At 47.0% G+C, this 267,301-nt stretch overlaps 50 protein-coding genes and 5 non-coding genes across 74 annotated transcripts; 19 read left to right on the top strand and 36 right to left on the bottom strand.

The window, feature by feature from the left end:
* Nucleotides 1-21,958: 21,958 nt before the first annotated feature.
* LOC6736342 (cohesin subunit SA-2) lies at nt 21,959-25,402 on the top strand. The gene is made up of 6 exons (XM_016170503.3): nt 21,959-22,261; nt 22,312-22,639; nt 22,696-22,894; nt 22,960-24,482; nt 24,548-24,835; nt 24,895-25,402. Exons 1-6 carry the CDS (start codon nt 22,089-22,091, stop codon nt 25,396-25,398), a joined length of 3,015 nt encoding a protein of 1,004 aa, XP_016029812.1. The 5' UTR covers nt 21,959-22,088; the 3' UTR covers nt 25,399-25,402.
* Nucleotides 25,403-31,100: 5,698 nt separating this feature from the next.
* On the top strand, nt 31,101-32,602 carry LOC6736340. The gene has a single exon (XM_002083181.4). It carries the CDS (start codon nt 31,222-31,224, stop codon nt 32,521-32,523), a length of 1,302 nt encoding a protein of 433 aa, XP_002083217.2. The 5' UTR covers nt 31,101-31,221; the 3' UTR covers nt 32,524-32,602.
* Nucleotides 32,603-36,681: 4,079 nt separating this feature from the next.
* On the bottom strand, nt 36,682-38,251 carry LOC6740468 (alpha-(1,3)-fucosyltransferase C). The gene is made up of 2 exons (XM_016176876.3): nt 37,223-38,251; nt 36,682-37,166 (listed from the first exon to the last, which is right to left on the bottom strand). Exons 1-2 carry the CDS (start codon nt 38,149-38,151, stop codon nt 36,752-36,754), a joined length of 1,344 nt encoding a protein of 447 aa, XP_016029811.1. The 5' UTR covers nt 38,152-38,251; the 3' UTR covers nt 36,682-36,751.
* Nucleotides 38,252-41,444: 3,193 nt separating this feature from the next.
* On the bottom strand, nt 41,445-43,453 carry LOC6736338. The gene is made up of 2 exons (XM_002083179.4): nt 43,062-43,453; nt 41,445-43,011 (listed from the first exon to the last, which is right to left on the bottom strand). Exons 1-2 carry the CDS (start codon nt 43,451-43,453, stop codon nt 41,457-41,459), a joined length of 1,947 nt encoding a protein of 648 aa, XP_002083215.2. The 3' UTR covers nt 41,445-41,456.
* A 9,108-nt stretch (nt 43,454-52,561) lies between these two features.
* On the bottom strand, nt 52,562-52,633 carry Trnae-cuc. Its single transcript has one exon. It is a non-coding gene; the product is annotated as a tRNA-Glu (tRNA).
* Nucleotides 52,634-52,788: 155 nt separating this feature from the next.
* LOC6736335 (E3 ubiquitin-protein ligase DCST1) lies at nt 52,789-55,845 on the bottom strand. The gene is given in 11 exon segments (XM_016170616.3): nt 52,789-52,981; nt 53,055-53,133; nt 53,194-53,319; nt 53,374-53,461; nt 53,464-53,598; nt 53,650-53,952; nt 54,002-54,170; nt 54,220-54,596; nt 54,653-54,913; nt 54,965-55,275; nt 55,326-55,845. Coding segments are annotated over 10 exon segments (2,298 nt in total). The 5' UTR covers nt 55,775-55,845; the 3' UTR covers nt 52,789-52,981.
* Trnae-cuc lies at nt 52,890-52,961 on the bottom strand. Its single transcript has one exon. It is a non-coding gene; the product is annotated as a tRNA-Glu (tRNA).
* Nucleotides 55,846-55,898: 53 nt separating the features above from the next.
* On the bottom strand, nt 55,899-55,970 carry Trnae-cuc. The gene has a single exon. It is a non-coding gene; the product is annotated as a tRNA-Glu (tRNA).
* A 10,178-nt stretch (nt 55,971-66,148) lies between these two features.
* Nucleotides 66,149-82,547, bottom strand: LOC6736331 (protein rhomboid). Of its 2 annotated transcripts, none has more exons than XM_016170614.3 (4): nt 82,265-82,547; nt 68,751-69,150; nt 66,978-67,362; nt 66,149-66,900 (listed from the first exon to the last, which is right to left on the bottom strand). In XM_016170614.3, exons 2-4 carry the CDS (start codon nt 69,081-69,083, stop codon nt 66,584-66,586), a joined length of 1,035 nt encoding a protein of 344 aa, XP_016029808.1. In that variant the 5' UTR covers nt 69,084-69,150; nt 82,265-82,547; the 3' UTR covers nt 66,149-66,583. The 2 variants fall into 2 exon arrangements, with proteins under 2 accessions (XP_016029808.1, XP_016029807.1); XM_016170613.2 differs by having other exon boundaries at nt 68,751-69,146.
* On the bottom strand, nt 72,976-73,047 carry Trnae-cuc. Its single transcript has one exon. It is a non-coding gene; the product is annotated as a tRNA-Glu (tRNA).
* Trnae-cuc lies at nt 73,236-73,307 on the bottom strand. Its single transcript has one exon. It is a non-coding gene; the product is annotated as a tRNA-Glu (tRNA).
* A 19,962-nt stretch (nt 82,548-102,509) lies between the features above and the next one.
* LOC6736328 lies at nt 102,510-103,502 on the bottom strand. The gene is made up of 3 exons (XM_016170612.3): nt 103,139-103,502; nt 102,821-103,081; nt 102,510-102,757 (listed from the first exon to the last, which is right to left on the bottom strand). Exons 1-3 carry the CDS (start codon nt 103,416-103,418, stop codon nt 102,579-102,581), a joined length of 720 nt encoding a protein of 239 aa, XP_016029806.1. The 5' UTR covers nt 103,419-103,502; the 3' UTR covers nt 102,510-102,578.
* Nucleotides 103,503-104,095: 593 nt separating this feature from the next.
* Nucleotides 104,096-112,259, top strand: LOC6736327 (tyrosine-protein phosphatase non-receptor type 61F). Of its 2 annotated transcripts, XM_002083175.4 has the most exons (7): nt 104,096-104,334; nt 108,291-108,464; nt 108,536-108,798; nt 108,874-109,240; nt 109,587-110,122; nt 110,234-110,359; nt 112,112-112,259. In XM_002083175.4, exons 1-7 carry the CDS (start codon nt 104,230-104,232, stop codon nt 112,146-112,148), a joined length of 1,608 nt encoding a protein of 535 aa, XP_002083211.1. In that variant the 5' UTR covers nt 104,096-104,229; the 3' UTR covers nt 112,149-112,259. The 2 variants fall into 2 exon arrangements, with proteins under 2 accessions (XP_002083211.1, XP_016029805.1); XM_016170504.3 differs by lacking the exon at nt 112,112-112,259 and having other exon boundaries at nt 110,234-112,034.
* Nucleotides 112,260-112,519: 260 nt separating this feature from the next.
* LOC6736326 (zinc finger protein CG2199) lies at nt 112,520-115,187 on the top strand. Its single transcript, XM_002083174.4, has 2 exons — nt 112,520-112,800; nt 112,867-115,187. The coding sequence occupies exons 1-2, from the start codon at nt 112,666-112,668 to the stop codon at nt 114,856-114,858; spliced, it is 2,127 nt and encodes a 708-aa protein (XP_002083210.2). The 5' UTR covers nt 112,520-112,665; the 3' UTR covers nt 114,859-115,187.
* A 44-nt stretch (nt 115,188-115,231) lies between these two features.
* On the bottom strand, nt 115,232-119,769 carry LOC6736325. The gene is made up of 4 exons (XM_002083173.4): nt 119,352-119,769; nt 118,626-118,698; nt 117,105-117,374; nt 115,232-117,042 (listed from the first exon to the last, which is right to left on the bottom strand). The coding sequence occupies exons 1-4, from the start codon at nt 119,397-119,399 to the stop codon at nt 115,478-115,480; spliced, it is 1,956 nt and encodes a 651-aa protein (XP_002083209.1). The 5' UTR covers nt 119,400-119,769; the 3' UTR covers nt 115,232-115,477.
* LOC6736324 lies at nt 119,747-121,391 on the top strand. The gene is made up of 4 exons (XM_016170505.3): nt 119,747-119,888; nt 119,951-120,118; nt 120,175-120,942; nt 120,996-121,391. Exons 2-4 carry the CDS (start codon nt 120,110-120,112, stop codon nt 121,209-121,211), a joined length of 993 nt encoding a protein of 330 aa, XP_016029803.1. The 5' UTR covers nt 119,747-119,888; nt 119,951-120,109; the 3' UTR covers nt 121,212-121,391.
* A 54-nt stretch (nt 121,392-121,445) lies between these two features.
* LOC6736323 (augmin complex subunit msd5) lies at nt 121,446-122,373 on the top strand. The gene has a single exon (XM_002083171.4). The coding sequence runs from the start codon at nt 121,516-121,518 to the stop codon at nt 122,275-122,277; it is 762 nt and encodes a 253-aa protein (XP_002083207.1). The 5' UTR covers nt 121,446-121,515; the 3' UTR covers nt 122,278-122,373.
* On the bottom strand, nt 122,302-122,932 carry LOC6736322 (augmin complex subunit msd1). Its single transcript, XM_002083170.3, has 2 exons — nt 122,810-122,932; nt 122,302-122,754 (listed from the first exon to the last, which is right to left on the bottom strand). Exons 1-2 carry the CDS (start codon nt 122,844-122,846, stop codon nt 122,375-122,377), a joined length of 417 nt encoding a protein of 138 aa, XP_002083206.1. The 5' UTR covers nt 122,847-122,932; the 3' UTR covers nt 122,302-122,374.
* Nucleotides 122,933-123,065: 133 nt separating this feature from the next.
* Nucleotides 123,066-124,747, bottom strand: LOC6736321 (acyl carrier protein, mitochondrial). Of its 4 annotated transcripts, XM_016170610.3 has the most exons (5): nt 124,618-124,729; nt 124,375-124,534; nt 123,678-123,764; nt 123,458-123,586; nt 123,066-123,348 (listed from the first exon to the last, which is right to left on the bottom strand). In XM_016170610.3, exons 2-5 carry the CDS (start codon nt 124,522-124,524, stop codon nt 123,169-123,171), a joined length of 546 nt encoding a protein of 181 aa, XP_016029802.1. In that variant the 5' UTR covers nt 124,525-124,534; nt 124,618-124,729; the 3' UTR covers nt 123,066-123,168. The 4 variants fall into 4 exon arrangements, with proteins under 4 accessions (XP_016029802.1, XP_039149260.1, XP_016029800.1 ...); XM_039293326.2 differs by lacking the exon at nt 123,458-123,586 and having other exon boundaries at nt 123,663-123,833; nt 124,618-124,747; XM_016170608.3 differs by lacking the exon at nt 123,458-123,586 and having other exon boundaries at nt 123,663-123,764.
* A 312-nt stretch (nt 124,748-125,059) lies between these two features.
* On the bottom strand, nt 125,060-135,675 carry LOC6736319 (unconventional myosin IC). Of its 4 annotated transcripts, none has more exons than XM_016170605.3 (7): nt 135,372-135,675; nt 128,543-128,687; nt 128,357-128,472; nt 127,838-128,300; nt 125,512-127,775; nt 125,353-125,449; nt 125,060-125,271 (listed from the first exon to the last, which is right to left on the bottom strand). In XM_016170605.3, exons 2-7 carry the CDS (start codon nt 128,666-128,668, stop codon nt 125,257-125,259), a joined length of 3,081 nt encoding a protein of 1,026 aa, XP_016029795.1. In that variant the 5' UTR covers nt 128,669-128,687; nt 135,372-135,675; the 3' UTR covers nt 125,060-125,256. The 4 variants fall into 4 exon arrangements, with proteins under 4 accessions (XP_016029795.1, XP_016029796.1, XP_016029794.1 ...); XM_016170606.3 differs by lacking the exon at nt 135,372-135,675 and adding an exon at nt 133,387-133,410; XM_016170604.3 differs by lacking the exon at nt 135,372-135,675 and adding an exon at nt 129,977-130,138.
* On the top strand, nt 131,701-132,596 carry LOC6736318 (annexin A7). 2 transcript variants are annotated; one of them, XM_002083166.4, is made up of 3 exons: nt 131,701-131,807; nt 131,857-132,018; nt 132,109-132,596. In XM_002083166.4, the coding sequence occupies exons 1-3, from the start codon at nt 131,777-131,779 to the stop codon at nt 132,552-132,554; spliced, it is 639 nt and encodes a 212-aa protein (XP_002083202.4). In that variant the 5' UTR covers nt 131,701-131,776; the 3' UTR covers nt 132,555-132,596. The 2 variants fall into 2 exon arrangements, with proteins under 2 accessions (XP_002083202.4, XP_016029799.3); XM_016170507.3 differs by having other exon boundaries at nt 131,857-132,596.
* Nucleotides 135,676-135,805: 130 nt separating the features above from the next.
* LOC6736317 (probable E3 ubiquitin-protein ligase HERC4) lies at nt 135,806-140,507 on the bottom strand. Of its 3 annotated transcripts, XM_016170602.3 has the most exons (12): nt 140,258-140,507; nt 140,076-140,191; nt 139,831-140,008; nt 139,457-139,693; nt 138,509-139,235; nt 138,190-138,451; nt 137,807-138,130; nt 137,456-137,746; nt 136,801-137,399; nt 136,519-136,744; nt 136,350-136,463; nt 135,806-136,287 (listed from the first exon to the last, which is right to left on the bottom strand). In XM_016170602.3, the coding sequence occupies exons 2-12, from the start codon at nt 140,154-140,156 to the stop codon at nt 136,135-136,137; spliced, it is 3,192 nt and encodes a 1,063-aa protein (XP_016029792.1). In that variant the 5' UTR covers nt 140,157-140,191; nt 140,258-140,507; the 3' UTR covers nt 135,806-136,134. The 3 variants fall into 3 exon arrangements, with proteins under 3 accessions (XP_016029792.1, XP_016029793.1, XP_002083201.1); XM_016170603.3 differs by having other exon boundaries at nt 140,076-140,507; XM_002083165.4 differs by having other exon boundaries at nt 139,846-140,008; nt 140,076-140,506.
* Nucleotides 140,508-140,996: 489 nt separating this feature from the next.
* On the top strand, nt 140,997-142,485 carry LOC6736316 (lipid droplet-associated hydrolase). Its single transcript, XM_002083164.4, has 2 exons — nt 140,997-141,491; nt 141,551-142,485. Exons 1-2 carry the CDS (start codon nt 141,299-141,301, stop codon nt 142,279-142,281), a joined length of 924 nt encoding a protein of 307 aa, XP_002083200.1. The 5' UTR covers nt 140,997-141,298; the 3' UTR covers nt 142,282-142,485.
* LOC6736315 (RNA polymerase-associated protein CTR9 homolog) lies at nt 142,390-146,706 on the bottom strand. Its single transcript, XM_016170600.3, has 6 exons — nt 146,473-146,706; nt 146,312-146,410; nt 145,315-146,250; nt 144,420-145,256; nt 143,899-144,356; nt 142,390-143,583 (listed from the first exon to the last, which is right to left on the bottom strand). The coding sequence occupies exons 1-6, from the start codon at nt 146,512-146,514 to the stop codon at nt 142,503-142,505; spliced, it is 3,453 nt and encodes a 1,150-aa protein (XP_016029790.1). The 5' UTR covers nt 146,515-146,706; the 3' UTR covers nt 142,390-142,502.
* A 200-nt stretch (nt 146,707-146,906) lies between these two features.
* Nucleotides 146,907-149,064, top strand: LOC6736314 (5'-nucleotidase domain-containing protein 1). Its single transcript, XM_039293325.2, has one exon. It carries the CDS (start codon nt 147,055-147,057, stop codon nt 148,657-148,659), a length of 1,605 nt encoding a protein of 534 aa, XP_039149259.1. The 5' UTR covers nt 146,907-147,054; the 3' UTR covers nt 148,660-149,064.
* Nucleotides 149,065-149,647: 583 nt separating this feature from the next.
* Nucleotides 149,648-151,450, bottom strand: LOC6736313 (acetyl-CoA acetyltransferase). Its single transcript, XM_002083161.2, has 6 exons — nt 151,287-151,450; nt 151,071-151,192; nt 150,884-150,996; nt 150,392-150,821; nt 150,146-150,331; nt 149,648-150,086 (listed from the first exon to the last, which is right to left on the bottom strand). Exons 1-6 carry the CDS (start codon nt 151,327-151,329, stop codon nt 149,802-149,804), a joined length of 1,179 nt encoding a protein of 392 aa, XP_002083197.1. The 5' UTR covers nt 151,330-151,450; the 3' UTR covers nt 149,648-149,801.
* A 209-nt stretch (nt 151,451-151,659) lies between these two features.
* On the top strand, nt 151,660-153,500 carry LOC27206265 (ras-related protein Rac1). Its single transcript, XM_016170509.3, has one exon. The coding sequence runs from the start codon at nt 152,034-152,036 to the stop codon at nt 152,610-152,612; it is 579 nt and encodes a 192-aa protein (XP_016029788.1). The 5' UTR covers nt 151,660-152,033; the 3' UTR covers nt 152,613-153,500.
* Nucleotides 153,501-153,962: 462 nt separating this feature from the next.
* On the bottom strand, nt 153,963-155,730 carry LOC6736311 (calumenin-B). Its single transcript, XM_002083159.3, has 2 exons — nt 155,170-155,730; nt 153,963-155,029 (listed from the first exon to the last, which is right to left on the bottom strand). The coding sequence occupies exons 1-2, from the start codon at nt 155,642-155,644 to the stop codon at nt 154,515-154,517; spliced, it is 990 nt and encodes a 329-aa protein (XP_002083195.1). The 5' UTR covers nt 155,645-155,730; the 3' UTR covers nt 153,963-154,514.
* Nucleotides 155,731-155,875: 145 nt separating this feature from the next.
* Nucleotides 155,876-158,487, bottom strand: LOC6736310 (rab5 GDP/GTP exchange factor). Its single transcript, XM_002083158.3, has 4 exons — nt 158,182-158,487; nt 157,902-158,105; nt 157,535-157,847; nt 155,876-157,467 (listed from the first exon to the last, which is right to left on the bottom strand). The coding sequence occupies exons 1-4, from the start codon at nt 158,333-158,335 to the stop codon at nt 156,048-156,050; spliced, it is 2,091 nt and encodes a 696-aa protein (XP_002083194.1). The 5' UTR covers nt 158,336-158,487; the 3' UTR covers nt 155,876-156,047.
* Nucleotides 158,488-158,652: 165 nt separating this feature from the next.
* LOC6736308 (protein FAM135A) lies at nt 158,653-178,362 on the bottom strand. 3 transcript variants are annotated; one of them, XM_039293238.1, is made up of 10 exons: nt 178,125-178,362; nt 170,537-170,699; nt 169,263-169,579; nt 166,171-166,477; nt 164,361-164,390; nt 163,917-164,104; nt 160,932-163,860; nt 160,654-160,865; nt 160,345-160,585; nt 158,653-160,290 (listed from the first exon to the last, which is right to left on the bottom strand). In XM_039293238.1, exons 2-10 carry the CDS (start codon nt 170,611-170,613, stop codon nt 160,098-160,100), a joined length of 4,494 nt encoding a protein of 1,497 aa, XP_039149172.1. In that variant the 5' UTR covers nt 170,614-170,699; nt 178,125-178,362; the 3' UTR covers nt 158,653-160,097. The 3 variants fall into 3 exon arrangements, with proteins under 3 accessions (XP_039149172.1, XP_039149173.1, XP_039149174.1); XM_039293239.1 differs by lacking the exon at nt 178,125-178,362 and adding an exon at nt 177,116-177,131; XM_039293240.1 differs by lacking the exon at nt 164,361-164,390.
* A 1,521-nt stretch (nt 178,363-179,883) lies between these two features.
* Nucleotides 179,884-197,560, bottom strand: LOC6736307 (C-type lectin 37Db). 2 transcript variants are annotated; one of them, XM_002083155.4, is made up of 5 exons: nt 196,628-197,560; nt 192,192-192,659; nt 185,086-185,189; nt 181,271-181,379; nt 179,884-180,434 (listed from the first exon to the last, which is right to left on the bottom strand). In XM_002083155.4, exons 1-5 carry the CDS (start codon nt 196,821-196,823, stop codon nt 180,184-180,186), a joined length of 1,128 nt encoding a protein of 375 aa, XP_002083191.1. In that variant the 5' UTR covers nt 196,824-197,560; the 3' UTR covers nt 179,884-180,183. The 2 variants fall into 2 exon arrangements, with proteins under 2 accessions (XP_002083191.1, XP_016029786.1); XM_016170598.3 differs by lacking the exons at nt 192,192-192,659; nt 196,628-197,560 and adding an exon at nt 188,053-188,507.
* Nucleotides 197,561-197,988: 428 nt separating this feature from the next.
* Nucleotides 197,989-199,798, bottom strand: LOC6736306. The gene is made up of 3 exons (XM_016170597.3): nt 199,656-199,798; nt 198,941-199,587; nt 197,989-198,482 (listed from the first exon to the last, which is right to left on the bottom strand). The coding sequence occupies exons 1-3, from the start codon at nt 199,753-199,755 to the stop codon at nt 198,231-198,233; spliced, it is 999 nt and encodes a 332-aa protein (XP_016029785.1). The 5' UTR covers nt 199,756-199,798; the 3' UTR covers nt 197,989-198,230.
* Nucleotides 199,688-202,070, bottom strand: LOC6736305. The gene is made up of 3 exons (XM_016170596.2): nt 200,784-202,070; nt 200,270-200,689; nt 199,688-199,921 (listed from the first exon to the last, which is right to left on the bottom strand). The coding sequence occupies exons 1-3, from the start codon at nt 201,853-201,855 to the stop codon at nt 199,854-199,856; spliced, it is 1,560 nt and encodes a 519-aa protein (XP_016029784.1). The 5' UTR covers nt 201,856-202,070; the 3' UTR covers nt 199,688-199,853.
* A 223-nt stretch (nt 202,071-202,293) lies between these two features.
* On the bottom strand, nt 202,294-203,408 carry LOC6736304. The gene has a single exon (XM_002083152.2). It carries the CDS (start codon nt 203,188-203,190, stop codon nt 202,441-202,443), a length of 750 nt encoding a protein of 249 aa, XP_002083188.2. The 5' UTR covers nt 203,191-203,408; the 3' UTR covers nt 202,294-202,440.
* Nucleotides 203,409-203,603: 195 nt separating this feature from the next.
* Nucleotides 203,604-206,248, bottom strand: LOC6736303 (phosphatidylinositol-3-phosphatase SAC1). Of its 2 annotated transcripts, XR_005543869.2 has the most exons (3): nt 206,107-206,248; nt 203,910-205,798; nt 203,604-203,839 (listed from the first exon to the last, which is right to left on the bottom strand). XR_005543869.2 is itself a non-coding variant. In XM_039292999.2 (2 exons), exons 1-2 carry the CDS (start codon nt 206,156-206,158, stop codon nt 203,985-203,987), a joined length of 1,866 nt encoding a protein of 621 aa, XP_039148933.1. In that variant the 5' UTR covers nt 206,159-206,248; the 3' UTR covers nt 203,604-203,984. The 2 variants fall into 2 exon arrangements, 1 of the variants encoding a protein (XP_039148933.1); XM_039292999.2 differs by having other exon boundaries at nt 203,604-205,798.
* LOC6736302 (DNA replication complex GINS protein PSF1) lies at nt 206,227-207,075 on the top strand. The gene has a single exon (XM_002083150.4). The coding sequence runs from the start codon at nt 206,380-206,382 to the stop codon at nt 206,986-206,988; it is 609 nt and encodes a 202-aa protein (XP_002083186.2). The 5' UTR covers nt 206,227-206,379; the 3' UTR covers nt 206,989-207,075.
* Nucleotides 207,076-207,146: 71 nt separating this feature from the next.
* LOC6736301 (kinesin-like protein Klp61F) lies at nt 207,147-211,195 on the top strand. The gene is made up of 6 exons (XM_016170510.3): nt 207,147-207,513; nt 207,574-207,874; nt 207,999-209,331; nt 209,394-210,604; nt 210,669-210,920; nt 211,005-211,195. The coding sequence occupies exons 1-6, from the start codon at nt 207,434-207,436 to the stop codon at nt 211,026-211,028; spliced, it is 3,201 nt and encodes a 1,066-aa protein (XP_016029781.1). The 5' UTR covers nt 207,147-207,433; the 3' UTR covers nt 211,029-211,195.
* Nucleotides 210,970-217,234, bottom strand: LOC6736299. The gene is made up of 6 exons (XM_016170593.3): nt 217,040-217,234; nt 216,172-216,431; nt 215,866-216,112; nt 213,212-213,338; nt 211,745-213,147; nt 210,970-211,689 (listed from the first exon to the last, which is right to left on the bottom strand). Exons 2-6 carry the CDS (start codon nt 216,376-216,378, stop codon nt 211,484-211,486), a joined length of 2,190 nt encoding a protein of 729 aa, XP_016029780.1. The 5' UTR covers nt 216,379-216,431; nt 217,040-217,234; the 3' UTR covers nt 210,970-211,483.
* On the top strand, nt 214,460-215,821 carry LOC6736300 (keratin, type I cytoskeletal 10). The gene has a single exon (XM_002083148.4). It carries the CDS (start codon nt 214,719-214,721, stop codon nt 215,649-215,651), a length of 933 nt encoding a protein of 310 aa, XP_002083184.1. The 5' UTR covers nt 214,460-214,718; the 3' UTR covers nt 215,652-215,821.
* Nucleotides 217,235-217,519: 285 nt separating the features above from the next.
* Nucleotides 217,520-218,812, bottom strand: LOC6736298 (alpha-tocopherol transfer protein). The gene is made up of 3 exons (XM_016170592.3): nt 218,453-218,812; nt 218,013-218,385; nt 217,520-217,956 (listed from the first exon to the last, which is right to left on the bottom strand). The coding sequence occupies exons 1-3, from the start codon at nt 218,752-218,754 to the stop codon at nt 217,699-217,701; spliced, it is 933 nt and encodes a 310-aa protein (XP_016029779.1). The 5' UTR covers nt 218,755-218,812; the 3' UTR covers nt 217,520-217,698.
* Nucleotides 218,813-218,874: 62 nt separating this feature from the next.
* LOC27209274 (alpha-tocopherol transfer protein) lies at nt 218,875-220,134 on the bottom strand. The gene is made up of 3 exons (XM_016184729.3): nt 219,715-220,134; nt 219,283-219,655; nt 218,875-219,227 (listed from the first exon to the last, which is right to left on the bottom strand). The coding sequence occupies exons 1-3, from the start codon at nt 220,032-220,034 to the stop codon at nt 218,967-218,969; spliced, it is 954 nt and encodes a 317-aa protein (XP_016029778.1). The 5' UTR covers nt 220,035-220,134; the 3' UTR covers nt 218,875-218,966.
* A 90-nt stretch (nt 220,135-220,224) lies between these two features.
* LOC6736295 lies at nt 220,225-246,768 on the bottom strand. Of its 4 annotated transcripts, none has more exons than XM_016170590.3 (9): nt 246,218-246,768; nt 241,101-241,505; nt 240,748-241,005; nt 223,134-223,392; nt 222,894-223,069; nt 222,723-222,836; nt 222,482-222,670; nt 222,089-222,421; nt 220,225-222,028 (listed from the first exon to the last, which is right to left on the bottom strand). In XM_016170590.3, the coding sequence occupies exons 2-9, from the start codon at nt 241,466-241,468 to the stop codon at nt 220,519-220,521; spliced, it is 3,207 nt and encodes a 1,068-aa protein (XP_016029774.1). In that variant the 5' UTR covers nt 241,469-241,505; nt 246,218-246,768; the 3' UTR covers nt 220,225-220,518. The 4 variants fall into 4 exon arrangements, with proteins under 4 accessions (XP_016029774.1, XP_016029775.1, XP_016029773.1 ...); XM_016170591.3 differs by having other exon boundaries at nt 240,748-241,002; XM_016170589.2 differs by lacking the exons at nt 240,748-241,005; nt 241,101-241,505; nt 246,218-246,768 and adding an exon at nt 238,432-239,143.
* Nucleotides 224,704-225,211, bottom strand: LOC27206641 (lysozyme S). Its single transcript, XM_016182445.3, has one exon. The coding sequence runs from the start codon at nt 225,167-225,169 to the stop codon at nt 224,747-224,749; it is 423 nt and encodes a 140-aa protein (XP_016022646.2). The 5' UTR covers nt 225,170-225,211; the 3' UTR covers nt 224,704-224,746.
* On the bottom strand, nt 226,034-226,542 carry LOC6739595 (lysozyme S). Its single transcript, XM_002076454.4, has one exon. The coding sequence runs from the start codon at nt 226,502-226,504 to the stop codon at nt 226,082-226,084; it is 423 nt and encodes a 140-aa protein (XP_002076490.1). The 5' UTR covers nt 226,505-226,542; the 3' UTR covers nt 226,034-226,081.
* Nucleotides 227,889-228,455, top strand: LOC27207148 (lysozyme P). The gene has a single exon (XM_016182879.2). The coding sequence runs from the start codon at nt 227,923-227,925 to the stop codon at nt 228,346-228,348; it is 426 nt and encodes a 141-aa protein (XP_016029776.1). The 5' UTR covers nt 227,889-227,922; the 3' UTR covers nt 228,349-228,455.
* On the bottom strand, nt 233,002-233,583 carry LOC6736297 (lysozyme B). The gene has a single exon (XM_002083145.4). The coding sequence runs from the start codon at nt 233,459-233,461 to the stop codon at nt 233,039-233,041; it is 423 nt and encodes a 140-aa protein (XP_002083181.2). The 5' UTR covers nt 233,462-233,583; the 3' UTR covers nt 233,002-233,038.
* LOC27207162 (lysozyme A/C) lies at nt 235,209-235,705 on the top strand. The gene has a single exon (XM_016182900.3). The coding sequence runs from the start codon at nt 235,242-235,244 to the stop codon at nt 235,662-235,664; it is 423 nt and encodes a 140-aa protein (XP_016029777.2). The 5' UTR covers nt 235,209-235,241; the 3' UTR covers nt 235,665-235,705.
* On the bottom strand, nt 236,581-237,087 carry LOC120284703 (lysozyme A/C). The gene has a single exon (XM_039293082.2). It carries the CDS (start codon nt 237,042-237,044, stop codon nt 236,622-236,624), a length of 423 nt encoding a protein of 140 aa, XP_039149016.1. The 5' UTR covers nt 237,045-237,087; the 3' UTR covers nt 236,581-236,621.
* On the bottom strand, nt 239,684-240,173 carry LOC6736296 (lysozyme A/C). Its single transcript, XM_002083144.4, has one exon. It carries the CDS (start codon nt 240,141-240,143, stop codon nt 239,721-239,723), a length of 423 nt encoding a protein of 140 aa, XP_002083180.1. The 5' UTR covers nt 240,144-240,173; the 3' UTR covers nt 239,684-239,720.
* On the top strand, nt 242,717-244,221 carry LOC6736294 (ester hydrolase C11orf54 homolog). The gene is made up of 2 exons (XM_002083142.4): nt 242,717-242,972; nt 243,248-244,221. The coding sequence occupies exons 1-2, from the start codon at nt 242,888-242,890 to the stop codon at nt 244,129-244,131; spliced, it is 969 nt and encodes a 322-aa protein (XP_002083178.2). The 5' UTR covers nt 242,717-242,887; the 3' UTR covers nt 244,132-244,221.
* On the top strand, nt 244,320-245,696 carry LOC6736293 (ester hydrolase C11orf54 homolog). Its single transcript, XM_002083141.4, has 2 exons — nt 244,320-244,662; nt 244,747-245,696. Exons 1-2 carry the CDS (start codon nt 244,461-244,463, stop codon nt 245,628-245,630), a joined length of 1,086 nt encoding a protein of 361 aa, XP_002083177.2. The 5' UTR covers nt 244,320-244,460; the 3' UTR covers nt 245,631-245,696.
* Nucleotides 246,769-248,170: 1,402 nt separating the features above from the next.
* LOC27209387 (JNK-interacting protein 1) lies at nt 248,171-251,205 on the bottom strand. Of its 2 annotated transcripts, none has more exons than XM_016184819.2 (5): nt 250,828-251,205; nt 250,165-250,541; nt 249,275-249,996; nt 249,006-249,193; nt 248,171-248,941 (listed from the first exon to the last, which is right to left on the bottom strand). In XM_016184819.2, the coding sequence occupies exons 1-5, from the start codon at nt 250,938-250,940 to the stop codon at nt 248,869-248,871; spliced, it is 1,473 nt and encodes a 490-aa protein (XP_016029772.1). In that variant the 5' UTR covers nt 250,941-251,205; the 3' UTR covers nt 248,171-248,868. The 2 variants fall into 2 exon arrangements, with proteins under 2 accessions (XP_016029772.1, XP_016029771.1); XM_016184818.2 differs by having other exon boundaries at nt 249,275-249,975.
* Nucleotides 251,206-252,417: 1,212 nt separating this feature from the next.
* On the top strand, nt 252,418-253,167 carry LOC6736292 (lysozyme X). The gene has a single exon (XM_002083140.4). The coding sequence runs from the start codon at nt 252,550-252,552 to the stop codon at nt 253,030-253,032; it is 483 nt and encodes a 160-aa protein (XP_002083176.1). The 5' UTR covers nt 252,418-252,549; the 3' UTR covers nt 253,033-253,167.
* A 1,493-nt stretch (nt 253,168-254,660) lies between these two features.
* Nucleotides 254,661-257,464, top strand: LOC6736291 (tryptophan 5-hydroxylase 1). Its single transcript, XM_002083139.4, has 7 exons — nt 254,661-255,258; nt 255,352-255,517; nt 255,591-255,641; nt 255,719-256,000; nt 256,242-256,368; nt 256,427-256,659; nt 256,718-257,464. Exons 1-7 carry the CDS (start codon nt 254,748-254,750, stop codon nt 257,013-257,015), a joined length of 1,668 nt encoding a protein of 555 aa, XP_002083175.2. The 5' UTR covers nt 254,661-254,747; the 3' UTR covers nt 257,016-257,464.
* LOC6736290 lies at nt 257,361-258,276 on the bottom strand. The gene is made up of 2 exons (XM_002083138.4): nt 258,018-258,276; nt 257,361-257,950 (listed from the first exon to the last, which is right to left on the bottom strand). The coding sequence occupies exons 1-2, from the start codon at nt 258,035-258,037 to the stop codon at nt 257,482-257,484; spliced, it is 489 nt and encodes a 162-aa protein (XP_002083174.1). The 5' UTR covers nt 258,038-258,276; the 3' UTR covers nt 257,361-257,481.
* Nucleotides 258,277-267,301: the final 9,025 nt, after the last annotated feature.

The following is a 267,301-nucleotide window of genomic DNA, read 5'->3' as shown; positions in this document are numbered from 1 at the left end:
CAGAACTCCTAAATTGGCAAGCGCCGCAGTTAAAAAAAAGGGGGAATAAAAACCGCATTCGGTTGGACTCTTTATTTTCTTCTCACCAGCCATGTTAAAAAACCCCACTCACCATCGAGGAGCACTTGACCACTGGACCACGCTCGCGAAACTCGTGGCGCTAATCAGTTTAAAGGGCGCTTGTCCACTTTGGCAATGCTTTGGTTTTAATTACGCGGCAAAAGTTGGACCTCATCCGCATGAGAAGCCCCCTTCCCCCCGTCCCCCGCTCTTCATCCGCAACTTTGCAATCTGGCGAATTTTTCGCAGCAGCATCTCGCCGGGATTCCCAGTTAGTTAAAGTGCTGGCAACACATTAAAACTGCAATTCATCCGCAGCCGCAGAGGCCACACATGGAAGGGTGGATGGGGCAAGAAGCAGGATGGGACAAGCAGGATGGGGCAGCAGGATGGGGCAGCAGGATGGGGAGATGGCCCTTTCGAGGACTACTGCTCAGCAGGGGCTTGCTGCACTAATGAACATTTTATTACAAAAGTTTGCTCGCTGGATGAGGAGCGAAAACTTGTGCAAGTTGCACATCTTTTTTATAGCATTTCATTGGGATCTGGATTCTGGATTGTGGATTCTGGTTTCTGGGCTTCCAAGTAGCCTGGCCGCGCAGAACTTGGCCCAATTTGAAATATTATTATGCCAAGTGGCCAGCTGAGGCAACCCCTGAGCTCCCCGCTGCCCTTGTGGAGTGGGCTGCACTTGTGCGACTTCAAATCCAGCTGGGAATGCGACTCAACCCCTTCGGCAGGAGCAGGCGGAGGTGTCTGGCGGGTGTCTGCGACCCGTCTGCACTCGCGACACCGCCGTAACCCAATCCCCGGCAGCTTGGATATTTGCTCAGCGGAACGCAGACCAGTCAGCTCTGTAATTCCGTTTTAATTTGCACGCCCGGCGTGAAGTGCCCTCGCTGCTGGCCGACGGAAATGGACACCCCAGACCAGGACAGTGTCATCCCCAAGATGAGGGTTTCCCCCATTCTGACCTTGTTTGCCCCGCTGCCCAGCGACCAAGTGCAGAGCTCAGTTTTCTCCACCACTCAACGTTTTAATTACGGATTCGAGCAAATATTGCAACCGAAAATATTTGGTCAAAACGCACAGGCGAGGGGAATCTTACTGGCCGAAAGGGTTGCGGGGTCCTGGGGTTAGGGGTTAATGGGTTTCAGCTTCTAATTATGATTATTTTAATTGTGCTGACTTCAGCACCATATGAAATAGGGGTTAGTGTGTAGTTTTCTTGGTTTCATTAGAAATGACATTTGAACGATTCAAGGAACTTTTCATGTGTGGAAAAAATGTGCTGCAGGTTTATTAACCTAAGTTTAAAGTAACTTGTTCCCTTACCTTTTAATTCCTTTCAATTACTTCATCAATTGCGTTGGCATATTCCCCATAAAAAGCTACACCTGTTGGTCTGTCGGCTTTGGGGGGTTAAACCCCCAGTTGCCACGGTTTCCAGAGCGAGCTCCGCTTCTCGACTGAAAGCCCTCCGTTCGGGGCACTGCCATTGATGGATTATGCTGTCAATCTCTGGTAAATTGCTCCTGCAGCTTAAGCCGCCTCCCCTTTGCCGCCTGTGGCACGTGCTCCCCCTCGCGCCAGCCCCTCTTCCCCCGCTTCCGGCGACTCGACAAGTCGTCGAGTCCCCAACGAGCGGGATGGACAGGAGGAGGGCGGTTGGAGGCCTTTTCGCTCCGCTCCGTCGGCATTCATTACAAGGAGCAGGCGGCTAATTGAAAGCTGCACTCGACCCAGCTTCGAAAAACGCTCGGGGAGGAAACCGAAACCGAAACTGAACCGACTTTTGGGCAGCTGCGAAGTTATGTAAAAGGGGTTGGGGGGCTATCGCTGCGGCCTCCGCCCAAATGAAAGGAGGGGCGGTGGATACTGAAGCGAGGCAGCTGTCGATTATTGACACTGCGGTTATGAGATACAGTGCCCAAGGTGGAAAATGCTGGAGGGGGGGCGATCAATTGGGATGGGCACAGAGAAAAGTAATTGCGAAGTTCAACACTCTGAATAAAAGATTGGGAATTATAAGAGTGAGATTTGCATCGTTTGATTTGTTTCTTAATTGAGAATATTCCATCTGAAGTTGGAATGGATGCTGTTTAGGCAACTTATTTATGCTGCTTCGATTGCCATACTTTTTTTTCTCAGTGCAGGGGACAGGGGAGCATCGACCATCGATAAACGGCCCCAAAACAGATGCTGCCAGACGACGGCAATTACAACACGCGAACGAACGCAGGCCAGACAACAGGTTGGTCCTGCGACTCCAGCTTCCATCTCCGCTTTTAGTTCCAGGCCCACACTTCCATCTCCAAACCGAAACCGAAACTGAAACCGAAAAAAGTTGGATAAAAAGCAACAACATCCGAAAATATCCATTGGAGCCGGGCCATCGTTTTTCGACGTGGTTTTTTTCGCTTTTGTTTTCTGCTTGGTTGTTTCTTTGAACATTTCGTATTTTTTCTGTTTGTGGTTAATGATGAGCCCGAATCGCCGCTTGCCGTTCGCCGTGTGGCACGGACAGTTGAAACATCGGATAACTCTGCCCTCCTGGTATGGCATCCTCCGTCCTCCGTCCCCTGCCCCCACCTCATCGCACCGACCGATCAGCGCGATAATTGCCGGTAAAACGCCTCGCTTGGCCTTTTAAATGCTGACTCGCGTTCTTGTTGCTACGAGTTTAAGCGCTCTCGTTTTTTTCATGGAAATCGCTTAAAGTTCAGATCGCAGGGTATGTTCGATCGGGAGTTACGATACCCTAGGAACCTGAAAGCCAATGGGATTTGTATGTCTCTTGAAAAGGGTTCCTATTCCTTTTCATTTGGGCTCCTGCTTTCTAGATTCCATGCCATATACTTTATCGATGGTCTTTAAATCACATTGGTGATATGCTTATCCCTCCAGTGATAGGGCATATTTCATTCGTGTTGGGCCACTCCATTCGCCACGCTCGCCGTTCCGCCTGGCCCTTCTGCGTTGTTTTTGTAGGCCGACTGCAATGAGCCACAAATTGCAGCTGGCGCACGGAAGCGACGCTCACGAATCCCGAAAACCCGAAAAAATCCATAACCAAACTGGCTGGCCAGGCTGCAAGTAAAAAGTAAAGCACGCGCCGCTCGCGGACGCCGCAGTGGAAGCCGTTGACCGCTGGGCCATGTACTCGGTACCGCTGCGCTCCTCCTGCCGCTCCTCCTCTGGCCGCTCCTCCTCTTGCCGCTCCTCCTCTTGCCGCTCCTCCTCCATTCCGTTCCGATCTGCTGCGACTCAATCAACTCCAGATGCGGTGGCAGTTGCAGTTGTTGCACCTGCCCTGCAATTGCAGCCGAGTAATTAGTGACAGATCGCTGGCGCAATCGCGTGCTGTAAATTCCGCTTTCCAATCCAACGCTTTGCCTCAATATTGAGCGGTAGAGAAAGGCAGATCCACAAAGGGGTTGTCCATCTCTACTGTCTACTGTTTGGTATTGGAAAATCCCAGCGCTGCTCTAATCCATTTTACCGATTGTGGAAACTCTATTTTGCGTAATAATTACTCGATCGGTTTATGCCTCCAATCCCGAAAGCCGTAACCCGGTAACCCCCTGGAAAAAAAAAAAAAAAACAAAACTAGGAGCGGAAAATCTGAGGCCTCACGCTGTGTCATTGTGTTTTCCTTTTTTCGCAATCGGGGATCAGGGAACACAGGGCAGAGGACAGGACCAGTCGGTAAATCTCCACAGGCCGGCTGCCATTCTCCTGCTCACGCGCCCTGCAATTTGTCATGGCCTGACCATGACACACATTTCGGGCGGTCACGTTTATGGAAATGGCATCGTAATGGAAATGGAAGTGAGCATTTATTCGCATTCAATTCGGGTGCTTCCTCCTATTCCAGTTCCTGCTCCCTTCAATGGCCAGGGAATTAGCGATGCCGGCAATGGGCACGTTCATGCATTCGGGGATTGCGAGGATTCCGGGGATTGCGGCATCGCCTTCCACCTTTGTAGCCCTTCACGTACACGGCCAATGTCCTGTGGCGATGATCGGCTGTAAGTGGAAAATCTGTGCGAGGAACTCACACGCAGATGATAAAATAATGCTAGAAACAGTCAAAGAATCTTAAATCAGAATCTTTTTGGAGATGTGTATATGGTGGTTGATTCTTTTAAGCTTGCAGTTCTAGTAGAACGATCTAGCTTACGATCTGCAATCAACAGCTGCGATTCAGAGACTTTAATATCCCCCAATTATGAAGCACTCAAGGATGCTAAAACTTATGCTCTATAAAGGAATCAAAACGGAAGGTCCTTTGTTTCCAGTTCTGAATACGGAACTCTTGTTTGCGATCTGAAAGGCAGACGATCGCTCCTCCAGCTGACGTTCTTTCCCGGCCACTTGGCTTCGTTTCGAATGAGTCGCCGTTTTCGTACCATAAACATTCGTGTTTATTGCAAATTATGGAATCAAATGAGTCTTGTCACATGTTCTGTTCGGAAGGATCAGAACCCAAGCCATATGGCAGGAGAACCTGGTTTGGTTTGGTCTAGTCTTGCGGTCCACAGCTGACACGTGGCACTCGAAGGAGCAGGGAAAGTGCATGGCTGCGGATAGGGAAAGTACTGAAGGGACGCCCCAAGGAGTCCTGCTTATCGCGATGCTCGGCTGCGTTGCCACCTGAGCGAGGGACTCGTGTCAGTTGTCAGTCAGTCCTTCAAGGATGTGGCAGGGAGCTAGCTCCCTTCCTAATGATGATGCTGTCAGATTTGGTCCTGGGACAACAGTTGGCTGAGTGGCCCGGCCAGGGCGGGAGTTTTCACTTTTCCGAAAATGAAAAGTGTTTCTCCAATAATTTGTAAATTTAATTTGGTTGCGGCAACAGATGCTGTCGCTCGATCCTCGATCCTTAGCTCCTTGTTTTGTTTGCGGGAATGAAAATTAGTTTTGACGCTGTTATGACGGCTGCTGCTCCTTGGGCTGCTGTTGCTCCCTGATCCTGGCCTTGATTGAGGTGCCGTCTTTTGTTGGTACCGCTGGTCAGCAACTGACCCGTGGTGCGGCCATATGGCGATCCTATAACGCGTGCCCGACACACGCTTTCCGGGAAGAGCTCCTGCTGGACCCCAGACTAATCAGCGTATTTAAAGTGAAGGGAGGCAGGCAGATACCATTAGCAAATGGATTGTCTATTTATGATTGGCCTCCATCATCGGAAGAGGGTTCTTAATTTATATGTAATCTCTGATTACAAGCCAAATGGAGCTTTCCGAGCTTCATGTTGCACAAACTATCAAATGAATAACCCATCAATAATTATAATTAGCCTGCCACATCAGTGTCTCATTAGCAGCTTATAATTCGCAACCAGTACTGCCCGAATACCCTTCAATTGGCCGCCAATTATATCCTGCTGCTGTCATAACAACCATCAGTCGTCCGTCATAATGGCGCGATTAGTGCCTCCTTAATCCCCAACTGCGAATTGAAACAGATACACGGATGCATATATATCAATTAGCTATTTGCGCCGCTCCAATTTGGCCATTTAATTGGCATTTAATGCCACATGTTCAACGGCCTTCTGTCCTGTGCTGCAAATAGCAAACTGCAAACGGCGATGATTGTGGTAATGCAATCCCTGCAAACGGATTTCGCAAATTTTGTTGGAATTTGGCCAGAGCTCGAATTGAATTTTCGGCTATTTCGGTGTGGATTCATTCAAAACTAATTTAATTAGCATGTGGAGTCGCCAAAAGGGATTCATTCGACTTTGTTTATTTTGTGGCCATGGGACAAAGGATTATGGGAGTACAGTAAAATCCTGTCAATTGATTTAAAGTGTTTAAACAGAATGCAGCAGCAACATTTTAAAAGAGAGAATGCGCGAATAACCTGTGAAAATCATTACGAAACTTTATTTTCGCTCGAGGACTCCATTATCCTTTGGTCAACACTCCTCCGAACGGGCAGCACATAAATCCGCAATTACATCTCGTATTCCACTGCTCACCTCGCCGCTCGCATAATGCTCTTAATGCCTTCTGGCCCATTCAGACATCCATTCCATATCCTGGCCACAAATTGTGAAGGCGCTTAATGAGGAAATCCTCGCTTATTAAAAATGAAATTTCGCACTTTAAATACACATCTCGCGAATGCTTGCTCCGGCTCTTCACTCAACCGATCTCCACTAGCGCTAATGGACTCGAAGGGACTACACATTTCTGTATGTGCTCATCCTCCACTTCATCACAATGTACGCCCCTTTCGATTCCCGCCCCAATCGCACTAATAAACTTATTTGCACAACTAACTTGAGCAAACATTTGGGGAGCAGCCCACCAAGTACACCTTCCTTCCCATGGCTCCTGCATCTGGTTGCTGGCTCTGGATGCGACTTCTTCGCCAGGAGGGCGTCTGCGGCGACTCATTAGGAAACACCTACCTCAAAGCCCCGGCAGAAAACCCAATGGATACGCCAAAAGAACTAATTAATGCCGAAACACCGAAAAGCGCGAAATAAACAAATGAAAACAAGGGGGAAATCCGTGCTTAGAGTTAAATGAATATGGGATACTCTTGGATGAGCAGCAAGGATAATTAGTCCTTTAGTTACGTAGTCAAATTGGGTAATAAGAAGTTGATTGTATACCAAGATTTACAGGGCTAGCAATGATGAAAGCCAAGTTACCTAAGTTAGGAACACTTGGCTTGGTTACTCATATTTATACCATATTTCATTGGCTCTCAATAGATTATCAATCTATCTTTGTTCTATAAAAAGATACAAAATTGTAACTGATTTAAATATTAATTTCCCTAATCCCTTTATCTAAGCTATACTACCAATTGAAAGGGCATTTTCGCGTAATGATGGTACAAAAGATGGACTTCGCTTCAGCTGGGTGTTGAGTTGGGCAGCCTTGCCCAGTTACAGCCTCCAAGAAACCGAGAGTCTTTTAATTAATAAACGGCCCGAGAAATAGGGGCTGAAGAAATGGGCGAGGATGGCGGGATGGACTGGGTTTTCGGGACTGGGCTAATCGCTGGGATTATTAATTAGTTGGCCGTGTCGCGTCGCGACTTTGGAATGATAATTGCGGCTGTCGTTGGTCTGATTCCCGGGCTCTACAAGTTGCCGTAAGTCTGGCAAATGATTTGATTAGCCAATCAATAATGGGCGCCCCAAGTCCCCCAAATGCCCCTTGTGCCCTCCCAGCCAGATGGAGGAACCTTCGGCGCGGCAAAATGATTTTGTTGTCTCGCCGCAGGCCACAAAGGTGCCAAAGGAACGTGGTATGGGATTTCAGGCGCATTATGGATTTGCCTGCCCAGATCCAGCTCCTTCTGCTCCTGCTGCCCATGCTGCTCCTTCTGCGGTGGCTGGCAAAAAGCACATAACATTTATTTATGCCCGAGACGTCGTTCTACTTCAACTCAACCGCAGGCCGGCCGTTTTGTTTTTGCTCGAAACCAGATCCAGATCACTTATTATTAATTTTAGTGGTTAAGAAAATGGGAGCTTCTCGGGTCCCCGAACTCCCTGAACTCTCCGATCGGCAGCGCCCCGGGCCCCAAAAAGGCATGCAGATGGGCAAAAGGTTCCTGGCAATGTCCACCGTCCACTGTCCACTGTCCAATGTCCCGTCTTGGCTCGAGTCGAGTCAACTCGGTGTGGTTTTGTTTGGATTGCCCTGATTCTCATGCCCTAACTCGGGGTACATTCCATTTGGAATGCAAGTTTTACATCTTTCTTATCTGAAAGATACGTACTATACACTATTTAGATACTTTCTTTGCTCTTTCAAATAGTTTAAGTATGAAAGGCTGTCCTTTGTAGGTTATCTTATCTGTAAAGGACATTCCTTTGCTTAAAATTAAACTCAAAATGTCATATTCCTTTACTGGGCAACCCAGGGTATTGCGAATTTTGGTTCCGCTTAGGCTAATCCTGCCCTTTGGAGATGTTTTGTTTTCGGGGCACTTTTAATTAGTTTTGCTTTAAAGGCAACGGAGCTGCAGATATCCAGCTGGAGGGCTGCCTGCAGCTCCGGAGTCCGAGGCATAAGGCAATGGAAAGGCAAAGTGGTGCAGCATATGCGCTACTTGGAATGCGACGTCGTCATCATCACCACCGGCAGATTCCGACTCCCAGCCGCAGAGCTCACTCATTTTCCCATTCAGTTCGGGGCAACGCCCACTTTTGGGTACGCTCCAAGTTCCAAGTTCGCCAGTCTCATTTTCGGCTCTCTCCTGGTCTTTTTTTTAATAGTCCTCCATTCGCCATATACGCAAATCGATTAAAATTGCGGACCGCAGCAGCGTCCAGCGGACTGGAATCGAATGGACACTGGGTTCGCAGTTGCGAATTGGGATTGAGCCTGGGCTTCGGCTTGGGTTTGGACTTGGCTGCAGGTTTGGGTTCCTGGAGCTGGACACACACTCGTATTTAAATGCCAAGTGAAAAACTATAGCCAATTACTTTAAATTAGTGTAATTCCCATGGTATGGCACCGCTGGTTTGGCTTGGATTGGATTGGATCGGATCGGTTTGGTTGTGAGTATTCGTTTCGTTTCGTTTGGGCTGCCTTGTGCCCACTCTGCCCGCTTTGAATTGTTGTATTTATAATTTTAGAAGCGAACCCTGTGCCATTTGGTATTGGTCCATCTGGCCCGCGGGTGTAATTTTAATTTCTGCAGTCCCACTCCTGTGGCCTCCCATCCGCCACTGCCCATCCATTCCGATTGGTCCTTGTGGCCGGCTCAGCTGTTTAGAGGCGCGTAATTGCCGTGCGTCTAAGCCCCACTGTCCACCGGCCACCAAGATCCCAGATCTGCGCTCCGTTCTCCGCGTGCCGTGCTCCACTTCGTGTCACAGGTGGCTGCCGCAGTGGCTCCCACTCCTTGCCTCCTCCGACCGCTTTTAATAACTTTTTATTCGCATTACCCAGCATGAAAATGACAGCCGCAGGGGTGTGATGAACTAGGCCAAGGAACGCGACTGGGGGAAAATGTGTGTCTATTCCAAATAGTAGTTATTGAGCAACTGCCTCTTTTGCTTGGAAAAACTGATGTAGTAAATTAACTGCTTACTGGCTTCACTTGATTTAGTTCTTCATGTGGTTATAGGGTACACTTTCAGTCTTATCCAGTGCAAGTGCTGCAGCTCTTGGGCTCTTTCACTTTTCGATCAGTTGCACTGTGGGAAAATATGTAGAAGCTGGCAATCAATGTCCAAAACTTTGCCCCACGGCCATGACAACTCGGCTCGATTTATGGGCCTACGCCCCGGAGTCCCCTTTCCGTCCCCTTCAAATCGGGCCAAAACACCACGGCGAACTGAACCCATTTCAGCGGTCTAAGGAAACTGGCCAAAGCTGCAGTTTCTCATGGCTTAGATTTGTGGCAATAATTGATTTTAATTTATGTAGTAGAGAACCGATGCAGTGGTGTCCATTGCCGAGGGAGGGGAGGGAATTCCTTAACGTTTTGTTGGTGATATCCAGATATCTATGGTACTAAAATACTCGCATGACAACCCAATATTTTGGCCAACTACTAGTTATTTAGAGAATGATCTTTAAGCCATGTATTCCTCTGTGTGGTAACTAAATAAGTTATAAATGAACTCAACTCCACATTCTCATGAAATTCATAGCAAAAGTTCAAAGTAACCGTTTCGAAATAAAAGTTAGTCAACAAATAGTTGCTGGCTAATCCTGTTAGTTGGCAAAAGTTATCGTAATAATTTCAGTGGCAGAGAGTGACTTGCTGGCAGGGTTCACCGTAGCGTATAATTGTCGGGGTCACCAATTTTGATGGCCCATCCGCCCCTGACTTCTCGACCCGGCCAAAAGATAAACAAGCCAAGTGGCCAGCTCCAGATGGGCAGAAGCCCCCTGAAAGTCACAGCCGCGTTACTCGAGTGTAACTTTGCCTAATGAAATTATGAGGCATTTCTCAGCTTTTTGGCCTTTTTCCTTAGTTATTTTTTTTTTGGCAAGATGTCTGTTCTGCGGCCGGGCAAATTAACGCGACGCGCTGGGAAAAGCACTTGGAAAGAGGTTAAAATTCCGAGCGAACTATGACTATAACAGTTGGATTCCCAGTCCGGCGAAGAGGAAGAACTCCCAGTTCCAAGTTCCCAGCTCGCTCCCAGGCAAACCCAGAAGCAATTAAAACGCGTTTTCGCAATTAAATGACTTTGCTATTTTTATTTTGCCCCCTTCGCCGTGTTTTTTCCGTTTTCTTCTCGCTGCTGTTGGCTTTTTAGTTGAACAAAAGTTTATGTCAAAAATGTAAATCAGTGAGACGAGCAAAGGGGGGAATGGGAGGAGGTGCTGGCAAACGGAGTGACTTTTGGTAATTAGACTTCTTGACTTGGGCCCAAGTTTTCGAGATCCGCGAGGGTGTTTCGGGAAACTGTTTCCAATTAAGAGCGGGTGGAGTTGGTTGGTCGGACTAGGGGGAATTAAGGGAAAATAAATACGGAATACGAAATTGTAATAACTTTATATCGCCGCCGCTGCTCGGCTGGTTGTTTGTTTTCTGGAGCACAACTGTTGTCAACTCAACTGTTTCGCCGGCGGAGCGATGACGCTGCACTTTCCTCATCATATGTATGTGCTGGCGAAGAGGAAGAGCTGGCGCGGAGCCCCAGAGCATCATTATCATTTCTGGAACGCGACATTACCATTAAGTTGGCTCCAAGCCGCGCTGTTGATGCAACTGCCAAGCGTAACGAACACGCTTACAACGCGCCACAAGTAAGCCCAACTAAAGAGCCAAAAGAGTAGCGAGCAAACAATGAGCAAACCCCATCATCATTAGTGGTGTTAGTACAGCGTTTTACGTCTGCAATCCACCATACGAAGCATCAGTACTATGCTGTACTATTCCATACTATATACTATACAATCATCTGGAGCAGCGCTCCGCCGTACGACATCTTGGCCCGTGGTCACACCTCGCTTCTTCCCGATTCCATGATCATGATCGTGGCCGGAGTTAATTGGGTTTTTCTCTGAACATTTCTATCAATGCTCGCGCTTAACGTATTGCATGTGTACTTTGCAGATAGTCCAGGTGCACACGTATGCATGTACATATAAGACACCTATTAGAGGCACGCTTCAATGCCTAGGAATTGCATGTTCCCGACCTGGCGGGGAACTGCATCGGAGAAAAAGGGGTTTGTTTTTCCTAGGAAAGTGCCCATTTTCGCATGTCTGGGCCGAGGAAAGCCGTTTACCGCCCCTTCATTATATTCTTAGCGCTTATAGGGGCCTAAAGTCTATTAACACCGTCCAAGGAGCTTCAAACTTTAATTAATATTACACTCCATTCGGCAAAGGTTCAACAACACTTTGGGTTGCACTCAGTGATCTTCTATAGTGTGGATCCAAAAACCCTCTTCATAGAGTCTAGTTCCATGAAACGAATCCAAAACAAAACACCTCTTAGTGCTTCCATCCTTGTGCTAATTATGCATTGCTCCCTTCGTAATCCTCACACCATCTCGTCTTGCCTCCGCCCAAGTCAATTTCCTTATAAATCCCATCACCATCATAACTGTTAAAGCACTTCCTTCTTGTCACAGGGTCGTCCTCCTCGAGGGCTACCCTACGTGCTACTGTTAGGTAAACCCAACACCCCGATCTCTGTGTTATTCGTGGAAGTAAATTGAGATGTCAACTCGGTGCGATGATGATGATGATTGCACGGAGGATCGAATCGGATGCAATGCTCAAACACCGATAAGGGTCTTTAATATGCCCAATACCACCAGATACGAGCACCACCAGATACCACCAACTGTAGGTGATGCAAAACGTGGCCAACCTGCGAGATTTACGATGGAAAGTGTGAGAACTCGAGACGCGACAAATGACACGCCGCGAGAACAGTTAGAAGTCCGGATAGATGGGCAATGACTAGATCATTATCTCGACGACCCCCGCCCAGCGAGCGACCGTTCTCCATTCGGATTTCGGTCATCAGTGAGCCGTGAAATATGATCAAAATATTTATGCCCCGGCCGCAATTATGAGCCGGGGCACCAGGGAGAAACATAAAAAACCGAGGAATCTCGACGTCCAGTGGACAATGGGACCCCGAGGTCTGGGTTTGGTTACCTACCTGCCTGCTCAGCAAGTGTGTGTATTCGCTTTATGACTCTATTTTTTGTTCGCCATCGAAAATTGTTTTTTACGATCCGGAGTTCGGAAGTGCAACGAAATTGCAATAAACATTCCAATTTGATTTGCCTTGATTGATGGATGGATGACCCGACCGGAATGCCCAAATAGTTTCCACTCGCCCTAAGTGCAATTATGTATAATGCGATGGGTGGACTGGGTGCTCCGGCTGCTCAGGGGCCATCCAAGGTGCCTAAGGAGACAAAGAGAATTAGAATCAAAGACAAATTGTCGACAGAACTGAGAAGCGACATTGCAATTAATTATTTTGCCACGCTGCCTGCACCTGAGCGAAGTTTTTCTCAGTTTCTCAAATGCTCCGTTTCTCAGTCTCTCAGTTTCTCAGGAGACAAGTGAGAAATTAAAACTTTTCGCTGCAAGAGGATGGAGAACGGAGTGCACTTCCGACAGGTCAAAAATGAATCGCACAATTAAACAGTTGCCCGGGTTTTTTGGGACAGGGGTTATACCCACCACCAGTCAACCAACCAACCAACCAACCAACCAACCTGCCTTCCCCATCCCACCCAGCATTCTGCTTCAGTTGCAGAAGGTGTGAAAACTTAATTAAGCCCGAATGTGAAGACGCCGGCAAACAAAGTGGAAAACATCGCGCGCGGAAAATGCCAGATATTTCTGGCCGATAAGATCCAGCAGCTTTAAGTTTCAGCTTTAAAGAGCCCAATGTCCCCTACCTCAAACTCCGGATTGGGTTGGCAATCCCGAACCAGAGTTGCCAAATAGATTTCTGCGGTTGCCTTCTGCGGTGGCTTTGACAGCAGCTGACAGGGAACTTGTTTGCCCTCAAACTGGCGTACGTATAATTGAAATAGAAATTCGGTTTCGCAGGGGTTACGGAGAAATTGTGGGTGAAATGAGTCAATGCAAACAAGTTAAAACATTCAAGCGACAAAGAGAATTAAACATGCTGCAACACTTATTCAAACAAGTTGGTAACTCACTCAAAACTAGATAAAATTGATACAGTTTCCAACTAGAAGCTAGCTCAGCTTAACACTGGGACCATCAAACGAATATTAATGTTACAACATATTGAGTGCAGTTCCCTGGAATTCGATGGGATCCTACCTGACCTTGGGCTACCTAGCTGGCATTCCTCTCCAGCGATAAGAAAACATTCCCCGAGCATGCGTCACAAAGTCACGAAAACTACTTTGTGTTGCCCCGTTTGATAAGGCCAATCGAGGAGCAGATAAGAGCCCATCCTGGAACAAAGGACTCGCCCTCGTGGCTGAGCGGTGTGGGCGTTGAGTGAGCCAGAACCTCTCTCGATCTTCGGGAGACGGAGACCACCGGGTTGTGCCGACTTGACTGCGTCTGATTTATGCGCACTGGGGAATTTCATGGCTGCTTAATTAGTGATTTACCCAACCCAAAACACTCCCACGTACTCGGGGAGTGGGTACCGAACCTCACACAGCGACGGCGCGCAGATGGATGAATGGAGCGAAACAATCGCCTTGAATTAAACAATTAATGTGTAATTATCACAGTTTGCCAGCGATTCCTTTTTTGCCCCGGGCCAAGCGCCAAGGAACCAAAGGAACTGAAGCATTTGGATTGCAGTTCGCAGAGAGAGTCGTCAAAACGCCCACTGGAGGTGCGGGCGTCGCCGATTTCTGGCCAGGGCGTGCCGACAAACGATCCTCCTTGGCCACATCCAGGGCAATACATCATCATCATCGTCAGAGGCCGGGCGGGCGAAGTTGGACGGAAGAAGCCATCACGATCCTTGGAGTGCTGAGTAGTTGAAAACCGAGTCATGTAATTTGGCCAGATAGATGGTGGCACATGCACTCAGAGAAACGCTTGCACTTAATTTAGGTTTCAACTGCTGCTTCCTCTAATGGATATACTATATATATATTTGATTTTTTCATACAAAGGATTGAAAGGGTCGCACTATTTCTCTCAGTGCCCAAAGAGATGCTCATCGTTAGAGGGGGCACAAAACAATTAGCTTTGGTTAGGGTTAGGGGTTCGGATCGCCACTTGATCAACGATCACTGAAGGCGCCGCCGTCTGTCAGTCGGAGTCAGGAGCTTCAATTATGTTGTTAGGCTGGATCAAAGCGATCCCCGATCACCGAACTCCAAAAACAAGCCGATCCGATCACCCAAAATTGTTTCGGACACTGAAATGGCAATTAGAGGAGCTGAGCAGAGGAAGCAACTCAACCATACCGAACGGCAGGCAGATCCACGTGGTCGAGATCGGAGCGCTCAAATTATGCAAATCTGTTTAGGACTAAGCCCGTAAGGAACGGACCAATTCAGTGCAAACAATTGCATTAATGGCGCTGCAAATGTCCTTTGCGAAGGGCTCAGTTCACAGGGAATCCTGCAGCTGGATTCCCAGTCACAGGACGATAAACTTGTGTGGAAACGGTGGAAAGCGTCTAGGCGTGATCCTCGGAACCGGCATGGGGATAATCCAAGGCGGCAAACCGGGACGAACAAAGGACAATTAACTGTTTCGTGCTCTAATTCAGGTGCGTGAGCCGAGGGCACAAATTGATGGCAATTATACGGAGCTGAGGAGCTGAGCCCGCTTTAACCGCAAAATTGTCCCTGATCTGGTCTTTCCCTGCGTGTCTCTCTTAAGCCGCATTGTCTCTGTTTGATCTGCGCCGAAGGAATTTGTCTCGTATTTGGCCAAACCAAAGTTAAACTCCACTCCACTGCGCCTGGGAGTGATCCGATTCCGAGCTGGAATCCGGAGCAGTAGATGAAAGACCGCTTAAGGCGCCGCAGATCTTGCAAAGCATATAAAGTGCTTAGCATAATTAGTAGATCGTCTTGGACAAATGCCCATCTCCTGGGCCTTTGTTCGCGCTGAAAATCTGAATCTGCTTTTCCCTCATGATCTCTAGTTTAAGCAACTTAGGTAATCTCTGCCAGATCGCGAAGCAAACGAAAAGAGTTTCCATACAAGGCAATTTGTACAGCTTTGTGCAGCTGGAACCCCAAAGCTGCTGATCCTCCATAAATTCGTATGAAACTCCCATAAATGTCCAAATATTTACACAAATTAAGCCTTTCTTTCTGGATCGATCGGTTGCATTGAGAAATTTCCCGAAAAAGAGCAGCTTCTGTTGTTATGGAAAGTGCAGCGGAGCAGAAGCATTTTCCCACAGAGCTTTCCTTCTATCGGTGTGGGTCAGGGTTCTTTGATCGCCGCGGAAGAATTGAAAATGAAACGGATTTTCATTCTGGCTTTTCTTTTCGATTCCATTTCCCCTTTTCAAACCGGACCAGTGACACCACCTGAAAGCGCCCACACGAAATTGAGACATCCACTTGGACCGGCGGGATCGGCGGTGATCTGGTGAACTGGTGATCTCCGAGCGGGCTCTTGCCCAATTCCCATAGCTTTTGAAGTGGAATGTGTGCCGGGTGTTGCATCTGGGGGATTAGTAGCACTCCGGGCAAGTGATCGTAATGACTTTTGGATTTGATTCCGTGGGAACGGCACTGCAGCCACTGCAGTGACATTGAAGTGGATCGAACTGGGCACCGGAGATCTTTCGGTTGACAGCTGTGGCTCATTTGCATAAATTCCAATCCGTACCTGCATTCGTGCATTAAATTGTCTGTCTGGGGAGTCGGATAACCGCAAAAGTAGTCCCTCTGGCCAACTGCTGCGGTCGGAGCTTTCGGCTCCATCAAAGTTCAGGTGCAACAATGTTGACAACTCCGCCCCGCCGTGATCTTCGGTTCCTTCTGTTTTGGAAATATTATGCTGGGTAATCCCTTAATCGCCAAGGTCCGCAGGACTGGTCTCCTTTTGTTGCCCATATTTCCACTAATTTCCTTCGGGCATTGCAGTCCATTGCAGTGCCTTTTGTTTCACAAAAGGATGCCAAATTTCTAATAATCCCTAAGTGGACATAATCCCTTTGTGGGCCACTGTTCGGCGGATCCTATGGCATTGAGTTCGGTTCCGTTTTGTGAACGTTTCCTACAATTTTTTAATAACTCTTTTGCAAGGCAGCATAAAGGAAGCATTGGGAATGTAGTGGAAAAGTATTATCCCGGCGATTGTCCTGTGGGCGGATATGGATATTTAATACTTTTATACTTTTATACTTTTGTGCTGAAAGGCAGGGTCAAATGCGAGTTAAATTCAAACGGCGGCAAAGTTTCGAAGGGCAGAGTTTCCCGAAGGAATTATCGAAACAATTGGACAAGTGATCCGCTGGCCAGAGAAACCCGTTCGGTGGACATGTCTTATCTGCTGCGTGTGACACCATATGCTTATGTTTCGGGCCTACCTCCAACGAGCTTCACACATCTGTTCCCCGATCTCCGGAGTCTGCGTCGAAGGTGGTCCAGGTCTGTCTCCGCTTAATAACCGAATAAAAAATGATAACCCGAAAATAAGAAGACATCAAAGAAGCCCAGCCACAGACTGCAGGCCAAATTAAGAGAACTCTGCGGCCGCAGAGCCTAACAAGCAACGAAAAAAGAAAGAACCGATAAAAAGAAATGAGCGAGAGCGGGCCGTCAGGGGGCGACTAAAGGATACCCATTAACGTCTTTGAAATGAGTGTACTGATAGAGAGAAAGGTATCCAAATGATATGAAACCTGGATTATCTATTTATTAAGGGATATCTTTAAAATAATAATAACTTTTATTTTGTGTCAAAATCCAAATACTTCTCTTTGATACCCTGTAGAAAAGCGAAGAGAACGGAGAGAGAAGCGAAGCCATAATGCACAAAGGGTCATAATGATGGGCAAAGAAGCCAGCGAGCTTGGAGACCGAAGACCACCGCCGTCTAATTTATTCACGGCGAGATGTGGGGACCGTTGGATCCGCTGGATCTTTTGGGGCCGTGTCTGTGTTGCTGGACAGATCCGAGCCGCTCTTTAAACTCTTATTAATGAGCCGCGCAAGTGTCGCACGCAACGCGCCGATTAAGGCCCAGTTAACAGGGCTCGAAGGTGGCGACCGACCGTGTCCATGTCCGATGTCCGAAATCCAAGTCCATGTCCGTAGCCATGCACTTAGAAAAAGCGGAGCAGCTGGAAGCTTGAAATGTTAGATTCAATATTATTGTTAGCCCAATTATTATCTTTCCAATGCTTAAATTCCTTTAGGTATCTTGTATTATTATGTAGATAGATAAACGATCGATTGGAAATCACATTTGAAAATCAGATTGGCCGAGTGTACTGGCGGGATTAGTGGGATTAAAGTGCAGTCAGTCAGTCAGCCAGACGCTTTTATCGCCCTAATGGACACAGTTGCCCGATCCGTGGACCGCCTCCGTGTGACAACTGGGAACTTGCTGTTTCAATTAAGGCTGCCCATAAACTCGAGATGGCCCCTTTCTCGAGCGATGCCTGTTATCTGCGGGGCTTGTCACTCGGCTCGATTTTGTTTTCCACTAAATAAAGACATTAAAAGGGCCGTCGGTTCTGTTTTCGTGTCCCCTTGTTTCGCTTACGGATTTGGGCCGGGTTTAGCTGCTGGGATTTATTAGGGACCACCTTTGCGGACCGTGGCTTAACACTTTTTAATTTCACTTGCCACACGGGGCAATCAATCTTGGCCCCGGATCGCGAAGTTATGAGCCTGAGAAATGGTCACCGGCCGGGTCATAAACCATCATTAACGAGGCAGCTGCTCTCCGGCGCTTCGGGCTGCTCATAACCGGGGATTGCGGACATGGACCTGGACATTGGGATGCAGTTTTTGTGGGCGACCGCAACAAGTTCCATTGAATCAGCTGCCGGGCGGGAAAAGTGTTGACATCTCGACTTCTTGTGGGGTCTGCTCCGAAAGACTCGGAGGTGGGGAGCAGGTGGACCCCACCTCGATTTTTGGGAATTATGTTTCGTTGGTTTATTGCAAGTTTTGTTTCTTTCGTTGCTGGTTTACTGGGCAAGAGATCGAGCAGAAGATTCGGGGGAATTCGTCACGGAATGCTGGCAACTGAGCTTTCTGCTCCAGTTTTTCTCTTACTTTTCTTTGGTTTTCCTCGCAGCTAGATTTAAACCGATTAGACAGTCCACTGGGGGTTTTTCCATTATCTCCAGCTGCTGGGAACGCAAAGGGGATTGCATTTTAAAATGCAGAATTAAACTTTTAAATATACACATACTTCTGGATACAGCTCATCCAACTTCGCTACTAATATCCCAATTAACGTTCGAACATTTAACCCGAAACCCAGCGACGTGTTGAAATGCCACAACTTCAGTGGCTTCTCTATTGCCCGGGTTTTGGCCCGGGTTTCTTAACCTCTGTCATATCGTAATCTTGGTAATCCAGACACCAGCAACGAAACTCGCCAAACGAGCGAATCAAGCACATTTTCATGAATGAACCAACTAACAAACGAACGTCGCAGTGAATGAATTTTCGATTTCCACAACTCCTACACCACAATAGCGATCGGATGGGGCACTTGGCGGGGGCAACTCGGCTGTCCCAACCTACTCGCGCATGCAAAACACGATTTACTATTAAGGCAAAATGCGCAGACGGGAAAAAAGTAAAAAATAAACTGGCTAAGGGGATCGCAGGGGAAGTCAGAAGCCAGACAACAAACAACTTTTGACGTCGCATAGAAGAAATTGAATGGAGCGGAGCAGAGCTGAATGGAGGAGTTCCATGGGCGCAGGTCTGGAGTCCGAGGCCCGGAGGAGTTTAGAGTTTTTAGACCCGACTCCAACTCCATTCATAAATGGCCCGGCAAGCGGGTTTTGGCAACGTGCTCCTCGCCGGATGACTCATCTTCCCTGGCTGGGTTGGCTGCCAATGGCTGGCAATGGGGCACGTGATGCCATCGTCGAGGTGTGTCAATTAGCAGTTAGTTGTTGCAGTTGCAGAGGCGGTCACAGGAGGAGCAGAAGGATGGGGCTTGCGGCGCTGGATGAGCATGGGGAGTAGGTAATCGCTGGTGGCTTTAGTCCAGGGCGTGACTCATCCCGTCATGGGAGCTGTTTGCAAGAGATTACTACACGACACGGTGTTGGTTGAAGATATTAGATACTATTAGCAGAAAGTACTTTACAAATGCGAACCATATAACTTGTAAAATAACTAGTTCAGTGCGGAACTTGAGTGATCAGCTCTGTGGACTAACGCCTTTGCCAATTCATGAATGAAGCAATTGCCAACTGGTTTTCCAGCGCCCTAGACTGCATCTGGAATCGAGACCGAAGGCGAGACTTGCAGCCAGACGGCGACTGGCAGTGTGCACCCACATGATCCGTCCACATCTACTTTAATGCTGTGTATCCACATCCGCTGGCTTCTCTATTAAATGCGGAAGAGGGCGGCACTCGAACTCCCCCAAGTTCCTGTCCCCCGACCACATCCACATCCACAACCAGCTCACGTGCTGGGCGGGATTCTCGGCTGCGGAATCAGTTTTGGTGGGGCTTTCGAATCCCAGCTCTGGGTTTGGCATTGTCGGCTCGCTTTGTGGCGCCCACAGCCGCGTGCCGCTTTGATTAATTATGCGGTGCAATGTGGCCACCTACTCCTCCTCCTCCTCCTCCTCCTCCTCCACCTCCTCCCTTCCATCATTCAGTTGAATGGTTAACTGTCATTGTTCTGGCATATTTGTTGGGCTTATTCGGCTGTAACTGGCTGCAACACACAGCAATTGACCCAATTATGAGGACATCGGGATTATCTGGACATGGCGCGCTGGTTTTTCATGTCCATCGAACAAGAACTCGTTGCTGTGCTGTAATCAGTGAATTGAAGGCTGTTTTTACCTTTTATGGCTTTTTAATTTATCCGAATTGCTAAGAATCGTAATGCCTCAAACAGTTAATTATTCATTTAACGTTTTATGTCGTGTTCGGGTAAAGGTTCATTATTAAAAGTATTCTTGAATGCAAATATTATTTAAAATGCAACTAAAGATGTTAGCTTAAAGACCGATCATTATATCTTCACCTGAACCAATTTCTGCAGGCAGAACTTCATCCTTGGCTAGAATTCCTTCTGCCTACTTCCACCTATTTTGTTACAATTTTCGCTCGAAAGTTGCCACAAAGTGGCGCAAAGAGGAGGCAGGCATAGTGCACTTTTACTGTCAATTAGGCGGCCACACGGGGCAAAGTGGAGTCTATTGTGGAGCCACCTTCAGAATCGGAGGCCAAGGTGACTCTTAAATCTTATCATGAAATTTGTGAATGCAGGGATATATTACTTTTTAAGCTAGAATTTCTTTTTTATAAGGGCTACAAGGTATTTGTATGCACAAACACATAGTTTGGGCTGAAAATTCCAAATTTAATTTGCCGGACCTCGACCCACGGCAGGTGGGATTCCTATGAGCGATTCAGCAGTCAAAGGAGCGGGGGTATCCAAGGATTCGGAGCACGAGCCCGAGCGCCACAGCAGCTGCCGCTGAATGGACAGCGGCTAATTCCCCGTCAGCCTGGCAAATGGCAAAATGGCAAACTGGCAAAACGGCAACAATGGACGCACAGGGTGAAGGTCAGATTTCGGGCAATCAAACAATGGACAAAAGGAATCGTTTTGAATATGAAATGAGATGAGATTGGCATACAACGGCGGGCCGGGGAATGGTAGTTGCCTCGACTGACCGTAGGTGGACTCCAATTACCCTGCGGCAGCTGGAATCGCCGCTGCCCGGATTCGGGTTCATAATCGGAGTGGCAATCTCCTCGATCTCGATTGATCTTTCAATCAATGCCAGCTGCCGTGCCCGTCTCCTTGGAGTGCGCCAATTTTCAATCTAGAACGTCAATATTTGCTTGGACTTTGGGCGGATTTGAAATTCCAGGAATGCCCAGCTTTTTGGCCAAAACAAGTTGGATTTCTAGGGGGTAGACTAAAGTGTTTCCATTAGTTTCACATGCTTAATCGCTTTTTGGGTGTATATGGCAAGCTTTTAAGGTTGTGCAAAACGTTATGTTAACTATTATTATATAAACTAGGCATATTAAGACTTACAGGGTATATTCCCACTTAAACATCTGAGGATCAGGCACTTTATCGCCAGCTTTTTATCGTGCCACCGCCCAAAAGGAGCCGCGTCATCAGCGCAGATTGAAATAATTCCGAGTTGCCAACTTGCCAAGTCATTCCGAATTGGTCAGCGGTCGGGTCCTCTGATCTCTGATCTTTCGGCATATATACATGAGTATATTTGTGGGGAGGAGCGGAGATCGCGTGCGATAGGCAACGTCAATATTTGTGTTTATTTCTGGCTCGGATCGGAACGGAACGGATCAGATGGGCATGGGCATGATTATGAGGTCCTTGTTAGTCCGTTTCAATTGGCGGCGCTTTCGCTTTGAGGTCGAGCAAGTGGCTGCCCAATTTGCCCAGTGTTTGTGTATCGTTCTGTGGGCCAGGCTAATTGTTTTGTGCCCTCGAAGATCGGCTACCTGACCTGATCTCGATCCAAGTATGGGAATCTCGGCGGCTTTATTTGCCCCGGATTTCATTATTTTGCGGTGGTTGTGGGAAAACTGCAAGCAGGCTAGAAATTTAACAAGTTTTTCCTTGGGTTGTACAAATTATTTCGAGTTTACTGGAAAATTCCCCTCACAGCTGAGTAAGATGTTGACATCCTGTTTTTAATTTATTTGTGTCCCAACACTACAGGCCAATGTCAAAAAAATGTAATTTTGTAAAAATTAAAAAAATTGATGTTTAAGAAACTATATCTGAATTTACAATCTATATGGTTAAAATTGAAAAACTGAATTGGCACATCTTTTGATGTATCTTTTGATTTTTCAGTTAGGTTTTATGATTTTTAAGTTTAATTTTTTGAATTGCAACCCTGAATGTAACCTCAAACGTCAAAAGTTCAGCGGTTCATTGGTTCATGGTTCATTTTGTGTCACTTGATTGGCGAAGTTGGCAGCACCAAGTTTCCTTTTTCCGAATTGTGAGCCACGCGAACGTGCTAGCATATTTTTACTCCTTTAATTTGTGCGTGAAAATGAGTGATATATCCTTTGAAGACGCTGTCGTGTTTGAGACACGTGAAGAGTCCAGGTAAGTCAAAAGTCGAGAACTGTTGCAAGTCATTGAAGTGAAAAATTTAGCAATGCCCAAAATTATGAGCCAGTGTGTGGCGATGGGACAGCCGGTGATGCTATCGAGGAGCACGCTACGAAGATGTCGTTGCTGCAAATGATCCTGCCCAGAAAACGATTAGGTTTTTCAAATAGCCGTATTGGCCAAAATTGCCCTATTGAGAGTGTGGCCAAAGGTTGGGGTGAATTTTACTTGGACAGCCCCACAGCAGCCTTGGTTTCTCTGCTGCAGTTTGTGGTGGAGGCCAGTGGAAGTCATTACCAGATTCCAGAGGATACTTCACTGCCGTTCAGCTACAGTGACATCCTCTCCAACAGCTCATCGCATTTATCCAATGTAAGTGGGGTAAATCAACGTTATGAGGATACCATTTTTACATTCCCCACTTTCAGACCTACATATATCCTCTGACTAGAAAGCCCGCCGACGCCTTTGTGAATCGGGTGGGCAGCTTTTTGAATGCTCTGCTGATGGTCGCCAGTGAATTTCCCTCTGACTCTTACCGATTGTTTCTGGACCAGTTCACGAGTTTTGTGATGGCCTGCTCGGAGTCTAGTATTCGTACTTTTCGCCACACCGGCACCATGATAGGTGAGAAACCAAAACTAATATATATTAACTTAACGTGCAAATAATATGTCCTTTTGAATTTCTAGGTTTGAAAATAATGACCATATTAAGCGATCTGAAATCCTTAAACGATGAAATGGCGATGACCGTGTGGATGCGGATGTTCAACAGCATGTTTGCAGTTCGTAGCCGGGACGTAGTGAACGACATACGGCTCCTCTGCATCTCCGAACTTGGCCAGTGGTTCGCCAGATATCCGCATTGCTATCTACAGCCAACTAGCCTCCGTATTTTCTACGAAGCTTTGAATGATGGCTGTGGTGACGTGATTCAGTGCAGCTTGGATAATATTTCAGTTCTGTGCCGCATCGATGGCCTTCTTTCGCAGAGTTTGGCATTAACCACTGAATTCCGGGAGATCTTAGTCGAATGTTGCGTGGGCAAGGAGGATGCAATAGCTGAGAAGTCCGTACAGTTCCTTACCCATTTCTACGTACTTTCCGCAGAAATTCTAAGTGACGACGATTGCCGGGTGCTGGAGCAGCTAATAATGGCCGCAAATCGGGGATTGGCTCAAGCAGCGGCAGATCTGTTTATACTGCGCAGAAACGGGTTGGAAGGCGAATCATTTTGCCAAAGAATACAGCATCTTCTGCAGTTATTCGTTGATAGTGGACACGAACAGGCTGACTATTTGGTGGACTCCTTTATAGACAACTGTGAATTGGTTCTGGACTGGAAGCCCATGATAGCGCTGCTGCTGGAGAATCCTAAATCCCACGAACTTAGCGATATTTATTGCTCCTCATTGATTGCAATCCTCTTAGCAGGAGTGAAGCAGGCCACCACTGGCGAGATACCGCCCGGAAGATATACCAAGGATCTGAGAAGGGAGCCGAGGCCCTCTCTTGGGCGCCAGGCCACCAATTGGCTGGCACCCGTTCTGCCCGAACTTCTTCGAACGTACGCCAACAGTTTGGAAGATACAGAAAGACTTCTGGAACTGCCGAAATACTTCTGCTTCGAGTACTACCATGAGGGGAATAGAATGGGGCAGTTTAATGAACTGGTTGAGCATTTCGAGCTCATAATATTCGGCCAGACAAGCACCTCTGTGCTGGAAAGCACAGTGCAAACTCTGGCGTTTCTAAACCGCATGATCCCGAACTCGCTTACTAAGCAATTGCTCAACGGCGCGGTGACCAACTACAAGATGGCCTGGCAAAGGACCCAGGACCCGAGCCCATCAAAAAGTACCCAAAACGGGGCCAACAGACTGCTGGCCACTCTGAGATTAGTTACAGTCCTAAGCGGGCATTTCAATCTCAGTGAATGGGACTTGACGGAGCCGCTTCTCTTCAGCCTAAAGATGTTCCTTAGGCAGCGCAGGTTGCCGAACGGCGATGACCTTCCGCCGGAGGCATTCTCACTCTATCTGAAGGCATGTTTCTGCTGCCTATGCTGGGACATGGAAAACTTAGAGGGAATGGCCCTTAACAACGTGGACATGGATGAGTACTGCGCTGTTCTGCATCAGAACCTGGAAGACTACCTATATGTGACCTTTTCTTTGGTTGGCAAGAGCAGCACCGAGCCCCTTGCATATCATGTGAGTGAATGTTGATTGAGAGTACCATCGCCACTGACTTGTTATGATCGTTTGTTTATTTCCAGGGCTTTTCATATATTTGCGATCTGTTTGTGTTGCATGGAAACCTCTGTGGAAGTTCGAATCCCTCGATATGTTCAGTGGCGCACGCACCGTCTGGTAATGAGGTGGATATTCTGGAGGGCTTCCTCATGGAACACTTCCTTGAGCTCAGTCCTTCGGATCTTATGCAAGAAACTAACGCGGAACAGCTGCAGAGGATTCGTTCCATCCTCACCAGCTACCTGAAAGTGGTGTGCCTAGGTGTTGTGCCCACAATGAGAGCCTCAAAGTTCTATGAGTATTACGTAAAGGTTGGCAAGTAGAAAGACTCTGCAAAGGGCATTTCATTAAAGCTATCTTTCGTTTTCAGTACCACGCTCCCTTCGGCGACGTCTTGAGATGCTCCATGGAACTCGCACTTCAACGAAATCCCATTCACTTCGCCATGACCATGTTGCACACATGCCTGCTGCTTTACGCTAAGTCATTCCCGGATGACACTCGTAAAGCAGCTGAACAAAGAGCTTTGAAGCCAGCAGAGTTCTCCGAGCTAATGGCGGTGGCCAATCGTTTGGCAAAAATACTGATTTCCCATCCCGTGGAGCATCGCGAGTGCGTGATCGTTTTTCACAGATCTGGCATTATGTTCGTCTTTGAATCGGCTCAGAAACAACCTGCGGAGGCCACTAAGAAGTTACCTTTCCTGCGTGTCCTCAAGGTGTTTGCTCCGCTCCTTCTGGTCCAGGACAAGAGTAGCATTCTAGATTTTTTCGAGCACTATGAGCAGCTAGTATTACCTGCATGCAACAGAAATGATATAGCACATTTGAAGAAATATCGAAACGCCTTGAGTCCTCGAAAAATAAAAACTTAACTTGCAGGATGTTATATGTATCTATATAATATATAATGTATATATATAACTCTTTTTAAAGATTTGGAGTCGTTTGTTTTATTGGTTTCAATGGAGTTTACTTCTCATACGTTTGCAATTGTGGGTTCATCCTGTTTGCCATTTTCGGTATGCAGTTTCCATCTCTATTTCGCCGGCAGCATTTGGCAAAGCTTTTCCTGCTGCAGTGCCACCTTTCCTTCAAATGGCCACAAAAGGTTGCGTAATAACGCCCAGTATCTTGTATCTGCAGGCTGCATTCATTCGGCAGCTGTGGTATCGAATTTCCAAAGTCCCACGTCCCATTCAATTCGAAGTGCAGGCTGCTCGGCAATTTTCAATTTCAATGCCCGCTCGCTGACAAATTGACTCGCAACTTTGTGGGTTCTCCGGGCTCTCATGTCAAAGGCTGCACGAGCTAACACGGCCTTTGACACCCCGAAATGTGGATGGAGATGGAGGGCAGGGAATCGAATCCGACTCCGGCTCCGAATCCGGGGCCCTCAAGGTGGGCGCTAAAATTTCGGGAAACGAAACTAAACGCAGTGAAATTCAAGTGGATATTGGGTCACTTCTGGTTTTGGTTTTCAAGTGCTGGCCGTTTGTCCATTTCCTTGGCACATGCCAAGTGGTCGCCGAGTATCCGATTTCGGGTCAGGAAACCTTCGAACTCCCATTTGGAAGTGCAGTACCCTGCAGGTTCCACTGGGCGCAGCTGTGTGTGGGAGATGCTCTCCACAGACATTCCTGGCCCTCAAGCACACGGTGGATGGATCGTTGGGGCGCAACATCTGGTCATACTGATCTTAATTGGAACATCTTCTCGAAGGAGGCACACTTGGGATGTTACTTGCCCAGCACTGAAAGAAACTCTGCATCATCTGCACTCAAAGAGGTGAAGTAGTATGTTAAAGAAGAAACTTCGTAAGAATCTTCTTGAAGGCAGCCTCTTGTCTGGACTCAGCATTTCTCTCTGTGCACCTGACAGGTAGCAACGAACGGAGCACAGCAACCTGGCCCATCAATTTCGCGTAACGGACTGCGAGAACCGCTAGGCCATGGCAATTGCATTTCACGGTCCTGCCCACCTCCCCGATCTCTGGGCCCAGATCGGTGATCCGCCAACGGAACCTGATCACAGATGTCCTGACGGCCAGATCCGATCGCCCTCGGTTGCGGTTTAACGAGATCTGCGCCCGCCCCCTCGACACACGCCTCCACAGGAACCCCCGAGCCGAGATCTCCCCTAGCACGATTTGTTGGACCTGATAAACGTTAACCCCGCTCCTCGGGCGAAAGTGTAACACCATTTCAGACACGCGCATCTGTCGCTCGGTTTGAGTTTCGGCTCGGATCTTGAGGAACAGTTGTGGCCGTCGAAAAAATTCAGAACTGTTCGCAAATAAAGGAGTTTGGACTGGCCAAAGGAAGGGGCGACACGTGGCACTTGATTCGTATCACATTTCGTTACTATTTCGGGAGTTTACATTTCGGCAGCGAAGGGTTTCTGCTCGCCTTTTTTGATATCGTTAACTCCTCTTGCCAACTGTCAACCCATTTGGCCGATATTTATGGCCAGTTGCCGTTGGGCATCGAAAATTCTTCGGGGGAAGGGGCCGTTTGCTGTTGCAACTGTTATTAACATGAATTTATTGCTTGTTTCGGCGTTTTTTCGGCTGCGAATTTGAATTTTAGCGAGCAGAGTGTGACCACACCGCACTTTTAGCGCTATTAGTTCCTAAAAGGGCTTAAAGCATGCTCAGAAAATGTGGCCAGTTAGAAGGAAACCCAGCATTGCCTGTGAGTTACCTAGTATAAGTGCATTCCATTTACCATTTATTCTGGAAACATGGAGGGGGTAACTCCATGTCGCTTGAAAAATGTCCTTATAATAGTCTGCAGTACAACAACATTAACAATATTAACTTAACCAAATCCGTGTTGGCCCCGTCAAGTTGCGTGTAAAAACACAAATTCCCCGATTCATCATCGCGACAGGAGGTCCACAGTCGAGGTCCTTGCGATCCTCGCGGTTCCATTGATAAATGCCAAACGAAATTTGTCGATTGTCAATCAGAGGATCTTGAGCTCGAGGTGATCCCTCGACTCCTCGACTGACAGCAAACACGCGGTGTTGTCCTTGCTCATTTTTCTGCCCCTGCCTGCCTGCTGGCTGACGGTTTCTGTTTTTGTTATTGTTGCTGCTGCCTAATGTCTTGGCAAATAAGGAGCGCCGCTCCTGGCGACGACTTCTGCCACGGTAGTCCCATGTCCCACATCCTCGGGATGTCCTGCTCCCGGCGGGCACGGTGTGTGTAAATCAGGCCGCCTGTTTACAAATGTGTCGCCATCGCGTAACTCAATCCTTGCCGCGCTCGCTAACACAGGATGCGCTCGACAGCCGTCGCCGGCTTGGCAAACCAATAAATACCATTTAGATGTTGCCCTTAGGACTTTTACACGGAGAGAAAAAAGTGGCATCGTATCGATTGAAACTCGTGAAAGCATGAGCGATTAAAAACGCTAGTGGATATGATTTAATTGAAATCAAAATATATCACGCTTTGAATAAATAACTACTAGAATAAATATAAACATAAGTTAATCCTTAGTAGTATAACTACAAATAATCCCAGGTCTTAAGAAATATTTTAAGTGCTGCTGGTGTGTCAGCAAAGTCATGTGTCTGCACGTCGCCGACCCTAACATATGTCCTTTGACACACACACGCACAAATCCCCGAAAGGACATGGGTCCAAGGTGCAGCTGAACTCGCGCAGGACACGCATAAATTAACGGGCACGGAGTTGCGCTGATTGTAGCTCTAATCCCCGAATCCTGATCCCTGATCCCAGATCCCGATGCCTGCACCTCTTTGGCCCCATTAGCACGCGTTCGCCGCGCACGCGCAGCCACTCCAAAAGGATAACGAATTTCGACTCCACTTCGGAGTGAGTGTATGGAGGCCAAGGGCCAGGACCCAGAGACTCCTGCCTCAAGTGGCAGGGTTAAAATTAGTCGTGCCCTGTCAGCAAATCTGATTTACGCGTCAGCTGCTCCTTTCTCCCCGAATCCCGGCCTGCAATCTGCGCCCAGCTTTTCGGGACTGCCTCCTTTTCCCAAATTATAATTTTAGTGGCAATCTAATTAAGCAATTACAAGCGTGTTGCTGTTCTGCTCTTGGCGTTTTGATTTATACACTGGAAAAGCGGAAGATTCGAGGCAGATGTTGTTAATGTATTATAGAACTTGCTTATTGGAATATGGATTCATTATAATTCTCTGATAGAACTTACTGATTGTGCGTAATATAGTTTAAGTGGACTTATTTAAACAAACATCAAATATGATATGATAACCAAAACTTCCTCTGCTGCTTCCTTTGAGCGGGAAATCGACCTGTCCACTCCATTAGGCTTACAAAATATGAAGGTTTTCCTAGATACTTGACTTGACACCGGGACAGTTCAATTAAATGCGATATTTACAACACCTGACACGGACCACAAACTGGACAAATTAGTTGACAGCTCGGCGGTGACCACAGATGGTCAAGGGTCCAGTGCGGCTCCTGGGGAGCCCAGATGCACAGATGCCCCGATGCCCAGATGCACTTGGCTTGCTTGGCACAAGGGAAAGTGAATGGAAATTAATTACCATGCCATCGATATACAAACAATCCATAAAGTCATAGACACATTTTCCCGCTGGAGCGATCTGACACATCCTCAGCGATTAATCATGCGAGGAGACATAACTTTCGGTGAGATTTTTAATGACTGCGCCTGCTGTCATCGCGTCGATCGTAAAAACTCCGGCCATCTCCGTGGGCCATCAAGTAGATTTATTATTGAAAATATTTTGGCTGTCCCTTGATTGTTTTGGGTCCTTGCACAACCAGGATGGAACCAGGATGCGGCGCTTGCGGATGCCCAAAGCGAATGTTGTGTTAAATTTATTTTATTGCACTTTGTCATTTTATGATGAGTTGGCGCACAGAGCACTCCCTCCCTTTATTGTCTTTACATTTCCCGGGGCATTCAATTTCGATTCGTCGAGGGCCATAAAAGTGCAAATGGTCAAACATTGTGTAGTCCCAGTGGAGTGTAACCAGGAAGCAGCTGTCTTGCCCCCCCTAGAAATCAATAAGTTACAATCAGAACAGAACCAGAAGCTTTTCCAGTGGCCAAACATCTACGACTTCAAATGTCCGTTTGTGACGCCGACACTCCTGTATTCCTCACTAATTAACCCTTGTAGCAGCGCGAGATGGATGACAGGAGTGGGATGGGGCGGGATCTGGGGGCGAGGAGCACATGCAACACCTTTACACATAATTAGGGGCCTGTTGACTGCTCCCGACAATGGATGTGTGCGTGTGTGTGTCTATATGGAAGGTAAACACATGTCTACTTTGAGGCACAGCAAAAAAAATCTATGCAAATGTAGGGGATTTACTTATAGTAAAAAACAAACTTATAGCTAGACTCTGCGCTCCTTACAACTACAATCAAGTTTATATCTTAAGGATGTGATTTTGTAAGAGAACAGAAATCAAAGCTGTAGATTTTTTCCAGTGTGACTTCATCTCCAGCTTATTCCTACCCATCTTGGAGCTGCTGCCATTCATTAATCCACATAGAAATGCCAATGCCAGAGTGAGATGTTGATGGTGCAGATGGAGATGGAGTTGGAGAGGTGATGGTGATGGTGAGGTGATGGTGACCAAAGCGAATGCAAACGAAGGCGGCTGAGGCGGCAGAACAACAAAGCGGCCAAGAGGCCTATTAGCCACAATAAAGAGGCAGCCTCACACCCTTCGAAATCCCCAATGGGCATGCCCCTGGAAATTCTATTATGCAGATGAATGGATATGGGACTGGGTGTTTGTGTGTTTGCCCCGCCAGATGCCATTACAATGCAAACCCAACAAAAGTTCACTCGGTGGACTTGATGCGGGCATGGATGCGGAGACGTCATCATCTCATCCACGTACTTCTTCTCCACATATCCGAGGCAGCACTTCCAGCCACCGCAGCGGAACAATTGATCAAATATCATAATTTATCAAATGACAATGCAACAGGCGGCGGCGGCGGCAGCCTCTGAACGTTTACGTTCCCGTATTTGCTTGCCCCAATCCCCACACCAAAGACCCCGATCCCCGATCCCCAATCCACAATCCGTAGTCCCCGGATCCATTCGAAAGCTACAACTTAATTTATTTGAACAATTTAGGTCTGACACAACAGCCATCGTTTGGCTGTCGCGTTCTGTGCGCTTATTTATTTCGATGGTCAGTCGGCCCCAATCTATTTAGCATAATTGCAGCTACGATCAGAACCGAGACCCGATAGTAATGCATTCTTGTGTGGGGTCTGTGTGTAATCCTAGATAGGCCACAGTGGGTCAGATAACCAAATTAAAAGGGCTAGGGAAAATATTGGGACAAACCGATTATTGTTCTATTATGGTAAACCTAGACACGGCATTAGTTCCAATCGAACTGGGGAGTGCATTCAAATCAAATTGTGTCAAGTTTGCTCACAAATTGGTGGGTTTATGGATGCCAGATAGGTTTCATTCCGGTTGGTTGACAATACCATTGATATTGGTTTGTTTTTGAGCTTTCTTTTTATGGAACAGCTAAAGAATTCGCCAAGTTCAGTGAGGGATACAGTAGTCTGCGACTATATTGTCCATCAGAAATCTGTGTATAGCACCTACAAGTTTTGTGTTTTGTCAAAAGTGAAATTTAAAGTGGTACGTCTGCTGTCTCCTTGCTTCGTCTACAACCAAATTGCAATGGACAATTATGAGAGGGCCAGGAAGCTGCAGGAGGAGGCGGGAGTTCCTCCCGGGGGCATCAAGCGGTGCTGCTGCAACTGCAGGAGGAAGCTGGATCCCTACCAACTGTTTGACGATAATGTGGAGGACATAGCCAAGAGCCTGGCCCAGATAATGCTGATCTGCGGCATCAGCACAAGCAAATCCTACGCGGCCAGATCGATAATCAAGAGGGCCTTCGTTTACCATGAACGACTGCGCACCAACTGTCCACCGAATCCGGCTCCTGGGAGTCGCTTGAATCGGGAGGATCTGCTGCAGGCTCTGCGCCTGAAGTGCGAAATGGACCCGGTGGAGGCGATGCTCACCTATGCCATCATCAAGCGGGCCTTCAAGGCATTCTACCACGGCAAGCCCCCGGTGACGATCAGCAATCCCATAGTGGACGCGATGGCGGTGCACACCCAGCATGCTGCTTGGATGCATGCCGCGCACAAGACCTCCAGGATCTTCGACAACTACAAGGCGGCCTTCTTCTGGGCCCACAAGCACTACGAGAGGCAGATCAATCTGGTCTATGCAGCGCTGTATCAGCGGATGACTACCAGATCGGACCCGCTCCTGGTGCCGGGCTGTCCCTGCAAGGGCTGCTCCAAGCAGGAGGTTCCCGGACATCCCAAGGCCGGCCAAAGGCAGATGATGAAGATCAAGCTCTCGGAGGGTGCAGATCTACCGGAACCCTGCATCATCTGTGGCTTGCAAGTGCCGCAAATGGATAAGGAGGTCAGGATGAAGAAGCCACCGCGTCCGATCATCAACCATGAGGTGAATCTGCCCAGATGCCAGCAGTGCAATTCGCCCTTCCTGATCTGCGAGTGCAACATCGATCAGTTGACCGGCGAGCAGTTCGGCGAATGCGGCCAGGACTCCTACAAGGTGAAGTGGTATCGTCTGGAGGAACCAGTGCCCATTTCCCAACCCGTCTCCCGACCGCTTGGCGAAGAGGAGCAAGATACCAGCTATGAGGAGGCTGTGGAACCCCCAGAGGACTGGGACAATCACCATTGTCCCATCGACTGCAAGCACGACTCCTGCAGCGAGTCCTCGAATGTTTGCCACAGCACTTCTTCCTCTGCATCTTCGGGCAGTGACTTTGCCACCTGCTCCGATGGCTTGGACAAAGAGGAGGATGTTGTGGCCAAGCTGGAGGATTACCTTAACAAACTGTGGGCCGAGGAGGTGGCTCAGAAGAGGAATCCGTCGTATGTGCCGAGAACGATTATTCCTCCTGGTCCGAAGTGTATGAAGTGCAACGACTAATTTTCGAGTTTGTCCGTTTAAATTTTGGCTATATAAATTATTGAGTGATGAAAAGATATAAGATACTTGTAACCTTCAAGATTTGCTATTGTTCACCCTTAATAACCAGAAACAAGAAGTCTAAAGTCTAAGAGTACAGAACGTGTTCTCTCACCTCTGCTACCAAGTTTGGTTCAACGAGCTGCCACCATGCCACCATCCGGGCCACCCACTCCCACACCTGGGGAATCGATCGCCCACACGGGAGCCGGCGCTTATCACGCGCCCACAGATCGCGTCTTGACAATGGCCACTTAAAATGCCATTGCCGGTTGTAATCGCCACTAAATTGCTGGCACCTCGGCTTACTCGCGGCTGGAGGACGCAATGGGACGTGGCATTCGATGGGATGGAGCTACTGTTGTCATCGCCGGCTGCTCCGCCCAGCAGCTCCCAGGAGCTTCCACATAAATCGCTGCCTTTATCTGAGCACTTGCATCTCGCGCTGAAACAGAGGCTCCACCAGGGTGGTGCGGATCCGCGGATTCGGGCCTGTTCACGCTCCTCGCCGCTTATCAATCTCAGCTCATCTGCACGCAGAACAGAACAGAACCGAACTAAACCGAGCTGCAACTAGATGGGCAAAAAGAACCCAAGTCGGAGAACATCTTCTGCGAAAAATAATTCCGCAACTTGTCACATTTTGTAAGATTCAAAGTCGCAGAGACAGGCACTAAACTGCAGACGCCTCTGCGCCAGGGATTCTGGGATGGGCCTGCAAAGAAAGGAGTCCTTGGCTGTCGGGATTCAACTGTTTTCATAGGGTATTCGTAGATAAAGGGGTATACTCGAATGGTAACAGTTCATTACATATTATAATTATTAATGGCATTGATATTCATATTATAGATGGTTTATTGTTGGTGTAGGTTTACTTAAAACTTTTGACTTACCATTATCATTCCTTTAGTCGAATCACCCCGATTTACCCTACCTACTCTTGGCTAGACTTCACCCTCGAATTCCCGCCTGCATCTCCAGCTGCCTGTCGCTGTGGCATGTTAAACTGGAGTCACATTTGCATATAGATTTATTTTTATGTCCACTGCCTTCGGATGGCTCGTGAACTATTTATGTGTGACGATCCAATCGCTTGGGGGAGCGATCTGTGGATGGATCCGAGATCGGTTCTTGCCCAAGAGTTGTGCCATCAAGCGATGCCCATTAAGTGTTTGGAAATATTGGAATATCTCTAGATAATGCCGAGTCTTGCCAAATTCCTAATTATGATATGCTCACATTGAGTTTCTCTATTAGCCCAGATTTGATGCGTCTGTCTTCCCATTCCAAAAATCTTTTGCTTCGCCGTGCGTGTGGTAAACAAAGCTCTCACACTCAATTGAGTGCCACTTTTCGGCTTCGGATGGAACTTGGAGGCAACTTGGAGGCAGTTCAAGAGACGCAGAAACCATTGAACTTTTCAATAGCCATCAAATTTGCGTCTAATGCGAACTGAGACTCGAAAGTTCCCCGCCATCGTCTTTAAATTTGTTACATCGCTGCATTCAATGCGCACTGCAGCCACTCGAAGTTCACTTTGATAGTTCGAATCATTTGCACTCGGAAAATGCATTTGAAGTTTATTTTCCCCACATATATGAAAAGATAGAATATAAGTTTATAAAGAAAGAAACATATTACCAGATGCGCAAGGAAAGCATTAGAACTATACCAAATTTCTCCGCGTGTATCTTCGGCATCGATCTGCTCCATTGTTGTGGGCCTGAAGCTTAATGGTCTTTTTATAGCTGCTCTTTTTCAACTTCAATTAATGAAGTGTCGAGTTGTTAACACCAAAACACACGCCCAGCTCCCAGTGGTGCAGCCTACTCCCACCGATGCCCAATCCCCACCCAGCGCCCAATCCCCATGGACCTCTATTTCCAAACATTTGGCCCAGCCGCGGGATGGGAACAAACTTCTCCGCGGCTGCAGGTGGGGCAGCCGAAAATGTAAACAAACAAATTAAAACGAGCATCGACGGCAGCTGCAGACGAAGACTTGGCCGCAGGTGAGAAAACGGGCACACGGAGCCGGGAGTTGGGAGTTGGGAAAGCGGGGGTCGCGGGGAAAATGCATTTTCACGGCAGCGCCAAAAGCAAACAATCCAGACGGCAGCCGAAGCGGCCAGAAGCTCTTTAATCCCAAAAACTTTGGTAGCACTTAGCGGTTTACGAGGCTGCAGAGCAGGCCCTCCAAGTATTTAGATATCCAAGTGGCAAGGGAGATAAAAAGCCTTCCATCCGCTGCACTTTTGGCGACACTTTGTCGCAGATTGAGCTGTTAAAACTTGATGTGTGATTAAAAGTGAAGCTATGACGCTAATTCAACTTAAAGTGGGGGAAAAGGTAAACCTACATCGTGGATGTAGGTGGATGAATGTAATCCAAAATCTGGTTGACAATTGGGCTCACCATGGGTTCCCATGGCCAGGAAAAGCCCCTTCGCCCGAACTCCCTATTTATTGATCAGTTAGTACACTTCTCACATCATCCCATTGTGGTTGAGTTTGCTCCGCCGCTTCACGGTGTCCACTGTGATCCGAAATCAGTGTGGGAAAACAGCTGGAGCGTCGTCAACTGAAGCGCCGCTTCCACCTGAGACGCCGAAAGAAATGTGGAGAAGGCCGCCGCCAACGCATCCGAGCAGTTGGAGTCCGCGGCCAAGAGCAGTGAGAAAATGTTAATGATAAACCTGTTTGTCAATTAAACAAAAATATTGTAATAGTTGATAACAGAATGGGCAAACACGAAGTGCAGTAAGCGGGAGTGAGAGGATGAGAACTTCCCAGAACCGAAATGGTGTTGTTGGGGCAAGCGGGGATGGAGTCAGGGAGGGAGGGGGATTGGGGCGGGGCATGCAACAAGGGACAACCTGTCAACCCAAAAGGGCCCAAAGGCTGGACTGGCTCGATGTGCTTGACTTTGGTTTCATTATCGCCTCGCCTTCAACTTCAATTTTACCATGTCCCAGGCCCAGTTCGAATCATGCACTGCGAGAAACGCCAAGTAGTTGGCTTCCATAGGGATAAGGATTTCAAGTTGTTGTGACACCTTCTTTTTCGCAGTTCACTGCTCCATTGGCATCTCTCGGCCAGTTGGCTGCACTGGCTTATTGTTTAGTGAAGCATTTAACTTTTAAATATGGTTGTGTGTGGCAAGAGGAAAAGTGTTTTGTGTGTGTGATACCGTTTTGAAAGACATTCCGAGCTGAGCTGCGGCATGGAATGGAGTGGTGTGGAGCGGAGTGTGGTGGAGAGGGGAGTTGTCAGTTGGCGGGGCGAATGGGGAGCATCTCGGGCACTTCACTCGCAGCGCTGTGAAATATTTCCCATGACAATTCTGTTTGTTTTTCGTGCATTGTGTTCTCCGTTGGCACCTCACCTGGACCCAGCCCAACCCACTCCACTCCACCCAACTTATCCCACACTTGTGGACCGCCCTGCCTTGTCTCGTCGCCCACTCGCTCGCCTTCGTCGTCATCCCGTCATCGAGGGCCAGGGCTGCCCGGCGCAGGTTCCCACTCCACGTGCAGCAGCTTCTCATCTGGAATGGCCCACAATGTGGGACAAGTTTGCTCTATTTGCTTTATCTATGCCCATCGCCGGTGACGGCTGTCTCTGCTTTTTCCCAGGCAGAAGGCTCCCCTTGAGCGGCCATCGCTGCCAGGCAATTCCCACCACCGCCTCCTCCATCGGAGCCCCATGTGCCCTCCAAGTGCTCGGTCGCCCATATGGCGGCATTAGCTGATGGATATTTCAACAGGCCGCCCGGCACGGGTTGGCACTCCAGGCATCCAGAGGCATCCTGACATCCTTCGAGCGACTTGCTAAAATAACAAAACATTTTGAAGGGAATTATGCCCGCATTTTGGGTGCAGGAATCCGAATGCTGGGTGCTCTGCTGTTCATTTGGAAGATACATTTCCGAAACGTTGTTTGTACCAACTATCAATTTTAAGCAAACTCAACTCCTTGTTAGTGTATAACCTATTAAGCTCCCTTCATTCCCGAGCTGTCGGCGAGGTCAATGAAGTGCCGCCGAAATTCCGCGGAATTAAACCAGCAAGAAGCCGCCGAAAAAGCCCCAAGATGATGGAAGAAAGAACTCTCAACTAAGCTAAACGGAACCACACCGAACGAGGGCAATTTGCGATCGCTGGTAATTATAATTGGGGATCGCTCGGGGACTCAGAGGAAGGTGGTGGATCGATTGGGGCACTGGTATTTGGTCCACCAGTTGATGAACCCCGAGCTGTAGGCTCTCTGGCGCACCTCGTGCCCCCCTGGAGCCTGTTGGATGAGGGAGCAGAGGGCGCAGTAGGGCTGCGAGGTCTTGCGCAGCCTGTAGATGGAGTGCCACCAGAAGTAGCGCCTGTACTCCAGCGGATTGTTTGCCAGGTCCTTGAGGTGAAGGATCAAGTCCTGCGGCGTGGCAAAGTCCTGGCTGCTAATGTACGAGTGGCTGGGCACCAGATTGGTTAGGTTTCCTCCTCCGATCAGGACGGGCACCAGGAGTTTGTCCATGGCCATGGACATTTGCGGCGGCACATAGTCCGGACAGGCCGACGGTTCGAAGATCAGCATGAAGTGGTAGTGACTGCAGCTGAAAGGCCCGAAAGATAAGAATCTTATGTTGGAATAACAGTTTGGCCAACTTACTCATCGGTGCCCAGGCAGTTATCATGGGCGTCGAGCTCGGCGTACTTGCGCAGCTCCTCCATGTAGAGGCTCTCCGGCAGAGTCTCCTCATTCACCTCGTAGACCAAGTACACAGCCAGTCGCGACTTTTTCAATAACTCGGCCTCCAGACGAAGAACCGTGGAGGCTGGCATGTCATCTGCAAAACTCTTGCTGGGAGCCCGGAACCACTTGAGCCTCCTGGCCAGATTCGTATGGGAGAAGTAGTAGTCCGTCCAGATCAGCTGGGAGTCCAGGCGGTAAGTCATGGTCAAATTGAAGGGGGGCAACGTGAAATTGGTCAATGGATTCTGCGTCGAACTCAGCGGCTTCTTGGCGGCATAAACCACATAGAAATCGGGATGGAGCTTGACTCCACCCAGACCCTCGAAGGAGTAGGGATGATCAGCACTGATGACCACTGCATCGAAGGCTTTGTCATTGTGAATCCGGCTGGTGGTGACCAGGCAGCCACACTCCATGTGCGCAGGTGCCTCTACTTGGCTTGGCTCATTCCACAGAAGGATCATCCTAAGATTATCATTCTCCTGCATAGTTTGACGGCGTAATAGTGGTATCGTGGTGAACACCAAGCAAATGGTTAGCACGGCCGCCATGACTTTGAGGGCATTCATACACTGGTTGGGCGAGTACAACTCCCGCTGGAGATTCCTCATCGAGACCGGGGATCTTCGTGGAGGAGGCAGCCGAAGGGCATCCTCATCGTTATCCGCCATCCTGCGACGTGCACCCTTGGCATCTTCGTCGTCCGGGAGAAGTCGGGAGGGCAAGAACTTCGGTATGGCCTCCATTTCATCGGTCTGCTGTCGATGTTGCTGCAGCAGATCGGGATTCCTTCGGAAGCTCAGGAGCTTCTCCACCGGCAACGGACGGAGCCTGTCTATCGGCATTGTGTCTAAGTAATATTAACATCTAATTTGGCCAAATCGGGTTCCACAATCTCTATGGCTACGATGCCAATATAAGTTTCTGACTATATATTTTGAGTTTCATTCCAAGGAATAATGTTCCAGATTACTTGTTAAATTATCACATTCAAACGCTGAGATTAATATTGAATTTACGGAATACACAATACAAATTGCCAGCATCAGAGCGTCGCTGGGAATTGATGGCCTCGATCGGGCAACTATGGAAAAACCCTTTTCAATCAATCCAGCGTTTTTCCCCATCCACCTGCCCACTTTTGCATTTCCGATTTGGCACTTTCATCAGACATCCCGAGCGCTTCCCCTCCGCCTTTTTGCCATTTGCAGCCCGCTCGTCCGTTTGTTCGGCAGGAACAGGAACAAAGTAATCAATCATTTTGCCAAACCATCAGAAACATGACAATCTGCCAGAAAATTTGCGTAACGTTTCTCGATTCACCGTTGGTGGGGGAGGAGGGAGTATGGAGGCAGTCAACCGGCCAGCGCGATGAATCCATCGATGATATATCACTGCAATTTCGAATATTCATTTCCCCGCTTTCCCCCGCTCCTCATCATCCTGACGAACGAACTCAGTGCTGGGCTCATTTCAAATGCGTTCCGCATCCGCGACGAGGATGTGGAGTGGAGTGGGTGGCTGATGGGGCGTTGGTAGTAGTTGCGGGTTGGGAGTGGGTCGCAGTGGCTGCCGAATAGTGGACAGTGGAAACGCCACTTTGCGGACGTGCCAGGCGCTCCAATGGATCCTCGTGCAGATGATGCCGGTGTCATTGTTTCCTCACCCATTCTCCGCCCACTTCACGCACGTTGTCTCAATTATGGAAGAGTGCCAGTGTGAAAGGGAAAAGTGAATATGGCACTCGAAAAAGTTTTCACTTTACTAAAGAACTTTAAAACGAATTGAAGAAACTTACTAAGATATACTCTTAAACTTTGGTTTGATTTCTTTTCTCCAAAATAGATTGAAATCTTAAAAGTTCGTGCATTTTTACTTCGCAGGCTCTTTTCTCTCGGTGTAGAATTGCTGGAAGAGTTAGCAATCTGCGAATTGACAACCATTTAAATGTTACGCATCCATGTTAACTTCCACAACGTGACTCGCCGAGGCGAAACATTTTTAAAGGCGATCCGGGATGGGGAGACCATGTAAATTGCCTGGATCCAGTGAGTTATGAAAGTGAAATGGATTTGTGATTGCCGGCCAGACGCAAAGGCGAACGCATTAGAAGATGCCTGGCCAAAACAAAGAAAACCCAAGTGGAGCGAACCCAAACATATATAAATTTTAATTATTCCCGCGAATCGCGGGCCAAGGAAAACGAATGAATGCATTCTGAGAGCCCAATACCAAATACCAAATACCAGCGATCCCCGGATCCGATCCGATCCTGTGCCAAGTCGGCGAATGGCGAATGGGGAATGGAATTGAAATTCCATTGTGAGTATTTTTTGGGGGCGTTGCCGGCGCGTCGAGAAAAAATGCAATAAATATGCATATGAGAGAGCTCACCTCGCCACCGAGGAGGTGCTTCAAAAAGGAGTCCGAGGAGGAGCCGGGTTATGGCGATTTGAATAATTTGGTTCCCACACTTTCGAAGATCTCTCTCAACTGGCAGCCAACCCGGCCGTTTTTAATTAAAGTTATTAATACGACTCCTCCGACTAGGTGATTTACCTAACCACAAGGCCTCCGTCTGCCCATTTCCAGACCCAATACTACCAATAACCCAGACCGCTGACTTTTGACTTCTGACTCATGACTTCTGACTACTACTTATCGGAACTGGAACTGAAAGGTGTCCTTAAGCCCCGAACTCGATCGGCAATTAAATGCCGCACACATTGTTGGCAACTGCTTAATTATCCATTCGATCCCATTCGATTCGATTCGATTCGAAAGAGAGCCGCCTTCAAGTCGATTGCCTTGTCCATTGGAATTGGACCTTTGCTCGTCTTAGGTCTTAAGGAAAGGAGCTAACGAATTAACATGTAATTATCTCAGCTTGGGCCGCTGGCCAAAGGAAACGCATCGAATCGGCGGCGACACCCGGAGCACAAACAAGCCTGGCCAATAGTGATGCCAACTTGGCTAGCAAGCCAGATTTATAGTTCCAGGTAAAAACAGCCATTTAAAGATTGGGTTTCTTACAACATTCAATTAGTTATCTTATATAATTCGAGCATTGGATTTAGAAGTTAATCAGGCGCATCACTGATGGCCTAGACCGCGACCGAGAAAAGATACAGATACAGATACAAACCAAATCGAACGAAGGGATAGGGATTCCGCTTGAGGAGGCTGAGGTAGCAGCTGCCGCAGGTTGCGTGCGTGCCGCTTCTTCCTCCGCCCCCTTTCGATTCCTAATTCCCGTTCCTGGGGGCGTGGCCCTTCTTAGGCGTATTCCCAAATTGATCTCGGACCTGGTTGGACTCGGACCCTTCCAGCCGACCACCCGCACTAATAAGACGGCGGACAGGGGAAGTGGCGCTAAAGTTGTCAGTCGTCTTGTCCGCAGGCGACGATCCTCTACACCCTAATTAGGTGTTATCTACGACTTGGGTTTTCCCGCTCCTTTAAAGTGGCCGACAAAGCGAGAATTAAATGAGGTGCAACTCGAAGACCTCCAAGGACTTTCACTGCTCATAAGCAGCTAGGCGCCATCCGAAAGCGGGAAATTGAAATGCAGAATTCATTTTATAAAGTTTTAAACATTATTTCAAGTTCTTTAATGTCTCATAAACCACCTGTCTAAATCACTTGCTGACTTGCACATGACGCAATCCCCGGGCTGACTCATTCTCCCACGCATTCTGGCGCCACTTGCTCGGCGGATGAGTGTAATCCATCACTGACGCACTTGTCCACTCGCTGTGCTTATCACTGCCCGGTACTATCCGTGTCCCAATTCACGGCGACTGTTTTGCGCAATTGATGGCAATCAAGGGAAGGGCAATTGCCGCGATCAGCGCTGGCGAAGACTCCTCCATTCCGTCTCATCGCGGGATGACACATCCGGAAGCTGGCAATCAGCGAACCGGAGGAAAGCGGATTCCGCTGATTCAAGCGGGGTCACTAATTGTGACCCACTCTCGCCGTTCATCTATGAATGCAACTGCAAAAGCTGATCATAAATTGGGTAAACTGGAACATGAATCTCTTGAAGCGATTGTGTAATGGTTTCATTTGTATTTTCTCCATTCTTAAATGATTAATGACAATTGCCGTAATTCCTGTTGGAATAGTTATAGTACCCTTTATAGAATATTTATTTAAATGCTTTGCATATACAATACTTCTTGATTATTGGATCACTTGTGCACTTGCTGTGCTTCTCGTAGGACTCCAATCGACTCAGCTCGTCCACATTCATGGCCAAGGTTTGCCTTTCCGTGTTCCACTGTACAGTGGCCTCGAAATGCGCTGAAGTTGGATTTGTGTCGAATGTGATTACGTAGGTGTGCAGCTGTTGGTCCTCGAGGGAGTCGTCGCTCAATGAGATTTTGCTATCCAAGTAGAGGACCTTCTTTAAAGTGTAATTCTCGCAAAGCGTAGTGAGATTTCTATCCCGCAAATGATGGTTCATCTGATGCACCACCTCTTGAGCCACCTTTTTGAGGAGACTTGGGTTGGTTACCGTTTCAGTGGGTTCGCAGGAGCACCACTTTTCACGGATTCCCGCGTGAGAACAGTTTCTGTTATCCGGAAGTTGGAAGAACAGGGATTGGCACATTTTACACTGCGATGCCTGGAGCTTTGGACTGAAATCCGTCATGGAGGTGGCATTTAGCTGGAGTAGATGGTGCAGGGTCATGTGCAGATCAAAGCCGGAGGACAACCGATTCTGGTTGATCTTTAGGTTTTCCACATACTGGGGATATCTCTTTCTGAACCATGGGGGAACATGTATGAACATCAAGGGAAGACGTTCTTCCAGATAACCGGATTTTGAAGCCTGCCGGGTCACACCGTATCTATAACCATGGTCACTCAACACCATTACTATGGAACGATTGAAAAAGCCAAGTTCATCGTACAACGTGAGGTATTCCAAGAACACGTGATCCAAGGCAGTGGCTCCTAGGAAATCCTCGTGGGTGAAACTATTGCTCCAGAAGATTCCAAATACGGGCGCTGAATTCTCAAAGCGTTTCATGAACTGCCTGGCAAAGTCGAATACGTATTTGAAACCCAACTTTCGTCCCAGGCAGAAAACATTTCCAAACTCACGCCTGGTCTTTAAAATAGTTTCCAAAGCCACAATAAAGTTTCTAAGATAGTAATCCACTGGCTGTTGCTTGAATCCCGGCTTCTGGTAGTTAAATGTGTTGATCTTACCGCAGTCTTCTCCGAAAGCTGTCATGTAGCCATGCTTCTTAAACAGCTGCCAAATGAACTTCAGTTTGTCAATGAATCCGCTGTGCCTAAAACGACCATTGAAGAGGGCGTCCTCCTCGGCATTTCCAGTGAGTATGGCCAGAAGATTAGGCAGCGTATTTTCACCGACCTTATTGTAAGCCTGCATCTCAAACCATCCTGGTCTCTGCAAGAATTTGTGAACCTTGGGCATGGAGCGTCGCAGGTTCATGCGGGATGTGGAATCAATGCCCAGGATGATCACATTGGGCTTGGACTCCAAATCTGGACGATGATCCTCCGGACTCTTATGCCCGTGATTCAGGCGATCCTGTACAAATAGAAAGGCGTCCTTCTGCAGAAGCTCCAATTCAGTGGTTCCATGAACGGCGTGGCATTGGGTGCAGATAAAGTCTATTGTCTTGGGTACCAGAAAGGACTCACTCAAGGGTTGTGGTTTGGAAAGACTGCAAAGGATAAGTTAATTTACTTGTGCATAAATCCTAGTCGAACTTACCTAAAGTGAATATCCGGAAAGGAATCCTTTTTATTGCGACCTATCACCTGATATTCGCACTTGAGTGTTGCATTGCCGAACTTCTTTAAATGCTGCTGAGCAGAGTTCTCATCAATTTGGATCCTGTATTGTCGCAGATGCGGATCGAACTCACTTATGAGCAAATCTTTATCACTGCTACACTCCCTGAATTGCTTTCGTTTAAAGAATCGCATAATGTCCGCGGAAAAAGGATCCATTTTGGGCATTTTGCACGACGGACTGTCAACGTAAAACTTTTTGTTTTCCAAAGTTCTTGCGACATTCGGATAGTGAGAGTGCAGACTCAATTTGGCTTTGCATAATAAAAACTCAATGCTACAGAGTAAGAAGACATATCTCCCCAAACTCATTGTTCCAACTGAATTGGATTAGATGAATTAGACAAGGTTTTATGCGAAGATACTGTAAAGTTGCGAGATTCGATGCGCTTGTTTTGAGTTTGCTATGCTTCAGTTAAGACAAGAAACTAGTCTTAAATCATTAAATTAAATACTAGTTTCTACTACTACTAGTGTGCACTTTCCGCACTTTTCAAATTCATATTTATGCGATTTTAAGGGAGACAACGGAGTGCCCAAGCACACAAATCAAGGTGACTGCGAGTATCTGGAACTGCGGGCTATATCCTCCTTGCCGTGTTTACGGCGTTATGGCGTGAGACACTGAGACATGGGCAATTATGTAAATATGCGGCGGCGCCTGCTCGCGACGAAGGACTAAGGACGAAGGACACAATGGGACGACCGCAAATTATTGCCGGCCATTTGGCGAATGAATGCGTGACAAAACACAGAGCACAGGGAACACTCCTCGAATGGAAAGCGGGGGGTATTCGCAGGAGGCACAGGAGACACTCGCGCACAAGGACAGGGACAATGACGGGCGCAGCGGGAGTGGCAGCGAGGTCAAAGGTCAGCCGCGCTAATGTTGTGCTAATTGCTAATTGCGATTGGAACGCGGTGGAAACGAGAAAACGGCACAAAGGAGCTGCTCAGGCGGCGCTATGTCCTAATTGAAGTGTCCTTGCTGCGATGATTTACTGCTACTGCCATTGGCGATTGGGAAGGAGGTAGCTGCCGATTGTCAAAGGTGCAACTACACTGGAAACCTACATTTTGCTGTTTTGGAATTACTTTTATACAGGAGTAGCCTCTTACGCAACACTTTCTTAGCCTTTAGCCCTTCATTGCCAGCGAAAGCGATGGCCAGCAGCATCCGAGTGGACCACCCAGAGAGTCAAGCAAACTGCTCTTTTTTTTCGCATCCTGGCAGGAGGTCCTTGGCCCCCAGAAAGCCATCTCCTCCGCTGGTCTTCTTACTTTGTTTGGTAACCCGATCTGGCGCACGCGTGGCCAACCGAAGTCGCAAGACCTCAGGAGCAGGATCAAAAGAGGCCAAGTGGATCACTCTCTGATCTTTTTCGGCAGTCGCCAGCAGTTTGAGTTGCGCCAGATGAAAGGGATGGGCAATGGGTTCGGGGGCCCCCAGGCAGACGCAGCCAGGTGAGGCCAGGTGTCAAACGTGTAACTGGACACGGTGGCCACCGTCTGCGGATCACGATCAGGTCATCTTTAGTTTTGACATATGCAAAGTGGACCACCAAATTGACTGCATCGACCGTCTGCTGTTTTTGGGTCAGTTTTGGGCAATACTCTTCTTTGGTTGATGGGGTATAGCGATTTTATGAAGGCTTGTGTTCATCCAAATTAATGAGATAAGTAACATGGCATATTTATTTCGGAAGATATTGTTTAGTTTATTAATTTAAGTTTATTTATTTTTTAAATCATAAAGAAAGCATCAGCGAATGTATTCAAAAGTCACTGCTCCTTTGGTGATTCTCGTCATCGTTTGACTCCCTTATACCCTGCACTTTTTTGGAGCATTGGATATTTGGCTTTTGCTTGATTCTTTTTTTTACTTTGGCCACCCGAGTCGATTGAAATTTTGGCAATGACCCCTGCAGCAGCCGACAATTGTGCTGCAAGAGCATGAGCACAAGCAGAAAGCACAAGCAGAAAGCAAGGGCAGAAAGCAAAAGCAGCTGGAAGCAGCAGACTGGAAGCAGCTGCCTTAACTTTCGGCTTGGACATTAACGTTAACAGCGACCTTAACTTCGCCCACTGGCCAAAATTGCCGAAGCGTTAAAACGCACACGTTGACAGGTATTTTTTGTCCACTTTTTTTTATGGGCCTCATGGGTTAACTGAGGCAGCGGCAGTTGCTGTTGCAGTTGCTGTTGCAGTTGCAGTTGCAGTTGCAATTTTGCCTGCGCGCTGCCGTTGCTTAATGTGCGATTTCTATCTGCAAATATAAATTGTAATTATTGCATTGTTGCGTCGGAGTTGCGGCAAGTTCTTATCAGCGGCGGCCATCGGTAGTCGGCTGACAAAGGCGAAAAATTAACAAAAAATTGCAAATGAGCGACGAAAAGTGCACCCCCCTCGAGTTCACCTGGCATTGTTTTCCCTTTCCCGGGCAGACAAAGCGAAACAAATTGCCCAACTTCAGTTGTCGTTTCTGCTGCCGCTTTTCGCGCTTTAACACTTTTTTGACTGGGGGTCGCGGCGGAGGGTTTGGGTTTGTAAAATTGATGATGGACCCCTGAGTTATTGCCTCGGCTTGGTGACGACAGCTGCCGCTGCTGCTGCTGCTGCTGCTGCCGTGGAAAAAGCATGGGGCGTGGACAGAGCTGAACTGGCCACCCACCAGCCAGAAGAATCCTCGGAAAATGATTCAAGAAAATACATTTTAATTACGGCGCTCGAAAAGTGATGAAAAGTGCACGCAGCGCTGGGAAAACAAAACGCGTTAATCAATAAATTGCCGCTCAGTGCAGCGATTTTCCCTTCCCATCGAAATGCATCCAACGGTGCGTATGAAATTGAAAATCAAGCAACGCAGCGGCGGAGAAACCACCAGAATCGAATCGAATCCAAGTGGAGCCTGCAGCTCCGGAGCCACAAAGACCACACGAATGGCGCCCCCATATGGAGAGGCAGACCCTGCTTGGGTCCACAAGGTTGGTGGGGGGCATTGCTTTGATTTATCACTCATTGGGTAGCTTGCAGTCGAGCCGATCTGTCTGCCCCTTTCGGCCAGGGCATCACTCAATTGCTTGCCAAAGGTTGCTACACAGCGAACTTGAATTGTACAGAACTTGTTTCTAAACTAGACAAAATCTTATGTATTAAGGTGCCTTCATATGTATGGCCCATTTTTGTCCAGTGTATTAACTGCGGCTTTGATTGATGCCCCCACACATGCAATGGGAGAAGAAGGGAAAGAGAGGGAGACCCACACATGGCCACACCCAGCGACCAAGACGCCGGCCTTCTCGATCACCTTCGCCTTCGTCTTCGCCTTGGACTTGGATTGGGATTGGAATTGGGACTTGAAGTATGGGCCGTGGTATCGGTTTTGGCCTTTGCCACGGTCATGGCCCGTTAATTGAAAGATGTTTTGGCCGGAGATCAAAGGGATCGAGAGTGGCGTTCGGGCGATGATGACGATGATGATGATTTGATTAATTCGAGTGGGAATATATGGCTCCACTGGGCTGCAGTCGATGGATGCACCGATGATGGGTTCGATTCGGAACTAATTAAAACATTTAAAGTAAAGCACAAACGAAACGAAACTCGGCTGGGGCAGTTGGGGCAACTTTTTCGTGTGCCTGTGCGGGAAATACGTGGAAAATAGAACATTAAACAATCATAAAAATAAATACATTTCCCACACTGCTGTTGTTGGCCCAGCAATAACAACAATAACAACAACAAATAATAATAATAAAAACGAGAAGCAGTCGAGAAACTTTTGTACAACATGGAAATGTCATTCGCATAACAACAAAAGACAACGAACCGTGATGATGATGATGATGATGATGATGATGATGATGACAACAATAACAACAACAGGCCACAAGCAACAACGCAACGAAACAACGCACAAAGTTTCGATCCTCCACTCTTAACCCCTTGGTGCCCCAGTTTGCGGCAAAGTTGGTGGCACCTTTGTGGGACCTGCTGAGATAACAGCCAACAAAATGTTTGATGTACTTGAAAGTTAATGTTTTGTGGTGTCAACTTTTGCCGGGCTCCTCCGTAGTTGGGTTCATTTTTGGGTTGGGTTGGCTCGTTTCTTGGTCTTTTGGTTTGGGCCTTGCTGTTTTGCTGTTTGGCTGTTTTGCAATGGAGAGCGGCTTTTAATGGCCGGGGATTTACTCTAATTTGGCTCGACAAAATTAGCTCTTTGGTGGCTAATCGCTGAAGTGATGAAGTTTGACCTTTCACACGCTCCCCGATTGCCTGAAATTGGATGCCCCGCACCTTACACACTTTTGCTTTCAGGGAATTACAACAAAATTAACAAGAGCATTCGTTATCAAAAGAACTTTTAGCCGCCTCATTTCGGGGCCTTCGAACCGAACTGAGAAATTGTTTTCCCACGCAAATTAACACTTGACTTTGTTTTCATATTTGCACAAGATGACTTCATTTTCTTGGGCGCTTTTTCCAACCTCACCCCCCTCCTTTTTTAAATATTTTATTATTGTTGACTTTCCGCCGCCCGACTTCTCACCTCCGAAAAAGCGAAGAAACACAGAAATTGGTGTCTCATCTGCGGTTGTTTTAGATAATGTAGGTGTTTCACTTGTAGTGCGTCATTGTCTCGATTTTTACGTGTTATTGGGTAATATTCACCGCTACGATTTTACAATCCCTAACCATTGTGGATGAGCTGGCGGGTGACTGCTCCTCCAAGTTTGGGAATTCGCCAAATGAAGTTAAAGGTATAGGAAAGATTACAATTATTGAGCCTTAAAGGTTACTGGTTTATCTAATCAAATCGTAAGTGTCAAAGCAATACACCAAGTTTGCAACTTTCTTCAAGAGATAAACTAACTAATATCTAGATTAGCTACGTACCCCAGAGGCCAAGCGGAAAAGTTTCCAAGATCTCCTTACCGAAATGCACAAATCGAAAAAGAAAGACGTTTTTCACCTCTCGTGTCCAGGAGTCGCTCTCGATAATCCGCATGTCCAGCTGGGCTTATTGCTGCTCTCCTGACCAGCAGATGGACAAAGGACACACCATCCACATCCATAGTCCACACACTGGCAGGAAATGGAGCAAATCGAGTGCTGAGGGCAAACTTTTGTCGGCGACTGTGTGCGCCAAATCAGGGCAAAATGCTGGAAAAGCGACCTGCACTCGGACATTTCGCCTGCAATTGCAGCGCAGCACTCGAGGAAAATAAATTCAAACTCCTTGAGCACTGACTGGAAGGAGGAGGGAGGACGCACACAGTCACACAGGATTCATGTGTACGACGCTGTCCAAGGACTCGGAGCTCCGGAGACAATAAACTTGCTGCCACTGCAATTTCTCAGTTATTTGCTGGGGCGATGGGAAGAAGGCATTGGGATATGATAGGAGTGGATGACACTCGTGTCAGCCATAAGCAGCCGGGATCAACTTTTCCGGGCTCTTCTGTCCGCCCGACTTGGAAAATGGGATTTGAAGGAGAGCCGGCGAGCTTCGCTAGGATTTGTGCGGCAAATTAGCTTCATTAATGGATGACTTATTCCCGGTGGGGGTTAACGAACGACTAGATTCTACTATTTTTGCATGCGATTCCTCGCAGCTGCAGTCGCTCAATCAGCGCTGAAATTTATTACGCTCCATAATCATTTGTCATCTTACCATTTTGCCGCTTTTCCATTTTCCCAGGCCACCCCCATCCCCATTCCCATCCATTTCCATTTGGCGCCCGCAGCGAGCGCATTAAAATTTTTCGCAACATATTTCACGCATATTCAGCATCCGACATTCAGTGTTCAGTATTTTCAGCACAAATGGAATGGCAACTGGAGCACGGGACACGCTCCATTTGACCGGGCGGCACTGCGATGGGATCCCAGATCCCGTATCCAGTACGGGTCATAAATATCCGGAATATTGTTAAGAATATAACAATTCTCCGCTCGCAGCACTAATGTCATCTGCCATTTCTCTTTTTCGACGAAGCTCTTGATACATTTTTATTGCATTTGAGTGGCGAGTCCAAGTCCTTTTTATGGCAGTCCGAAGGGGTCACGCCCTCTGTCGGAAATTTGGATGAACTGCCAGCGGAGTAAAATATATATATCCTGCCTGAGCTACTTTAAATTGTTATTTCGATTGGACCAGTCCTAACAGTCCTTGAAGTCTTGAAAAACTTTCTTTTCTAACCCGTATAGAAGTTTAAAGATGTCCTTCTTAGTTCCAGAAACCCATCCATTTTGTGAAAAAGACAGACTCCATTTCCCGCTCCTTAAATAATTCAATAAATTTGCGCAGAATTTTTCAACAATGAAAACAAATTTTCGCTGCATTCTTTGGCATCGCCATAAGGGGAAAATCCATAATTCATGCATTCGCCAAATAAGAAAAGCGCCGGGAAAAGGCGGAGCAATGAAAACATTAACAAGCAGCAATAAAATATGAGCCAGCGAATGTAAATCGCTTTCCATAATTCATCGCATCGCGTTGACTCGACTACTCCGACGACCATGTACACGGGTTGGTTCTGCCGTGGATTTCCCTGGAAGCGTCGTAAACCCATCGAAGGCTGGGCCCCTCGTAAAACTAATGAAATTTCAATTCGGATGACGCGACAACGTCTCCTGAAGCCGGAAAATTCCACGAAATTTTCGCGCACTCGCCACGCCAACGAAATTCATAAATTCCTCGGACCAAGACTGCCACTGCCTCCTTTCGATTTTCCCAGGACAATGTTTGGACAACTTCCGCTGCAGGTCCGGTTCTTTTTCTTTCTTTTTCTGGTGGCCCCTCGATGGACTGGCAACGACAGGTGAATTTATGATGAAGTGAGTCGTCAGCATTATTCCTCACGCCTCGCCCCTTTAGATTTATCCGAATCGAATCTTGCTCGTTTCCTAGGCAAGTCGCGTGTGAATTATGAAAACCGGCGATAAAAACGAAAGTAATTCAAAATCTTCGACGTGTGCGAGGGTTTATCACCTGGGAAAGGAGCAGGACTAGGAGACACCACCTACATGCATACGTATATCGCGCATCTCAGATTTATATCGCTGGATTTATGATCCTGTTAGCGCCACTGCACTTGCTTATCTCCTGCGCAGCATCGTGGATGGGAGCACACCTTGTTTACGAGCTGCCGATGGAATGAGTAAATGGTATTGCCACTTTCACCTATCCTTCGCCTCACTACCTGATTGGTGTCCTTCATTGTTGTGTTTGTGGTCACTAATACCATCTTTTTGTTATAATAATTAATTGGAAGATTTTAAGAGTAAACTATTTGAATCCAAAAAGCCAATCCAAGTACACAGTCCCACTTTTAAATGCAGCTATTATGGTCTAAACTACTACTACTTTATTATTTAAAATTCTACCCACACCCACCAGGAACTGCACTCCCAACTTTCTAATGGTAATTAAAGCCATTTTCCTGTGACACGACGACGCCATATTAATTTGAGCGGACTGAAAACCGCAAATAAAAATGTCGCATTTAATTGGTGTTTGTGTTCCTTTATGCATTTCGCTCAATTAAATTGCACTTGAACCTGTTAGGAGTGGAAATGGGCTGAAATGGCTGTGACACGCGATTCGGCGATCAAAAAGTGCACTAACCCGTCCTTAAAACACGGCCAGGACTCCACTCCATCGACCACATTAATTTGGTTTCGCCTGTCCGTCCGCCTTTAAACTTGTAATTAGGAATACTATCACACACACACCTTCCATTTGAAAAGTGTTTGCTCATTGAGTGGGCGTGGTCAGTCCGTCCGGGGAGCTGCAATTACGCGAAGGACCTCCTTTCTCGTCGTTGCCACACAGAATGGAAAGATTCACCGGCTTTTTGGGGCTTGTTGTGCTGTGGCTTTTCTTTGCGGGAACTCTTTTGTTGGCAAAAGCTACGAGCCAGATATCATTTCTAAATGGAACAGTGGAACAATTATCTAAGTTCGTACCGTCAATACTTTGATAAAGGATTGCAGAATTAACTTAACATCTCTTAAATTGATTCGTTTGGCTGGATTTGATGCAAAATACTTTAAAGCTACTTGCATTTACCTGCTACATTTTTCCATGCCTCATGAACCAACGTGCATTGGCTCCTCTATGCAAATTCCTGGTACCCATTCTCGCTTTTCCGCTGCTTTTGTGGTTGGGAACGCTTTGTTCTCACCTCACAGCTCTCGCACACATCTCATTGTTCCGTATCGGCGCTTTGTATCTTTAACAAAATTGCCAAACCACAGGAAAAGCTGGAAAATAGTCGAGGGGAAAAGCCAACCGCGTGTAATGCGAGAACCTATCTGATGAGAGGGTCCTGATTAAGCTGAGAATCTAACCGCAAAGGGGTAGGATCCTGGTGAATCCGCACTTCTCCCCCTGCTATTAAAGCAGAAATTCTCAATCGCTTAAATATTTGTGCAAGACGAGAGAGTGTCTGCCACTTGCATTTAGCGACCTATTTTCCAACAATTTTCCGCACAATTAGACGAGGAAGGGGGAAAATGCGAGTTCCGCAACATTCAGTTTCCTTTCCGTTTCCTTCAGTCTTACACATGCAGTTGAGTTTGAAAGACATAGATACATTTGTATCTGAAGCTTAAGTAGCTGGCACAGAAAGCTATTTAAATTGCTGGAAAGTGGCAACCAGGAAAATCACCCAGACGTGTGGAGAACTTTTGGCCGAATTTTATATTTATCTGTCCTACTGCCGAAGGGGCGTCGAGGAGGCGTGGCAAGTGTGCACCGCCCTTTCGAAAATAGGCGTTTTCATCGAGCGGCAGTCGTCGTCGTCATCATCATAAAAAAAACAAGGCTATGGCAAAAGTTTTTCAATTTTTGCTCCAACTTTACCAGGCCGACCCAACTCCCCGCCACCGCCTCCTAGTCCTGCGTCCTTCCCTTCGGTTGTGTAAACATTTGTAGTTTACTTCCAGTTGGCAGGCGGCTCGTAAAATCTGTCCGTTTCGAAAGTGTCTCGTAACTCAGACCCGCAGGTTAGCCCATCTCCCTTCGCCCAGAAAAACACGGAACTTCGGGTTTGTTTTGCCAGGAAGGACCACCGATTGAATTAGAAAATTATGCTGAAAGTTATTTGGATTAAAGGAGAAGGGTCCTTGACCATTGAGGAAGAGGAAATTAGGTAATGGGATAGAAAATTACTCGGAGAGAATGGGGAAAAACTGAGCTGGGGGATTCGAGTGAATTTAGTAGGGATTATAATAATAAGAAAGCACAATTTATTCCTCAGCAAATTAAAAGAAAACTTTGGGGCAGTCAATAAAAAAATAGCTTTGCAAACCTATTGGAATTCGACGAAAGGAAGGAGCGAATAGTCTAAGGATACAGTCGATTATTTGAAGTAACTTTTTTTCCTACATTAAAAAAAAGAAGTACACAGAAGTTTCCCATACCGGGAATTGAACCCGGGCCTTCCGGGTGAGAGCCGGATATCCTAACCACTAGACAATATGGGACTTAAGTTCGGTCGCGGCGAAAAAGCTGATATAAGCGTAGCAACTCGTTGCGGCTGAAAAGAGAACGTAAGCTGGGCGTTCTATTTATAGCTTTTGTTACTAATTTTTGACCTCCATAACAAGTTTGGCTACGTATTTATGAGTCAATAGAAAATGCAGTACATTTACTTGTATTTATTATGGGAAATTGGGCAAGCTTTTTGCTAAAAATACAAGAATATGGATGAATTGAAGAAAAAAATGTCTCCACAGTAGTTTCCCATACCGGGAATTGAACCCGGGCCTTCCGGGTGAGAGCCGGATATCCTAACCACTAGACAATATGGGACTTGATGTTGTGGCAGCCAACTATAATTGTTATTTTTATAAGAAATCCTATATAAATATTTATTTATTCTTCAAATGACTGAAGACTGAATACCTATGTTATCTTATCTCGCGGCTGTGGATCTTTGTTATCAATGCTGCAGAAATCAGCTTCTGAATTTCCCGAAGAGTTCCTAAATATGAAATCAATATTAAAAACTGGTTTTAAGTTTACAAACATTAAGCTAATTTACTCTGGTTCTAAGAGTTCATCGTCGATTTCGGGGCAGCATAAAACACATTTATTGTTGCTCTCCTGAAAGCACATTTTACAGTAGATACCCCTGCAGCTTGGCCAGGTACAGGGAACATTGTCACATCTGCACAAGGCGATAATAATTAAAGTACATTATTAAAAAGATTCATCTACTCACTTGTTCAGTGGTTTATTGCACAGTGTGCAACATCGACCAATAAAAGATACTGTACAACAACTGAGGCACCTGCATTGGAGATTTTGTTAAATCTATTCAAATATAAAGTTAAACCATACCAGTTTAGACGAGAATTAAGCCACGTGGCGAATGATTCAAATTCATGGGTGCTTTCAAAGGAGTTCAATAAACGTGCTTCCTCACATCTTGCTTTAAATAAACTTTCTAGAAAACAGTTTTCAATACATATACTATTTTACATGAATGTTTTCTCACTTCTATTTTTTAATATGATATCGTGCAAATCGTGAGATCTGCGCCTTGATTCCTCTGGATAAAAGTACGTCATAACACAATGTCTTTGTCGCAGGCCGTATGGCTCCCAAAAGACCAGGAACCAGGCCAGCAAATATAGCAATAAGATCCACACATATCGGAGGTATTTTGGATACCCTGGGGTCGGTAGACACCTTTGAGTATTCATCTTACAAGTTTTTGGCTCAAATGCCTGAACCAGATCTCGTAGCATGTCGCCAATTTTACCTCCGCAGTTGATAACAATTTTTGTATAAGCGGGAGCTGGAATGTACAAATTTAAAGTAAATATTTATCTGAGATTAAACCTTACGTTTAACATCTTCAATCATATGTCCGTGATAGGACATCAAAGTTAGCATACTATAAAGACTATAGTCCACAAAGCAGATGCAGAAAAGCTGTATTCCTGTGATTACCAAAAAGATCGCTGAACGATAAAAAGTATCGAATTCTTTGGACAGAAGTCGCATTGAGCTTATCTAAGAATCTATGTAAATATACGTTTGCTAAGCTAAATTCAGAACTCACCTTCACATATCTGTTATCTTCGCAATTGCTTAAGGGCAGGGCTCTTAAACCCATGATCTGATGGTACTGGTCATCGTAGTCCTCGAAGGCCTCTGTTATATAGAAGTTTTCATAGTTGTCATTGGATAGGTAGCGAAACCAAAAGCACACGGATTGATAAATAATAATTATCAAGAGTATGAAGATAATCAAATTGAGCCAAAGGTTCACCAAATGTATCTTGTATCTCTGTGCCTCCAATTCCTCTTTTACATCCTGTACGTTAATGTGGTCTTTGTTAGAGGGAAACGGATCTGTTGAATTAAATTTCAAGCTGTGATCAAAACTAATGGTGGTTATGAAAATGAAACGGATTTTGATAAAGCATAACTGCAAACCTATGATAAATTTAAAGCTGTAATTAACTTAAAACAATAAAGTATCTTTAACTCACGTTGAAATATATCCCTTATGACCATCTGAGACCATTGAATATTGTCATTAAAAAAAGATTTATACGTCTTGAGACTATCACAGAACCAAAGGAATAGTTTTAGTTTACAGCACTCCTTTTGGCCTTCCCCAAATTCACTCTTGCAATGCGCAATACTCAAGTTACCAGCTTTTAAGCAGCGATTATAGGGAGTACCCATCTTGTAGTCATAGTGATCCTTCTGTAAGAATAACCAATCGGTGCAGGTCTTAAAAATTGCATCTGCGGATGACAAGTTACCTTAACGAGCTAAGAAAACTATTCATTACAAACGTATATGAGCTATGGGTCTCTCCAGATTTAGCAAAAGTTTGTCCAATTTATTCATGAGTCGGGACACTTCGCCCAAGGTTGTCTTGAATGCCTCCTCCACTGAATGAGAAGGATCATTTATAATTCGCTGCATAAGCATTAGAGCCTGTATGAGGACATTTTGTTCACAGGTGAGAGTGTTCGCCAAAATACACGTGTTGTGGATTATATTTTTTACAGGCCCCGAAAATGCCACCAAGAAAGCTAATGCAATAACCACAATCCGAAACAGATTGCTTGAACAGCTTGAAAGGCATAACACTGCAATGCACCTGTTAAGGGAGTAATAAAAAGCTTAAAATTCTTTACAAATTCAACACACCTTGCTGCACGTCGTCGAACCAATATTATAAGCAGTAAGGCAAGCAAAACGATGAAAATCCATTTTCTATTTAGATCCTTGCAGGCCTCTTGAGGATTCCTATAGTACCATATCAGTACCATTAGGAGTCCGACAATGTATCCTCCAAAAACGTAAAGCAATGCGTTGCATCGACATTCTGTAGGCGATTTTTGGCACCGATCTTCAGAGTCGTCTTCTGGCTGAGGATCCTCGTGATCTCTCGAGGGGTTTAGCGGATAGATGGGCGCATCTCCTTCACAGATAGAATCCCGGTATTTCCCAGACTCGGTCTGGTCCAGATCAAAGTTGCGATGACTTTTGTACAAGTAGTTAATGCGTTTTCCAGTGAAATTATCCGTATCTTCCTCCGAGCTTACTATTGCATTCTTTCGCCTGTACGTATCGCATACATTACTTTTGTCATCCATAATCAATTTAAAAATTTCTATTTATTTTACGAAAAAAGTAAGAGACAGATAAGTCACAGAATTTATATTTTGTATCACACTGAATTTTTAAAATAAATTTAAAAAAAAAGCAATTCAACCACATTTCCCATACCGGGAATTGAACCCGGGCCTTCCGGGTGAGAGCCGGATATCCTAACCACTAGACAATATGGGATGTGATAATAGATCGACAGATTTCCCTACGAATGTTTCTCGAGAACCTAAGGAATTCGTTCATCCTGGTTGCTGTTCTTGTTCATCATTCTTGACCGATGTCGGCAATGAATACTAAATCACCTTCTCGCAGAGCACCCACGCAGCTTTTCAGATTTACTGTAATGAGAGGTCAACTTCATGTAACCTTTTTCGGAATTAATTAAAATCCATTCAACACTCGGCACTGGCAGTTGCATTCGCCGATGCCCACGACGGACTCCAGTGGCTGCGAATGAGGCACATAATCATCAATTATTCGCGCAATTACCGCAAACAAATAAATATTCTTAATTTATTATGTTTTCGAATCGGGCTTGGCCGCCCACAATGGCAACAGGCGGCGAATGCAGACGAAAAATCGCTACGAAAAAATATTAAAAATAAATTTCCAACCCGAAACAACAAACATACAAATTTCGGTGGAGCTGAGCGTTGGCGACGGGGGATTATGGGGGGCAATGGGCTGGTTTGCTGGAAACTGCGGTATTGAGATTGATGTCCATAAATTAATTCCTCGCCGTTGCGTCCCTTCAGTTCCATTGTGTCTTCTTAGTCAGTCTGGCTGTCGTGCGATAAATTTCATAGATGCATTTGGTAATTTCAATTTGTTTTAATGTGTCGCCTCTATTCTATGCTGTGCTGTTCTATATATAAAGCACATATAGCACATATAATTTGAGGTTTATTGGCCGTGCCGTGGCTTTCCTTGCTATTTTCGTCTGGCCTCGTGGGATGTGGGATGTTCCGAGGCATCAGCCCCATCGCAGCAATTGGCGCTGCTTATCAGCTGTAGGATGGATATAGGATATGGGATGAGGATATCGAATATTGGGGCACCGCAACGGCAGAGCTTTTGAAGATGTCCCAGGGCGGAAGTGTATTGAAAGATCCGTCGCGGCTTATCCGCGTGCACTGAGAAAAAACTTAATTGCCTCAGTTGAAAAGCTCGACGGAGTGACACGAACATTTAGTGCTACTTCTGCTGTTGATTTTCCCAAGTGCTGATCCAATGGGATAGCCCTTAGGCTTAGCACTATAAATCAATTTCCGCCTTTAGCTTGTCGATGGTGCTGGGCAAACATTTCCTGAATTTCCACCCGGGGATTTGGGGAGCTTAAGCCCCGTGGCGCCTGTGCTTGCTGGAAGGGATTAGAGGAGCACGGGGCATTTCATCATAATTAATAAACTGTCGGTGGCCATATGTAGCTGTTGCTATCTGTTCGTGATGTGTCGTGCTTTATTTCCACATAAATTCGGGGCTTCCACATGTAGCAGTCGTAAAATAGCGTTATTTCGGTTCTGTCATCACCTGAACCCGCCGGTAATCGCCGTTTAGAGCCGGATTCCACTTCCTCTCCACTTGGGTGTCCCCGAAATTTGTCGCGCGATGAGGGAAATTTCGTTTGAATGGTTTCCGCAATGAAGCGACACAAGTGACAGCCATGCCGTAGTTATTGCTCTTGGACTTGGCTGCGTTTTCGGGGAAATGCGGCCCATAAAGTGCGGGAAAATCATGGCCAGAGCTGCAATGTTGCCCAATCTTTTCACGTTTCGAGAACTTCCTCACAGTCGCAGTCCAGCTCGGACTTCATTTCTTTTCATTAGCCGCCCGCACTGCTGGCCATCTACGTAGCGACCAGGTCATAAAACGTAACTGGTTACTCCGCGTAACTCTTGGTACACAACTCGCTTGATTACTTGCCCGTTGGCCTGGTCTTTTACTATGTAATATATGTGTTACTGGCACAGGCGGACGGAGCGGACAGAATGGACAGACAGCGGCACTTTATTAATGAAAAGCGCAGAAGTTCTTTCTATTTTTCCCAGCCCTTTTACGTGTGTGGCCTGCATCGAGGTCAGTCGGAGATTTGTTAGCCGAAAGTGAGCGGTTTCTGCAACGGGCCAAATGAAATGGCCAAAAGACTGGACACGACCGCCGCCAGACGCGATTATGAGGAAAGTTCGTCTGCGAAAAGGTCGGCAATTAGAGAGAGTTTTTTTATTTGCTCCTCAACGAGGTTTTCAGCTACCGCCGAAGGGGAAAGCCGGCGATAAATGGATCGTTTTTTACGCGGCATGTGAAAGAATCTCATCAAGAAGTTGCGGATTAGTATGCAAAAAATGATGTCACGTAGGCTCGTTCCTAGAACTAGTAGTGAAAGTACGATACAATGATGCCAGCAGTTTTCCCAATCCAGTGTTCATTTGCTCCAATGTTTACGTTTGCCGCAGATCAATGAAACATCCATAAATACTGCAGAAATCATAAAGTCTCATCATATAACCACTGCATGGGGCAAGTGCAGCGAAACTAGAAACTCAAATACGAAATACCCATTGGAAGCGATCCATGGCTGGGGATTATGTGAAGAAGACACCCACCAGCGAGGAATTTGCCTTTGTTCGCTACTTTTTTTTTTTTGTATTCCCCGGCTGACAAGTCGTTGGCATCTCTGGCGCATGTTAATTATGCCGGCGGACTACCTAGGCGTGCTCCACCGCGGATCGGAGTCCCCCTGCCGTCGTCCAAAAGAGACCAAGATGTGGGCCGTGGCCACGGCGCGAAGACCTTGACTCTCGCCAAGATCTTGATACGATTTATACAATTTTTGATTCATGGCGTCTCCGCTGTCGCGTTTGCTCGCTATCTTTGGCGACTCGCGGACCAAATTAATTTCGTAGGCAAGAGGCGTGTTGCCATATTTGTCGACGCCAGAACTTCGAGTTCGAAATTTTGAATTCAATCAGCAATTTGCATAAATTTGCAGCCGCGCAAAAAGAAGCTGCTTAGGCTTAGGCCCTAAAAGGTGGGATTAGCCCCACGCCCCCTGAAATCTTAAGACTCCGTTATGGGCCGCTGACCCAAAGTGTGGCGGCTAATGGGACAGCCAAGTGACAAACTGGCCCAAGAAGCGCTCGAGAGTGTGGGCTGCTGATTGACTGACTGACTGGCTGATTGACTGATTGACGGACTGCGTGATGGACTAAATAGGGCCCCCAGTTGACTTGGCCCATCAAATCGCAGCAGACCCAAAACAGACTGGTCCAAACATTTGCAAATCGTTTCGGTTTTGGCTTTTGTCGCACGGGCCACCAAAATAGATTGGCCAAAACTGGGGGAGGTGGGCAGATAGCAGATAGCATCTGTCCGAGATATCGTACGATTTTGTATATATAAAACAAGATTTATTTTTGGCTTAATGAGCTGAGCAGTTTGAGTGCTGTGCAAAAACATCAAATACAATACAATTGTATGATTTTGAACAAATTAAGCAGAGCCATTTAAGATATGTTTTATATTCAAACGAATGCCAACTAATTATGCGCATTAAATCGTAATAGCATGAAAAGTGTATTATCTGCATTAAATGTTGAAATGTATATTAAGAGGTAATTGATTTTATGACATGCATTTGCTATCCAATTATTGGCAGTTTGTAGTTAATCAGTGATGTGAGATTGTGGGATTTGCACATCTGTAAATATTTGGTTTAGTGTTGCAAAGTTCCTTGCTAATATAGATCATACCCCCAATTACCAGGGTATCCCCATAAATATCATGCTGTTCGTTGTGCTCCCACTCTACTACCCAGTTTCTATTTCGGGCTGATTCATTCTCGTCTGAATCTGATTCTGATTTTGATTCCGATTCCGATTCTCGTTCAGTGGGCTGATCGTCGCCTCCTCGTCGTGTTGCCAGCTAAATTTAAATGCCCAAACATCCATAACAACATTCATGAGGATCTGCTGGGTGCACCTACCCGCTCAACCCGCTCAACCCCCCTCCGTTTTTCACAATTCCCAGAATTTATTCGTATTAATTTCCCCGCATTAGTTTTTAATGCGTCGACGCTAGAATTAAAGCCATCGTAAAGCTGACAAATATTTTACGGCTAGTGTGAAAAAAGCGCGACAAATTAATGAATTTATGGGACACTTTAGGGGGTCTCCATCCGCCTGATGGCCACCTGTCCGGTTTGGTTTGGTCTGGCCTGGTAGTTGGCGAAAATGCTCCCCCTGGTTTCTGGATCTAAATCGTTTCGAGTGTCGCCAGGCGCCAATTGGTCACCCCATTCCATCCCACTTGGCGTGGGCGCTTTTCAATTCGTTTTCCGAGCCAAAAGAAACCCAAAGAGCTGTCGTACGTTTTTCACAATTCACAAGACAAAGAGCGAATGTTTCTTGGAATTCGGTTTATTTTCGAGCAGATGAAAGCGATTCGCAAAGTGTTTTGTTTGTTGTCACACATCGAGTGCATGATAGATAGGGACGGAGTGGGAAAACCTCGGATTGCCTCGGATTGGGCAGGAGGTAGAGGTGTTGCCAGTACAGTGGAGACTGCCCACGTGGCTGCACTCGCATTCCACGACGCCACGACATCCTGGGAAACTGTGTGGGCGACCACGGAGGAGTGTGTAGGATCTGCGCATCTCTGGCACTGAGGATCCGAGGGCAGCCAGATCAACTAAATCACACCGGGAACCGGCCCAACTTGAACGCCAAACTTGTTCTCTTCCAGGCGCCAATTTAGCTGGGGATTCATCACATTATTCCCGGCCTGTCGCCTGCTGATCTACGACTTTTGCTCCTTTGTTGGCCTATGGTAATTTCTGAAACACACTGAATACATTCCGAGATCTATATAGTGCTGCACTCAATTCAGCAATAGCCGATCTTGGTCATATTTTCGTGTGTTAATTTTCCCGTCTCAATATTGCTGCTGTTGTTGACCGCACGCGTTTCCATAAACAAAACACCAAAAACTTGAGGCAAGCCAAACCAAAAACCAAACAAACAAAATGCAGCATGCAACGATCGCGTGGCAGTCGCAAGTTTTCCAAACACAGGTGCGGTTTGGTTTGTAATTACTAAAGTATGTAATTTGATGTACACAACAAGATACTATACGATTATGCACCCGCTTTGGCCAACTCCGCTCCTGTCTTCTGGGCGAGGCAGCTCCTCCTGGCGGAGTTCGTCTATTTGTTTTCCAAACAAGCCTCTTTCGCAGACAGGCAGGCGGGCAGATGCAGCCCAGCCCAGCATCTTTCCCCCTTCGCAGCAGTTCAAGTGCGTTCAATTTTCAATAAATCCATAAAATTTAGCTTCGCTTCCCGCAACCAGATAAACCGCAGCAGCCCGCAGCTCCTCCTCCTCCTCCTCCAGCTCCTGCTCTTCCTCGCCAGAGTTTCTCGGACTCGAACTCGGATGTCTGGGCCAGTCCATGGCTGCATTTTTGTTTTGGTCTGTGCGGAGTAAACAATGCACCAACAGCAGGCGAGATGGAGGAGCACACGAAGGAGGAGGCGAGACCGGAGGCCAGGAGTTGGATCCCCACCGCAGACCAAGCCAGATGAGTCACGGCGAACTGTGGAACCGAAAGCTAAAGGCATTGCTTTAGGTTTTGAGGCATTTATTACGAGTAGTGTACTTGCTTAAGACAAACTATTTGTTTATGTTCATCAAAAACACTCGTAATATTGTTTAATATTCAGGGTAAATTATTTTGAAACTTATTATTAAGGTTACTTAGTATCCAGTTCCAGCTCCTCCACTGTGCACCTGCCAAGATTGTTTTGCCCGTCGGAAGTTTGTGAAGTTTGCTGTGTCTATTTGCAGACTGGCTTCCCTTGCTCTGGACTGTGGTTTCATCCAGACCATTGAAGACTGTGAATATTGCGCATCTGTTGATGCTGCGGTCCCCCGGCAGCGTCATCTGCAACTCATCATTTTCTGAAATATTGCTCTTTTGCATACCTGAAGCCGTCTGCGTCCATTTCAGCAATTGTTGCTTTGGCCGGGTTAACAGAACTTAATTCCGAACGATTCCGATCAGACGGAGTTGGAGTTGGGAGGATTTCAATCAACTGGCAGACGCCACCGCAGACATAATTTATTGCCACTCTTCACAACGATATTCATTTCCCGCATTGATGTTTTCCCTAAGTGTTGCCCCTTCCTTGCCAGGAGGAGGCAGCAGCGCAGGGCGGCACTAATTGCTTGTGGATTGCCTTAGGAGGCGGGAATCCAGGACCTGCTCACCTCGCTGGGCGAAAGTTAATTGGCCCGGTCCGGGAGACAATCGCACATGGAACGCCAGCACAGGTACTTGGCCACTTAAGTGCGCTTAATTAATGCAAAGCGAATCCCAATTGGCGGCAGGATTTCGGGTCGCATTAGATGCGCATCGGGGGCACAACAAGCGCGTCGCCTGTTCCTGGCCAGAATCCCAGAATAATCACCGTGCCAACAAACCACTTAATCCGCATCGCGATTGTTTTGGCTGCCTTAATAGTTGGGATAGTTCACTAACAGGATAAGCTGCTTGGTATAACCATTTGTTGCACTTTCAATATCAATGCCACATTACGTAACAGTGAAAATTATCTGTTTCACTTCACTTTTGTCGCCTCTTCTATTACCAACTTTATTTAGATGAGTCAGGGAATTGAAAGTTCGGTTACCACCGCCTACTTTTCCGCGTGGGATGTTCTCTCCTGGCTGCTAATGCTTGTCGACTGACACCGCCAGTGACTTTCGGTGGCCAAAGTGGGTGCAGTCTGGATTATCCTTTGTTGGCCATCGACAAGTCGGCCAGCGCGGAGCACGGAACATGGCATCGTGTTGTACTTCTTGTTCTTACTCCACCCGCAACTGAGCCACGCACTTTTGGCGCGACGGCCTTAATTGCGAGGTGTTCAAGTGAACTCTGATTGCCGCTGCTCCTCCGACTCCTCTCCAGCTTTCCGATGGCGTTAATTGGGCAGCAGACGGAGCACAGCAGCCGGCGCAACATTTGCTGCCACTTTGATGCCCTGCCGATGATACTCGACCAAACGGCGACTTCAACAAGCTGCAGTCCCGAAAATTTGCATTTCAAGCAGCCCGCGATTTATGGCCCAGTCAGTCCATGGGATCCAGAGGTTGCAGGCTTGGATGGGGGAGGAGGGTGCTGCTGTGACGAATCCAATTATGAGGCGCGCCAGCTGGAGGATCCGAGGAGGGGCAGACGACCCCTGACGGGTGCCATGTGCCTGATGCGATAATGCGCCATCAAATGGCCATAAATAAAGCGCACAAAGCGGATTAAGCGTTTTGTTAACAGATTTATATTGAGCTGAATTATGAGCCAGCGGCGAGTTGAGATTTAATGAGTTCCTCCCCTTCTCCCTCAGCCGAGATGCCAATAAGATCGGGTTGATCCCAATGAAATGAACTCGGGTTTATGGATTCCCCAGGGGATGCAGAGTGGCCTCATTGGGGGAAAGACTTTCCAGTTCTTTAACCTCAACTATGTATTACAAGTTTATAAGAGACATCTTTAAAGTCCTGGTAGATTGAATTTAACACGGATACCATTTCCTTAAATGTTACAAAATGATGTATTTGTATTATAGTTGCCATCCCTCCGACCATCCCGACTGTCAATCCATGTGTTTCATTTCTCGAGCTGCAAATTTGAAATCGCTGCCAGAGTTGCTGTCACTTCCACTCCGTTTTTGGCCATTGCCATGGCAACTGAGGGCTTTGCATACCGAACCGGAGGAGAATATGAATTAGAATTGATGGCAAATGCCAAACAAGACTTTATGCAGATACTTTTGATAAATTCATGGGACCTTGGGATGGGAAATACATGAATGAACACCGAAAGTTGCAGCACACAATGTTGTAGCTCAACTGCCAGAAATATTTATGCTGCAAATTCGAGCTGTTATCGATTGGCAGGACATGCATATTGTATGTTTTTTATTCCCCCCAACCATTTGTTTATCGAATTTAAGTGCTCCCCAGGGGGGATGAAGGCAGAAAAAACAGTGGCATTCGGGGCTGTGTTTGTCTATGTTCCAGGAAGATGGTATCCCGGGTGAATGGACGGACACTTAAAGCCCGGCCAAAAATTACAGCCACTGAAAGTAAGGCAGCCCTAAAAAAAGAAAAAATAACCGAAAAACAGAAGAGGTAAAGAAAAAAAAAAACCGAGCTCCAAATTGCCCCCGAGGGCAGGCAATGGCAAATTGAGGCTGCCGCTGAAGAAGCCGCCTCACCTGGCCGAGGAGGAGGTACCCGCCGCTCCTGGGCGGTGGGGAGGATCATCCTCATCAGTCGATCGACGAGTGGCAGCCGCGTGCTGAACCCCACGGATCCCACAAAAAGTGCAGATTCGACTCGTCGGCATTTGGGCTGAGCGTCGAATTAAGCAAATTATGGTGGGCCCCGGTGATCGATCCGAATTGAGCCCCCTTCTCCAGCCGACGCCCCTGTCTCCTCGACAGATGCTGCAATTTGCCTTAATGCCCAGGATTATGTTCCAGCGACTGCGAGAGCTGCAAACTGTTGACTCTTTTTTGTGTCCATGTCCACTCAAATTGGCGCATGTAAATTTCTGCGTTCGCAAAAGTCGCTGACCCATCGGGTCAGGCATATGGATTGGCAAGTGGAGTTGGTCAGTCCATTGATATTTTACTCTATCATTAGTATGTTATTTAAGGATTTCTGCCAAAAATACCTCTTCATTTCACTCCAATACTCTTTGACGAGAAATGTTTGTAATACCAGTTGGTAGGGAGTTTCCTGTTCAGTCATACTTGGACTCCCATCCCGTCCTGCTCCTGGTATTTTGTCTCCTCGTCGGACTCCTCATGCCGCCTGATGCTGACATTTGTGTGTGCGTTGAAATATTTTTTGAATGCAGATTTTTCACTTAAAATTATTTCAATTACGCCAAGTGCAGGCCAAGGAGCCGAGCCACGGAGCAGCCCAATCCTCGAGACTTGGACGCTTTTTTGTCGACTTGTCCTCTCTGCCGCTGCGAGTGGCAGTGGAATGGCAGCTGCTGCAGCTCAGTTGTCGCTTTCGGAACTTCAGCTGCAAGTAGATTAAATGCCACAACCGCAAACAGACAAACTTGGTCAATTATTTTCAACGGCGGACACAAATTATTGATGCAGGCCCACCCCGTCCCGTCCCTGGCTACCGGGAGGATCGGGAACGGGTCGTCGGTGAGCCCGACGTGGAGTTTAAAAGCTGCCCGACCAAACCGCATCATCAATCTGGGGAAGTCTTGGTCTTGGTCTCGGACGTTCCTCCTCGAGTGAGAGCAGCGGAGACAATGGGCTCACCCCTCGCCGCTTTTCTCGCAAAAGGTCTTCATTAAATTAGTGAAATGAGCAAGTCGTCCAGGACTCAGCTGCAGCTCAACTGGAGGTGGCACACTGGGAAAAAGAATGCCCACATAAAGAAGGAAAGGTACTTTATGGCAAGAAAGATATTTATATGGTAGCAAAGTTTCTAAAGAAGCAGCAATGGGAGATACCTGCAACCTTTCAAGTTTTGGCTATAGTTCCTGCTCATTTTTTCGAGTGTAGGATCACGATGATGTCTCTTAAGAGGAGCTTGTTTCATTGAGGATCCTCTGGAGCCTCGCATCTGCGAGCAGCCGCATTTAATGTCACAAATATTTGTTGTCAACTGTCAATTGAGTTGGGCGCAGGAAGACACTCGTTTCTTGGAGCGATGCAACTGGTGACGACTTAACGAGAACTCCCGATAATCCCCGCTGCTGCTCAGCGATCAGCGATCAGGGATCAGGGATCCCCCGAAGAACTCCTAACTTCGATCTGATTCGATTGAGAGGAATCGCAAGTGGCTTGCTAAATTGGCTCAACTGGCTGGGTGGGTCGAATGTTCGATTGAACCATCAATGTCTCATCAAAATGCACTCGGTTTTGGGTGGTGCTGTGGCTTTTTTTTAGCAGGGGAGCCAGCGACGCAGCTTGCAGCTATTGAATTACGAACACATTCAGTGCAAGTTTACAATTTCATTATCGGCGAATGCGAAATCCAAAACCAAAAATAACCAACTCCCCCCAGAAGCTCCCCACTTGGAGCCAGCACCATGATATGATGCAATGCCAAAATAGAACAACGCCCAGAGCTGATGGCTAATTTCGGTTTTTGTTTGTTATTAATTTCTGGTGCGGCCTCCAAAAATGTTGGCTTTTCGATTGCAGCTGTTTCAGCTGATTGGGGAATTAGTATGCAGTTTACCTCAGATTGAAATTCAAATAGAGTGGCTTCATTCCCAGCCCGATGTTTCGTTACATTTTAGGGTGGCTTCAAATAAAACAAGGCACATTGGTGTTTACTCTATAGTTTGGTAATTTATTGAGTTAGATTTCTTGTTTCAAATTATTGTATTTGGATATATGTATGTTATGTCTTTAAGCTCTGGTTTGGCATTAAGCCTAAGTAGGCAACTCAATGTAGGAGTCCATCGATCAGCATCGATAGCCATCCAAACCCGATCCTAAGTCTTTGATGTGAGCCAGGCTCAGTTCCCGAACGGAACCTCTCCACTCCTTTGGCATTGGCATAAGATAAATGTTGGGACTTACGAGCTAAGAGTATTTTGAGCAATCCCCCCTTGAAGTGGGAGCCAGGATATCCGATAGATGTAGATATGTTATTTGAGCACACTGTCCTGGGGAAAGTCTTATAATCTAGTGACTAGACTAGGGCATAAGAGGAGACATGTAAGAGGAGGATGCAGTCTGTGGCTTCCGCCTGGGATCATCCCATTCCGAGGTCGTTCATCAGGTGCTGCCTGATCACCTGGCCCTCCTCCTCGGCCAGAAGTTGAGCTGTGACCGTGTTCACCAAGTTGAAGGCGATTCCGAAGGCGCTGAATATGCACCATACGCCCAGGGCCAGCCAGCGGAGTGGGCGTGGTCGCAGCCCACCATCCAGTTGCCGGAGAAGCAGCAGACCCACACTAATCCCGGCCAGAGCTCCGGTCATGTGGGCGATATAGGAGACAGAGGGTCGTGTCTGCAGCTGGTGCATCGCCAGTTCTCTTGAATAGAGGGCATAACCCAAATCGCAGAAAACTGTAAAGTATAGATAATATATATTTATGATTCCCAAGATCAAACTATGGTAATATGAGTTACACCAGTGCACCTACCGAACAAAATCACAGCCATTAGCTGGAATACCCCGTGTCGCATCTGACCAAAGTTGAGCAACAGACTCGCCAGTTGGGCGGCCAGCAAGGCGTAAACTCCACCACTGGCTCCCACCAGGAAAACTTCCGAGTCCACCACCGAAGTTCCCAATGAGCCGGCCAAAACTCCGGCCATATAAATGACGCCCGTTCTCAGCGATCCATGTACCAGCTCCAAAGGCACGCCGAATAGGAGCTGGGTGAGCACGTTGTAACCCAGATGGAGCCAACTGGCGTGGAGCAGGGCATAGCTGAGGAATCTCCAGAGCTGCAGGCGCTGGTCGGGACGATATACGAGAAGGGAATCCTCGGGTGGTTCAGCACCCACCCATAGAAACACGAGAACCTGTGGAAGTTAAGAATAAAATGAATGCTTCATTATAAGTTAAATAGAAGTTGGAAAAGCTTTTTGTGACCCTGCAAAGAAAAGGTATGCATACTAAACAACCATTTCTTGTAACCCGAACTAGTTCGGAACCACTTCATGAGCACCACTTTTGGGGGAACCCCCATTCCCACTCGAGGCAACGAGGGAAGCAATAAAATCATCAAGCCCGCACAGCCGAGACAGCTTTGCCAGGAGGAGATGGGGTGGCCCGAACAACCCCCAAAGGCGTAGACTGCCAGCAGACAGCGACGAGACGTCGCCATCAATTCCCCCCAGCTCCTGGTTGCCCATTCCTCCCGTTTTTACTCCAGAAACCCCATTATTCCCCCTCATTCCTGCCCAATTCCCCGTTTTTCTGTGGCCTGGCGGCGTCCAGTCTGTGTGGTGTGCAAAAAGCTAGACGCGGAAAACAAATCGTAGACGTGTTGGATTTTTCGCACGCACTCTGTATCCCTTCATCCTTACTGCCCCCTTTCCGCGTCCCCCATGGTACTCGAATATCCTTTAACCGGAAGCCAACTTCCATTTACAAAATGCACTGGGTGGGGAGCGAGCAGCTAAGTCGTCGTGTTCGGTGTGTGTGGCCCTGTCGGCAATTTGTTTGCCTCAAAAGTCAATTGCTAGACGAGATCTCTGTTGTGTGGGTGATATAGAACGAATGCTTGGGGCCCTTCAGCTGGAGGTTGGGGTCTGAAATACGATACAGCATCTTTGTTATGGCCAAGCAAACAACCCTCTTCATCGGCCATCTCGTATAATTTGAGATACAAAACGCGTTTCAGACGTGACTGCAAGTCGCTTGGGCATTCTGGCTCCCAAGTCTTTGGTCTTTGGGGGTTAAGTGTAATGAAAAGTGGACTAAATGAAATACTTTTGAAATGTGCTGTGCCAGATACTAACTGATCACTTTGAAAAATATCTGTGGCAGAATTTAGCTATTATTTTAAAGTATTTGTGCTTTGCTCTTTCGCTGCAAAATGGTTAAGCTCTTAAGCTTTGAAAAGTAATGAAAACGTTAAACTCAAAGATTGAGGATTATGGTATAATATGTAATTGCCATCAGACACAAAAGATCAGGGGTTAAATGTGCGCCCAATTCAATATGTTTGCTATCCCAAGGGTTGGTTGCACTGCAACATCTATAAGCCAACAATTAAACCCCACCAGAATGTGGCCAGAATGTTGTGCTTTTATATGCGATGTCATGGCAACATCAACCCATCGCCGTCGCCATCCCCAACGCGAGGCCACCCCAAATGTGGCTGTTATGACCCTCAATCAACCCTCGACGGTAATCGCATTAAAAAGCGGTCACATTTGGCGCCCAACGTGGGGCGGCTACTCACCTCGAGGAGCGTGGCGAGGATAATGAAAAAGGGCGGAATCCACTTGAAAGGCGTGGCAGCCCCTTCAAGATGTTTCGCCCTGTGATTCCCCCAGTCCGGGGAACTGCTCTTGGATGCTGCTGCTCCGGATGCCCGCTGCACTGGCTGCACTGGCTGCACCGCCATCAGCTGGTCACAGCAGACGCCCAGCACCAGTCCGGATCTCGACGACGACGGAGCCGGCGGCATTTGCAGAACGGTACTGGGCGGCATCTCCCCCTGCTCCACCGTTCCGATGAGGGGTCTATTTTTGGGGCGTCTGCCTTGTGACGGTGCCCCACTTAGCAGGAGCATCTGAGGCTGAGGCGGCTTCTGTCATGGTGAGATGAGCGGAATGCTGTCTGCTCCCGGCGGCGGCTGTCTGGACGAAAAAGAAAATCAATCACTTAAAGAAACTGTGGTGTATATTATAACATAACAAGAAAACATTCTGTTGAGATTGGAGACTCTTTATTTAGTATGCTAACGTTCTGATAATCCACAATTTGCTCTCTTTTCTCTCAGTGTAGAAGGAGATTACGCGGTGGGCCAAATTAGCTCAAGGTTGTCTCTCTATTTCTGCGACTGTCTCCGGCTTTGACGACAACTGCAGCGCAATTTCTCCGCGACGCGTCTCGATTTGGCAGACGACGATGTTCGACATTGCCAGAGGCGCCATCATTCAGGTCTAAATCCCCCGGGCTCCTGCCCCCCTTCATCACCCGCTCACTGCTCCCCCTTTTAATGGCACTAGACGGCCATAAAAGAGTCAAGAATTTATTTCTTTTTTTGCACTCGCAAGAAATTTATTTCCGCTGCGGCAGCACCAAAGAAAAGAAGGCCAAAATGCAACCCCGAAAGTGCTCAAACTTGAGATTAAGACGGAATTCGGAATTCCTAGCCGGAGGAAGTAGTCAAAGGAGCTGGCCAGAAGGGGCAGAGCAATAAGGCAGCTCTGGGGGATATAATGCTAGTGAAATCTATGATCGTAAATCTTGAAATTAAATGTTGCATAAAAAAGTAATGTATGGTTGGAACTAATGGAGTTGGCTATCCATCATACATGCTGTTCCATTTTTTAGCGTCTTACTGCAGTTACATAACTGAGAGAACATACTTTCCTCTGGGTTAGACACTTAATCGATAATCATTTGAATTCCAACTCCTAGTTCTTTAGATATATCTTAAGCTTAAGGATTAGTTCCACTTTATGGGATACACTTGTTCCGAGCAGACAGCAAATAACTTGTAACTTGAGGGTTAACTAGTTCATGTGCATGTTTTGGTTTTGGCTAGTTTATGTTTTTGGTTATTTTGGACGGCTTCCAGTTCTGGGCTCCCATGGCGTGTCCTGTTCCTTTTCGGCGTGTTTGGTTTTCCCTGTAGTGTTGTGGTGCGCTGCAGTTGCTCTTGGTAATGAGTTTTAATGGTGATTACCTCTGGCCCAAAACAACTGGGATAGTGGAAGGTCCTGGCGTGTTGTCCTGCCCTCTTCTGTTGCCCGAAAACTCGTTTCACAGACGGAAGTGTTGCTCTCGGTCGTCCCCCTAATGATCCTGGCGCACAACTGGCAAACCGGTTAATGGATCCGAAAATGGGGACCGAGGGGCAGGCAGGCGCATGCCAAAACTGTAAAAATATCGACAGGTGTATCCTTAATGTCCTCAGACATCGATTCCTGGTAGCTTTGCCCGGTTTGTTCAACTTGGTCTGCCGCTTTTTCTGCTGCTGTCCTTGGCACGCAACTTGTTCGTGTGCAGGACACTGAAACGCACAATATCCTTGAAACAAACATCCAACTTCCTCTGCGCCCCTCCCCCACCACTCTTTTTATCCTTCTGGCCCCCGGTGTTTGCCTTCCTGCTCGGCTCATTTGGCAAAGGCAAAAATCGAAGTTCAACTCGCCGTTGAAGTTGATTATGCAAGCCAACCTCCTTCTGGCTGCTCCACCAATGTTTTTTCGTTTTGCCTCTCGTTACACAGAAATAAAATATTAATGGCCAGGACATTTGAAATGTTTATTACCGGCGAAACGCAGGACTTGGGAAATGAATATGGCTAAATTCAGTGACTATGATTGCCTCCTTATTTATTTTGTTCCTCAATAATTGTGCTAGTTACAAATTAAATTTCTGTCTTCACAAATTTAGTTTGACCTTAGTTTTCAATCAAATGACATTCCGTTTGGAACATATCGCCCTTATTTGATCAAAAGTGGGCGGTAACTGGCATTTTCAATCTATTTTTCCAGTGACCCGCTCCTTGAGCTGCTGTTCTACATTTCTGAGTCGACCGCATTTTGTGTTTGCATTGGGCAAACATTTCATTTGCATAATGCTGACTATTTGTATTTGCATTATTTGCCAGCGGAGTACTTTTCTAAGGTTATCAAATATGTGTGGGTATCCATCCCCACCTGTTTTTTACGTATTTTCCTCTATTGATTTATGCGGTTCAGCGAGCTGGCCAAATTGGCTCGAAACATATTCGAAATTATTTCGCAGTTCCTGGGACGTTGGACGTTGGACGTTGGACGTTTTGCCGGCAATTACAAAGATATATTCCTCCTGAGTAAATATGGTTAGTTAGTTGCAGTTGGCCAGCGAAGGGGCGAGAGGAGACAAAAACAAATTTAATTACTGAAGCCGCAGGGTGCACCACCCAAAAGAAATAGTGAGAGAGAAATGTACGGAAAAAATACATAATTACAACGCGGCTTAAATGCCTTTGGGTCGAGAGCAAAAGTTATGGAGAGCCAGTGGGCGGGTCGAAAAGTGAAAGAATAACGAAGAAAGTTACGTTAACAAAACGCAACAACAAATGGACTGCAGGCAACAACAAGGCGCTCAACATGAACTACCAACAATGACGAGAAAATTATTATAAAACTATAATTGAAAAATGTTTACCAGGTGGGTGGCTCTTGTGTCGGGCGATGGTGGGATCCAATCTAAAGTTATGGTAGCTTACACAGAAGAAATCGATCTACGCTTTTCCCAGCAATCATTCAATCGTAGGCTTATCAGACAAAAGCCAAAGTATTCGACTTTTAGTCCAAACTAACAGCTACCCATCTTTAAAGATGGCAATATTATACCAACATTTGTTGAAAAGGCGGAGCATTGCGTTTAGAAAAGAAGATCGGGGTCACCAAATGGATTATTAGCCCTCGATCAAAGACATACAATTTTATTTTAAGAGCTAGTAAAACAATGTAATTTAAAGGTCACCCATGGGAGCTTTCACTGTACACCAACTCTGGGAATTGTTTTCACTTTTTTAATTTTTTCAAAGGTTTCTTTTCGCATTATTTCTATGAGACGATAATGAAGCGTTATGAAAGATGTGCATGGAAAGCCAAAAGGGGTGGGGGCTAGTCTAGCTAGTGAGGGGGGTGCCAGGGAGGCTTCGACGCCCAAAGTCTTAGTTGGTTTCACAATAAAATTCCGACAATTGAAGCGAATGCGATTAAAAGTCGCGCACGCCATCACAGAAGAAAAATGCGGAGAGTGGAGAGTGGGGGAAAAGTGAGAGGGGCAAGTGGAGCATCGCGATAGCCGGCGTCTTGGAATTCTCAAGCCGAGAAACCGAGAAACAACGACCCACGCAGGCTTCAAAGTTCATTTCCATTCGGGTTGCATGTCAAGTTGCAGTGGCAAAGGAGTGAGGAGAGGCGCGTGTGGGAAGCAGGCTAGCTCTGTCTCCGTCCGTCCTATAGCCATCTCGCTTCCTCGCACTCCAATAAATGCTCTTTCTCTTTGCTTTCAATTTAATTGTAATTTCTTTTGTGTTTATTGCGTTTTTGTGTGTCTGCTGCTTACGTTTTTATTTCATTAACTTGTGTTTACTGTGTGAAACACTTGCCCTTACTCGGACCCCCTTCCTTCCCCGCCCCTTTGGTCAGCCACTGGCCCATAAAACACTCAACATAAAACTAAGGCCACTAAAGTTTGCCTCTGTTTCTGTTGTTGTTCCTCAAATTCAACAAAAGAATGGAGCACAATCTGCTCTCGATGTCGAGTCAAGATTTCAAAGATTTAGAACAGTCAACGACCAAATTTTCGAAGCTCCCGAATTCTTTGCTGATCTAACATTAATCAGGGCATAATGAAATAGAGCTGCAGAAAAAATAAACCCATATTTTCCTTAGTCGTGAGTTTTTTCAAAATGTGCAATGGTGTATGAAAAAAAATATTTGTAGCCATATTTCCCATACCGGGAATTGAACCCGGGCCTTCCGGGTGAGAGCCGGATATCCTAACCACTAGACAATATGGGACTTGGGATGCAGAATCAAAAACAGTTTCAAGAATTTCGGTAATATTATTTATAGATGTAATGTCTGAAAATATAATTCAAAATGTAGATGTTTTCTGGAGTACTACCCTGAACAACTAAAACCTGTATTTTTTTAGAATGTGTGTATAAATTTTAAAATAATTTTAAAAAAATAATCTGTAACCATATTTCCCATACCGGGAATTGAACCCGGGCCTTCCGGGTGAGAGCCGGATATCCTAACCACTAGACAATATGGGATATGAATACGTGGCGCGCCAAAAGCCAACTTTAGTCACACGCCGTGCAAGATCGCTTTTTGCTCGTTCGTTTGATTTTGGAGATTATTCTGATCCGTCGTTTATAAATAGCCGTTGAATCATGTAGTGTTGGTCAGAAAATCGAAACTCGATGACGAATGTAATTTACCTATCAGATCGGATCGGATTGAAATGGAATGCAGAGCGTTGGCATATGATTATTATTTTGCCGGTTCGTGATCCGCGGAAAACCGCAAGCTTGCCTCCCCCTACTTTACCCTTTGCTTTCCTCGGCTTGCTCTGTCTCCCTGCTTAAGTATTTATGTCTTTTCGTATATTTCTACGACTTCGCGTCAATGCACAAATCAGTTAACGTCCGGCAGACGACAACGGACGATGGACGGTGGCAGGCGGACGGGGGACGGACCTAATCACCTGCAGCGACAAAGACACCACCGACCGAACCACCTGAACCACCTGAGCACTGCTGTTGTTGCTGCCCAAACAAGTGCACCGGGTATCCATGTTTATTTTACGGTTCAACGATTATTACCAGTTATTGTCTAATGCAGCCGTAAAAGGGGCCACCGAAGGGGGCAGGCGGGAGAGGTCACACGCCCCACCACCACCACCAACAACAACAAACCCACCACAGCACCACCGAGGCAGACGGCGAACAGCAACCACAGGCAGACCGACGACAGACAGAATCGGGCGGACGAGGGGTTCTCTGGACAACTTTGGGACTGCAGTAGGTGTTGCCTGCAACCACCGATGGTGCAAGGTCCAAGTGGGTGCGAGTGCACTGAGAGAAAGTAGTGTATACTATATAGTTCATGTTGGAATACCTAATGTCGCACATGTAAGATGTCACCTATGAATTCCAATTCAAACTTTGATAAGCCTGCGAATAAGTTAACCCTTTTTTCTCTCTCTGCATTGGCTCGTAGCTGTGTAGGTTGCTCTTGTGGTCCCTGCTCATTTCGCTATCAATATTTCAAACACGTTCCAAACTTTTGCCTTTTTCAGAAGGGAGCAGAGTCCAGTAAGGGGACATAGGGAAGGGGGGTCAAAACGGAAGTTCACACGGAAATATAGGAAAAATACAAGAATAATAATAAAACAAAAAACGAAATGTATGAAAGACACCAGACGAGCATAATGCTCGTACATACCGTACATACATATAATCAAAACGGAGCAACCAAAAATGTGAAAAATGAATCACGCAAACGGCGGAGCAGATCGAATCGGGGTGGCTAAAGTTTCATTCAGTTTGGAAATCGAACATTCAGAGATATATGTACAAGTAGTAACCAGTCGAAAAGGGGAGGCCAGTTTCGTAATATGGCAACTAAACGAAAACGAAAATGAAAATGAAATGAAAACTACACACAGCCGAAATCCAAAGACGTAGAGCCAAGTATTTGCGGAATGCCAGGAAATGACAAACACTTTGGCTGGAGGCCACTGCAAAGATTGTCAAGGAGAATCCAAATGTGGGGGGATTAATGGTGGCAGTGGATGTGGTTGCTGGGCAGACGATGACATATCAATAAATTAGGCACGCAGGCGATTTAAGTGCGTGGCCCCACGGGACGAAGTCTAGACGAAGGAGAATCCAATTAAACACCCACATGCAGGCAGAACAAATTTAGCAGATACAATTTTCGTTTCAAATCCAAAACATATATGTTCGAACTCTTCAGTTAGATACATTTCGAGCAGTGCAGATAACCAACTGAAAACCTCTGAATTCAAAGATACTTTTACGTATGGCCAGCAGATGGCACTCTGAGATCACAGCTTGAGCTTGATTTATGGCATGAGAATTTCGCCCGAGTCCGATCTAATAAATATCTATGGAAATTGCAGCACGAACTCAGCGAGACATTGTGATAATTAACTTCCAAGCTAAAGACTCGAAGATACAAGTAGCGCCGAGCGGGTCAATTGCCCCTCCCCCTTTCTCCCAACGCCCCTCTTTCGCTTCTCTGCTGATTGTGTCGAGTGAAGCAATTTAATGCAAAAGCCATCAATTAACCCGCTTTTACCGCCGAGATACAAAAGTATCTTTCGCCGCTCTCGAACGGTTGCTGCGCCGCGAGATGCAACGATTTGCACGTAGTTCCGTTAGCTAATTGGAAGCTGATCTGCCATCGATTTGGTGGCCACTGGCCAGGAAGGAAGCCGCGCGGAAATTGCCCAGCCAATGGAACATTGACCCAGGGCAGGAATTTCATCCGTCCCCGCTGGTTTGCCGTCCCATGAATAATTAATTTATGATTTTTCCCATTGTAAATCATAACAATTAATGTGGCTTTAAGTGGTCAGCAGGCAGTAAGGAGCAAGGAGCAGGGGTGCAACATGACCATTGCCAAGGGCGAGCAGCTACATCAAAAGGCAATTATGCGCCCTGAATCCGCTGAGTGGGTGAGCAGTGAAAAATGTTAATGGCAAAGCAGCGAGTGAAAAGCGGGCAGAATTCGCACGGTAATGGAAATGAAAATGGAAATGGCTTGACAAGCCTTTTGTTCTCGCGTTTTTCTCTGGGATCCAAAGACAAATAAACAGCAGATTGCCAAGGAAGGAGGACAGGAAGGAAGGGATCAGTTGGGGGAACGCAGGAAGCCAAGAGGAATGTTCTTAAACGAGACAGCTCAAATTGGTGCTTAAATAGTTCGTACTTAAGCAAACAAGCTAAAGATCTCATCGCAGAATGAATATCATGGGTAAATGGTTTATTTTAGCCCTTTTCTCCTGGGAAACAAATGGCAAAGATGCATTTCCCAAGGAACGTGCTCAGTGCTTTTCCAATAAATATTTGCACTCGATTTCCCCTTATGATTTCACCGCTGGTCAAGCGGTTTTCCCAAGCTAATGTGCGATCCATTTTTCGTGCGACTTTCCACGAGCCGAGAAAATCGCGCGCATAAAGGCAAAGGCGGCGTCATTAATGGGTTCAATAGCAGCGCGATGTCGGTGCGAATCTCCCCCTGGCCGCCCCTTTTGGAGCTCAATGAACTGGTCCCTGCCCCGCCCCGATTATCACATTTCGATTAGCAACCACTTCGGCTCCAAGACGGAACCTCGAGCCGCGCTGACCTGCCAACTGGCGTTCATAACCACATTAGCACCGCTGGCGCTGCCCTCGACCCGCCGATGACCCACCTGCCGCCACGCCCCTCGCTCTCCGCCCCTTTGGTTAGCTACTCTATCGCCGATCTACATTCGCTTCCTCGACATTCACCAACATTGTTGCCGCAGTCGGTGGGCCCGTTCCGCCCCCTTTGCCGCCTCTTCTTCGGTGGACGCAAGCGGCGCCTACCTGTACCGCCCCCTCTCTTCCCTCGGTCACCCATCCCCCTGCCCATCTGCCCCTTCCCCGTTCGCTCCCCTTTCTTGGCGTGGTAATTATTCGCGCTCAGGTGAGTACGCGAGTCTGCAAAGCGTAACTTGTAGCTTGTAGATACATCCACGTATCTCTTCGCACGCATCTACATATGGAAAACTGTGGGCATGGGCCGAGGCTGGAAACTGTGAAATGCGCTAGAGATGGGCAGGTGCGTCAGTCAGCATTGCATCTTGAGAAACTCAACTTTAAGTAACCCTTTCAACGAACATTAGTAACAAACTTTCATACAGTATCCATCTAATATTCTAAGAAATATTTCAATACTGAATTATGCTTGGCATTTCCTATTGATATCGTAAGCTTATCTGTGCTCGTGAGTCACGCGACCATCGCTGCGGTAGATGGACAAAAGTTAATCACCGTTGCCGTTTAGCTCAGTGAGCTTGTTGTTGGGGCTCCGCTTGGATCTCGTCTGGGAGCTGGAGCCACATATGCTATATGGTGTAGCTGTTGGCTCGCATAGTTTACATTTTATAAGTTAATTGAGTTAACTGTGCAGCGCTCTCACTTTGTGGTCATTTGCAGATGCAGATTGGCCGGGTATCCGCCAGATACGTGTGTACGATTGCATCTATCTATCTATCGGATGCAGCGCTGATCATCGGGAGCAACTATCTATGGGTGGTCAGTGCACAGGCCCTCCGAGAGAACCGCTTTAATTATAAATACTTTCTCGCCTTTTTGTCGGCGTTTGTAAATCTGCATAATTCGTGTTGCGGTTGCAACCATTAAAATTAAACAAAACCCGAAGGAAAAAAAAACAACAAACAAGCGGCGACCAACAATTTCTGCTGTTTAATTGCCAGAATATTTGATTTCACATACATATACATGCGTTTTCTATGTTTTTTTCTTATTGTGCTATTTGTCGGGCATTTTTGTGTTTTTCTCGATTTTGGTTTTTCTGCTTTGGTTATTTGTTTTTTTCAGGTTTTTCACATTGTGTCAATGCAGAATAATAACCCAAATAGCTGTGATAACTCTTTGTAAACGATTTGCGTTCGGTTTGTCCGTGATTTTTGCTTAATTCTATCATAAATACTACATGACAACGGTGCGATGCATTGGATCAAATGGTTTCAGTTGAAACATACTCTATTTAACAAAAAAATATTGACATAGAATATAAGCTAAAAATCAAACATCACACCGATTTTCTATAGCTACGTATATTTAGTGCACTTTCTTTGCAACTAAACACCCATTTAATGTGAATTTTTTGCAGTTATGCAACTGAGATACATACAGCTGAGATCTGATTAATTACATTGCTAAACACAATCTTCCGCTGGCAAATATTTGTCACATGAGAGTCGTCTCACTTTTCGCAAGTGCAAATAGGAAATACCCTAATCCGCGACACCTTCGTCATTTACAAATTGTGTCAATGAATCGGCTTCGATAGTTGTCGACCAACTTCAATTGCTGACGTCAAAGACTTTGGCCCACGTTCCTCGTGTGAAACTCGTTTTGGACCTCGAACTCGTAACCCCTTCCCCTCGCATTTTTTTCCTATCGATGCGGACTTTCAGGTGTTCGCATTGCGTGGGCCTGACTCACTCACCAGAACTCACCTCAACGCGGTGCGGATTGGTCTGGGTTCGGTTCTCTAGAGAATGTGACCCTGGCTGGGTTCCGTTTCACTTTTCGCCAGATTTGTAAATTTTCAATCTCTTATTCGGCTGCACTATTAACAGCATTTGTTGAGACGGTTTAGTGTCGATTCACACGTCAGATGCAGGCGTACAGTGCTCACTCGCTAAGTAGGATCACTATCATACACCAATGCTATCGATTGTTACAAATGAATATTGTCTAATTTAGAATCCATACTACAACTTTATATACCAAATAATCTAAATCTTTGTTTGATTATTTATTTATTATTATTTCTAATTTCCGTGCTAGCACTGTATCTGTAAATGTATCTGTATCTGTGGGATGCATTCTTAGCATGTTTGTTTGTGGCTCGCTCTGCAGTTTTCGCAATCGTTTGCCTTTGTTTTTGTTTATCGCCAGTTCGCGAATCTTTGCTGTCTTATCTTCGGCTGCTCTTCTTTCTTTGCTTTTTGCAGCTCTCTTTCTTTTGTTTCGTCGCGCGCACGAATTTTCACCTCTTTCGAACAACATTGATGAATGAAAAGTGTTGGAAAGGGCTGAAGACAGGTGGTGGTGGAGGGGGAAATGGCAAATCGCCGATAAGCGATGAGTGTGCGGAGTTCCCCTGGTGGGTGCACTTTTTAGCTTGTGATTCATATTCCGCAGTTGCATTTGTTTTTGCACATTGCGCTGGTTAGGCAATTTTCCAGCCGAATCCACCCCCTTCTACCCGCTACGCCCCTGTTCTTTCACTGGAAGAACCCCCTTCTGAGTTTGGTGTGAAATATTTACGTGTAGACAACATTCCACTAACTGCAGTTGCAATGGCAACTAAAGACACCGTTTTCCACTTCTCCTTGGCATTTTTACCCACATTTATTTTCGGTGCATTTCCGCCTGCCATTTGCCAGGTTGCCTTATCCTACAGCTCACCTGTTTCCCCCAACTGAACTTAAAAATATAAAAATAAATCTGGGGGAAAATCGTTTGGCACTGCAGGTGAAATACCCTGTAATTGATACTGCAAACAATATAACTAAATACCTATAGATATGAATAACAATTTGTGAGCTAATTCTTAGTAGAGTTTCTTTTTCATGACCATAAATAGGAGTTTTCCCATTGAAGCTTCACTTGCACACTTTTCCGAGCAATCCGACTGGTCAAGTTTGTGGAGAAGGTGAAACCCGTACCAAATGCATGTGGATCCCAGCATGCTCTTGGACCCTTGGCTGCTCCATCGAGGGTATTTGGCATAAGGAGTTCCTGCGCTATTCATCTGCGCCTTAGTTCGGGCATAAACATTTCCTAAACTTTTATCTAATTCAGCAAACTGCAGCAACAACGTCAGCTTCATCCATTTTGCTGCAAGGTTCCCAAGACATTTCCACATTTTCCGAGTCATTGTTCTTGTTGTTGTTGCTGTTATTGTGTGCTCCATCTTTGAGCTTTTGTTTTTCTTTATTTATTGTTTTTTTTTTATGTGGATCTCTTTTTTCGCATTTTTAGCGTGTTTCAACTTGTTAGGCATTCAACTTTTCACATCGCTGCTCTGCTTATTTTTTGTTTTTCCGCCGCGAAGGTTTTTCCTTCAGTCGAGTTGTTGTTGTGTTTGTTTTTCGGACTTTTCGTTTCGCGTCGGTTTTGTGCAACACACACACACACACACACACACACACGCACGCCACTCGAGTTCTTTGTTTGTGTCGCCCTGAGACTTTGGGGCGCCTCAGCCATAGGGGGCGTGGCTGGTCGGTGGGCAGTGGGCGGGGGTGCAACTTCGAATGGTTGCATAATCCGGCAGTTTCGTGCGGAATTTATTCAATTTCTTAAGCGCTAACTAGCACCATATATACTTGTTATTTGAAAGGTAAAACTAAAGAACTATTATTAAGATTTGCTTAAAAGTTTAAACTTTTTATTTGTTAACATTTTTGGTTTAGTTGCGTAATAATTTTGTACATTTCGCTTCTCAGGCATAAACTGCACTGATTTATTAGCTCTGTTTTGTATGCGTTTGTGCGAGTATCTCAAAGATACCATCTCGTATCTGTATCTGTATCTGGCGTGTGCGTGTGCACCTTGGCCGACAAGACGAACTACAAAACTGCTCGAGCCATTGTCTTGCAACAGCTCAAGTTGAAACGTCTGGCTAGATTAATGCGAATGCGAGAGGGTCTGACACTAATGAAGGTCAAAGGTGGCCCAAAAGGGAAGGGGTTGGGAAGGGGGGAGGTGGAGACAGCTTAAGAATGATTAAACACTATAAACTGTTGACTTCTGCGCTGAGATTGCGCTGGGAAATGGGGGAGCACAACACAAATCAGTTTGCTGAATTTAATAGCAGTCAGAAGTTTGGGCCAAATTCAGTTTGGTAATTAAAGTTTTACGACTTGGATGGTAATTTTAATTCGCAGCTTAACTACGTTCCTTTGATTTGAGTTAGCAAACTATTTCCCATATCTGTAATCTTCATAACTTTTCCACTTCTGCACACGTTGGTAAAAGAAAAGTGGCCCAAAATGGGTAAACAAAACTAAGCCAGAAATCAGAAATCAGGTCTTTGGGTCTTTTTTCGCCTTTTTCTTTGTTTGTTTCGCTATATTGTTTTTATTTTCGACTTTGCCTCTCGCTCTGACGCGTATAAAAGCAAACTTGACACATTTAAAAACTATATATTAACAAACAAAAAACGAACAAGAGACACGAAAAATTAAAATGCATTGCGTACGATTTTTTCAAGAATAGCCAACGCATTAATTTTTTCGTATTTCCATGCACTCAACAATAAACAAAAACTTCACCAGTGACAAAAGCCCAAGGCAGCTGTCATTTTGTCCATGATTTGTGTATCTGAAACAGCTCTTGATTTTGATTTTGATTTCCATTTTGTCTGCTTAGCAAAAGTTTCGCGGGAAAAAGAAAAATTCGTAAAGTGAATAAAATTCGCTTGGATGCGATTGAATGAGATACTTTGCGAGGCTGCGCAGATAAATCAAAGTGTAAACAAAAGTGAGCCAAATGTGGCGTCTTCGCGCCCTGGGGACACACGAACCTGGTCACTTTGGTGGCAAGATGGATGTCCAAACTGGGAGCTCGTGGCCCGCCCACGCGCCTACGAGACCCTCTCCATCGATCGTTGGCCACTCCTGCCTACACGCACTTGCGTTTCCATTCGAAAACGAGACAATGGAAATCGAACAGCCAACCAACCAGCCAGTAGCTGTCCAAGAAGTTGCCCAGAAGTTGGCCAGAAGTAGCACTTGTCCGAGATCCCACAAAAGATATCGAAAATGGAGCAGGGCAGCCCACGCACATGCAGAAACCGGGTGAACCGGGGGAGATTTCAACGGAAAGTGCTTGCCATTTGCTGACAGCTCGGGCGCAAACGGTTTTTAGTTAAACCCGCGCTCCACGTTGCGTATACGCAATGTGCGCCTGGCTGGGAATGGGTGGCAGTGGGTGGCAGTAGTGGGTGGTGGCATTGCAGTTGGCCCGTTGCAAACGGCAGCAAATACGGATGCCGAACGACAAGCACAGATGTTTTTACAACCCAAAAGATACAAAGCAGACACAGATACTGATGCTGAAGCTGCTGCCGCACTGACAGATGCAGATTTACATGCACTGAGAACAAAAACTAGGTTGGTTAACTGATAAGATTGGTTACTGGTTTCAATAGACATGTGACATTTACGCCACTCAACGTGGAATTTATAAACAAATATTATATGTATTATATATTATTTTTCGCACCATGAAGTCTCCTTTATTTTTTTCAGTGCTCGCTCTAGTCAAATACGTTCAGCTCAGCTTGGTTGAGTTTGGAGCTGAGTTTTGCCAAGTTTTAAGCCGATGGATTTATTTTTTCGGGGTTTGGTCGGGATCTCCGAGGGTGAGATATGGAATAGATGGGGATTGAGAGTGGGGGCGTTATGACTTACCGAGGGGGGTGACGGAATGGTTGACTCTTTTCAGGCCATCCGGGGGCAGGATTATGTGAACTGGTTGCAGCTTCAATTTTATTTCTCTCGAGGATGAGCGACAAGTTACTGCGGCCGTCGATCCGAGCAGTAAATGGCTGGCGGTACGAATGTTCGGTGCTTTTCCACTAAGTTTTTCCTCGGGGCTTTTCCTCCACTTTTCCAGCGAACCGTTAGTCGCGCGTGCTGCCGCCGGTTGCCGTTACAAAGTACCGTTCACAACTGAGCTCGTTTTTTATGCGGCCCGATACTTTTATAGATTCGCAAAGTGCCGGCCTGGCCAAAACCGAAAGGGGTAGAGCCTCCTTACCGGAGGGGTTACCTGTGTGTGTTTGTGTTTTTTTTTTCCATTTTGCACCCCTTTCGAAAAGCCGGCTCTTGCTGGCCAAGGTAAGAAACCCCCCCTGCAAACCACCGCCCCCTTTTGAGCCACCCTTTTGAACAATAAAGCCAGGTGCAGCAAACATGTTCGAGGTTCGAACGCGTTGCCAAGTTTTCCTTTGTCGTGGCTTTTTGCTTTTGGCCACCATCCGGTGAACGGTACACGTAAAGGAGTCACGTGAACAAGTGAGAGGGGGCGAACGAACGAGGAGCGAAAGGGAGAGGGAGAGCAAGGAGCCAGCTGGCTTTTACCGGCAGCTGCAGGTGCGACAGAGAAAGAGGAGAGACGGAGAGCGAGAGGGAGACAGTTGCAGATGCAGCCGCCGACGGATAATTAACAAGTCACTTATTAAGTTAGCACAACCCAAAACACCTTAATCCCTTTTTGGCTAATTAACTCAATTATTGCATTACCAAATGTGCAACAATTTGGGGAAACAAAAAGAAACGAAGCTTGGGCTTATACTTAAAATTGTATCTGATCAAGTATTGTTCACTTTAATATCTGTTCTTTTGCAAACTTAATAATAATTAATAGAAAACTAAATAGCTTTGCCACTAACTTTCCCTTTGATAAAAAGAAACAGCCAACGTTGATTTCTGGCCCCTGATAAATAAATCAAATCACTTCGGTCTCAGCTGCTGTTTTCGCCTTGTTTATTGGGTGTCAAAAGGTGCATCCATCAGATGCGAGATACAAGATACAAGACACGAGATACTTATTTATGTGGGCTATCTCTGGCATCTCTTGGGAGCAGTCATCTCTTTTGTATCTCGACTTGTTAACATATCGAGTACGATTTTGATGTCTTGTGGCCTCCTCCATCCTCCATCTCGCTGCTCAAATAGCAAATAGCAAATAGCAAACAGCAAACATCGAAAGGGATACAGATACACTTAACAATTGCAGAAGCATCTTCATCAAATGGGCCTCATTCTGCTGCCGCTGACAGCTGATGAGGGCGCTGCCCGCCCCTTTGTGCCGCCCTAGTCCCCTCTCACTCCCACACAGCAGCTAGCTCACTCGCTCGCCTGGCGGAAACCACCTCGAATCACGCAGATTGGATTCGAATTGACTTCAAGATGAATTAGGTGGCAGTTGAACGGGTTCTATGGATCTTACTTTTTTTTTAATTAAGGGTGGATAACTGTTGATATGGGGGTGCTGTCCGCAAAGAGTTTGCTCTGAATTAAGTGCTAGTTACTATGATATAACTAAAATTATAATAACTATAACTAATTACTTTAAGATGGGAGTTTCTTCCTAATTACTAGATAGTTAATATGAAGAAGGTAGCTTGATAATCACCAAATGCTTTGCTTTAAAAGGTAGCACTAAATACTAGCAGCAACTAAAAAGCTTATAATTAATATCTTGTGCCGCAAATGTTTTTCCAGCGCGACCAAAGAAAACACTTTCAATCCAATTCCATTTCGCGCGCTCGTAAAAAAGAAAACGCAGGATAAACATTTGCCCATAAAAATTGCATCGGCTAAAAAGACAATTTTGTAAGCTGTTATTGTTTCGTGTTTTGTATATTTTTTCCACGCTCATTTTCACTCTCGCCCATTTATTTTTTATATTTTCTTCAACGTGTTTAATTGCAGAAAAAAAAATGAAGAAAATGAAACGAAAACAAAGAAAAAATCATAAAAGCCAAAAATAATACACACAAAAACAAGGTGAAAATATTGCGCAAAGCAAAAATAAAAAATCACTAAAATCACAAAAATAACAAAAGAGGCTACAACACAAAAATCAAACAAATTCAAACAGGCAGCGAAAAGCAAAGGCAAAAAGCGATTTATGCAAAACACAGATAAGCCGAAAAGTACGGGAAAAAAAACAAAGACGATTAGGCGATTTAACGCACGCAAAATAAAATCCAATAAAATGTGATTACGGCAGGGGGGCGGGGGAGCGAAAGGGACGGGGCGAATCGAACAGATGTTCGAACAACAAAAACATCAAAAATAACAGTGACATGCAGTGACGTAGGCGGTGGAATTTCGGGGGTTTTGGGGCAAAATCAAAGACTTCAATTCATTGAAATGGGTGGGGGATGAAGAGGGGCATACATAATTTATCGATATATGCTTATTGATTGCAACCCCCCTCTCAATATCCTGCGGACGCCACTGTCGCTTCTCCTTCAACTTCTTCTCGTGCGCGTTCTTGTTTATTTTGTTTGCTGCTCGTGCCAAGGAAAGAGATGTCTAGCTGCCAAGATATCCTTTGACAGGAAGAGAGCGAGGAAATCAAGGATTTCGGCCAACTAGTTTTTCGGCCTCACCTGCCTCTGCCACATGCCGCCGCTCAAATTTCGTTTTTTTTTTCGCACTGCCTCCGCTTCTTTGAACATAAAATAATTATTATGACGTGCACCGCCCCCCGAACCCCCTAACTCCCTTGCCCCTGTGTCTGCTTCCGTCGCAGACGGCTGAAAAGAGAGGGCAGGTGGCGGAGCGACAGGGAGGGCGATATAGGCATTAAAAAGTGCAGAAAAAGGAACGAGAATCGAGGTACAGTAGCAAAGATACCTCTTAGATACAGTATCTTAAACTAAGCAATTGTTTTTGATAATCGTCATCAGCGAAACCTATAAATACCATGATCAATATTTCTATAAATATACTCAAACAAAAGGCACCAAGTATATGAAATACTTTCTGTAGATAATACTTTGTTTATTCTATACCGCCAACGCAAAAAGTGTTAAAAGTGTTAATATCTTAAAAAATTAATATCACCAATGTATTTTAAGTGAGTAAGTGAGACAGGTACAGTGTGCACGAAGGAGACAGAGGACAATATCTGCTGCAGCTGCGAATATGACGAGTGTCTTTTGTGCGATTCATTCTGTAAAACAACTCTAGACTCTAGTGGCATCCCCTCCTCCGAAAACCCCTTTTTTTAACACACTCTGCGCATACAAATTCGTAAATGCGGAGAAGGGGGAGAGGGGGGAGTGGACTGGGGCAAGCGGAAAACGGAAAGTAGCCGGCGGTAATTTTATTGAGAAATCCGAAAGGAAGAGGGCACAAGCCAAGAAGTACGAATGTTTGAGGAATGCAACGCCTGCCGCATAATAACAACAACAATGCCACTGCAAGTATCGGATACGAGTATCTCGGGATGGGGTATCTAAGTATCTTTCGGATGCATGTGCACAGTGGGCACAACAAAGTTGCTGCCACAAACGAAATAACAACAGCACAAGAATAGAAAAACAAGAAGTTACATGCTCTTATACGGCCAAACATGTTGCGCTGCTCCGCCTCTCAGTTGTTGCAACAGCTGTTCGAACACGTTGCGTAGTAGTGTGAGTATAAGAGAGCTGGGCCACAACATGTTCGAAGACAAGTGTTGGATTCGCTGTTATAAGGTGGAAACTGGTTGTGGGAAGTGGTAGTGGCAGTGGAAGTGGAGGGGGAGGTGCACGCAAAGATGAATGACTGGGACAGCGAAACACGATCATTCATGATCGGTGGTGAAATAGAGTCAGATATTTGTGCAATTCGACTGTTTATTTCATTGTTAATGAAATAATAATAATACTTCCTTAACCCAAACTCCGTTTAAACATTATAAACATTTAAGGACCCAAAACACTCACGCAGCTCTCAAAAGTTCATCAATGAGCTAAATTTCCATTCAGTAAAATGCGAAAACAAAGTTGTGGAAAAGTACTACCGGTGGTTCCTAATGGTTTATTGGCCCGATTAATTTGTGTGCCTAAGTAAACATTTCGATTTCCCTCCCAAAGGAACGACGCATTCGAAACAAACAATTACGCATTCTGCCCATTTTTGCCGCCTCAAGTTTTGGCTTTTCCCGATGGAAGTCCATCCCATCCATCCATCCATCAGCTGCTCAAATTCAGGCCTTGCATCCCGATCTCTTTTTCGCATCGCAGGACCCAACTCCTTGCTGCTGGGATGGAAACTTTGGCAGAGCAACTGCGCCCTGTCCATTAATTCAATGTAAACCATTCAAATGAAATCCATTAGAGTTTATATTTCAGCCATAAAACGTTGGGCTCCTCGCCGGCAGTCGGTAGCTCCAGCTCCTATGGGCCATCCTGGCTGCTGCGCTCCTTCTCGCTCCCCCACACATGGCCCACTTTGAAACTATCCCTCTCTCTCTCTCTCTCTCGTTGCTGTGCCCGCACACAATGGCCTCCTTGCCTGGCCAATGCCATTTTGAAAAGCTTAGCCCAAAAATATTTGCATAAGATTCAAACTGCAGGCAAGAAACGTTTTAGAACCCCCCTGCCCCACTCCCCCGCTTTCGCCCCCCGCATTGCAGGCCAAAATAAAATGCAATTTAGCCGAAATGAAACAAAATAACTAGACTAACCCAACCTCCACCCCCCACCCGCCTCGTGAGTGGCTTGGCCGAAAGTTTTGTCCAAGTTTTCGGCAGTCAAATGTGGAGTTCATATTTGCGTTGGAATTACCCCAGCCCCATTCCATCCCCGCTGCCTAATTGTATGAAAATACTTGGATCCTTTGCTTTCTGGTCCTGGTCCAAATGGGAATTTAAGCCCGGGAGGAGCACCCAGAACTCCCAACGCGGCCCAAAACTAAATGAAAACGAAAACGGAGGCAAGGAAGTCAAGGTGCCGCTCGATTCCTTGACTTTTCACTCGCAGATGGAAAATGGAGGAGGTCTATATGTGAAAAGTAAGCTTTGAAAATAATCCTAAATTAAATGAAATTCCTTTATGGCTCTTCTTAATATTAATTCATTATAACTAGAATTTAACTGAATGTATCTTTACTTCATTAAAAGTAGACATCTCTTTCGTGATGATTTTTTGCAGGATCTGGGCGAGAAGAAAGTGAGAAATGGAGAGAGCAGTGTGTTCCTGGGATTAGGAGAATGTCACTGTGGCTAAAATCGTAGAATTGTGACGTCAACCGAGTATTGACTGGACAGAAACGAGTCGGGAAATTGGCTGGCCGGGCTGAAGTGGAGGATGGGATAGTTGGCTGGGTGGTTGGTCAGGAGATTTGCTTCTGCAGCAGCTCCAAGTGCAGCCGAGCATTTGACAGTCCTGGCATATGCAAAATTTACATTCGAATTAAATATTTGGCACCCTTTGCAACGTACGTACATATATATGGATACATATCCATAGCCCACTCCCAGCCGCAACCACAAGAGTCGGACATCTCTGGACACCCGGCTGTCGGGTGTTCCACCCACTCTGCAATTTCGGCAGATTAACTTTATCCCTTTTCATGGGCTTCTGCTACCCTCTTGAGGTCGCATTTCGGTTGGGGTTACTTGGGAGAATGGGGAGTTTATGCAATAATAGGTATTATATTATTATCATATATATATATTTATATATACAGTTGCGGTAACAATAATAGCACCAAAAGCACATTTCGTGTTTGCCCCATCGTTTCTCTATTTTCTGACATTTTTTCAAAATTTTTTCCACTAATCTTAAATACTACAATGATTTTCAATTGAAATAATAAAATTGGTAACAGATCTAATGGATATTTTAAAAATAATTGGTAAAACAAAGAAAAACCTCCAAATTTAGGCGGTAACAAAAATAGCACTGTTTCTCGTATTTTGCTAAAACTAGCTAAAAAAATAAAATAAGAGTTCAACAAATGGATTATATCTTAAGAACTATGTTTAAAGAATCTTAATATTTGGTTGCGTGACCATTGTAGGCAATGACAGCTGCGCATCCTCTTGGCATGGAGTCCACCAAGTCCTGGTACCGTTTTTGAGGAATTTTGCTCCATGAATCCTTGATCCTCGATCCCCCATGAATCCAAAGTTCCTCGTTATGGTTGGGCTTGGCTTCAGAAACCTTTTTTTCACGTCCGCACAAAGTTTTTCGATTGGATTCAAGTCGGGTGACTGATCATTACTCGGATCGATTTCTGCTCAAACCACTTTCGAGCCTTCTTCCTCGTGTGTTTTGGGTCGTTATCCTGTTGAAATGTCCAAAAAAGCGGCATTTCATCCTCGGCATATAGCGCCATCACATTTTCCAGGATATCTGTGTAAATGTGCTGATCCATGATGCCTTGAATCATATGAATCGGATCTACTCCATAGTATGAAAAGCACGCCCATACCATGATGTTTGATCCCCAGTGCATTACCGTCTTAAAGGTGAAGCGAGGATTATTTTCAGTTCGTGGTGGACGCCGAACATAAGACCGAGAGCCTTTCCAACCAAAAAACCCAATTTTGCTCTCATCTGACCACAAAATGTGGCGCCACTTCTCCACAGGCCAGTCCTTGCGTATCTTGGCATATTCGATTCGCTTTGCCACATGCTTCACAGTCAAAAGCGGGACTTTTCTGGGACTGCACACATTATGGTTGTTTTGTCTTAAGTGTTTGCGAACTTTTTCCACGTTTGCAGCTATCTGAAGCTCCTTCTTCAGTTCCGTCACCGGCTTAAAAGGCTCCTTCTTGCTTTGCCGAACCAAGCGCTTGATCTCCACATTGGACATAGAGGGCTTTCTTCCACGTTTTTCGTTATTTTCGACAAACAGCAGTGCGTTGCGGATCATATTGTTTGAAAAACAAAAAAAACCGTCTAATTTTAGCGTAGGTTTTACCTTCACAGATCATGTTTTTAATCAAATTCCTTATTTCGACGGTAAAATGCTTTCCCCGACCCATAACTAGAGAATTTTTGGTCTTCTTTTGAAAAAAATTCAATTAAAACCTTTAATGCAACTCCTTTTTTCAAAATATGTCGAAAAAAACCCAAAGCAATCACTCCTATTAATTTTATTTAGCAAAAACGTGGTCAGTGCTATTTTTGTTACCGCCTCATTTAGCGCCCTTTTGCAGAAAGTGCCCAAAAACAAAAAGAACCGTTACATTGAGAGAGTCAAAATTTCTTGCTTAGAGAGACAACATATGGTACTTATTATTCATGCAATCAGACTTTAAAAAAAATAATCATTCAATACCTTTTTTTAGGAAATCAACTTTCCACCTGCAGTAGTGCTATTATTTTAACCGCAGCTGTATATATATATATATGTGGTCTGCCTACTTATATCTTTTTTTCTATTTTACAGGATATCCTTCAGCCTGTACCTTCCATTTCTGACTTGCTTCTAATTCTGAAAACACAAAGTTGCAAGTGCCTTCTTCTGAAGCTCTGCCACCTTCCCGCCCATTTTTCCTTTAATTTTCCGGTTTCCTTTCATTTTGCATGGTTTTTAATTAAATCAAAATATGTTGCACCAGCAAACTGCATGTCCAAATGACCGAAAGGGGCAATAGCAGTGGGCGTGGTCACTCCGATCGGAGCAACAGCAATGGCGATTGCCAGCTGGGTCCAGTTGCCAGACGCTGATTGCCATCCAGAGAATCCAGCACTCGGGTCAGAAAGAGGCAGCATCTGCGGATGACCAGGGCTTTTTGGGTCAGGTTACAAAACCAGTTTCCATGGGCTCTCTGTTCTGGATTCGAGATTCTCGATTCAGGTCTCCCTTCTTCCTCACTCGCTCACGCTCGTCTGTGATTGGAAGAGTCGAAAAGTGAGATGCCGCGCTACCTGCCATTCGCCTTGTCCGCTGTCCGTTGTCCGCTGTCCGTTCAACAGAGATATGTGGCCCACAGAGTCATCAAGTCGCAACCGCATCATTAATAAGCCTCCGAGTTGGAGGGTTAGGGGTAGGTCCTTAACAAACAGAAGGGGTTAGATCTGAGCCAAGTAAACGGACGTCCTAATGGTTAACACGTCGTGGCTAATGAGGCGCAACCGAGGGAATTTAGATGGTATTGTGGAAGTGGAGGCAGTCGGGGTGATTAATCTGTGGGAATTCGGGGATTCTCAGGGAATTGTTTGTTTTGCCAGGAAAATAGTTTTATAATTGTGATTCCAAGTTTTTCCTCCCAAGGAACTTCACTGTTCTATAGTAATCTCCAGACCAGTTATTCAGAACTTTTCCAAATTAATCCCATATATTTTTAATTGCACCTGCCCAGAAAACATTCTAAACTCCAGCTGCAATTTTTTTTGAGCAGCAAGAACAGAAAACTTCAAAGAAGAGTTCAATTTTCGAGCCCACTCAGCGTAATAGCAGCGCAGATAATTCCCCTCTTTTTTTTTTCTTCAGGGACAGAAACACTTGTCGGCTGAGATTCGAGATTCGAGATTCGAGAATCTCGAGTCGGAGAAATACACAGAGAAATCACAGGGAATTCAATTGCACTCGAGGGAGCTGGCTCCGAAAATAGAAAAGTAATAACAAGGAACTTATGCTAATAGCGCGTTCCAAAGAGCCAAAGGAAAACAAACAACCGACAACAACAGGCGGCAGACAATTCATAAAAAGATGTACTTGGGGAAAAGCGGGAAAAGCGGGGAAAGCGGGGAAATGCGGGGTGAAAGGCGGGCGGGAAGGGAAGCAAAGAGGCCGTGACCTCGGGGTGCAATAAAAATTAGAGTGCGCAGGCGCAGCCGGAACAGGAGTCTCGGAAATTCGGGAGTGGAGTGGAGCGGAGGAGGAGGAGGCTGCGGGAGTGGGGGAACCTTTTAGGCACCATCATCAGTCACTGGGTGTGCAGCACCCAAAAAGGTGGCAATAGATCTTTTTTGTCCTGCGGTTTCAAGGGGCGGACTTCATAAATCATCTTCTAATTGACTGGATATCTTAGTGGTATTCCCGGGAAATAGCTTAAAGACTCCACTAAAGATGATCTAAACCAGCGAAGGATGGGATGAGTGGCTGCTGGAGCAGCGTGGGTAATAGTTGACATAGGTTAAGTACTGAGTAGGGAGTATTTTAAGAGTACTTAAACAAGATCAAAGTTAAATTAAGTGCCTATTTTTTAGCATGAGAAATACATAAGTAGCATAGTAAACAAGCATCTTGAGCTGCCATAATTAAGCAATCCGTCTTCGCTGGCCAGATCGTTGGCCAGATGACCTCTCAACCCGAATTGGGGTTGCCAAGGGGAGAGTTATCACGCCCACTCCCAGTGATTTCCTTCAAATATCTCTGCCAGTGCGGTGCATAAACAAAATCCGTATTCGGCCAGCTGCGAGTGATGGTGCAGGTGAATTCTTCTAAATCACCCTGTCCACTGCCGACCCTCCACTTTGCAGATGAGCTCCGTAGGGAGCTGGGCAATTTATTACCTGCCATTTACCGTTCCTCATTATTAATTGCAAGGCAATTAATCAGTTTTACTTGCGTTCAACGAGGCGTATACGCAACCCGCTCCACTTCCCCCTCCCCTGCAGCACTGAAAATTTGAATGAATTCAAATGCAAATTGCCGGAGTAAACAAACATTCTTGGGGAAAATGGCGGGAATGACTTTAAGACACAGAAAGCGACGCAGTGTGAAATCGGAAATTGGTGTCTCCGCCACGTGTCCCCGTCCTGGTTTTCCTCCCAATCTCGGGCTGCATGTTTGTCCGCAGGACGTGGCAATAAAATGCATCGACAGCTACCCCCTTCCCTCGTTTTATGCTATATATTTCTATTCGATTTCCAAGTTTCAGCTGCATAAGTACAACTACAGCCCAAAAAACCCCCCTCATGCCACCAAGGCCGCTGTCCCTTACTCAATAAAACTTTTTGATTTCCGCTCGAATAGACGAAACTTTTTAATGCGGATGTTCTGCCAGAAGCAGCAGCAGTGGAAAAGCGGAACCGAGCGGAATAAAAAGTGAGAGACGAAATCGAAATCAAATCAAACCAAATTGAATCGAATCGAATCAAATCCAAGGCAAAACAAAGGGAAAAAGAAGGAAAAAGCAGAAATTTAAATGCAGAATCGTTAGCAATGCGAGAAGACTAAACACCTGCCAAATCGCCCTCAGTTCCATTTTAATTCAATTGGATTACCTTTCACTCGCACGCCGAAGGGAAAAGGCTTTCCCTTTTTGGGGGACACTTGCCACCGCTGAGTGGCTGCCATCGCCATCGCCATCGTATCCACCATCGCCATTCCAGACCATCGCATAGCGTGGGGCTTCTGTATCGTTTTTGCAAATTCGCGATTAATGCAGGAAAACCAACACCACCCACCACCCACCAACCACCCATGCAGCTCCCATTTTCACTGCCTTTTCCAATCACTCAAATGGCACAAGTATTTTAACACAAATAAATAACGACGCAGCAAAGTGAATGAATGAATGAATGGAACTGTGAATGAAATGAATGAGTAGGGGAGTGACTCATGTAAATACAATATAATACAGCATTTTATTGAAACATTTAAACAGTTGACTTAGTTGGAGCAAAAGCAGCTTCCACTGTGCCAACAATCTGGAGTAACTAAACTTTGGAAAGTAAAATAAATACCATTCACTTGTATCTTGCTTGGAAATAGATTCATTCACTCTCCAACTACATAAACTCATAAATTCATCTGGACACCACTCAGGCCACTCAAAGTGGCTCCACCGCAACGAAACCTTCGATTAACCCCGGCTTGGAGCGGAATAAGCACCGAAAGCGAGCCATTAACAACCTCAACTGCACTTAAGCCGGCAACACGAGACGCCGACCAAGTGGGGAAGCTTCCAGCATCCACGGCTCAGCCGGAGAACAATGGAGGACGACCTGGCAGCGCTCGTGCCAACTCCTCGAGAGTTTCGCCGGCCAGGGCGGAGGAGGGGCAGCAGATGAAACCGAAACCCCAGCCGAAAGCGGAGACAAAGCCAAACAACGACGGGAGCAGGGGCACAATCACCGGAAGAAAAGAGGAGGAGGAGGAGGAGGAGGAGGCGGAGGGATGCAGCTGGAATCTGATAGGAACATCATCTCGAGCATATCCGGCAAGTGCAAGTGCGTGGAGCTGGATGGAGAAGGGCATGGGTATAGGGATGGGGATGGGGATGGAGATTACGACCATGATGATGTCGGGGAGGAAATAAGTGAAAGCGAGTGTTGACGCTTCCAGCTGCGGGGTTAATAAGCGATTTAAGCGACGCGATAACGAGTTGTGGAGTACACAAAGTGCTCTTCTCCTCGACGCCCTCGTGCAACTCCACTGCTGGTACAAGCTCCTCGATGGGGATTAAGCTGATGCCAGGACACACTGCGGAAAATATCGTGAGTCACTTGAGGGAAAATCAACCTTACAACTCTTACAAAACAAAATGAATCTTTGAACTTTCATTATTTAATAATAACATTTAATTTAAGAGCACTTTTTCTATATTTTTAATAAGATCTACAATAATTGCCAGCAATTTTCTGCAAGTGAAAATCCTAAACCTCTTTTAACCTCCTGCCTTTGTATTGGCCCGCTAATGGATGTGACAAGGCATGTCCTGGCTGATCCTGCGACGTTCCTGATTAAGTGCAACTTTGACGTCGAACGGTTTAATTGCTGGAACACCCAGGCAGCTTCCCCCTGCTCCACGTCGTCGATTCCTCCATTAATGAGCCATAGATTTGGCATTCATCCCTCGCCCGTTTGCGGGAGCGGGGGAATCCTTCGGCGCGGGCCAGAGGCTCCTGGGCAGGCACTGCGATTCGATCTCCGCCCGAGATCCATGTGCAAATTCGATCATTTCAATCTGCTTTCCATGTCCCCTGGCATCCCTGGCATCTGCCGACCCCAGCAGCACGCGCATCCTTTTTGTAAACACCAGGACAAAGGACTCGGGACTCTCGGCACACACACATGTTGTCCCGACAGGAAGCGCACTGATTGAGGGGCAAATCTCGGCTGCTCACCCTCCGAAATCCTCGGGCCGGGGAACAGATGTTTTCGCCGAGGACGAGGACAGGATCGCGTGTGCCGCCAGCAAATCGGAAGTGCATCCCCCGCCTCTCTCAGCTCGCCTTTATTCCCGATCCTGCTCCTCTTTGATCTCCGGAGGCATTTAACCTACGAAATAGTTTTGGTTTTCGGTACCGCAAGATTTATTATTATTGTTCTACATGCTGTTGTTCCCCGGAACCCGATTGTTTTGCATCCCAATTATGGCACACACGATTTGACCCCCGACAAGTGGGCTCGCAGGGGGGCTGGTGAGGAATGCGGGGTCGGGGGCACAAGACATTGCCCCCTGAGTTTCGAAAAACGTGGAAATATTTAAATGTTTTTAGCAATTAAAGGGAGTTTACACCAAATTAGTTTGCGAGTGCCCATGAAACCGTTTCCCATTTTGACTAGCCAGCAGATTCCTGCACCTCCCTCCCAGCTCACTGGCCGCGGTGAATCCACTCCCTCCGTGCTCACTGACCTGTTAGGGTGCTGATAAGTTCCTGGCCAGGATCGTGCTCCTGCTCCTGCTCCTGCACCTTCGCCGACCTGCAACCATATCGAGTAATTAGATTTTGGAGCCAACCCATGCACTTTCTCTGTGTGCTTTGGCTTCGTGGCCAGGTAAACAGGTTTTTCGATGGGCGGCCAGGTGGGCAGGTGGGCGGGTGGGTGCATTTTCTAATTAGTGCACCGCAAAATATGAGCCTGACCACCATCAGATACTGCTGCTGCTATCCTGCCGCCTGGTCTCGTAAATCCCGGCCTGGCAGCCGGAGGTTCAATTAAATTTCGACTTGCGAATCAATAAACCAGCAACATTTTCAACACAATTCATTTAGCGCTCGGCAGGAGGAGGAGGAGGAGCATGAGGATCAGGAGCAGATGTGTGCACCTGGAGGAAATCAGAGTGCCGAGGATACGAGGAGCGCGTGTGCAACTCGACACCGGAACAAGTGGTAGCTATGCCAAGGATGGGGATGAGGAGCAGCCAGAACCACAGTCGAACCCCATAAGTGTCTTCCTCAATTGAAGGTTTTCATGTGCCAGTTCTCTTTAGCCCTGCTGCACTGTACTTGGCCAAATGAAGCACTGTGTGCTTAATGCGCAGCGAGGAAAACATTTGGCAGCAGTCAATTTGACGGGGTCAGAAGAAAGGAGCCCAGAGAAAGTAGCCAAAGGAGGGGAGCCAGGAGACACGCGCAACTGCTCCCTTGGAGGAGCAAGCAACCACAGAATCTCCAGCTCCTGTTTCACAAGTTAGCACAACAAGGAGCAGGGAAAGAGGAAAAAGGAACAAGCAACACGGATCGGGGAACCACATGGACAATGAGCTCGACTTCCTGTGGATGGACGACTGAGGGCATCGGCGCACTGCATTAATTGGTTCAGTGATTTTTTATGGCCAACTGGCGGCGTTTCAGAGGTTGCAATAAGAAAGCTGGAACAGGAATTACTCGAACCTAGGACCTCGAAGCCAGGACCTGTCGACCGCAGGCACAGGATAATCGAAGTGTGGCGGTGGCCGTGGAAAGGGTGGAAGCGGAGGAAGGACAGGACTGCAGCCTGTCACATGTTTGTAACAAAGAGGAACGCCAAGGATGCGCCACAAAATATAGGTGCACTGCGACCAAAAGTGGGTACAACAGTTGGTATACCCCAACTATTCATTCTATGTGCACTCCTTCGCCATTTGAGGAGTAAATACATGAGTGAAAGTCACTGATGCTGCTAGAAATATACATATATTTGTAAAAGCAACCCCTTTTTTTGGGCAGTGCAGCTACCCTTGGCCCGAACCAGTCTCAGCTGCGGTGGAAAGCGGAGAAAGGAGCGGCTAACGAGCGGAAAACACGATATTACAAGCAGCCCATGCAGATAACTTGTGGCCCAGAAGAACCTCGCAGCCAGGACCTCTGGCACGCTCCTCGTCCTGCCAGATGAAGATGAGATGAGATGAGATGGCAGGGCAGAGCAGAGCAGTGGAGTCGCTCGCAGTCGGCGACAAATCTCATTAAAACTGAATCGAAATGGTAATTCGAGTTGTTCACAAACAGAGCCGATGCAACTGCGATTCCGTTTGCGATTGAGTTGATAGCCCATGTGTGCTAGTAGTGTGCTTGTGTATTTGTGTGCTCCTTATCCTAGCATCCTTGCATCCTGGCATCATCCCTACATCTTGTACCTCGACCCTGCCGAAGACTTTGTTTGCCCAGATGACAGGAGGAGGGGCAGCAGGAGCAGCAGGAGCAAGGTGTGATTTGGCGGCCGCCATTGTCTGCAGGATGCGCTGCCTGTGTTTGCCGCTCGGCTTCCAATGCGGGCAGGTGGTTTTCAGCGGCAGCAAGGGGAAGGGTGCCAATGTGCCAGGGGCACGAGGATGCGAGTTCCAATCGATTGAAGTTGCCAGTCTACTTGGGCCTAATTGCAATCTAAGTGCTCGGCTGCTGTGTCGTCGCGAGTCAAAGGACCTTAAAGGACACTTCAGTGGCAGTTTAAAACGCTCAGTGCGCTGGAATTTATGTCTAATAATTGGATTGAATTTAAATAAAAGGATATATGCCTTAATGATGCCTGATTTCCATAGGATCACAATGACCTGCCAGCTAAATACCAATAATTTGGTTTATGTAACAAAAACTTGAAGTGTTGTTTATGAGCATTTACAAGCTGAATATGTTTATGCATTATGTCTTGATTCTTTGGTAAAATTGCCTTGCAAATATGTCAATTACATTTGAGCCTTTGTCTATTGGCCATAAATGTAAGACAATACCAAGCTTTAATTAGCCCAAGAAGCTCATGTAATGGACTGCAACAACTTGGGGCCTCAAATAACAATGCAAATAAAGTATAGCTAAGCTGTAAAAATCAAACATTTGCCCACAGGCCATTACGTAATTCGAATTTTCCCAGCATTTCCCAATTTTGTCCCGCACTTTGGGCGCTGTCATCTTGATTTGATTTCGGTTGGGCATCCACTCTCCATGTATTTCAATTAACCAGCTAACCAGACAATGGATTATGACATGCGGATTAGGAGTGATTATGAAAAATTACAATTCAATTAGGGGCAAAGTGAATTTATTCAAACATCGAGTTCGGTAGCCCGCCCGCATGAATGATTGAGGGATGGATTGAGGGGCTGTGATTGCATGATTGATGGATGGACGGACATCGGCGGGAATTAAATTAAATGCAGCGCGAGTGTCGCTTTTAATTAGTCCTGTCCACCCCGGAAAATCCCCGAGAGTTACGCAAAAACTGAGCAGCATTTCCGCACAGCTACTCCCTTTCACGACTCTTCGCGATTGTTTTCCATTAAGCTGAATAATTAGCATTCCTTTTCGCAGAGTTTCCTCGCCAGTTTCCCAGCTTCCCAGCCTTTTAGCGCAGCTCCGAAATTGATTTTGACACCTGAAAACTGCACAAACTTCTGGGCGAAGAACTTTCGGGCGAGGAAAGTTTTTTGTGTGCAGCGAAATGGATGAGGCGCCTAACAAAAACAGAATTAAACATAAAGAGCAGGTGATTCGAGGAGGAAGTGTACTTGGGCTGCCAGAGGAAATCGCACCGACGACTTCCATTTGAGCAAATAACTTTCTGTCCCGAAGATTACAGGAGCATTACAGGACTGGCTGACCTGCGACCTGCGAGACAAGTCGAAATTGCAGTCGAGGCTGATGGGGAATTATGGGAGCCCAGGGGATGGAACTTGGCTACCCACTTCGCTCACAGTCTTGTTTGAGCTGTGGAAATAGTCTTACACTGCGACAAAAGTTGGGTGCTTAAATGGGAATCAATTAGTTAGTTCAAATAGCTAGTATTGTTTCTTTTCTTGCATGCTAGTTACTTCTAGTTAATCATATAAACTCATATCTTTGGATCTTTTTCTTTCTGTGTATGCACTCCGAAATTGATGTGCATGTGGGGGGCGGCATGTGAGTGTGTGTGAGTGCGGTTAGGAGGGCGTGGCAGCCGCAATTGATGTGGCAATATTTGCTGCACCTAGTTGGCTGCGTCTGCAGCCGCCCCGTTTCCTCCCGAGGGAACACGCGTCGTATGCGCAACTTGTGCAGTTTATTGAAAAACTTGCCTAATTTATGGGCGGCGTGGCAGGAAGTGGGGCGCACCAAGTGGGAAGACCTTCCTTCCCCCACTGGTTCTTTGACTTTTCTAAGCAGCGACTGACAGGCCAGCAAATTATTATGCTAAGAATGCGCAGTGAAGAAAAGTCGTAAACAATTCAGGGAAACGAACTCCGTAAACGCAATTGAGTTAAAAGTGAGGCGAAACAATTTAATTGGGGGAAATGTGCGCCCGCTCTCTGAATTGGCATTGAATGCAAAACGAATTACCAAAGTGATTCACCTACCCTCTCGACAGATCCATTTAACCAGTTCCCCGGGCAACGGCGACATCCTGCCAAGGGTCATGGCCAAGCCCATCGCCATCGAATGGAGAAATCAAACAGATGTACGAGCAGCAGGATAAACAGTCACTCCGCTTCAAGAGAATGCCTAATGGCGCAGTAATCAAAAGTCATTATGTGAGAGCAGCAGCCAAGGACACGCCGCATCGCCACAAAAGGGAAAATTACGCGTATTATGACCACAAGCAGTGATGTCCAGGACACGACTTGGGAATCAGGAGCAGGGCGGGAAGCCAAGGCCGAAAAGGGGCGCGTCTCGAGGGCCCAGCCCTCGTGTTCGCCGCTGTTAATTTGTTTGTCGAGCTGGGGAAGCTCAGAATTCGCCACATCATGGTGACTGGCCACGAAGTTTGCCGGGGGAATCCCTGGGCAGCAGCCGGGGTCGCCCTTCAGGTTGGGAACTAACCCGCGGATTAGGCTCAGCTGCACGCACAGCCCGGAAAAGCGGAAAAGCGGAAAACCGTGGGGAGCAGTTCTCTGAATCTGGATCTGAATCCGAGTGGAAGGGCCAAGTGCAGGGAACATATGCGTGCGGATATATCCTGAAACGGAATGCCAGGACACGTGCTGCGGCACAAGAATCGGGATTAGTTTCTCCAAAGAGGAGAAATCGAGTTGGATGCGTTATCGGGGGAAACTAAAACAAGAAAGTGTCACACTCAGAATGGAAAGTAAGGTGAAAGGATGATGACAAGGGAGCCTCCAAATCTACATACAGTGAAACCTAGCTCAGATGGAATCATTCTTGAATACTAAGTTTCCCACCTATATACATTCTTATGCCATCAAGTTGATGATAGAATCACTTCTATGCAAGGGAATAGCAATCTTTGTCGAAATCTTGAAATACAAATGAATCCAAATCGACAGAATTTTCCAGAACCCGATCAAACATCTTCTTAATCATAATCCACCTTATAGATCCATTAATTAACTCGAGGAAAACGAGTTCAAGGAACCGCATCAGTGGAAACAACCCCGTGATTCTGGACCCAGTTCTGCAGAAAGTTGATTTGAAATATTATTTCAACAGAAAGCTGAGTTGTTTTGTAATAAATTGGCAATCACTCAGTGGCCATTTGGAGGAAACCACCATCCACCATCCAGCCATTCATCCACCCACTCAGCCACTCGATTACAGTCCATGGAAGACCCTCTTCGTCACGGCATCAAGTATAGAACATTATTAAGTGATCCCCAGTCTAATGGGGATGGCGGTGATTTTGGCGATGTTGTTTGTTTACCTGCCCGCCGATTGAAATAAACTCTCGTGCAATCCCCCGAAAATAGAATCAGCTTTCCACTGGCCTGGTAGTGGCATCGGGGAGCCGGGAAATCGGAGGGGCCACAGATTTGCCGACCGAATGCAAATGTGTATAATCTCGGGGGCACACGACGCTGGCGATGACGTGGCGCTAACGTCACCGATCCTCTCACGCGCTTAAATACATTTATTTATTATTTTCGGGTGGGAATTATTTATCTGGTTTTGTGGCTGTGGGATCTTAGTGGCTGCATCATCATCGCCGCCACAGTGACGTCACTTGGATCGCTCAACTGGTCGTTTGCCCGTCCTGCATCCCTTTCTAACCGCCTGTCTACAGACCAGTGGGTGGTAATCACATTTCTACGAAGAATTCGGCTGCGAGTGCAGAATCTCTCGATGACCTGGTTGATGGACCAGGAGCTGGTCGGTCCCTCTGTCCGTTTGTGTTTTTTGTCTGCTCCACGCGGCTTTATTTATTTGTATTCATCGGAAAATTGCGCCTTCTTTTCGCCCAACGCCCCCACATAATGAGTCCACTTGGCGCAGAGTTATATTCCGGTGGTTCCCGTGTCTTTATGTTGTGATCTTGGTCGGATTGTTAGAATAATCCAATATTCTGACGGATAAACACTATGATTTTTCAAAGAAAGAGTTTCTCTGATCAAAGAACTGAGAACGTAATCAAAAAGGTTTAATGTCGTGCGTCGTTCTTGAGGATGAGAAATAGGCCTCAAATCTTATCCCAGCTCACTATACCCATTATCTTATAGTTGCTAGATTGCCAGCATTAGTTAGAAACAAACATTGTATCGTTAATACATGCCAATCCAGTATTTAATCCACACTTGCTAGCTTTGATGAGTGATCAGATTTCCATTTTATGCAGCCAAACTGATGACGGCAGATCTCAACAACTGCTGACCCCTGTCAGGCCATTAAAGCATATTTAATCGATCCCATATAACCACTTCCATACCCCGCCTCTGCCAGGTGCTGAGTTGTAACATCAGCACTTCCTCTCGCTCACCTCTGACCCATCGGGCACGGGATTTGTTTTTCAACCCATCGATACGGCGATTATGGGCTGATTATGGACGCGCCAAATCCCCCAGCGGAAAGTTCCTCCCATATCACATCACATGGCCAAGTGGAAGAGTGAAACGAGCGGCCGTAGCCCACTCCTCCTCACTCCACTCGCTGCTCCATCACTGCTGATTGACGTCGACAAATTGTATTAAAGCCGTTAATTGGCATTTCAAGATTTTCAGCAATTTCATAAAATTTTACGCCTATCATGTGTCGGCCAATTGGCGTCCGTCTGGCTCTTTGGCTCGTTGGCTCGTTGGATTATCGCACCGTTCGCCGGACTGGCCATTGTTTGTTTTCATAAACACCGATAACTTATTTTCGAAAACGTATTTTGAATTATTAAGTTCGCATTCTCCTCGTGACGCAGCTCGCGCTGATGGCCTGCGAAGAAATGGTTTCCAAATGCCAGGAGGATCTCCTTCTTGGACCCTAGTTCCCTGACTTTCCCATTTCATTCAGCATTCCGCTGGCCGGTGCAAATCCACAAATCAATGTGCCGAAAACAGCCTCATCGCGATTCGGTCTTGTTCACACCTCGCCCGATGACTATAAAAACACAATGAACATCGCTGAGTATCTGGTATTCGTATTTTGAGCAAACAGTCGTTAAAAAACGCCGCAGGATATATTCGAGCCATCGAGATTTGAGTTAAATGGCTTTCTCTGGCTGAATTGGGAAATTCGGTTGTAAAGTGTAAAACCATTGGGAATCTTTATGGTTCATAATATATTATTTTTAATTTTTTTTACAATTTGTTATCTATCAAACTCTTCGTCTTCTTAAGCTTATTAAAAACCTAAATTGTCTCATTGCAGGATTAACTGTCTATGGTTGGATCTTCCAGTTGGATGGAGAGAAGATTCCGACGCGTTGCTACAACCAGAGTATAACTCCAACCATATTCGATAAAGACAAAATAAAATACATCACATTTCAAATAAATAAAACTTTGTGACATTTCATGGATATAAGGGTATCTGACTTTATTCTCTGGAAAGAAGAGTTCTTTTCATTGTTTGCAGCATACTTTAGTGCGCAAATATAATATCATATGTTAATATCAGATTGTCAGAAATAGGTGGCGCTTGCGTTGCTTGAAAATCTACAAAAGGATTATAGCTTCCGTTTGGAAATACGGCTGTCAAATTCTGACGGATAATGGCTATTATTGGCCTATTAGAGCTCGAAGTTAATACAAATAACAGTTATTTTAAATGATGGCTGCCTAAGCCCAGTTTCCAATGTCGAATCGCATCGTGACACAAGAATAACAAGTCAGACACGAAATAATATTCATTCCTTTGCGTTTTTCCAGATCTCGTTGAAAGTGATCTCTCACGTTTTTTTATTTATAGGGAAATGTATTATTTTACGTCTTTAGTTTCGACGAGTCTACAAAAGAAAGGGGGGTTTGGGCCATGAAAATATCGCCATAGGGATTGTGGGGCTTTTGGCTTTCGCGGTCGAATTCGGAGCCAATGGCCCACAGCGACTCCAGATCGTATTCCTCGCGAGCACTCGGTGAAAATATGTGCAGGGCAATGTTGCCTAAAAGAAAACGGAACGTGTTAGAGCTGAGACCCCTGAATCTGCATTCATTTCAATACCCACCCAAGTCCATGGCCATCCAATCCCGGCTCTTATCGCCCTCGATGCGCGGCAAAATGTCACCCTTGCCGCGCTTAATCTTGAACATTCGGCGCACGAACTCCGCCGTGGACAGCATGTGCCGGTAGCTGCGACCACTGCAAACTACCAGGTGGTCAACATACTTCAGGTTCTCCGGCACGTAGCAGACGAATATGTCGTCCACATTCTCCTTACGCAGCAGCTCCACCAAGTCCTCAACGTCGAACACTCCGCGAACGCCTCCTGCAAAGGCAAACAAAGACTTTAATTTCAGCTCTCCCTTGATGATTGCCAACCTACTCTTTAAATTTAGCCCGTAATAGTGATCCAACTCCTGCTCTGGAAGTTGCTGCTCCTGGTGGCGCGCCTCTTCTACATCAAAAATCTCCGTGGCCTCCTCATCGCGGAATATTTTGTACTTGTCTTGCACGCCGGCAACCAAAGTCTTTTCGGGATTACCTTCGATTTCCTGGCCATTTGCTGCCTGTTGTGGCGGCTTGGAGAACTCGTGGTGGAAGCAACGCAGGACAGGCACACTCAGGCGCCTGTCGTGCACCAGGCGGAACACGCGGGTCAGCATTTTGGTTCTGCTATCTGTTGTTATTAATTAATTGGGTAACAGTTGTTGATTCGATACATTTGGTATTTATTACTCGATAACAATAGTAAACGAAAAGCGATGCAATATCGGTATTTTAAAGAATTTGAACCCATTTTTCTTATCAGAATTTTTGTATTACTTTTATTTTAGTTTATTTAAATTTTTTTTTATCAGATTGAAAAAAGTTTTTATATGATCATAGTTTTGCATTTAATTTTAGGTAAATTAAAGAAAACTTAGTCCGAATGCTATAAATATAAAATATTATTTGGCTTCAAACCTTTGCTTTACACCTTTTAGAAAGGCTCATCTTGTCATCTCTTTGTCGCTGATAGAGCACCCTTCAAAACGACCATCAGCCGCTGATTGCCATTAAAATAAACTTTAAAAAGAAATGTAACCAGTGGTAGTTTAAATTTCTGATAAGTTAAATTTTGTTTCAGTATGTGTTCTATTTTTCTACGGCGCCTGGTCACTCTATTTTCTGGTGAAAATATCGATAGACGTGACTAATATTTCAGAATAATAAAGTCGGAGGAACAATACATTGTGTTTGGCAAACATTTGTAAACCGAAATCGCCGTAAGCGAATATAATATTTAATGCGAACAATCGAACTATCACTTGGTATCGCACTGCATATACCGATAGTATTTTGCAAGCTCAAATATTCGATACATCGAGACTGTCGAGAGTTGTCCAGCTCTAGTTTTGCTCTGAAATTAACCAGCCGCCTGATAACCAAATTAAAAGTTATTAAATCGGAACAAATCGCAGCAAAGTGTGCACAATGAGCGAGCAGAAAACGAGTGGGAGTGGGTCGGCGGCCGCGGCCCGTCTGCAAATCGAGGCGGAGTACAAGGATAAAGGGCCGCAATGGCATCGCTTCTACAAGGTAATTGGCAACAACAACTGCGACAGCACTAAAAACTGGTTACAAACTGGACAAACGTTTGTGGCACAATTCGAGTCGCCAAGGATTCGCAACGGATGCGGAGTATACACCTTTCCACAGCTCCTTGGCGCTCCGATTTCCACGAAAATGTGATGAGTGCGCAAAAGGCTTCTGCAGATGCCTCCACCACTAACACCAGTGCAGCGGCGAGCTTTACGTGTGTTCGTGTGTTGTGTGCCAGCGGTGTTGTTGTTGCTTTAACAGCCAGGCTTTGGCCAAAAACAAAAACCACTGGAAAAGAATGTACAAACAGAATAGCACCAACACACACACGCGCACACCTGCTGCACTTTACTTTGCATTCTCCATCAAACGTGTGTGTGTGTGTGTGTTCGTGCGTGCGTGTGTGCTGGCCTGTATTTGGCATATTTATGCTTGTTATTCTGCTATGTACCTTTCCCCAAAAACGCTTTCCTTTGACTATCAATAGAGCGCTTGAGCTATTCCGCGAATTCTCGTTTGGCCAAATCAAATTGGAGGCGATTTCTGGGAAGCTCGTTGTGGTTGTGATTGCCGTCCCCCAAAAACAAAATACAATTCGTGGAGGGGTGACAGTGCTCTCCACTGAAGAACTCCTCTAACGCACACACACACGCGCGCGCTGTGAGCAGGAGAGAGAGGCTCACGCACACAGGGGCACAAAGGGCATGCGTCTGGTTTTTTGAGTCTTGCTTTGGGCTGCTTCTGGTTGCCTGTCGGAATTGGAGTCGGAATCCTCTCCTTGCCCCTCCTCCTCTCCTCCTCCTCCTGCGCTCGTTCTTTATAGCCAGTTCCGGCGAACTGTCTTCAGCTGCTGCTCCTCCTCTGTTCCTCTGTGCCTCTTCCAGCGCTTCCACTCACTTGAATTGGGATTTCACGGAATTCCACTCCGCAGTTAGGATGACACAGTATATGGTCGTGTGTAGAAATATCTCGTTTCTGGACCCGCTCCTCGGCATCCTCGTTCGTCATCCTTTGTGCTCGCGCCGAGGATAATCTAATTTACCAGCTAACTGGAAGGCAGCCCGCAATTGTGCGTCGAAACGGACTGGAAAATAGCTACCAGCCATTTCCACTGAAATACAGTGCAACTTGACTAAGTCGATCTTGTTAGGCGAAACTGGGATTTCAATAAACGTTCTTTACACATAAATGGTTTTCAGCTTTAATCAAGTTTCATTTACTAATAATATAACTTCCGTAAAATTCATCTAAGTTCGCTGAATTTTATTTGTTCCTTAGCATGTAAACATTGACTCATTTTTATTGCAATGAAAAACAACTATGATCAATGTGAAAACATTACATTTTTTTATGATTAATTCATGAATATGACCGACCTACCCCAATTTGTACTTTAATAATATTTAGCTGTGCATGCTACTACATTTCTGAAGAAAATTATAATCCATTATAGACACATATCTGTCTTTATTCTAAAAATTCCAAAACACATTCTTCTAAGAAATAATAAATCGCCAATATGTGTGAACATAAGCAGTGCAACCCCACTTAAAGAGAATATAAACTAATTGACAATTCATATTGTGGCTATCGATTCCTTTTGTGACTCAATGTTATGCCTTCTGAAACTAAGACGAACAAATCCTTTTAAGCTTTAAACTTCCAATGTATTTGAAATTTGCCATTTGATAGCCCACCATAGGGGATTCGGACTGTAGCCAAAAACGCAGTGACGCATTCGGATCGTATTGTTTTGCTATGCTTTTTGCGCACTTTATGTTTAATCATTTCCATTGAACGGAGTGCGTTACACTGGGTCGTCTCCACTCGCCGCCCCTTCCCGCCCAGCAGCTCATACCTAGCGCCTTCTTGATCCATCCGTTCCGTCAACATCCCACCCAACCCACTCCGCCCCATTATGACAACCTCCGTGGACTGTGACGAAGCTGCTCCACCGCGATACCCTGCCAGAGGGTCCTATAGTCCGTACCAGACGTTGGTATCAACAGGTTACCTTCTTCTTTTTCGTATCTCTGAAATCAGTCAGCCAGTTTGCATTTCATGAAATATGAAGCTCATCAACTCGCTTGGTGTATATGAAAGGGTATGTCAAATTCGTCTTGGCCAAGTGTCTTTATCCATCGTTGCAATTGTGCTCTGCGTGCATGCAATGTTTTTGTTACTGTTTCTCGATTTCCTTCGAGCGTTGCAAGGTAAAGCAGAAACATAATAACCATAAAACGGTTTGCACGACACGCTTTGGAAGCCCAAGCCCCCGAGATTTCCCCGCCTCCGCTTGGATTTCGCCACTCCGTTTAGAAGGGTCACCTGGATAGCCACCGAGCATAAAAAACAGTATGTAGCTGGTAAATGGCCCAAGACTTGATGTTCAACGGAGCCGAAGAACTGTGTTCTGCAGCAAAATGAATCCAATGCAACGCAAGAATGCAAGCTATGGATTTACATAAGTTTCGGATTGATTGTTCATTTAATATATCATATCAAGTTCGACATAGTACAAGAAATACCCCTCTATACATGAGTAACCTGAAAGTCTTTATCATTGGCAAACATTTAAATAAAGCAACTCAATTATCTGCGCGTATTCTCACGTGACTCGTCGATTATCAGACCTCAACAAGGTGATTATAGAAATTCTATTGAGTTGAGGAGTTCCGAGGAATATTAAGTGCAACCATGGATTTCTTTCCGTTTCTAAGGAATTATCAAAAGTACCGATAGCCATAGCGAGTTTGCTCTCTGAAAAGCTCCCTTATCGGTCATTAGCCCGCCTCAGATTTGGAGATTACGTAAGAATATGACTCTTTGAAGTTATTTCATAACATCTCGGCTGCAGAATTTGCAGCTGATTCATGGTTGAAACATGACGAACTGACAATTAACAACTAATTTTCGAGCTGCAATCAACGCAAGCTGATACTAAATCGCTCTTTCTGCTGGTTACTCATCACCACATGCATGTGATTAGCTTTGAGCCGAGTTTGAGGAGCACTTGTCGTCGCCAGGTGGGCGCCATTGACCTTGTTCCCGGTGCGGTAGTCGGATTCGATGGTTCGATTGGCCGGCCAGGGCACTTTCGGCTGCGCCAGCAATTCACGCTGCTGATAAAGCGGCACCGGTCATGCCCAAGATAATGCCATTACCGACAGCTTGCGTTGCCATCGCCATCACCAACATCGCATGGCTAATTAGTCACGCCCGCTATGTAGACTGGGTGGGCTTTTCACATGCCGCATGGTTCCCTCCCAGTCCGATGCCCCATACATGTATCTACTATCGCTCCAATCGCAGGGTTTGCCAATCCGGGGGAGCCCCCCTGTCGCTGGGCCAAGTGGTGAATCACTGCAAAGGGGGCAACTCCCATGACAAAAGAAATTCGAGTTCTGTAACATTCTAGCTATGAACCTTATCAATTCGTTTCTTGACACAGAAGTTCTTATTTTCTTACACTTTGTTTGCGAGTCTGTCAAACAAATGTATCACTTCAAAACTAATTATTATCAGACCATTATGAGTCTGAACGTTTGCATTTTCTCGGAACACCAATCGTAAAAAGCTTAATTGCGCCTTAAACAGTTTCTCAGATTGTATGGCTCTAAAAGAAAGCTCTGATATTGGTTTAAACAATGCCATTCAATACTATTGTGAAATACTATTTGCTGTTTGCTCCTGTAATGACGAATTCGTTGGGTCATTTCATGCATAAATGTTTAAAACTGACTTGTACCAGAAAGAAGAGATTTTCCAGTAAGACACTGTAGTTGTTGTCTTCTGAGGTCTAGAACGCTTAGGTAAATAGCGCAAATCTCACAAAATCCCCTGATTTACCGCCTGCAAATTGACTGATAAGTCCGACCGAAAATTAATTCTACCTCAACCTTTGTTGTTAGGGGTAATTTCGATTGTACTAATCGCTCTTTTCGGAATTCCAGGAAATTTGTGAGACCTGCGACCGGGAGGCGAAGGAGAAGCAGTTCAGCACCTCGGAATCGGAACGCCACACAAACCGCGGCCTGAATCGCTATCGGGATGTGAATCCGTACGATCATTCCCGCATTGTTTTGAAACGCGGCAGCGTGGACTACATCAATGCGAACCTGGTTCAGGTGGGTCACGTTCTTAATGCATACACACAGCCCCAATTAAATGCCTAATGCGATCAATCAATCCTTTTTAGCTGGAGCGCGCCGAGCGCCAGTACATTCTGACCCAAGGACCGCTGGTGGACACAGTGGGCCACTTCTGGCTGATGGTATGGGAGCAAAAGTCCAGGGCCGTTCTCATGCTCAACAAGCTGATGGAGAAGAAACAGATCAAGTGCCACCTCTACTGGCCCAACGAGATGGGAGCCGACAAGGCCCTGAAGCTCCCCCACGTCAAACTCACCGTGGAGCTCGTCCGTCTCGAGACCTATCAGAACTTTGTGCGGCGATGGTTCAAGTGAGTAGACCTCTTCATTCTCCTCCTGCGAACCATTGGTACATGTGGACTTATTGTCTTCGACTATTTCTCTAGACTAACCGATCTCGAAACGCAGCAGAGTCGTGAAGTGATGCAGTTCCACTACACCACATGGCCGGACTTTGGCATTCCCAGCTCGCCGAACGCATTCCTTAAGTTCTTGCAGCAGGTTCGCGACTCCGGCTGCCTCAGCCGCGACGTGGGTCCAGCCGTTGTGCACTGCAGTGCCGGAATCGGGCGGTCGGGCACCTTCTGCCTGGTGGACTGTTGCCTGGTCCTGATCGACAAGTACGGAGAGTGCAATGTGTCCAAGGTGCTCTGCGAGCTGCGCAGCTACCGCATGGGCCTCATACAGACCGCCGACCAGCTGGACTTCTCCTACCAGGCGATCATCGAGGGCATTAAAAAGCTGCACGATCCCGTATGTATGCGCGACCAGCGGTCGGCGTTTGGGAGTCAAACTTGGGGGCTGCCAAGCACCGCCGTATACATTGCACATCGCTATTTCTTGTGGGGGGTCACAGAAATCTCTAAGCTTGTATGGTTACTAGAATTCATATTGATCCTTTAATTGTTTAATGGAATTATGATTAATTTTGAAAACTGTATTATATTTGCTTCTGTTTTTTATTATGTGATCTAGTATCAGATTAATGATTATTTTTTAATTGATTTAAAAAAGAAACCATTGTTTTTGGTTTGCAGAGATTCCTGTGGAAGCCCTGATTATTTTCCGTGACTAATTAGAACTTTCGATTTCACTTCAGACCTTTCTTGACGCTGAAGAACCCCTTATTAGCAACGACACAGAGACTCACACACTGGATGAGCTGCCGCCGCCATTGCCGCCACGCGTCCAATCGCTTAACCTGCCACTGGCCCCCAATTCCGGCGGTATACTTTCGCTCAACATGCGCGCGGCCCAGGCTAATGGAGCTGAGAGTATTGGCAAAGAGCTGAGCAAGGACGCCCTGAACAACTTCATTAACCAGCATGACATGATCCACGATGCCGAGGTGGCCGACAGTCGTCCCTTGCCGCCATTACCCGTGAGGGCTTTCAACGAATCGGACAGCGATGAGGATTACTTGCTCGATGACGATGACGAGGACGACACAGATGAGGATGAGGAGTACGAGACCATTAACGAGCACGATGCCGATCCAGTTAATGGTCACGTGCCCGCAACAACACAGCCACATGCCGACGATGTCAATGCCAACAACGAGAAGCCAGCGGTGCCAGTCGACGAGCAGCACAAGGCGAACGGCATCGATCCAATTCCAGGCCAGCTCCCAGCCAGGTATAAATCTAGTCTTACTGCTGCGTATCTGTTTTGCAACCGCCTAGTCAAATAGAACGCAATTTAAAGCTCGACAATCCTTCTAATCCTCTCCCAATTTGTTCTTTTCAGTCCCGAAAACGAGCTAAAGCGGCGAAAACGCAACGAATACCAGGCCAGCCTGGAGCAGAAGGTCAACGACATGAAGCGGAAGAAGCGGGAGAACGAGGACAACCAGCTGGCGGCAAAGAAACGAAGGTCATTACTCACATATATTGCCGCTGGTGTTGTGGTGGGCGTGATCTGCGCCTACGCATACACGAAGCTAGGTTAAGTGCCCCGTAGCCACTAAGTAGCCGTAGATCAGTAGTAGCAATAGCTGTATGACGTATTTAGTTGCCGTAGGAGACCGATTCCCCCCTGATGCCCGATTTCCGACCTCCGATCCCCACCTGCTCGTCCGCCTGACCCGGCATCTAATGCGGGCACGAATCAAGGACGACGTGCAACGGATCGGAAAGGATCAGAGATCGGACGGAATCGCATCGCAACGCCACGCAATCGCACACGGATTGCGGATGGCGGATTGATTGAGCTGAACGAACGATAAACGATGCATAAATATTAGGGAATTTTTTATATACGAAATACAAGAAGGAAAACAAAAGAAACAAACAAAACAAGCAACTAAACTAAACTAACGAAAATCGGGTAGAAATCACGTCAAATGTAGATTTTGCGCAATAGACTGACATTTTAGATCAAATTTATTTTCTACACTCTAAAAATGGATTGATAACAACCGACCAGATGCCCCAAACGAGCCACACCAAATGCAAAGCTCACCCTACTTGCTCGCTATGCTTAAAATTTTATGAATATCATAACTACCAATGTTTCAAGCACCAGACAACCACCCACTACACGCTTCACTTGTTGTTGTACAGCAATTTCTTATAGCATACGACCTATGTATATTTATTTATGAAGATTATGAGAAATAACCACTTGTTGTAGTACATGGCAAAATATAAAGTGCAGCAATGTGCCAAAAAGAACCGAATCGGAGAATTGTACGAAGTCCTAAACGACTCTTAATTTTACTTTGCCTCCCGCCCGCTACCACTAACTTTGAATTGTGTTTAAAATTAAAAACCCTTCCCTTGAAACGAGCACTTTATTTATGAATCGAAATTCAGCGCCATTAAAGCAATAACTTACGGATAAACAAAACAGCTCGATGTACACCTATATCTCGTTTAACGCTTTTAAGGAGTGTTATAATCAAAATTGTTCATTTCGCGCACTTCCCCCGCTAGATCTGAAATCAAAATAAAGTGATTCTTTTTTCAAATTGTGACCGTGGACTCGTTGCTAGTGGCTAGTTGCAAATCAAATTAAACTAAAATCGGTTTACTAAGTCGCTAAGCGAAGTATAGGTGTATGATTTAATTATAATCCAGGTTTTGCCATAGCTAAACCATTTTGTATTAGAACGCGAGAAGGAAGAAGGCGAAAGACTATTCAATGGTTTTTCCAGTAGAGTAAGTGTGCAGTCCCAATCCCAAGAAACATATTTATATAAACGTGTAGCGTGAGAGGACGCAAATATTTTTTATATGTGTAACCCACAATTTAACGAAATTCAAGTAACCACCCACGAAAGCGAGGCACTACGAATCCATATGAGATCGGATGGGCCCAGGAGGATAACTAATAAAGGAAATACATATTTATATTAAGTATATTAACAGAAACAACATGAACAATACCTTTAGTAATGCCTAGTTAACTAAACGTCGGCTAAGTACACCAACCGTACACTGAAACAAATCCAACACAACACGGTACTATACAATATTATGCCTATGAGAGAGAGAAAGGAGGAGCAGAGAAAGTATTCAAATAAAGCTATACGTTTAAGACATGAAAACTGCGAACCGCTTGATCCTGGCCTATTCCTTGCCATGCCCTTGTCATTCACAACATTTTCCATCTCTTTGTTTGCAGGCGCGGGAACCGACTCAAAAAATCCAAGACAAAGTAACGGCACAGCCCATCCAGGTCAGCACCAACACAAAGAAACAAACTAAACATATCATTTTGCATTACTGTAGCTTCTAATGCCAAAATAAACTATTTTTAAATTGCACACCAAGTTCAGAGTTATCGATTATATATCGACACGCAAAACTGTTGAATAATGCGATGTGAGCATTAACAGAATGTTAAGCCTAGTGTGACCGAAATGCACAATATACTGCTTGGGTAACGTTTTTCAAAGTTGCTACTGCCATTATGTATAGTTTTATAACTGTTGACTTTCTGAACTTGAAGCAAAAATAATTAGGATTCGTTCTGTGAACCGTGCAGTTGCTTCGTTTGAAGTGCAACCATAATATATAAGCACACTAGCTATGTGGTATATTTGGGTGACTCGGTCTGGCAGCCCTGCAGTCGATTAACATTGCTAGCTGTGTTTGATAACTGTAGCCCCGCAACAAAAAACGTGCGCACGTTCTTTGATTTCTGGTTTTGTTTTTGCTGGAAAACTTAGTGAAAATATGGTCAAGGCGCAAAAAGAGGTGAAATGCGACCACTGCGGCACAAGCCAAGGGTCCAAGAGCGTTTTTTCAGGTCAGAAGGTGTTCCTGGGCAGGAAAATAACAGACGTACTGGAGACCATCACCCACAGAAGCGTGAGTTGGAAATGGCGGCATTCTGATTTCCCTTCTCGTCATCTGAATCCTCCCATCCCATTTCAGATCCCAGCATCATTGCCGATCAAGATATGCTTCGTCTGCACCTCCACATTTATGTCCAGCGCGGCACTAATCGATAAGGTCCGCGAGACGGTGGACAGGATACAGGTGGCGGAAAAAGAGGAGCCATCGACGCCGGAAAACGATAAGAAGGCGGTTAAGGTGCCAAAGAAGAACACCACCCTCCGTCAGCGCAGCAAGTCCATAGCGGCTTTCCCGCCAAGCTTTGTGAATGGAGCCAATACAGAAATCGAGATCATTAGTGCTTCGCCCAAGAAACTCGATAAGACCCCTAAAAAGCAGATATCTCGACTCTTCGAGGACAATCTTAACGATTCCGTGAAGCTGACGCCCGCCAAAGAGGTGTCGTCCACTAAGAAGGCTTTCCTTAATCTCTTTGGCAACGGCGACAATGATGCCATCGAAGTGCTGACCGAGAGCGAGGAAGAGGAGGACTCGAAAAAAGGTCCTATCACCATTAACACAAATAACTTTCAGTGTCCAGAGTGCGATTTTCGCTCAAAGTTTCCCAAACAGTACAAGGAGCACCTGCAGAAGGAGCATGGTCTTCAAAGACCGCGCATATACTCCTGTACCTTGTGTACTAAGACATTTGGCGTGCTTAAGACCTTGAAAAACCATCTAAAGGACGCTCACTCACGCACTTTTGAGGCCGAGGGCAAGACTAAGGCGAAGGAAAGCAAGGAAAAAGAGGCTAAGTCAGGGGCCAAGAAAAAAATTGAGACCAAGGCAAGGGATCCCAATGCTGTGAGTCAAAGCAAGAAGCCAAAAGAAGGAAAGTCCAAAGAAACCAAAGTGGTTAAGAAAATCGACGACCAAGAAGTGAACAACAAAAAGAGCACCGACATTGAGGACGCAGACCAGACCCCGGCAACCAAAATCGCCTCTTTTAAAGCGCTAAATGAGTCTTTGATGAAGAAAAGGATGTTAGAGAACGTAATGGATTCAGAATACACATTTGCCATCAATGGATCCAGCGCCTCCACTCCGAGGGCGGATTCGAATAATTTTCAGTGCGACATCTGCGACTCTGAGCTGGCGACCGCCAAGCAGATGCAGGAGCACATGACGTCCGTCCACGGCATCGACAAGCCAAAGGTTTTCAAGTGCCACGTCTGCGAGAAGAGTCTGGCCACCAAACAGTCCCTGAAAACGCACATGACTCTACATAAAGATGGTGCGGAAGCGTCGAACTCCAGCAAGCGAAAGATTCTGCAGGAAGAGGATGAGGACGTAGACATTCTGGGTACGACTCAGATTGAAAACACGGCCGAGAATGTTGAAGGACCTAAGAAATCACTGCAAAGCCCTACTAAAGGCGCAAGGTCCACCAACCGAAAGATTCTGCAAGAGGAAGAGGAGGTTGTGGAAATTATAGACGCTTTTAAGACTGACAACACTGAGGAGGAGGATGAAGGCCCCGTAGAAGAACAGATTATACGACCCAGGAACGACATTGAGCACCAGGTCGATGGAGGCATGATTGCACCTCGGTCGCCAGCTAAGAAGACTAAGAAGGCCAGTCATATAGATCTGTCTGTGTCCACAACCAATGGCAATTCTTCTGCCAGGTCAGAAAAACGAAAAAAACAAGACAAATCTGAGGACACGTTCCCCTCATCTGATGTAGACATAGTGGAAGAAATCAACTACAAGGTGAAGCCGCACAAAAAGGCTCGCCTGGAGTCCATTGGTGACTCAACCGCCGACGAGTCCACCCTCAGCTGCGATCAGTGCGGGAAGTTCGTCAAATCGCGTCAACGCTTGGACTCGCACATGGAGAAGAAGCACGCTTCCCAACTAAAGTGTACCATATGCAAGAAAGTCTACCAGACCCAAATTGATTACGTGGCTCACTTCTCGAACTGTGGTTCCGAAAGTGGGCTTCCGTGCGGCGTGGCCAAGTGCAAGAAGGTCTTCTCGGAGGCCAACTTCCTCTGCTCGCACCTGCGCAAGCGCCACGAGTTGCACTAGACTTCCTTTTATTTTTATTTGTTTTTCATTTCATTCTCTTGACCAATGTAGTTTTACGTTAGCATATTGCTTAGTATTAGTATAATTCTTTGAATTTTCAATGGTTAACTTTGAAAGGGGCTATATAAAGTTGATAAAAGTCGATGAAAACTGCAATTCATAACAAGGTTACTTCATACATTTTTAACTATTGTTAAGTGCGATTTGAAAGATAAGCTTAAGTTGAATATTATAACTTGTACTCACCATGAGTATATAAATTAATTTGAATGTAATAAACTTATTTGTACTGAGCGATGAACTGTTAATAAAAATTGGAAAAAAGCTAAGAAATAGCTTGTTTCAATCCCTGGAGAGAGAAAATGACACAATATGAGTTCACTTATACATTTATTTGTCATATTCCCGAAACAAAAACAAAACTAAAATAACGTTTACGCGGAAACCAACCAATAACGATGCATTCGCCGGGGAGAGCAGAAGGATTGAATACAATACCGATGTTAAATCAGGGGAAGCATGAGTTCTCCACGGGAGTTCAACAACGAGGCGGAAATGAAAAACATTTTGTCTAGTTACACTTTTCTACTTAATGTAAACGATGATATTGATGACGGGCTCAAGACGATGCCACTTTGCCGTGAATCTCTGCCTGGGCCACCTTCATCACGTCGAGGGCGCCACGCTTGATCAGGTCCTCCGCCAGCGTCTTGCCCAACTGGTTGGCCTTCTCGTAGATGCCCCGACTGTGACAGGCGTGCTGGTAGAGACCGCAGAACAGGTTTTCCACATCCTCAATGAGCACCGAGTGCTGCGGCGTCGGCTGCTCCTCGTCGGCGTAGTCGAACATTTGGACCGTTTTCTGCAGGAACGGGCACTTGGCTGGGGCTGCGTTTCCGTTGTCCTTAGCCGGCGCCTCCAGACCGCTGCCCTGATGCATTGCCGCAAAGGGACACTTGGAGGAAGTGGCCACATTATCCACTTCGTCGCCAGTGCTGCTGGCATTACTAGCTCTGCTGCTCGGTGGCGTGGGCAGAATAGAGACTGGTGCTCCTGCCACACCGCCAGTCACTGGACACTTTCCAACTTGGGCAAAGGATACCTTCACATCGTTGTTAACGTACGGACATTCGCCCATGAAGTCCTGTCCCACGGGCATCTGTAGTGGACAGTGAGCAGTGGTGGCCGATCCCCCTCCGCTACCACTCTTGGCGCTGAAGGAATCCCCAGAGTCTGCATGCGCTACTGGACATTTGGCAGGAGCCCTTGCCTGATTGTGCGGCACTGGGCACTGGCCCATCACTTCCTGACCGCCCACCAAACGAAGAGGGCACTGACGGGGAGTAGTATTCACATTGTTAGTGTCCGCATCGCCACCACCAACTCCGGTAGGTCCCACAGCATTGTTGTTACTTAGCACTGGGCAGTGACTGGCCAGATCCGAAAGCTGATCCACAGTGTAACCGGAGAGAGCTTCGCAAGCAGCCGCATCCTCGCAGATCACTGGAGGGCTGCCTTGCTGGCGCGGACTGCTGGAATTCGAGTCCGATCCGGAACTGTCGTTGCCATTTCTGGCACGCTTCGTGGCCGGAGGAGAATCGCAGCTGCTGCTGGTCTCCTCCTGCAACTGGCTGGTGGCCTCCTGGGCCCCTCGTTTCCGTTGGTCCCCCTCCAATTTTTGTTCATTTAAGGCACACGCCAGGTGGTTCCGTATTTCTATGGCACCATCCAGGCTCCAAACTGCACCGGTGAGCGATAGTCCCACCTCCTGGCTGTTTCCATTCAAGGGCTCGCCCTTTAAGTTGCTCCAAACTGCCACGGGGGCGGAGCAACCACCTCCCAAAGTCTTGAGGAAGCTTCGTTCTGCTAGGATGCGGCACGTTGTATTCAGGCACATTAGTTTCTGCAGCATGGCCAGCACTTGGTCGTCATTAGCCCGACACTCCACGGCCAGGGCTCCTTGGCCAACAGCATAGAGCAAGTCGGTCGGCTCCAGCACCTGGCTAATGCGACTCATCCAGCCCATTCTCACCAAGCCGGCCTGAGCGAGAATGATGCCGGAGAACTTGGAATCGGCTGCATCCAGCTTGGCCAGTCGAGTATTTAGATTTCCGCGGATGTCGCACACCGTCAAATGGGGATACATCCTGCGGATCTGGGCCGTGCGACGAAGAGATGAGGTTCCTGTGGATATAGGGTACATTTGCATCAGTTTAATCACAATATGTTATATTAGTCACACCCACCAATCACGCTGCCCTTTGGAAGCGAGGCTATCGTGTGGCCCTTAAAGTTCTCCCGCAGAACCAGCGCATCCCGCGCATCTTCTCGCTCCAGCACGGCTCCGATGGCCATTCCTGTTGGCAGGGCTGTGGGCAGATCCTTGAGGGAGTGCACCACAAAGTCCACGCCCCCGTTGCGCAGCGCATCCTCGAGGTCGCGGGTGAACAGGCTCTTCTCGCCAATCTTAGGAAGTGAAACGTTCAGCACACGATCGCCAAATGTCGACATGGTGTCTGTAAAATACAATTGGACCGGTTGAAACAACAAAGCGTTTTGTATTTATCTTATTAAATATTTAACTTTGATAAGCGACTTCATATTCATTATCGTAAACAATTTACTTCTTCTGACCTCAGAAATGGCACCCACTTAAAACGACATCTTAGATCAATAATCTAAGGATGGCGTTTCCATAATTGCAGTTTGTATGTCATCATCACCTGATAAGGAACCCAGTAGCAACCCAGGTTCCCCACTTTATGACAGCAATCAAGCGAGACATGCAAACGGAATACGTATATCTCCCCAATTTCCCCTTTCTTATTATGGACACGCCACGATAATGTCTTTTCCAAATGTTTTGCTTATCGGACCGGGAATAGAATTTGAAAAAAAGAGGCAATTTGCGTGCGAGGCGTTGAGTAAAGCACTTGGCAAATTTCATTTTAATGAAATATGGATAGGGTAAGTGAACTACATCAATTTCAAATAGATTACGTTGGTGCTAGCCATGATAAAGCCACAACGACTGACTCATCGTGGGTGCTTCTAAATGTATTTCCATAAACTGGCCAATCTTATCGGGTTCAAAGGTACTCAACATGCCCGTGCAAATAAAATTTCAACTGATTCCCCATAATGTCGCCAGAAAGTGCAACTCTTATCGTATATTTAACTCCGATCAGAGATAGACCGATCGAATTTCATCCAAACAAAAATTCTCACGTAATGTAGTTTAGGCAAAAAATGACTGGTTAAAGCCAACAGAATTTATATGGCCAAAACAGTTTGGTACCACCGAAGAATAATAATTATCTCTAGTGCTGATTACTTGCCCGCTACTGTATGTTTGCGCGCATGTGTGAGTTAACATTTTTTGGCATTCCCTAATCTCGGGAGCAACAACAACAGCACAGCCATTGACATTGAGCAAACATCCGCAAATGGCACGTGAGTGGAAGAGAGATGACGAAAGAGCGAGGGCAGGGAATTCAGAGAAGCCGATATGCTCAAGCCGATCGTATGCAATCCTATTTAAACAGTCGCAACATTTGTTTTGACCACTATCAGAACGCGAGATAAGCATGGCTTCGGCTGGAATTTCCACAAGTCATGCTTCGCGTCCAGTTTCCAAATGCCCCTGTGCAGCATGACTGCGCTGTTTGCATGTATGTAAGCACTTCCAACTCTCTTCCAGTTTGCTGATCATGAGTTTCCAATATTTCCCGGTGCCCCAATGTTTATCAACCCCGACTTTCACTTACGGATCTCGAATTTCTGCTTGGGATATAGCTTCTGCAGGCGGCCGATGACATGTTTGGTCTGAATCAGAGCGAGCTGAAAAGGGGGGAGATTGTTTAATTGCTTAATAGAGTGCCTATTAAATGCTAAATGCAAATGAACCGAGAGAAGGAGAGAGTAGGGCACTTAGCTCGCAAATAAGTCAAGTAATTTCAAATTGGAATGCCAGCAGCACACAGGTGGCCTTCACTTCGAGCACGATCAAAGGTGGCTCAGTGCAATTAACACAAAAATTATTAAAAGGCCCAGCTTAAAATCAAGTTTTCAAATGGGGTCCATACAAAAAACAAGTACAGTGCGTGCTCGATAGAGAAATACATTTGTTTTGTGTATTTATTAATCATTTTTTGTACTTCTTTCGGTTTACTATGTTGGTTTACTTTGCGAAAGTGCACTGTATTAGTTTGGCCTCCCTCTCTCTGTCTGTCTCTCTCTTCCTCTTATTCTGCAAAAGTGCGTACTGTTGCTATAGCGAATTGTGTAACAGTAACCAAAAAGCAGAGCAAGTACAACAACTGCAATAACACCACGCGGAGAGCAACAAGTCTTGCATAAGGGAGGGGGGAGATGGGAGAGAAAGAGAGAGCCACCAAAATGTGATTGAAATTCAAATGCAGCACTTCCAATTCGAATTCCAAGCGGATGTAGTATGCACATATTTTAGTTCTCGACGACTTTAACACACTTACCTCGCTCTTTCGCGATCCAACGCGTATAACCTTTTCCTGCGCCGACATTATAGGCGCTCTAATGTTTTGCTAATAAGTGTTGCACAACAATTGTTTATGCTGGGTTATTTGTTCGTTTTTCCTGTTGTTGTTGCAAAGTGAAAGTGTGTGCGAGAAGGACAGCTTTCGGGGTCACGTTGGCAGCCAAGGAAGTGGGAGTGCGAAGCAGAGAACCGAGCCCGGATGAACGACAAAAGATGAATGAAAACGTAAATGCGAGTACTATTCAAGACACATTTTTGAGTTATTGTCGCGTTGTCTTTGTACTAATCAGCAGATAATCCCAGCCCGAACGATCTTTCCAAATTTTTAGCTGCTGGCCGATACTACGACCGAGCAAAGAGCGAAAAGTGAATGACAAGTGTGACCGCGGGCGAACCGTTAAAATATACGAAGAACGGCTGACAGGGTTGGCGAGTGCATCGGCACAGTTTGTGACTGAAGCCAGCAAAAATACTAAGCGTGACTAAAACTATTTCAGTGTATAAATGTTAAAAAGTACTTAAATATTTTTGACAATATAAGTAAAAACAATACTTACAACTGCATATCATTTACAGCTTTAATAACATTTTTAGTTGAAACTACCAAAACGAAATTTTTGGTAAATTATGAAGCCCTGACAACTCTGTAGTCGATAGGCAAGAGAGCTCGCGCCATAAGCCTATCGTTCTCAGCTGTTTGGAAGCAAAACAAAGGGGAAGGACTACCAATTGGAAATGTTTCTGGTGAGGAATAAAAAGTACTGAAGAAATGCTAAATAATAAAGTGCTGGACGTTCCAGTTCATCAGCCGTCCCACGCGGACGCTGGGCAACCGGATGCAGGCGGTTCGCGAGCGCTTGGGTCCGGACTTATCCGATCAACTGGACGCTCTGCATCGTAATGTGATGCGGACTGGACTGGTGTCCACACAGGAGCTGGAGGAGGTGTTTCGCAAGACGCGCGACATGGACCACAACCCGAACCGGTTGAATTTGCTCTGGCTGTTGGGCATTGTGTTCTTCATCATGGTGGCCACCCCGGTATTTTATGAGACCATCTCGTTCCTGCTCGGAGTGCGTTGCTTTTTGCCCAACAACTACTTGGTATGGGAGGCCACTAGGCCCATTAGTGACTGCGAGTTTTGTAAGGGGGTGAGGGCTCCCCTAATCTTGGCCAATCTCACCATGGAGGAGTTCGCACCGCACGCGTACTCCTCGATGCCCATCATTGTGAAGAGGGCGGTTGCTCACTGGCCAGCACAAAAGAACCTCAGCTTTGCCTTCATAAAAGAACTGTACGAACGCGTCCCGGGAGCCATGGACTCAGATTGCCAGTTTATGCACTTCAACTCGGATCTCAAGTCGCTGAAGCATGTGTTTTCCATGTCCGCAGAGCGTTCAAATCTTACTCAGGGAGTGCCCTGGTTCGTTGGCTGGAGTGTCTGCCAGCCGGCTGTCCTGGCGGAGCTCAGAAAGCTGTATCCCCGCCCACATTTCCTGCCCTTCGATGCTGAAATGCCTCACACGGATTTCATTTTAATGGGCTACGAGCAAGGGGCTGTGATGCATGTAAGTTGAGCCCAAGAAATCAACGAATATGACTAATCTTTCAATTATTATAGCTCGATTACATTCCCCGCCTGATGTGGCAAGCCCAGTTAAGTGGAAACAAGAGCTGGTTTCTGGCACCTGCTCCTGAATGTGACCACCAGTGCCAGCCCTTCTCATTCTATGTGGAGCCCGGAGATGCTGTGTTGGTGGACACACGCATCTGGTACCATGCCAATTCAATTCCCAAGGGTCAGTTTTCGCTCACCGTTCAGTCAGAGTATGGATGAGATGCACCTTGTAGTTCTGAGACTCAGAATCCAAACAGCAATGTTAGCCCAAACTTTCGTAAGGTATAAACTGACTATTAAGATCTCGATAAAACCACTCAAGACTTAAAATACATGTAGTAAACTCTAAAAATTGTGCTTTTAAAAATAAAAACCCAAGTCATTCATAGGCGATCATAATTTTTACGGAACTTTTGTTTTCAAATTTAAACCGCCTCAGCTTGTGGTATCGATTTCCGATAGATGCGGCGCAAGCCATTCAAACGAAGTTATCAAAAGGAAAAGTGAAGCGTAAACAATAAAAATGGAAAGTAATGTAGATTTTAGCAGCATTTCATCAAAGTTGTACAGAAAGTACGCGCAACATGTGAGGAACCTAAAGGACGTGTGCGTATCCAAGACGGTGATGAAACCGGGGGCCTTCTTCGACAGCCTGCAGCAGATGATGGAGGAGGAGGCGGCAGCCACCACGCCCCCGAGGGATCTGAGCTCGGTAGCCGACTATGCGGAGCTCTTCAAGACCTTAGAGGAGTACCCGGCCAACCTGCAAAAGATTTCCAAGAAGCGGGAGCTGCAACGTACCAACTCAACGCTCCTGCGAGGAGCAGACGAGTCGGTGGCCATGGGCATCAACACATCCAACGTTTCGCTCAGTCTGACGCGTCTGGAGGAGCAGCGCAGTGCCGTGGACGTGTACAATGACTTTAAGGGTTTCCAGCGAAAGCTGGCCAAGATCTACGACGAGGCAGCCGCTCTGGACACCACAGAATCCATATACAAGCAGAAGCTGACGCAGCTCCATGGGTTTGCGCAGCAGCTGGAAAAGCTCATGCCAACCGGCGGTGAGTCTCCGCCAGATGCTTTTACATCCGAGCAACAGGAGAAGCTTCTGACCATAGCCGCCAATATGGAGCAGCTCAACTACCTGCGCTCCAACAGCCTCCAGCTGCCCAATCCGAATGAGATACTGGCCACCGGGAGTCTAGCCGCCCGCCTGGAGATGTTCGTAGAGGTGCTTACCTACACGCTCCTCCAAGTCAGCAGCTACAATATGGCCATGATTTGATAATCTCGCTTAGAGAGCTTTAAATACAAATCAAATGTTTAATTTATTTAAATTATTGTTCAACTATAACATGATAATAAATGCTAAAAAGGATGAGCTAGGGGGAATCCTCGCTGGCATACTGCTCCTCCTGTGAGCTCTTCATCTGGCCCACGGTGTCGTAGAGAGCCACCAGCTTGCGCACAGAGCTGCCAAGGTGCTCCACGCGATGCCTGTAGGCCAGACAGCCCTCCAGAGCGCTGTATGCCTCCTCCCTCTGGTCACTGCTAGACATGAGGAGCTTGAAGTTATCCAGGATCTTGGACAGGGCCATCTCAGCCTCCGGCCTGAGGTTGTACATCTTCTGGGTCTCCGACAAAGCCACATTCTGACTGAATGCCCTGCTATTGGACTCGATGTGGAGCAAGGTGTTGTTCGACCGCTCCATTATCTCGTCTATCTTGGCCAGCTGGCGGTTCATGGTCTGCCGATTAGCCGCTGCAATTGGAAGCAAGGAATAGAACGCGTATCGGTGGTTTAAAGATATATTTACTCATTCCCGCCAACATTTTGTCCACAGCGTCTGACATTTCGAATATTCTGTTTGTTTTGATAGTAAATTAAAGTGACCGTCGCTGCGTAGCTAAAATACAAAAGGCTTTCTAAAACAATCGAAAGACCAACGTTTCTATCGAAATTTGAATTTGACCGCCAGAGCTAAATTAATCGTTTATTAATTTGGATAGTTAATTTATTAGCTGGTATTCTGCAGTTAATTATAGCCCTCGCGTACAATTGCTGACTACAAGTTAATTTAACGTTTGGTTTATTCAGTTGATCAAATTGTATTTGACTTGTTTTCTATTTAAATTTAAGTGTAATCCGTTCAATGGCTTGCATTACAATTACAATTTACTCGTACACATCCTCCTTGTCGGCGACGTACTTAATAATGTCGGCAGGTTTAAGCAGCTTCTCGGCATCAGAGTCGGGGATCTCGAAACCGAACTCGTCCTCCATGGCCATGATGACCTCCACGTGGTCCAAGGAGTCCAGTCCCAAGTCGTTGATGAAGTGCGACTCAACGTTGAGCTGTAATTGCGAGCCATTAGCATTGGGTAATCAAAGGTTTCATCAGCTTTGTTCAATTCTGATTTCTGAGGCGACCATTGCACTGGCAAAGGCAATGTGTGGCGTTTACCTTGCTGGGATCGATCTTGTCGTAGAGCTTGAGCACAAGCAAGACGCGCTCATTGATCAGCTTCAGCGAGAGCGGCGGTTTCGCCGAGTATCTGCGCACCAATTGCGTTTGCCAGCGACCACGGCACTCCTGGTTTTTGGCCGGCCCGAGAAGAAAGGAAGGAAACAAAGACAGGGTTAGTGGTGCCATGCAGTGGGTACTTTACCTTCTCGGCGGTCACTTTGTCGTAGGCGGAGACAACCTTCAGCACGCGGAACTTGATGTCCTCGATGGTGCTCTTGGCCGAGTAGCTGCGCACACCGAACTTCTGCGAATGATATTGTCTAGTGAATATTTGTCTTCCTAAGACTACTTGGATTGGCAGTTCATCTATGGCCTATAAGCATACAACTTAGCTAATTCTTTACAATTTAAGCTGATGAATTTCAATTGCAGTGTTAGTATATACGCAATTTAAACGAGTGTGGTTCGATTGTGTATGCTCAACTGATTAGATATCGCGAAAACTATTGCTTGGATTGGCGTGGAAACATATTTAGATATTTAACAAACTGACAACGTTTAAGAGTTCTTCGAAATCACATGTTTTAAAATCGCTAAATTTTAAGGTCACTTCTAGCCGATTTTCACTGTAGTACTATCAAGCACACAAGTGCGAGCACCGGTGTTGCAGGTGTATGTGTGTGTGTGCGATAGGGAAAACAATCATGTTTTATGCAAAACAATGTGATGCAATCGAATTGGGTGGTTCGACGGCCACATGGCGAGGATCTTCTGTTGTGCTCATGATTGTAAGCACTTAATTGAATGTTTTGGAGCTCGCAGATCACGAAACCCCGCCGTTTGCAATGAGGTTAGGTCCTCAACTGCGATTGGGGCTCCTGCAAAGGAAGTGACCGCTTTGGACGTTCGCTTACTTGGCTCAACTGGCTGGTCATCGATGGCACGGCGATCCTGTGCATCATCCTGGAGGCCTGTGACTGGATAAGAATGCCGGAGGCGACCCTCCGTGGGGCCAAAGTGGCCGCCAGCCGACTGCAGCTGCGCGCGATCTGTGTGAACGACATCTCGGTTCTCCTGGAACGGAAACGCACCGGGTTAGTATCGCATCTCTGCAGGCGGTGCACGAGTGCAGGGCTCGTATTTTGGGCGATATTTACGCTGAGTTTTTAAGATTATGTAAAGGTGCTGGAGCAAGAAAAAGACAGCAAGGTAACAGTGTGACCGGAGCCGTAATGTCCTGAAGTGCTTCTCAACTAACGCAAATAAATACTGAAAATACTTAATACTTGAATAATAAGTAAATAACATTCGCAACTATAATTTACAATTTAATAATAGTCAGTGGTCTATTAATTTACTTCAACTTTAGTAGTAACCTTAACTGAAATCTTCTTTAATGGGTTGTGCACGATTTTAACTAGTTTTTTTAAGGTCTGGTAGCACCGAACTTTACTGACGTTTCAAAGCAAAGTTATCGACTGCTGCTATTGCCAATCGAGTTGGCGGTTCTTTTTGAAAGAAACGAGATAAGAGTCAAAAAAAAATTGCCACGTTTCCACTTTGAAAAACCACAAGTGAGTAATAAGAACCCAATTCATATACAAATTGTAATGTATTTATATGTATTTATAAACAATATACATTTAGTTGGAACATTAGTCATATAAAATCCGAATACACAACTCTCAGGCGCTGCAGTAACAAAAATACATAGTTACACTTTAAATTACACGAATATAACAAAACAAGGTCGTTTGATTTAAAGCCACTTTTCTGAAGAAAGTCATAGTAAATTCCTATTGCGTTCCAATCTGAAAAGAAATATTTTGTGTGTGAGGTCAGCACGATAATGGGCGTTTTCTCATGAGGAGCTGGAGCCACGCATTACTTACGATAACTAGATGGCCCTTATCACGAACCACTCCGGGCTCGGCGCCCGTTTGGATGTCGATGACGCCGCCCTTGCCCTTGACCACGTTGTGTTCCAGCCTGGAATCGAATACAACACTTAGTCAAGAGAAAACCACTGGGATAACTGATGTGCAACTTACGAATTTCTGTCCACAATGGAGACGATGGAAGCAGTTCCCACGGTGTCAATGATATACGTGCTGAACTCGATGATGCGCGGAATGATCAGAATCAAGTCGCCCTTGTCCTTTTTCAGGTCGAGCGGAATGCGGATGACCATCAGGTCGTCGTTGTGGTTCGTCAGCGTGAAGTCGATCTTGTCCAGCGGCAGGCGGTGCTTCTGCTTGTAGGTCTTTCCGTCGAGGACGTAGACAGCCTTGTTGCTCAGCAGGATGAAGCGGTCGCGGGACTTGTAGCCGTGCCGATCGAATTTGGTGCAGAAGGACTGGTACTTAAGCTGCTCGCTGCCGAAGGTGCTGGCCACGAAGTCGTTGACTCTCTGGATGTGCTCCTTGGGGATGCGGTCCTCCTGGAACCAGGTGGGCACACTGCTCGCGTAGTTGTTCTTCTTGCCCTTGAAGACCTTTTCCGCCAGGACCTTCAGCTCGAATTGCCTCTTCTGCTGCGGCGTCAGTTTAAGGCGGTAGATCCTAGCCAAGTGAAGACGGTGCAGGCGGTGAAGGATGCCAGAGGCCTCCTCGCAGTGCCCAGGGGCATGGGGCCAGCTCTTATCCAGCACCTTGGTGGGCAGCTCCTTGGCCAGTCGAAGCAGCCACATCCGCTTAGCGTTGGCAATAAACTCTTCGTTGAAGCCATTCGGGGCATCGTTCCTGGTGATGAAGCCCTTGATAAAGGCACGAATCTTATCGGCGGCCTCCCTGCGCTTCTTGGCCGCCTGCTGGGCCAACTTTCGGCGACAGTAGCTCTGCAGTATGATCACCTGAGCACGCAGTTTCAGGTACTTCCTCCTCTGCATCAATCCCTTCCAGTGGGCCTGGATGATGGCCGCTATCTCATGTTTCTTCTCCTGGTAGGCATCCTCAGTATCGAACAGGGTTCTTGGCCAGCGGATGAATAGTTTCGTCTCGCCCACCCTGTACTTTTCCTCGTCCCAGCCCAAATCTTTCACCAGCTGCTGGACGCCCGCTTTCGGGCCACCGGGACCCTTGTAATTGGGCCAGGTGGACTTGCTCAGGGACTTGTAGCGCTCCAGGAAGAGCTCATACGCTCGTCGGTAGGCGAAACCAGCTCGCCTCACACGCAGATTCTCCATCAGGCCAAGGTACTTGACCTGGTGCAGTACCAACTCATCGTTGAAGACGTTGGCAGTCTGCAGGTCGTTTGGCTTGATGCAGCGAATGTAGCTCGGCTCCTTGCACATCAGAATGTCCATGAGGTTGTTAAGAGAGGCCCGGAACTGGGTGATGGCCGTCTCCGGACGCTTCAGGCTGCGCAGCTCTTTCTCCGGGAAGCAGCTCCTCACAATGCCGTTGCCAGCCTTGCTGAGGGTCTCCTTCAGATCCCTGAACAACAGGTCGTTGTTCTTGTCCAGGAATCCATTGACACTGTAGGTGACCTCGCCGGCATAGTGAACCAAGCGGAACTCATCGCGCAGCATGATTTTCTTGATGTGGGCGGGCGCCTTTTCGTGGCAAACGTAGTGGTGGTGCTGGGCCAACTTCTGGGTGAGCTTCTCAAGGAAGGTCTTATCCGTGGGCTCTCCTGGTCGCAGGCACTCCTCGTCCAGTATGGAGATGATGCCCTTGTGCTTCTCCTCGATCAGGTTGCAAATCACCTTGTTGTCGAAGTACTCCACAGGTATCCACTCGATGCCCTCCCGGCGGTATTCATCCTGCTCCGACTTCAGGGTTAGCTCGATGAACAGCTGCTGCAGCTTCTCGTTGCAGAAATTGATGCAGAACTGCTCAAAGCTGTTCTTCTGGAAGATCTCGAATCCATAGATGTCCAGAATGCCCATCACATTGTTCCGGGACGCCCGCGTTTCCTTCGCCTGCAGCGAAATGTTGAGGCGCTGAACCAGCCAGGAGAACAGACGATCGTAGACAGCCTTGGCCAAGGCGTCCCTGGCATAGATGGCGAGCTCCTGGTTCAGTGGTGAGGTCACCACATCCCCCCGAGCGTCAATTGTGCGGTGCGTTAGGGCAGCCTCCAGTTCGCTAGCGTTCACACCAAGCAAACGAGCAGCGGTGACCACCAGATCCCTGCTGTTCACCTTGGCATTGCCCTCGACCTCAGTGAAGCCAACGTTTCCCAGGTGCAGAATGCTGGCCACGATTCCGAAGATCTCGCGCTGCTCCTCCTTGCTGAAATCGATCACAGTGAGGGCCTGCTGTACCTGCTTGAAGCTGTCCGCATCGTTAATGCTCGTCACGGAGCCATTGAGCTGTGGATTAGAATTCGAAGATCAGAGACCTATTGCCAATACCCTCTAGGCTGCCCACTTACCCCATCCGTCAGGTAGCTATAGGTGTCCAGAGCCCGCTCCAGACGCAGTTCCTGCAGAAGGGCCTCATCGGCACCGGCCAGGAGTTGGTAGAAGATGTGGAAGTTGCGCTCGCCCCCCATTTGAGCCACCACTCGCGACTTTTCCAGCAGATAGTTGAGGATGTTGCCTCCGATCGGAGCTCCTTTGAAATCGAACTGGATGTCCATGTACTTGCCGAACCGCGAGGAGTTGTCATTCCGGTTCGTCTTGGCATTACCGAAGGCCTCCAGCACGGGATTGCTCTTTAGCAGCTTGTCCTTGACGCCCTCGACGGTCGTCTGATTTCCGGAGCAGGCGGCAATGAACTGCAGCACCTTCTTGGAGGCCTCCGTCTTGCCGGAACCACTCTCTCCCGAGATGAGCACGCACTGACCGCGGTTCTCCTCGATCAGTGAACGGAAGGCGTTGTCCGTCACCGCAAAGCTGGACAGGAATGCGCATTATTTGGTGGTTCAATGCAACTGGGTTTTGAGACTCACATGTGTGGGGGCATCTCGTAGAAGTGCTTGTTCCTGTACGCCTTGACATGGTCGTCGGTGTAGATGGGCAGCTGTTTGTAGGGATTCACGGAGATCAACACCTGGCCAATGTAGGTCTGTGAAAGGGTGTATTGTTAACAATATTATTGAAAAGGGTTTGATTTCTATGAACCTATTTGCACTCACATAAATCAGGTCTTCTTGGAACCGCTTCTTCAGATTCCCGATGAAGGCTTCTTCGCTCTGGTAGTTCTCGAGGAGCACAAAGTCCTGGACTCCAGCACGATCTCGCTCGTGCAGGCCCGTCTCCATTTTCAGCTGGGAATTAAAACTAAAGCAAAGAACGGGCATTAAAATGATTCCTTAACTGCAGATCCCCCAGAAATGATTTGGTGCTTCATTGTGATTTTTTCAACTTCCTGAGAAAATCCTCTTCATAGGTCTTATCTTTGACAAACCTAATCGTACTGCCCAGCTGGAAGGGTTGCCATGTTTAACCACCTTGATTAGGACAAACCTCTTGAAACCCAATTCAGAAAAGCCCCATAGAAAGCCGAAAACCCAAAGATAAGATTTTCGGAAAGCTTACAAAGTTCGCTATGTGACAATATTTTGTATAACAGTCCTGCGGAAATGAATCAGGAAAATGATAGTGACTCGTGAATGTGGTTTATGTTGATCAATTCCAAATGATCTCATCAGACATATCCAATAATATTTTATATGAGTCGCAATGCAAATACCCAATCTGGGGTATTTATAGAACCATAGAAGTAATGGTGGGCAGGTGCAATCCACCTTATCAATGCCATATTTCATGGGGCCAAGGGAAGTGGGCAAGTGGTAAGAGTTTGCTTTATTGGACGGACGACTGCTCCAGTTCTGCTGATACGCGGCGGGTAAATCCATAAAAGAAACGATTATGCAATGGATTTGCGACTAGTAGAGTTTCTATGATTCCTAAGCAATGCTGCTCATATAACTGTGGGATTATCCAAGGACACTTGGTCAATGCATTCACTAGGTCACTGAGTAAACAATTGCACATCTCAAGATGACTTCTCTTCAAGGCACGCTTCCTCTACCTGGCCATGTTTGTTCGTTTCTCCTTGTTCCGACTCGACCTAGACTATTCCACAAAACACTACTGCACAACAACACCACTGATAGCTCCAACTGATGAATCTCTGGAGGATGTGTCAGATTCCGCGCATATTCCGCCCTTTGACGGCTCCGTTGGCAAACTAAACCGATCCGCTGGCAGTTGAGGCGTTTTAACCATCAATACTTCTCCTCTCCACATATCAATTGGCCTCGTCGGAATTTGTGTTGTTTTTTTAGTCGGCACATTTATCAACGATAATATACCAATGGCTGCGATGAGGAGGGCAATGCCGCCAATCAGTCCCCGATTAGATAGTGCCTTTCGCGAATAAACTCGGGACCCGATTTAGGAGACCATGACGGAAACGCAGCGCACCAAAGAATTCCGGAGCGGCTGTATTCCGGAGTTCCAAGTACCTGAGATCACGATACGTCTTTTTCGCATGCGTCAATCGTAAAGATATATACTCCCATCATTCTAAGCAAACCAATGTAACTAATCTTAGCACAGCTTACTCTATGTAGTCCTTAGTATCCATTATTGCGAAGATCAAGGATTGGATTTCTATAAACATAGGGAATCCCTTTATTTAGTTCCGACTCCACAATAAAAATAAACTTTCTCTTCCAAAATGTAAATTATAACTTAATGCTTTAAAGGTTTCTAGATGACTGCCTCGCTTTCGGGACATTTGTGAGTGAGTCAGAGCTCAAAACTCAGACTCAGAGAAGTGCTCCAGCTCACATTAGCACTGTGTTATCAGCTATCAGTGCGCTAAATAATAAGTCATTGCCGAATGAAAACATTGTAAGTAAACACACTCGATTGCAATTGCCTCAACTATGTGTGTTTCCATCCACTCTGCCCCACTTGGAAGGGGGTTTGCTGTGGGGAACTGGAACGAATGCCTGACTAATTGCGAAATGTTTGCCGGGAAGACTTCCCAGGAATTCTCGCAGAGACCGGCAGACACGTCCCAGTCGTTGGAGCCGAGCTCGCCGTGATTCGATGTTTGTCACATAATTGTTTAATTGCACGTAGGACAGATGGAAGTGGATAGCGATCATGTCGGAAGCCATATACGAATACATCACCCAATGGGCACTTTAGCACCTTTGACAAACCAACCATCGCCTAAGATTATGCTACGTCTATTTAAGGTATTCACAAGTGGGAGGGCAGGTGGGCGCAGATCTCAGACTGTTTGGGATCCAATTGGCACGTATGTACATATGATAAGAGAGGGGGATTCTACATGCCAAAGTTGACTGGGTGGCGGGGCAAGCCTACAGATACTTTCCTGATTAGATAAACTAGCTGGGGGATATTGATAAAAATACAAACATTTCTGAGTAATGAATTGAACCGTAAATATTAATGAGTGCGTAGTAATTATAATTATACTCTGCTGAATATCCCTGTAATAACAAGGTTTCTCCCTGAACCCGACTACTATAAAGTCAATGACTTTCTGTTCCCTGGGGGAGTCGCTTTTGTCGGCTTGATCCACGCGTTCTTTAATCCCCATTCAGCGGGCTAATAGAGTGGGGAACTGGTTTCCCGATCCAGAAATACTCCACCGGGTGATGTAACAGAGAACTCCACTTTTTGTGGTATCAGACGACTCGTAAACATGTCTACGACACACGACCTATAACGGAACCCAAAACCATGAGTCCCACCCGAACGAAAAAGTTCCTAACCCATTAATCGCACACCGAAAGAAAAAGTCGAGCATTAAGAATTGGAATCCAAGAGGCATAAGCTGATTTGCTTTCGAGCGAGAAGGAAACAAGTTAAGATAAGTTCTAAAGAAGGAAATTTAGCGATAATAAAATAAGTTCAAGGGCACATATGTACATATGTACAACTCAAGAGATTTGCTGAATGTTTTTCTTCAGTGGCACATAGCCCGTCTTCATCTGCATACAAATGACGTCATATATCAAGTAGCAATATCGCGGGATATTGAACTCATCGAATTCATTTGGGAAAATGCAGGGCTGGCAGAACGATCATGGAAGTGGAATGAGAAGTGGAAAGATCCCACAAAGCCCCTACAGCCATATGATCATATGCAAATTAATGAGCGCAGTTATTAGAACGGTGCTTGATCGATCCGAGATCGAGATCGAGTTCGAGCTGGAGCTGGAGATGGAGATGGACAGAGAAGAAAGAAAGGCATCCCAAATTTGGGCCACTGCATGGGTTATTCTAATGAGGAAACCGGGAACGAGATGTGTGGGATTATCACAGATGCACCGCGTATAAAAGGGCAATGCAGCTGGAGTGGTCAGGTTATTCCGAGAGAGATCATGGATCGAAGAGTGACTGCCATTGGATTGGGTGAGTATGGGCGCTCGGCTGTCTAGAAAGAGTGACACATCCTTTTCAGTTATCCTGCAGCTGCTGGGCAGCGGGTTCTGTTTCCAGGAGAAGGCTCCGCTGCAGACGAGTCTGGTCACCGGGCAGGCCAGGACCGATAAGCAGCAACAGGTGCTGGACGATCCGCTGGGAAGTGGACGAGGGATTGATGAGCACCTGCTGAAGACCATTGGTAAGGGCGGCATCAAGCTGGTGATGGCCTCGGGAGCCCCGACGACCACCCCGAAACCGTCAGTACAACACCATTACTATTATCCACCAGAGGATCAGCAGCACCCACGGCAGTATGGCTATCCACCGCACTGGTCGCCAGGACCGCCCGCTTATCCGCCGCCACCGCAGCGTCCTTGGGGGCCACCACCTCCGCCCGGACCACCGCCGCCAGGACCTCCTCCTCCTCCGGGGCCCTACTACAATCCCTACTACAATGGCTACAACTACTACGGCGGATATGGCGGCTTTGGATATGGGGGCTTTGGCTATCCCGGCTTTGGAGGCTATCCTGGCTATCCCTACTATCCCTTCTATCGCTCCTCGACGGCTGGCGAGGTCGATAACCAACTCCCCGGTGCCGATGGACTCACTTCCGCCGCCATTCCTGGCGTTTTCCAGGGCAGGGCCGTGCTGTCCCACCAGAACTTCCTCGACGGCAGGAACAACGCCAACGTTGTGCCGCTTTATCACCTACTCCAAATGGCCAGGGCCTGAAGTACTGTAATCCAATCCTTGAATAAAACTGAATAAATTGTGTACCATGCATATTCTGAGTAACCGCGTGATGCATCGTAGTTCTTACTACTTATCATCGCATGAGTTCTTGTTTATAGCTCTATTCAATATCTAATCAATTCTGACTGGATAAATGTCCAAAGAAATCGTCCAATTGAAAGCCGAAAATAGTAGAAACAGAATTGCAGAAAGGAGAAAGGGAGAAGGTGTTGCTTTTAATCCACTCGAGATCGATGATTACTTAAACCCTGAGAATAGTTTTGCCAGATCATCCAACTGAATGGATCGTTAGATTATAAAGAAGCCAGTAAAGGCCGCTGACCGAGAGGAACGATGATCGAATTCGTTTAGACGACCGTCATCGTCATTTCTCGCACCCGCAAAGACTGGAAATTCAAATTCAAACTGGGCAAACTTATCGAGCCGGTTGCAAATACACATGTATGTATGTATATAAGAGAATCTGGACGCGCGGCTGCTGAGTCACCCGCTTTTGGGGACGAGGCTTCTGGGCCCGAGGAGATCTCGAGGAGATCACGCCGGCATTGTGACGCATGCCAAGTGCCTGGGTCTCGGTCTCGGATAACCATTAAGTATTAAACAATCACTGGGGCCCGCTGTTTTCTTAGCTCACTGCGAGCCATAAAAAGCGTCAACAGCTGAGGCCGATCTTGAACGCGATTTACTGCCAATTGCAAAAAAGAAAAATCTGCTGAAAGAGCTGCCAAAAAGCGTTTCGTTTCGTTTTGTTTCGTTTTTGCCTTTCCTACTGTTTTGGCCGCCTCAAAACAGACTTTTTGCTCGTACTCACGTCGAATAAGAGTTTGGAGTTTTGGATTGGGGCTCGAGGCTTCCACGAAAAGCCCTTACTTGGCACTTTACCGAACCTGAGCAAATCCGAGGTGCGATGTAATGGTGATCCCAACACGAGCTAACCCAAGCTCACTCCTCCGTCGAAAGAAATGGAATGGAGTGCAACTGCTGGCTCCGTGTTCTTGGTTCCTCGCCAGTGGAACTTTATGACTAGTGGGGATTTTTGCTATACTTGTACTGTGGCGTACAATCGATTGAGTGGGGCATATTGCCACATGGCCAATTACCACTTTATGAGGGTGGATCAGCAGTATCTCAGCGGGATACAGATAACAGTAGAATGTCTTCAATATTTGTAATTTAAAAGGTTAAAATGAATTGTAACTTCCTTAAGAGATCCCATCTTATGCATATTCCGTTCACTAGGTAAGCCCAGGTAATTCTCTGCTCTTCCAAGTGACACATCTGCCCATTCATAAAGGAGGGCATACCAATGGTCGACCAGACCTCCACATCGTTCGTGGAAAAGCGATGTGCTTCGATGGACGTTTACGACAATCGCTTGTGGTCTTTTGTCGATTCAACTTAATTTTCGTATCTTATCTTATTAGAAGTTAATTAATGTCATAATGCAGCTGGCTAAGAAGAGGGAAAAGCACCCTGTACGTACATACGTAGAGCGCACACGATCAATATCATATCAGTAAAACTGGTTGAACCCAGCGAGAAGATAACGCCACCGATTCCGATAAGAGAAAGTTCAAGTTTGTCATCAGGCCGCGATTTCGACATATTTTCATGTGGGTGTGGGTCGCCGTGTCCCCTAGACACCAGGTAATGCTATATTCCGAATATTCCGTGGACTCCATAGAGTCAAATGAGCACATGACAACATTGGTTATTTTTAAGCGGCTTACTGCCGCTGTTTTCAAAACTGGGTCAAATTAATAGAGGGCCGTCGCAGTGTGGAAACGAAATTGAAATTTGATACAATTTCAATTGGTCAGCGAGTAGGCAAGCGGAGCAAGGGGATACATCCCCGCCAGCTATATCCACCGCGGAGTGCCGATTACTCATGTCTCCCCCATAGCCACACTCATACGCCTTGTTGACCCTCTTTGTGTGCCCTGCCTGTTTGTTCCTGCTATAAAACCTGGGCAAACAAGCTCATCCCCGGGGAGCGAGGGACACAGACAGGTGAACCCCTCCCAGTCAGTTTACATATATCCTCGTGGACAATGTGGAATGAAGACCCAGGAAGCGAACGGAGGAGCGAGCGAGGCGGCGAAATTGAGGTGCCGGTGCCTAAACGCTCGCTTTATTAGAGGAGCATCACCATAAACCAGATCTCTTCGATTGCGGTGGCTGCTGCACTGGGAGAAGCATCTTCCCAAACCACGACTTACAATTAAGCGAAATATTTGTTATTTCAAAGAACCGATCATGATAAAGCACCCATGATTTTCATTGAAAGTTCTTAGGAAAGTAGGAAACTGAGTAAACCATTTGCATTGAAATAATCCTCAAGGAATCGTTTCTCGCAGTGCTTTCCTGCTTTTGTTGCTCTTTTGTGCCGCTGTGGCTTTTGTTGCGTTTGGTGTCCAAGTTCAAATCGTGCAAAGGAAAGAAAGCAGCGGAAGACGCTGCACAGATCACGACCACGGGCAAACCGGCAGAACCGCTTTTTTCGTATTTTTTCTTTGCAAACTTTTTTTGAGTTATACACTCATGTGCGCGGCATGGTATCGCTGGATTTTGTGGCCCGGACATTTGTTAGCCGTCAGGATATGCAAAAGTTGCGATGGTAATTGATTTTGTAGGCCAGCTCGCCTCGTTCGCGGCGTATGAAGCGGATTAAGAAGTTTGAGCGTGACGAGTTGGACAAGCGACTAGGATGGCACACATGTAATTGCAAACGGGGGGCCTAAGTACCCATAATTTCACAAACTGTCGCCCGAAGTCGTTACTTTTTTTGTGCTCTACCTGTTTGAATTTCTTTTCCGATGCGGGTACCGTTAGCTTGACCCGGTAAAGGTGACGTTTGGACAACGTTTCTTGTAAGCGAATTGGTGTTGGTGTATAATTTGAAGAAGCGGGGCTAGGACGGAATATATGCGCGCAGTATTCGAAATCGGTCGGTTAATGTCAAGCACCGCACGCCCAGCGCATGCAAATGAGCGTCCGAAAAAGTTCTCGGCGGCGAATAAAGAAATTAACAAGCGAATTCCGCACGCGGCCGCGCACCTTGCCAAAGTTGAAGTTGAACTGACTTCGACGGCTTCGATTTGCCGCCACATTTCGGGCTCAGCTGTGCGCCGACGGTGCTGCCAACGCGGCTCGATTCCGGACAGAAGCGGAGTTATCGTTATCGGATTTAAAGCTTAACCGTTACTGCGATCAATGAAAATAACAATATATAAGCATATTATACAACTCTTTATTGGTAAAAGTTACACGGAAATTTAGACATTTGTTGTTGTCCTCAGACTGATGCACCAACCTTATTTAACTCCTTGAATTCCTTTCTCTCCATAACAATGCTATATTAATAACTAGTCTAGAGTTTAAAGCTATAACACGACATTGTACTTGCTGATTTGATCGCTGTTAATGTGTGATCCACGTTGGGGTTGTCTTTGAAAGCAGCCATTCTTCATTCTTCAATCCAAAATGCGCGAAAGCCGAAGCTTTCGGAAAATACCTGTAGTTTGAGGTCGATGTGAAAAATGGGTCCGGATCAAACCGATCAGACCAGACTGAAGCCCTGCGTCTGCTGGATGGCCTGCAGTAGCTTGTACTTGAGGCGCTCCTTGGTCTTGTAGCGCGGCAGGTCCAGCAGGTTGAAGCAGGTGTGCGCCACGGGCAGGAATCGTTCGTCCGGGGTGGGTTGAATGGTGAGCTAAGTCGGTAAGGATACGGTTAAAGGGCCCCTCGCAATATAGGTATCATCTAAGAACTCACTTTAAGGGCCTTCATGCCCTGGATGGGAATGCGATCGCTGCCAGTTAAAAAGAGGAGAAAATTCTTCTTTTCCGCCTCGGACATATCATGAATAACCTCCCAGAACCATTTGATCTGCGGCAGATACAAGGTTAATGTACAGGAAGCCAATCCTTAGTTTATAACTCACTGTATCATCGCCCGAAGTGTACCCCTCCCGGTACTCGCAGCTGTCTTGCAGCGCCTGCCAGTCGTAGTCCTCATTTCCCACCACCACGGCCATCAGCTCCTCCGGCTGGAATATGTGAATCACGCGGCCAGAGCACACCTTCATAAAGCCCTTGTGAAACGCTTTGTAGTGCAGCTCGACGGACTTGTTGAATACGAAGTCAACATAGAGATCCACAAACTCCTGCCTGAAGTGGGATAATAGTTATTACGGGTGTCTCGACAGACAGGTCAATACACTCACTTGTTTTCCAGTGTTACGGCTATCTCATTGCCGTTGGGCTTAAGGCACTTCGTCTCCGCCTCCCCGAATACATCCCGCGATATTTCAAAGGTAAGATCAAAGACTTCCTTAAAATCCGCGCCCTGGTAGTCGAGCAGCGATTGCATGGAGTTGGCCTCCGGAGGGGAGAGCTGGCGGAGATCACTGAGATCCACTGGCTTGCCCAGCAGCTTTTTGTAGAGAGCCAGTGGAAATGGTAAGTTGATGATGGTGAAGTTATAGATGGCCAGGCCGCAGAGAACGCCAATTAGGAAGTACATGTTTTCCGTTTCGAAGGTAAGATCTGCAAACCAGAGGAAACGCGACTGCTCGTACTCCTTGAACATACCGTACTTGGGATCGAGCAGATCCTTGAGCAGCAACATGAAGAACTCTTTGCGCACGCCACCCGCGTCCTCCGCCTCCTCGCCATGGAACTTGATTCTCAGCGGCTTCTTAAGATCACTCTGCGTGTATTGCTGCAACTCTCGAAGGGAATCCTGCACCAGATTCTCGCGCGTCACGTTGAGCACAATGAACTGCGGGATGGGCATCCCGTAGTTCAAGAAGTTAAATGCATGCTGGATAAAAAAGTAGCTATCAACTCATACATCATTTCTGGTCGTCTTTAACCCACCATGGTAGCCGCATTTGCCATGGCGGAGTGCATCTGCAGCGCCTGATCCGCTTGGAGTAACGCTGTTTTAGCAGACTGGTCGAAAATGAATGAATAGTTGCAAATATTGAATTCTCCGGCAGTGCTGGCCATGATCCATTTAATGTACTCATGCTGCACGTCTGCATAATCCGAAAGATCAGGCCAGTAAAAGATTTGATAGTTTAGGCGATCGTCGCGCTCGTTGTTAATTTGGCAGAGCGTTTTCATCAGCGTAAGAATCACCTCGAGTTCAGTGTTATATGGCAGCAGCTAGATTATGAATAGAGAATTAATTGACACTGGTGTGGCCCTATATTGAAATCTAAATACCTGTTGACGCCTTTCGGCTCTGGGACTAGCGGCAGCCAAGCCCATTTTGAAACTTATAATATGGACGACAACATGCAAGAAGTTCTGGACAAGATGCTCGAAGTATTCAGTCGGTGTTTGGGCCAACCACTTGCTCAGCACTTTCCGTGGATTCTCTGCTAGCTTAAATATGGCATTGGCAAACGGAACCTGCAGTGACTTGTAGTGCTTGGAGTTCACGAACTCGTGGTAAAGTGGGAGTAGAAGATATAATCGCATGCTCTCCACATCCGCCGGTGAGCAAACCAGCGAGCCAATTAGCTCCTTGGATATATTGTCCCAGATCTAAAACAATGAAATGATTAGAACAGATACCAATGATGCTTGTAATGGCGAACACTTACCACCTGCCTAATGCTTTCATTTTCCACAACGCGCAGATTGTCGAATGCCAGTTGGGCTGCTTTAAGATCCAGACCATGGTTGCGAACCGAGCATCCAAAGTGTCTATCGTGATCTAGCAGAAAGGAACCATTCCAACACGCCTGGCTTTTAAATATCAGTTCAATAGAGCTCAGGAGATCCATGTCGCTTTGACAGCCTTGCTTGCTCTGAGCACATTGTCTGGTGACTTCTGCGGTTAGGGTTAGGATCTGCGATTTGGGGCTGCAAAGTAGATATAATCAGTATGTTTTTACGAAAGTAACACGCTTCTATAGTTACTTGTAGATTCTAAAATCCTCGGGCGGCACCTTGTCTATAAACAAAGTTGTGGTCACAATTGACTGATCGCCACCTGAGAAAATCTGTCGGATGACCAACGACACCTGTGAATCATTGGATTGTAACTGGGCTGATCCGCTGGGCGACACCCAAGGACCGATGACCACCTGCGGCAGCATCAAGCTCTTGGTACTCCTCGTGCCCAGCTGCCCAGAGCTACCCAAGCCGAAGGCGTAAACCTTGCCGCGCGATGGAACAAACGCCAGAGTGTGCCGATTGCCACAGGCTACCTGAGTGATGGTGCTGCCCATTAGCTCCATTACCATTCGCGGTAACATCTCATTCGAGCTAAAGCCATGACCCAACTGCCCATAGGCGCCAGCTCCACAAGTGAACACTCCTCCCTCGTTGGTCAGAAAAACGGAGAACTCATCGCCGCAGGCCGCAAATCGCACGCCCAGGGTGCGCAGTGTTTTCAGCTGCGTTGGATACGCGCGGTTCGTTTCGTCATTCAGTCCCAGTTGCCCGCAGTTGTTCCTGCCCCATCCAAACACCGCACCGGACTTGGAGATGAGGAACGAGTGATTGCCTCCGCAGGCAATGGCGGCCAGCGGAATTCCCAGCAGAGTGGTTAGTCGGAGGGGATAGTTGCAATGTGTCAAATCATTGGGGGAGTTCACGCCCAGTTGGCCGTAGATGTTGGAACCCCATGAATACAATTCGCCACCTAGAAACGTCAAGGATGATGTTAGTCGGAAGGTATCGTTGTTTGGCTTGGATTCCACATGTATATATAGAAAATTTAGATATGAATTGTTTAGTAATGCCCTAAACTTGGGAAATACAATCATCTTATCATGTTTCCGGTAGGTCAATTTCGTCAATCTGATTTCGTTTAAGATTTATGTATCTAGTCGATGGAATCACTAAGTTCCATTCCATACTTACAACTTGTCAGTGCCAAGCTGTGATTGTTGCCGCAGGCGATCTGCACCACCGTCTTGGAGACCAATTGCCGCACAACCTTGGGCAGCTGCACGATCTCCTTTTCGGTGGCATGTCCCAGCTGGCCGCAGTCGTTGTCGCCCCAGCTTAAGACCTGGCCCCAATCGGAGAGCGCCAATGAGTGGCGGCTGCCACAGGAGATCTGGATGATCACGTAATCCTGCAGTTCGGGGATAAGCTCTGCAAAAAGTCGGCCGGAAGATGATTGCGGGATTTAGACTCGGTTCACAGCAGTAGCTCGCGTAGTTGGTGAGTTTGGAGATGAGGTGGAGTTAGTGGAGAGTGGACAGACAAGACGATAAATGAAGATTACATACGAAATGGCGACATACGTGGCCTTTTGGTGGGCAGATCGTGTCCCAGTTGAGAGTAGTCATTGCTCCCGCAAGCGTAGACTTTTCCAGTGGCGGTCAGAAAGAGGGTGTGCCGGTGTCCACATGAGACCTGCTGTACAGCGGTGTCCGGTGTCCAGGGTATCTGCCTGGGTGTGAGGATCTGTGGGGAAATCAAAGGCATACAAAAGTAACATAAGTGGGCCTGTACCCGAATGTCTTCTATCTACCTGCTCATCCTCGATTCCGCCAAGTCCCAATTGACCATGCGAAGTGCTTCCCCAGCAATAGAGCTCTTTCCCAGATGCCATTGCTCTGGATCCGCCCTCCAGCTCCTTTGCGTGTTCTGGGTATAGTAATTTACTTGTTGGTGCTACGAGAATTTTCGAGAATGTCCCCGATTGTTAGCTACATTCTTTTGTGTCCACTAGCTTCCGATTCCAATTGCTCGGTTCATGCCTCGTCAAGCTTTCGATGGGTCTGTCTTTTGAATCTGAGCCTAATTCTGAATCCTGTTATCTACAGCGCTCTTTAACTAAAATTTAGGCCTTCATTATTGTTCTAGAAAAAAAAAAAATATAAAAACTCAAAAACCAGCAACAAAAAACCAACAAATAATGGTGGCGATGCCAACTGGTTGGCATAGGGCCACTTTGCCCACGTTGGCAGCTCTGGAAATGAACTTAAGCTAGGGCTGCATCGCTTGCGGATTTTTAAGATCCGCTTCTAAATACCTTAAGATCGTAGAATTCTCTAGAACTTATGCTGAACACGAAGATCGAAAAGGTTTCTCAACTAAGTAACTTCACTTTGCGAAATCCGTTTCCGAAAAATAATACAATTTGCGATTTCACATATATGTTTTAGTTAATAAAAGTTAGTTAACATAAGATGCGAAGAAAATGTATAATTAAGCAACTAATGTTAGGAAGTACTTTCAAGTATTTGAAGATGATAGGTAAAAGTTAATACGAAATTTATAAAAGCTTTTAGTAATTAATGGGTTAAGAATTGGTATTTAGTGCCATAGTATTTGTTTTTAAAGTTAATGCATTTTGGTTTACTTGTTTTATCAAAACTATCTACACTGTTTTTCTGTCTGAGCAATCGTTATCAGGGTAAGTATCCGCCAATATGGAACATCTGATTTTGGCATAGTTTGCCGCCCTGGTTTCTATATCAGCCGTTTTTAAGCCGCTGAACCTCTGACCTTTGTCCATTCTTCCTGTAAGCAATTGGTCGAATCACATAGCTGTGTTTATCAGAGCTACCAGCCCTGGATAAACCGCGCCAATCCCAAAGATTCGAAACTCGTGAAAGGCTGCAGCCGAGGTGGTTGGACAAAGGAAAACCGGTTGCCACGGGGATTGGACAACTCATCGCGTGTGAAAAGAGTGGGATCAGCACAGGTGCCGATTGATTTTCAACGCAGTTTGCCACGCCAGCGGAAAATATGCAGGAGGCCTACGTCAACATCAACTCCATTCCCACCCACATATTCACATGGGGCAGGTGGATTGAGGAGACCATATCCGAGAAGGAGATCGTCATCTGCATAACCGGCAATCCCGGTTTGCCAGGTTTCTACACAGAGTTCGCGGGCACTTTGCAGAAGGAGCTGGGCGATCTTCCAGTTTGGGTGATAGGTGAGTGCGCTGGCGTTTCCACATTGAGTCGGTAATAGCACACTTGATATTCCCTCCAGGGCACGCTGGCCATGATGATCCGCCAGAGGCCAGTATTCGGGAGGTTCCTCAGCTCAGCGGCAACGAGGAGCTCTTCAATTTGGACGGACAAATCCGTCATAAAATCGCCTTCATCGAGAAGTACGTTCCAAGTGATGTCAAGATCCACTTGATTGGGCACTCCATCGGAGCGTGGATGATCCTGCAGCTGCTGGAAAACGAGCGGATACGGAGCCGCATCCAAAAGTGCTATCTGCTCTTCCCCACCGTCGAGCGGATGATGGAGTCGCCCAATGGATGGGTGTTCACCAAGGTGGCCATGCCCCTGTACTCTGTGTTTGGCTACATCTTCTTCAGCTTCTTCAACTTTCTGCCCGTGTGGTTGCGCCTGATGCTGATACAGATCTACTTCTTGATCTTCTCCATTCCACGACAGTTTCTGGGCACCGCCCTAAAGTACTCCAAGCCATCGGTAGCGGAGAAGGTGGTCTTCCTGGCCGACGACGAGATGGCCAGGGTTCGCGGCATTCAAAGAGAGATTGTAGAGCAGAACCTGGACCTCCTCAAGTTTTACTACGGCACCACTGACGGATGGGTACCGATCTCCTACTACGACCAGCTCAAAAAAGACTACCCCAAGGTGGACGCCCAGCTGGACACCAAGAAAATCGCCCACGCCTTCGTCCTGCGCCACTCACAGCCTATGGCGGTAATCGTAAGAGACATGATCCAGCAGCATAGGCGGGGTTGAAGTCGATTGTTGACCTGGCCCAGACAATCAGCCCTGTCCACTACCTAATCCACCCATGCCAACAGACTTGGGAATCCGGATTAGGCTTGAACAGCAAACCAATAGCAATTACTCCACTGCCTTTGTGTGGCAATTAGTTCGTTTTTATTAGTATCTTTTTGCAGCTCTCGAAGGAAACTCTAAATATAGTCAAAAGTGATTTAACACGCTTGAGTGGTGCGTTATTTTTCCGGAGACCCTGATCTGCTGCGGGATTCGGACTTGGATCGGCTGCCAGAACGAGAGCGGGATCTTGAACCCGACGGCGAGCGGGATCTCGAGCGGGAGCCGGATTTTGAACGCGATCTCGAACGGGATCCCGACTTGGAGCGGGACCTCGATCGAGATCCGGACTTGGAGCGAGATCTTGAACGGGAACTCGACTTGGAGCGAGCACGGGACCCAGATCTATCCGATTCCCCGCCAGATTCGATGCGATTCTTGGCGCGCTTCCGCTTAGTTGCTTCATCACTGTCACTCCCAGATCCAGATCCACTTCTGCTCCTGCTGCGCTTGCGGCCAGCCTCGCGATCACTGCCGCTCCTAGATGCACTGCCACTCCGGCTACCACTGCGATTTCGACTCCTGCTTCTGCTTCTGCTCTTGCTGCGCTTACCGTCAGACTCGGATTCGCTGGTGGAGATCGTCTCCTTGGAGAGCACCTTGAGGCGCTGCTTGGCGGAAAGTTTTTCCTTGGACTCTTTAACCGGCTTCGGCTTCTTGCCCTTCTTCTTTCCCGACTTGCCACTGGCACCTGGCTCTTCCTCGCTGTCGCTCTCGTACTTCTCCGTTTTGCGCTTGCGACCGCCGCCCTTTTTGCGTTCCCCCTTGCCCTTCTTCTTCGAGGGACGTTCTCCCTCACGACGAGCTCCATCGTTTTCGCTTTCGGTACCGGAGATGTAGTCATCCTTACGACCTCGCCCACCACCCTTCTTGCGTTCCTTTTCAGGTGGAGCGTCCGCAATGATGAGCATGTTCTTGGTCTTCTCCACGTACTCCTGCCGCTTGGCTAGCAACTGGTCCCTGGAAGTCTTTGCCTCCTCCTCCCGCCGCTTGCGCTGCTCCGCCACCTTAATTTTAAAGGCCTCGCGCTCCTCTTCCTGTTTCCGGCGCAACGAGCGCTCCTCCTCGTCAATGCGACGTGCACGGCCCACATGGTACTGGGCCTGAGAGAGAAGATCCTGGCAGGTGCTTGCCTCAATGCCAGCCACCTCAATGTTGAAGCGATTCTTATCCCCGTGCACAGACAGATATTGGAAGTATCTATGAGAGATATTGTGAGTGAGAGTGATATTGGGAGTGAGATTTCAAATCTTAGTTCACGAAACAAAACATATTCATAGAAATAGTTGTTGGCAATGACCAAGGAAATCATCAGGTAATCTAATCCAATCTTCGGTTTAGCAGTTCATGATGATTGCTTTGCATTAATCCCTAATCTGATAAGCTAAAATGCCATTAGTGTTAACACATTTCTGCTGTACTTCTGAATATCAATAATCAAATTCACGTTATCATATTTGATGGGCGCAGTTTAAGAGAGCAAGGTTACCTTAAGAGATTTTTGTTACCACTTACTTTTGAGCCAGCTCCAGTTCGTGGACAGCCTGCAGCACAATTTCCAGAGTAGATTTCTCGTCCTTGAGTATGGCCATGGCCAAACGTGAGAGGACCACTGCTATGTTGAAGAGTAGAACTGTGTCCTGGGGGGCAACCCGACGGGCCTTAAGTAGCACTGCCTTGGCATCGACCAGCTTGTTGGCTCGCAGATATGCTCTTGCCAGATATTGCATCACCTCGACGTTGTTGTGTTTGTAGAACTTCTTCATGCAGTTTTCATACATCTGAATGGCGCTGATGTACTGCTTCTGCTCGACATAAACGTGCGCAATATTCAGCCACACGTCGCAGAAGTCGGCGGTGGCTTCGCGCACCTGGGCGAAGATATCGCGCGCCTCGATCACGCAGCCCTTATGTGCCAGCACGGCACCTATTCCATTGGTGGCCCAAATATTTCGGGGATCATTGCGAAGAACCTGGAAAGCGAATGCGTTTCGTTACAAATTGAGCTATAATTGGTCTATTTTAATCTTTCCCACCTGTTTGAATATGGCCAAAGCCTTCTCCTGGTGCTTCCTCTCCTTCTCCTTATCCCTACTCGGCTGATGAAGTGTTTGCAACGAAAAGTTTCCCAGAGCAATCAGTGAGTAGGCGTCCGTGGAAGTAGACGGATTCTTGAGGATCGTTTCGAAGTTCTTCTGTCCCAAAGCGAATTGCATTTTGGCCAAATGGAGATTTCCCAGCAGTGATCTCGCATCTGGATTGTCGTTGTTGATGTTCAGCGCGTCCTTGAAGAAATCGGAAGCCACGAAGATGAGACCCTTGTCCCTTGCCATGCAACCCAGCCGTAAGTAGCAGTCGATGTAGTTGGGATGCTCCTTGAGGATCTCCTTGTACAGTTTGTCGGCCACATCGTAGCTACTCATTGCCTCGTTAAGACGGGCCAGATTGTACTTCATGGTGACCTGAATGGACTCGTAGTATTTAACATCCTTGTCCATCTCAGAGGTTGCATGCTTCAGGGCCGACTCCAAGGTGCGCTTTGCCATCTTCAGGTTGCCCAGGCGGTAGTGCAGTGAAGCCACGTTGTTTTGAATCTCAGCGGGTATCTCGTACTTGGCTTTGTCGCGAAGAATACTAGAGGCTGTGCCGTAAGCACTGAGCGAGGCCTGCAGGTCGTTCTGCTCCAGGATCTGAGCCAGTTCTATCCAGGCTTCAATGTCCTCGGGAAATTGTTCGGTGACCTTCTTGAGGTGAGTCTTGGCCATGTCACGCTTGGTTTGCGAATTGGAGTGTGCGTACAGGGATCCCAGAATCTTCATGGTCTCGTAGTTGCCTGGCTGAATTTTCAGCACTTTCTCGAAACACTGAGCGGCCTGGAAGTGTTCACAACGTTGGTAATAAGAAGGTTCAATAAAAGGTTTTCCAACTCACATTTTCTGTATCTCCTCGATATATATACATCTGGCCTAGTCCGTAATGGGGCAGCACGAAGTTAGCTGGCGCAATCTGAGTGGATTGGTAATAGTACTGAAAGGCCTGATCGTAGTCGCTCTGGGCATGGAAACTCCTGGCCAGCTGGTAACAGCTCTCGGCTCGCATCGCCTCGTTCTCAGTGTTGTGGAAGGCGTGCAGCGCCAGGTGGTGGACTTTCTGATAGTCCTTCTTGAAGAAGAAGTGATTGGCCAGGTGATTGAGCACCATGGGATTGGCATTGTCGATGGTGTACGCCTTGGAGAGCATCTGGACACCCAGTTTGTTGGACTCGGGCTCAAGTTGGTTCAGCTTGAGAACGGCCAGGCCAATCAAAGCGCCCACACACTGCTGATCCAGCTGGAGCGCTCGTTCAAAGGCTAGCTTGGCCTTCTCGGGATTGCCCATCTTCAGGAAGCAATGGGCCATGCCGATTCTCACGTTCGCAGGACAGTTTGGATTTGTACGCAAGGCCTTCTTGTAGAAGGCCATCGCTCCGCGGTAATCCTTGCGATTGAACGCGATGCAGGCCTTTCCCAGCAAGGAGGGAATATTCGAGGGGGACTGGTTAAGCACAAAGTTGAACTGGGCATCCGCCTGGTCCATCTTGTCGCCCTCCAGCAGACAGAAATAGGCCCTGCCCAGCAGATGGCTCTGGTCGTACATGATAATCTTGTCGGCACTGGTGTACAGGTTAGTGGCCTTCATGAAGAGCTCTCGTTTCTTGTCCTTGGACTTCTCCCGATACGCCTCCTGGACATAGTGGGCAGCGAGCATGTCCAGGGCGCGCATGAGGTCCTTGTCTGAGTCGCGGTACTCCTTGGTGGCATCATCGCTGCGCGACTCCTCCAGCAGCGTGACAAAGTCCTCCGTCTTCTTTTGCTTGTAGTAGGCAAGCTGGAAAAGACGTTGCCATGTGGAACATGCTAAATTCATTGTACTTAGTCTTTCAACTTACCGCCACATTGACCCAAACGTGGAGGGGCGCCCGCTCCTGCTTGAGAATGCTCAACACCTCTGGACAGTCGGGCAGTTGATCCGGGTCCACCTCGATCACCTAAGTTGAGGAAATAAAAGTATTAATCACTTTAAACTGGAATCTTTCGGATCAACTCTCACCTCATCGGTGTCCTGCAGAGGGATCTCTATGCAGTTGGACATGGTTTCGGAGGCCTTGAGCCCACAAACTAAGCGGTGAAAAACGGGTTACTGACCCGAAAACTTATAAAAATGTGCAGAAATCGGAGAACTGTGCAAAAAAACTATATTTTTTTCATTCCGGTACGCTTGCTAGGGATGGCACAAGAGTCGATTGCGCCAACGATAGCTAAGCGCTATCGAGTTTCGATAGCGATTGCTTGTCATTGGCAGAGATGGCAATTTAGCCATTAAATGTACGGAAATACACCAGTGTTAACTAAAAAATATCATATTATATATAGGCTCATAAATGATTTAAGACAGCAACACAATGCACTCCACTTACTCTTGCTTTTACCTAGGTAAATCTAGCTATTATTGGCAATGAAGTAACTCAGTGCTGCTCAATTTCAAAAGGTTGGCAGCTCTGGCAGTTGTAGACATACATTTATAGATGGAAAATGATTTTGTGAGGACTACCTAAATGATAGTGAATTTCGGCTTAATTTTAAATTTAGATCACGCTTCGGACAAGTGAGATGTGTTAGTTGATAAGATAAGATGCTGGCGCTGGGCAGAGCAGCCGCCGTGGGCGCCTTTTCCGCACCTGCCCTCTCCCTTCGACTGGCCACCTCGACGAAAACGAAAACAAAAACAAACGTACACAAACAGGCCCAAACAGATGTTCGTCTCCTGTTACGCAATCTCGATAAATTGGCGCAAAATTCAATGACGTTGGTCAGAACACCGCCGGCAGCAGTGGGAAGAGCAACACGTGAAGCGGCGGGTCAGCAGCAAACAGTTAGGCGCTTCCACAACTCTGCAGCGGGAAACTCGAGGTATTCGGCCAGCACCATCATGACATCCTACCACAAGGAGCTGCTCCTGAAGGACTATGGAATAGTGGGCTTCGACCTGGACGGCACCCTTCTGCGCTACAATCTCCACGAGATGTCCGCGCTGATCTATCAGGTGCTCAAGCAGTTCCTCGTAGAGCAGAAGGGCTACGACAGGGATCTACTCCTTCAATCGCTCAACTTGGACTTTCTGCAGAAGGGCCTGTTCCTGGACGGGCCGCGTGGCAATGTGCTGAAGCTGAGCAGCGAGGCCCAGATCCTGCGAGCCACCCACGGCACCCGTCTACTAAGCGACACAGAAATTCAAGCCATCTACGGACCAGATCGAAGGTGGGAAATCACCACTGCCTTCTACAGGGACCCTCTTTCCACCTGGAATGGCGACGCCTCGACGCAAATGCGCTCGCTTTTGGATTATTTTGATATGCCCAGTGCCTTGGTCTTTGCCCAGGCGGTGGATCTGGTCGATAGGGGTAAGAAGCCATCGGCAGGAGAGGAGTATCAGGTCTGGCAGGATGTGCAGGCTGGCCTCATGAACATCTACAGTCGGGAGAACTTCGCCAACGACCAGAGTCTCTATTTCAAGAGCATGCGAGCGGAACCGGAACGATTTGTGCTCCGAACAGATCCCAGCGTGATGAACTGGCTTGGGGAACTGCGAAAATCCGGCAAGAAGCTATTTTTGCTCACCGGCTCCAACGTGGACTTCGCCAATTTGACGGCCACGCAGGCGCTGGGCAAGGACTGGCGCAAATACTTCGATTTCGTGGTAACCTACGCCAAGAAACCGGGTTTCTTTACCATGCAGCGTCCGTTCATGCAGGTGGATGTGGAAAAACTGGCAGAACTGCCGCAAGAGGCAGAGGACATAAAGGCGGGCGAGGTCTACTCGCAAGGCAACTGGCACCAGCTGCACGCTGCCATGGCTGGAATGCTCCAGAAGAAGCCCTCTGAAGTCAAGGCACTATACTTCGGTGATAACATAATCCAGGATGTTTACACGCCGGTCAAACACCGCGACTTCGATGCCGTGGCCATAGCCGAGGAGCTGCTCCTTGAGGATGGTAAATATCCGTATGCTGCCGAGTTGGACTCCCAGCTGTGGGGCCCATACTTTGCCCTGGAATGCACACCCACTCTGTGGTCCAGTTTCATCAGCAGCTATGCCCAGTTGTGCGTGCCCTCGGTGGAGCAAGTGGCGCAGACTGTGCCAGATAAGCGAATCGTTTGCCACAATCCGTATGGCTTCAGTCCGCGGCTGCCCAAGGAGCTGGAGACTGTGCAGCTGAAGAGCTGCTGGCGTGGATAGGCGCCGTGCTATCATCTTCCTTGAGACAATAACCGACCTGCGATTCCGAGGCGCGGTAAATGCGATAAGGCTTCTATCAGTGGAAGCCTCTCTAAATTCTTACGTACAAACCATTGTATTTGATAATAGCAATAAAAACGCGAGATTCTGAATTATTCAATTTAGCCTCCACAGTGTACTCCATAGCAATAAGGTTTTCCACACTAGACGTACAACTATTTTAGTTCCCCCTAACAAATGCATGTCATGTCAGTAATAGCTAGTTCTTTTGTAATATGTGTACTGTATTATATTTTGAGCTGTCCCCTTTTCGCAATGCGAGATTTGTGGTCTTATTCCAAAGGCCACAACTATGCCCGATAAATATTGGCACAATAAACAACTAACTTTCACGATAAGAAATTACGAAGAGTGTTTAAAAATCGCCAGTAGTGTCTATGTAAATACTATATTTATTGATTCGATCTTTGGGCAGTGGGACGGGGCCTTGATGACCGCAATGCTTATGCTGAAGATCTAAACAAGTTACCCTTTACTTGCCACGGAAAATTACTAGGAAAGCTCGGAGTCTACATATGAAACGATACATGTGAGAATAAGCGGAAAAGGTGTCTTGTTCGCAAGCAAAGCTATTTAACTTAAGCATTAGCTCAATTTAGTATATAAGTTTACCTTTGGATAGTAACTAGTTCTGACAGCCTACATATTTTATAATGATGCATTGCCTTTACTTTTATGCCTTACTTTAAAAATAGCAAGGAATCCTCCAAGAGACTGTTCTCTTCGACTTGCAGCTAATAGCTAATTGAAATCACGATGTACAAAGATTTGCTTGTGTAGAAACAGAAACAAAAGCAATTAAATCGGTTGTGCATCATCATAACAAATGCTGTTTTATAAATAATTTTCAGATGACGCAACTGGAGAAATGTATACAATTCCCCTTTTCAACAGCTAAATCATTCCAATAAACATGCTGCAATGCAAGTATTTTCAAGTGAATTTTAATTGAACAGACTTTTGCGACTTAGGGGTTGTGTCTTTAAGTACGTGCGAATACTACGCGAATAGAGAAATAAACTTTACACTTAAGTGGGAAACAGGAAAAGGCAATAAATAGCTTGCATGACAATGAATTGAGACTAGCTGAGGCGCTCCACGGCCAGGGCGATTCCCATGCCGCCGCCGATGCAGAGCGATGCGATTCCCCTACTTCCACCGGTGCGCTCCAGCGCATAGAGCAAAGTGACCAAGACTCGGGCACCTGAAGCTCCGATCGGGTGGCCCAGGGCAATGGCACCGCCATTGACATTTACTTTCTGAGCATCCAGCTGCAGGTCCTGCAGGACAGCCAGTGATTGGGCGGCGAATGCTTCGTTCAGCTCGTAAAGATCCACTTCCTCGCGCTTCCAGTTGATCTTTTTAAGCTGAAAAATGTGAATACTTAGAAGCATGTGTAGAAGTGGAATTTCCGTGAATTTCCTACCAATGCTTCCACAGCAGTGACTGGTCCCAGTCCCATCACCTTTGGCTCAATGCCACTCTGAGTCCAGCCCACAATCCTAGCCAGCGGCTTAAGGCCCTTCCTGGCCACCTCCTCGCCGGACATAAGCAGTACTGCAGCAGCGGAGTCGTTGACGCCTGAGGCATTGCCAGCGGTTATGGAGCCGCCCTAAGTGAGCAAGAGAAAGTGGGTTAACTCTCGCTATTCGTGTATTTATATTAGACCCACCTCTTTGAAGGCTGCCCTGAGCTTCTGTATACCCTCGACGGTGCTGCCCGCCTTGATGTACTCATCCTTGCTGAATGTGGTCGTCCCCTTGCGATCCTTGATCTCCACGGGCACAATCTCCTTGTCGAAGTAACCCTTTTTTTGGGCCTCCTCAGCCCGATTTTGCGACAGCACGGCATAGGCATCCTGTGCCTCACGACTGATGTGATACCTATCGGCCAGATTCTCGGCGGTGATGCCCATGTGTATGTTCTCCATGGCATCGGTCAGGCCGTCGTGGATCATCGAGTCCACCATAGTGCCCGGACCCATTTTGACGCCTTGCCGCAGATGCATGACGTGTGGAGCCAGGGACATGCTCTCCTGACCTCCCGCCACAACAATCTGTGCGTCTCCCGAGCGGATGGCCTGGTAACCCAGCGCTACGGTTCTGAAAATGGTAAAATCAATCGTAAATGTACGGAATTCTACGGGAAACTCTGACAAACACACTTTAAACCGGAACCACAGAGCATGTTGATGCCGTAGGCTGGCACCTGAATGGGCAGACCCGCCTTGAGTGAAGCCTGACGTGCGGGGTTCTGACCCTGACCGGCGCTTAGAGCCTAACAAAGATATTTACATAACAAATAGATCGGTAAGATAGGAGGAGAAACAGTTATGATATGGGCGGTCCCACCTGGCCCAAGATGACTTCGTTGACCTCCTGGCCCTCCACATTCGCCCGCCGGAGCACCTCCTGGATTACCACGCTGCCCAGGTCGGAGGCCTTCAGTTTAGAAAGCGTTCCATTGAAGCTACCTGTTGAATTTTCAGATTGGACAAACAGGAAGAGAAAGTTTCCAATTAGAATGTGGTTATCGTGTATGGTGCATCCCATTTATCTCGGTTTTACCAATGGGCGTGCGGGCGGCGGACACGATGAACACGTCAGACATTCTGGATCTGCAAGGAACAGGTGTTATTGACTTGGCTATTGAGCAGCAAATAAATTCTAATTTTCGAAATTGTGTTATTTGCTGCCACGAGTGTGACCAGGTGCAGTCAGAGCCCAGAGGCCGCACTTCTGGGGCCCATCCCCACTAAAACAGCTTGTTCTCACTTAAAATCACAAACATAAACAGGAAGACAATTGAATCATATATTTTGTAGTTAGGATTTAATTAAAAGTAAATGGCAAATATAACAGCTTTATGTATATTTTAAGGACGAAGCCTTGAAATAGTTTAAAAATCCTAGGGTGACCATTTCACTACAGTTTAAATTCGTTTTAGTATTTTACAGCTCATCCGATGGTAAATTTGAACAGTCCAGCCGCGGTCACACTGCAGTACACAGAAAATTTACTTTTTTTGTTGAGAAAATTAGGGAAATTAACGCACAAAACGCGAGTTAAAGAGGCCCAGAACGTAAGGCGCGATCATCAGTCGCCCCGAGGACCACAAGGCACTGGAAAAGGAGTCGCGCTTGCAGAGATAACCCCGCGAAAGGACCCACGCAAGCAACAGTCCTCCGCCGCCGCCCCAAAAAGAACCAAAAACGCCTGAAGAAGAAGCACCCCCGCAATCAGAAATCTGCAATCTTCAATCTCCAATCTCTAGGCACAAAGCACTCCAGTCCAGACAGTCGAGGAAACCGAACCATGCAGGCGATTAAGTGCGTCGTCGTGGGCGACGGAGCCGTGGGAAAGACCTGCCTGCTGATCAGCTACACGACCAATGCCTTTCCCGGCGAGTACATACCCACCGTGTTCGACAACTACTCGGCCAACGTGATGGTGGACGCCAAGCCCATCAACCTGGGCCTGTGGGATACGGCCGGGCAGGAGGACTACGACCGACTGAGGCCACTGTCCTACCCCCAGACCGATGTCTTCCTCATCTGCTTCTCGCTGGTGAATCCGGCCTCGTTCGAGAACGTGCGGGCCAAGTGGTATCCGGAGGTGCGCCACCACTGCCCCAGCACGCCCATCATCCTGGTGGGCACCAAGCTGGATTTGCGCGACGACAAGAACACAATCGAAAAGCTGAGGGACAAGAAGCTGGCGCCCATCACCTATCCGCAGGGTCTGGCCATGGCCAAGGAGATCGGAGCGGTCAAGTATCTGGAGTGCTCGGCCCTGACGCAGAAGGGTCTGAAAACCGTCTTCGACGAGGCCATCCGGTCGGTTTTGTGCCCCGTGCTGCAGCCCAAGTCCAAGCGCAAGTGCGCCCTTCTCTAAAAGAGTTAGACAGTTGGTCGGTGGAGTTTCACCGGCGGACTCTGCTTAAACGTAATATTATTAACTATAAAACCATTATGTAACCTAAGCGTGGCCAGGCTAAATGGCTCATCCGTAGTTTCTTTGTTACAATTTTGCCACTAATTTCCGCTGCTAAGGGGGATTCCCCCAACCCAACCCAATCCAACCCAACTCTTGCTTTTGTTTCGTTTCCGAGTTCTGAGTTCGTTTCGAGTGTTCTGTAATTCATAATCCAATTATTCTGTTTACCCGTGCATTAATTTCAACTAAAAGTTAAAAGCGAGATGTTTCTAGACGAAATGGAGAACTGTAAACTCTAACTGTATTTTGTATTATTTAATAACTTTTGTAATTAAAATTAATGTTGTAAAACTGAGGTAAAACCAAAAACGAAAACAAAAAAAAAAAACAAACGAAAAACCTAAAAAAATGTGAGACAAGTACGAGATAGCCGCATAATGAGCATAAAGCATAGATGTCGCATAGATGTTGATCGAAGGTCCTGCGGAAGGGATCAGGATATTGAGTCAGTAAAGTAAACGTTCCATTGCAATTACACTTACATTATTACATACTTGTATTTAGATGTTGTTGGATATCGAAGCGACGGCGCGGGCGAGTAACAACTTTTTAAACTTTTGCTAGATCCAGGAACTATCAATATATATATACATGTATGTATAAGATGAAAAGTCCTTCGTATACTATGTACTGAATTAAAGGCATCAAACTGAGCAACTTTGAATACTTTGTATTTTAAACGACAGATATTCAAGAAACACAAGAAAAACAAAAACATGAACGAAGCCAAGATAATTATATAAATGTGTCTATTTCAATGGAAATCAATAAAGCATAATAAAAGGAGTTTGGTTTATTTATTGTGATATGTTTCTTACATATCATAGGTAATGACTACTAGAAAAGAATCTGCGCATATTAGGGAACCACGAGTGGAAAAGAGCGTAAAACTAGTTTCAGCTAAGTCGAATCACTCATGGAAAAGATATCCGAGTTCTCTTTTCTTCTCCAAGATCTTCGCAGCACCAGCACATATACTTACATAGCTCATTCAAATATTCTTGATTGTTTATCAAACTCCACTTGTCAATGGCTGACATCATTCTCGCTCGAGTGCTCACTGTACCCACAACGGAGACAGACTTATCAACGCCGAAGAACGAATTATTTGCTTATCTCGGCGAAAGTCGAGAACCGAAAATAATCTAAATCAGCTTGAAACCAAATAACCGATTCCCGGAGCTCCTCACTTCTGGTTCTACACCGAGAAGTATCTAAGGCTAGCACGAAAAAATAAAATATACATAATTAAATAGAATAAAAGCATTTTATTGAACATATTGCAACTAAACTCTAGAATGATTTTGTTAATGATAGTTAAATGTAAAATGTAGTATCAAGTCCAAATCGTAATCGGTAATCGTAGGCATTCAAGATTCCTATTGTTTTTTCCGGTGCACTCACACTCTCTTTGGAATGTTCTCGCAGCTGGAAATAAATCGGGCTACAGCGAAAATCATTTATGTTTATACATATGTTACACAGGCAAAGGCGGCGTATCTGTGACTCTGGGCAAGGGGAGGGGTCAAGTGACCGCATGTGTGTGCGGATGGGGTTTCGTTCCGGTGACGTGGCCATTGATGCTCCAAGAGCTGACGTGGACGCCTTTCAATTAAACAAATCACCTCAAATCAATTGGTCGGGGTTCCACATACAAATGGGAGCACTTCATTCGAGTCGGTTTATAATGCACTTTCTTAAGGTCTTAAGGGCTAGACATGTTTACAAGTTATTTGGCATGCGAAGTGGGAGATTCATAGGATCAATCTTAATCTCAGGGATGCTGGGTATCCAGACCCTCTAGAACTCATCGTGGCGGGCCAAGGCCTCGCCGAAATCGGTGGCCTGGGAGCCGACGAAAACGTCGTACTTGTCTAGAATTTCCTCCTTTGTCAACTTATCATCGTGGTCCGCATCGGCCTCGAACAACAGGTGCTTGGCCTCCGCCTCCGAATGATCGAAGTCGTGGGGCGCAATCCACTGCTTCACTTCCTCCTCGTTCAAATAGCCATCTTTGTCCAGGTCGCGATGCATGGAGAACGCCTCCCTTTCGTTGGCCACCCACTCGGGCTCCTCGTCTTCCGCGCCCGTCGATCGGTACATGTCGCCAATGTACTCGTCCACCGAGATCTTGCCATCGTGGTCCTTGTCCAGATCGGTAATGGTCTCGCGCAGTACCACACCCTTCATGCTGGGATGGTCCTCGGGGTGCAGGAAATCGGTGAACTCATCCTTGTTGAGATTGTCATCCAAGTCCTGGTCGGCCACCGACCAGCGGTACCGATCGCGTTTTAGCAGGCTCTTGTAGCTGACTCCTGTTCGGAAACCAAACACAATTTGATTAGATTAATAAATAGGGTGTTTCCGTCCATCAAAGCTTTGACTTCCCTATCAAAATGATGCCTTTTCTTACAGGGAATGTAATCCTCGTGGAGGATATTAGCTGCATACATACCATTTTCCTCCTGTTCCTTCTCGTCGGGGCTCAGATCTTCCATGAAGCCGTAAACGGCCTGCATGTAGGAATCCCAGCTGATGGTATCATTGTTGTCCGGATTTTGCTGCTTCCACACGCGACCCACGTCCTCTTCGATGTAGCGCCTCTGGGTGTAGGCGATCCAGTTCTTCAGCTCCGCCAATGTGATTGACCCGTCCTTGTTCTCGTCGATTCGGTCCACAATGACGCCCAATCTGCGCCTGCTCTCCTCGGGCGTCAGGCTGTCGAACTTCTTGGACTCGTCCGGGCCCAAGAAGGCTTCGTGGTCAAACTGGGCATTGTGCTCGCCTCCGTCGAAGTGCTTGGGGTGCAGAGGGTCGTGCTCCAGCGGATTGTGGGGCAGGTCTTCCGGAATGCTGGAGGCACTTGCTCCACTTATCGCCGCCGTCAGCGCAACAACAAGTAGCAGCATCTGAATTCGGGTTCTAGCCATTTCTCGTGAGCGCTTGCGTCCGTTCGGTTCGGCAGGCAAACTGAGAATAAATCGTGTGGGATTGAGATATTCGGAAAACAACAATCTCTCTGGTTACTTTTCTAGTGCTGCCAGATTTTTAAATAAGTGATGCCCAGTTGGCGGCACTTTTGAAAACCATACAATTACCCCTGGGAGACAAATGAAGCTTAGTTAACCGTTTATGTTAAAAAATAATAAAACTTGTGTAACTGTATGTGTTAGATTGCATTTATTAAACGTCCTTTTTGTAAAGCTAGTTAAATATGGTACAAATAAATATGTGCAGAAATTTAAATTGAAGCGTTGGGCTAACTACAATATTTCACTTAAACCTTTTTACATTCGCGCAGCTGCAGGATTCAGCGATCCAGTACACAAGTGATTACTTGGGAGCATCCGCGCCGTCCTGTCCCAGAGAACTAAAGTCCCCCGTGTTGCACGAGATGCTGGGAATATCGAAGTTCGAGAAACCCCGGTAGTTTGACACCTCGGGCTTCAGAGGGGAAGGAAGCAGGACAGCTGTGCCGGGCACTTCGCTATCTATAAGGCTATCCGTGGTGCTATCCAGCAGACTGGTCTCCGGCAGAGGCGGCGGTGGCTGGGCAACTGGGCCCTTCTGCGCCAAGGGGTCGAATTCGTCGAGATTCAGCTTTGACTCGTCCGCTGTGCTGTTCTCACCACTCTGATCCGACAAGTCGAAGTCGTAGTTGATATTGGTCAGACCTCCTTGAAACTCGGAGCCCAGCATGAGCGAGTCTGTGTTTGCCTCGGGCACGGGCTCCTCCAAGAGCGAGACGGCATCAAACGCGGTGTAGTTAAAGATTGGAGAGGCGAAGAGGTGGTCGGCTGGCTGAACGTTCTGCTGAAGTGGCGACAGACGGCCCATCGAACTTATGCTGGTGTCCTTAAGGGACAATCCCGATTCTTCAGACGCCGCTGCGGGCTTTGCCAAGCCACCAGCTGCTGTCAGCGACTGGGAGGTCAATGAGCCGCCGTGCAGCATATTCGCTTGATAATGACCAGCCTCGCTTTCGTTGAGGAGGTGAGCCCTGGCTTGACCAATCAGAAAAGCGGGTGTTTTGATGGGCAGCAGGTTGAGTGGGGCCTTGGCAATCACGGTGTCCACTCGATCCGTCACCTCCCTTTGGAAGTCTATAAGCTCTTTTTCAAATGAAGTAATTCCAGAGCTAATCAGCGCGTTCCTTTTCTGCAGCATCTCCATTCGCTTCATGTTCTCGGATATCAGGTGAAGGCTCTCGCAGGCCAACAGGGCACTTTCCCAGGGCGTGCTGTAGGGCTGCTGTCCAGACATCAGAGCCTCGAACTCTTCGCTGCTGACGCCCAGACTCTCGCCATTCAGATTCTCTATGAAGGCAATGGCGGAGCACAGATTGGTAAAGTAGTAGCCACTCTCGCCGCTCATCACCCGCGAAGCGTTTGTGAAGCGCGTAACGAAGTTGATGTTGCTGTGCAGTCGCACTGGATTGGCCTTGAGCACGACGAATATTAGGGCGGGTAGGAAGTCATCCGCACTGGCGGGTCCCCCAGTTGCCCGCTTCAGGAGCTCAAAGATGTGCCTGCAGCAGCGCCAAGTGCACTGCAGTTTCTCCTGCGGCGAATAGTACGAATCTATGCCCACCAGCTCGGATATAGCATTGTATACCAGATCCCTGGCCTCCGAGTTGACCTCGTCGATGCTGCAGTCCAGATGCTTGGCCGTAATCCAGCTCAGCTGGCGTATGCGCTTCTGCACCTTCACGTCACTGTCCTCATCGGTAGTGAAATAGGGACTGAAGAGAAATCTGCAAACAAGAAGAGTTCCCCAGATAAGAGTATGTACTCCTCGGATATTTACGTTCCATGACTCACTTGTGGTTCTGCGTCATCACCACCTTCTCAAAGAAGTCAATGGCACTATCGCGATCCTCGTTGGTGGCTATCTCGAAGCTGGGATCGTTGTGCACAATGTCTGAGACTTTGGTGTAGGCGTTTTGAACCAAATCTGATAGTTCATTGATGTTTTTGCCGCCATTTCCGTTCATGTACTTGCGGATGTCGCTGTCCAAGCGCTGGATTTCAAGCTTGAGTTTCCGTTTGCCATCGTCGGGAATGCGAAGTTGCCGCAATTGCAGCAGGAACTGGCCCTCCGTGGGATCGGGCACATGACCACGCTGTTGGGTAACTAAGGAATATCCAAGTATAAGCATTTAAAGGCAGTGTGGCTATGTAATATTACTTTTTTGGGCTCCCGCCTGCAGAGTTTTTTGCAGCACCGCGGTAAACTTTTTCTTTTGCAGGGTTCCCAAGTGGTCCTGCTCCTTGTCCGCCGGCTTCCTGACCTGCTGCTCCACTTTTCCCTGGAGGTGCGCATGCTGTGGCGATCGGCGATCCAAGGTGGCGACCGAGGAAGAGGACCCAGGACCCGTCTCGCCAGCCTTCTCTGTAAAGAACCACTTCATGACTGAACGCTCAGCATCGGCTTGGGAGTTATGTGCAAGCATTGTCTGGGGACTTACGCTTCAATTTCCGCTGCTTATCATTAAACTTTTCTCGGAAGCACATCGAGCACAACCCTTCGTTTTGGGGGGTTCCGTAAAACCCGCATCCTGAACGGCACTTGAGGTCCTGCTGGCCCAGCCGCAAAGACGGAGGTCGCGACGCCGTTGACATCTCGGAGGTGTGGCTCTGAAAATACAGCTCCTTATCTGTGGGAGTCCCTTTGTTGTTTATTGTTTTCGTGACTGAATCGTGGAGATAAATAATTCCACAGCTGTCGGCGTTGCCAGATTGTCGTTCATTCAGTGGTGGCAAATCGCTCAGAAAGTTAGAGATGAGCTGGTTCGCCGGCTTTGAGTAGCCGCCCATCGAATGGAACTAGTTCGCATCGTACAAAGGGGATTTCCCTCTTTTGAATACAATTTTCATAAAAAAAGAACACAGTTTGCATATTTCCTGAAAACCCACATACAATTAAAACACTGTTCAGATATGTTCCACTAAAATTGGATTTTAGCATATTTTATTCGTAAAGAAAAGATTTAAACTGCAACTTAGGGAAATTTGCACAATTAGATCGAATACATGTAGTAAAATCGTGGTGCCCTAGGGAACATTTCAACACACATTCAATTCTTAGATGCACACAAACATTTTTAAAACCAGTTACACACTTCGTATATCGTCATAGCAAGTTGATAAAGTAGTAACATTTAGGACGGTTATACACGTAAAAAGAATGCATTTCTGGAAGGGTCGCTAATGGTAATAGTTCACAACAGCAATTGGAAAAAGCTCAGAAAACACAGAGTTATGGCTTAGACTAGACTATAAATTTGCAAAGTTCTTTGTCCTAACTGCTCTACGCTACGTTACCGATCTTGTTCCCCAATGAAAAGTTTAAATCTGCAAACAAACCTCTACATCGTCCAGCTCTCCACCTAATTGACGATCCAATAATGCACTCAACTACTAACAACTCGACTAGTTCAACACTACCTCTACTTTATCTCTAGTTCTTCTAAATTTGTTCTCTCGTCTAGCAGTAAAAAGATTTGGAAAAAACCATTTTGTCTCTGTTTGTGTTTTGATTAGTCTTAAAAATTTCTAATACTATTTCGCTACTGTCATCAAAATGCAACCTTGCCTTGCCGTGCTCAACTACTATCCATAGTTTACGTATACTTAACATGATCGTTCTTGTTTTCGTTCACTTCCCATTTGCAATTCAACCGTTTCGAAAAAGTCTCGTGTATAGTTTTGAACTGGAATTTAACACTACTTATGATGTCTTTGGCTTTTGTTTTTGCTTTGTATGCGTTCAACTCTTACAGCTAACAATGTAATTATCTTTAACGCGTGTGTTTCAACATTATGCTGACTTTGGTTTTGGTTATAGGTTTTTGATTAAACGTTCTTTGGTTTTTGATTTGTTCGTATCTGAGTGTATTCAATTCGCTACAAAAGAGTTGCATTTGTAAAAAATTCAAGTCTAACGATTTGCTTCAATAAATTCCTTGTTCCAATCGCTGATCAATTGGAATTATTTGGCTGATCTGATGACTATGGTTCGTTTTTTGTCTTCGAATTATGTATGAGTACCCTGTGTATTCAAAAGTTCGGCGTTCAAAACAGAAGTTAGAAATTTTAAGTTTTACAGAGAATATGTCTTAACATTCAATATATACAATTGAGGGAAACAAAAGAATTACATCATTGATTGCAACTAAACAAAACTCTTGACAAAACGAAGAAACAAAATGAAACATAAGCTTTTAAACTATAAAAACATGCTATAATTACATACTTATAAGAAAATAATCTCTTTTTTTAATATATAAAATTAATTGGTAGTTGAATCTTCCGACTGTGTTTAGTACTTGATTTATTCGCCAGGACTCCTCTAAAGACTTTTCAGGACTCTTCAGTGACCTGGTTAACTGAAGTACTTCAGCCCTGCGATCAGCATAAACTTCTCAATAAACAACTCCGAGTCCAGGACAGCAATGTGCGCCGCTCGACCGATCAAAGTGTTGGCCGTGTGGGGCAGAGCGTGGTGGACATCGAAACGGGCCAAAGTCAGTTCGGGCCTGGCCAAAATCGGAGCTATTATGTTGTGCACCATTTCCCTGTAAAGGAATCTCTATAGTCACGAGTATATCAAGGAGCCATTCCAATCGAACCTGTAAATGGTACCCAACGAGGAGCTATCCCTCATGGCTGCCTTGCAAAGCTCCAAGCGAGCCGAGTGCGCCGGGACATACCGATCCTGGCTAGAACCACAGAGCAGGATGTTCTTGAAATGGTGCAGGGTGCTCCTTTGGCTCAGCCGGTAGAGGAAACTGTTCCGCATATCGGTGGTATCTCGCATGCAGAGCTGCAGCAGGGATCCGGACTTCTTCCACTTCTGCATGAACCACATTCCTGCAAAAAGTGTCCCCACCTTGGGTTAATCACCACGCTTAAATGTGTAAGGATTGCTATAGACTCACCCATGTTCACCAGCCCACTCGTGTTGTATAGTGTTCCCAGGTGGGGTCCGGAGAGCGAGAGGAAGGTGTGCAGTCGCGGGAGCAACGGCCTCATTTGGGGCCTGGCCAGAGCACTCCGCACAATTATCGTTCCCAGCGAATGGGCGACGAATGAAATGCGAGCGGGATTCAGGGCGCAGCTATCGATATGGTAGAGTATCTCGGTAACCAGCCTAAGTGATCCCAGATTTTTAAAGTGACATCATATTTATATTGACTTAGAAGTGCATTTTGCTTACCGATCAGTCATGGTGTCAAAGTCCGAGAAGGTGTCTCCCTGGTTCCTCTCCGACATGAGGAACTCCAGATTGACTCCGGGCAACCCCAGCTCCAGATAGGTGCGCACCAGTCGCAGGTCCGCCGAGTTGCCATCCAGCCCGTGGACGCAGATGACCAGGTGCATCCCATTGGGCGAGAATGCGCGGTACTCGTCGCTGATGTAGAAGTAGGGCAGTTCGGAGGCCAGCTGCACGTAGTCGGAGTATATGCTGCCCTGGTACTTGATCTGCTTGCGGAACTCCTCGCGGTACTTCTCGAACTCCAGCAGGGAGATGCTGGGAGGAGCCTCCTGCGCGGCGGAGGCCACTTGGCCCTTGCGCTTGTGCTTGGAGTTGGTATTCGAACCGTGGCCCTGCTTGTTCGTCCTCACTTGGCCGTTGGAGTTCTCCTTGTTCTCGTCCTGTTCGTGATCCAGACCATTCTCCAGCCCATTACCATTACCATTTATGGCGTGAGTCTTGCAATGGTGGTTGATCGAATGATTGAGGAGGTTTTGGGGCCTCTTCAACTCCGCCAAGCTGTGGGATTTGAGAACAGGCTTGTTGCTGAAAATGGCCGGCGTGGAGATGGGACGCAGTGACTCGTAGATGTGGTACACTGGGTTATCAATGGCTCCAATGGGCTGGCGTTCCTTTAGGGGTGGTGGCAGATGGCAAGCGACAATTTTGGTCTTTCCCGTTGGGGGAAGTGCAGCAGCAGGAGGAGGTACTGGTGCTATGGGTGCTGCTGGAGCTGGCTCCGGTGGCGGATCGCGGAACTCATCGGGTGGCGGCGGAGCCAGGACTAGCGCCAACTCCTGCTCTTGATCCTGGAACTGCTGAGGAGGTGGCAAGCACACTGCATCCAACGGTTGCATGTCCTTCAGACTTGTTATATCGAAATCCGACTTGGACTTCTCGCAGGCAGTCTTGTGGCGATTTCTCCTAGGAGGTGGCTCCATTTCCTCCACCTCCGTTGACTCCCCATTGGGCAGGTGTCGTAGTCTATCCAGCTGGTAACGGGAGCGCTCCCGCTTGATATTCACCGTCACCGAGGAGATCTTCTTGTGTACCTCAGTCTGCTGTCGGGCAGGAGTCCTGCTCTGACTGGAGGTCCCTGCCTGCCTCTTCCGGGTCTTGTGGGGGTGCTGCTGCTGAAGCTGCTGCTGTTCCAGGACCTTTTGTAGGCGTAACCTCAGCTGCTCGCCATTAAGGCGGGTCTCCATGGCCATGCCCATCCCCAAGTTTAGCTGGGTGTGTCTCTGCCGATTGGTCATGCCCGTACTGGTGATGGTATCCGGACTAGAAATCGCAAGGGAACTCCTTCGGCTGCTTACCCAGCCACTCTCCTCGCTCAGCGACGAAGTGGAGTTGCTCCTCTGCCGCCTCAACTGCGAATCGGAATCGAATTCCGGTGGCGGAGCCAAGTTTGGCAGGGATTCACTGAAACCACTGGTGTTGGGATCACTGCTGGTGGTGTTGTTGTTGCTGGTTCCCTCCAAGCGGAAGGGAACACTGTTCGAGCTCAGCATCTGGAGCTTTTGCATCATGTCGCTCTCTGAGCTGCTGGACTCCTTCCGCAGCTGACCCTGCCTCAACATCTCCTTGATGTCGGAAACCCTCACCCGGGCAATCTCCACGGCTCGAGGTATCTGCGAGGAGCTGCTCCTCGGCATGGTGGTATGCTGACTAGGAGGAGGTGGTGGATAAGAGTTCCTCGGTGGAACCATCGACTTGGGCAGGGAGTTGTAACCATTGTTGCACTGTTGCTGCTGCTGAGGCACCGCCTGCTGCTGTTGCTTGGGAGGATTCAGCAGCTTGATCTCGTGAAGGTAGTCGAACTTTCCATACCGCTGCCGAAACTCACATATGTTCCTCATCAGATCGTCCGCCTGGAGTCGGGGTAGAGTGTTGTTGTTGGTCGTGCTCACTTGATTTGTGGTTAGTCCCTCACAGCCATCGAGCTGGTCCAGGGACTTGCTGTGACGCGCTGGCACACTGGAATCCAGATCGAGATCCTCCAGCAAACCGGTCACCGAGTGTCTGGACAGATTGTGACGCAGTGTGGGAGGAGCGACGGCTTCCGGAGCTGCTTCCTTGCTGGGAGCAATGGTGAGACTCGCCTGGAGCACTTCCCCGCCCAAAGCGAATCTCGGAGTGATCACACACTTGGCGTGCGGATGAGCTGGGCCCGAGCCATTGGTCTGCGGGTAATCGTAGTCGAAGTGGCAGGCCAAACAGTCTTTGATGCCATTTAAGCTGCTGCTTGAGTGGGTTTTGTCCACCTTTTTCTTCTGAACGCCAACCACCGAGACTGCGTCTTCCAGCTGGGGATCACTACCGGATCTTCTCCTGGCATAGGTGCTGCTTGTGGTCACGTAGCGATCCTCGAAGATCAGCGGCAGGGACGAGGCGTCACCGTCGATGGGGGTGCAATGAACGGGAAGCGGCGGCAGGGATTGCAGATAGCGACTCCTCCTGGCCAGCTCAGCTATGGCCACGTATCCCTGGCAATGGCCGGGTGAGGGTGACCCATTGGATTGGTCCGGACAACCAGCTGCTGCTGCATGCCGCGGTTGCTCCAGCACAAAGAAGCCCTCGGCGAACCTTCGCACCCGGAGTATGTGGTGTTTCCTGGCCAGCAGGGTGTGCACTGCTGTCGAGGATCTGGAGGCCAGGAGGACCCTTCTCCACCAGAAAATGCTCTCCGCGCACAGTTGGGCTATGTCGGAGTTGGCCCGAATGGCGAAGTCCTCCTCCGCCTCGAGCTGCTTGGCCTGATCCAGTAGCAGTTGCAGTCGTTCTCCCGTGTCATTCTCCCTCAGAGGCGGTGAACCAATCTGGGAGTTTATGCTCGGAGGTAGCACAGTGCTGAACTCGTTAAGAGTGGCCTTCAGTTGCTCAATGGCACCTGGAAGCAGGGAGATGTGACTTGACTCGATTTGTGGACTTAAGTAGAATCCATACCTAGCAGCAAGCTGCAGATCTCGCGATGAATGGCTCTGGACTGGAGCAGCCTGCCAGCAGGACCTCCGCTGCACTTGGTCGTCCCGCCGATCTGGGGTCCGAAGAACACCGCCTCCAAGGGTCCTGGCGAAGTGTTTCCCCTGCAGCTCAGCTTGCCCGCACTCCACGGCTTCGAACTGCGAGGGGCACTAAAAAATAATGAAAAGGCCATAAAAGAGCTCGGTTAAATCCTTCACTTCCTTCCAACATCCACTTCATATCTACCATATAAAAGTACACATAAAAGAAGAGACGTGGACAGGGACGGACGGACGGATACGGATACATAAAGCAGGCTCTCCTGGCCACAGAAACTACACCAACTACGTGATCCGAGCGGATTGAAGTACGGAATTTACACAGTTACGGAGATCTAGTTGTGATGGAGTTATGATGGGCTCTTACCAGAATTTCATGTACGAGAACACGCTTTTCCTGCAACCGCAACCAGTTTTCAGTGTCGTATTGGTCGGGTTTGATCCGTATTTTGAGTGATATTGGTATGGATTATGTGTTTGGGTTTATTTCGATATCGTTGATGCACAGAAATGAGATAAATGGATCGCAGGTTATAGAAAATGATAAACGGTTCAATTACAACTGCAACTTATTGTCAGGAAAACAAGGATGTTCGCCACACAACCTGCGTTGATATTTTGTTAGTTTGTATATACAAATATAGTAACGAAACAATAGATCTATACAATTCATAAGAGTTAACATATTCAGCTACCTATAGAGTGCAAAAAGTGAGCATACAGCTAGTTAAAGAAATCAAATTATGGAATAATAATAAGCATCTATCTATCAATGGAATTCAAGGAAATAATAAAATAGAATCCGACGAATAAGGACTAAATCTAACATTTAATCTTCAGTCCAAGAGTTCCAGTTGTGATAAGCTTAAAATTGTAATAACACCACTACTTCGAAGGATTTAATCCCAAGCTCTTTAAAGTTTCGCCGCCGAAAATCCGCTGGTAAGCCAATCCGACTGTGGGCATGATTGGACCTCAGCTTGCCGAGATAATCAGGCAATTTACGGCGCTGCTCACGAGGACGAAGGCTGGGGAAGCGGCGGGGATTGCTGGTAATCAGGATGAGTATGCCGCATCGGGGCAAAGGCCAAGGTCAACAAGGAATTCCAGAGTCGAATGAGATGATATTTTATTCATACGAGAGATAGATGGAGGCACTACGCGGCCTGGGAAAATTTCAAATTCCGTTTCATATTGTGTTTGCCAAAGGATTCGTTTCGAGCGAGGACCTCAAATGCTGCTCCTGGTTGGGAAAGTAGCAGAGGATTTGCACTCGAAAATTGCCGACAACTTTTAGCAATATAAAACAGATTAAGGAATTACTCACTGAAAAGATGGCAAACTTTGTCAAGGATAATAAGAGGGAAATACTGGCGGATGGCACATGGCGCACGGATACAACTTTTGCCGAATCAAACGGCGTAAAAATTGACTCGGCAGTTGCACTCCGCCAGGGATGCGGCCACGCCCCTCGAATTGTGCCACGCCTCCGCATCTTGTTAGCCGCGCAAGTTTCGTGTTGTATACTTTTCCCCAGCAACTTTTCCCGGAGTGGGACAGGAGCCAAAGGACAATTGCATTGCGAGAGTCATTAAAATTTATGCCTCGACATTTTTTGTATCCTCTCCCTTTTGTGTGAACAGTGGGCGGAAAATGAGGCACTGCGTCCTGCGGAGTCTGTGTGCAATTTTAATGAGTTGGAAATGATTTGTGCGGGTAACTGGCCGCCAGTTGCCTACGAAGCTCCCACGCCCCTTTGTCCCTCTGTCCGTCTGCTGATGCTGCAGTCCCCACGCAACAGGACACGATAAAAAAGGGGAGACTGCCACGCCCACTGACCCGTGCAGCCCACGCAGCGGGTTCAATTTACTGTGAAAAATATGACTGTATCAACGGTGACATTAGAGATCATGTTGTCATCTTCACTTTGCATCTCCTGCAACGGATGACACTTGAACCCATGACTACACTGCGGAAAAATGTTGACTTTCAATCCTGTGAAGATTTAACTTAAGTATGTGCACTTGTGAGTAACCGAAAGTGATTTAGAACTGTTTAAAATCCACTCATTATTAATATTACTACTAGTAGTTCCACGAGGAATCTCCCTGTTTTAAGTGGAGTCCTCCCTGTTTCCCATCTTTTTTTCTGTGTACCATGAGCACACCACTACTCACTTGATGTACGGCTGATGAAGGGCCACGAGGCTGGCGTGGATGCCCACACTGATGGCCGCCAGATGGAAGTAGTCGAACAGCACCGGCAGATGGTAGTGAAGGCCGCGTCCCGGATGAAAGTTCAGCTGCAGGTTCCTGGTTGAGGCCAGTGTCAGGGCGGAGCTGGAGGGTCCGGAGAAGCTGCCCATCCCACTGCCGCCTCCATTGCCGTTCAGGCTGCTCGACCCGTTCTGCTCCCCGAACCAGAGCTCCAACTGCAGCGAAAACTCGGCCCGTTCAATGGACTCCTTCAGGTGACGACTGTCAACTGCAAAAAATGGATAGGAATGAGAAGAGCGGGAAAAAAGTGAGTATCCGTCTTGAGGTTGATTGAACTGCAAATCCCCGGGATAAATGCATGCCCCATACCCCATGCCCCTCCCAAATCCCTTCAATTTCAATTCCGTCTTGGCTTATTTGTTTTTCTATTGATTTTCGTTTAGTTCGAAATAGTGGCAAGTGGGTGGCAACTGGGTGGTGGTTCGGGATAGGTCGGTCTGCCACCCAACACCCCCGACCAAATAGGTTAATGTCCATGTAGTTGTGCTGCGACAAAGACAAATCAAAATTCTGCGAAGACCGCAAATCGTTGGCCGGAAACCGAGTAAATCGATGACTCAGGAATATGTTGTCCTAGTTGTGTTTGGGAACTCAATCAATTAGGTTCCATTGTCGATTCAAGCAGATGTTGCAGTGTTAAATATGGGTGGATTTAAATGTTTGATTATGGGAAAGTTAGGGGAACTTAACTTGAGGTCTGCATTTTAAATTCTAGACCCATTAGGTCATCTTCTGAATGGGGTTTCCCTTTTTGGATGTTCAACAAGTGAGTCGAATCGAAGCGCAGACTCCCACCTTTCTTTGCATATTCATCAATACCAGCTATTATTCCACCTGCTACTCCATAATAATAACCATCAGAGTTTGCCAGAGTTCCGCTCCTCCCTTTGCAGGGTCGATCTAACCCATGGCTACCTTTAGCTCCGTAAGCCCCACCCACGTCGTTTCGGAGCCGAAAATGTTAATCAAATTCAATTTGCTCCACATGTCGATGGTGGTTTATGGGGCTCCCACTTAGGATGCCAGCAGCCTGCTCCTTCGTGGGGCCATAAAATTCATTTGTTTTCATAAAATAAGGATTTACTTTTGGCGAAAGGCAATAAAAAGAGCGGAGAGCAGCCAGATCTCTTTGGCCTGTTGAGATTTTTGCTGGCTCCTCCGGCGCATCACTCATCCGCCATGTGGTCCGTGGTGACAATTGCTTTTGGCTGGAATAATTTAAATGCTGAGGGCTTCACAAGGGTCTCCTCTCCGCCGCTCGACACAGTTTATTTTATTGTCTGCGGTGCAGTAACCCACTGTACGAACTATACGAAAGATAAATTGCACAGTTAGGAAGAGCGGAAGAACGGAAAAGCGGGAAAGCGGGAAAGCGGAAAACCGGAAGGGGGAGAGCCCAACAATCACACACATGCGAGGAGGCATCCACAACAGACTGCGAGCTGTCAACTGAAAAGTTACTTTTGTTTGTGGCTCTTTCTAGATTCCCCGCACTTTGCTCGTGAAACTTGTCCAAATGAATTAATCACTTTGCTCGGCAGCCAAGTGGATGATGTTTCTATTGTTGTCGAAGGATGCGATGGCGAGCAAAAAAAAGGCAACAGCTACAAGGATGCGGATAAGGTGCCTGGGCTTAGGCGTCCGTCAAGTGCTCATCGCCATTCTGGCACTTCAACACCTTGAAATCTCCGGCGCTCTTTTATTTCCTCACACAATACCCATAAATATGCGAATAAAAATATCTTTTTATATTTTTATCCAACATTTCCATTTGCTGCCGACGCGTGTGTACATATTTCCATGGGCTTTTCCGCATTTCCCGCCTTCCCAGCAGCGCACTCTCCGCATCATGTGGAAATTTACTTTCAATTTGCCCATTTTCCTCTTATGTTTTTGCGCCGTTAAGTTTTTATGCGGCTTTTATTGGGTTTTATGTTGCGGTTACCATGTACACAAAATATATTTAAATTGGATTATTTTATAAACGCGCACTTAAGCACACACAATGTGAAACATAATGTATATAGTATATATATGATTATAGAGTTATGAAACTTATTTCGTTGTATAGGTCACTCTCTAGTCCATCATCCACTTCTTGTAATGCATAACTAAATTGTTTACTTTAGATTTTTTAACTTGGCCGTCTGTCTTTCGCGCAGCGTCTTGTTTTTCTTTTATTAATGTAAACTGGGTCATGGTGTGGGCCAAGTTTTTCGTTTGCTGGCCGAGAATTTTCCAAAAGGAGTTCCTCCAACTTACCGTAATTGCATTGCAGCCAGGGCAGCAAGAATCCTTTTAGCTGCAGTCAGCAATAAATGCAATTAGGTGGAAAGGAAGTTTCCGAACCGAAGTTTTCCCGTGTCCTGCCATACGTCTTTGGCATCTGTCCCGTGTGGTCAGCGGCTCCATTCCAGATCCCCAGGGCTCCAAACTTTCGGAACTTTGGTCCGCTCTCTGACAATTTGATTTATATTTCCAATCGAACAATAAACTCATTTCGACTCCGAAAGTTTCGCTGTCCGCTGGCTGGTCGAGTGATTTGGTGTCTGGTTACCCGCGCTGGGGTTTTTCCCCGGATTCCCATCAAAAGGCCACCAATGCGGCAACGGGGAATTCCCGGCATTCTTGCCACTCGCCAAAGTGCACATTTCTAGCCCAGCTCGCTTGGCCTCGTGACACTAACTTAATTTATTTTAGGATCTTTAAAGCAATTCAATAAATTCTGTAAATTATAATCTTCTCTTTTTTGAGAGCATAACATTAATAGAGTAGAATTAGTCACCCTTTAAACAAACTTATCAATGCCAACAATGCGGAAGAAGGCGATTCCTTTTCGCATTCTTGGCAAGATGCACTCGAAAGTGCAATTTATGCGGCAGCCTACTTGGCCAATGGCCACACTCTAAAAAAACCCTGTTTATTTGCCTGCCGGGGGTAAGAACCTTTTACCAAAACATTGATTTACACATGATTTTCCCGAGTGCACTCACCTAGCAGGTGGCTCCTGAAGTGGATGATGTCGCGCAGCGGAACCTCCTCGTTGCGGTAGAGTATCTGGAAGATGCGCGAGGCGCCGCTGCCGTTGATAACGGAGGCGGATGAGCAGCTGCCCCCCGGCGGCGACTCGTGGAGGCGTGGCACTTCCCCCGGCGACAGCTCCCCCCTCTCGCTATCGCTGCTGCCGTGGTCGGTGGCCCCGTTGGCGTGTCCGTTCTGTTTTCCGGGTCCACTGGCTTCCGGAATGCTCGTCTCCACCTGCACAGGTAGGCGGGGCGAAACACGCAGGCCACAGCGCACCTGGTAGAGTCTGTGGACGAAGGAAGGGGTGAGGTGGGCGGATTAATTAAATTCGCTTTATCAATAGGGAACTGTTGTAATTTATATTGCTCTTGTTTGAAGGTATATTCCCCCCCAATGATATTGAATTTCTCCCTTAATCCACTTGCTGTCGAAACATTTCAAGATCAGGAGTCCTCGATTCCCAGCAGATTTGCGGGCCACTGACACTCTGGTCGTCAGCAGCTTCATTTGCAGTGCCAAGCGAACAAAGGGAAATCCGAGGAAAGCCCAAACAAATGCTCTGTTTTTCTTTTCATTTCGTGTTTTGTACTTTTTGTGCATTCGTTCGTTTTCTTCAAGAGCAGCAGCAACAAATTGAAATCCCATAAACACTTGGCTGACAATTAGTGAGTGCTACGGTCACTATGTGTATGTACACATGTCTGCCCAGCCCACTTGCCCCCTTTTTTTACTGGCTCTTGATTGGTTGGCCACGCTTTGTTTGCTTATTGCACTGCATTTCATTTTGTTTGCCCGACACTTCAAAGGTCCGTGTTACGTGCTCGGCAAATTGGGGAAAAATTAACAATTTTATTTGAAATATTTTGTGCCAACAGTGGGTAGCGAGTGTGTGAAATGCCTCTATTGGCCCGGATTTCTTAACTGTTTGCGAACAAGTAATCACGAAGTGCAAATCATCGTTGCAAATCACTAATTGCAGGAAGCCAATTTGGAAGGGTTTAATGATCTTATGGCAAATGTAACTTTTATTAGACGGCGACAAATGTAGATTGGGCGAAACTTTAAATGGAAAAGTTGGAGCTTCAAAGCTCTAAGTTTGACTAACGCATTTTCCAGCTAATCCATCAATTTTCACGGCGTTCTTTGGAAACTTTCTTGGCATTTACTTTATTACTTGGGGCCCCTCGGATTAATACATCACCGAGTTTGAGTGCTTTTAAACTGAAACTCAGGACAGACTCACCCGCGCTGAAACAAATCCACATTGAAGAACTTGTGCAGCTCCACGACGAATTCAATGGTGGCCTGTAGGTCGCCCATGGTGGCCCGATTCCTTGACCGCCCAAAGGGGATTCCCCTCCTCGTGGCCGTCTCAAGTTGTCAGCAAGTTCATTGGCTCTTCGCCGCTGGAAGGAAAGAGAGATAAGTTCTTACTTTTATTTATGGTATGTGATTTTTGGCTCCAACTGCAGCGCCCGCGGAAAGCGGAAAATGCAACCGAGTTGCCAAGTTCGATTGCCGTGCTCTCGATACATTTATTGGCAACTATTGACAGCCTGGCCAATTGATTGCCCCGTAATTGTGCGCGGAAACTGTGCCAAGTGGGCGACTCTTGCCCAGCGCTTTATTGCTTTCTAGCGCGGGTGTGGGTACACAGAACAAAAATAGGATGGTATTCCTTTAGAAATGGGCTTGTAACTATCCATTTTACATGGCATTCTTTAAAGTTAATTATATTTTTAGCCAGATAAAAGACTTTCAGGATATTTTTCATAAAAGCTTGTTGAAATTGTGCTTTTCATTTGTATTAACTTTCAATTTAAAGTCGTCTGGAGTATTAAACGGCATTAGTTCGATGGTACAAAGGCGTCTTGTTAGCCAAAAGGTGAAAGTGGGAGGACAGCCATTCTTATGGTTTTTCCCTTTGTGTAGTTGTGTGTGTGTGTGTGTGCCGACGTGTGTTTGTGTGCTCTGAGGTTAGCGGGTCAGCCACAACAACAAGGGAAGGGGGAAGCCCCGCCACGATGTCAGTCGAATGGGGCCAAAAGCGAAAGGAAGACAGCAACAACGACGACAACTTTTAATCGGCCAAACAACAAAAGCTCCTTTCTTGCCTCTCCCTCGCGGCGGGAAACGAGAGGGAAAGTGGGGAAAAGTGGGAAAGTCAGTCAGTCAGTCGCCTGCGACAACCGCGCCTACAATAACATTAACGTGCTGCAGTTAATGCCACCCCTCCGCTTTTCCGCCCACTTTCGGGTGACCTCGCTTGTTGACACAATGGAAGCACAGCAAGAGGAGCTGCTTCTGCTTTTGCTTTTGCTCTGCTTTTGCTGATGAAAGAGTTCTGTGCTCCGTGTGGACTTTTAAGGATGGCCTGGTAAGGAGAACATGTCTGCTCCCCTCCACCCATGGAATCATCTCCCTGCGCCGGCTGTCTGTTGTTCGCCTCATTGTCAATGTGGGTTAACCTAAGTGAGCCAAGAGGTGGGTGGTGTGGGTGGCGAATTACACTACGTCACACGGCATTTTGGGAAGTCTTGCCATCTTGATAAATGGGTAGTAATTTACATATCCATTGGGAAGTATTTAATCTTGAAGGTATAAATCGGAAAAATAGAATGCCGTAGGTAGTCAGTTTTATATTTTAAGAGGCGCTCCTTGTAATTATTCTTTTTTAAGTTCCTCTTTCAGTTTCCCTAGCTTAACGCTTAACCAAGTTGATAACATATATCAGATAAGATGCAGCCTTATAGTTTCCGACCGCACTGTTCGGCGGCTGCAGCTCGGCGAGTGAAAGTGATGATGCCATTTGTTGGCAAAGGCCTTAAAACTCCGTCGCTGGAATCCTTGGGGCCCAGTCATCATCCCCGTCTTATCCCGTGATGAATGGGCAAATGTTGTCGCTACATTTTGACTTACTTTGTCATTAAGTGAACGCCCCGCCCAATTCCTTTTTCTATCGCTTGACAAATATTTGTGTTCATGAATTTGAAATGCTCTACGAGGCTTCGGCTTTTGGAAATTAAAAGCAAATTTGTTCGCTAGTTTTTTGCACACGCAAACATGCAAGCGTTTCGAACATTACGTATACGCCGCGCTGTCTGAGCGAGTTCAACAAAAAATGCAAAAGGAAACTGGGTCAGCGCCAAAGTTCACGCAAAAAACGAATTGTGAATAAAGTGCCACAATGCGTCCACAAAGACTGCGAAATTTTTGGTTTGGTACAAAACGCGAAGCGGAAACTTTTAAAAGCTCAACAAAAACACATTTGCGCAGTGGAAGGAGTGGCGAACGGAAAGTGGGATTTCAGTGGATTAACAATGGCAAAGCCGAACAATAATGAGGATTTTTTGGCCAGCTTAGGAGACCACAAGGACGAAATGCATTTATCAAGTTTATAATTGAAAACTGGAAACTGTCATAGAACTGCATTAAGAACCGAATGGAAAACTTTCCGAATCAGAGACGGTGCGCAAATTTGCACAACTATAGAACTAAACAAAATGAGCTGTGAACTATTTAATTTCGGTATAAAAACCACCAAGAGTACGCCATAAAAATAAAGCTACAAAAGCCACTTGAGTCACTTATCGAAACAAAAGGCGGGCAAACAAACAAAGGCTCAAATACCCCAACATAAGCGCAGCATTTCCGATAGTCCAACAGTCGCACACTGATAAAAAAAATTGGGTAATGATAGTAAATTATGCCTGCTGAAGGTAGGAATTGTAACACAACGCTTTATTATTACTTCCCGATTTTTGTCAGTGCAGACGAGGCGAAGCCGTCGATGACAACGGCCACATAAACGGGAGAAATCAAATCGTTCGTGCTTATCATCGTAATGATTATCCCTAATGTCCCGGGCAGGACGAAGAAAGGACTTCCGCGCGAAGGAAATGAGAAAGGAGACGGCCGATGGCCGCTGGCCGCATCTCCCAGAGCAAGCCCACTTTGGGCCAACTTTGGCTGGCGTTACGTGTGTCCTGTCCTGAATCATCTTCGTCTGGCCAGAGTCCAAATGGCAGGAAAAGTAGGGAGAACCGAGGACTAAGGGCCGTCAATGGCAGACAAACGAGGGTTGGTCGCCTTCCTTCCCTCCCAGATGAAGATAAGTTGGTGACCCCGACACGTCCTGCTTTTTTAGGTCCTTCCCCCTCCCCCTCTTCGATCCACCACTTGTTTGCTAAATACTATGGCAAAGTGTATATATATAGGCAACGCACACACATAAAACATGGCGTGTGAATGTGTTAATGTCTAAGGTCGTCGTGGCCTGTTGATGAATGGAAAACAGAAGCTTTCATGTTCATATTTCAATTTAATGCCACAGGATGGTAACATTTCCTTTTCCTTTTCCGTTTCGTTTCGTTCCTTTTATTTTCGGCAGCGTTCAAGGCCGTAAATTCAATTAATTTGCTCTTCAAGCCTGACATTATGATTGTGAAAAATTAATTAAAATACTTTGTGCAGCTTTAAGCTGCTCGGATCAAAACGATTGGGTTGCCCAGCGCGACCAGAGGTCCTTGAAAAATTAATGGCTTCTTTCCAGCGGCTCAGTTTCGTTCATTAACGATTTATGTTGCCTACTTGCCAGCGCCAACCTTCAAAACTTCGATACCAAATTGTGTTTATTTAACTTCTGGGCCGCAGCACCATGTTTATCGCATGTAATTTGAAACTCCGAAGCGAACATTTTTGTGATTGTTATCCTGGTTGCCCCGAAACACAGCAGCCCCTAAATTTGGTTGTCCGGCAACTTTTGGCTACCTCCATCCCGATCCCATGACAACTTCTTTTGCCGCCAGACTGAGCCGGAAATAGGCAATTCCATATCAGACATTTTCGACGACCGATTCGTTTGCCTCGGTGGTGGTGCCCCCACATCCCCGAAACATGTGTTTTTCCATTAAATTATTCATCAACTCGGAAAGTTAAGCAGCCTGGTCGCCAGCCCTATCCCAGCCCCATCTGCCCAGGAATCTCGTAAAAAATGCCCTCGAGTGCCGACTTCGTCGCCGTCCATGAGCATGAAAATTATTTACCCTGGCCTCCAAACTCTTTTCCCGTCTATTGTGCACAATAAGGCAGGGTAAATGCAGTACAGACTAGTAGTTACCCCGTATAACTAACAATTTGTACAGGTTTTAGCATCTATCATGGAATGATTCATGGAATTCGCGTTTATGAGAGATAAACATACTTAACCACTGTTGATTATCATAGTCAACTGCTGAAGAATTCGCGTTTACTTAAAAGATTAGAACCGGTATACCTCTGTTTGCACAGGGAAGGCATAAGAAATTGCCAACAGTTGCAGCTGACGGCGGCTACAAAAGGGCTGGGGGCCAAGGGGACCGAAGGGTGGCGTGGTATCTTGGCCAAGTGCATCGCGTGCCGGGGAAAAAGCCAGGGGCGATCGGGCGGGCCACTTGCACACGTTCACGTGTCGAGGCCCAAATGGGTTTGGGCCAAGTTGGCGGGGCACAATAAAGGGCGAGCCGAACAACTCAAGTGCGCAGCCAACAATAACAAAGGAACAAGACCTCAAGCCGATGAAAGTTAGGAAAAGCCTGGGAAACATTGCCTGGGGCGAGTGAAAAGCAAGTGCTGCTGGCAAGGAGTGGTCAACATCCATACGGCCCTCCCACATGCCCAGTCTCACAGTCTCACATTACACGTGGCCACGTTGCAGCGGAAAATGGGTGGAAAGCGATTGAAACGTCTGGCGGGGAAAATCTTGTGGCGCATCAAATGGAATTGAAGTGAAAGAAGCACGAACCAATGAAAGATGGCACTGAGGCTCAGAAGAGCTTTGCGAAATGAAATGGAAGTGGAAAATGGAAAAGCAAATGAAAAAGATCCGGAAAATGCAGAGGATCCAGGAAAGATGTCTAACTTAAAGATGGCTACTACCGAAAGGTAAGTTCGATGCACTTGAATTAGTCGAGTTCAATCATATATGATATCATAAGCCTATGTATGAGTACAATCTTCATTAAAACGAATTAAAATGGCAAATACATTATAAATCTAGGAAATAAGGAGAGGAAGCTATACATTTCCCAATCTAGCGCATAATAATTATAAGCAATAGCATAGAATTTCTCTAGCCTGGAATAATTAAGTGAAATAATTTATTTATCAGGCCACGAAGGCACCTCTGCAACCGGCGGGCTACAACATAATTTGCTCAACTTTCTGCAGCATTTCCGAGCATACATGATGCATGGCGTCAGCCCCGCCCACCGGACGACTTAATTATATGCACCGAGCAGCCACATCCACGTCCACATCCGCTGGCTCCCCTTCATGAAGGACCCTTCCCACTTGGTTAGCTCCAACAAAGCTCAACGAGTTTAGCATTGTGTAGAGCGAGCAGGGCACCTAAAGGACCTGCGGCGTCTGGACTCCCTAATGAAAATGGAAACTTGAATTGGCAGCAGACCGAATCGGAGCAGGAGCAGGAGCAGGGGGATCCGGATGCGGATCCTCCACGGGTTGGGGCGTGGAAAAATTGAATTGAGCCTTTTTATGCGACCCGGCTGGCGATGGATGGGGATCCTGGAGACGGAACAGGATATTTCATTACATTTAAGCATGCATGGCTGAATAGGAGGACTCGGAACGGGTTTGCGGGGGTGGCAAGGGTATTCGGAAAGGGTAACGCCCACGTGGAAAAATGGCAACATTGTTGAAATGTGCAAATATTGGCTCAAGTGACGGCAATAAAAGAGTCAACCCCGGCAAGTCGCTTGTCCTTTCCAACAGCCCTCGAGCACCTGAGGGTTATCCTTTTTATATGCTACCTGGTACTCGCAGGACATTGGGCATATTGGAATGATTAAACATAATGCATATAGAAATGGTACAAAAGTTATGTTAAAGCAAGCGGTGTTACCTAGTCTTATCTATAGATTGGTTAAATTCCCAAGCCATCGCCCATCGCATCACCTGGTATTTCATCAATTGATGTCCCTTTAGTGTTTTCCCAACTTTAACCCCAAAAGCTCACGATTGTCGACAGCAATTTCAATTTCCCCATGATTGACAGCCCGAAGTCCGCCCCCTTTTTGCATAATTGCATAGTCGGCCGGGCAATATCGGAGTATTCCAGTGTGCACATAAATATATGTGGCTCATATGTATATATGTATGTGTTCCATGTCATAGATCTGTCCAGGAGCAGGGCCTTAACCCCTGTGTCTCCCACAGCCTCATCTGTCTACTGCGGTTTGGGTTCTCGGTTCAGCTCAGTTAAGTTCAGCTCAGTTCAGTTGGGTTGAGTTGCGTTATGTTGTGCGGGGTGTTTTTGCGTTATACGGCAGTTAACTGTGTCGTGACATGTGGCAAGCATAAAAGAACCGTAAAATGTCATGTTTGTTGGCGGCCAAAACATGACGTGAAGTGGTCGAGATGGAGCGGAATACTGGAAAGCACTGGCACTACGCTGACATGTGACTCACGCATTTGGCCGCAGCTCCTTCTACTGGGTGGGGAGCTGGTGCTGCTCAACTAGGTGGTCGTGTCAACACATGGCCAAATTACACTGGGCACGCGGCAAGGAAACCGGAGAGCCACGAAAAACATCGTCGGCGGTAAGGAGTTTTTAATAAAGTCGCAACGCGAGACGAGTTGAGTTAGTCATGCGATAATAAATCGATTTTATTCGGTTCAGAATGGTTATATAGATTGGAAGAAGCTTGATATATAGAAGTTATGGGATACAACTTGGACTTCGCTTTAGAAAGTTCTAGCCATTTATAAGGATACCTAAAAGTTTAAAGCTGTAGAACAAATAGTATATAATACTTTTAGACACCTTGAATCATAATACTTTGTAGCATCTGGTTAGGTATCATATCATATCCATATTAACCATCAAATCGTGGCAATAACTTAAACCTTGTAGCACAGTGTCGCCCGCACTGAGGGACCCTATTTCGTCCTCTTTGTTGACCATCAAATTTGGGTGCAAATGTCCTGTTTCGAACCATCCGAATTCGTTTTAATTAAATGCATCATAAATTCTCGCACATTTCTGGCTGTCACTGAAAAAAGATTCCCTCGAATCGCACTTGTCACTCAGTTTTGAACACTTTTCCATTCCATTCCGAATTCACTTTTCTCTCTGGGCTCGTCGGCTTTCTTTTTTTATGATTTGTTGGCGGGGGTTTTGCCCTACAATCGGCGTTGCCGATTTTTTGTCGCTCATTTTTGTGTGGCCATGAAAAGCGGAAATTTATTTATATATTTTTGCGTTTGCTCTGCGGCGCTTTGCGTATGAAATGTTTTTGCAATTTAAAAATAATTAACCCAGCGAAAAGTTGTTTGCCGCAGAAGCAGGAATACTCGTATAATGTGTTGTGGGCCGGGATAAAAATATCAAGTAATTTTTGGGCAATTAGCAGTTCGAGAACTAAACTTATTCGGGTTTCGATAGAAACTTTGCTGGGCTCCAAAGTCCTTTTTGGGGCTCTCGTTTCAGCTTTTGCCCGGAGTAAAAATATCCCCCAAGCGGGATGGGAACTCCAAAAGTGGCGTCCCTTTCGATGGCCCCAAAAATTTAGGTGCAGCAGAGTGGGCCCATTGAATTAATTAGGCTGCGACAACGAGGAGCACTTTAAGCGGGGGCGGTCAAGTGGTGGGAGTGGCAGCCACCCCACCACACCCCCCTTAAGCCTGGCATTTTGCCCTAATTTTACTTTCTGCCATCAGGACACACACTTGGGCTTCTGGGTTACAGGGAGCCAGGGAGCCAGGAAGACAGCCGAAGAGACAATCGCTCTCTCTCTTATCTTCGAGCCATCCCGATGTCATAATTTACGCACTTCTTGAGCGGATCCGGATTACTTGCACGCAGCCATTTCCCCGCTTTCCTTTTTCCGGCTAATGAAATTAGAGTGCAGAAGAAGCCGCAAAATAAACCGAAAAACCGCAGAAACCGAACGTTACAACGAGCGCAACTATTGTGGTATTTTCTTTTTCGGCGTGCTCGACAATTTCCACCGCCAAACGCACGTCCGCACCGGGAAAATGTCTACAGCGAACTGAAGCGGAGCCACTGCGCCGGAAAATGAGAGCCCGAGAACTGGGAATCGAGAACCCAGAGGCGACTGCCGAGAACGCACACGGAATGCGTCGTCGGATGAACTGTTCCTCGTGCTCTTGGCCGAGTTTTCCGCATTTGGTTCAGATGAATTCGAACATTCTTCATTCATCCGCAAGAGAAAAGGTGAAGAGCACATGGCACATCTTCTCTTGGAAAAATCGCACGACGATTGATGGCATTTTAAATGTTCTGGCTATGACGGGTGATAAGTGATTGATTAATTGGCCATAATGATGTGGCATCAAGTTTTCGAGGGAAATTGAAAGTGCTAATTCCGCGAAGAGGCGGTTCCTAAAACCTAATACTGTTAGGGCTGCCTAATTTGTACTTGTCCAAAAAGATTGGAGGAAATTAAATAGGAAACCTCGCTACTTTAATCAAAATTACCATATGAACATCACTCTACCATCAATATTTAAATGAATAATAAACAAGAAATTATATTAAGTTATCCTAAAATATATCCTTTCAGATCACATACCTTTCTATTTCTCCCTGAATGGGGACATTCCTGTAAAAAAAACCCTATTTGTGCATTTTGATTGAAATTTAAAAGTCCTGGCAGCACCAGCTGATTTCTCCTTTCGTATCCTCTCTTTCGGAGGACATACTGCGCATGTCCTCTCTTATCCTCACTCTTGGCGAAACGAAAGCATCCTGTGAGTTCCCCTGGGTCCTGTTTTGTGCGACTAGCCCTTGCCGGCGGCGACCGTTTCGCAGGATACAAGAGGGATCCGAAGGGGAGTCCTGGCAAAACAGCTGGACACAAGGACACTTAGGCGGGAAAGGACGACAGGAGACTGTTACTAGGATAAGGACAATAAGACGAACGCCGAGTCGCGAATCGCTGGCAACAATGTTCGCGAAAAGCTCTTCTCTCGTCACTGGAGCAGAACAAAGTCAATCAAGGATGAAAATCTCGAAGAGGATGAGTCCTTTCGGCTTTCCTCTCCAGCTGATTATTCTATCGGCAGTAGTTTTGTTCACTTGCCACACAGACGGACAGGTGGCTGCATTCCCCAGGAGAAAAATTGTGGCAAAAAGAGAGCGCAGAACTTCGGGGAAAACTGCTGACAGCACTTTCGGTTTTATTTGCGCGCATTATGGCGAAACAAGATTACTGAGCGGGGGGAGAAGGGCGGTGGTGTGTGGTATGCGGTGCTGTTCAAAATGAATTGCTCATACGCACCGTTGCACCCCATGGGAAACGCCGATTAGATGATGAGCTTATTTCCCCCAAAATGAGCGAGCTATGATGGATATCGGTTTTGAGATTAAATCGCATATAGATGCCGACTATTAGGCTAATTAAAAACATAAGTGCCGTGCTTACACAAATAACTATTATTGTGGTCTGAATATTTAAAGCATATGTAAAGCTCAAATACTAAATACTCACTAAACTTCAAGTTATAAGATATCCTTGATATCCTTGACAACTCAATTTTTATTTATATTGAGAAAAAAACGAGTAGCTGTCTAGTTTTTAAGATACATTTTATTTATATTTTACATGAGAAAATACAAGCGATCCTAGCATAATTTAATTAGTTTACTAGCTAATTATCAACAAGAATTTTATACACTTACGCAGCTAAGCTAAGAATACGCGAATTTAGATCTGTCAGCGGTGAGTGTCCGAGATGGACATTCAAGTTCACCGGAGTAATCGCCAGCTAAGGCCAGTTGGAGCCAACCAGCTAATCACTTAGTCGCATGTGGATGTGGAGTACGGGTGTGGGTACGGATTCCGGCTGGCCGGAGGACGGAGGAGCCCTCTAGTTGGGCTGCACCTCGCAGACGAAGTAGGTCTCGAAGCTGCAGGGCGAGTCGTTCCACTTGAGGCCCTTGCCATCGCGGTTCCACAGCTCCAGGCAGTTCTCCTCCTCGCCGTTCTCGTACCGGAAATTGTTGGGCTCCCCGGCGTTCCAGTTGGTGAACGTGATGGGTCTGCCGGTTGCCATCCAGAAGAAGTTGCCCTCGTCGGCCAGGTCCGTGCCGGAAATCCAGAAATGTTCGTGGCCCAGGCCTGGAAATGAAATTGAATCGATTAAATTACCGTGCGTTGGAAGGTATTAAGTTAAGTCTACCGACTGCCCGACGCAGCCAATCAAAACATCTTTGCCGTGACAAAACTCTGGTATTTGACAGCTGAACAGCTGCATTCATATTGCCACAGACTACTCGACATGCAACAATTGAAATCGGTTGAAAATCCGATCAATATGACAACAGAGCCGGCCAGCTAACAAAAGCATTTGCAAAAGCCGCAGGAATGAAACGGGGGGACTTGTGAACCGGACTTTCAGTGGACTTTCTAGTGCCATAATACACGGAAGTTGGTAACCGAAAACCCATTGAAAAGGGGGTCGAGTTGGCGAATTGGAGACTGCGACCTGGAGCTGCAGTTGGAGTTGGAGCTGGAGTTGGAACTGGAGCTGGAGTAACGAACTCCGGTGCACTTTCCATTGCATAAATCTCCATAAAACACACACGGCAATAGGAACAGACAAACGGAAAAAGTGAATGTTGCACATTTTTGTTGAAAGCTGACCGCCGCAGGGCCATGGGCGGGAGCCACGCCCACTCACGAAGAGGTGAGTAAGCTAGCAATAAGCTTTGAAGGGCTGAAGAATATATCTTTGATATATCTCATCCTTAAGTGACATAGTATCTTCAGATACGTTTGTATTGTATATTTTGTGTATTCCCAAAGCTTCTAGTTTACCAACCCTATAGCTTGGCAATAAAGTTTGAATATAGTTTGGCAAACAGCACTCATATTTGAGAAACTATCCTCGATGGCTTCCAGGCTCTCACCTTAATCACTTGACCCCTGCATAAATCATTGTTTCGCCAACTTACCAAAGTCACGTATGTGCTTCTCCAGTCTATCGTTCTCTTCCTGTGATGAAATGCTGGCCAGATGCATGCCGTGGTACCGGCAATATTGTGTGGCTTTGAACCAGTTTGCCTGCAATGGAAAAACACACATGGAGTTGAATGGGATTGAATGGAATTGCAGTGCATTGAATTTAAGATGCATGGCAAGTTAGAGATTATATAATTGTGTTTGCGCAATCGGTTGACCCAGTTTCCGAGTCGAGAGATCTCAATTCCGCGCCACTGAAAGGTGCCATTCAATCTCGGTCCTCCAAGCGACACTTGTCAATAAAACTCGGCTCGGATTTGTTGCTCCTGTTTTTTTTTTTGCGGCAGTACATGTGTGAAGGGGGCGGCATTGGTCACGCACTCGCATGGAAATTGGGTTTATCTCTGGATCTGGTTGGGATTGTAGCCAATTAGTGTCGGTTCTGTATCTGTATCTGTATCTGATGCGGTTGGCCTATCTGAACGTTATCTGAATCGAGACTGGCATCCGAATCGGAATTGTTTTGCGGACAACGTGGCGAATGTCCATATCCTGTCCGCCCAAAACAACATATTCAATTAACTCTAATGGACTTTGGCCATTGGTCATTAGCAGGAATGGATGCTTGCAAAAAATCATTTGGTTTGGTTTGGTCTGGGTTAGGGAACCATCCCGCATCTCCCGCACATGAATCGATTACGCAACTATCCGTCCTGCATCCTGCCCTGCTCGCACCTTCCTGCTTGCGCCATTAACTTGGCTTTAATTGTATTAGCCGTAATTGTGCGCGAATAAAGCGGCAGATGGTGGAAGGTGCGGCATCCTGCCAACCTGACATGCCACATGTGGCAGAATCGCGCGAGACGGAGCGCGTTGAATGCCTCCGCTTGTCTTTCGCCTGGAAGTGTTTATTGGGTTGTAAAAGATTCATCTCGCCCCGCCGAGGAGTCAATTAGCTTGGTGTGCCGAGGTGAAACTGGGGCTCTGCCTCGCAACAAAGCCAGTTCGCCGGCTCCTTTTAATGGCCCAGAATGGCTGTCAGGGAAACTGCAGAGGGTCAATGCTTTGTCTGACTCGCACTTTGATTTCGGCGAGGCGAATAAAGAAAGCTAAGAGCAATTTCAAAGGTTGTCAGGGTTTTCACAAGGTTAGCGCACAAAGAGAATCTGTGCTTAGGTACGAATATTGTGATTACCTTGGGGTCAAAGCATTTGATAGTACACAAAATCTCATTAAGAGTTTGAAAATCTTTTGTGCGGGATTTAGTAAGTATGAAGTACTACACTCCTACACACTTTCACGAGTTAATTATATTTCGTATAATGTCGACCACACTCTGTTCTCGAATATTTGGCAACCGCTTTTGGCCTAATCAAATTGCAGCCCACAAAATTCTGTTAAATCATGTGCAATTTGGCGACTGAAGTTTACACAAAACTCAATTGAGTGGCAACAAAGTGTTGGCCAGGTTGTTAATGTCATTAGCACGGCTACCTTAGCCATACCCCCTTTTTCCAGGTGCCCAGGTGTCTCTCAATTAGTTTGATTTGATTTGCGCCTGCGTGAAGTGCAAATGACATTATTGCCAGCGACTGCCGCCGTGCGGTTGTCAATCCTTATTTTGGCCAAAAAGAAGTTAATTGCTTCATTTGCATATTTACACGCGAAATGAATTTGCATTAAACTGCTCATATGTATTGCATAACATTGTGGCACTGCTGAAAAAAGGTGAAAAAACGCAAAATGAACGAATTTTGGGATATTTATAAACGGCGGCGGTAGAATTCCTAATTAGATATTCCCATAAATAATCGGAAAACACTTTGGAACTGATAAGCCTGGTTAATTAACTCGGCCGTTCGAAAAGGAAAGAAAGAAATCTAATAATTAAATATTTGAACTTTCTGATCTGATCAACGAACTTGGAAATGCTCTTGAAAGCTGTTATTAGTTAATGAAAACCGTTACCCAATTATGATAATTTTCAAGTCGTAAAGATAATGGGAATAACAATGAATATTCAAATATCCATAGATAAATAAGAACGTTGAACCATTTGTTTTTACCTTTTAGCATGGTATATAATAATCGATGGCAATTAAGGTGCATTTAAGCAACTTAATAAATAAATTCCATTTAATTAAAAGCCAGGTAATTTAGATAGTAACAATGCGTATTTAAATTTCAAAATTGATAGATATTAATTTTTATGTGAGCTTTAAAATGTTGTATATACCTATTCCAGATAGGGTAAGATCGAATAAATCGAATTAAAAATTAATTTCAAATTAAAATGCCAACCTTCTGAGTTTTCGAGATGCATACAATTTAATCTCTTTGACAATTGGCTGGGCAATCGGGTCTGCGGGAGTGAGTGGGATGGAAGATGTGGCCAGAAGGCGAGGTACCGTTAGGCGAAACAAATTTGGGAATATTTATGGAGTTTGGAAACCGACTGGTTAGAGGGAGATGGATGTTTATTTGTTAATTAACGAGCCAATAATTAATTCATTTCTTTGTTTATCCGCCGGCATATTCCAAATAGAATTGTTTTATTTACACGCTCGCTCAGAGAAGCGTTCATAAGCCAAAGTATGCAGCGAAAGTTGATTAAATATTTATTTATATTTATTTATTTGCTTTCTGCTGTTCGGTGCAATTAAAGCGTTCAAATGTCGAATTTAAAATGTGGAGATTTATTTGTCATCGCTTTGCTGTGCAAATTAATGGATACATTTTTATTATGCCAAGCAATTGGGAGATTGTGTTTTGGGATTAAACGGAATTCATTCTGGTTTCTGACGGATACATTTATTGCACGATTGGCATCTTCGGAATTCACTTGCAATATCCAATTTATCTCTAAATTTGACTTTTATTCAAAGTTGGCAATATGAGAAGACAATCTTGCAAATCCATCAATCCACCAATGCAACCTCTATAAATCCAAAACTTAACCTCTTCCTGAAAGGCATCGTCCATTGATTAACACAAACGATATGCATCTGATTATTTTTACAATGGTGAAGCAGTTTATATTTTATGGCCCTGCCTCTAAAGTTCAAGGAGACTCTGCTGTGCAGTTTATGAATATGAAAATATAATTCAGTTTGACGTGGAACCAGTAATACGTTCAACTTTAGTATGCCCACGCCTTCCGTCTCGCTTGCCCACTGTGTTGCCTGCTCTTTCTATTACTCATACGACCTGTGGACCGGCACGATAGCGGTCCCTCGATGTGAACGCCTTTTTGATGCTTTGACTAATTCGTTTTTAATATGAATAGCCGCTTTGTTAGCCACCTTACTGTATCCAACTGTATCCATCCGTGGCCAAGCACGCGCCTCTTTTTGATACCCTAGATATTTCTATTCAGGGCCGAATTGGTTTTATGTTTCTGTGATTAGCTTTGAATTAAAATATGTCGTTGATATCTGTTCTGATATCAACTCACACACTGCATTGCACACGAGTTTCTACAGACGACCGATTTCTGCCATATTCTATATCTTTCACCTTTGAGAACCAGAAAGTTCTAGTAAAAGTTTGAAGAGGGCGTAGGACGGTGTTACCTTGTCTCCCCCGCCCAACCTGAAACCTGCTGAGCAGTGTAAGACTCAAAGTTATGCCTCTTCAGCCGCCCCTGCTGCAATATTCCATATGCAAGCGTCTTGCAATCAACGGCAGCTGAGAAATCGGAGACCCATCAAACCGGACTTGCAGTCCGTTGTCCGTTGGGTCAGTTGCATTCGGTCGTCGGATGGATTGTGGCTGTGGACCGTTTTGTGGGGCGTGGAATGCGGCTCACCTTGAAGAAGATGCCGAGGTAGTAGCGCTTCTCCCCGAGCTTCAGCAGCGGCATCGTCCACTTGTTCGGCGTGTACTGCGACTCGTCCACGCAGTTGGGGCAGTCTAAAAATAGGGATCGGGAAGGATGGGGATTAGTGTCTTGCGAGAAGCAGCGATCTTAACGGAATTAACGAGAAAAACGAGGCACAAATGGTTTCGACTAAAGGATAACGGAGAACCGCTTCCTTATGTCGCCGGCAGAAAATAAATTCTTAAATATATTATATTATAAACTATCAAATTTATGTTTTGTGTTTTCATGCAGAGAATCTGAAGATTATATGTCAGTCAAGATTAATAATACTTTTTATGACTTCTTGATTAAAATCTATGTTATATTTCGGGTTTGGAGCTTTCTTAGAGATAGATTTTGCCCACTCGAGGTCATTGTCGCTGAATTGAAATTTTATACAATCTGAGTAATAAAATATCTATATCTATACGAAAATAAAGTTTCGGATATCTGGTTTCTGAGACACTAAAAATAAGCGGTTAGTTCGTAAAATTTAAAGGACTTAAACTGGTTAGCTACGCCGTTTAAACGCCCAAAACTGTTGACATGCAGACGCTTCGCGATTCTTTTGGGCCATAAACATTTATTATGTAGGTTGCCTTGTGCCTGATTCTCACTTGGTCGTAAGTCGTCTATGGATGTCGAAATGCCAAAAAAGAAAATCACTATAAATTATATGGCAGCTTATAAACTGGAGTCTAATTGGGACTGGAGTTCTTTCCAGTATTCTTTCACTTTTCGCTTGACTCATCTCTAAATGATCGCTGATTAAAACCAATCTTAATTTGTGATTCTAAGTGCCGAACGCACCTTAAGCGGACATATTAGTGGCCAGGTGGACAAAGACGTTAATACTAATTGCGAACGATGCGTTTGATGTGTTTGTTGCACCCCCGAATTGAGCTATGAAAGTCTGTCCAGATGTCAAGGGGAAGCATATTCGCTGGGAACTCGTTCCTCTTAGGAAATATCCGAGAACCTGTTCGACTTGTCCAAGATACTCAAGCATAATCCGCAGTGACGCACAAAGGCGGTCCAGATTGAACTAGAACTGATTTCGGATAAGTGAATCAGTGTCTGGTCAAACTTTTGTTTGATCCGAAGTATGTGAAGGTCACTTACGCTACGTTCTACCCACAAGAAACCGAAACGGTTTCCCTTTTGTTTCGTAACTGTCTTCGCGCCAATGTTTATTAATTAATCATACGCCATGTCTGCCCCTCTGCGAAGGCCGTGCTGAATTTCGTTTTCTGTTGATGGCGATTGTCGAATGCGGCTGATTTATAAAGGGGGCGTAGTGACATGGGATTCACTCGAAAAAGAAATAAATTTACTTTGGCCAAGTCCGTGTGAAAACGTGAACAAAAAGCAGTTAACATTTTGACTCCATCGTAAACAATGCAATGAGGCGGTTAGAGAATGGCTGGAACAATGCAGAGATTTGGCAAGAGGTTTAGGTATCTGGGGTTTGGCTAATTACCAGAAAATTCAGGGAAAAGCTGTTCTTATAGGTGGCAAATTGTGGATACATTTAAGGCCGTTCTAAAACTAGCTATATATAATAGCGTTAATTATAGGTGTTAGTTTAATAGATTTATGGTGACGCCTGTTTCGGTAATTTACAGTCTGCCTAGGGGATTCACCTACATTTGTAATCCACTTTTAGCACCTATTACTTTTAATTAATATCCTATACTTTCCCTGCATTTTGCAGTTTTCATAAATTTTTCGCAAGTGTTGCATCATAAAATTAAGCCTTCTCTGTTAATTAATTCCCCACCTTAAAGACCGGTTAAATTGTTTGCCAGCTGAGCTTTTCCTGCTCCGCAGAGCCATCTTCTCTGACTTGAAACAAATTAAAGGTGCCAAATTGATTAAGATGCGAGCAAACATGAAACTCAAATGCAGCTTTCGTTCGCCAATCAACTTCAAAGATAACCGTTAAAGGAGAAATACAGATATTTTGATTGTTTATTAATTTTCTAAGCAAACAAAATTCGATTATAGCTTTTTATGTGTGGAGGCGATTTATCATGACGATTATAAACCAGTTTCAAAATTATGTATCCTTTATTTTCGTAATTTTATCGGCGTTATTAAACTGATATTCAAACGAATTTGTCAGTGCCGCTTCCTGCTAAATTTATATACACACCTTTGCAACAGAATATTTTCGTGTTTTATGCAAATTAGTTTAAGCATGCCAGCAGACAATAGAATATCGAGTATAATTAAATCCGTTTTTGTATTGTTTTAATACGTATGATTAGTTATTATTAATTATGTTCTCTCTGATCAGTGGCAACTTATTTAAGGAGTGATAAAACGTTACTAGCCAACGTTTTTTCCAGTGTATTCGTATTTTATTGCCTTCTTTTTAATCCTTATTGATATTGCTTTACACATTTTACCCTGACCTTCATTAAAATAATTCATTTCGATTTCAACCTTAATGGGGCCTGATTTCCTTTTCTAGTGATTTATATTGGATTTTGCATACATATACTAATTCCCCTGACGAGTTGTTTGTGTCAACGAAATGGTTTGTTTTATTGCAAACATTTCAACAGCCAACAGTAAAGGCAATAAAATGCAGGCAGGTGCACAAAAAGCATTTGACTAATTTCGATCGAAGTCAGAAAAGGCAAAACAATTCGATTGACCCAAAAGCAGAGAGCCCGCGATAAATTCAAATGGAATTCGGTAGCTGTCCAAACGTCATCCATTTCGGCACAAAACTCCTCCATTTGGATGCCCAACTTCACACATCCCAGCCAAGCAACCGACTAACCAACCAACCAATTTGAGAAAGTGAAAGTGAGATTGCTTTTGATACGGTTTTTCGTGCAGGATTCCTTTAGAGTTTGCGTTATGCAATGGTTAGTTTTTCAGATTTTCCAGATTAACACATACCAGCTACAGGACCAGGTCCTTTGGGCGGCGATGCCATTGTCCTGTCCAAAAGGCACAGCAGTTGGATGGAGATTATCACAGACAGAAGCAAATACTTTTGCATGTTGGATGGTTGCATTTGAATATATTTTATGTATGAGCTATATGTAAATGTTGTTTTATGTTTTATGCGTTTGTTTTCAGCTTTACACACTTCCGCACACTTTTACCCTGAAAATTCCGAAAATATCTGTAAATGCGTATCGAACAAATTTCGCTTTTGTATTTCAACGCATATCTTGCTCGGTCGTTGATTGTTATTTTTTTGAATTATGAATTATTTTAAATACAAATAGATGCTTATCGCATGAAGTCGAAAGTTGGCAAAATGCGGAGACGGAAACTACTGATTTTGGATCGTGTTAAACGGATTGCGCAGGCGTGCGCCCAAACTGACCGTCGGCTGTCGAAGAACTAACTCTTTCGGCCCAACTTGGCTCAAACCAAGGCAGAATTCGGCCCGCCGCAGGTTTCGGGCCAAGAGAGAGATACCTCTTGGAGCAGAAGATGAGGCTTGGGGAAGCTGCCGGGGAGACACACTCAGTGCTCTTCGGCTTTTCAGCTTGTGAGCTGGCTAACTGGTTTGAGAGAGCCCAAGATCTCCGACTCGCCGACCAACTTGTTTGCTGGAAAAAAGGCGAATCGAGCGCGAAAGATTAACATCACCGAGATCGGCCATATGCGTTATACATATATGGACATGGCCAGCGGTCGGCGGACACTTGCGGTTGTTTGTCAAACACTTGACACAACCCCAGCTGGAGATCGAGAGCTCCAGTCGCATCTGAAGCTGAATCGGAATCCGAATGCGAAGCCTCCCAAGGTGAACCATGACGTGAAATGAACACCAAACCTTTAAAAGAACGCTCCAGTTTAGTGGCTCGAATATGAGATACCCGATAGCCACAGATTATTCATAAAAATATAACAAAACACAGTATCTTTTCTACTTTATAGTAGATATATTTATGGTAGATAGAGCGATAACATCTTAGGCTGACTTCAAGAAATGTTCTTCTTGGTTTCGGTGTACCCGGAAGATCTGCGCCAAGAAATACCATTGACTCACCAGCTAATTAAATAAAATATAAATTGACTACGAAAGAACTCGCATAAATCTGGGCTCATTTAACACACTCTGCAACTACCGGGTACAAGCTGCAAAGTGGAATCATTTCGGAATTCTGGTTTCACTTCTGCGGTTTTGGATGCTCCGCACCGATCTGTTCTATTCTGTTCTCATATGCGATGAGAATTTGATCTGGGTTCTCGGATTACGCAATTTTCGCCCGGAATCGGATGCATTTCAAATGTGGAATCCAAATTTGGTGTGTGAATAAACTGGGCCGAGCCAGCAAACTTCACTTCTCGCTGTTGCTGGCCAAATTTCTTTGCGGCGACCTTGGGATGCAGATGATGAACTAGTTTTCGGCTTAGATTGTTCAACTCCAACTGCTTTTCATTCAGCGAATGCTGGTTTGTTTGTTACCTTACGGTCACACATGGCGTATACGCGATGTTTGTCGGAGATCACGTAGAAGTGATGGGAAGACAAATGGTGGGATACTACGGATATGTGATTTTAAACGTAAGATGTGGATCCGCGATGATGTTATTTAAATTTAATTTTATATGAGAACTTCTTCCGTTAAATATATAGCAAAAATAATAGCAATAACTTGGCGTTTAAGGCCAGAAGTTCTTTACCAAATTGTAAATCCATTAAGTTCATGAAAAACAGTGCCTGCAATTAAGAGTCGGCCATAAAATTGATTGTGCCGCCAAAGGGGACAAAAACTATTGACAACTTTTTGCAGAAAATGTCAGTAGCAAAAAAGGTTCAAAAATTCCGATTGCATATGGGAAACGCAAAGAGCCAGAGGAAACTCATCTGCAATTGCCGCAATTTGTGAAGAAATCCAAAAACCGAGTCCAAAAACCAAGTGGCAGACACTTGTTGCATTTTGCAGCAAAAACAACTTCGTGTTGTCGCCCGGTGGGTCTTTGTTTTTGTTGTTGTTTAAGGCAGCTTACGTGTTTTAAATTAATTTTTTCCTTCATCGGGTATCTTGTAAGCAACATCGCAACAGCCTCGCGGTTCTTCATGAGTGGACTAATTAATTAATTGGAAACAGGGGTTCGGTAAAACATGATACGATTCAGAGCAGAGCAGCTGATTTTCGGATTTCAGTAGTTTTACTACACAAAACCAGATTAGAGTTGATTTCAGAATGAATACGTACGTATATAGGCGACGAGTTCATTGCTATCCACCTGAAGTCAAGGCCACTTGTGATAGACTTCGAAATTCTTTGAGGTTTTCAGCGGGGGGATTCACCGAATGGAACTCGTGACGCAAATTACAAATGATTAGAAAACCATTAATCGCCATTAATTTTAACAATCATAATGATATAATATAATAGTGGCTGAAAACCCTTGGTTATTTGCATATGATTCCAAAAATAGATTTGGTTAAACCATTCTTGGAATCAAACGACCCCACCGAATTGACCCTCGCATGTGATTCAAGTCGGGTGAATCCCCCCAAACAAATCTGCTGCTGGGGAACCTTGATCACAGTCTACGCAATAAATGGCCTCTGATGGATCTTCAAACCTATGCTCTTACAATTCGTATGACGCTAATGGAATGGAAATTCGAAATCAGCTTTTGTATGCAAATTTTGAATACGCTTTAGGGCCATGAATGTGATACAAGTAGCTTGTTGAACTAGATAACTAGTATCAATATGAGTTTGCGACTTCTAAATGTTTTTTTTATTGGGAGAATATGAGTTCTGTGTTTGTTGAAAGGGGGAACAATAAATAAAGATGCGATAATTCACTTCCTCTTTTCTCAAAATGCTCATGCAAATTCTTATCTCAAGCGACTGTCGCACTGAATTTAAAAGATTCGCTAACAAAGTATCTGCAACTAGTTCTCAACTTCAAAAAGGGGGTGCAATGCCTCCTCGAATTCAGTTTTATGGCAGCTCTTTTGTTTCACATTTTTCTCGACTCGTGTGTGGGCAATAAATTTTAGTGGTTTGACGTTTAGGTGAAATAAAATCCCGTCATCGAACTACTTCTAAAGTCGTCTCGATTCGATTCAATGCGATGCGATGAGATGCGATTCGATTCGTGGTCGTAAATTTTTTTGAAAGATTTTGCTCAGGGTTAAAATCGGTGCGAAAAAGGAGGGACGGATGGCAACCAGTTTCGACCCTGGGCTAAGTGAAATAAAAACTTAATAAGTTTGCCAATTTTTTAGCCTTTAAATTGTGTAAATAGCCTGGCGAAACGAGGCTCGTCTGATAAGTTATGTAAACACATATGCAGCCCGAGGCCATTCATCATACGCACTGTGGTCCCGGAGGCGACAAAGCGATCAGTGCCAACAAAAAGCTGCGAAATGCAAATAAATAATGAAGCAGGGCAACGCTTGAGAAGTGCGGGTAATGAGTTGGAATAGTACTGATAATCGTGAGATATATGTGTACTATTGAAACCAAAAGGGGAGAAGCTGAATCAATACAAACCGAGGGCTACAAAATTAATAAAGTAAATAGTTCAAAAACGCAGGGGGAATTCAATAAGCAGCTTATTTAAACATAGCATTTAAGGAAATTGTAAGTAATTGTTGGCAATCCCTAAACGAGACACGCCAGAAAACGAATCGGAACGTTAATTGCAATCTCGACCCGATATGGAATTTTCATGAACTCAAAATGGAATGAAAATAAGGCAACTTATCAAGGAATGAAATGCGCCAACATATCTCAAAAGCCGAATTAATTTCAAGGTATGAGTTAGTAATTGCGGTGATGCAGCTGGAAGCTGGAGCACGTTGAGTGGAACTAAGCTATTTAAGTGGGATTGATGGATGGTCAGCGTGGCTAATGGCCCAGCCTCCAGGTGAAGAGTTGGGTTGAACACAAATTCCACGCCTGATCTCTTCATCAATGGGGTGGGGTCAATGGGCAGTTGATTGATGGTGTTTAGAGCAGAAATGCAGGTTGTAATTTTAGAGGTAATACATTATATAAAGGTGATTGGATTTGTTTTTCTCAAATGCCAGAATAAACGCTCTTAACTCACCATTATCGACTTCGTTCTCGCTGGGATCGCGATGGAATATGTTCCCATAGTACTGGTCGTGCTGCTCCGACTCCACGCTCTGCAGCGACTCCTGCACGTCGTAGTCGAAGTCCTCCTGGTTGGCCAGCGGCTGCTGATCCCGCTCCTGGTCGTCGGCCTCCTCCTCCTCCTCCTGTTCCTCGCGCAGTCGCTTGCGATTGTAGCCCGACTGCCTCTTGGAGGCGGCAGCTGCCAGGCGGTTCCTTTGAGCTCCGCCACCGCTCCTCTTGAAGTTTCCGCCATCGCTGGCCGCGAATCCTCGAGGACGGGGTCGTGGCGATGGCTTCGGCTTGGGCAGGATGTCCGCGATGGTGGGAATCTTTTGGTTGGCCGTGCGATTGGGAAACAGCCGGCGCTCCAAATAGTTGGCGAATATCTGCTGGGTTATCTGATTCTGGCGGGCAATCTCGCTCGGATCCAGTTGGGCGCCTGAAAGTGGGAGCACAATTAATCATCGGACATGTAGTGCCACATGTGGGTCACCGAAAGATTATGCAACACGAGGCGTATCTTGATTTTTAAGGGTAATTACATAAAGTGCGGGACTGACAACCCACGTAGAGGTGTTGAAAATAAAGTAATTAAACCAAAAACATTAAAAACAAAAAAAGCCCACGAAGTCTGGTTACCCTTGTGCCAAGTATCACACACTTATATACCCTAATAGCGAGTTAATGCCATCAGTTAGGCAATGAAGTGGCGACTTTTTATATCAATCTTAGGGCATCATGATGCGCACGCCACTTGATGGATTTTTGATTACGTCGTTTGGGTTTCGCAGTGACACGCATACATCATTCAAAAGTCCGGGAATCGGGGGAAGACCCCTTGAAGACCCAAACTTGCTCTTTTTGGTGCTCGATCGTGGAGCATTCGTGCTGGAGTTTTCCGAATGAAAGTGAGAAGATATGGTAATACGGTCGGTATCCAGTCATAATCACTTGCTCTTTCGCCTGGGCAAAAAGTGTGTCAAGGTCGGCAAAGACTTTTACTGCCCAGCATTTAAGCGGATTGCAGCCGCTTTATGGCCATTTCCAGTTTCCGGAGCTCCCTGTGATGAGCTCTGAATGGCCAAATAATTGATATAAATTTCAGTTTTATTATCTGGGCCCAGATTGCGAAATACCGAAATACCCTGCCGTGCTAACTGCCCTGTGATGCATTAGCCCCGCCCAGCCGTCGGCTCCTAGTTTGAGTGGCATTTCGGGTTAAATTTATCTTCAGAGGGCAAAGAGCAGTACAGAAAAATAAAGCACAATTTATTGCGCAGTTAACGTAATGTTTTTAATATTTTTTAAATATATCTTTTTGTTTACCGCTTATCGGCGCAAAGCGCACAACATTACGCCGCAAAAAGAGTTGAAAATTCCGCCCTGACATTTGCCCGTGATTGAGTGGGGACATGAGCGGCTTTCTGGGGTTTTTCTGGGGGATTTGCAGGGGCCTGGGGGGCTGCGAGTGTGCGAGATGTCAGGTGAAACATTAATGCCGGATTACCGAAAACAAGGCCGCTGCTCACTTGACTTTGTATCGCCGATAATTCGGCCTTTATCTGATTGCCTTCGGCTAATGAAATTGGACTCCCTGAATGGGCGAAGCACTTGGCTGCAAAGATCTTCATTCAGATCAGAGGTGGTTAATCGAAAGTTCGTGTCTTCAGTAATTAAGTGAAAATTGTGGGGAAATGTATTGGAAAGCTGAGTTGGGAAAGGAAAGCGATTACAAAGCTTTGATATAATTTAATGGACTTTCAGTACTTTTGAATTCTGCTTGCAATCAAATTCATTATCAAATAATTGAGAGTGTATTAATTTCGATTGTAATACACCTGCAGCGCGATTTTTCAAATAACTTCAAGTTCAGTCCACTCAGCACAAACATTTAGAGTAATATTCAGCGGATGTGGGTAATTTTCAACGACTGGCCAGAATTCCAGGTGCCTCCAAGTCCCAGCGGATTGGCAAGTCATCGAACAAGACTTTAATTTGCGCATTAATTACCAATCGAGCTGGGCTTAGACTTTGACTTTGAGGTCGCCTTCGAAACGAGAACAAAAGGCTCTCGACGCACTCGAATGAACCAGACGAGACTCGAGTTCATTGTTCACTTCTTGTTCCCCAGAGCCGCAATCCTTGGCTAGTTAGCCGGGCATTATGCGAGATAAATTACGAGATATTTTCTCACCGTGCAGTTGTCGATCGACGGGCATTCAATAACTTCACGACTTGGTGACCCAGTTGTGTCTCCGTGCCGATGTGTATCTATATCGGGCAACAACTATATAGCAGATACTTGGACCGGCTAATTGTCGTTCGCACAGGCCACATAAATCATGACAACTCGCTGAGGATGTTGGCTTGCCTTGGGTGAAAAACGAGGCGAAACCTATCAAAGCGGTAAATCATTTCCACCAGCATCTGAATCCGCGGCCAAGAACCGTAAAATGTATCTGACTCGCGCTGCTGCAACGAGCGGCTGCAGTTGCAACTGCAACTATTTGAGGGCCGTGCAATTGCCGCTTGGCTGAAAAGAGGTCAATTAGCTGCGAGGAGTTGCCCTGAGACAAAGGATTTCGCAATTCCGCTCGCTAAACGATTGTTTTTTCAGCTTCTCTGTTTGCGGACCAGCTTCCACATTCCATAAAGATACTTTTTCAAACGCTTGCGCCATCGGCTTGTATCTCTAATTTCGGGCAATTACATGAGCAGCCAATGCGGCGTATACGTTACGCAGCTCTCAGGTTTCCAGTTGTGGTCAAACCCCTTTGATTGACGCACTCAAGGTGCCCAAGAATCGGTCTTTCATATGCACACTTTGATATATTAGATCATAATTCAGTTAAGTTGGCAGCCGTGGTTCAATGTCAAGCTGCAAAGCCCGAAAGATTATTCATTCAATGCTGACATGTGTAATTTTATTCATAGCCATTTGGGAATACTCTAACATAGCCCAATTAACTATCTATTGCTGGTCAACAAGTTGTTATTAAAATGTTACAAAAATTCAGTTTAAATATATTGATTAAATATATAAAATGTATTTAATATATGCAAGTATTGCTACTGAATGAATAAGAGTATTCAAAAACTTCATTCACAAAGCAATCAGCCTTCTTATCGTGACAAATTGCCCACTTAAGTGGTAGGCCTATACCATCACGAGATCATTCTTACATTTTTATAAACGCATTTGCATATTTCGTAATCATTTGTTTATTTTTGGACAACTTCGGCTAATTTCTGAACATCACGACGAGCGAATTCAATTTCCAATGCAAATTAAAATTCTTTACTGGCTTAATATTCCCAGTAACTATTCGAAAGGTTTTTGAACTCGTGTTTTCATACTTCTTTGGACCCATTAATCTTTTGGCCAATTTTGGGGGAAAGGCTGTGGGCACGTGTCCGTTTTCTTGCCGCTTTTGTTCTGGCCAAAATGTCACGGGTTATGGACCGAACTTTGGTCACAAACTAATATAATAATGTTTTTGCATAATATACTATAGTGTTTGACGTCTTTTTTGATTACGTCTGTGTATTTTCTTCTTTTCAGCATTTTATTAAATATTCTGAGGTCGCCGGCATTCCGATTAAAAAACAAAGTCAAGCAGCGCAGCACAAAAGTGGAGAAAAATATTATCCGAACTGGATTTCTTGTGAATATTTATGCATCTAGAAGATGGGCATTGAACGCACCTCACACAGAAACTATATATATATGTATTCAAAAATCCGTAGAAAGATCAAGCCGATGCAAAAGTTGGACTCCGATGTGAATCTAGTTGATTGGGACTCGCTGCTCAGCAGTCATATGCTTATGAATTCCGAAATCTTTAAATGCCAAATGGTGCAGGGGAAACACAATTAGCATTTTAATAACAGCCACTACGGTTTTGGCTGAAATCTGCTTTTTTGTTGTACTACATGTGTGAAAATCGCACGATGAGCTAGCGAATTTAAAGTAGTATGCAGAAAAAGCAGCGATAAATGTGTGGAGATATTTTATGCAAATCCGAATTCTATCTATTATGATTTGTACCATAAGTAACAAATAACTTGATTTTGGAAGATTTCCAAAATAAACTTTGGCGAATGCATTTTTGTATAGAACTTTAACAGAGTTAATTGAAGTTAAATTACAAGTTTGCTTCTTAACCACAGAACCCTTGAAATGCCACCGCGTTTCCACCAACATCGCCCACATTATGACCACATTAGGAAAAGGCTCGATGCAAAGCGTCGATGCGGCCAAGAGCAATTGTTAGTATTTGCGAACCAATCGAGAGCAAGAGCGGCCCTCGAAGATGTCCATCACAGAGACCGAGAGGCTGCGACCCTGACACGGATGGCCACAATGGGGCCACTTGGAAAAGTGGCTCAAAGGGGCCAAGTACTCACCTCTCTTATCACGGCCATTTCCGCCTCCACTCCGGCTAATGTTGCTGCTGCTGATGTGATTGGTTTGGCCGAGCTGGAAGCCGTGGGGCACCTGGCTGATGGGCTCGGCCACCGGGATGGTGGTCACGGGTGAGTTGTGGCCGGAATCGACACTGGCCAGTGAAATGAGCACTACGATAAGTGTGGGGCGGATCATGGTCACCGATTTGCACTCTTCACGCGAATCTTAGACACCAGTAAAAGTTGCAAGTGCACTTGGCGAGACCTCTCGGATGCACGTAACCGAAAACCGGGGAAAGCCAGTCGGCTGTGGTATGCTATAACCTGCGATCTCGAGCTGGAACTGAAAGCCAACTGACCGGCGGAGGTTGGACTTTCGGGTGTCTCTAGATCTGGGGCCTATTTGGTATGCAGCTTCGCTTTCTAAATTATCAAAGTTTTGGGGAAATGTGTGGTATCGCTCGGATCTAGTTTTTAATATTCAAATACTATGCTTTTCTCCGCCCAACTGTCAACGCTGGCGGGGCGGGGTGGGTCTCTACACCAGGGCCATTAATTTGCGCCCTCGAATTCGGACTGGGAGCCCGGGGTTCGTTCGATGCCTGGTCGTGGAGGCGAACGCGGATTAAGTAATCGCCCAGATCTACTCCACTCAATTCACTTTCTTTCCGCTTTCGCGGCGAGAGTCAGAAACTGTATGGGATCGAGCGAACTGGAGCGGATTGGCTGGCTATGTGGTCTCTCACTGGTTTTGTGGTCTGTCGCGGACCGATCTGAGAAGTTGCTCGCATTCGGGGCCGATCCGCCGAATGGTTAACATCTAGGCTGGGGCACCGCTTCACGATTTCTCGGCTCTTTCCTGCGATCGCACTCGCCGTGTTAACTTACAGACTAAAGCGTTTGAACGCGACTAAAACGAGTTCCTCGCTCGACTCCTCTCCGAGCCAGCGATCGGTCAGCTGGCCCGATCTGCGATCTCCGGTCTCTCGGATCTCTCCCTCTCCATATAGTATACCCCCAACTTGTTTGCAGTGACCAGGCGAGCCAACAAACCGCTAAGCTGTCTCTGCATTCAACGCCGGCTCTCCTCCTCGATGCTCCCACCCGCAAAGATTGCTGGCGGAGATGGGTTCCATGGCTTTTAATTACAGGTGTGCAATAGACGAAGATGGTCGGATCGGATCGGCATCAGAGTTCTGCATCGCGAATTGGTTTTGTCGGCTATTTTTAGACCCGCCTCAATTGCAGATGAAACACCTCCGCGGCCTTGACTGGGCAGTTAAATGCCCTTAATGAAGATGGGCATATACACTTGTAAGCAGATTACTGCGGGTTAGGGTATCAATCAATGTCTACAAATATTATAATTTTTTTAAATTTTAATTCAATCAAAAGCGTACATTTACGTAACTAGTCGAAAAAGTGAGTGTTCGTGCATCTTACTGGACGGGTTTATATGAATGGGTTAGTACCAGAACCAAATTTCAATAATTGCTGCTGTGAATTTTCAGTGTGTCGCTTCCAAATGCCAATGGATGTGTTCCGAAAGGGTGAGCGTCAAGTCCGGTCGATGGGAATGGTATGTGCCTAGGGATCTCTTGGTCTACTTCTTCTTCTTGCCCTTGCCCTTCTTGCCCTTGCCCTTCTTGCCCTTCTTCCCCTTTTTGCCACCGCTGAGCATCTCCTCGGAAACATAGGTCTCCGTGGTCACCTTGCTGATCGGAAGGGTTACGGGCTGCTTGGGCGTCCGCAGCTCGATCTCGATGGTGTTCTTCTTGTGCTGCGACTTGGCCTTGCTTCCCAGTTTTACCAGAAACACGTCGCTGTCGGTCTCCTCGCAGGTCTTGTAGCAGACCTAACCGAAGAGAAGAGGAAAATATATTTTAGATACTATGCAACAGCCAACCAAAATAGGTTCAATGCAACGCGTTGCATCTCCGCATTACCATAAATAAAAAAGCATGGAGCTGTTGCAGATTGCCACCGCAAGCTGAAAAGAGTGCTCCACACTTGGAGCTGGCAGATGTTACGCAACTGCCCCACAATTGAGGCAATCGCCTTCCCGAAGTGGCAGAAGTGGCAAAGTTGCACCACCTGCAACAACGTTTAGCGGGGCCAAGTCACGGACTACCAATCGATCCACATTCCGCATCCGCACACGTAACTGGCGAACTTAAAAAATGGAATGCGGAGGCGATCGGCGATTGTGGTTAATGATTTAAGATCGAACATTCTTGAAATATGGATTTCCTCAGGCCACTTAATGCTCCACGCCATTTATCAAACACGCCAACGAATATAGGATGAACTCACCTCGATACCCTTGCGCCTTGTGTCCAAATTGACGCCCTTCATGGTGTCCATGATGTCCTTCCGCTCGACCTGCATGGAACAGGATCGCTGGTTCTGGACGGGACAGTGCGCGGGCACGATGGGATCGGATCCTCCGCAGAGACGCTGGCGGTAGCAGTCGACCTTGGCCTCCTGGAAGTCGCAGGCTTCCTTGATCTTCGAGAAGGGCACGTAGTAGTTGTCGGTCTCGCAGGCATCGTTCCCAGAGTACTTGATGTTGGCTCGCACCTTGGGGATGTTCGGGTGGTTGACGATGCGGCCGCCGGTCCGGCGCTTGATGTGGTTGCGGGCGAAGGAGCTGCGCTGGAGCATATCGTGCAGGCAGGACTCCTTCGCGGGCTCGCAGTCATTGGGGTCATCGCGATAGCAGGGATCATCGCCTGCGCCCAGGTTGGGCGCAGTCTCGGCGCCATCCATCACGCTCTCCACCTTGTGGGTGTTCTTGAGGACGCGTATGGTCAGACCGCTGCCATTGAGGCAGGCCTCGAACTCGTCGTACGCCTCCGGACCCGGATCCGGCTTGGTCGGCTGGATGAAGCAGGGAGCCAACTCCGGACTGCAGTCGCAATCGCAGGCGCACTGGCAGCAGCCGTCACAGTCGTCCACATCTGAGGATACCAATTGGAAAGGATGAATCCTTAGGCCCGAGCTTCGGAGCAGGGATCCGCGTACTTACTCTCGTTCATGGGCTTGAGCATCTCGTTGGTGATCTTGAACTTGCAGTCGACCTTTGGCTTCTTGCCCTTCTTGCCCTTTCTTCCCTTCTTCTTGGCCATGTTGTGCGGTTGAGTGGTTGAGTGTGTAAGTCAATACAATTATTCACTAGGCGTTGTCTGCTTGAGGCAGCGGTGCTGAAATCTCAATTCCGAAAGCCTCAATTCTCAATTTGGATATTGTACTTCACCAGTAAGTGGCGCAATTTCCGCACAGCTCGTTTTCGCGCTGAAAAGGAAACCGAATTTGGGTTAGTGGATCGCTTCGACAATGTTTTAGCTTTATAGGAAAATAGGTCGGACGTACTGATCCTCTGTTTTATTTTCCATCCAAAACTCGCGTGACAAAAACGAAAGATTTTATTTTTCTGTATTTTGTGCGGCAGACAACATTTCCCGTGTTCGAATGTGTAAAACAAATGCTAAACGAGTGATCTTCTACACCCCGACTACTTGATGTTACTAAATGTTTCCTGGAGTTACGAGTCGTGTGTGTTGTTGTTCATTTCGAAGCCTACTCTCGAAATCCCAGCTGAAATCTTTTTCTAGGTAATGCTAAATACATATATGAGCTCACCTTCATCACAGGCCATTTCGTACTCCTCCTCCCGTCCGTTGCACCTGCCAGTGGGCTCCTTGTACCGCATTTTCCTGGTCGCCTGGAGGACTCCTGAGCAGACAGGATCGCAGTCCTCGTAGACGGCGGACGGACTATTCTCGTCTCCTACGCGGCAAACTGCTCCTCCAGCCTGACGCTTCTTTTTGCCCTTGTCGTCCTTGCCACCCTTTCCATCCTTTGCGTCCTTTCCATCCTTGTCACCCTTTTTGCCATCCTTGTCCTTCTTGGGATCCTTTTCCGGTTTGTTCAGCAGCTCGGCCTGCATCTTCTCCTGGATAAAGCGTGGGTACGGTGGAATTCCGCCGCAGGGACCGCATTTCTGCAGCTTTTGTTCGATGGGCGAGAGATTGCAACGCTTTGTGGGAACAGTGGGGCATTCTGGGGAGAAGTAGATCGAATTGTTACATTACATCATTATAAGGAAGCAAGGATATATGCAGATTTCGGAAATGGGATGATAGATTGTACTCACCCCTATCGAACTCGTCCTCGCAGTAGTCACAGGGGCAGAGCTTGTCCAGATTGCAGGAGTAATACCTGAGGCACTTTGCCGGAGGCTCAACTCGCTTGGCACAAGGGTCCACCATTGTGCAGCGACGACAAGGAGGCTGGGCACACGAGCCCTTGCAGCCCTTCTTATCCATGGGTCCGCCGGTTGCAGTTCCGCCGCCACAGCAGGGACTGCAGGGATCGCACGGATCGCAGGGGTCGCAGGGTGGGGGACATGGTGGGCCACAGCTAGGAGGAGGTGGGCACGAGCCGCAGGGAGGTGGAGGGCAGGGGCCGCATGGGCCACAGGGGCCACAAGGGCCACAAGGACCGCAACAGGGCTCCGGGCATTTGGGGTTGCGGGAGCAAACCTTGCTGAAGGGGAACGTGGACACAATGGTCGGGCCATTGCAAACCAATCGAAGGATAAGCACTATGTTTCCAGTCTGCATCTTGCAGAGATTGAAGAGGGGCAGCAGTCGCTTGGACAACTCCGAAGTGGGACACCACTGCTCGTGGCGTTCGTTCAGCTTCTCGTAGCAGGCACAGTTGTCCAGGAGGCCCTTGCTGGTGGGACCCTTCATCTTCGGCAGCTGTGCGATGTGCCCCAGCATGGCGTCTTCCCAGTCGGGATTCTCGATGTCAAAGGACTCCTTTACCCTGTCGAAGATGGGCTTCACCTTTAGCTCCGACAGTCCTATCAGGAACTTGCAGCTCTCCGTGCGCTTCTTATAGACATGCACCCGCAGCACATCCTTGTCCGTAATGGGGGAGTCCAGCGTGAAGAGGGCGCACTTGCCGCACTTGGGCGAACAGGGGTTAACACACGTGCCCACCTCCCGATCGCAGAGATTCACGTAAACCGACGAACGGAACGTGATCTCCGTGCAGGTGGGATACTCCTCCGGAGCGCAGAGATTCTGGCGCGTGATCAGCAGGTCGTCCACCACGAACTCGAACATGTAAAGGAAGTTTCCTGCAATCTTGGGAGGTTTCTCTGGCTTCTCGGACTTATCGGATTTCTCAGTTTTCTCATTTTTATCAGACTTGTCCATTTTCAAAGGAAGAAACTAACTTGGGCACTACTGCTACTGATTCCGAAAATAATTTAGGCCAGGCTTTTGTTTTGGCGAAAATATAAATTTATAAACCCGAACACACGCACTTCCGAAAATTTTGTGAGTAAATTTGAATTTAGATTGTGATTTTGAATGGCTGTCCAGACGGGGAGACTGTGGTGTTCGAACTGCTGAACCGATTGGATTTTCGAGGGCTACTCAAATCGGACGAATTTTGAAAACTTGATAAGATTACTTGTGGAGTGTTTTTGATATTAAGATTGGTTTTTGGGCAGATGAGCCTGTATGCAGATTTGAATACGACTAAAACACCTTAGTAGCGTCTTATTTCCAACATTTATATAAATTTTAATATATTCTGAACTATATAACTATAATGGACAATAGCCTCCCCAAGTCACTGAAACACCAGCATTGGTATAAAAAATATTCAAATACTTTATTCATTGTTAAAATATGCGAATGTTATCAGTTGATAGGCGCATCCCTTGTCAAACAATAAAAATGCTTATGGCAACTAAATGAGTACGGAAGATAAAGGCTCGTAGCTGCATTTCCTGCTCATGCCTTTTTGGTGGGCACGGTCTTGCAAGGATCGCAGGGATCGAATGGCGACGAACAGGGAGCGGGCCAAATGGGCGGGCAAGAACAGCAGCAGTTGCAGGGATCCTTGCACCTGGGACTCTGTACGGGGAAGGAGGATACCACAGAGGACCCATTGCACACCAGTCTCAGGATCAGCACTATATTGCCGGTCTGCATCTTGCAGAGGTTGAAGAGCGGCAGCATCCGCTTGGTCAGCTCCGAGGTGGGACACCACTGCTCCCGCCGCTCCCTGTTCCTCTCGTAGCACACACAGTCACTGGCCTTCTTGCAGGGACCCCTCAGCTTGGGCATTCGCGACAAATGGTTCTCCACGTTATTCTCCCAGTTTATGTTCCGCGAATCGAACTCCTTCTTCACCCTGTCGAAGATCGGCTTCATCGGGAGCTCGGTCAGCCCGAGCAGGAACTTGCAGCTCTCCGTGCGCTTCTTGTAAACGTGAATGTGCATCACGTCCTCGTCCGTGATGGGCGAATCCAACGTGAAGAGGGTGCACTTGCCGCACTTGGGCGAACAGGGGTTGACACAGCTTCCGTTCTCCCGATCGCGGATGTTCAGGAAAACCGAACGGAACGTGATCTCCGTGCAAGTGGGATACTCCTCCGGAGCGCAGAGGTTGGGACGAGTGATCAGCAGATCGTCCACCACTAACTCCAACATATACAGGAAGTTATCAGCGAGATTAGAGCGTTTCTCCGACTTGTCCATTCTTTTGTAAAAGCTTAAGAACTAGAAATTTGACACAATTACTACACCAAACAATTTTTTATGTGTTGAAAACGTTTTTAGAAATGTTCAGTGCCTAAAACCTAATTTTGGCGAAAAATAAATGTGTTGAATTTTGAATTCAGATTTTGACGACGTGCCGAAAAGGAAAGACTGATGTTCGAAATGGATCTATGCGACTGAATGTAAAAGGCCTGCCTACGATTCAAAATATATAAAAAAAAGCTAAAAGCTCTGCATTCCTAGTAAATATCAACCGTGCCATTCTTTATAGGATTAACACCCTCTGGGTAACCTGTACTCTTAACCTTTACTGGCCATGGTTGTCATAAACGCCATATACCCATATCATTAATTGCAGTTGACCTCCACAAGTAGATAGAAAGACGACGGTCTGAGGTTTTCTAGCAATGCGTAAAATACTTTATTTAATGTCATTAAATGGTTCTACAAAAGTGATTGATCTACATTGCAGTTAATCGCAGTTAATAAGCGGCGCCTTCACAACTCCAGTTCTTCCCGATCGAAACCCCAATCATACCCCTTTCCAGCCGCCTGAAGCTCGCCTAAGTGTTCTGTGCTTATAATAACTAACAAGTTGCAGAAAGGAATGGACTGGGGGGCTTTACAACTAAACAAAAACAGAATAAAACAAAACATAAATTGAGAGGAAGTCGAATCGATTACAGAAATTGGTTTACAATTGTTCTTTCTTGGAGCAATGGGACAGTTTAGCTGCAGAGGTAGTTCCCAGTGACTGCTAGACGACACTAACGTCATGGGTCTCGAAAGGAGATGGGCGGAAAAAGCCGCGGCCACTGCACGAACTCGATGCCGTAGTGCAGGATGCCCGTGGCACTGACGGCGATCATTGCGCCCCAGAAAAGCATGAACAGCAGGTTCTCCGTGTTGAACTCGGCCGGATAGGTCATCGTGATCATGAACATAGCCACAGCCACAAGCAGCACCGAGGGGAAGGTGAAGAATCGCCAGCCATGCTTCGACTCCAGCGGCGATGGCACGACACCGCCCTCGTTGTCGTTGACCAGATACTTGCCAAGGAAAAGATCGATGCTGTCTTGCCGCTGGCCATCGGCGAAGTTGTTCAGATAGTAGCGCATCAGCGAGTTCTTGCCGTCCTGCATGGCACCAGACTTGGTCCTCTTGCCCGTCCTGGTGAAGTCGGTCTTGAGCGCACACGTTCCGGAATATTGTAGCGACACCAGATCCGCGTTGTCCGCCCACACGCCCTTGAAAATGCTCTCGAAAATGTCGGAGGCATGCTCCACTTTCTGGCCCACATGAAGCACTCCCAGCTTTTGGAGCACTGCAGTAAGGGACCTGCGAGCCAGCATGCTCTGCACCACGTTCGTCCTATCCAGACAGTCGATACAATTCGTTCGGAAGACACCAGTCTGCGTGGACACCAATTTGCCGTCGTCGAAGACATGATAGACTCCGAACTGATCCTGCTCGTGGGCCAGGCGATCGATGAGTATGTTCAGCCGGTCCCAGCGCATCTTACGGCACTCGCTGTGGAAGTCGAAAGACTCGTACCGCACTTGTGGATTTCCAATTTCTCGAACCAGGCGGGCATAAGTCGCCTCGAGTTCACCCTCGGCACCTTTGTGATCCACTAGATTCACAGCCACATTGTTGCCATACAGCCTGATTTGTTCCTTGAAGTGGAGCGAGCAGGCGGCCAGATGATCCTTGCCCGGCACCAGAACAGGTCGAGGCTTATAGCGCAAATTGGGCAGCTGGTGCCAGTGGAAGGGCATGCTGCCTCGTGTCTGCACGAATCCAGTCAGCTGCCCGTTAAACTCCACTATTTGCTCGGTCTCTACGAAGTTCGCAACATGGCCCTGCTCGTCGCTGCCTCGGCAGAAGAGCCGTGTGCCCGCCCGCTGCACGGAGCGCCTAGTGATGATGCTCCAGAAGAATGTCTGCCCGTTGATCTGCACCTGGTTGATAGACACGAAGCCCAGAACGAGTGGCAGCTGGAACTTCTGCATCTTATCGCAGTTGAACTGCCGCAACACAAAGCCATTCCAAACGAATCGCTGCTCAGCGCGTTGGAGCAACCCGGACACTTCAGGCCGCGATTGTGCCACCTCCCGCTGTCGCTGCAGCGAATTGGTGAGGTCGTAGCGGTAGGAGAAGTAAAAGAACTTGGTGTCCAGTGTCTGGCGTAGCAGTCGCAAGTAGGTTTCGTTCTCCTTGCGCTGGAAGGTATTCGGAATGTAGGGTATGATGTCATAGCCGGCTAATCTCCACACAACCGCGCCATTGAGCACGCCCACGAAGAGGCGGTGGGTGGCCACCAGAAGGTAGTCGCAGCTCAGTAGGTGAATGGTGCCCAGCACCCCACAAATCCTCCTGGTGGGCCGAAGGTTGGCCACATGACCTCCGCTCGCTGGCTGAACCCTGGTGACTTTGTCGTGGCGCCCGACTACCAGCACCTCAGCTCCTCCATTCGGCTCGATGATGAAGCTCTCCGGTGTGATGTACAGGTTCATGTCATCGTACACGGCGTTCTCCTCCCTGCTGTCCATGATTTCCGGGGGCGGTGGCTGGCCCACTTCGAAGGCTAAGGGTTAAAAATGGGATAAGGGTTAATAGCTATAGCCAGTGCTGCTTCCTCTTTCTCTGCTCACTTCCTCTAATCGGGGATTCACTGTCGCTATCGCCGCTGTCACACACGCACAGCACCAAAATCAGCCACACAATCAGCAGGTTACTCGTTCTTTATTGATTTAACACACAAATTGCCGTTCATCTGATTTTTGGGCCAAGTCTTTGCCACTACGTGTGTGATAGGGATGGACCAGTTGGCTAAATAGCCGAATAGCTATTAGCTGAAATGTTCGATACTTTAGAATGTTCCCACCCACTTACTTGCATGTGGTACTCCACTCGCGCAGTTGCACCAATCTAACCAGGATGGCATTTTCTTCTAAGACGGCATAATTTGGGCCTCGAAAGCTAAATTTTGATAAATCACCGTTTCAAATCTATTTTAAAGGAACCCCGGCTACTGAGGTTAAGATTGTTGTTATTCTTGGAAATATACCAAAAGTAATACCAAGTATCGATACCACAAGTCGACGAACATTTTGGCGCGATCCATCACTATATTCCCAAACCAAACAAAAACAGAAAAGATCAACAATGAGCCGACAAACGAAAATGTTCGGCGAGAAAGCCTTTGACCTGCTGAAGGAACTGGAGAGATCGTCGCAGACAATTCCCGCCTTCGACGACGATGGCGTACGCCAGGTGCTGGAGGAGATCAAGGCGATATTCGAGGAGAACGTGGCCCAGGCATCCAGCTACAATGCTTCCGGGGATCGCAGTCTGTGGCCCCTGCTCAACTTCAGGCACGCAGCTCTCCAGAGGAACAAGAGGTGCCTGCTGGCCTACCTATACGAGCGGTGCAGGAGGATCAAGGCCCTCAGGTGGGAGTTTGGACCCATTATTCCCGGGGACATCAAGCAGGCACTCTGCGAACCGGAGGTCACCTTCTTCAACAACTACTCCAAGTCACTGGCTGCCTACATGTGCAGTGCGGGCTACAACCAGGGCCTGCCCATTGATCTAACCAACAATCTGCGCCCGCCCAAGTCCCTCTACATCGAGGTGCGCTGCATGGAGGACTATGGGAAGTTCGAGCTGGACGACGGCGAGGTGATCCACCTGAAGAAGAACAGCCAGCACTATCTGCCCCGTGCTCAGGTGGAGTCTCTCGTGAGGCAGGGCATTCTTCACCACATAGCATAGTCAGGATTATTCGATAATAAGAGTTTACTATACATATTTAATGGTTTAATGTAGAACAAATAAAAGATACAAAATATTTAATTCAAATAATTTGAACATTCTGTAGTTTTCCAATACTTGGTATTAGCTTCTAGTATTTTTCGATGTTGGTATATTCAGCGCTCCGTGCTGCGGTCACACTATTTGCGCATTATTTTAAAATTGAACGGACAACTGAAGACGCTGCTTCTCGCTGTTCTCATTGGAAATAGTGCGAAAATTGGTTTTCGACGCCAGCCCTCTGTAAAAAGTAGTTACAGTTATCGGCATTCGGCTCGGTGGAAGGTAAAGAACAAGGATTTCCAGGAATCAAACACACACACGCACGCATACTAGTGCAAACGCCAGGCGTCATTTTTTGGACTGTACGCGCTAAAACCACAATTAATTGTTTTAATTGATCAAAATGGACATATCTGGTGGGAATACGTCGCGCCAGCCGCAAAAGAAGTCCAACCAAAACATCCAGGTGTATGTGCGCGTCAGGTGAGTTTGGATATGTAACCAAATCCCATAGGAAGTTCTATATCCCTATATCTTTTGTAGACCACTCAATTCGCGGGAACGTTGCATCCGCTCAGCCGAAGTCGTGGATGTGGTCGGACCGCGGGAAGTGGTCACCCGCCACACGCTGGACTCCAAGCTCACCAAGAAGTTCACCTTTGACCGCAGCTTTGGCCCCGAGTCCAAGCAGTGCGACGTCTACTCCGTCGTGGTGGCTCCGCTGATCGAGGAGGTCCTCAATGGCTACAACTGCACGGTGTTTGCTTATGGCCAGACGGGCACAGGGAAGACCCACACCATGGTGGGCAACGAGACTGCCGAACTGAAATCGTCCTGGGAAGACGTAAGTGCACAGAACAAACAAAACCATTTGCCATTCTTAGCCATATGGCTCAAGGCCATCGAAACCAGTTTTCCTTTTCTAAGAATCGCTAATCTAACCTTTTCCAATTTGTATTCCCGCTTAGGACTCCGACATTGGCATCATACCGCGAGCTCTGAGTCACCTTTTCGATGAGCTTCGCATGATGGAGGTGGAGTACACGATGCGCATTTCCTACTTGGAGCTGTACAACGAGGAGCTGTGCGATCTTCTGTCCACCGATGACACCACCAAGATACGCATTTTCGATGACAGCACCAAGAAGGGATCGGTGATTATCCAGGGCCTGGAGGAGATTCCAGTGCACAGCAAGGATGATGTGTACAAGCTGCTGGAGAAGGGAAAGGAGCGTCGCAAAACAGCCACTACGCTGATGAATGCCCAGTCCTCGCGATCGCATACTGTATTTTCTATAGTTGTGCACATCAGGGAGAATGGCATCGAAGGAGAGGACATGCTGAAAATCGGTAAACTGAATCTGGTGGATCTGGCGGGCAGTGAAAATGTTTCCAAGGCTGGGAATGAAAAGGGAATACGGGTGCGGGAAACAGTAAACATCAATCAGAGCCTCTTGACTCTCGGTAGAGTAATTACCGCTTTGGTCGATCGCGCTCCTCACGTTCCATATCGTGAATCAAAGCTGACTAGACTGCTCCAAGAATCTCTGGGAGGCAGGACCAAGACCTCCATCATAGCCACCATATCGCCGGGCCATAAGGACATCGAGGAGACCCTAAGCACTTTAGAGTACGCTCATCGCGCCAAGAACATTCAAAACAAGCCCGAAGTCAATCAGAAGCTGACTAAGAAGACGGTGCTCAAGGAATACACCGAAGAAATCGACAAGCTTAAAAGAGATCTTATGGCGGCCAGGGACAAGAATGGCATCTATTTGGCCGAGGAAACCTACGGTGAGATAACTTTAAAGTTAGAATCCCAGAACCGCGAGCTTAACGAGAAGATGCTGCTGCTCAAGGCCTTGAAGGACGAACTCCAGAACAAGGAGAAGATCTTCAGCGAGGTAAGCATGAGTCTTGTGGAGAAAACGCAGGAGCTGAAGAAGACCGAGGAGAATCTACTGAACACGAAGGGTACTTTGCTCCTGACCAAAAAAGTGCTCACCAAGACCAAGCGACGCTACAAGGAAAAAAAGGAGTTGGTGGCCTCGCATATGAAAACGGAGCAGGTTTTGACCATACAGGCTCAGGAAATCCTAGCCGCTGCTGATCTGGCCACTGATGATACTCATCAGCTGCACGGAACCATCGAAAGAAGGCGTGAGTTGGATGAGAAGATTCGCCGATCTTGCGATCAGTTCAAAGATCGTATGCAAGACAATTTGGAAATGATCGGTGGCAGCCTGAACTTGTACCAGGATCAGCAGGCAGCCCTCAAGGAGCAGCTAAGCCAGGAAATGGGTAAGCATACAGAAATTAATTTGTATATTATTGTACATAAGTAAAATATTATAAATCTCCAGAAAACTCGAGCAATGTGAGCCAACGCCTTGCTACAAATTCCAGCAAAAGCATCGAAATGCTTAAGGAAGTGTGTGCCCAATCGCTACAGGATCAGACCAACCTCCATAATAAGTTAATAGCGGAAGTCACGAAGATCAGTGATCAGCACTCTCAGGCATTTGTCGCCAAGCTGATGCAGCAGATGCAGCAGCAACAGCTTTTGATGAGCAAAGAAATTCAGACTAACCTGCAGGAGATCGAGGAAAACAACCAGCGGCACAAAGCCATGCTGGACTCTATGCAGGAAAAGTTCGCCCACATAATTGACAGCAGCTTACAGTCTGTGGAAGAACATGCAAAGCAAATGCACAAGAAGTTGGAGCAGCTCGGGGCAATGAGTTTGCCAGATGCGGAGGAACTGCAGAATCTTCAAGAGGAGTTGGCGAATGAACGAGCCCTGGCCCAGCAGGAGGATGCTCTTCTTGAGTCCATGATGATGCAGATGGAACAGATTAAAAACTTGCGGGCCAAAAATAGCGTAAGCATGTCCATACACCTTAATAAGATGGAGGAGAGTCGACTGACGAGAAATCATCGCATCGATGATATTAAGTCTGGTATCCAAGACTACCAAAAGTTGGGCATCGAGGCTTCTCAATCCGCACAAGCGGAGCTCACCAGCCAAATGGAGGCGGGAATGCTTTGTCTGGACCAAGGCGTTGCCAACTGTTCGATGCTCCAGGTGCACATGAAGAATCTCAACCAGAAATACGAGAAGGAAACAAATGAGAATGTTGGTTCCGTCCGAGGGCACCACCATCAGGTGGAATTTATTTGCCAAGAGAGCAAGCAGCAGCTCGAGGCGGTGAATGAGAAAACCGAAGTTAACTTGCAGCAGATGGTGGATGCAAGGCAGCAGCTAATCACCGAGGACAGACAGCGATTCATAGGCCATGCCACCGTAGCCACCGATCTTGTCCAAGAGTCGAACCGCCAGTTCTCGGAGCACTTTGAACTGCAACAGCAGCAGCTGCGGATTTGCGAGCAAGAGCTTGTACGCTTCCAACAGTCGGAGTTGAAAACGTACGCCCCAACCGGGACCACGCCCTCCAAAAGGGATTTCGTCTATCCACGCACCCTGGTGGCCACTTCGCCGCATCAGGAAATTGTGAGGCGCTATCGCCAAGAGCAGGACTGGTCAGATCTGGACACCACGGCCACTATAGATGAGGTAAATTAAAATCCTTCAACCTTGTATGTTGAAAAGCACCAACTTCTATGTTTCCAATCCGTAGGGCAGCGAGGGTGAGCATGACGAATCCATGCATTCCGTCCAGGAGCTGTCCGAAACTGAAACCATAATGAACTCCACGCCCATTGAGCCCGTGGATGGTGTCACTGTGAAGCGTGGGTGCGGCACCACCCGCAACTCCAATTCGAACGCCCTGAAGCCACCCGTAGTTACTGGTGGAAAACGCAGCAGCTCGTTGTCACGTTCCCTGACACCCAGGAAATCGTCACCTCGAGGTTCTCCTGCCTTTGCCAGGGTAAGTCAAGTGCAAGTTCGCTATTGACTTAACAAATGAAGGGTGGGGATAAGTTATCATTACATTTATTCTCAATACTTTTAGCACAACAAAGAAAACGTAGCCTGATTGCATTCGATGACAATAGTACTCTACCCTACCCAGTAACCCGTGTTTGTTAGTGGATTTCGGATCGCTGTGTTTGTTTGGCTCTTCTGGATATTAATTTTATCTGTATATCAATCTTTGGAATTTCGTACATTTATTATTTAAATAAACTCGCTATGTAAAGTTAAGGAAACCTTTAGTTCAAGTGCTGGTTTAAGATATATCAGAAGGTTATCTTAAACTTCTATACTTTTCTTAGCGAAGAAGTAAATTCTTTTTTTTTTTTTGATGATGTCATGCCTTCAAAGAATCGCTTTATAATTGATTTAATCTTAATTTGTTTAAGTTTTGTTCATAAAACATTTAAACATGTAAAATAGCCATTTTTCCAAGTGCGTTTCTTATAATTAGATCTTGCTTTCCAAAATGTTAAGGAAATAACAGATGTCAATAACTATTAAACTATCTACCTATTACTAATCCTCATCCTGCTCGTCGTCATCATCCTTAAGAATGCCCAAACGGCGGGCTACCTCCTTTACATTGGCAATGAACTCCTCCTGGACCAAGTTGAAACTCATGGCCAACAAGGCAATGCCGAATAGAAGGTACAGCGAGCAATAGGCGATGGACTGCTCCGACTCGTCCTTGACTCCTTTCGCGGGGACAAAGTCACCAAATCCTGTAATGCAAAAGCAGATGAAAAGAGTGCGCATGGAATAGGGATAAACACACACCAATTGTGGTCAGTGTGATGAAGCAAAAGTAGGCGGAGTCCAAGAAGGACCAGTTCTCCCAGTACGCAAAAAGAACAGCTCCGCCAAGGATGTAGCTCACTACCAAGAAGACGCATAACCAAATGGGGACAGGTCGATCCTTGGGCAGCAGATCTCCATAGTCCCCATACTCATCCCCGTACATGGAGTCATCGTCGTCGTAGTCGTAGCTGGGACGCCGACGGATTTGCCGCTGGACCGGAAATCCCATTGGTGACATGATTCTCGGGGAAGGGGGCAAACGCTCAGTCCGCTCTCTTCGGCGATTTCTTTTTGGTTCTCGACTCCTTGAGTGGTGGCGCTCGGACGGATAATCCTCGTAGTTATTGTCTCCGTAAAGGGATCCCTCATCGAAGCTCTCTTCCACGTAGTCCTCGTAGCGACCTTGGGAGTGGCCACGCCTATCCCGTCGATGGTCCCGTCCTGGCGGTGGAGCATCATAGTCGGGAAGTTCGAGATGGTTGCCATAGCGAGAGGATTGCCTGCCCAGACTTCCTGCTCGTCTATCATGCTGTTGGCGATAGGAGCTCTGCGGTGGCGGCTGTGGAGATCGCTCCCGTTCTCTGTCCTTCTGGCGCTGTCTTTGGTGAGCAGATCTGGGCATGGATTGACTCCTTGGCGCTGCTTGTCTTCTGTTGCCCCCAAAGTCATCTAGAGCATACCTATTTGGTATAATGGGTGTTTTCCTCACCACGTCCTCGTCGACGTCTTCGTAATGTGATGAAACGTGCCTGGGATCCACGGACTTGGCCCTGCTTCTCCCCGGAGCCGAGTGAAGACGATGCAGTTCTCTGGAAGCTTTCGAAGATTCCTGATTGTGTGGCGATCGAACCGATCGCACACTGGCAGCTCTTTTGGCAGGAGGTTGCATGTCACTGAAGTCCTCAATGGATCCAGCATCCAAGTGGGATCGGGAGTAGCGCTCCCTTTCTACTGTGTGCCTGTCCCTCATCCGATCCCGCTGTCTCTGCCGGCTACTGTATCGGTTAGATCTGTTTAGGGTCTGAGTCTCGTACCCATCTCCGTAAATGGTGTGCCGCTGGCGAGGATCGTGATGCGAATGCTGCGGCTGCTGCTGACGACGATTGCGTCCGCCTCCACTGCTCCGATGTCCGAACTCCCGGTCATCGTAGCCCCGGCCCATGGTGCGCAGGTCGGGATCTGAATAGGCATGACCCATGGAAGGACCAAGGCCCGAGTCATTCCCAGACCGTTGGGTCATTTTCATGGAGCGCCGGAACGAGGGCGGCGGCTGGGAACGGGCGTGGCGCTGAGAGCGCATCGATCTCTGCCGGGATCGGGCATTCCTCGGACGTTTCGCCGTGCGGGTGCACACATAGCAGCATATTCTCCAGTACAGAAACCTATATGGGAATTTATGTATGAACACATACGCATTTAGTTCTCAGCTCATCGATGTCAACTCACCGGAATGATGTGGCCATGACATCGCCAATGTTGGACAGGCAGATGAGCATCAGCGGAATGCCGACAATGGCGTAGAAAATCGTTGTCACCTTGCCCCAATCCGTGCGCGGCGATATGTGGCCATAGCCTGTCCAGAGAATGACAAGGAACCCAAAATTACTCTTTCGCAGAAAGGTAAGTTTGGTTTTGAGCTTCACCTTCAACCTCGTGACCGCAAAGTTCTTGAAATGCTAATGAGTCTAAGACCCGCTAAGGCCCAATCCCCAATCCATCTGTACTTCTTTTTGTTCATGCCAAGCCCATTATCGCTTGGAAATAGCAAACATGGCATTTCAAGTCTGCCGCTTTTGGCCTTTACGGAAGTGTGCAAATTCGTAGATAGCATTCTGCCCCTCCTCGCGGAGTTCTATCTGATGGGCGTTCGGTCACTAAACCCATTTGTGTGCTAGCCGTAAATCCATATCGGGGAAAAGTGCAGACGAAAAGCGCAAAACTAAGCTCCCATCATCAAGAGCCAGAGCTAATAAACTGCTTTATACAAAATACTCCCTTTCGAAAGCCGAAAAGTTGAATGCTCTTAGAGGGTAAAAGTGGGGAAAGGTTTCAGTCTACTTTCAAAGTAGGAGAGATTATAAGGTTCTTGTGGCTTGCTTAAGACCTTCCATTGAAATCCTTCCGTGCACCACTTCCCCTTATGACTAGTCACTAATCACCAACACCCACTGTGTTAGGGTATACTAATAATGAGAAATTCCCATCGTTAAAATCTAAAAATCTGAAACGTCAGAAAAGATAATCACGATCGGTCAGTGGCGTTTGACCTTGCTGTTGTTTTGACCACAAACAATTGGATGGCAGCAATCCACTTTTGGTTTCATTTGACACGCTCCACACACCCTCGCTCCCTTTGAAAGCCATCACCACCCGAATGAACCCATTTTTAGAGGTCACCCACGTGCTGGCTGCTCACCTAACTGTGTCCGAGCTGAATCTTTGACTTGTGACTCCCGCCCTGCAAAGGGAGCATGTGTTTCCCAACTCATGGTAATTCCCAGGAATAAGCTTTTGGGTCGATCGGTGGTCAATTACCGTGATTTATGCGATTTCAACGTGATCGCTGAGTGGACAAAACCAATTGTCCGACTCATCCGCTTGCCTCATTGGTTCCTGGGCGGATCGCGGTCTGGTCGCGCTTCATGTGAATCAACGTGGGCCAATACGTGGGCCCCCGATCTCTGAAGATTTCTGTCTGGCACGATCGTTGATTCATTGGTCGGGCAGTCGCCGAGTCCGAATCCCCACCTGCGGCTGCCCTCGTCGCTTGACTGGGTTTGTGCGTCGTCATCGCCGCTGATGTCTCTGGCGCTTGTATTTGTTTTTCGGTTCTCGGGTGCGGTTATATAAGTAGTGTGTGCCGGTCGCATTTCTGAACTATTCTGTTGCGGGAGCTTGCCGCGATCAAGCGCAAAAAACGGGTCAGTGTGTGATCGAACAAAGCGTGCCAATCATGCCAAGCTATTGCCTCATCATCGCCCTATGCCTTCTTGGCTCAGTGGCGGCTAAGTCTTCGGATGGAGATCGAGATCAGCGGGTCTGGAGGTCCTACAACCGCATGGAGCGCTCTTTTCGGGACATCAACCGCAGTTCCCCCATTAGGAATTCGTACGACGAAAAGCTGAGGCGGGAGCCCACGACTCGACGACCTTTTCCCGGCGAACCGGAGAATGATGAGATAGAGGACTATGCCGATGTGGAGCCCACCAGGTCATCGGACACACCCAATGTAGGCACCCGTCAGTTTAATCCATACGGTGGTCAGACCAATGCCGGTCAGTTCGGAGGACTTGGAGGCTATAACGGAAACCCCGGAGTGCTAGTCGGACCTGGCGGACCCACCGGAATCATAGGAAGACCGCCACTGTACCCCACTCCCTATCAGCCAGGCTATGGCGGATTCTCTGGAGCTCAAAACGGCATTGGTGGATATCCAGGCGGATACGCAGGAGTAGGACAGGGACTCCCCGGAGCTGGATTCCCCGGGGCCAGCGTGGGTGGTGGCTTTAACAACTTCCCTAGTAATGGACTTGGCCTCAACCAATTTCCTGGCAATGGGCAATACCCTTACGGCTCCTATCCGGGTGGCGATTTCGGTGGAAACCAGTTCGCAGGCGCAGGTACCCAGTTCCCAGGATTGGGTCAGTACCCAGCAAACCAACAGTTCGGAGGACCTCAGTACACCGAGGGATATGGTCTGGCAGGAGGACTGGGCTTAGGGCAACTGGGAGTAGGCAACGGTGGACTGGGATACGGCGGAAGCTTTCCACCTCTAGGAGGCTTCGGCTACGACGAGAAATCGCCAGCTGTGGCCGAGGGTAAGAGTGCTAAGAGTGTGGCAGCGTCCCCAGGTAAAGTGAATGATAAGCTCAGTAAGAAGGTCTAGAGCTTCGAGTTTTGGAAGTGGAAGATGTCATGTTAAAGATATGGAACTGAAGCTGTTACTTTCCCACTCAACATTCCTTTTTCCCTTAGGCTGAGTTTTAAGTAGTCACCTTAGTGTAGGCATAGTTTACGTTTAGTCTAAGCAAATAAATTCCCTTGTTTACTGACATATGACTTTGAAGAACTCAATCCTTAAGAGTACAAAACATACTCACCTATGGTCGTTATCACAATAATGGAGTAGAAGAGGGATCCGGCGAAGGTCCACTGTGACTTGCGCAGATCCTCGTCGCCATCCCAGCCGTCGGCCTTGATGGCCGTGAGGATTTGCTTTTCAAAGTTGGCCAGGTGCTTGCTGACATTGGCCATCCAATCGCTTTCCCTTAGGACCACTGCGTCGTCGGACAGAAGCCAGATATTCTCCGTGAGATTAATGCGAAGATTCTGTATGTCCCGCTTCACCTGCATGGGGATTTGGGATTTTTAGCATTCGGGGCTTCCCAGCAAAATCACCCACTTACCTCCAGTTCGTGGGGTCGTTCGAGGTGTTGGAAGAGGTAGGCACCGCCCACGCAATAGGAAACCACGAGGAGCACGAGCAGCACATGGGACACAATGCAGGTGAGCACCTTCCACGAGAAGCAGATGGCAGCCACACAGCGTCCGCGTTGCGGCTTCGCTGGCTCCAACATGTGCGCCGGCAGAGATTGGGCCCGCCTACCCGACATGGTCACCCTCCTCTGGCCTCCTCCCTCCTTTGGCTAATTTGCCGCTCGGCTGGCTGTGAATTATGAAAGGCAAAATAAACTAAATAAAGGATGGGACGGAAATGTTTGGTGGTCGGCCTGGCAAATACCCTTAGAAATTGTGAATTGTTGTTGAGAGGCAAAAGCTTTTGAGACTGCTGCTCCTAAGTAATATAGTAATCCTAATGGTGAATGCCATTATGTTTAAAATTATGCCTTCAAATAAACACGCCTTCTATCGCTTTCGATTTGGAAATCGATGGTAATCTCCAAAGGAGCAATTACCGAGAAGCCAAAAGGTAAACCAGACAAAGCTCCACGGCACACATGTTTATTTGTCCAAATATTTATTTATTTGGGTTGCTGGGGCAAGGCCGAAGAGCCAAGGGGATCAGGTGCGGAAGCCGCCGAAAGACTCGACTCCATGAGACTATTTTGGGTGCCGCCGACCGGCGGGGCATTCATCTCATCGTCAAATCTCGTGCCACGCCTGTCGAGAACTCTGCTGGTTCCTCTTGCTTATAGACGCGGACTACATAACATGTCCGAGCAATTATGAACTTCGATTTCATGTGGGCAATTAGCGCTGGTGAATTATGGGCCCATCGGGATTGGGCATTGGACTGCTGTTAATGATGATTACCGATCGCTGATCGCCTTCTGATTCGCACTGAGGAAAACTTTTCAGTTTTCCACTTTAAGTTCCATGCTGTATATTTTGCCCGCACTCTCCCGTCTTCCGTCCAACAATCCGTTTCCGATTCTAATTCCGATGGGATCCGTACAGAGAAAAGAAGCACCGATCCGTACGAGCCACAAATTCTTACTGCGGATCGCAGCTACAGATGGACTCTACACGGATCGCTCGGGAAATTGGGTTTATTTTTGGTCTAACGCGAAGTTCTCTTGTCTTCCGTAGATATATAGTTTTGGAAAAACTTTTATTTTCGGCTTTTCTCTGGTCGTCGTTTGTTTTGCATTGTTTGGCTCTCTCAGTCGTCCCACTTTGTGTTTTGATTATGGTGCCTCTCTGTTTGAAGGAATCAATTAATCTGCTATCTGATAAGCCATGCGTGCACTTAATCTACAATTTTAAAATTAGAATCGAAAACTCGTTAGCGTGTAATGGAATATGCAATTAACTATCTTTATTACAGGCTGTGCTAAGCTTTTGGCTTGTTGTTATGCTCTTATCGCTATGCTTATCACAAATCGACTCGTGTACAACCTTTACCTTTGTTACCTAAGATAAGAGCTGCAGCTAAGTCTATATTTAGCAATTTAGCAGGGGGGGTGGACTCTTCAGTCCACATTCAATTGCCGGAAGGAACCCTGCAGACCAAATAGACTCTCGAAGTCGACGGGCTGACCCACTCGGAGGCTTTCATCGGTTCCGTAGTTCTTCTCCTCCTCCCAGTAATTCCGGTAGGCCAGAATACGTTGCTCCCACTGCTGCAGTAGATCCGGAATCGATCCGTTCTCCCCTCCGTATTCAACTGGCAAATACTGTTTGGGAATCTGGTTGTAGAGTGCCTCCCATTTGGTTCCATGAACGTAGAGCTGGCGGTATAAGATATCTTCAATTACCTTTTCTTGGGGCAGTTGGGGTTACTTACGCGTCCTTGCTGCTTCTTAGACATCATGGGCTTAATCATATTGAAGATGGTGTCAAATCCGTTGGGCGTATTAATGAAATGGATTCCCTGCGGCCGCAGGGGCAGGGCCTCCTCCTGAAAAACTGTCATCTTCTTGGCGAATGACGGTGTCATCTGCAGGAAGTGCCCGGTGGTGACATTGGACATGTCCAGAATGGATATCAACCCATTCACAATGGCCACATCGTCCTCGTCGAGCATAATCTGCTGCATGAGACCAGCAGCTCGATTCACCTCCTGGAAGGTGTATTTGCTGGGATCGTAGCAGGCCAAGCGAAGCAGAGCCAATCGCGGGCCATTATCGTTTAGAGGACGTGGCAGAATAACTATGGTGCTGGGGAAAGATTAAACCAGTGGGTTAGACAATACATTTTTGGGATTCTTGCATCTACCCAGCTCACCCCAATCTGAATATCTCCAGTGCTTTGTCCACATCGACATTATGACCCAAATAAAACTCTGGGTACTTGGTGCGTAGTGTGTAGAACCTGTCGATCTTGGACTTGGTCCTTTCCAAACTGAACTTGCAGCCGCGCAGGAAGTTCACCAGGAACTGGTCATCTGTGCGGGCTTTCAAGTGCGGTTGCTGCTTAATCCAATCCCTCAGAGCGGCGATGTCGTCATCCAACTTATTGGGCACCTCGTTCAGCTTCTCAACCGCAGTCTTCTGGAGCTCGGGACTCAGTGGTCGGATGGCCGGCATCTTGTTGGTCTCTTCTTGGCGGTCGATGAACGAATGTTGATTTTACACCCAGTTAGTTTTGCAATTCAGGCTGAAATCGATAAGGTATCGACTGTGAGCTGATAGCCACACATTGAAGTAGTCGCCAAGAAGAGTGAGTAGCAGAGCTTATCGAAAACATTTATTTTAGGTTTATGGCCCAGGTAAGTAAGTGTACAGTTATTTTAACCGATTCAGTCGATGACCAACTGGCGGAAAGAGCCATCCAGGCCAAAGTGACTCTCGTCTGGGTTCAGCACTGTAGCTTCCTCGCGCAACTTGTCATTGGCTCCGAAATGCTGGCAGTCCTCAAAGTAGCTGCGATAGCTGGAGAGCTTTGCCTCCATCTGGGCGGTGATATCCTTCATGGTGCCCTTTGAACCTCCGTACTCCTCAGGAAGATAGTGCTTGGGAACTCGCTCGAAAATGGCTTCCGGATCGGAGCTAACAGAAACCTTAAAGAAAGAAAGATGTGAAGATATTCTTATTCCCAGAACTGCAGTGTCCTACCCTCTCCTTGATTTTTCCCGGAAACCATCCAAGCAGGGATTTAAACCCCGTCTCGAATGCCTTGGGCACATTGATGAAATGGATTCCCTTCTGGCGCGTTGGCATGGCCTCGTCCGCATAGGCCGAGAACTTGCTGAGAAGTTGGGGTTGGAGGGCGAACAGATTTGCACCCGTCACTCCACTCATGTCCATGATCTCCAAGTAGCCACTGACGGAGGCATTGTCATCCTCCAGCATCATGATCTCACCGAACATGGAGCCCACACGTATGATGTCCTGGAACTTGAATTTATTGATGTCGTAGGAGCCAGCTCGAATAATAGTCACGGCTGGTCCAGTATCCTCCTTATCGAAGGGAATGCGCAAGATCACTCTGCAGAGATAGCCATAGAAATATTTTGAGTTTAGAGACAGCAGAGTGGAATTACATACCCCTGTCGAATAATCTCCAACACCTGCTCATTGTCAACCAATCGCTGATCGTTGAAAACCTCCGGGATGACCGCTTGCAGGCTATAGAATCGATCAATCTTCTGCTTGGCCTTCTCCAGACTAAATTTCGATCCCCTTAGAAAACTGAGCAGGAACTGATCCTCGAGACAGGCGCAGAGATGGGGCTGCTTCTGTAGCCATTCCTTCACAGCAGCGATGTCCGATTCCACTCGACTTGGCACCTCGTTCAGCTCCTCGATGGCCACTTTTTGCAGACCCGGCGGCAGAGGCCTTATGGAATGAGGAGAACTTCCACTCATTTTGGCAGCGCTATCAGTTGCAGACTAACCAAATGCACTTCCAACTGGTCAACACTCCAAATATTTAAAGCGCAAAGCGATAAGATCCGACTAATCTGACCAGCGATTAGCAGGCAAGAAAACGTATTACCTTGCCTCTTAAGTACTCGATTTATGTACTGGGCTTCCATTAGCCAAAAGAAGGGTTTTATTTTAGTTTAAAAACTTTATTCAATGGAAAATAATCAATTAGTCTAGACATGAACTACGATACTAAGTCTTACTGGCTAGATACCCGGTTGAAGCTGCCACCGTAACTAACCTAGTCTGGGCTGCAGTTATCTCGAGATGTTGCATAAGAAACGTGTTTGTAATGCATGGAAATGCCATTAAGTGTTCTATAAATACGGTGATCTGATGGGCTGTTGTAACCTAGGAGTGGGTTGCTATTGCACAGGAGCTGGAGAGTCTCTGGAATCTCTAAGAGTATCTAGTGGAGTATCGCTTAGTAGAGGCCGGATGGCAGATCCGTGACCTTTGACATGGATCCCTGGGTGTGGGATCGAGTGCGGAGGGTTGGACCCTGAATCTGCCCACCGCTGGAATTGGCGAAGCCAGAGTGATCGTGCATCCTCATCGCCAGGTTACTGGTGAAGTATATCTGCTGATTGCTGCGTGACTTCTCCCGTCCGATGGCTGCTTCGTTGAGGGCTTCCGGATGCGCTGAGGCGAAGGCCGCCTCCAGACGCTCCACGTTCTTGGTGACTCTTCTGGCCTGCAGGGCAGCCGAGATGTCTGGCTTGGGGTACTTCTGAGGTGTGTTCATGCCGGTCATGAAGAAGACCCCGTTAAACTGCTGGGCTGGCGGAGTCGGAGGCGGTGGTGCCGGGGCTTTGACCTTCACCGGGTGATGGGGAATTGTCACGGGCGCCGCATCCTGGACACTTTTCCGCAGGGCCTGCATTGTGGGATCGTGTTCGTCGTGCCGCGCATTCATGATCACGTCCAGCAACTCCCGATTTGTGCTCGCATTGTACGCCGTGGCCGTGGCATTCGCCTCTGGCATGTCCGGTGTGGGTGATTCCATTTGGTAAGCGGCCGGCTGATCCGTCTCTGGAGCATCGTAGTCCACTTCATCGAAAAAGCCCTGCATGGCCGCTAGTCGCTCAGCGGCGTCTGGATCTGCTGGTTGGTGTAAAACCATTCCATAGTCCGATCCCTCCTGATCGGAACAATCGGTGCGGGGCACCAGATGTGCCAGGGACCGAGATTTTCTGGGAGGCTGTGGTACTATGTTAACCGGCACAATGTCCTTCTCGACCGGACCATGGTGCCGCATCTTTGGCCGGGTTACACTGCTCGTCTGGCTGCTGATCTGCTTTTCGGCCTCACTTACAATGTTGTCCAGCTCCTCAATGACATCCTCAATGGTTGCGGCATCGTCCTCATCCTCCTCGACAACCTTTCGCGATGGCTTCGCCTTGGAGGGAAGGACCAGAATGGGCACTGGACTCAGGGATGCACCCGTCTCCGAACTGCTGATACCCTCGTCCTCGTGCTCCGAACTGTTCTGCTTGTTTTTCTTGGGTGGTGGTACCTGACGAGGAAGGGCCACTGGCTGATGGGAGGACTCTACGGGCTTGAACTTAGACTGCTGTTGCGTGCCCTGCAGCCGGAAGATCTCACGTTGCAATTCGGCACATCGCTCTTGGAGTCGGCGCTCCATGGACGTCAGCACGGCCTTCTCTTCGTGCAGAATCTGAACCCTTCGCTCCAGAATCACCATTTGGCTGCGCACCCGTTCCGCATCCCTTGCCCGGGTTATCATTTGGTCGACGTCGATATGGAGTTCGTTGAAGCGCTTCACCTCGATCTTCAGAGCATCCAACCAGGGCGAAGAGGAGGAGATGGTACGAGCCAAGGTGCTGGCATCTAGTCCCGCCTGGAAGAGCTCAGCCTGGATGTACAGACGCTGCTGAATGCTTACGGCGCTCTCAATGAACGTGTTGAGAAATCTAGGGAAGATTAAAAAAGTTCAGTAATCTCTTAGACTGATAACCAAATGATTCCCTTACTTAACACCCGCGCACTGCAGTTCGCCCGAACCACCGCCGCTGTTCAGGATGCCGACCAGCAAACGGAAGCGAACTGGCTCACTGCATCTTAATCGCAAAGTGGACATGGCATCCGATACCGCTGTGTGTCCTGCCGAGGCTATCTTCTGACCACCACTGCCGCTTCCGAAGGGCTGGCGATCGCAGGCGGAGGCGAGCAACTGGAGCGCCAGGATTCGAGCTCGGATGCCCTGACCCGTGGCCGAGGAAGCCAGTGGCATGAGACCCACGGGTGTGTTTCCCAAACGGGCTATGGCATCCAGAGATCGCGAACAACAGATGCTCAGACATTGCCTGGATGGGATTAAAAGATTAGACACTTTTGCAAGAGCACTTTGAGAGTTGGAAACTCACAGGCAAGACAGTTCGTCCAGCAAAGCACGGCGCTGATAGCTTTGGGGATTCCTGGTCATGGCCAAGGAACTGGAGGCTCCTGGCATTGGAGCAGGCGCATTGCTGGCCTGGGCCATTTGAATGGCGCGCAGGACTTCCAGCAAGTGGCTTATTCCATCCGCAGGAGTACCCACAAACTCCTGAACGAAGCTGGAAGGGAAATCGTAAGCAAAGGTCGCTGAAAGGGTTAAATTGATCTTACCTGGGAAAGGACACCCGCAGATCAGCTCGCAACTTGGTCAACAAATCCGTAATGGAGCCAAACTGACGCAGGGACATCTCTCTATCGTTCTCTGGTGGAGCAGGAATGGGAGATCTGTTGGATATAACAAAATGAATGAAATATGTCAGGAACATACGATCCAGTCCATACTTGTACTCCGAGTGCTTGGCTGGCAGAGTGGCCGATCTGGAGGCCTCTTCTTTTGGACTCGGACCCGTGCACACATCATATATGGATAGCTTTTTGGCCGATCCGCTGGCCTTGATGAACTTCCTCAGCGAATGCACGTAGTCCTCGGGATTGTAGACAGGCGGACGCTGGTTTTCCTGTGTGTAGAGAACATGTGTGGTGACCACTTGGATATGCTGTGGGTAAGCTACCCCCACTCACCTTGCTGTAAACTGGGGCCTGAGGCCAACTCTGTTCGGAGCCGCCGATCTTGTAGGAGGCCAGGGACCCATTCAGGCTGCTGGCTCCGCACTTGTTGGTGCCCGAGCTGTTGGATCCGCCTGCTTTCTGCGGGGGCACCGGACCACTTTGACCCTGGCTGGCCATCTCGCACACACTGGGAGCCATCTCGAGGTGGAGCTGTCCCGCCTGTCCCGGGTGACGGGGTTGCGGATGGTGTCGCTGCAGTGTCGAGCTGTCGCTGCGTTAATTGAAAGGGGAAAACCAATCGGGTGGAGTCAATTAATGTACGTGCTTGACATGGGAGAACTTGAATTTGCATATTTAAAAAGTGGTTGTGAGGTTGGGAGTTGGGAGCTGGTAGCCGCAGTCGCAGTTGGAGTCGGAGTCGATGTAGCTTGGGTCGCCACCACGTAACGCACCGGAAAAACAAGCCGTTAAGTTTATTGAACATTTTGAGCCGAGGCTTATCTGCATGCAGTTGGACTTGGGGCTGAGGTGGTACTGTGGTTTCGTGCTGTCTGGACAGGTGCCTTCGCAGATATCCGCTGTCAACGACACCCAGATCGACACCCAGTCTCGCAAGTGGGCTGCGGGCCTGTTTCCTAGCCACTAAGCGATCCGATCGACTCGAATTTTGATCTGTGACAGTCGCTGATTTGTTTTCGATTTCTGCCTTCGATGCGTGGACAAAATAAAATGAAAATTAGCATTTTAATATGCTAGAAATAAAGACACTTTCACTAGCCAGCTAAAACAGATGCGACCATCTTGGCTTGCAGTTCCCTCTCTCGAGGCCCGGGTACCGTTAAACCACAATGAGGGGTTAACGGTTCACATGTGGCTATGCAAATCGCATATGCCATTGTGTTCGGGTGGTTATGACGTGCCACTCAGGTGGGTTACCTCAGCCGGTATCAATCAGCCCATCAGTCACGTACCGCCGATGCCCAGTTATGCCGGGGAGTGGGTCCAATATGATTCTTTCGTCAGGTGCGCCTGTGCCCCTCACGCAGCCCCTCGATGCAGCTCCCAATCGGAGGCTACAGAAACGACTGATTGACTGGGGCATCTGGCCGTGTGGATGAGGTTCCCACAGCAGCTCAGACAAAAACACTTCGATCAATGTCAGCAGCCACTGGCCGCAGACAGGAGAAACTCAAAACTGAACGGCAGCTGCGAAGCGTGTTGAAAGATCACTCAAAACAGAAACCAGGAGGCGGGGTTCGGGCTCTGAAATCTGCATAAATCAATTTGTGAGACAGAAATTGAAAACTGCTCCACAAAACTGGAATTGATAAGCCGTGAAATGGCGCCCCGGGCTAATGGCTTCGGAGAGTGCTCTCCATTAGCCGCAATAGATGTCCAACCGATTGTGTTTGGTCCCGCGATGGTCCCGAGTAACCTTGTTTGAAGAACTCGGGCAGGGTCATGGATTGAGAGTATATCATGGCATTGGACACTAAAGATATGATTGCTTTGCTTTGCGACTGTTTAAAAAGGGTTTAAATGTCTTGAAAGTGGGTTTCCGGTCGGTTCATAGACTATGTAATTAGCTTGTACTCTTTGTGATTTTATTTGTGGTCGAAGTCAGTTTAGAAGCACTCATCGATGGACGGCAACCATCCGCTGCAGTAGTGCCAGACGGCCCAGGCGGACCATCCCTGCTGGCTGAGGACCTTCTGGGCACAACGGACGGAGTTGGTGATGTCGTCGGTCAGGAGGGCGTTGCAGCTCAATCCGCACTCGTTGTAGGAGAAGCGTCCGTCGGCCTGGCACCAGTACAGATCGTTGATCTGGAAGATTCCGTAGTCGTTGGAGCCGTCGGAGTTGGCAGGTCCCACCACCCAGGTGCGGTAGTCACTCTCGTGCTGGGCAATGCAGGTCCACTTGTCCAGCTGGTCGCGGGGAACACCCAGATTGGCCATCTCACGGGCCAGGGAGCACCGATCGAGGGTGCGACCTGCCATGGCAGAAGCGGCAATGGCCAGAAGCACCAAAGCAAAGAAAGCCTTCATGTTGATGGGGTTAAACAAAACTGTCTGACTAACTTCGCTACTGCCATGGCTATTTATGGAAAATCATTGCTCCAACATTCCTTGGCCTATCAGCCCTTGAGTTCTGAAGATCAGATTCTGAGCACTCAGCGATAGAAATATAATTAAAAAGCCACAGTCTTATAGATTTGAATAATTGAGAGCCAAGACAAGGAAAAGAAAAACAAAGTGTGCTATCAGTGAAATGGGTACATCAAAGGCTTAATCTCAATAAAGACAAAACAACCTCGCTGCTAGAAATGCTGCATAGTTTTGGGCAATTCAGAAGCCACCAAAATTTCAGAATGTGATAAGCTATTATCAATTGCCTTGAATATCCGGTGGTTACCGAAATAAAGTTTTTATTTGGGTTTCTCAAGTTCAATGAATTGACGGAAAGATAGACCCCTGCAGGCAATAAATATGATAAGCAAATATAAAATAGCTCAAGATAGAACCACTGCCGAAAAATCTAACTGGGATAACCAACATAGTCAATCTCTTTGACTATAAGAAACCTGCTAGTTGGAGTGCATTGAAGAAATTTTAAAATTCATTTGAAAAATTGGCAAGGAGAGGAGAACATTCAATTGAAATCATAAACATTTCTGAAAATTGTGGGCGTGACATCTTTTCGCGAATGGTGGGCGTTAAGGTGAATGAGGCAACTTTCTGAAAACAAGTTGCATAGAATAGGTGTCCCAAGAAACTGGGTGAAACAATCTTTTATGAAACAATCTTTTACCAATTTGGCTTTGGTCCCTATTTCATGAAGTTTCCCCAAATCCAAGTACTTTCTATTTGACTATCTTAAACTGGACTTAATCGTAATAAGATCTGAGATGGTTTAGTTCGAGTATATATGCAGTCATTTTATTTGGGATCAAAGTCAGTTTAGAAGCACTCATCGATGGACGGCAACCATCCGCTGCAGTAGTGCCAGACGGCCCAGGCGGACCATCCCTGCTGGCTGAGGACCTTCTGGGCACAACGGACGGAGTTGGTGATGTCGTCGGTCAAGAGGGCATTGCAGCTCAAGCCGCACTCGTTGTAGGAGAAGCGTCCGTCGGCCTGGCACCAGTACAGATCGTTGATCTGGAAGATTCCGTAGTCGTTGGAGCCGTCGGAGTTGGCAGGTCCCACCACCCAAGTGCGGTAGTCACTCTCGTGCTGGGCAATGCAGGTCCACTTGTCCAGCTGGTCGCGGGGAACACCCAGATTGGCCATCTCACGGGCCAAGGAGCACCGATCGAGGGTGCGACCTGCCATGGCAGAAGCGGCAATGGCCAGAAGCACCAGAGCAAAGAAAGCCTTCATGTTGATTGGGTTAAACAAAACTGTTTGGCTTGCCAGGCCTTCTGACTTGGCTATTTATGCAAAGCCGAACACCCACTTGTCGCCTGCTTATCAGCCGTTTAGCTTGAAACACTTAAAGATAGCAATATAATTAAGGTAGGCTGATTTAAATATTTCATTGAGGAGCAAAACAACTTTATCAGCGGAACGGGTACATCGCTGGGCTCCATCTCAAAGAATACAAAAGAACACTGCTGCAGGAGATGCTGCTGCATAGTTTTAGGCTCCCCAGGCCAAATGGGGTTCACAGAGCTTTGGACTGATTAGGCACTATCAAGTGCAGACTGAATGCCAGGTGCTCACCTCGTTTCGTCATCGTTTGGATTGTGTCTGAAGTTCATTGAATGTAGGAGAAAGGTAGAGGCCTCGACGCGCCTTCAAACTGATTAGCATAATTGCTGTTATATCAACAATGGCGCTGAATTGGCTGGCTGAATTGGCTTAGAAGGGGCTGGCCCATTGAGCTGCCAAGAGCCCATTGAGTTCGAGTAGCCGAAAAAGATAGAGCTCCGGGGCCGCCCAAGTGGTAATCCAGATGATTAATCACACTTTCGGCCGGCCATAAAACCAGACCACGACCGGGGGCTAATAGCTGCAGTCAAGTGGAGCTGTTTCGCCATGAAACCACTGCGAAGTCGGACATTAAACTTGGGCCGTGCAACAGACGGGATGGGAATTCGTCTGGGCTAGAGAAAGAGCTACTGCCACAGCCACATCCACAGCCACAGCCGTAGTCATGCGGCGCAGTTTGCACTGTTCGAATAGCTCGAATGCCGCACAATGAATAACGTTGAATAATTAGCCCCCACATGCAACCCCACCCGAGTTGCGTGAGCAGGGACCCACCGCGGAATGGCCAAGACAATGCAATGCCTACTGTATTTGAGATAAATATTCCGAATAGCTGATGGAAGACAGACCTCAGCCGACTTCAACCGAATGGATTGAATCTTACGCACAAAGCTGAGATACGCTTCACTTCGACGTATTCAATGCGTAGATTGTCCGCTCGAGAGTGAAGGAACCACCATATCTGGTGGCTAAACACTTCCGTATTTTTGGGGGTACTCAAAGTGACGTACTCGATTTGAAGCATAGTAGGAGTGATTTCTAGTTGCTAATATGGTAAACAAATATAACCTACAGATAAGAACTTAGGAACCACATGAATTGGTAGTTGGTGGAACACTTAATTCAACGAAAGAGTGAATTCAACTACCGACATTGTATGGGAAAGCCACCTTATTTACACCCTAATGATGGGTAAACAGTACTGATTGCTGATTCTACCATGTTGACTCAACTGCGACCACTTGAATGCTCTTCGTGGCTATAAATATTTCGCGACTGCTCATCGAATTATCAGTGAATTCAGTAAGATGAAAGCTTTCCTTGTGATTTGCGCCCTGGCTCTGGCGGCAGTCGCCACCCAGGCCCGAACGATGGATAGGTGTTCCCTGGCCAGGGAGATGTCCAAGCTGGGCGTTCCCCGGGATCAGCTGGCCAAGTGGACCTGCATCGCCCAGCACGAGAGTTCCTTCCGCACCGGCGTCGTTGGGCCGGCCAACTCCAATGGATCCAACGACTACGGCATCTTCCAGATCAACAACAAGTACTGGTGCAAGCCGGCCGACGGTCGCTTCTCCTACAACGAGTGCGGATTGAGCTGCAACGCCCTCCTGACCGACGACATCACCAACTCCGTGAGGTGCGCCCAGAAGATTCAGCGCCAGCAGGGATGGACGGCTTGGTCCACCTGGAAGTACTGCAGCGGATCCCTGCCCTCGATCAACAGTTGTTTCTAGTCCCGCCCCCCTCACTCATAGTAAATGAAAGTTGTTCCCAAGGGAAGATGAGAAGAAGAGTGGCTTGAAATACAAAAATGTATCTTCGAGATATTTTTGCCAAAGTATCTGTGAGCTGAAGACATCTTAATCGGCTAAAGTCGAACAATTGCCAGTTAGTGTTATAAGTCATATAACTCCTCGTTGACTTTTTCGATGTTCATGCACTTTAAGACTCATATTTCTCGAGCGTAATTGGCTCGTGATCTTTCAGCAATTGCAAAACTGTCTCCGCTGGAAATGGAAATAGGAGAGCCTTTTTGGCTCAACGAGCGGCGAAAAGTGAAATTTTATATAATGGCCCACACATAACAGAGTCATTATGACAGTTGGCCTGGCCAAAGCGACTGAGATCTATTAGACACTACGGCCGCAAAGCGGAGCGTCAGTCTTGGCCAGTAGATGGCAAATGGCTGGTAAACAAGTTAATTTAATTTCCAGGCATAAAACAAATTACGTATGAAAAGTCGCCGTTATCGCGGCGTTTATCTATCATGCCCGCTGCGATGAAAACTCATAGTCGCTCTGGCGGCGAGTGCCAACGGACTTTGGCTCGGATCGAAACAATTTCGATTCAATTGCATCTATGGCAGAGCGGGGACGTGGACACGATGTAGGTCTATGGGATTGCCATTTGCGGCTAATCGCCGGAGATCAACTTTGCCATTTGGGGCTCGCTTAGGCCTGGCCAGATGGCAAAAAATGGCAAAAGATGGCAAAAGGCAAAGACAAGTTGGAGCCAAAGCCCAGAGCCTAATGTGTTAATTTGTAGCGCTATTCTCAAGGGTGTCGGTTGGACGACATTCCGCGGATTGGACACAGCACATTGGATACCCAGCTTTCGGCCTTTCGGCCTTCACCGCCACTCAGCCTTTCAGCCTCGGACTTTCCCAATCAAGGCGGGTTCTCCGCCAAACACCATTTCGTCGGACAGCTCATGAGGCTAAGAAGATTCCGTGGAAATGGGAAAGTTTCTCTTCTCGCGCTGAGCCGACACCTCGCCAAATTGTTACACAAGCCTTGGCAAAACACACGGCAGACATGTGGCCAAGATCTGGAACCCTGTCTTTGGGATCGGATGTGGGCTTGCGTTGTCTTGTTGTGTGGCACTCGGGCGCTGACGATGATGCCAGAGATTAAGTCACCGCTGACAGCTCGAGAGGCGAAGTTCTCATGGCAGTTCCATTTCTTCTCGCCATTTGCATTTCGGTGCTGTGCCATTTGTCGCTGGCTGAAATTTACCCACACTCACCGAGAGATAAAACCATTAGGAGAATTTAGCAACCGACAGGCAGTCCCGGGAGAAATGTGGCCACTTTTCAGCTGTCAGAGATCTCTCCACGGAGATTCCTACCAGATTTCCCAGACCCGTCAGCTCCCTGAGCTACGATTCGAGATACCATCGCCCATCGCCGACTTTTGTCATCTTTTTGATGGTACACTCCGAGAAAAAAATAGGAAAATACTAGAATAATTGAAAGTCCTTTCTGATAAATTTACATTTTGATCCTGCCTGAGCTAAAGTACTTGTGTTCCATCTTCGTTCTTCTTTTTATTCAACTACTCAAAAATGTTAGCTTCAATTTGATATAAGTCCGATTTTGTTTCAAGTGTACTGTCATGCCTGACGGCTTCGCGCTTGACTCTAAATTAAAATGGTTTTCTTCGGTGGGTTTGTTTTTGGGAAAAGATTTTCCGAGGCTCATTACAGTTTTCACTGAGATTCGTTGGCCGCCAGGGGTTATGTATCAGCAGGCCCCAGCTGTCAAATAATATAATTAGGGTTTATGTTTCGTTGAAACTATATCGCAGTTCGTGGAGCTCGCCTTTTGACACAGTTGCGTTTTGGGGCTTTTGGGGGGAAATGTTTATAATTTGTGCGCCGAGCTTGAGGCTGGTAATTGATGCCGAAAGTGGCTCAAACCTGGGACCGGGCCAAGTAGTGTCACTAGCGTCTAGCGTCGCAGTTGGCCTGCCATTGACAATGGAGCCCGAAGATCATGTTAACTTAACCGGGCGGAAAACAGTAATGCGATCATTCCGGGATTGAGCAAGTTCAGCCAGGGCCTGCGCATCCGCAGCAGACTCACCTCGTCCACGACGATCTCTCTCGTCACATGCCTGGTAACCAGATCCCGGCTTTCTCGACAGTCAGAACCAAGATACTAAGATCACTCAAGCGATCTCCGGCAGTCCCGTCCACACACTGTTGACTCCGCTAAGTGGAAAATTCAACTGCGACTACGTCGATGAGACTTTGGCTTCAGCGGCTTTCGGCCATATTCGATTCAGAGCCTCGAGGAACTCGTGCGCTGATAAAGGTGAACCCCCGACGGTTTTCAGAGATATCCGCTATCGGACCACGCGATTTGCACCATTTGTGGCATCGGTTCCATGTCCATGCCAAGTGGAAAATTGTCTGGAGATATGTCGGCTGGAGGGGCAGCATTGATAATTTAATTACGCACCTTATCGGAGTGCAAATCACATGAATTGCTAAATTCGACGGGCTTTCGAGAGTCCATTTCAAGATTTTGGCTCTTCACTATCTCATCTCAGATATGTAAGGGGATTTTTAAGGCCCTTTGTTATATAGGTCCTGTATCTCCTTTGTGAATTGAATGCATACTAATTACGTCACGCAACAGAAGCTCACACTTCCTTAAGATATTCGTTAAATTCTGACAGCTTTAGTTCTCCAGTAACCCTTTTCCCAAGCAACCCTCCTCCAGATTCCTTCTGTCTGTCATCTACGCTCACCAGACCAATTAGATGGGCCACAAACCAAGTGTAAGCCCCCTCCTCCTGCCATTGCTGTGAGTCGTTTCCAACGTCGTGTCGTTATCTGTGGACCATCATAACTTAACGCTAGAGTGACTTCCAGCAATTGTTTTAGCCTGACCCACGCAATGTCGCTCCAGAGGGCGGCGAACCTCAACCTCGGGGCAATTACCTATTACTTATGCACTTCCAGGCCGACTTGTGCTAATGTGCTCAGATTATAGGAAACACTCTTTACCAGGGGCCTTCTGGTGGGTACTGCTCCCCTTCCCCCTCTCCGTACCCATAACCATTCCTTTCCTATCCAGCTATCCACCAGAGGAAACCAGGAATGGCATGAGTATAATTTTCCGGTCTTTGGTTTCCTGCTTTGTTTCAGCCTGTTCCCCAGGTGATCAATCCCACAACCCCGCCCGCCAGAGGGTCTTTGTCAGTGCGTTTCCACTCTACCACTTCCTTTGGCCGATCTCTGGGTGCCCGTTCCCGTTCTAAGAAGCTGGGATGTGGTGCCCAGCTGAAGTACGTTTATCACCGGAGTGAGAGACATGGCTACTTGTATAATTTATTGCCCACTGTGCTGGGCCACATTAAGAATTCATTGACCGGTTCAACCCAAAGTCATCGGCCTGTGGAAAGGCGAATGGCAGCGAAGGGAAGCTGGTGCTCTTTCTTCGATTTTCTCCCATTTAGAAAGCGTGTGGAGAAAGAACACAGCCAAAGAATCTCGCAGCCATTGGAAAAGTTTAGAAATGTTAGCTTATAAAGACGAAGAAATATCTGAAAATGTAATGATCTAATATATCACCACCCAGAGAGTAATGTGTGTGGTAATCTTAAGGAACATGTCGAGTCTGCAGATTATGGTAGATCGATGTTAGGAGAAACCAAATTCCCATGTCTTCATATATCATTGTCTTTGGGAATGGAGATCGCTGATATATTTAAGGGTTATAATTGCTATATATGCTATCGAAGATTTAAAAAGGTTCTTCTTGTAACCAGAGTCATTAGGCTTTTAATGGCTGGCTATTTCAATCCAACGGTCTTAGTTTCTATTTGTTTGTATCTGATTTGAAATGAAGATGAATTAAGGATGAATGGATATGTTTATCTTACTATTTTCACTTTCTCTCAGCAGAAAATCCGAATTACACCCCAGGGCACTGAGATTCCAATCGATAAATAATTGCAAAACGTGTGCACAATTTTTGTTCCGTGGACACCTCGAGCTATTAGTAATTTCTATAAGCGATACAACATTAATGTTTTTGAAGCTTTGTATTTGACTTTTGAAGTACAAAAGACGGAAGTTTGGCTTTGGCACTCCTTACAGTTAAATTTCAAAGTGTCATAGTCGCGTTCTGCACTCAAGAGACACCAGTTTTTCTGGTTTTGGACGTACATATTTGAGAAGACAAGTCCAAGCTCAATGGAATTATAATGAATATGCTTAGGTGAGGTTATTTTTGACTTTGACCCGCTGACAGTCGGCGCTTCGAGTTTACTTTCTTTTGGAAAAGAGTTGCGAACAGCAACTAGCTAATTTTATGGACAACCGATGCTTTTAACTTTGTTTGTTTTAAAAATGTTTATTTTAGTCGCATATATTAATGCCTTTTTTGCCGAAGAGACGCTTTCAAGTTGATTAGCGAATTCCAATAAAATTCTATTCACAAACTTAGAAAGTGATCTGCTCGTGCAAAATTTGTCACACATTCATCAATAGTTAAGTTCATTTCTGTGTATCTTTTGGTGTAAAGGAAAACACGGTGAAATTGAAATACTTTCTGTATTTTGAATAAGCAATGATATAGAAAGACTAAGGATGAATAGTTTTTGAGCTAAATTTTTATTCAGGGTCGAAATCGGCTTAGAAGCAATCATCGATGGACGGCAACCATCCGCTGCAGTAGTGCCAGGTGGACCAGGCGGACCATCCCTGCTGGCTGAGGACCTTCTGGGCACAACGGACGGAGTGGGTGATGTCGTCGGTCAGGAGGGCGTTGCAGCTCAGGCCACATTCGTTGTAGGAGAAGCGACCGCTGGGAGGAGCGCACCAGTAGTAGTTGTTGATCTGGAAGATTCCGTAGTCGTTGGAGCCGTTGTAGTTCTCGGGACCCACCACTCCGGTTCGGTAAGATGACTCGTGCTCGGCAATACAGGCCCAACGAGCCAATTGGTCACGAGGAACGCCCAGGTTGGACATCTCGCGGGCCAGGGAGCATCGGTCCATGGTGCGACCAAGAGCGGGAGCGGCCAGAGCCAGGGCAACCAGAACGATGAAGGCCTTCATTTTGAGTTGAATACCACAGTAAACTGATGAAGAGGTCCTCGCAATGGGCCCTTATATACCCTGAATCAGCACCTTATTAGGGAGAACGTATAAGTACTCAACCGTGATAAGGTGATCACCATATTGCGGCTGTCAATCGCCCCTTCATTAGCCATGAAAATTCAGCGATAAGGACCTAGGGGTATCGAATGGTTCCAAATCAGATACGTTACGCAGCCTTATCAGCGAAGTTTGTTTACAGATTTCTTTAACGTTGGCCATTTTTAGTTCGAGTGACTGCGATTACTTTAAATGGGATGGAAAGCCGTTTTAAGAGGGGAAGAACAGCTATGGCGGCTTCTTGTACCATCTTTGAAGATTCTTGGCCATTATCCTAACAGTTCCCAAAAGTTCTCAAAGTTCGACTGACAATTAGCGACAAAATCTATGGAAATGAGGTTTAATTGGCCTGGGTCGATTGTCAGATCCACAGGCACAAAGTTCGAAAGAGAACTCATGCATATGCAATGAGGTCTGGTCTGGTCGTCAGAAAATTCTTCTTGGTCAGAACTGTTAGCTGACACACTTCGGGGATAGAAAAGCCATTAGTTATACAGCGGCGATTCAATAAATCAGCAAAAAGTAAAAGTGATAAGCAGCATTCTCCGCCGACAAAAGAATATACAACTCATCTCGCCGATGAGCGCTACACTCGCTCAACAACCAGCATTCATTTATGAATTCATCTATAATTCATGGGACTCTAAGAAGGTCACGCTGGCAAACTGGAGAGCTCCAACCACCTGAAACGACTTTGTCTTGGGGACTCCCTTCCCCCCCAAAAATCTCGCAACTGGCATCTTTCGAATGCCTCCACAGAAGCCTTTTGTCATTTGTCTTTGCTGTTAGCCACACGCGAAAGGTTAACAACTTTCTTGGCATTGCACAAATCAGTGGAAATCTGGGCCCCAACCTGCCCCCACCAGAGGCGCCTGCTTTTAGGCCCACTGGTAACCCCCAGGAGTACCGCTAAGAGCCCCTCCCCGCGGACGCGAATGGGGTTAATGTAACAGCCCGCAGTTTGCATACTTGTGGTCGGGTCGTTAGTCAGAGTCTGACTCGAAGACAGACTCGGTACTTGAGTCCGACCAACTCCATCCACTCCATCCGCTCCATCCACCGAGAAAGCAATGTGCAGCCAGGTTGTTGTGACTGTTGATGATGTGTGGTAGCCTTGGGGTCTTTGAAGAGCCAGTGGCTCGGCGATTGAACGCACGCCCGTTACAAGAGATGAACCAGCCCGCACCAAATAGAGTTCTTTCAGCCCGCACTCTCCGTCCAGATACAGCTCACTCAGGTGCACCAAAGTGGAGCTTCTGCCCACCAACGACTCGTAATTGCCCACTCCAAAAGCTAGCGGAGATGCTAACAAGGTTAATGGCTCGAAGAGCCAACGTTTAAGCCAGAAAATTAATACCACTTGCTTTAAAAACCCAAAGGTCTTTCTGGCTGGGATGGGGCTAATCTACTTTTTAGCTACGTCTGTGATCGTGAATCTTCAGGGAGCGGCTTGGAACCATTTGGTAGGTGCTGATAAGCGATGTAGATTGATGAGCTTGCGCCTGGCCATTTGCAATAGCCAGTTATTTACTGTCTCGTGTGCACTTGCGATAATAAAAGTAGCTAAAGACTTCGGGGCGCACTTGAGATAATAACATTGTGAAGATCTGCCAGTTAAGATAATACCGCCCTATAAAAGCACGGCCCACGCTCCCTTCCGACATCAGTTTCAATTTGAATCATGAAGGCTTTCATCGTTCTGGTTGCCCTGGCCTGTGCCGCCCCAGCTTTTGCTCGCACCATGGACCGGTGCTCCCTGGCCCGCGAGATGTCCAACCTGGGCGTTCCCCGCGACCAGCTGAACAAGTGGGCCTGCATTGCCGAGCACGAGTCCTCCTACCGCACCGGAGTGGTGGGTCCCGAGAACTACAACGGCTCCAACGACTACGGAATCTTCCAGATCAACGACTACTACTGGTGCGCTCCTCCCAGCGGTCGCTTCTCCTACAACGAGTGCGGTCTCAGCTGCAACGCCCTCCTAACCGACGACATCACCCACTCCGTCCGTTGCGCCCAGAAGGTCCTCAGCCAGCAGGGATGGTCCGCCTGGTCCACCTGGCACTACTGCAGCGGATGGTTGCCGTCCATCGATGACTGCTTCTAAGCCGATATTGACCCCGAATAAAACGATTGCATAAAACTAAATCCTGTCTTAACATGGTTGGGCATCTTAAACTTAAAGCCTCTTTCAATTCAGCCACATCTTTCTCTACAACTATTCCGAATAATATCATAGATTTCTGGAGTTGTATTTACTGCGTTCGGAATTCGCTTCGCCGATTTGCAACAAAGGCGAGTTAAGAGCTTAATTCCTTTGTTTTGACCAGCTTTCTCCTAATTTTGATATCTTCCAAGCCACAATTGTGCCCTAGGGCTGTAAGCTTCGAATTCGTTTGATAGTCGCCTATCGTGAGCTCGATTTCGAGGAGGCCCTAGGCTCAAAAATCAGTATAATCGTTATGACATTATTTTTTATTCGCCGGACTTGAAGTTCTTTCGCATTGGAGACGGAAGTTTGCATTATGTGCTGGTGGTGTTTGCATATTTAAATTTGGAGTCATTGAGCTACCAGTTTGACTGGTTCGGGCCTCAAGTCGAAGCTGATTGGACTTATAATGAATTTGTCTGCGTTTGCATATTATTTGGCTTTGACCCGCTGTCATTTTTAGCTGTCTGTCAGGCGAAGCATTAAGTTTACTTTCTATTGGCGAAAATATATATATTTTATGCTGGCTGTGCCAAGTTTCTAGCTTCGCACTGATATTTATGGCTTTATCACTCTGATAAGCCAATTTAAATTGAGCATATTCTGTTCATCAGATTGGAAAGTGTTTCGAACAATCGCAGCAATTAAGTGAAGCCATAAAGGCCAGTAGACTATAAAAGTGAAACCCAATTTGGTTCACTTGAAGAATGCATCAAGTGATCTAATTTGATTAGCCAAATCAAGATTTCGAGCATTTTACCCTAGGTTAATGCAGTTTTGACTACGAATATGGAATGGATTCAGAAACAGCAGATTTCATTTTATGCAATCGTTTTAATCGGGGTCAAAATAAGTTTAGAAGCAGTCATCGATGGACGGCAACCATCCGCTGCAGTAGTGCCAGGTGGACCAGGCGGACCATCCCTGCTGGCTGAGGACCTTCTGGGCGCAACGGACGGAGTGGGTGATGTCGTCGGTCAGGAGGGCGTTGCAGCTCAGGCCACATTCGTTGTAGGAGAAGCGACCGCTGGGAGGAGCGCACCAGTAGTAGTCGTTGATCTGGAAGATTCCGTAGTCGTTGGAGCCGTTGTAGTTCTCGGGACCCACCACTCCGGTGCGGTAGGAGGACTCGTGCTCGGCAATGCAAGCCCACTTGTTTAGCTGGTCGCGGGGAACGCCCAGGTTGGACATCTCGCGGGCCAGGGAGCACCGGTCCATGGTGCGAGCAAAAGCTGGGGCGGCACAGGCCAGGGCAACCAGAACGATGAAAGCCTTCATGATTCGAATTGAAACTGATGTGGGATCCCTGTGGACAGGGCGCTTTTATAGCCGGAAAATTATCTAGCCTAAGTGTTATCTGTGGAGTATTTTCACAGTATTGATGGGTGCGGGTAATCTGGACGTGTCGCAAAGAATCGCTTGGTAATCGGACCATATTGATAATACCATTGATAATTCGAGTGGAGTATTCGATAATATGAATGAAGTCTTACGGAAATTAGACGGTGAACCCCCTCGCAGTTGTTTTGACGTCTTCCAAGTTTCAAGTCCACCTGCTCTGAATGGATGCAAATTGGTGGCAGCAGCTTTGGTGATACGGAGGACTGTTTGTCTGGCCAATTGCCCTTTTGATCTCAGATCTCAATTATGGCCCTTCAGCCTCTCGGCTCGGTGGCCCATTGGCTTCAATTAGTCTGGGTCTAACAAAGGCCCGAAGCTTAGGGGCCCTCCATGCCATTATTGCCCCAGTGCGGTTACCCAATACCAATCCCAGTGCCGAGCAAGCAATTGCTTCATTTGTCAGGGCCCGTCAAGGTGTCCAACATCTGGTGATGGACTGACTAATGTGGCTGTGATGCAGTTTTGAAAGAAGGAAGTCTAAGTCCATAAGGAGGTGGCAAAAAGAATGGCTTTGCCACCGCAAAATCGCGTGAAGAAAGAAATTTCTTTTTCGGGTACGGCTGAAAGTAAGTTGGCCACTCGCCGCTGGGTTGCGTGTAGCCATTAGCCACCTACTCGTACTCCTCCCTTTGGACTCCAGACCGTGGCCAATGCATAAGCTGTTTAACAATTGTTAAATCAGACCGGAACAGATTTTTCTGTAGTGCGGCACACAGTCGCTTTTTCATTTTTCAGTTCGGGCCCGAGTATGACTGTTATTTATTTATTTATTTACAATCTGGTTTCTTTTGTGGGCTCTTCTTTGTCTTCTCGCATCTGGACAAAGTGGCATTGTTACTCGGATTGGGGCTGCTCCGGAGACTTTGAAGTCTCGTGCCGCTGCCAATTCAATTTTCACTTCAATTTCCATGAGTACAGTTAAACGTAATTTGTTTTCATACTTTTATAACGCACACGCACCAGTCTTAACGACTTTTATGCCCCCTCCTCTTTGGGTTCTTTTCTCGGAACGCTCGAGAGTTTCTATCCCAGTTGTTGCTGGTGTGGGCGTCACAGTTCAATGTCAGAACTGCCCACACGGGGATTTACATACACATATAGATTTGGGCAGCAGTTAAAAGAAAGTCGGAGCCCATTAGCATGCGCATAAGGCAGAAAGAGCGGCAAGAGCAGATCCCATCTGGATCTTGACCAAGTGGGTCTTCCGAGCGAGTGGCTAACGAAAGCCTGACCCTCTGGCTTAGTTGGGTGAAAACTGGCTTACCTATTTCGCCTATCCCCTCTGGGCGCCTCTGTTCCTGCTCCGAAATCCAGGTACGAGTACAGCGAATTGACACGATTCCGAATTGGGCCACAGCAGAACGTTCTCAAATTCGATGGCTAGCATCCACTACCACTCCGGCCGCACTGCACTTTGCGTCGTCATCGGGCAGAGGCATAAATTGAGGAGATTAGCGCGGAGCAAGAACCACTCTTATTATTATGGTAGATGCTGCAATAGGCCAGTTGGGGCCAGTTCTAGCCGGGTCCAGTACTCGTTTTACCGTTAGCAGCAGAATGCACTCCACTCGCGATGCTGTTAGCCGAGAAGAGCCGCGCGGGGTGGGGGAAGACAGTTGGCTGGGGACCGGGGCCAATAGCGCACTTTTCTATCCAATCAAACTCGTTTCTTCCGAGAATACACAATAGGAAAATTCATATCGCGTAATCGTCAGTGACACTCTACGCTCAGGAGCTATTGCAGATGGGAATGGAAGTTCACTACCGCTTGGGATCGCCAGGACCCACTGTGGCTGCTCGTCGATCTGTCGATTGAACTTGGCTAGACCTCTGGAACATCTAGCTAAGCCATCGCTCGCCTAATTGCCAACCAAAGCCGAGATTCACGTAGGCACTTGCGATCTACACGTCCGCCTCGAACAAAAGTCACGCACCAACTAATCCGAAGTTGAAACTTGGCCTGAACCCAAGACGAGCTTGAAGCCGAAGTGCTAGCCGAAGAAGAGATCGTGCAGAGAGCGAGAGCGCGAACGAGAGCGCGTGCTCCCTCGTCCGTTGTATAAGACCAACTTTATAAGACTTTCGAGCTGGCGAGCAACGGTAGCAACTGCACACCTCTGAATTAATGAAGACTGTCAGGCGCCCGAGGGAATCTTCGATTCTCAGAGCACGACCACAAACTGTGATTAGTTACAAGAATGTGGAAATGCCCCATGCCCCATTAGAAATGAGCCTCATTTCGCCAATTCGGAGTGGCTCTACCAAGGAATCGAAATCGCAGTTAAGAAGAGTGGTTGAAAGCGTCCATCATAATAAGTTAATGTTCCCGGGGCATATAAGTTAAATATTTCTATAACGTAAAATCATCGATATTTCAAGTCTTCGGGTTATGTTTTAAGTGAAGTGGGGAAAAAGTAATAGCACTGGTAGTACTAAGGGGAAATGAATTTGGACAAACTAGCCAAGTTAACCTATGTAAGCTACTAACAGAACTATAATGCAAAGAGGATATGCTCGTGTTATGCAATCATTTTATTCAAGGTCGAAATCGGCTTAGAAGCAGTCATCGATGGACGGCAACCATCCGCTGCAGTAGTGCCAGGTGGACCAGGCAGTCCATCCCTGCTGGCTGAGGACCTTCTGGGCACAACGGACGGAGTGGGTGATGTCGTCGGTCAGGAGGGCGTTGCAGCTCAGGCCACATTCGTTGTAGGAGAAGCGACCGCTGGGAGGAGCGCACCAGTAGTAGTCGTTGATCTGGAAGATTCCGTAGTCGTTGGAGCCGTTGTAGTTCTCGGGACCCACCACTCCGGTGCGGTAGGAGGACTCGTGCTCGGCAATGCAGGCCCACTTGTTCAGCTGGTCGCGGGGAACGCCCAGGTTGGACATCTCGCGGGCCAGGGAGCAACGGTCCATGGTGCGAGCGAAAGCTGGGGCGGCACAGGCCAGGGCAACCAGAACGATGAAAGCCTTCATGTTTGCAGTGTTCAGAAACTGATGTCCATGGAGGGAAGGCTTCGCGATTTTATAGCCGAGTCCTCCGCTGATAGGGAGTTATCTCAATCACGCGTACTGATACGAACTCCATTTTGGGCGCACCGATTGATAATTCAAATTTAGCTAACTTGCGAGAGGGTTCGAATGCCGGGTATTTTAAGCAAACAGAATTGCTAAACAAATTGACAGATGCGTAATAAATACAAGCTTTCGCCGATACTCAAGTGGAATCACTATCAGTCTAGTTTTTTGTAGTGGGCACACCACTTATCACTATCACTTTCACTATGTATCAAATTCCAGAACTATATTAAGGGGCACATAAGTATGAAAGAATTGCTGGAATGACCATGAAATTAAATTCTCATTCCAATATTATATAATTTAGTGACAACGAAGAAGATGTCTCCAATTGGCTCATATAAGACAAAAAAACTTTCAGCCTGAATTCAAGCAACGTTTTTCTTTGAACTTGGTTGCTAAGAATTGCGTTCAGCCCGAAAGTATGCATCTCCCATCAACCTCTGACAAAAGCTGCCTGCTACGTGGCTAAGGGGTTTGAATAGTCTATTGTTCTGCTCACCTGTCAACCATCGACTTTCCCGCCTCGAACATGGAATCCAGGGAAAAGTCGTCGCCAATTGAGCTGTAGACATTGGTCTGGGTCCCCGTGGTTTCCACATCGCAGTAGCTGCAGCTGCAGCACGAGTACTGGGAGCAGAACGATGAGGCGTCCAAGTCGGTGATGCCAATGGAGCATTCCTCATCCAGAACCCGCGGCTGGAGTTCAATATCCACGGGCGCCTCTTTTTGGGGTGAATTTCCTCTAGCCGAACGACTGCTTGAAGAATTAACAATATAAATTCAGTTAGCAATTCTTCCAAGCCAGTGTCATAGCACTCTGAAATCTTCTAATTGGAACAAATGAAGTCTTACCTCTTGGTGCGTGAGTCCATCGTGTCCATGACCACGTTCCAGGTGCGGTGAATCAAGTAGAGCAGAAAGAGCACCCTCGACGTCTCTCCATTGTGCGGCGTTGCGTTGTTGGATGCATTCTGGCCAGCTCCCAAGCAACTGCTCGAGCCCAGTCGCTCCTGGGTGCTGCACTTCTGGGGGCTCTGGTGGGGATCACTGTGGTGCGGATGGCGGGCGGGCAGGGTCTTCGATCGGTACTCGTTCTGCAGACAGTACTCCCTCTTGTGCTGCTGATATCGGCGGCGGGTATTGAACCTGGAGTTACCCTCGCCGGCGGCTCCCTCTCCGGCTCCATCCGCGCCTCTACTGGATGCAATGCGGTTGCCCATCTTACAATGTTGCGGATTGGCGGCTGTCAAACATTGCCTAATGTGACATGGACACGGACAACATATGTTAGTTGGAAGTCTGCCTGGATGCGAATACGAGTTCGAGTATCGGAGCTGACACAGTTCTCGCAACCAGTTTGCCACTGGCCGGCGAGGAAAAAAGTGAAGTGGCCATCGGAATTGGGTCACCAACGAGTTCTTTTGGGGTCGTCCCAGAACAAATGCCTGTAGATGGCTCTTCGGCTGGCTTTGCAATTATGATAAACTATACATCCCATCCAGTCATTGGCGAAATGATGGATTGCATGGACCAGTTTGGACATGATCCTGGACAACCAGAGTGCTCCTCTGCGAGGCGTGGATGCTGTCATTTCGTGGCACTACTAATGGCACGCTATCTATCATTCCAAAGAATCCAGGCCAGCCAATCTGCACCTCATTAGCTGGCCATACATCAAATTGGCGCCCTTGCTCGATTTGTTTGCCCATCACTTGCGGCTTGACCCGAGTAACACCCGAATTGAACTATATTCTGGCCCACATACAACACACTCTTATCTGATGCGGCCCACTGACGTAGCAAACGTGACCGCTAAATGACAAAACTCGATCGCGGACCCAACCACGGGCACTATCAGTGGACACCAACCGAAAGAGGGCTGGACTTATCAGTGGGGTACAGTGAAAGGTGCTCTGCGTGGACCGCACTACCCATTCCTACCACTTGCTACCACAAACAGATCTTCTTAATTGGCCACCAACCAATTCGTTTGACAACATTTGGTTGGGCTTAATTTATAGGCCAGTTGGGGACGACAACTTTCTTGGCGGTTTCCATAGACAGAGAATATGTAAATGAGAGCCATCAAATGGAGCAGCAACCAGTTATTTTAGGGTCCGAGCCCTATAGAACCTTTACGGGCAGCGAAAGTGACAACGAAGTGGAAAGTTTGTTGGCGTTCATGGAAAATTTCGTGCCTCACATTGACTTAGGTCGTTAAACGGAGGCGCTACTGTAGCGAATTAGCCGCACCGTAAATACGCCTTCCTGACATGCGCATTAAGCGTGAGAGCTGATGGATCGCTCCACCTCCCCGCAGGAACCTTAGAAACTCGATCTCGACTCTAATTAAACTAAATACGGCACAAGAGTTTATCTTATCGGCGGATGCACCCTGTACCGGCCGGCCGTACCAGCAATGTTAACTATAGGGCAAACCGGGAGCCGAGCACTCAACTTTAAAAAACGAGACCCCATCTGGTTTCAGCAGACAGTCGTGTTTGCAACGATCTAGCGAGCGGTAGGTAGCCTCAGCGCGGCTAGAACACTTGGGCCAGAGAAAGGAATCCAAACCTGAATCGGAACGAGGCCAGAATCGCAATAAGGAGCAAAGTAACTAGGACACACCTCCAGCCAAAATGAGCCAGAACCAACTCAGTACGGAGCAACTGCTCTTCGAGGAGAAGCCGCTGTACGTGCCCCCATTGTCGGAGTTACAGAACGGTGAGTCGAGTTGGATTTCCCAGAGATCCCACAGATAACAATACGTGCCATGTGCAAATGACCTTCAGCAGAACGGTGCCGAACTTTCCACAGCCGGTTTTCGGTGGGTTCTGCGCTCTGTGTTTTTTGTTTTGTGCTTGCTGTTTTCATTGAGCAAATCCCAAACAGAAACAGAAACATATGATTGGCGGCGGAGCTTTTGCTCAGCTTTTGCCATATCTCGTCTAGATGGAGGTCGAGATAAAGCTCTAACGGTTACCCTCCCTCTCCCACAGTTATACAGGGTGCCCTGGCCGCCAACTTCGCCAATGTGGACGTCAGTGTGGGTCCTTGTCCGGATCTGAAGGCCAAGCAGTTCGGCCTGGTGGAGAGTGGACTGGGCGGCAAGCCCACGCTGCTGGAGGCGGGAGGCCCGCCCTTCCTGCTGCCCCTCGTGCAGCGAGATAAGCTGTACAACATCGCCGAGATCACGCGGAAGATCCAGGGCCCCGGCACGGTGTTCGCCGTTGGTGCCGGAGCGGGACCCTGGCCCATCCGGGGGTCCAACTGCGAGGGCATCTTCAACTTGTCCGTGAACGAGAAGGATGAGCTCACGAACGGCAGCTACACGGCCACTGTGAGGGGAGAGCAGGAGGAGTGCGTCCTGGAGAAGATACCCCACACAGAGCCCAGGTGCGCCCTGCTTCTCAACCTCTTCCTCAGCCAGGGCAAGCCCGGCCAGGTACTGAAAATCACCGCCAAGCAGCGCACTGGCGAACAGAACTTCATCGAGTGCATCCGCAAGGGCCTGGAGAACCACTACGGCGACAAGGTGGTGGGTCTGGGAGGCATCTTCCTGATCAAGAAGGGCGCTGCCCACCAGCACGTGATGCGGGACTTCAGCAAGACGCCCATCCACAGTGACGAGGAGGTGAACGAGTGGCTCAAGTTCTACGAGATGCCCGCCCAGCTGAACGCCGTGGGCACCCTGGTGACCAAGGAGCACGACCTGGACCTTCGCCTGCAGCACTTCCACTCCTTCTCCTTCAGCAACTGGGGCGGCCACTACCACTACGACACCACGCCGGACATCGTGGAGTACGAGGCCTACCTGAACGTGGCCGAGCGGGTGGTGCGGGTGGACAAGCCCGTATCCACTCACAAGGTGGGACGCGACTAGATCTTATCTGCCGTATCTAGTTGTAGCCGACTTTTCCATTGCCCTAACCCCAATAAATAATAGTAAATAAACAAAACATAAGCTCGAAAACAGAAACAGTCTTTTTATCTGCGCAAATCCCTGTCAGCCATAACAAATACTAAAATAGCTTATCAGCTGGCCAACCAAATTTACAAAATCTAAAATTACTTCAGCTACACTTCTATCTCTATGTTAGTACATTATTATTTTGGAAACAGGTCATTATAAGTACTATACCTAATAGAAACTCAAACCAGAAAACCACATACTTATATAAAGTGGAAGCCCTGTATCAGTAGAACATTATCATGACAGGCGTTCGAATATCACACATTTTTGCCAGACGATGGTGCTTCGGTCAGTCGCTAGTTTACCACCAGCAAGGAAAGTCCCTGAACCCGTACCGAAATATTTGCAGAGATACCATGAACGGGAGTCACCTTCAAACGGATCAGCTGCTCTTCGAGGAGAGGCCACTCCATGTGCCGCCCCTCTCGGAACTGAAAAGAGGTGAGCACTCCCGCGTGGAATCGCTGATAAAAATAGTTCTCATCTAGCGGATACGTCAGATAAAGCTTTCCACCTGCTCTCCAGTCATACAGGGTGCTCTGGATGAGAACTTTCAGACCGTAGATGTTAGTGTGGAAGCTTGTCCGGATTTAAGGGACTCCCAGTTTGGCCTTGTGGAGAGTGGACTGAGTGGAAAGGCCACTCTCTTGGAAGCAGGAGGCCCACCCTATTTGCGGCCTTTGGTGCAGCGAGATAAGCTCTACAATCTGAAGGAGATCACTCGGCGGGCTCAAGGAGCAGGAAAGATCTTTGCAGTTGGACCGGGAGCAGGTCCCTGGCCCATTCGCCACTCCAATTGCGAGGGAATCTTCAATTTCTCGCTAAACGAAGAGGATGAACTCACCCAAGGAAGCTACACGGCCACTGTGAGGGGAGCGAATGAGGACTGTGTTCTCGAAAGGATTCCCGAAACCGAACCCCGTGCTGCTCTGATCCTAAACCTCTTCCTCAGCGAGGGAAAACCTGGTGAAGTGCTCCGAATTTCCGCAAAACAGCGAACTGGAGGGGAAAACTTTGTGGAATGCATTCGCAAGGGTCTGGAGCGGCACTACGGAGACCAGGTGGTGGGCTTGGGCGGAATCTTTGTGGTCAGGAGGGGCTGTGTCCACCAGCACGTAATGCGGGATTTCAGCAAGACGCCCATCCACACCCAGGAACAGATCCAAAACTGGTTGAAGTTTTACGAAATGCCCGCCCAGCTCAACGCAGTGGGCACCTTGGTGACCAAGGACATGGGACTGGACCTCCGCCTGCAGCACTTCCACTCGTTTTCCTTTGCCAACTGGGGAGGCCACTACCACTACGACACCACGCCGGACACAGTGGAGTACGAGGCCTATCTGAACGTGGCCGAAAGAGTGATCCGGGTGGACAGACCCGTGGCGACCGATCAGTTGGGCAGAGACTGATTCATCTATCTGCTCAGCGTTCCTGCCAAAAATAAACGTCTTCGAGAAAATGGTTTCGGTTTCCGTCTGGTCTTCTTAGATTACCAAAGTGCGGCTCATGGCTCGTTGGTGCCGCATCATTTGTGGAACAGGCCCCCGAGGGCATGGGGTTTATGTAATTGCCAAAAAATTAGAGCCGCCGAGCCGCTTTCTTCGAGATGCAAATCGATGGCTAAATGATCTGTATAGCCAGCTGGCCGGATAGCACCTGCGATGGGAGGCTGGGATGGGTGTTCTGGAGCTTCATGCTTGGCCTAATGAGAGCCGCGATACGGACGTCTAGCTAAGCAGGCCGTAAATAATGCCCCAAACATGCAGCAATCTGTGTTTTTCTCTTTGCACCGCTGGCCATTAATTATTTAATAACTTTGATCCATGCAGAGCACACAGCGAATGCATTGGCGAATTCAGCCAGTAAAACGATCCTATGGATTTCCCAACTGGCCGGGCGGGAGTGCTGAACCAAAACAACCCGTTTGTTGTGACAGTTACAAATCACAGGGAAGGCATGATAGATGGACGCACGGAACTTGGACAGACAGACTTACCCACTCACGGCGGGAGACTCTCCCTAAAAATCCTATTGTTCTTCCGCGGCTCTGCTTAACGGGTCTCCAATATTTGCATTTATTTATTCACTATTCCAGATTCTGATAACCTTTTTATGAAAGTAGCACCACTCTGGGCCGCGACGAGCTCACAAGCAAACACCGAACTTCCATCGATTCGATTTGATCCAATTTAATCTACCAAACAGCGCGGTGAAATGCAAATGCGATTTCTTCGTCCCACGAAAAAGAAAATCTCTTTTTGTTATTGTTACCGTTGTGGTTGTGGCATTGGTTGTTGTTGTAACCGTTTTTGTGGCTCGGGCATACTCGGTTTATTCATATTTTAAACACACCATTAGCACTTTTTATTAGCTGCCTCGCTTTGATTTACTCCACTCCACCGATCTTCACTTCGCCAGCTCGACGACTTCGGCTTCGCGTCTGGCTTTTGGCTATAGTTTCGGTTTTGGCCTGGCTTTAACTGGCTCTAAGCCGCGTCTGGTCGGCTGAAACGCGAGTTGCAGACTGAATGAAGTCCGCGATCAGATGGCTCGACTGCCGCTGCTGGTCGGAGTGGCTTTCCACATGGCGCTGCTGCTCTTCAGGCGCGTAGATAGCGAACTTGTTTGGGGGATTTCCACGAGCTGCGGTTCTATCCATTCATGCACTCCGAGAATCGGTAGCCCTTGGATAAGATGTCACTTTCCAAAAGCTTCTGATGTGCTGTCAGTTTGCTCAAGGTAAATTAATAAAGGGAGAGTACCAACTAACTTGAATTAAATAAGTATTGATAAAAAAAAGGAATAATAGCATGCGTATTCGATAGTTAGTATAAATATAACATAGTACTTTTATAATTTACGATATAGAGAATTCAAAAATTTACTAGATTAATCAGAATCTTCATTTTTTTTATTACTGACTGATGTAGAGACTTCTTAGAGCATCGCCAATCCCCTCTAGATATCGAATCGGCTTGACAAGTATATTGCCGCCACTGGCAGCTCAGGAAAATCAGGTTGGCTTTTCGGCTGGTCTGTTTTACAAGCGTTTTTAAATTGAAATTGTCGTTTAATCTCTAATTGGCCACATTTGCGATAGAGTTAAGAGGCCGGGCACGTCGACAAGTGCATCAAGCGAGTGCCGCGCGATTTTCCCAACCCCGAAACCAGTTCCCACACCGAACGCAGCCAAAGTCGCTGCCAAGGCTACTCCGGGTATCCATTTCCATTAAAAGCGACACGAATTAGTTAGTCTTAGTCGCTGCTCCTGTTGGAGCACTTTGCCCAAAGGCAGATCCGACCAGGCCCACCACCACAACCCGTTCACTGAACCACCTCCGAAGAAAGTGGCCCAAAGCTGCTGGCCGGCTTCGCGAAAATTGCATAATGATTGATGCCCCAAGGCTAACTGATGTATCGCCATTTTAATGGCTCGGCCATTTATTCTCCACTCCCTGGGCGTTTTCATTAATGTGCGATTGTTTCTTTTTCCGGCGTAGATCCGCATTGGTAAATGTGCGGTGAAACAAAACTAATGCGAAATCCGAATGGGAACTTCTGGGCCATCATTCAAATCAAGTCATCACAAGTTAATCTCAAAACTAAACTGCAATTGGCCATTGCCTTCATATAGCCGATTAGTATTATCTTGTCTTGTCACGTAATTTTATGCAAATCACCAATTCATTACCCGCGATAGATAAACTCACATGTTTTATGTGCGAAGTAATTTACTTTACAAACTTTAAGCTATCTTTTAGGCTGCCAAATATTATAAACCATCATTTCGGGATTCTATCAACTTGCTATAACTTGAGCTTAAGTGCATACTTTTGGGTGAGTTCGACAATACCATATTATAAAAATATAGCAACATTTTTCAAAGGGTTATATTCTCTTACTAATAAAACTCACCTCTCTTTCTTGAGCACCCAATAATCCAGTATAGTTTGATTTATAGGTTCTTTATATATTTCTTTTGTATACATATACAGTATATATTCGCCTGCGTGTACACAACTTTAAAGGTTTACACATCTTAAACTGGGCTTTAATTGAGAATACTTCAAAACGTAGCAGCTGGTGTTCGATATTGTTGAGTCTCTGGTAACTGAAAGATTGGCATAACTAAACTAAGGTGACACGAAGATCGCTACATTACTTTGGCCTCACTCTATTTTGTGCATTGCCAGGGTAAGGATGTGGTCACAGGAGGGTCTGGATATCTATAACCAATCCAAATGACTTCCGATACAAAATTGGAATCTTCACGGTGTTCTCCAGGGAGTTCAACTCATCGTGGTTGTGCTTGTGTCCATGTGCAATGTACTCGAGTTTGAAGGGTATTCCTATAGGAAGGGGGCAACTATTGCTGATTGCTTGAAGCTTACTTAGTGTGAGTGTGTAAAGTGGGAGTTTTGAACGAAAGTTAACTAACTATTTACATGTCTTATATCTTGCACAGTTGTTCGAATCGGATAAATGATAATAATCTATAGCTAGGGTTTCTATTGCGAGCTTATCGATTTTGCTTTGAGATTCTCTTTGAAGAAGAGCAAATATTCTTGAGACTTATCTTTGCTTTTATTCGTAATAACCGCACAAAAAATATATCGTATTGATTAATGCACAAACCGCCTTGCAAGCCTACTCAATGTAGATGTCCTCGATGGGATAAGCGGTTTCAATGAATTTCTGATAGAATCGCTGGAAAGCACGACTGAAAGAAGGAGTGTTACCATGTTATTCGGGCGTGTTTGGGGGGTGGCTGCTTAAGGACTCACCCCACTGCCTCGGCCACCGGTCTGGTGGACTCCGAGCCCTTGAAGACGTGGCAGGCGAACCGCTGAACCGTGGGATGTTTGGTGATGAAGCCAATGAAGCGGTGATCGCGAGGGTGAAATGCGCAGAAGGAGACGTTCTTCAGGGAGTAGAAGTAGTCGATGCAAGGTTTCTTGTCCTTTTTGTTTTGCTGTTTCAGAAAATCGGTTTTTATATCGGTTATTAATGGAAATGTATGTTGTAGTTATACGGAACTAGGTATCCTACTCACATTCGGGCCCGATCGATCCACCATGCGCAGTCCCTGGTCGGAAACCTCCAGGATGCAGGTCTGTCCGGTCGGTGAGTTGCCGTACTCGCCGACAATCTTGCGCACCGCCTGGCAAACGACTCCGGTGCCCTTGTGCGCCAGCGTCTCCACGGATCCGAGGTAGCCCAGCAGGTAGCGCTCCTTCTTCACCAGCTGCACTGTGGGATCGAACTCGTTGTAGTCCAGGTCCACGGCGTAGGCCGAGGGGAAGATGCCCTGCCTTCCGGTGCGGAGATTCACGCCCTCGCACCACAGGTCCTCGGCCTCCTTCTGCACGTAGATGGCGTCGCCGATCTCCAGCTCGATCTCGTCGTGGTGCCGCGGCACAAACTTGTGCAGACCACGGTGCGTGGCCTCCAGCATCTCCAGCTGGCCAAAGGGCACTCCGCCAAAGGGAGGCGGAAAGGGGGACTGCGAAACGGGAGACGTGATCTGCGGCGACATGCTCTTGAAGTCGTTGGGCGAGTGCGCCGTGCTGTGACCACTGTCCACGTCGCCCAGACTCTGCATCCTCTCCGAATCCGGACTGGAGTCCTCGTCCATCAAGTAGCCGCATTTGAGGGACAGAAATGAGCGCTGTTGTCCACTGCGAACTGCTGGAGGGATTCCCCCACCACCACCGTTGCGGAACTCATCCGCCAGGGAGCCAAAGTTGGAGCCACCTAGAAGATGCAGAATGGAAGCTGCAACGAGGCCATGAGTGGGTTAGCCCGAAACTACGAAGGGATGTTAAGAAGGACTATCCGGTTTCCAAATATAAAACAAATATCAGTTTTGAAAACCGGCATAGCCCCTGAAACTACTTGCATGCAGGATACTCTAGCCAGGAACTAAGTTTTCAATACACTTACATTTCTTGTTTTTCGGTATTTCCGGCAACTTGCGACGACGTCGCGTGGCAGCTGTATTGGGTGCCAGCAGATCTGTGCTGGCTCCAATGGTCACAGGAGCACTGTTGCCACCCAATCCACTGGTGTCCATGCCCAGGAAGCCTCCAATCGCATCCTGGTGGTTCAACGGATGATGTCGGTGCGAATTAAACGAGTCGTTGGTGTCCAGCGAGCCGTCCGATGACAGAGTGACTTTCAGCCCGTCGCCTAGCTCATCGTCCTCCACCTGACGCATCTTGGGCTCGTGATCCACAAGACCAATGCCATCCTCCTGATCCGAACCGTCGCCATCGCTCTTCGAGGAGTGCGAGTCCTCCAGGTCATCGTTGGGAATTAAACTGTGAAAAGGGTTTAACTGATGAAACTGAACTCATGCCATCGCACAGAAATCACAACGAGTTTGGAAAAATGCATAGAGATGTTCAAAGGCATGCACTCATCTGGAATTCATTGCATACTTTTAAACAGTTCCATGGGTGACTTTTGTGCTTCTGTTGCGAACATTTCCCTTCAAGGATACCGAACCAGTTTCAAGGGGTGCTCTTCAGGACACGTGCACACGTCTTGGCTACAGCAAGCATCGCCAGATTGATTCTTACCGCAGCCTTTCACCTTTCAACTTACGAGTAAAATGCATGGGGATTATTCTTCTTGCTTCCTGCTCCAGATCCGAATCCAGCAATCGTATGTGGCTCAAATATGGGCCTGTGGAACTCCTCGAATTCGCTGTCGGCCATGTCGTTTGGGGACCAGGGTCCGACCAGCTGCCACGCCCTCCACTACAGGCTAGCTGGGGCTATCAGTTAGTCCGTGTGAATTGCTTTTGGTTGGATTTTCACTGGAGTCCTGCTCGCGCTACAGTTTTTGCCCACGGAGTCACTTTTTTCACTTCACATGCGAAAATCGATAATTTCCTTGACGTTGCTGGCGTAATTGAGTGCCCACGTCTGAATTCCAGATGTGAGTGGTGCCAAATCAGAAATAGTGGAGGCCCAAGCCAGGGAAATTTGGGACTTTCAGCTGTCATCCGCAAGCTCTCTCTTTCTTTCTCTCTCTCCCGCTGGTGAGCCAAACTTGTTTTTGTTTACCGCTGGCAGGGCAAAGGTTGGGGGGTCAGCGGCATTCACTCTCTCCTGGGGGTTGACAGGAAGCGCGCCTGCGCAGTGAGTCACTTCCGCTCCCCGTTTCCAATGGGGGTGACTTGCGAATTGCAATGCTGTTGCGCTTTGGCACGAACAGCCAGGAGCGGATCTAGAAAATGGGGTGTGGTCACCCCCGCTGAATAATCTTATCGGACATATATTTATATTTTTTTTATTTTATCACGTATATGTGTTTCTTTTCTTTGAAAATTAATCAGTATCTTTGTAAAAGTGTGTCGCTGGCCAAGTTAAAACTATTTTATACACAAAAATCTCGACTTGTGTTAAAAAACTATATTTTTTCCATAAAATGTGAAAAAAATATCCAATTGCGGCATGTTATACCTTGTTTAACTCGTAATCAAATTCAAAATCAAACTGCATTTCAGTCCTAAAAAAATTTTTTTATTAATTTTTTTTCAAAAAATTGTGATGTAACCCCTTACAAAAAATGAAAAAATCAAAAAAAAAAATTTTTTTTTTGGTAAGCAGAAATAGATAATGACGAATTAGATTGGTCATTATTAATCCAAAACAGCAATTATATTGGTTTTAGAATCATTTCTGACCAAGATATGATCATTGGAACTGGGGAAATGGAAATCGCCAGTCTGCCACAACTTAAAGATCTAAAAAGATTTGTATTTTTGGAAAATCTATAGGTAACTATAATTTGCCTAAGAAATTTTCTTACCGATAACTCAGGTGATCCGGTCCAATGCAAAGTTCTCACACAATGGTTGCTGCAACGACTTGCTCAAGGACGACATCACCAAGTCAGTGAGGTGTGCCCAGATGGTCCTGGCACAGCAGGAATGGTCCGCCTTGTCTTCGGGCTCCTCGCCTGCAGTGGAAAAACGCCATCGATCAACAATTGCTGGCCTTCATTTTCATTACTTAACACTTTTGAATTTTATTTGTATCCCATATTTTCTTCAAAGAATAATACATTAATCTTTGAAAGAATTGATTTATGTATGTTTTATAAACAGATTTAGTTGTATACCCTCAGTAATAAGAACAGCTGGTGTCTTCTTTGCAACTGAACTCACCATGGGCTCTACACAGCTGATCGAATAGAATTCTTATCGTGGTGGGTAACTGCTAGTCCGTTAATCAGAATTTAAATTTTTCCTCGGGTATAAATAAGAACGAAGATCCGGCGTAGGCCAGCAATACATCATCGACATCCCACCAATTCACAATGAGAGCCCTGCTGGCAATCTGCGTCCTGGCACTGGTCACTCCAGCTGTCCTGGGTCGCACCATGGATCGCTGCTCACTGGCGCGCGAGATGGCCAATCTGGGTGTTCCTCGGGACCAGTTGTCCAAGTGGGCGTGCATTGCGGAGCACGAGAGCTCCTACCGCACCGGAGTGGTGGGGCCTCCCAACACCGATGGATCCAACGACTATGGCGTTTTCCAGATCAACGACCTCTACTGGTGCCAGCCGTCCAGTGGAAAGTTCTCCCACAATGGCTGCGGTGTGAGTTGCAACGACCTCTTGACCGATGACATCAAAAGCTCCGTAGGATGTGCCCTAAAGGTCCTGGGCCAACAGGGCTGGTCAGCCTGGTCCACCTGGCACTACTGCAGTGGGTACCTGCCCTCGATCGATGATTGCTTTGTTCAATTCGATTCCTTCAATTCTTTGAATTCTCCCGACCATGGACATTTCAAAATGTAATTGAGTTACAAAACAATTAAGACTTTTTAATACGTATACGTTGATTCACGGTATACATATAAAAAAGTATATATCTGGTACGACATTTTTACAATTAGAGATATAGAAATGAGCGGACCAATAAATCAAAGATAAGCGACAACGAATAAAGTTAGTCATTGCAACGGAACCATAATATATAGAAAGATAATTACTATATACTGTATACTATATATACTATTCTATAAACTTTTTATATATATATTTATATATGTACATATACATTATATATATTCAGAAACACTCTAAAATCTTAAAGTACGTTCTTAAAGCAGACACATGGAAATGTTGTTTCTAAAGTGTTGATAGAATTACCCCTTCCAATCCCCGAATTAAAACCGAGTCACAGTTTAGACCCCCATTCAAATTAGATGTCTAAGTTAATTATTCCGAAATCAAGAACTGCCATTCATCGTGACCTCGACTCCGTTCCGGGCTCCATCTCCGTCTGGCTGTCTTCACGTCGGCGGAGTGGGGGACGTCCTGCATCCCTTGGGGCAACCATAAATCCTTCAGCTCGTGGGCAAATAGAAAGTGGATGGCTCCTGGGAGCCAGTCGTTTGTCGGTCAATCAGTTAGCCAGCACCATTAAGTTGATCGCCTCAGCTGATGAGTTGGGGTGGAGTGCTGCCCACGCATGTGTTTGGTGGGCCTTTCGCATATTTTAATAGTCAAGTGGCAGTGACTCTGGCTCCCAGCCGGACCACCCGGCCCACCCACCGCTTTTCCCGTCTTTTCCGCCTCCCCTGGCGCTATTTGCTTTTCTCGAAGCTCAAACAAAGGCCCAAAGAAGCTGGCGGAAAGAAATTGCCATTTATCTACTATTGACTCTGTGGAAGCATCAAGTGGTTGGTGGCCGTTGGCTGGAAAGCGTTTTTCCTTTATAGCTCGACTTGACTTGGCCAACTACCTAACAACCCATTTATTTGTCGCACGCTCTGCACTCCTCTTAACTTCGTATTGATTTTGTAAAACGGGAGTTCCCCGATTTCTACGTGGGTTTCACTAGTTGCTGCTGTACCAGCATAAATTAAACGCCTGAATTTGAAAGTCAAGCGCAATGTCTGCCTATCTGTCCACCAACCCTAGTCCTGTGACTTTTCCTCATTCGTTTGGAAGATGTTGCTGCTGATTAGAAAGTGAATTTACGATCATAGGCCGAGATCTGTATACCCTCATATATGTTCACCATATTAATATATTACAATTCATTCACTTTTGTAAATACATAACTACCATATAATTAATATATTATGTTTTCCACATTAACTGGTGTAAAAATAAATTAACATTTGCTGACCAAAACAAACTACTTTAAATATAAGAAGGACTTTCTCAGTGAGGGCACGGTGACGTCATGCGTTAGCGATTTGGCCTGACTCCAACATGATTTGGCCAATCAGGACGCGCCACCCTAAAAGGAGGTGGGTCCTCTGAATAGAACAGAAAAACTCACTTGTAGCTTTTATATCCTTGAACGAATTTATCTCGCCACGCACACTTAATAAATACAATTGAATATGTATCTCCTGTGTGCCTGCGTGTGTGCGAGTCCTGCGGGCTGCCTATAAAAGGACTTTCGCATCCGAGGGATCTTGCAGTTGGCGCTGAGTTGCGCATACGACGCGTGTGCCCGCGGAAATCGAAAACGAGTAGCTACCAAGTGCAGTGCAGTGATGAGTGCTTCCGGGAAGAGTCTTCTGGGCCTGTGGCTCTACAGGAGCGGCGAACAGGAGTGGGCCGTCAAGCAGGGAAGTCCCTTGCACCAGCTTAAAAAGGATTCCACCACATCCGGCTCCACCTCGCATCCAAGTCTCGGCAGGAACGCATCCGCTCCGCCGGAGCCGCCAAGGCTGGCCATCGGTGGTGGTGGTCTGGATAATGGAAGACAGCATTCCCCTGGCGAACGCATCTCCATCATTTTCACCCTGCGGAACCAGGTGGGAAACCTGGCCAGAGCCCTCCAGGTTTTCCAGGAGCTGGGCATCAATGTGCTGCATTTGGAGCTCTCGCCGCTGGAGATGGCCACCAACCAGGCGGATGTCCTCGTGGATGTGGAGTGCGATCAGCGTCGACTCGACCAGGTGGTCAAGATGCTCAACCGGGAGGTCGCCTCTGTGAACTACACTTCCGTGAACACGCAGGGATTGGCCAGGGCTCCGTCGCTATCGGCGTGCTCCAGTTTTGGTGAGATTTTTAAAACATATTGCCAAACGATTTGGGCTCCCGCTCACTAGAAAGTTTGTCATATAATTTGTTGTCATAATATAATTAATTTAGACTTCGGCGACATGGTGTGGTTTCCGCGAAAGATCTCCGATTTGGACAAGGCGCAGAATGTGCTCATGTACGGCTCGGAGCTGGATGCCGACCATCCAGGCTTCAAGGACCCCGTGTACCGTAAGCGGCGAGAGCAGTTCTCGGCCATAGCCAACAACTTCAAGCAGTAAGTGTGTGATAATGGATTTCCCAACAGCCGAATCCTCCTAACTCCGCTCCTTGAATACCACCCCGTTTAGTGGCAACCCCATTCCACGTGTGCAATACACACCTGAGGAGGTGAAAACCTGGTAAGTTTTTGATTGCATTTGCGTTCGATTGCCGCAGCATCGATTCATGTGGGCGGCTTGAAACTTTTCGTTCAAAGGGGCACCGTTTTCTTGGAGCTCCACCGCCTCTACGTGTTGCATGCCGTGCCTGAGTACATGGACAACTGGCCGGAGCTGGAGAAGTACTGTGGCTACCGCGAGGACAACGTTCCCCAGCTGCAGGATGTGAGTGTCTATCTCAAGCGCAAGACGGGATTCCAGCTCAGGCCTGTGGCGGGTTACCTCTCCCCAAGGGACTTCCTTTCGGGACTCGCCTTCCGCGTGTTCCACTGCACCCAGTACATCCGGCACTCCTCGGATCCATTCTACACACCAGAACCGTAAGTTTAATGGAATATGTAGTATACGAAAATGTAAGTTTAAGATTGTGAATCATGAAAAAATTGTGTAGCACACTTTTATTCGCTTCTGTTTCGCGATGGATCTGCATAGAAGGCATACTTTTAGCTGGATGCGAAATGTTACTCGAGTGACTAGGTCTTATACGATTCTGCAGATAGATTCTCAAGAACGAAGTGAATCTTTTTGACTGACTCACCTGCGTTTTATTCGCATTTCCAGGGACTGTTGCCACGAGCTACTGGGCCACATGCCCCTGCTGGCCAACTCCAGTTTTGCCCAGTTTTCGCAGGAGATTGGCCTGGCATCGTTGGGAGCAAGCGACGCGGATATCGAGAAGTTGGCTACGGTGGATATTCCAAGAGTGTTCAATTCTTCCCCATTTTATACGTTGTTTTCCCTAACAGCTCTACTTCTTTACTGTGGAATTTGGGTTGTGCAAACAGGCGGACAGCACATTTAAGGTGTATGGAGCCGGACTTCTGAGCTCAGTGGCCGAGTTGCAGCACGCCATTACGGCGGAGAATAAGATAAAGAAGTTCGACCCGGAGGTGACGTGCCAGGAGGAGTGCATCATCACCTCCTACCAGAATGCGTACTACTACACCGATTCCTTCGAGGAGGCCAAGGAGCAGATGAGGTGGCTTGGCTACACTGGAAACCACTTTTCAAACGAATTAATTAATCTTTGTTTAAAGAGCTTTTGCCGAGAGCATCCAGCGGCCATTTGGAGTGCGCTACAACCCGTACACGATGAGTGTTGAAGTCCTGTCGAATGCCAAGAAGATCACAGCGGTGGTCAGCGAACTCAGAGGCGATCTCAGCATCGTCTGCTCGGCCCTGCGAAAGATCTCCGCCACGGACGAGAACCTGGATGTGGACAGCATCGCTAACATGCTCCACAACAGCCTGAATGTGAGAGGTGGAGCTTCTGGCGGAGGCGGAAGTCCGTGCAGCCCGGACAACTCGGATAACTCTACGGCGGAGGGAGATTAGGAATGAACATGGACAGCAATGAAACCTTAAGGGAACAGATTCTCGGGACCACAGAGCAGTATAATTCACTTGGCAAATTAAAATATTTTCGATCATCTTTTGAGTATTCAAAAATCCATGTTAAACTATCGTGTAAACAGAAGTTCTATATATACAAAAATATATATACAAGCTCAAGATATTAGGCAAATCTTTTTATGAAATCTCAACAAAATATACTCAAATTGTAGGGAACTAGACAAATTATAATACCCGCGAAGTCTCCGATATCTTAAGAACTTATTGTATTTCCGGAAGGAAGCCAAGTGAATTGTACTGCAGACACACCTTTTAAATATGCACATGTATCTTTATCTATGTCTAGCAGTTGTTTATTCAGATCTTAAAGCTATGTAAAAACTAAAGTAACAATAAATTGCAACCTCTCGGTGCGCTGTCCTACTACTCAATATCCCATATCCTAATCCTACTTGTAGATCATATCACAGTCGCTATTGATGAGCAGCTTCTTGCTCATGTAGCTGGTGAGGCACTGCACCAAGAAGTTGGGAATGGTCCAGAGGTTGAAGCTGAGGGCCAGGAGTCGCCATTGCCGGAGGATGAGCCGGATGTCGGATAGCCAGACGAAGCGGTGGCCCACTCTCTTGGTGACCTGGCTAGTGACGCCCCTGACCACGCCCCCCGCGATACCGGAAACGCTGACTCTCCGCCGCTTGGTGGGGGATCCTTCCTCCGACCCGGACCCGCTTCCGGAATTCTGTCGAGAGTGGGTGCGGGATCGGGAGCCGGGGCTATTGCCTCCGGAGGTCAAGTACTTCTGATCGTATTCCGGCTTGAGGTCGACGCGTGGCGCTATTTGGATGCGGTCCACTGTGTCGCAGATCTCCGCATTGCTGATGAGGATGCCCGCCACAATGTACATCATCTTGAAGACCCTGTTGAAAGGAATACCCGTGGAATTAGTATTGGAGTTCGGCTCATCAGAGGGAACACGAAACGCACCTCACAGTATGTGACATCATCTTGGCTGTTTAGAAATGCCTGTATCCGTAGTGCCGTATTTTGTCTATCTGATTTGTTTTTATTTTATTGCCTGCACTCTTATCAGTCACTGCGTGTTTTATTGCCGATCTGGTGATGTATTCACTGGCTAGTTTCTATGCTCGGCACGTGGATCTGTTTATTTGCACTGATCGCGAACCGACTGGTCTGCTCCGCTGCTGAAATCCAACTGAAATCGAGCTGTTTTCAGCCCGGGGCGACCTGCCACTGATAAGCCCCACATACACGTATGGATAAGCCATGTCCGATGCTAATGCTCGAGAACGGAGATATGATCGTTTACTCGTAATGTGTCTGCACCAGGTACTCTCCTCTCCCAGTCGAATCGAGTTGGCTTCTCTCTGTTGGACATTGGCGATAAGGCTGACATTCGGCTTATCGATCAATTTTATGGATCACTTTTCTACGGCCGGCGTCAAAATAACTCTGAATCGCTTGGAAACTACGTAATGTTTGCTGTACGCCGTGTACCTTGGACCCCGGATTGGATGAGTAGGCGGCGGATCGCCGTCCGTGGTGATTACCCATTATAATGGGGTCTGGTCTGGGTCTATCGCATGAACAGGGTCCGTGGTCTGATACTGCGGCCTTATCGCGCTCATACATCTAGTTCACCTTTACTCTGCGCAGCGGTTTTGTGTTAATTCCATTATCGTCACTTTCAACTATTTAATTTTAGATTTCGGCTATGCCACTGCTTCTCTACAAACTGAAATAGTCAGGGCGCACATCCTTACATTCGACACTAGTCTGAAACACTGCTTACATAGCTTGAGTTTCCCTGTTCCACCACCATGTGTGGAAAGCTTTCGCTATATAAGCAAAACTTAGTAACGAAAGCTCATTCGTTACAGCTCTTCTGTTACTTGGCACTTAGATTATGGACAAGAAAGTATATATAAACGAAGACCGAATTATTGACTACTAAGAATGTTTCTTCTTGATTTGAAATCACACTTAAATCTAGTCTTATAAATTAAAATTATACTATAATAAATTTAGATGACTCAGAGCTAGAAGAGCTAGAGCTAGCTAGTTAAGATTATTCTATAAGTCCCCGTTAAGTGTCCTAATGAATTACCAAGTATTTAAAGCTTAGAATATTAGAATGTCTTGACTTCTTTTACAAAGAATGACTTTGTAATAACATATTTGCTACATTGAATCCACCCCAAAAACATGTTTCTTACTAAGTGTTACCTATGATGTCAGAAGTGACATGTTTATGTTGCTGGAATGTCCAAGAGCAGCCCACTTGACTTGCCAAATTAAGTGGGGCTCCACAATTGACTGCCCAGAATTAATTTGTGCAGTCATTCGATTCACTTTCTTCACCTTGCGTCGACAATAAACGCCTCGAACAGCACTCGGTCTTGTGCCCGACCACAAAACCATTTAATTTGTTGGTCGAAAACCTATAACAATAATTGACTTTGTTCCGCCCCGAAACTCCGAGGCCCAGACACACTCCTCGCAAAGGTGTCCTGCCGAAATTCTTGAGCAACACTCCGGCCGAGAGACTTTCCCACATAAATTATGCAGGACCTGACCACTGGCGCCTGTCGACAGGAAAGTCGCAATGCGGGAGCAGGAGCGGGAGCGGGAATCCTGTGAAACAAGATTATTTACAAAATGCCCAAGCCACAGAATCTTAAACACAGCAAAGGTCCTTTTGGGGGGCGGAAGAAAAACAATTTTCACAAAACACAAATTTCTAGAGCACACAAACGGAAGGCAAACAAACAGACGAACAAACACACACACACACACCAAGTTTGTCAGAGAGGCAGACAAGTCTGAGCTGCCAAAAGGTATTCCCCAAGAATGTCTGAGGGACCGGGTCCTGATTCGTCCCCCCGCTCACACAGACACAAAGGAGCCAGTCAGCCAAACAGCCAGCCAGCCAGCATCGTGCACACAAATGGAGACGTTATCGTCCTCATCACTTGGCACCGTCTTGGAGCAGGAAGCCCCAGCACCACATGGCCAGCACCACAGCCAGACGACCTTGACACACACAACGTCTGTGCTTCTGAAAGCTCATTCAAGTGTCCGGTCTGAAAAATGGCCACCTCCTGCTACTCCTGCTACTACTGCTGCTCAGTGGGAATGGATGCCAGGGGCATTCAAGGAAGCAGCAGCAGGATCTCTCTGGTCTGCCGGTTAATTGTGGGCCCTCTGCCATCCCGCATGCCATCGCATCCTTCGTCCTTCTTGTTGTTCTGGGCAATAAGCGAGCCAACAGCGTCTCCTGGCAACTTGGCAACTGCAACTGCACTTCTGAGTCCGAGATTTCACAGCTTGGCAGGCACTTTGAGGCCACTTGTTGCCGGATCGGAGCATTGAAATACGAGACTTCTCGGGGTCCGAAGGATAATTGAAGGCCTGCCTTAAAGACGACCGGCAGCAGCAGCTTAAATGCAAATTGGCAGAGGGCAGGCAAATCGCTTAATAGATTGGAGACTGCTCTGCTCGAAATGGAAATTGAAAATAATGAAAATGCATAAAAAAAGGGCGCTGGAGCTCCACGACGAACAGAGGGAGGAGTGTTTTCCCTGGACATGATATATGATGGAACCGCAGGAGCAGCCGCCCAGCAGTCCAGCAGGAAATAATTCCCGATTCTCCGGAGGAGTGGGACATGCAAATATTGAAACGGAGCGATGGCCGGGACAAAGAAATCTAAACAACAACAGCGAAGCATTTTTGGCCAGCCACTAACAATAAATGACGATGGAATCTGGAGTTGGGCGCCGAGGAGTGCTCAGGAGTCCTGCTCCAAACATCGCTGATTAAACGCGAGTGCCACGAATGCGTCGCGAGGTGACGACGACGACATGGACATGGATTTTCGAAGTGGTCTGGGGCTTTTCGGGGGTCTACGTCCGTGTCTACGTGTCCAGACGGGCAGACAGGCTGCAGTTTGTAGATCCCAGTCAGACGAATGTGGCAGGAGATGGAGTTGGAGTTGGAGCAGGAGCTGGAGCTTGAGTTGGAGCTGGAGCTGGGGCACAACCACCCCATGGCTGGAACCGAATCTGAAGCTGGTGATGGAGCTAAAGGACAGCCTCGAGTCTGTGGCAACATTCTGCACAAAGGACCAGAAAAGTGCAGATTGCAAAAAATCAACTACGGCCATATTTGTTGGCCATGTATAGATTCTGGTTTTTTGGGCAAACATTTCCGGATTTTCTTCGTTCTTTTTGCATTTCTCTAATTTATTTCTTGATTTTATTTGTTTCACAACCGACAGCGGCGAACACTCCGCATGCAAATGATGTTGAATGCGATAAGTGTTCCAAGGGTTGGTCATTCCCATCATTTTATTTTCCAAGTGGAGGGTAAAAAAACACTTGAAAAGTGCAGACAGTGGGGAGCGGGATGGGGGCTGCGTTTGAAATATGAACTTGAGGGACGCGTATTGTCCGCCCAGATTATGGATGGGTGGCACACATACACGCCACTCCCCGCCCACTGGCCACTACTCATTGCTTTGGCAACATTAGCTGCGAGCTGATTTATTAAGATGTTTTCATTGGGGCGGACACTAATTGCTGGTTAACCCATTGAAGCGCATCTAATGGGGCAAATACGAAGCACTTTAAGCGCAGCCGGCATCTCCAGCGAAGCTCCTCCATATTTCATGGTGAAAAATCAAGTATCCGCCAGGTTGCGCGGCATTGGCAGGCCAGTGCATTAGCATCAGCTCACGTGTTCTTTGTGACAGCGGAAATTCCCCACTATCCTCCGCTCTGCTGGTGCATATAAACCAAATATGTATGTAATTTTTTGCAATTTTCTAACAAAATTTCGCATTTTTTCGTGTTGCTATTTTATTTTGCATGGCTCGTCGGACAGCCAAGGCTGGCTGGATGCCCGACTGGCTGCCTGTCCTGTGATGTCCTTCTTGGATGTCCTGGAAGGAGGCCACTTGGCAGCCGGATCACGTTGGAATATTTTCAATGTCCCGAACGGAATGTGGATGTATGGCGGGATATAATAATTTCATGTGACATGCAGCGGTCTTCGTGCGCTCCTTCCTCCTGTCTTGTCCCTTTGCTGCTTTGATATATAATTTTGCATTTTTTAATGCCTCACTTGCCCCGGGCACCGTGAGTGTATGTCCTGTACTACCTGTGTGCTCTGGTTTTGCCCTCTGCACTTTTGGGCAGCGCATAATCTCATTTAGTTGCTGGCAAAACGCTTTTTAAAATCAAATTTCCGCTAAAACATTTTCTATTTGACATTTCGTTGGCATTTGTGGCTCACAAATGGAAATACAGCCAGGCTCTTTGTCTGTCAACTGGCGAAAAAGGATAACAAAAAAATGGGGGGACAGTGGACAGATAAGGAGGGTCCTGCAAGCGAAGCTTGACGGACAATTTCCTTGAAAAAAGAGTGTCTGAATATTATTTGCACTCTGCTGCAGTTTGATTGATCCTTGCCATAGAAGACGCTTTATCCCTTTCCCAGTTCCCCTGCAAACGCATGTCCATCATAATTAATGGCTGCAATCCTTACGCTATAAGTCGGACTCGCAGCAGCCTGGCAGCCATCGGTCTCCCCTCCAGGACACCCGGCCAGGACCTCTTTCCTTCTCCGTTTTCATCTCCAGTCGAGTTGGCTCCGCCTCCAAAAGCCGGCAGTTGGTGCGTTTCTGTGCGTTCGCTTGGCGCTCTATATACCGAAACCCAACGACAAGGCGAAGCAGGAGGAAAAGCCAGGAGACGGAGTGCAGAAGAGTAAATGAAAATGAATGGCAGGCCGCCTAAAAGTAGGCAGCCAACAGTCGGCCCCCTGCCAAATACATAGAGCCATCGAAAAAAGAGGGGGCAGCTCCAAGAAAACTCTGTGCCGCCTGTCCACGCGGCGTATGTGCAACGCAGCAGGATGCCCACGCGTCGTATGTGCAATGTGCGCTGCAAACGCACACAGAGACCCGGAGTTAGAGACCAGGAGCAATGCCGGCCGGAGCAACGGGCACTCGCTAAACTTATTTGCGCTAAATTATTTTCCAAGGAGTGGTGAGCGCAGGATAATCGGACAAACAGGCAAAACGCTCAAGCACTTTAGTCAATTTAATTTCCTAATTAACTGGCAACATCAGTGCTCCTCCTTTGCGGCCCTCCTTCCCTGGCATTAATGTGCGTTTGCCCGAAAGCCAGCACCCGGAGTCCTTGCTCTTTGGCTCGCTCTCCGTGTGCTGGTAATTAGCCGCACACGTGGGCGAAGGTCCTTTAACACCAGCGCTGATGATCCTTGGACGGGCATGCAAATTAAGTCAAAACAATTGTGAGCACACACACTCCACCGGGGAAACGGGAACACGGGAAAACGGAGACCCACACATTGACACTGGGCGGGATGTCCTTTTCTACGTTCCACATAAATATATGTAAGCCTTTTACGCTGGCCGCATAATAATGTGTCCGGTAAAGCAAGGATAACGTAATAAAATAAAAGCCACTTCACACATTCTCGATGGCAGCCGGTCCGGTGCTCGGTGCTTGGACCTTTTTTTCGCTAATTTGTTTTACTTTGTTTATATTAAAAACATTGTTTGCCTTCGCCGGACCAAAGTGCAAATGTGTTAACCGCAAAGGATAACATTTGCCCAAGGGCTGGCCGGCCAGCGGATGTCCTGCTGCCCGTGTTTGACATTATGTCAGCAATTAAATTGTCATGTGAGCTCGGCGGATAAGTAAATTATATGGCCAAAAGATGCTGATCCGGGGAGCGAGGACCTTGCCCAAGGAAGGACCTTAAAACAACAAACCAGCGCAAACACCAAAAAAGTGTCCTTCTGTGTTTGCGGCACACTGCTGGTTTTCGGTTAAGTGACCGGAAAATTGGGATCCTTTACGGCACATTTAATTCACACATATGAGCGGCACAATTACCCGAGCACGCCCAGGACATCCCTCGCCCAGTCCCCTTCGAGTCCTTTTGGGTCCCCACGTAAGCGTAGACAAATAACACTTAAGCGCGAGATGCCAGCACTGGATTCCTGCGGCTCTCCAGACCCAAAAGCCAGTGCCAAAGCCAACACCAAAGGAGGTCCTGTGCACTGCGAAAAATACCAAGTGGTTTTGGTCGTATGGTAAAAATGTAAAATACGAGTTTTCAATGCGTTCGTAAATATTATTAATGCTGGAATTTCAATTCATAGGGACTAGATATTATTACATTAATAATTTCATGAAGAGCCCCCCATTTTCGCTCACTGTTCTCGAGGCCACGTTGACAGCCAAGAGGCGTGCCGCGTGCCGCATTGGTACTGGAGGTCCTGGTGGTCCTGTGTGTCTTGAGAGGGGGAAACGCGGAGCCACTCAGCTGCAACCTCGACAAACGACAGCGACGAGTTTTTATATTTTCACGCACACAAATTTCTACATTTTTGTCTGGCAGCGTGTGTGTGAATATATTTCGCAAGGAGTTCATTCTAAGGACATTTCGCAGGAGCGGGACTGGCGGCAGTAAGTGGAGTAAAAACATGAAATCTTTTTCTATATATATATATTTAACAATAGCGGAGTCTGCGGGTCTCCACTCTTCCGCTTTGTAGCCGGAATGTCTGGTTGACAGCCTGACGAGCTTGGGATGCCTTTTGGGTCTCGTGCCTGTGGGTTTTTGGCATGAGTGCGATTTTTTTTGCGGAAAAACATCTAACGGAGCGGAAAGATGAACTGACTTTGTGGGTGTGACACGCAATACCCTCGATTAAGGGATTCTCTAAAGGATTACTTCTTTTTTAAAACAAAATAATGTTTTGGAAAAATTATTATGTGGTTTTTGCATACAAGACATATAAGAGAACTCCAAACGAAATGAAATGACTTCTTAAGGAGTCAGTTAACTTGGTAAACAATTACTTTTATTGATGGGAATTCGGCAGTCGAGTTGTTGCCCTTTTTAACCTTTTCTCGCACTTTACCCTCGACTTTTTTGTAGAAGATGAGCTCTGAGCAGATTTATTTGTGTTAGAACAAACGGATTATGACTTCCATGGAACAACTTCCATGTGGCAGGGAAAACCGGGCCACAATAAGCCAGCCACTTGTTGGCGTTTTGCGGCTAGCCAAAAGCATCCGCTGGTCCTCAGCCACACCCCTTTCCAGCCACCCACTTTTTGCCGGGGGTGTGCCAAATGCGCTTTTAATGAGAGCTCGTTTAAGATGATTTGCGGTGACCTCACACCTTTCGAGCTCCGTGTTGGGGTCACTTAAATTTGGGCGAGAACAAAGGCAGCGCTGGCGTATTAAAGGAAAAATGCAAAACAGTTGGAAACAAGGACTTTGGGTAAACAGAATGCTGTTGATAAACTGGCCATTGGCCAAATGAGGAAAGCCAACGCATAATCAAACACCGAAAAACCAAAAAGGCAGGTGCATCCAGGTGGAGGGGTCATCCCCCTGCACCGCTTTCACCCCTCCACTGACCCCCTGTTTCTCATTTACCTGTTTTCGTTCGGGAGTACAGCCTCGAATGTTCTTTGGCTCAAACAAATTTCTGTTTGTTGTCTTTGGAGGCCTGGAAATTGCGTTTCCGGTTGAGGAGCGCCCAGTCCGACCCCCTTTTCGATTCCCGAAGTATGCTGGGAAAAAGCTGGCTGAAAGTCCTGGCCAAGGAGCGAGTGTTTCCTTTCGGGCTTCACACAATCAAAAAAATGTGGCAATGTAATATTGTGTCACATTATAGGTGTTATACTATAATGCTCTTAATAATCATGAACCTATTTAGGAGAGTATTACTATAGATATCTTATGAACAAAGTAGGTGATCCCTAACAGTAAAGACGAACCATTTGAAAATATATGATTACATATCTTGTATCTGAAAATAAAAATAATTCATTTATCTTTCAATCTTTGAGTTTAACTTAGGCGTTCATCCCACATTTTCCTCAGTGATCTGCCCTGTTTGCTTTCTGCTTTTTGGTGGAAATTTTGCGCTTGCAAATCGCACGGAAAATTCGAGACGAGAAGGAGGAAGAGAGATAGGCAGCGGCAGCGGCTGTTATGCTCTGCTCCGTTCTGTTGGTTCTGGGCTTGAGCATGTGTCCCCCTGGTTGTCGCCCCATTTTCCATTTCCGCCGCCCAGTTGAGCCCCCTCTTTTCGAACCGAACCTCCAAGAGGATTTTCATTTCGCAGCTTAGAACTGGACCTGGCTCGCTGGGTGCTCTTCTGCTTTTCTAAATAATGGGATTCGCGAGCGGCAACTTGCTTCTCCATTCCCCCTCCCCCCAACAAGGAGGGGGTGTAGGCCAAACAATGCAGCAGACGCATGCATGATGGCTCAAAGGTGGAGTTGCGATGGTGGCCACTCCGGCTGTGGCAATGGCAATGGCAACTTGGACCGGCTATCGATTGAATTTATTTGCATTTCGCATGGCAAGCGCCAAAAAGGGAAGAACGAGGCGGTCCAGAAGAGGCCTGGTCAACAATTCTTTCGATTTTCATTTCCGTGTCCTCTCCAGGCACCACCAACAACACCAACAAATGAAACAACAACTGCTGGGCAACAACAAACATGGCGCAAAAATCATTAGAAACTCTTTTGTTTAGCCGGTGCACGTTTGCAGGCAGGCTCCACTCCAAAGTCGGGAAATAAAACGGCAGAGAAAAGTCCTGCGACGCAGGCATTTTCCTTTTCGCCGGGGATGAGAAGGCGGCAACGTCGCGTATGCGCAATTTTCTGAAAAAGAAGCCAGGGCGCTCTGGGGTGGCTACCCAATTGACCGAGGCCGAGGAAAGGACCTCCAGGGCTTCTGGCGGGTGGCTTTCGCAGGGTGGGTGCTGCTGATGTGGCTACTTCTTTTGTTGCCCCTCCGCTGGCGGTTGCTCCTGCCCAGGACCACACCCCTCCAATCCACCCACTCTCTGCCAATTTTGTGGTGCCCGACAGTCTCATTTACCAGCTCCACTTTTTTGCGTGGCTCGTTGGTTTTGCGTGATCCACACTTTAAGCAGCCTTAGCCGCAGTGGCCGCCAGCAGAAATCCTTTTGAGGGGCGGCCGAAGGATGCACGGGGCGTGGCAGAGGCGGGCCGCTTGCAGAATTGCACCACTAACTAAGCAATTCGTTACCATACGCCACTTTAATTTGCTGTCATTACATTTTAGGTATATAACTTTTGTGGTTTTCCTAGTGTTGAGTGGTTTAATAAATCTGTTTTCCTTCGGGTGATTTTTTACACGCACTACATATATCCATAGAATTTCAAA

Source organism: Drosophila simulans, chromosome 3L (assembly GCF_016746395.2).
Source record: "Drosophila simulans strain w501 chromosome 3L, Prin_Dsim_3.1, whole genome shotgun sequence".
Lineage (NCBI taxonomy): Eukaryota > Metazoa > Arthropoda > Insecta > Diptera > Drosophilidae > Drosophila > Drosophila simulans.
Note: the sequence above shows the minus strand (reverse complement) of the source record. Positions and strands in the feature narration are given on the sequence as shown.

Bases quoted from the DNA above. Each gene is read 5' to 3' on its own strand.
- LOC6736303 (XM_039292999.2), bottom strand. From the start codon at position 206,158: ATGCCATCCTGGTTAGATTGGTGCAACTGCGCGAGTGGAGTACCACAT. The intron at 205,799-206,106 runs GTAAGTGGGTGG...TTTAACCCTTAG, and splicing joins GAGTGGAGTACCACATGCAA to CCTTCGAAGTGGGCCAGCCA.
- LOC27209387 (XM_016184819.2), bottom strand. From the start codon at position 250,940: ATGGCCGACAGCGAATTCGAGGAGTTCCACAGGCCCATATTTGAGCCA. The intron at 250,542-250,827 runs GTAAGTTGAAAG...CCCTTTTCACAG, and splicing joins AATCCCCATGCATTTTACTC to TTTAATTCCCAACGATGACC. The intron at 249,194-249,274 runs GTGAGTAGGATA...TTTCTGAAACAG, and splicing joins TGGATCGATCGGGCCCGAAT to CAAAACAAAAAGGACAAGAA.
- LOC6739595 (XM_002076454.4), bottom strand. From the start codon at position 226,504: ATGAAGGCTTTCTTTGCTCTGGTGCTTCTGGCCATTGCCGCTTCTGCC.
- LOC6736311 (XM_002083159.3), bottom strand. From the start codon at position 155,644: ATGGCTAGAACCCGAATTCAGATGCTGCTACTTGTTGTTGCGCTGACG. The intron at 155,030-155,169 runs GTATGTATGCAG...GTTTCCGAACAG, and splicing joins GAAGGAACAGGAGGAAAATG to GAGTCAGCTACAAGAGCCTG.
- LOC6736310 (XM_002083158.3), bottom strand. From the start codon at position 158,335: ATGTCAACGGCGTCGCGACCTCCGTCTTTGCGGCTGGGCCAGCAGGAC. The intron at 157,848-157,901 runs GTAATATTACAT...GATATTCCTTAG, and splicing joins GCAGGCGGGAGCCCAAAAAA to TTACCCAACAGCGTGGTCAT. The intron at 157,468-157,534 runs GTGAGTCATGGA...TCTTGTTTGCAG, and splicing joins GTGATGACGCAGAACCACAA to ATTTCTCTTCAGTCCCTATT.
- LOC6736327 (XM_016170504.3), top strand. From the start codon at position 104,230: ATGAGCGAGCAGAAAACGAGTGGGAGTGGGTCGGCGGCCGCGGCCCGT. The intron at 104,335-108,290 runs GTAATTGGCAAC...TCGGAATTCCAG, and splicing joins AATGGCATCGCTTCTACAAG to GAAATTTGTGAGACCTGCGA. The intron at 109,241-109,586 runs GTATGTATGCGC...ATTTCACTTCAG, and splicing joins TTAAAAAGCTGCACGATCCC to ACCTTTCTTGACGCTGAAGA.
- LOC6736308 (XM_039293238.1), bottom strand. From the start codon at position 170,613: ATGGGCGACCTACAGGCCACCATTGAATTCGTCGTGGAGCTGCACAAG. The intron at 163,861-163,916 runs GTATGGATTCTA...CCCTGCTTCCAG, and splicing joins GATCTGCAGCTTGCTGCTAG to GTGCCATTGAGCAACTGAAG. The intron at 160,291-160,344 runs GTTCGATTGGAA...ATTCCTTTACAG, and splicing joins TCGTTGGGTACCATTTACAG to GGAAATGGTGCACAACATAA.
- LOC120284703 (XM_039293082.2), bottom strand. From the start codon at position 237,044: ATGAAGGCTTTCATCGTTCTGGTTGCCCTGGCCTGTGCCGCCCCAGCT.
- LOC6736316 (XM_002083164.4), top strand. From the start codon at position 141,299: ATGCAGGAGGCCTACGTCAACATCAACTCCATTCCCACCCACATATTC. The intron at 141,492-141,550 runs GTGAGTGCGCTG...TATTCCCTCCAG, and splicing joins TCTTCCAGTTTGGGTGATAG to GGCACGCTGGCCATGATGAT.
- LOC6736342 (XM_016170503.3), top strand. From the start codon at position 22,089: ATGGTTCATTTTGTGTCACTTGATTGGCGAAGTTGGCAGCACCAAGTT. The intron at 22,262-22,311 runs GTAAGTCAAAAG...TGAAAAATTTAG, and splicing joins GAGACACGTGAAGAGTCCAG to CAATGCCCAAAATTATGAGC. The intron at 24,836-24,894 runs GTTGGCAAGTAG...TTTCGTTTTCAG, and splicing joins TCTATGAGTATTACGTAAAG to TACCACGCTCCCTTCGGCGA.
- LOC6736319 (XM_016170604.3), bottom strand. From the start codon at position 130,035: ATGTTTATAGAAATCCAATCCTTGATCTTCGCAATAATGGATACTAAG. The intron at 127,776-127,837 runs GTAAGTGGGCAG...TCTAATCCACAG, and splicing joins ATAGCTACCTGACGGATGGG to CTCAATGGCTCCGTGACGAG. The intron at 125,450-125,511 runs GTAAGTTGCACA...ATTCGATTCCAG, and splicing joins TCCATTGTGGACAGAAATTC to GCTGGAACACAACGTGGTCA.
- LOC6736296 (XM_002083144.4), bottom strand. From the start codon at position 240,143: ATGAAGGCTTTCATCGTTCTGGTTGCCCTGGCCTGTGCCGCCCCAGCT.
- LOC27206265 (XM_016170509.3), top strand. From the start codon at position 152,034: ATGCAGGCGATTAAGTGCGTCGTCGTGGGCGACGGAGCCGTGGGAAAG.
- LOC6736300 (XM_002083148.4), top strand. From the start codon at position 214,719: ATGCCAAGCTATTGCCTCATCATCGCCCTATGCCTTCTTGGCTCAGTG.
- LOC6736313 (XM_002083161.2), bottom strand. From the start codon at position 151,329: ATGTCTGACGTGTTCATCGTGTCCGCCGCCCGCACGCCCATTG. The intron at 151,193-151,286 runs GTAAAACCGAGA...AAAATTCAACAG, and splicing joins CGCCGCCCGCACGCCCATTG to GTAGCTTCAATGGAACGCTT. The intron at 150,087-150,145 runs GTAGGAAATTCA...CACATTTTTCAG, and splicing joins TCACTGCTGTGGAAGCATTG to CTTAAAAAGATCAACTGGAA.
- LOC6736295 (XM_016170590.3), bottom strand. From the start codon at position 241,468: ATGGGCAACCGCATTGCATCCAGTAGAGGCGCGGATGGAGCCGGAGAG. The intron at 222,837-222,893 runs GTATGGACTGGA...TATATCCAACAG, and splicing joins GCCAAGCACTCGGAGTACAA to ATCTCCCATTCCTGCTCCAC. The intron at 222,422-222,481 runs GTGAGTTTCCAA...AATCCCATCCAG, and splicing joins CTGGACGAACTGTCTTGCCT to GCAATGTCTGAGCATCTGTT.
- LOC6736293 (XM_002083141.4), top strand. From the start codon at position 244,461: ATGACAGGCGTTCGAATATCACACATTTTTGCCAGACGATGGTGCTTC. The intron at 244,663-244,746 runs GTGAGCACTCCC...CCTGCTCTCCAG, and splicing joins CCTCTCGGAACTGAAAAGAG to TCATACAGGGTGCTCTGGAT.
- LOC27206641 (XM_016182445.3), bottom strand. From the start codon at position 225,169: ATGAAGGCTTTCTTTGCTTTGGTGCTTCTGGCCATTGCCGCTTCTGCC.
- LOC27207162 (XM_016182900.3), top strand. From the start codon at position 235,242: ATGAAGGCTTTCATCGTTCTGGTTGCCCTGGCCTGTGCCGCCCCAGCT.
- LOC6736292 (XM_002083140.4), top strand. From the start codon at position 252,550: ATGAGAGCCCTGCTGGCAATCTGCGTCCTGGCACTGGTCACTCCAGCT.
- LOC6736297 (XM_002083145.4), bottom strand. From the start codon at position 233,461: ATGAAGGCCTTCATCGTTCTGGTTGCCCTGGCTCTGGCCGCTCCCGCT.
- LOC6736315 (XM_016170600.3), bottom strand. From the start codon at position 146,514: ATGTCCAACTGCATAGAGATCCCTCTGCAGGACACCGATGAG. The intron at 146,411-146,472 runs GTGAGAGTTGAT...TCCTCAACTTAG, and splicing joins CTCTGCAGGACACCGATGAG to GTGATCGAGGTGGACCCGGA. The intron at 143,584-143,898 runs GTAAGTGGTAAC...TATCTCTCATAG, and splicing joins GAACTGGAGCTGGCTCAAAA to ATACTTCCAATATCTGTCTG.
- LOC6736307 (XM_002083155.4), bottom strand. From the start codon at position 196,823: ATGATCCGCCCCACACTTATCGTAGTGCTCATTTCACTGGCCAGTGTC. The intron at 192,660-196,627 runs GTGAGTACTTGG...TCCCACTTTCAG, and splicing joins AAATGGCCGTGATAAGAGAG to GCGCCCAACTGGATCCGAGC. The intron at 180,435-181,270 runs GTAAGTTGGCGA...TTTCATTTCCAG, and splicing joins GAAGCACATACGTGACTTTG to GCCTGGGCCACGAACATTTC.
- LOC6736326 (XM_002083174.4), top strand. From the start codon at position 112,666: ATGGTCAAGGCGCAAAAAGAGGTGAAATGCGACCACTGCGGCACAAGC. The intron at 112,801-112,866 runs GTGAGTTGGAAA...ATCCCATTTCAG, and splicing joins AGACCATCACCCACAGAAGC to ATCCCAGCATCATTGCCGAT.
- LOC6736324 (XM_016170505.3), top strand. The intron at 120,943-120,995 runs GTAAGTTGAGCC...CAATTATTATAG, and splicing joins AGCAAGGGGCTGTGATGCAT to CTCGATTACATTCCCCGCCT.
- LOC6736338 (XM_002083179.4), bottom strand. From the start codon at position 43,453: ATGAGTTTGGGGAGATATGTCTTCTTACTCTGTAGCATTGAGTTTTTA. The intron at 43,012-43,061 runs GTAAGTTCGACT...TATCCTTTGCAG, and splicing joins TTTCCGGATATTCACTTTAG to TCTTTCCAAACCACAACCCT.
- LOC6736291 (XM_002083139.4), top strand. From the start codon at position 254,748: ATGAGTGCTTCCGGGAAGAGTCTTCTGGGCCTGTGGCTCTACAGGAGC. The intron at 255,518-255,590 runs GTAAGTGTGTGA...CACCCCGTTTAG, and splicing joins ATAGCCAACAACTTCAAGCA to TGGCAACCCCATTCCACGTG. The intron at 256,369-256,426 runs GTGGATATTCCA...TTTCCCTAACAG, and splicing joins ATATCGAGAAGTTGGCTACG to CTCTACTTCTTTACTGTGGA.
- LOC27209274 (XM_016184729.3), bottom strand. From the start codon at position 220,034: ATGAGTGGAAGTTCTCCTCATTCCATAAGGCCTCTGCCGCCGGGTCTG. The intron at 219,656-219,714 runs GTATGTAATTCC...CTATCTCTGCAG, and splicing joins TTGGAGATTATTCGACAGGG to AGTGATCTTGCGCATTCCCT. The intron at 219,228-219,282 runs GTAGGACACTGC...TCTTTCTTTAAG, and splicing joins CGGGAAAAATCAAGGAGAGG to GTTTCTGTTAGCTCCGATCC.
- LOC6736299 (XM_016170593.3), bottom strand. From the start codon at position 216,378: ATGTCGGGTAGGCGGGCCCAATCTCTGCCGGCGCACATGTTGGAGCCA. The intron at 213,339-215,865 runs GTGAGTATGTTT...TTCTCTGGACAG, and splicing joins TATTGTGATAACGACCATAG to GCTATGGCCACATATCGCCG. The intron at 213,148-213,211 runs GTGAGTTGACAT...ATTCCCATATAG, and splicing joins GTCATGGCCACATCATTCCG to GTTTCTGTACTGGAGAATAT.
- LOC6736318 (XM_016170507.3), top strand. From the start codon at position 131,777: ATGGATCGAAGAGTGACTGCCATTGGATTGG. The intron at 131,808-131,856 runs GTGAGTATGGGC...CATCCTTTTCAG, and splicing joins AGTGACTGCCATTGGATTGG to TTATCCTGCAGCTGCTGGGC.
- LOC6736298 (XM_016170592.3), bottom strand. From the start codon at position 218,754: ATGCCGGCCATCCGACCACTGAGTCCCGAGCTCCAGAAGACTGCGGTT. The intron at 218,386-218,452 runs GTGAGCTGGGTA...ATCTTTCCCCAG, and splicing joins CTGGAGATATTCAGATTGGG to CACCATAGTTATTCTGCCAC. The intron at 217,957-218,012 runs GTAAGTAACCCC...TTATACCGCCAG, and splicing joins CTAAGAAGCAGCAAGGACGC to CTCTACGTTCATGGAACCAA.
- LOC6736304 (XM_002083152.2), bottom strand. From the start codon at position 203,190: ATGGACAAGTCGGAGAAACGCTCTAATCTCGCTGATAACTTCCTGTAT.
- LOC6736301 (XM_016170510.3), top strand. From the start codon at position 207,434: ATGGACATATCTGGTGGGAATACGTCGCGCCAGCCGCAAAAGAAGTCC. The intron at 207,875-207,998 runs GTAAGTGCACAG...ATTCCCGCTTAG, and splicing joins TGAAATCGTCCTGGGAAGAC to GACTCCGACATTGGCATCAT. The intron at 210,921-211,004 runs GTAAGTCAAGTG...CAATACTTTTAG, and splicing joins GTTCTCCTGCCTTTGCCAGG to CACAACAAAGAAAACGTAGC.
- LOC6736314 (XM_039293325.2), top strand. From the start codon at position 147,055: ATGCTGGCGCTGGGCAGAGCAGCCGCCGTGGGCGCCTTTTCCGCACCT.
- LOC6736306 (XM_016170597.3), bottom strand. From the start codon at position 199,755: ATGGCCAAGAAGAAGGGAAGAAAGGGCAAGAAGGGCAAGAAGCCAAAG. The intron at 199,588-199,655 runs GTAAGTACGCGG...TGGTATCCTCAG, and splicing joins GCTCAAGCCCATGAACGAGA to ATGTGGACGACTGTGACGGC. The intron at 198,483-198,940 runs GTGAGTTCATCC...CTCTTCGGTTAG, and splicing joins CAAGGCGCAAGGGTATCGAG to GTCTGCTACAAGACCTGCGA.
- LOC6740468 (XM_016176876.3), bottom strand. From the start codon at position 38,151: ATGCCGATAGACAGGCTCCGTCCGTTGCCGGTGGAGAAGCTCCTGAGC. The intron at 37,167-37,222 runs GTAAGTTGGCCA...CGGGCCTTTCAG, and splicing joins AACTGCCTGGGCACCGATGA to CTGCAGTCACTACCACTTCA.
- LOC6736340 (XM_002083181.4), top strand. From the start codon at position 31,222: ATGGACAATTATGAGAGGGCCAGGAAGCTGCAGGAGGAGGCGGGAGTT.
- LOC6736294 (XM_002083142.4), top strand. From the start codon at position 242,888: ATGAGCCAGAACCAACTCAGTACGGAGCAACTGCTCTTCGAGGAGAAG. The intron at 242,973-243,247 runs GTGAGTCGAGTT...CCTCTCCCACAG, and splicing joins ATTGTCGGAGTTACAGAACG to TTATACAGGGTGCCCTGGCC.
- LOC6736323 (XM_002083171.4), top strand. From the start codon at position 121,516: ATGGAAAGTAATGTAGATTTTAGCAGCATTTCATCAAAGTTGTACAGA.
- LOC6736331 (XM_016170614.3), bottom strand. From the start codon at position 69,083: ATGCTCCTGCTAAGTGGGGCACCGTCACAAGGCAGACGCCCCAAAAAT. The intron at 67,363-68,750 runs GTGAGTAGCCGC...TAACTTCCACAG, and splicing joins TCCTCGCCACGCTCCTCGAG to GTTCTCGTGTTTCTATGGGT. The intron at 66,901-66,977 runs GTAGGTGCACTG...TATACTTTACAG, and splicing joins AATGGCTGTGATTTTGTTCG to TTTTCTGCGATTTGGGTTAT.
- LOC27207148 (XM_016182879.2), top strand. From the start codon at position 227,923: ATGAAAGCTTTCCTTGTGATTTGCGCCCTGGCTCTGGCGGCAGTCGCC.
- LOC6736317 (XM_016170603.3), bottom strand. From the start codon at position 140,156: ATGGCATCTGGGAAAGAGCTCTATTGCTGGGGAAGCACTTCGCATGGT. The intron at 137,400-137,455 runs GTGGGTTAAAGA...TTTTTTATCCAG, and splicing joins TGGCAAATGCGGCTACCATG to CATGCATTTAACTTCTTGAA. The intron at 136,464-136,518 runs GTGAGTTATAAA...TATCTGCCGCAG, and splicing joins ACACTTCGGGCGATGATACA to ATCAAATGGTTCTGGGAGGT.
- LOC6736302 (XM_002083150.4), top strand. From the start codon at position 206,380: ATGAGCCGACAAACGAAAATGTTCGGCGAGAAAGCCTTTGACCTGCTG.
- LOC6736290 (XM_002083138.4), bottom strand. From the start codon at position 258,037: ATGATGTCACATACTGTGAG. The intron at 257,951-258,017 runs GTGCGTTTCGTG...TCCTTTCAACAG, and splicing joins ATGATGTCACATACTGTGAG to GGTCTTCAAGATGATGTACA.
- LOC6736321 (XM_016170610.3), bottom strand. From the start codon at position 124,524: ATGTCGTTCACACAGATCGCGCGCAGCTGCAGTCGGCTGGCGGCCACT. The intron at 123,587-123,677 runs GTGACCGCCGAG...GCCAAAAACCAG, and splicing joins TTGTCTCCGCCTACGACAAA to GAGTGCCGTGGTCGCTGGCA. The intron at 123,349-123,457 runs GTAAACGCCACA...TCGCAATTACAG, and splicing joins ACAAGATCGATCCCAGCAAG to CTCAACGTTGAGTCGCACTT.
- LOC6736328 (XM_016170612.3), bottom strand. From the start codon at position 103,418: ATGCTGACCCGCGTGTTCCGCCTGGTGCACGACAGGCGCCTGAGTGTG. The intron at 103,082-103,138 runs GTAGGTTGGCAA...TTGCCTTTGCAG, and splicing joins TTACGGGCTAAATTTAAAGA to GAGGCGTTCGCGGAGTGTTC. The intron at 102,758-102,820 runs GTGGGTATTGAA...GTTTTCTTTTAG, and splicing joins TTGGATGGCCATGGACTTGG to GCAACATTGCCCTGCACATA.
- LOC6736325 (XM_002083173.4), bottom strand. From the start codon at position 119,399: ATGTCGGCGCAGGAAAAGGTTATACGCGTTGGATCGCGAAAGAGCGAG. The intron at 118,699-119,351 runs GTAAGTGTGTTA...CCCCCTTTTCAG, and splicing joins TTGGATCGCGAAAGAGCGAG to CTCGCTCTGATTCAGACCAA. The intron at 117,375-118,625 runs GTAAGTGAAAGT...TGTATTTTACAG, and splicing joins CAAGCAGAAATTCGAGATCC to ACACCATGTCGACATTTGGC.
- LOC6736305 (XM_016170596.2), bottom strand. From the start codon at position 201,855: ATGGACAAGTCTGATAAAAATGAGAAAACTGAGAAATCCGATAAGTCC. The intron at 200,690-200,783 runs GTGAGTACAATC...ACTTCTCCCCAG, and splicing joins CGAGGACGAGTTCGATAGGG to AATGCCCCACTGTTCCCACA. The intron at 199,922-200,269 runs GTGAGCTCATAT...TTTCCTTTTCAG, and splicing joins CGAAATGGCCTGTGATGAAG to CGCGAAAACGAGCTGTGCGG.
- LOC6736322 (XM_002083170.3), bottom strand. From the start codon at position 122,846: ATGTCAGACGCTGTGGACAAAATGTTGGCGGGAATGA. The intron at 122,755-122,809 runs GTAAATATATCT...TTCCAATTGCAG, and splicing joins CAAAATGTTGGCGGGAATGA to CGGCTAATCGGCAGACCATG.